Source organism: Eulemur rufifrons, chromosome 17, assembly GCF_041146395.1.
Source record: "Eulemur rufifrons isolate Redbay chromosome 17, OSU_ERuf_1, whole genome shotgun sequence".
Taxonomy (NCBI): Eukaryota; Metazoa; Chordata; class Mammalia; order Primates; family Lemuridae; genus Eulemur; species Eulemur rufifrons.
Genome location: NC_090999.1, coordinates 80,624,056 through 80,912,413, shown reverse-complemented (window position 1 = coordinate 80,912,413; position 288,358 = coordinate 80,624,056). Strand labels below are relative to the sequence as shown.

Genomic DNA, 288,358 nt, shown 5'->3' with positions numbered 1-288,358 from the left:
TAAGAGCTTGAGCCTAGGACCCAGGCTCCACAGCTGCTCTGAGCACCTGTGCCCTGGAGCCCAATACCACTGTAGCTCTGTAGGCTGTGTCAGACCTAACACCAAGAGGGATTCGCTCACCTAAGTCTCCCCATTGTGATGAAAACAAGAATAGGAGTACCGCAAAAGCCCTTGCCACCAAGGATCCTAACAACTTATGCTGCCATCACCACTCCTATAGCCTAGGCCACTGTGGCACCCACAGTCATTACTGATGTTAGTCACAGCTAAAGAAGCTGCATGGAGGTAATACTACTGTATCCTTCCTAACCATTTGTAGGAGGAAAGCTTTTTCTACAAAAGCCACCTTGTAAAGTTTGGAAGAAGTGATTTTTGCACCAAAAGTGCAGATGTCAATTCAGGAACACAAGGAACACGAAAAAGCCAGGAAATATGACACCACCAAAGGAACATCATAACTCTCTAGTAACTGACCCCTAAAAAAATGACATCTACAAATTGCCTGAAAAGGAATTCAAAATAATCTTAAGGAAACTCAGTGACATACATGAGAATACAGACAATTCAACAAAATCAAGAAAACAATTCATGGTTTGAATGTAAAATTAACAAAGAGATAGATATCATTTAAAAAGAACTAAACAGAAATCTTGGAGCTGAATAAGTCAGTGAATGAAATAATATAAGAAAGAGTTTCAACAGCAGACTAGATCAAACAGAAGAAAGAATCTCTAAGCCTGAGGATAGGTCTTTTGAAATTACCTGGTCAGAGGAAATAAAAAAAAAAAAAAAAGAATGAAGACACTATATAGGACTTATGGGACATCATTAAGTAAATAAACATTTGTATTAGCAGTTTCAGAGGAGAAGTGACAAAGGGACAAAGTTTATTTAATGAAATAATTGCTAAAAGCTATGCACATCTTGGAAGAGACATGGACGTCCAAATACATGAAGCTCAAAGGTTCCCAGACAGATTCAATCTAAAGAGGTCCTTACTGAGGCACATTATAATTAAATTATCAAAAGTCAAAGAAAAGAGAATTTTAAAAGCAGCAAAAGTGTTAAGTTACATATAAGGGTAATCCCCACTAGATTATCAGGATTTCTTAGCAGAAACTCTGCAGGCCAGGAGAAAATGTTATGATTTATTAAAAGGGCTAAAAAAAAAAAAAAACCAAAACAAAAAACCCTGCCAACCAAAAATATAACCATCAAAGCTGTCCTTCAGAAATGGAGAAATAAAATCATTCCCAGACAAGCAAAAGTTAAGGAAATTCATTATCACTGGACCTGCTCCATAGGAAATGCTTAAGGGTGTTTTTCAAGTAGAAACAATAGGATAGTAATGACTAACGTGAAAATATATGAAACTATAAATATTCCTTGGTAAAAGTAAATAAATACTCAAATCCAGAATACCTCAATACTGTCATGGTGCTCTCTAAATCATATATATGTGTATTTCTAATATGAAAGTTAAAAGTCAAATCAGTCAAAATAATAATAGCTATAATAATTTGTTAAATACATAATATAAAAGATGTAAATTGTGATATCACAAATATAAATTTTAGGAGAAGGTAAAAGTCTAGAGTTTGTGCATGTGACTGAAGTTACCAGTGTAAAACAGTTTATTATTACTATAAGATGTTTTATGTAAGCCTTATGGCAACCACAAGGCTAAAAACTGTAGCAGATATCAAAACAATAAAGAGAAAAGAATAAAAAATTAGCACTAAAGAAAATCACCAAATCACATAGATAAACGACAAGAAAGGAACAAAATATCTATAAAACCAGAAAACATTTGACAAAATAGCAGTAGTAACTCTTTGCTACTTTACTTCTTTAAACATAAAACTATTAAATCCTTCACTCAAAAGGCAGAATTGCTGAATAGTTTAAAAAAAAAAACAAACAAAAAAACCCAAGATCCAACCATATGCTTCCCATAGGAGACTCACTTTAGCCTTACCAACACACATTGGCTGAAAGTAAAGGTATGAAAGAAAATATTCAAAGCAAATGGTAACCAAAGCAGAGCAAGGGTGGCTACACTAATATCAGATAAAATAAACTTCAAGTTAAAAGCTGTGAAAAGAGAGAAAAAGAATTAAGATGTGCTTAATTCTTCAAGAATATGTAACAATTGTAACAACATGTTAGGTGAATATATCTGCACCCAACATCAGAGCACCTAAATATTAACAGATTTGCAGGATACCTGTTCTCCTCTGCTGGGATCTCTGTTGCTTGGAGAAGAAAGGGAGAGGTCCCTGGATGGTGTGCTTGAGTCCTACTCTGGAAGACTGACCAGGCAGGAGAGGGGCGGGTACACTGTTTGTCTTTAACTCTTTTGCTCTGCTGTGTCTCACCATTCCCTGTGGCTGTCATGGGCCACTACAGCAGGCCCTGTCTGTGGTAGGGTAGCCACATTGTGGGGGCAGGCATGTGGTGTGGCTTGGTGTGCAGTGGGGACAGGCCTGCAGCAGCGCAGTCTGCCCAGGTCTGGTGGTGGCAGCTGTTTTAGCACTTACCCTGTCCAGGTCCTTCCATGGCACAGCTTCCCAGGCAGTGGCCATGGTGGTGGCTGCACTGCTCAGATGCTGGGTGGTGGGCATTGAGGGGTGCGGGCATGTGTTCCTCCCTAGTCCCACAGGAATTTGGCTGAGTGGGGCCACTCAGTCTATGGCAGCAGGTGCTGGGTTCATTAGTGCGTGCATTGCCCCGTCCCTCAGCAGTGGTGGGACCACACAGCACCTGGCCTCAGGGCATGTGAGAGTGCCCATCCTCCCCACTCCCTCCCCAGTCTGGTACGGATGGCGAGGGGACAGTAGCTATGGATCTGACCTCCATGTAGAGGCAGCACTCTGGGACTAGGATCCCAAAATGACACCAGTCACAGCACTCGGGCTTCAAAAACCAGCTGTGCCTTGTCTCTGGAGCAGTTGCACAGCCGCCGGTGAGGTCTCTGTACTAGCAGGAGGCCTGCTGCAGGGGAGGGACCTTCCCTCAGCTCCCACTGCAATGTCTGCACAGGAACTGTGGAGCCCCAGGGTTCTATGATTTGTCCGTTCTTCTGAGCAGGCACCTTCCCCAGGTACCTACAATCCTGATAACCAGGTCATCCCACTTCCGTCTCCTCCATTTTGGGTGACTCCTGTCACTTCTCTGTTAATTCCCAACCCTCTGTCTCAGATAATTGGCCTGAAGGTGAACATTCATTCACCACTGTCGATCTTCTCCATGAGAGCCACGTTGTGCAGACTGCTCCTAAGTCCACCGTCTTGTCCTCTCTGCTATGTTTAGTCTTATACGTGTATTCTCACGGGGATGTGACCATTCTGTTATATATGTACCTAGAAGTAGAATTCTTAGTTCATAGAACAGGCCTGTATATTCATCTTTAGTAGGTACTGCCAAAGAGTTTTCCAAAAAGGAGTGCTCATTGCTTCACCTTCTTGTCTGCACTTGGTAGTTGCAACTTTTTTGCTTTTAGAAAATCCTGTGGAAATGTGTCCCACTGCTATTTTTAAGTTTTAAAATTTTTAGCCTTGAAATAATTGTAGACTTCTCAATAAAGTTGTAAAATTAGTAAAAAAAAAAAAAAAAAAAATCCATATGTTCTTCCCCTGTTCCTCAAATGTTAACCCCCACACATGTATGTAGAAATTTTTTTCCAACTTATTTGAGAGTAGAATGCAGACACAGCTCCTGTACCCAAAATATATATCAGTGTTTATTTCCTAAAATCAAAGACTTTCTGTTACATAACCATTGTATGGTGATGATAACTCAAAATATTAACATTGACACAGTATTATTGTCTTATCTACAGCATTATTCAGATTTTATGAATTGTTGCAGAATTATTCTTTATATCCAAAATTTTTACTGTGGTTTGCAAAGCAGCCTACTTCTATGACCATATCTTGCCTCAGGCACACTGGCCTTCTTTTTGTTCCTTAAACCTGCCAAACTCATTTCTGCCTTAAGGGCTTTGCACTGGCTGATTCTTCTAACTGAAGTTTTCTTTTTCTGCATATCCCAGAGTTGCATCCTTCTAATCACTTAAATCTTAGTTCAAATGTTATCTCCTCAGAGACTGACTGACAAAAGTGCCCAACCACTGTCTTATATTTTCCTACTCTAATTCTCTTCATAGCACTTTTTGCTAGTTGATACTCAGTTTATTCATGTATTATCTATCTCCACTAAAATGAAAGCTCTGTGGGCGTAGGGAACTTGGTATTCTTGTTTTTGACTATATTACCTTGCCAGGGTAGTGACCAATGCATAGTAGGTAACCAATACAAATGAATGAACTGATAGATGTTATCCATGGATGCCGCATCCTAAACTCTTCTTGGTATCATTTTATCCCTCTATGAACGTGTACCTGAAATGCTTAACATAGATTTACGAGATTTATCATCAAGAACCAGCAATAAAACGATCTCCCAGAACATGTAACTTTGTAATATAGAAAGCTCTACTAGGAAATCCTTAAGACTATACAATATGTTGAAGGCTGGACAATAGAAATTGTTCAGGCTACTAATTCATAGTAATGGTGTGAAACAGCTACTCGAGAGCCTGCGTAAGGCAACATAGATACTTGAAGATAGAGTGACAGCAATTTTCTCTCTGCTTATACCTCATTTGAGCTAAGTCTACTTTTCAAATTAAATATGTTTTGCCATTTAATTGGGTTTTTAAATTACCAGCAACATGTTTTTCTGACTTTAATTTACTTGTCTTCATTCAAGCCTTTTCCACTTCTTGTTTTGAATTCCACATGGTTAATAAGTGTTGTATAATGTTAAATTTGATCTCGTATGATAATTTTGTGGTTAATTATCAAAGCTTATTGCTCAAATAGTAATTATAGGAAGATATTTTCAGTGTCATGTATAATCATCATGGAGCACATGGATACACATGCAGCCCTGTGACATCCAATTTTTGAGCCTCGCACTATGCTTTTGAGTAGAGGTGATGCCTTTCTTCACAGTCTCTCTATAAATGTGCAGAGGTTAAATGACTTTCTCAGAGTTAAGCAGTAAACCAGATAGGCAGATCCATGGGGTGGCCACCTTGTCAGTGTGGCTTCAATAGGAATTGATGGAGTATTTTAGGTTCTCCTGCTGATGATTAGGACCTGGAGTCAAAGTTGCTCTAGTTACTGTATTTTCCCTATTGTTCACTCAGAGTGCAGCATTTTTTGATCTATGCAACTGAGTTATTCTGTGAAAACTTGGCCTTATTTTTTCTTCGAATGTGAAGCTTTTCTCTCAGCTTCATTATTCTCAATCTTTATGCACAGCAGAAACACCCAGGGAGAATTCTAATTTATGGGGTCTGGAGTAAGACCCAGGGATTTGTATTCTTAACATACCCCCAGGTGATTTCTTAATAATATTGAGAAATATTTAGGTGTTAATCATGATCTATTGGTAATTTTCTTATCTAATAAGAGAGAAATTAAAAAATATATATTGGGAAAAGGAGTTTGTCTCTCTATTTACACAAGCCCTGTTCACATTTTGGCTCCTGATTGGTATCTGCCATGTGCTAATTAGCCTCTCTTAAGATGCTTTTGTCTCACTTTGGGACCAAAAAGGGCCATGGCTGTTGAAAAGGAGAAGCAGTTAGATAATAAGAAGCATTAGAAAGAGCTATGAAATGAAGATATTATGAAATTTCAGAAAGAGTTTCTGAAATTAAACTTCCTGCTGCAATAATCCACTTTTAGAGACACCTCAGGACACAGGTAGTCACTATCAAATTGGTTTCACTGATCAACACCTAAGAGCACATATAGGAGTAATAGTAATCGGGTGTCGGACAGATGGGTGGGAGGGGATGGGTGTATACATACATAATGAGTGCGATGCGCACCGTCTAGGGGATAAACACGCTTGAAGCTCTGCCTCGGGGGTGGGGAGGTAAGAGCAATCAATATATGTAACCTCAACTTTTGTACCCCCATAATATGCTGAAATAAAAAAACAATTTACTGGGAAATAAGAGAAGAAGAGGAGACTTATCACATCAGGATTTGGTGATGATGTTTTTCTCTCAGCTTTCATTCCCATTTACCAGGTCTAAGGTTTTCTACTTTCCACACCTCACCTTCATCAGCGTGGCTAATGTTTTCCTACGCAATCTTATTCAGTGAGCATATGAGATGGATATTTCTAAAATGCTGTGAGAGCCTCAGAAGAAAATTACTGCACCAAGCTGAGCTTGATGGGGAATATGTGGTAATAAAAACTATTTGCTTCAAGCACTCTCCAGCCCCTTGGGTCACACTGTAAAAGATTCGGGAAGTGGTTCTCCTAGAAGCCCAAGGCTCCCTGAGTGCTTTCCGGTGGAGAGACGTGCGTGTTCCCTCCTGCCCTTGGTGCCCTGAGATCAGAGAGCGTTGTCACTTTGTCAGCACACGGCCTTTCCAGGAGACAGGCTTTCAAGACCCATAAGAAAATGTTTGTATGGATGAGATTATGGTTACATCACAAGGCTAGAAGGATGTACTAAGAAGAGGAGAGAGCCACAGGAGTAAAACCACCTGCATTCTAGCTCCTTGATACTGACCAGTCCCATTTCCTCTCTTCGTATAAATTTCCACATCTGTGAAGGTGGTGGGTAGACGAGAGCAGGGGCTGGAATTGGTGGTCCACAGACACATTTGACTTGACTTTCACAGTGCTGCTTTCTTCCCCTTGTTTTCTATTTTCCCCTCTATTTCTTAATTTCTCTCTCCTTTTCCTCTATCAAATTAAAATTTACATCTTGTGAAAGCCCACCTAAAGATTCATATTCACATGTCATTCCTATGTTGTTGACATTCTCATAGGAAATGGGGAGCGATGGTGGCACCAGATTGTGCCTCCCATTGGAAGGGGCACAACCAGTTCTGTGCGGTCCCCACCACGTCCTACTGACTCACACCAACACCTGGTGTCAGCTGCGATTTATCACTACGTGGTTGTTTGTCTTGCACAGAGAAATATTCTTCACTCATGTACCTACAAAGAGGGTGAAAATAAAAGATGATAAAGTCTGCATTAAAAGTGGGGAGTGGTGAGAGAGGGCATCTGAGTTTGTTACTGCTGGACCGAAAGCCATTCTGGTTGCTCTCTTCTCCCCTAACTCGATCACTTCAGTAATGTTTTCTTCAAAGGAAACAAATGTTCTAAGTGTGTCAAATTTGTCATTTCCCATTTACTGCATGTTAGATATGTGCAGTGTCATTTTAATGTATGAAATTAATGCCAAGACTCAATGTTGATGAGAGAATGTGAGGTGACAATCTCTGCCTATTACCATGTAGTATGGCTCAAGGTCTTCCCTGTTGTGCTGCTTTATATAATTTAGAGTGAACATTCTTGGCATTTTGTTCTGTTCCTGTGTTCTTTGCTTTCGCTTCTATTCTTTCCCTGAGTAGGCAAAGAAACAGGGGCTAAGGTAGTTAACTTCCGATTGAAACAAAATGCAAACTAAACCCCAGATGCTACATTTTAAATCTAGCAAGTTTCTAACTTGCATAAGCTCGAGCATTTAATAAGCATTGACTTGGTGTCTGCTATATTCCAGGATTTGTGCTTAACTTGGTGACACAGAGAAAGAAAAGAGATATTCTGTGATTCACAGCTTATTGAGAGCAAGAGGCAAGAAAGTGTTGAGTAGGGTGATGTCCAAGGCCTTGTCAAAGACCAGCAGGGATGACCACTGATGACACAAAGCTGGGTTTATTAAACTTGCTGAACAAGGGAGATGACCACCTTGACAGAGTCCCAACGATGTCTCCAAAAGGAGAAGTTAAGAAAACATTCTCATAGACATGGTGAGGAAAGTGGAGGGGGGTGGGAAACTTGAATTTATCTTAGATGGTTTTAGGGCAGAAATTAGTAAATGAGATCTGGGTAGAGACTGGTCAGAATTTGTAAACTAGGTGAGTTTCTGGAACATTGAGTGGTCTTATCTTTAGAACACGCATCTTCAGAGGGGCTCACCTTGCTGCATTAGGACGGACCTGAGGAAGTCTGCAGGGAGACAGTGGCACCCATTGCTGTAAGGCTCCCCGAGACTTCCTGGTCTGAAGTTGTAAGTCATGGGGGATGAGGCCCAGTGGGCGCTGGAAGCCTGGCCACTGTGCTTGGTTTTTGCTAATGCCTTTGTAACTGCAATTGTAAGGAGTCTGTTCTGCCTTTTTGAAACAAATGGAATAAACACGAAAGGGTCAGATTTCCTGAAGCTTCTCTGTCCAGTCTTGTTCTGACTTCTCGATCATAAAGAAGCCCTTCTGCTGGGTCTAACAGCACCCAGCATTCCATTGCCCCCTGGAAGGAGGCCAGTAAGGATACTCTGGCTTCAGGGAACTGTGCTGTGGACAAGGTACAGGCACACCTCATTTCATTATGCTTCACTTCTTTGCACTTTGCAGATACTGCATTTTTAACAAATGAAAGGATTGTGGCAACCCTGTGTAGAGCAGTTCTATCAGTGTTATTTTTCCAGTAGCACGTGTTCACTTTGTGTCTCTGTGTCACATTTTGGTAATTCTCATACCATTTCAAACTTTTCCACTCTATCTGTTATGGTGACCCGTGGTCAGTGATCTCTGATGCTATGATTGTAATTGTTTTGGAGCACCACGAGCTGCACCCACATAGATGGAAAACATAAATAATAAATGGTGTGTGTGTGCTGACTGTTCCACCAATTGGCCTTTCCCCCATCTCTCTTCCTCTCCTCCAGCCTCCCTATTCTCTGAGACACAATATTGAATTTAGGCCAGTTAGCAACTCTACAATGGCCTTTAAGTGTTCCAGTGAAAGGAAGAGTCACAGGTCTTTCATTTTAAATGAAAAGCCAGAAATGATTAAGCTTAGTGAGCAAGGCATATCAGAAGCCTAGATAAACTGAATGCTAGGCCTCTTGTGCCAAATGGTTAGCTAAGCTGTGAATGCAAAGGAAGAGTTCTTAAAGGAAATTAAAAATGCTTCTCCAGTGAACACATGAATGATAAGGAAGAAAAACAGCCTTACTGTTGATATGGACAAAGTTTGAGTGGTCTGGATAGAAGATCAAGCTAGCCACGACACACCCGTAATCCAAAATCTAATCCAGAGCAAAGCCCTAACTCTTCTCAATTCTATTAATCCTGAGAGGGGTGAGAAAGCTGCAGGAGAGAAGTGTGAAGCTAGCAGAAGTTGTTTTATAAAACTTAAGGAAAATAGTTGTCTTCATAGCACAAAAGTGCAAGGTGAAGAAGCAAGTGTTGATGGAGAAGTTGCAGCAAGTTATCCAGAATATCTAGCTAAGATAATCAATGAAGGTGGCTACACTAAATAGTAGCTTTTCAGTGTAGATGAAATAGCCATATATTGGAAAAAGGTGCCATCTAGGAATTTTATAGCTAGAGAGGAGAAGTCAGTGCTTGACTTCAAAGTTTGAAAGGACAGACTGATTCTCTTGCAAGGGGCTAATGAAGGTGGAGACTTTAAGTTGAAGCCAATGCTCATAAATCATTCCTTAAATCCTAGGGCCCTTAGAATGATGCTACATTGACTCTGCTGTTCTCTCTAAATGAAGCAATGAAATGTGGATAATAGCACATCTGTTTACAGCATGGGTTACTGAATATTTTAACTCCACTGTTCAGACCTAGTGCTCAAAAAAAAAAAAAAATCCTTTCAAAGTATTACTGCTCATTGACAATGTAACTGGTCACCCAAGAGCTCTGATGGAGATGTATGAGGAGATTAGTATTGTTTTCATGCCTGCTAATACAACATGCATTCCTCAGACCATAGATCAAGGGGTAATTTTGACTTTCAAGTCTTATTATTTAAGAAATACATTTATTACGTCTATAGTTGCTGTAGATGGTAACTTCTCTGATGGACCTGGGCAAAGTAAATTGAAAACTTTCTAGAAAGTATTCATCATTCTAGATGCCTTGAGAACATTCATGATTCAAGGGAAGAGGCCAAAATAGCAACATTAACAGAAGTTTGGAAGAAATTGATTCCAACTCTTTGACTTTGAGGGATTCAGGACTTCAGAGGAGGAAATAACTGGTGGAAGTACCAAGAGAATGAGAATTAGAAGTGGAACGTGAAGATGTGACTGAATTGCTGCAATCTCATGATAAAACTTGAGTAGATTAGGGCTTGCTTCTCATGGATGAGCAAAGAAAGTAGTTTCCTGAGATGGAATTTCCTCCCAATGAAGATGCTGTGAACATTGTTGAAATGACAACAAAGGATTTAGAATATTGTGTAAACTTAATTGATAAAGCAGCAGCAAAGTTTGAGAAGATTGACTCCAATTTTGCAAGTTGTACAGTGAATAAAATGCTATCAGACAGCATCATGCTGCAGAGAAATTGTCCAAAGAAGGATCCATCAATGTAGCAAATTTCATTGCTGTCTTATTTGAAGAAATTGCCACAGCCACCCCAATCTTCAGCAGCCACCACCGTGATCTGTCTGCAGCCACAGACATGGAGGCAAGACCCTCTACCAGTAGAAATATTAAGATTCACTGAAGGCTCAGATGGTCATAAGCATTTTTTAGCAATAACATATTTTTAATTAAGGTATGTTTATTAGTTTGTTGGTCATAAATCTATTGCACACTTAATAGACTACAGAATAGTGTAAACATAACCTTTATATGCACCGGGAAACCAAAATATTCACATGACTCGCTTTATTGCTGGTATTAGCTTTATTGTAGTGATCTAGAACCAAACCTGCGATATCTCCAAGGTATGCCTCTATTCAAATCATCCACGGGAATGCATTTTTCATTCTGGGTCTTTCCTGTACCCACTGCAGTCTTCCATATTTATAATGACAGATCTTGTTAAATAGACTATTTTTATTTTTAAAACCAATTGATGACTTTGGAGGCTTGTATTACTTAGTATATACTCTTTTTCTTTAAATCTTATTTCCTTAATGTTTATGGCATATTTCTTGCATAGTTTCCATATCTCTCTCTGAATAATTCTCCTCATATTTTTCTTTCTGTGTTCACTGGTTAAATGTTGGTCTTCCTCAAAGTGTTATTCTCAGCCATCCTTCTCTGCTCGGGCTCTGCGTTCTTCCTATAGGGAGCTGGTTAGCCTGGGGAGGCACGTGACCTGAAACACAAACAGACTCCCACGGGCACCCCAAATTTAACTGTCCACGAACTTGAATTCATCCCTCTCTCATTCCTATCTGAAAATGTTCTTTTCCTTTTCTTCTCTTTCTCGTCCTCTGTCAGCTTAAACTCCTCTTTCTTCTTTACTGCAAACATCCAGCTAGTCACTAGAAGCTGCCAGTTCTACCTGCTGTCTGTGTCCTGAATCCACCTTCTCCTCATTCTTCCCTCTGTATCTGCCTTGCCTCAGAACCCCATTCCCTCTAGTCTGTGTTATTTATTTAACCTCCTGACAGGGGACTCTCTCTTTCGTTCTCCTCATACTGCTATTCCAACAAGATGCAAGCGCATTGTGTAGGAAAAGTCAGGTTGGTGTCTACCAATATTATTATTATTAAAATTTTTCTGCCAATCCATCAGAAACTGTAAAGAGCCATCAATCCCCCTTAGTATTATGCTTAATTTGCTAAGCACACCCTTCTCATGTGAGTGGCAAATTGAACAGTATCTAGTTTCATGATAATGGACTATTTACCTAGTAATTCCTTTACAACAGTATACTTATGACGGCCTTTCCTGTGTAGCAAATTTGTTTCCCTTTCAAAAGCCGTTCTCCCACTTCTTTCCTAATTGTATCCATTTTCCACACAGCCATGTACTTCAGGAAAATCCAGCCACATTTCCAGGATCATGGTATGAATCTATAATTGAACTAAGCCAATTCTAGTCATTCTTTTTTTTTTTTTTTTTTTATTTTCAAATGGTCGGTATAGTACAAACATAGGTTGAATTATGGTTGGAAACTTGATTAGAGATTTGCTGGGAACTTTTGAGAAATGGTTTTTGGTTTTTGTGTGTTTGGTTTTTTCCTGATACAAAGAGGCACACAGAACAGGGAAGACATGGCTCCTGTTCCTCCACTGGACAGTGTCGTGAGGATGTGATTACTGGAGATGCTGCAGCCATGTTGTAAGCATGAAAAGAGCTGCTTGGCCGGGCGCGGTGGCTCACGCCTGTAATCCTAGCACTCTGGGAGGCCGAGGAGGGCGGATTGTTTCAGCTCAGGAGTTCGAGACCAGCCTGAGCAAGAGCAAGACCCCATCTCAACTAAAAATAGAAAGAAATTATATGGACAGCTAAAAATACATATATAGAAAAATTAGCTGGGTATGCCTGTAGTCCCAGCTACTCAAGAGGCTGAGGCAGGAGGATAGCTTGAGCCCAGGAGTTTGAGATTGCTGTGAGCTAGGCTGACACCATGGCACTCTAGCCCAGGCAACAGAGTGAGACTCTGCCTCAAAAAAAAAAAAAAAAAAAAAAAAAAAAGAGCTGCTTGTAGGAAAAGGCCCACTTGCTAGAGGTGACAGTGTTGAAAAAATGTGAAAAATTTGGGTCTTGAGTAACATTTTTCAGTTGCTCAACTTCTGAAAATCTTCTAATGAGAGAGAGAGAAGGGGAAAAAAAAAATCCCCTTTTATTTAATTCAGTTGTGTTGAGAGTATCTCTTTCTTGAGGCCGAACTCATCCTAACTGATATCCCAAGACACTTCACTATGGTGGCATTGCTTGGTGACTGAGAATCTCACTTCTCATCATATAAATCTATGTCAACAACTATTTTTCTCATTTAATTTCATTTTAAAAAATCATTAAGAATGTAAGAGCTAAAAGTAAATTTGGAAGTCCAACTTCTAATAATATAATTTTTTTTTCAAAAACCAGTGAGGCATAAAACATTAACTAAATCAGTACTAATAGTTCAGCTTCTTTACTTTTACACATTAAGAAACTTGAGCCCAAAGAGTTTAAGTGAGCTAAGTGCGTTGGCTCACGCCTGTAATCCTAGCTTTCTTGGAGGCCGAAGTGGAAGGGTCACTTGAAATCAGGAGTTCGAGATCAGCCTGAGAGAGAGCGAGACTCCATCTCTACAAAAAATAGAAAAATTAGCCAGGCATGGTAGTGTGGGCCTGTAGTCTCAGCTACTCAGGAGGCTGAGGCAGGAAGATTGTTTGAGCCCAGAAGTTTGAGGTTGCTGTGAGCTATGATCACACCACTGCACTGTAGCCCAGGTGACAGAGCCAGACTTTGTCTCAAAAACAAACAAACAAACAACAACAACAATAAAAACATTTAAGTGACTTGTTAATGATCTCACCACGTAGCAAACCTAAGGTCAAAAATCCAGGTTTCTTCTTCAGTCTCTCCTTTTATGTGCACTTTGTTTCATCCATACTTTTAAATATTGAGTCATCCTGCGGTTAACCCTGCTTTAAATCAGGAAGGGTCCACTCATCTGGTCACCCAAGTTCTGCTTTTCCTTAGCTGCCTCCAGATGGCCAGTGTCAGTCTAAGTGACACTGAGAATGGAGACATGTAAATGTATTTGACCTCCCACGAGGCCTTTTGCATTTTTGAAAAGTGACAGCTGAGTCACTCTGAGTGAAGGTAAAGTACTGACACGTCAGAGTTCAAGAAAATTGCTGCATTTAATTTTGACTAGTCAGTGCTGGTAAGTGAAGTAGCAAATCCAGGCAATTATCCAAATAATTTAAGCCAAGAAGATGTAGTTGGCTTTCATAATTTTTATGTTAGATATTTAGGAGTTTTGTTTGTTTTTGCCTTCAATATCCTGTGTTTGTAATAGAGCGTCCTGGATCCAGCAGTATGCTTGAATCCACCCGGAAGAACCATTTGTGAGGTGCTTCTGAAAGGGATAGAGCAAAAGTCTGACGACACGAGCCAGGTTAGGCTCAGTGTGTGGCACAGAAAGCAGGGTCCAGCAATATGATTCCTGAGCTTCACTCACAACCCTTGAGTTTGGGCTACTCAGTTTCAATCTGATTCTCCACTAGTTCAAGTTTCACGGAGGTCCCAGTCTGCCCTTAGAAGCAGCAGCTGCACTCAAAAAGGAAAGAGGTTTTACTTCTGACCTTCTGTGATGTCTCCCTCTGATCTGCAGATTAATTGCTCCGTCTGAAAACCCATGTAACCTTCCATCATTACCTCATTTGCCTAGGGTTCAGTTTTTCGAGAAGGGAGTGAAGTGAAAAAAGGTTATGGGGGAACAATACTAGTGTGAGTTAATTGAATTGTACACATATTTAACATTGGGATCCTAGAGCAACCTAATTTAAGCTTTCGTTGGTTCAAATGGATAAGATGTTCATTAAGTTTAAAGAGGTGCTTTGAATTTCACCAGAGGTTCAATTTCCTTGTCTAGAGATGTCTGAGTTGAGTCCCATCTTGCCGTCTGTTGTGACAGCTTGATGGCAAAGATGAATGTGTGTGGAGGTTTGGGGGAGAGTCACGGTACAGAATAGTGGTTCTGGCCTCGGAGATGTTGCCCCCTTTGAAGTGTTTACAGCCTAGAACTGCAATTTTCCTCCACAAAATAACCTTTCAATAGTCTGTAATGGAACACATCACCAAGCGTTATTTGGCCAAAGCAGACCTTCATAATTCGAATTTATTTTGATGTGAGGTAAAAATTGCCCTTTGGCTTTTATTGCTGACAGTATTTCCCCTTCCTTTCTTAGTCACATGGCAGAGATATTTGTAGGACAGAGAAAGACAAGAAGCTGTCACATTTTAGTGTTTCTTCCCTAATCCCTAAGATGAAAGTTGCCATTATTCTGTTTCTAGCTATAAATGAAAGTGAGTGGTTTGTCTTTAAGAGTTAAATCTTAAAATTCTTTTCCTTATTGTGCCTTCCTGTGCATGATAAGCCACTGATTTTCTACAGCTATGCTAATACTTATTTAGAGAAATGTAAGCGTTTTTTGCTTTGTTTTTATTTCAGTTTTATCTTTTATAGGTTCTGATACCAAGGGATGTGGTGGGAGGGAAGGTGATCCGCTTTTATCAAGCCCAAAGCTTGTCCTATTCTGGTTAAACACTATCTTTATGGAAGAATGATGGGAGGCGATCGCTAGTTGAGAGCAAAGAATGAGAAATATTTATCTGTGATATTCAGGACCCTCCCCACGGACCCCAGTGTCATTCTAGCACCTTAACACATTAACTGCCACAAGAGTTGTATTTAACTCACTCTAGTTTTGACACTGGGGCTGCGTGAAGCATATATAAAATCTTACTTGTTGATGTTCTTATTATAATTAATATTGATAACTTAATTCTAAAAATGTGGATTAAATGAATGGAAGTCAATAAATTTTGTTTTTCTACTTATGTTTACCTTTAAATTGCACTTGAAGTTTTTATTCTGTTTTCATAATAAAACACTGTGGCCCCAAGGAAAGGTTTCTGATTTTTTCTTGTGTGGCAGTCAATGTATTTAATGAACCTGTTTGGGCTCAACAGGTTTTTTATTACCCTCTGATCGTGTGCCTGATCATTTCTTCTCCAAAGAGAAAATTCAAGCTTTATCTTCTTAATCCCCTGAGTATCCTATTGGGTCCATTTCTCCTCACCTTATATACCATTTCTATACTTAGGGGTCATTAGCACTTTTAGGGAACCAGATGCCATCAGATGTGTACTGCACATGCATTCCTATGTTTTCCATCTCCTCCCACCCTCCCTTCCCCCTTCCCATTTATTCCTCATTCATTTGTGTTGAGTGCCTTCTGTTTGCAATTCACCAGGCTATGTGCCATCAGGGATAGATAAGAAGCTTAAGAAGCCCATGGTCTGCTAAGGAAGATAACATTTGTGTTTGTATAATTATAATGCTGTGTGCATAGTGACAGGGGCCATGGGAGAGTAATGAGGGTCAACAGGAATTGAGAGGATGGAGAAGTCTCATCCAGTGAGGAGAAGCCCTCAAGGAAGGCTTTACATCATTGCTTAGAAGTCTAAAAGTTTGTGTCTGAGAAAAATGGAATTGGTTTGAATGAGAAACACATCAGGGGCTAGACTTTCGTATCCTGATGGCCTGACTGCAACCTGTTCTCCCTTCCTGCTTGTATTCATAAAGGAATTCTTGACATTTTATTCTCTTATTCACACCAAACCATCCTGATTGCAGTTAATTTATATATGCAGAAATGCATTTTATTGCCCTCTTTTCTACCATAGATATTTGCTTGATATGCATAGAAAAATTCTAGTAGAGAAACACTTTTTGAGAATTTTCTCGTGACCACTGGAATTTCTGTTAACTAGAACTGAGAATCTTGGAGCCACAGGGGATTTAAGAAGTAACTATCTGGGCTTCACAGATGAAGGAACTGAGGCCCAAAGAGGCAAAATGACCTGAGTCTCTTGTAAATGATTGTTAGTGGTAGAGCTTAGGTTAGAACCAAGGTTCCCTGTCTACCCTTTCTCCTCTACCGTGTTTCCTCTCTTTGGTAAGTTTACATAACTTAGGTCAATTTAACATAAGCAGTATACGATGCAGAACCAGGAAAAAAGCTAGCAGGTGGGAGATCATTTAGAATTGCTGTTACTGCAGGGAGGGTAGATGATTTCTGTGGAAGTAGCTTTTTTTTTTGTCTCTTTCTTTCCTTATGTTCATCCTCCCTTGCCAAAACTTGGGAAGTGGAGGCCACTCCTGTCATCCTCTTAATGACAACCAACTAGACAAGCTTGCCTTTTAAAGTTGGGTGTTGCCCACACTCATTTTACTCAAGGTCTAAATGTAGATATTGAAAGTTTCTTCTTTAGGGCTCATTTATTTTGCTAAGTTCCTGGTTAGAGCCAGAACAGGCATAATCAACTTTCTCTCTCTGGTGCTCTCTCTTTATGTATGGGTGTGCGTGTGTGTATACACACAAGTACATATACATATATAATGTGCATTTGTTTATAATTAGAAGTTCAGAGAGCATAGTTGCTTCATCTCACACAGAATTTATTGAGCACCTGTTTTCACTAAAATAATAGCATTATTTGGAAATGTGTTTTCATTCACAATTTCAATACACATTGAAATAGGATGGATGGTAGAGCTTGGTGATACAGCTGTAAAATATCTAGACAGAAAAACGAATGGGGATGAAACAAATGGAGAATTTGGGATACTTTTGTGTAAGAAATATTTTTTGTTTATGCTGATATAAAGTCTCTGATGCTGGGTTAAGAATAAGTAGAGCAATTGGATCCAATCTCATGATGCTTAAGGAGGCCTTGGGCTGGGGAAAGTAAGTATTCAGTATTTAGCTCAGGAAATTTACATTAGTAAAATGTAAAAAATTCATTCCGGAACTAAAACAGCACCAACTGAGTATCTAATATATGCATAGAACTGTTAGTAGGCACTATGGTAATTTTGCCAACTACAAAGAAAGTCTTCCTCAAGGATTCAACTGTCTATATATAATAGTGACAAAATATCAAACCAATATCTGACTTTTGGAAAACATAAGCTATAGTGGTACTCGGTACCTAGTAAGTACTCAGTAAGTACTTTTTATTTTTGCTTTTTGTAGACTATAATCTTTTCTTTACTGGATTGTTGGGTCTTGTATTACTTATACTCAGCAATTTGTACTTTAGTCCAAATTGTCCAATTATTTCTGAAGATTCTCAAATACTGACCCTTCTCTTTTGTCTGTGGTCTGTGGTGCCTACTTGAGTCTAAATTTTCTATTTATTGACCTTTTTGCCCTCTCCTAGTCCCCAGTGTAGCTTGTCTGCTATTTCTAGCCTAATCTATTAACCCTGTCTCAATTTACTTAACCTATTGCTCCTCTAAAGACATTTCTGCTATGCCTCTAACTTGGAACACCATTACGTGTAGCCTACCTAGCCCTGTGTCTTCCATCATTTGTGAGTTTCTTTAAGGCCTATTTCCTCCACAAAGTTTTTTTTTCTTTTTCATACATTTCTTCCTCTATTTGCTCCTAAGCCCATGATATCTTCCCATAATGTAAAATGAAAGTCCCATTTACTTATTTCTTTTCATAGCTGATTGTCACTAGCGCTGTTCCTCTATATTTTTATGTATTTGCTTATGACGGAATGGGTAGGGATAAGATTTAATGTATTTCAAATGTATCATTTGTGTGAATAAGTGGAGGGAATTGAATTACATGCAAAGCAATGGGCATGAATCACAGCAAACAGTTACTGGGAATCACATTACATGGGAAGGATCTCTGTCTAACACAAAACACCTTGAGTATTGAGACCTGGATCAAATCTCATTCTCAGAAGGGTACAAGTGTTTCTAAGGCCAAAACTCATTCTCATAATAATTAGTGACCATGTTTATAACCAAACCATCCCTGTATTACTGTATTCTAGTTTATGAAATGTTCATACTATTAATATAATTTATGAATGACTAGAGAAGCAACAACTTTAGATATTGAAATGTGTCCATGTTAACTATTTTCATAATATCGGGATAGGAAAGCTTTTTAAAGGCAAGACTCATAATAAAAAAATATGGATAAATTTCTCCAGTAGTAAATTTAACTTACTATGACTTTTCCTGGTGGAACATTACATGGAGACAAAATCCTGCCACAGTTAAAAAATAAAACCCTCATTAGGCCAATGTCCTTTATACTCAGGCTTATATCACCTTTCTCAAAAGAATTTAAACTAAAAATTAGGCAGCCCTATCCAAGGGAGTGTTGAATGTGTAGGACTTTTCTTGTTCTTGAACCATATGGAGACACGGAGGCCACATGCTCTTCACTGGAGCAGTGAAAAAAAGGGGTGGAGCAAAAGCCAGCATCCCTGCCCAGGTGTCCTTTGATCAGATCCTTGTCTCTAGCTCTCCAGATTTCTAGAAACATCATCTCTCCAGAGTATTCTACATCTGATTTGGTTTTCTGTAAAATTAATTCTTTATCACCACAAATACAGATTTTATTTCTATTATTGTTTTGTTTTGCTTCAGTCTTTTATCTTTTTCTTTCTCAATATTTCTCTTTCTTCCTTCCGACCCACTCTCTCCTCCCTCGCTTTCTCTTGCTGCTTTGGCTGCAGAAGGTTGAGTCCACTAAATGTCTCAGATCATTACTGATCACCCTCATCGGTCCATAAAGATCCATCTTCTTTATTCTCCACTCTCATTTGTGACCAATTCTGTGCAGCCAACATCTTTCAGTGTTTTGTGTATATTCTTTACTTGCATAAATTATTGCAAAATATATAGTGTTTTTATGTTTGCATGTGTGAGAGCTTATAGCCTTCAATCTGCTTTACTTTTTCAATGCAGTTTTGAGTATTTATGATCCATCCATTTTACTGTATGTCCATTGAGTTTGGAGCTTCTAATTGCTGCATAATATTTCACAGAGTGCCTCAACAAAATTTATTTATCCATTCCCCTGTGATAAATACCTAAATTGCCTCTAACTCCATAATGTCACAATTAATGCTGACATGAACATCTTTGTACAACTGGCATGAATCACAGCAAATTGTTACTTGCAATCACAGTGCATGAAGAAAGACCTCTATCTTAGTACAAAATAGCTAAGTAACAAGGCATGGACTAAATTTCATTTTCAGAAGGGAACAAGTAATTCCAAAGTCAAAATTCATTCTGTAAAGTCTCTATTACCTGTAGTGTGTGGCCACTGAAGTCTTTGGTCAGTTAATGATTAAACAGATTTTTTAAGTGCCTTGAACCACTAAGTCTTTTAGTCTTTAAAAATTTTAATTGTTTTATATTTTTAAAGTTTTCTAAATTGATATATAATAGTTGTACATATATTTGGGGTACATATTATATTTTGATACATGTATGCAATGTGTAATGATCAAATCAGAGTAATTGGGATATCTATCACCTCAAACATTTATCTTTCCTTTGTGTTGGGAGCATAAAAATTCTCTTCTAGCTATTTTGAAATATACAATAAATTATTGTTAACTATAATTTCCCTAATATACCATCTAATACTAGAATTTATGTTTACTATCTGTCTTTTTGTACCCATTAAGTAACTTCTCTTCATCTCCTTCTCCCTTCTTTCCTTCTCAGCCTCTGGTAACCACCGTTCTCCTCTCTACCTCCATAAGATCCACCTTTTTAGCTGCCACATATGAATGAGAACATCTCATATTTATTTTTCTGTACCCAGATTATTAATTAATGACTTCTAGTTCCATCCATGTTGCTGCAACTGACAGAATTTTATTCTTTTTTATGGCTGAATAATATTTTAGTGCGTGTCTGTGTGTGTGTGTGTATACACACACACACACACAGACACACACCACATTTTCTTTGTTCATTCAGAATAACTAAAAAAAAAGAGAGAGAGAAAGGACCCAAATAAATAAAATCAGAGACAGAAAAGGAAACATTACAACTGATCCCACAGAAGTACAAATGACTATTAGAGGCTATTATGAACAACTATATGCCAACAGATTGGGAATCCTAGAAGAAATGAATAAATCCCTGGACACGTACAGTCTGTCAAGATTGTATCAAGAATGAACAGAAAACTTGAACAGACCAATAACAAGTAACAAGATAGAAAGAATAATAAAACATCTCCCATCAAAGAAAAAGCCCAAACCTGGTAGCTTCACTGCTGAATTCTACCAAACATTTAAGAAAATGTAATACCAGTCCTACTCAAACTATTTCAAACAGTTGAAGTGGAGGGAATTCTTCCAAACTCATTCTAGAAGGCCAGCATCATCTTGATACTAAGACTCAGAGAAGGATACAACAACATTAACAAAAAATTGCAGGCCAATATCCCTGATGAACAAAAATCCTCAACAAAATACTAGCAAACCAAATTCAATAACACATTAAGATCATTCACCATGATCAAGTGAAATTCATCCCAGGGATGCAAAGATGTCTGGACACATACAATCAACAAACATGATACAGTACATCAAGAGAATTAAGGACAAAACCTATATGATCATTTAAATAGGTGCTGAAAAAGCATTTGATAAAATTCAACATACCTTCATGATAAAATGCTTAACAAATTGGGTATGGAAGGAAAATACCTCAACACCATGAAGGCCACAAATGACAAACCCACAGATAATATCATACTGAAAAATTAAATTCCTTTCCACCAAGATCTGGAACAAAACAAGGATGCCCACTTTTACCACTTTTATTCAACATAGTACTGGAAGTTCTCCCAGAGCAATTAGGCAGGTGAAAGAAATAAAGGGCATCCAAATCAGAAAGGAAGACATCAATTATCCTTGTTTGAAGACAACATGATTTTATATTTAGAAAAACCTAAAGACTCCACCAAAAAACTTTTAGAATTGATAAATGAATTCAGTAAAGTTTCAGAATACAAAATCAACATACAACAATCAGTAGCATCTCTCTATGCTAGCAGTGATCAATATGAAAAATCAAGATTCTGTGTGTCTTCATCAGCAGAAAGTTACATGATGTAAGTCTGGAAGTTGTCAGCAAATGAAAGGAGATCTGATTCTGAAGAGTTCTTGAGTACGAGGTTTTGGTAGTTCTCCGTCATTATCAGGCAAAGTTCTCCCTGTGGAAATACTCAGTATTCAGCTGCAGCCATAACCAATGACCACACCTCTTGAAAAACAAGCCAAAAAATAAAGAAAGCCACAAAAAACAAAAAACATAAAATTGGCAGGGAGGATCTCATTTCTTTATCTTCAAGCAGGACTTTATTTAAACTATCTCAGTCCCAACAGGGGACAGGAATGTTTCCTAGTCCTTCTCAGTTTTTTGTAGGGAATGATAAACACTGTGCTTTGTTTGCCTAACCCTGAAACTTTGTGAGTATTCTGCAAAGATAAGCACTTGATGTAGGCAAACCAGCATGAGGCTGTCCTGAGCCTACCTTGCCTACGCTAGGAAATCAATCCCTGTGTATTAATCTTTCTTTATTAATTGTGTTGTTCCTTCCTGTGGCCCATACCATTGCTCTTTGTCAAATTCCTAATATTATAATGAGGTATTGTAATACAGGAATTACTCCCAGCTCCTCTTCCCATGGGAGATTTATGCTTTTCTCTCTAGAATGCATAGCTTTAATGCTAAAGTAATATTTCTTTGTGGCTGGCCCAGAATTACCTCCTAAGAAGATATATTGTCAGAAAGTCAGATGTAGCTGGACAGCCTGGAATAATATGCACCCCTTCTGAAAGAGTAGGCAGAAATTCCTTTTTCAACTTAGTTCTCTCCTGGTCCTCACTGGCAAAGATGAATTTACTACTGATCTCTGGCAAAGGTTAGTTGGATGTTAAAACCTATTGATTTTGAAATTGTTAGGAAAAGAGAAAATTAAATGAGGAGTAAAAGAGTTTGAGGAACAAAAACAATCTATTTAATTTGTGAACAAGATAATTATAAGTTAGGTGAAATATCTGCCTTCTGAATGTGGGAGGAGCCAGAAAATATTCCTTACTTTTAGAATTATAAGTTGGATATCTGCAGCATAACTTCAAGAGACAGACTGCCAAAGAAATATCCTGTTCTACCAAATAAGCACCATTTTCTATGAGAAATATAACTCAATGTGTCAAGAAAGTAAGAAGATGAGCCTCAGACTGGGAGAAAATATGTGTAAATGACATATCTCATAAAGAACTATTATCCAAAATATTCAGAGAACTCTCAAAACTCAATAAGAACATAAATAACCTGGTTTTAAAATGGGCAACAGATCTGGAGAGAAACCTCACCAAAGAAACTATACAGATGGCAAATAAGCATACATAAAAAATATGCACAAAATCCTATGTCATTAGGGAATTGCAAGTAAAAACAACAATTTCAATACCACTTCATACTTATTGGGATGGCCAAAATCTGGAATGCTGATATTACCAAATGCTGGCCAGTCTGTGGAACAACAGGAACCCTCATTCATTGCTGCTAGGAATGAAAAGTGGTGCTTTGAAAGATGGTTTAGCAGTTTCTTTCTTTTTTTTTTTTTTTTTTTGAGACAGAGTCTTGCTTTGTTGCCTGGGCTAGAGTGAGTGCCGTGGTGTCAGCCTAGCTCACAGCAACCTCAAACTCCTGGGTTTAAGCGATCCTACTGCCTCAGCCACCCGAGTAGCTGGGACTACAGGCATGCGCCACCATGCCCGGCTAATTTTTTTTTTCTATATATATTTTAGTTGGCCAGATAATTTCTTTCTATTTTTAGTAGAGATGGGGTCCTCGCTCTTGCTCAGGCTGGTCTCGAACTCCTGACCTTGAGCGATCCACCCGCCTCGGCCTCCCAGAGTGCTAGGATTACAGGCGTGAGCCACTGCGCCTGGCCTAGCAGTTTCTTAAGAAAATTAACTATACTCTTACCATACAATCCAACAGTCATGCTTCTTGATGTTTACTCAAAGGAGTTAAAAACTTACACATTAAAAATGAGCGAGCTATGCAGCCATGAAAAGACAGAAAGGAATTTTAAATGTATCTTACTAAGTGAAAAAAGTCAGTCTGAAAAGACAGCAAATTGTGTGGTTACAACTATATGACATTCTAGAAAAGGCAAAACTATGAAGACAGTAAAAAGATCATTGGTTGCTGGGGAAGAGAGAGAGGGAGGGAGGGATGGATAGGCCATGCACAGAGAATTGTTAGGGCAGTGAAATTACTCCATATGATATCGTTGTAGATACATGTCATTATAAGTTTTTCCAAACCTATAGAATATACAATACCAAGAGTGAACCTAATGTAAACTATGGACTTAGGGGATAATGATGAGTCAGTCAGCACAGGTTCCTTAGCAATAACGCACGTACCAACCTGGTGGGGGATGTGGATACTGAGGAGGCTGTGAGGGGATAGGCATGGGGTATGTGGGAACTCTGCGCTTTCTGCTCAATTTTGCTGTAAACTTAAAACTTCTCTGAAAAATAAAATCTTTTTTTTTTTTTTAAAAACTAAAGCTCAACGTGCAGCACTAGGCCATATTGTTATGTGAGTTTTTAAAAGTAAGGAAAACAATGATTGAGATTACAACAATTATCAGGAAACTTGTTTGTATCTTTATCCCAAATTGATTTGTGTCATGGCTCAGTGAAATCCAAATAGTAAACACAGTTGAGCAAATGGACAGGCAATACGATGAGCACATTCTGAATGGGAAAGATACAAAGTTCTTCTCCCATGTGGTATTTGAAAAGGTTCCTCTTCTCTCCTTTCCATCTTTAAATGTGAATACATTCATCATTCTCTTTTATTTCTTCACATTTTCCACCCATGTATTTTTTATAAAGGTAGTGGTGCCAAGAACAAAAGCATTAATCTATTGGTAGCCTGATGTGGGACAATTAATTAAAGCTTTTAAGTTAGGATCAATTTCTCAAAACTCCACACTTGATGATGGGCTCTTTATTTCACTGATGTTTCCAAGGTCTAGATCTGCCTATTTAAAAAAAATCTTTAAAAAAAAAGTCTACCTTCTGGTTATAATTTGGTGCTATCACAATGGGGGAATAATAATTCTAGATGAGAGTATAAAACCTCCTCTGTGAATGCCTCATTTTCCTCATTTAGTAGATCAGAAACCTGCTAGTAAATGTATTCTTTTTAAACTCAGAGGCGGTAGTGCTGTGTGAATTTTGCAAGATCCCCTGACCTGATTATTCTCAACGTTAGAATTATACCAGCATGTTCCCATCTGATGCATGGATTAAATGCATTTACTGCTTCTTACAGGCACATTCTACCTGTCACTCGAGCTATACTTGAGTCCTGGGGTCTAGGAGTTAGATTCAGAGTCAGCCAGACTGTAACAAAAAATAAGATCCATTCCGGGGGCGAGATACCCAGGAGAGGATTTAGATTCCTTCGTGTATTTTCCCCTCCAGCATAAAGCAGATGAAACAGGCTTGGGGAAGTTTTAGCCACTAGGGTTTCCTAGACTGTATGTAACCAGACTGGGAAGAGAGTATTCATGAAAGTTCCAGACTGGATCATTTTTGTGTGATTCAAAACCAGATATTTAAAGACAACTTTATAAAATTTAAATTCTGAGTATAAATTTGCTTTGAGTTTAGGCAAGACTTTTTGTTCCCTTATAGTTGAGGTCTTGGTTGTATTTGTCTCCCAATGGGGCAGGTCCTCTCTACTTCTCAGTGGAGATTCAGGAGCACAAGTCCCCAGTGGTCACCACCCAGATACTGCTGCTTCCATGACAGTATTTTAGCCTACTCCCTGGAATGGTAATAGATTTTATACTTGGTAAAAGTACAGCCAAAATATGCTTATCAAAATAACTCTACCGAAAATCTTGGGTAAATGCCTTCCTCAATATGTTGAGTGTCTTTGTTCATCTCTGACTTGACATGTACAATTGCTGATGATCACCATGGAATAAATGAGAGCACAGAAAAATATATGAAAATATTTACCTAGCTCACAAAAGGAAAAGATGGCTAAGTATTTACTAGATATAAAGTACATTAGGCCTCCCACTTTCCTAGCATCAGTCCTGCACCACTATGGAAGGTATTATTAATAAATTAATAAAATTATTAATATATTAACATAGAAAAATTTTAAAACGGTATCCTCCAGAGGGAGATGGGATGTGAGGATTTTAAGGGGAGGAAGAAACATTCCTGTTAGTGCCTCACTCTGTGAATAAATTACATTCTTTTTTAATATTTCATTTTCAGCATCTGAAAAATCCTATCTTTTACCTACTTCACCAAGTCACCCTTTATTTTGAATCAAACACTTTGAGTACCTTGAAGAAAAGTGATAACCTTAGCTCCTTCTCCAACCCTCAGTATTTTTTTCTTGGTGCCTGGTAAGATTCTTGCTCACAGTAGGAAAAATCCAGGGAAACATCCACACACTTTCTGCTCAATCGTGTTTCCCGTTGGCCAATTTATGTATGGTTGAGCCAACCCAAGGCAACTGTTCTTTCTTCTTCTGGGTGATATGGGTGCTGCCAAACAGAAGAAAAAAATAAATTTTGTATTAGGATTTGAACCATATTTTTAAAAATGCTTCTAAGTGGGAAAGGAGAGGCCTTCAGAATTTTATTGTGTTTCCCTTTATGATACTTCATGGATATTGCATATTTTACAAATGAAAGGTTTGTGGCAAACCTGTGTTGAGGAAGTCTATTGGCACCATTTTTCCAATAGCATGTGCTCACTTCATATCCCTGTGTCACATTTTGGTAATTCCCCGCAATATTTCAAACTTTTACACCATTACTATATTTGTCACTTTGACCTATGATCAGTGATCTTTGATGTTAATATTGCAATTTTGGGGGGCACCAAAAACCGTGCTCATATAAGATGGTGAACTTAATAAATGCTGTGTGTGCTGACTGCTCTACCAACCAGCCATTCCCCCATCTTTCTCCCTCTCCTCAAGCCTTCCTATTATCTGAGACAAAGTAATATTGAAATTAGGTCAATAAATAACCCTACAATGACCTCTAAGTGTTCAAGTGAAAGGAAGAGTCCCAGGTCTCCCACTTTAAACGAAAAGCTAGAAATGATTAAGCTGAATGAGGAAGGCATGTCAAAAGCCTAGACAGGTTGAGAACTAGGCCTCCTGTGCCAGTTAACCAAGTTGTGATGCAAAGGAAAAGTTCTTGAAGGAAATTAAAAGTGCTACTCCAGTGAACACACAAAGGATAAGACAGCAAAACAGCCTTAATGCTGATATGGAGAAAGTTTGAGCAGTCTGGATACAAGACCAAACAAGCCACAACACTCCCAAAGCCAAAGTCTAATTCAGAAAAGGCCCTAACTCTCTTAGCTCTGTGAAGTCTGAGAGAGGTGAAGAAGCTGCAGAAGAAAAGTATGAAGCTGGCAGAGGTTGGTTCATGAGGTCTGAGGAAAGCAGCCATCTCCATAGCATAATAGCACAAGGTGAAGCAGCAAGTGCTGATGGAGAAGCTGCAGCAAGTTATCCAGAAGATCTGGCTAAGGTAATCGATGAAGGTGGCTACTGTTAACACCCTAAACAATAGATTTTCAATGTTGATGTAATAGCCATATATTGGAAAAAGGTGCCATCTAGGAATTTTATAGCTAGAGAGGAGAAGTCAATGCCTGGCTTCAAAGTTTCAAAGGACAGACTGACACTCTTGTTATGGGGCTAATGAAGGTGGAGACTTTAAGTTCAAGCCAATGCTCATCAACCATTCCTTAACTCCTAGGGCCCTTAAGAATGATGCCTGTTCTCTCTAAATGGAGCAATGAAATGTGGATAATAGCACATCTGTTTACAGCATGGGTTACTGAATATTTTAACTCCACTGTTGAGACCTAGTGCTCAAACAAAAAAAGTCCTTTCAAAATATTACTGCTCAGTTGACAATGTACCTGTTCAACCAAGCTCTCTGATGGAGATTAATGTTGTTTTCATGCCTGCTAACATGGCATCTATTCTTCAGACCATGGATCAAGGAGTAATTTTGGACTTTGAAGTCTTATTTAAGAAATAAATTTATTAAGTCTATAGCTGCTAGAAGTAGTGATTTCTCTGATAGAACTGGCCAAGGTAAATTGAAAACATTCTGGAAAGGATTCACCATTCTGGATGCCATTAAAAACATTAGAAATTCACGGGAGAAGGTCAAAATATAAAAATTAACAGTGGTTTGAATAAACTGACTCCAACCCTCATGGATGACTTTGAAGAGCTCAAGACTTCAGTGGAGGAAGTCACTGCAGAAGTGGTAGAAATAGCAAGAGAACTGGAATTAGAAGTGGAGCCTGAAGATGTGACTGAATTTCAGCAATCTCATGATAAAACATGAATGGATGCGGAGTTGCTTCTCATGGATGAGCAAAGTGGTTTTTTTGAGATGGAATCTACTCATGGGGAAGACGCTGTGGACATTGTTGAAATGACAACAAAGGCTTTAGTACATACACTTAGTTGATAAAACAGCAGCAGGGTTTGAGAGGATGGCCTCCAATTTTGAAAGAAGATTTACTGTGAGAAAAATACTATCAAATAGAATCGCATGTTACAGAGAAATATTTCATGAGAGGAAGAATAATCCATATGGCAAATGTCATCATTGTCTTATTTTCAGAAATTGACGCAGCCACTTCAACCTTTAGGAACCACCGTCCTAACCAGTCAGCAGCCAAAGACACGCTGGCGAGACCCTCTCCCGGCAGAAAGACTGTGACTTGCTGAAGGCTCAGATGATCATTAGCATCTTTTAGCAATAAAGTATTTTTAATTTATGTACATTTTTTAGACATAATGCTATTATATAACTTTTATGTATACTGGGAAACCAAACATTTTGTGTGACTCACTTTATTGCATTCACTTTATTGCAGTGATCTGGAACTGAACTCACAATATCTCCAAGGTATGCCTATATAAGAAAAATGTAATAAATTTTTTTAAAATTTCTGAGCTGTGGACAGAGGCTTGATGCTTTTTAAATGTTATATTTGGATAATGCTAAGGAAAATTACATTGTACATTTCTTTTTAAGAAGTACTGTTATTCTCTCCTTTTTTGCTCACAGAATATCTCTGTGAATACAATCGATTTCCTCTCAGTCAGCTTTTAAGAATAGAGGCCGTTTGCATAATACTGATGTGTGGTTGCATTATTTTTTCTTTAAAGCACATAGAATTTCCATTCTGTACACTCTGCCTTGCCCTTCTCTCCTGTAATTCCCAAAGAGGGAGGGTCTTAATATTTTAGATGTGGGGAATCTTCATGGGGTAGTGTCCGAAGAGTTGAGACTTGTTATAGCAGAGAATGGGGAGGGAAGAGAGTCTGGATTTTTTTCTTTATACTGGAGAAAACAGCTTTCTAGGGAGGGGATGGTGCCTCCCTGGCACGTTTATCCATCCTTTCCCTAGAATCCTTCACTGCCTTGGTCTGGATCTATCAGAGACTCACCTTTCCTTCACATTGAGATAAAAGAATATCAAAACTGAAAATGCTGGCCCAAACACAGCTCAGTTGTCATCTTTTCAAGAAAACATTTCCCAAACTTTCAGACTGGGTCCTCCTGGGGTACCCTAGCCCCTGGCCTGTACTTCTGACCTAGCTACTCATCACTGCATTGAAAGGATCTAATATGTCTGTTACCTTTGCATAATATCTCTGTACTCCCAATCCCTAGGACTTTGTGGTCTTTGGGCATTGCACAGCTCCAGGGTAGTCATTCTCATTTGCGGTCATCTCAGATTTGTATGAATCTCACAACACTTTTCAGGTATGTGGTAGTAAAACATCTTGAGGAAGGGATGGCACTTTTATGTGTCTTAAAATGATGGCATTAGGGCTGGTGACAGGACTAGACTTTTTCATTGCTTCTTCCTTAGAGACAGTACAGAGCTTGACAATGTAATATGAAATTTAAACAGAATGCTTATAGGATAAATAGATGAATGAATGTATTATATGCTTTCAATAAGTGTTTTTCAAATCAAATTAAATAACTAGTTTTTTGTAGCATTCCAAATCTATGTTCTCCTTCCAAATACTTCTTTCTCCAAGTGGCTACATGTGTACAGATCCCTTTATAGTGTTCTGCACTCCTAAGTGTGGCTAAATAGAGTGAAATGTCTCAAGTTTTGCTTCTTTTTTACCATATTAATTGATCACATCCCCAGACCAACCAAAGCATTACAACAAAAGGCCATAAAAGGAACTGGCTTCTGGCATTGTTAAAAACTGATCAGTTTGGCCTTGAGTTTCCCTTTTAAAATACTGGTTTGTTAGAACATCAATTAAGATCCCCTTAGACTCATTAAAGCTACTACTGCTTTAATTAGTTTTGGTCCACGGGATTGATTAGGAGTGAACAAGAGACGCTTTGGTGAAGTGAACTCAGGGGCAGTACATTTTGCTGCCTTTCTAAGTTGTGTTATGAATTTAAATATAAACTTACATCTGTTTGAAAGTCCTGTCACCTTTTACTGTATGCCTGTAAATTGTGGCATTTAATAAAAACAATATGTGTTTAAAAAATATATACTAAATATTAAATAGACATGTATATATAATTAGCAGAAAATAAACTTTCCCCATTACTCAAAAATTATTTTTAATAGCAAAAAGGTAATGTGGCACACTCTATAATAATCATAGCTATGCTATTTCTTGCTACTGGAAAGAAAATTATTTTTCATGTCAATTTTAATTAAAAAGAAATGCGTTGTTATTATGACAAGTAAAATAATAGAAACATGTATAAAGAATTAAATAACCTTCTTCCTCTTGGCCTTCGTAAGATAATGCAGTGTGTACATCATACCATTATTCTTACTCATTCAAGCTTAAATCTAGATATAAGATTATTTATAAAAATAAGTTACTACTGTATTTCTGTTTTTCATTTATCCAGTATAAGAGAGCCCTCTGGAGAGTGGATAAATATCTAACTTATTCTTTTCTATGCCTGCACTATATTCTGTGGAATGGATATATCATAATATACGTAACCATTTTCTTACTATTGAACATGCAGATTGTTTGCCGCTATGAACAATGATGTTATAAATATCCTTTATCTTTATATACTGATACCTCCCCCCACCCCCGCCAAAAAAAATGCTCTAAAGTGTAATGTCTGGGTAAAAACAATGTACATTAAAAATGTTAAATAGTCTGCAGAAATAATTTCTATAAAGGTTATAATAGTAGGCAGTTTTCATACTGATCCTTTTCTTAAGCTCTGCAGATAAACCTAGATTCATAGAAGAGATCACCATTTTAAAAAGTTGCTTTTCAAAACACTACAAAACGTACCTCCAAGATATTATTCTCTACAAATCTGTATTTATTGTTGTTTTTGTAAGAAACTGAATTATCTAGAAATGAAGAAAACTTTAAATTCTATAGTAGTGATTTAGGATATGCAATTTTACCTCAAAACATGTAAAAAATAAGGTTTGGGTTCATAAAATAACAAATTAATTTTACAAAGTTACAAAATAGTTAAATGCTGCACCTGATTCCAAAACATCATTATGTATCACATCCACATTTGTTATTAGCATGTAGGAGGTATCACGCTAAGGAAATCACGGGGCATACCTCTGATGGTTCATTTCTCTGGAAGTGAACTCTCGCCCTCACTGGGGTGGCGGCTGTACTCCATGACATCAAATAGCATTCGCTTACTTATTATGCATTGGTGGGTTGCATAATAAGTAAGTGAATTATGTTAGTATTTCTGAAAGTACAGTGCATTCACCTCTTGTCGTATGCAAATTATTTTTAAGGTAAAAGATTCTTAATTTTAATTGTACTGGAATTTTATTTATTTTAATATGAACTAGGGAAAACATAACTAGAATATCAAACCCATGATTTCATATATACAGTCATGCATCGCTTAACGATAGGGATATGTTCAGAGAAAATGTTTTAGGCAATTTTGTCACTGTGCAAACATCATAGAGTGTACTTACACAAACCTAGATGGTATATCCTACTATACTCCTAGGCTATATGGTATAGCCTATTGGTCCGAGGCTACAAAGATACATATATACATACATATAAAATAGTAGAAGGATACTCTAAAATAACAATAAAGTTTCCCAAAGAATTAAAACCTGACTACTTGTATCTATAGCATGCAGTAAGCATAGTTGCTCAGCTTCATACTCCCTATAAAGATTTTTAATGGGGGAAATAAAAACCCTGCCAAGTTCCCCGTAATATAAGTCTACATTCCCCTGGCCTGGCAGGGTGGAGTCTGAGGAAATAGAATTCCCTACAAAAGTGATGACACAAAGGGAAACATGTGAAGGGAAGATAGTACTGTTTGTGAACCCAATTTAGAAGAAAAGAGCATGTGTATCGGCAGGATCATGGAAAGAACAAGGCCTTGTAGTTTGAATATGGGATCTGTGACCTGGAAAATTTACTTCACATCTCTGAGTCTCAGTTTCTTGATTTGTAAAATGGGATGATATTGATTGCCTGCCAGGATGGTTGAAAGAATAAAAGTAATAGATTTAGTATTGTTAAATATAAGGCTATTCAATAAAACAGTCCATTTTCCTTACCTTTGGGCCTATTTCCAAAAAAGGTAGTTTATGTCCAAATAATTTAGATTATGGTTAGAGGAAGGTGGAGATGTTCTCTATATGTATAGTCATATCTTAGTAAAAGTAAGTTTTGTACAGAATTATCACCAACACCCATATCTCTGTAAGCAGAATCAAATCACTTTCCTAGAGATGTTTGTATTTGCTTGCAGAGAGCATTACCAGAGAGTTTCCTAAATGCTATCCATTATGTCACTTACGGTTTTCAAAGAGTTTACACTATCAAAAGTTGAGGAAGTCGTTAATAACCCTTCTTTAAAAACCATCACTGTCAAAGTGGTTCCAGACTGGGGAAGCCATGGCCACATTGGCCCCAAGAAAGAGGCTGTCAGAGTTAAATGGGCCACCGGTGCTTAATCATGTGCCCATTTGTTTCTTCCCTTACTCTGACAGTGGACATTATATTTAATGGCTAAATAAAAGATCGTTTTTCCTTCCAATATGACTGGGGAAAGAGAAAAGCGTGGAGTTGATACTATGTTATGCCAAAGGGGGACATGCATCAGGGAAACTGACACATTGAACTTTTAAACTCTGATTTTCAAGCTTTTAGTACCAACTGGTGAATATAATTCTCCAGTCTGGAAATTTGGGAGTAATTTGCTTACTCAGAAGTCAATATATTATTTCTTGAAACTGAAAAAGTACTGGAATTGTGTTTTCTCAGCGTGGTCCCACTGAAACTGGCCAAATTCTCTCTCTAATCCACGATGGTGGTAATTTATTTTGTCATTGTTCTTGCACACTTGGGGCCCTTTTGAGCAATAGCAGTTTTATAAAGTCTTGAATGCTTAGTAGTATTCCAACAGTAGGGTCATGACATAATTCGTTGACTACAAGCCTGCGTCTTCGGGACTAATCATGAAAGAATACTTACTGAGCAGTTACTATGTGCCATGTGCTCAATGATGGAAACAATGGTAACACGGTATCCTTGTCCTATGAATCTTCCAAACTAGAAAGGTAACATGTTAAATAATCACACAAATCTAAAATTATGGCCTCTGATAGGAGGAATAAAGGAAAAACACATACATACACACATATACATATATATAGCACATGTACACGGAAATGTTTTAGAATATGGCGGAAATGACAGACTACTCAGAATTAGGTCTGGCTTGAAATCCTCGTTCTATGTCTTATTGACTATGTAACCCTGGACACATCAATTAACTTGTGATTATTTCCTCTTCTGTTACAGTGAGAATTCTGCAAATTAAAATTAAATAAGATGATACATAACGTGCTTGGTACTATGCGTGGCATAAAATAAGCACTCAATTAACAATAATACTGTGCAATCACTGCAAACATATACAGCAATACTGACATATTTACGAAGTTGTGATTCATTGCATGTAACATAAAAGTTGAAAATTTGGGATAAAGCAATTTATTTCTCTGTGTATATTTGTAAATTGAGTACTATTTTCTAATTTGCTTATACTGTAATGTTAGAGAATATTTATCTTTTTTACTAATTGACTAATATATGGCTTTTATCTTACCACACTCTAATTTTTTACCTCCCTTTTTTTGTCTAACACTTAATTACCTACCACTATCTACTGCTATCACCCCTTCAGTGCAGTTAAATGGAAAATCTTATTGGAATGCAAAGTATCATCTTATATCCACCAGATTTACTTAAAGCAGGGCACATCGCTACATATAACAAAGTGGTGTTTTGATATTGTGGCATTGAACGTGAATATATTTAAAGCATTTCTTACAGTTTTTCTTAGCATGGTATCATTTAAGTGATGGAGATAATGTTTTCATCTCTTCAAATGTGATTTTTCTCTCAAAGATTTACAAGTTATTAAAATCTACAGTAGGGAGAATAAACTGGAAGGAACAAAGGGTTTTTTTTTTTTAATGGGAAAAAATCAATTATCAAACATATTGCTCCTCATGTGAATTATGTAGAATGTAGTTTTCCAGGGATCTGAAAAAATAACCTACATAAAACAAGTTGGGAAAAATACATATGCAGGTTGGAAAACAGTTTTATCTAAAATATTTTTTGTTTATAAATTGAGTATAATAAGTGATTAAACTGGCTGTCAGGGAAAACATATTTTTGATTAATATGTTTTTATGTTTATTTTTATGAGCACAGTAATTTATTAATGACAAGAAATCCTTCCTATGTTTATCTTTGTTGGAAAACCATTTTAATATACATAATCTATCCTTTTTGAGAGCTAAGGGAGTATACTATATATTAACATAATTGAGATAATTAAGTCTATGTTTTTAAACATTCCAGGGTATTTCCATGCTCATATGTCTTCAGTCTGATCATCTTCACAAATTTTACTCTAATGTATAAGAATTTGAACTAAAGATATACTTGATCTAGTATATTATATCATATACTCAGGGGCTCAGATAGGCTAAATTCTTAGGAGTAGGATTGCTGGTTTAAAGGTTAAGACAGTCTTTCTAGAATTTTTTATAGTATAGTATCTGTATAATCCAAATAATATATATGTAAAAGCAAGATATTGTCCCTCAGCCTTTATTTTTCTACAAAAGGAGGGGGACGGTAATGAAAGCAGGCATAACTCCATCACGGGACTTTGGGGAACCAAATAGTTGACATCAATGACTTTCTCAAGCATCGCTCAACATAGGAGTGTTAATCACTGTTTGAAAAGTTTTTTCTAGTTAGGTCTTTCATTCCCTGGGCCTCTGTGACCTCTGTATGAATCTTTATTATAACATGTATTACACTGTTATAGCTGAATGGTCATTATCTGTGACTTGATCTGCCTATTAGATTTGGAACTCTTTTAAAGAAATACTTCTCTTTTTTTAAAAAATTCATCTTTGCATTATCAACCCTTACGCAATGGCTGGCTTCATAAACGTTTGAATGAATGAATAATGTTAAAGCAGAGGATGGAGGATTTATGGTGCACTGTTCTTGTTTCTGCTGTAACACTAAGATGTCGTTGCTCATTCATTCACTTATTCTTTTACATTCTCCGCACCCCAACAAGGAATGACATAACATGGGCCAGTATTTTGGTCTTAGTAACAGGAAACAAGTTCGCAATCAGGAAGTTGTAATATTTCTTTAGGAAATTAATGGGAAGAAGATAAGAAAGAAGAACACATTCTAAGAAATATTAACACCTCTCTCCTTGTCCAGGATTCCATGGCAGCTGGGTATTTATTTCCCATTGAAATTAAGGCATCTGTATTTGGCAGTGCTTCATGAGTTTATCATTAGTGACTTCATAAATTCAGGGATTATTGGAAAGAGTCATGAAGACTATTTAGTGTACAGTCTAGCACAGATGAGGAAATGGAGGCATGGCCCAGTGAGCTCATGCCTCAATCAACCTAATGGTAGAACCTAACTTGATTGCTTGTCTGCTAAGCTCCCATTATTCCGTCTAATTTGACCTGGTGGCTTCCGGCTGTTTCGGCCTGTTAAGGTAGAGTGATCACTATGAGGACCAGTTTGTACTTGTTTAATATACCAGAACCCTGAAAGTTGACATCTTCTTAGATATACACACATCCTTTCCACCTTCACCATGAATGAGGAAATAGGAGGAGGAGCAAGAAATGATAGGCATTGCTAGAGAGGCTCTCTCTGCCAGGCACTTTCTCCCTTGGAAGGCTGAATAAGAGTCATACAGACTGTGGGAACAGAGATACCGTATAAATCCAGCTCCTTAAATCTGAAATGGAGAGCATAGGGTCCTGATGGAACGTTGCTGATATCTGGTTCAGTTCAGTTAAGTGAACATGAGATTTTGCTCAGAGTTATCCAAAGAACACAGAACACAGTTCATAGAGCTCGGGGAAAAGTCTGCTAGCTGTCCAATTCTGTTTTGTTTAGTTTTTAAGAAAGAGTGTTTCTGTAGCTCAGGCTGTGCTCTGTGGCTTCTGCCTCTGTTTCTGTTGCCTGTCCACTGAGAGGCAGGGTGGAAAGTCAATGTTCTGTAACAGACATCAGAAGAAAACCTGGGCTTGCACTTAGTTCAAGGACTTCTCAGCCGTACTCGTGTACCATCAAGGGACAGCATTAGAGACAGAATTCTTGGAGGAAAGTATCAGACAGCCTACTGCTGTCACTCTTGTCTGTTGGGCTTAAATGCTTTGTAAAAGCCAGATAGCTTCAGCTTGTGATAAGGTTCCTCTCATGTGGCTCTACAAAAGACACTGGAGAATGAAGAGACAAGTACAATCATTTTGCCAGCTGACAGTGAGGAAGGTCTCATTTATAGACTTCTCAGACACGGTGGTAATTATCTGCAGTTATGAAGCACTGTAGTAGATTGAATTCTCACTGAGTTCAAGTCCCTTCCCCTATGACTTTGTAGTTCCTTCCACAAAAGAAGTATATTTTTCTGTTTCTTAACTTGGAATTTCCATGTGGTTTGCTTTAGTCAACAGAATGTTAGTGAGCATGACACGATCAAAATCTTGGGAAGTGGTGTGCATTTGGTCTTCTCTCTGTCATCACCATATAAAGAAGCAGCCCATGTTAGACCACTGAGTCTGAGGAGGAGGATGAGAGAGAGATGAAATTGAATCACCAACTTAAATTAGTGAACTACCAACCAATACTCATTCTTATGAGCTAACCAAATATGCATTGTATGCTACTGGCATGTTATGGTTGTTTATTACACAGTATTATTATAGCTACAGTTAACTGATAAAAAGAATTTCTTTAAATAGAATAACCAGCTAAACTTCTGTCTAATCTGGAAAATTTTGAAAGTAAGAGATACTATTAATAATTACATGGGCTAATACTTATAAACTGGGAGTGCCCTGTGTAAGCCGGAACCTATGATCACAATACATCTCAGGACCATTTCAGTCTCTTAATTACGGCAGAATTCTTGATGTGTCAGAATTAAATAGGTTAAAAATAAATAAACATACTCCATTTTCATTCATTTTACTTATTTTGTAATAATTTACTCAATGCTTGCTAGACATAAAGCTGAACTTAGGTGGCTTCTACTTGATTAGGGAAGATAAGAAATGGGTAAAACTGTCATAATTGTCTAGACTATTGGCATTTGTGGATTTTACAATCATTGTTATGACTTGTTATGGCAGCCATGTCCATGATGTGTAGAAATTTGAAATTCTGCAGGGACATGGCTTGGCCTTGCTTATGCCTTTAGGCCCATGTGCCTTCTTTTAATAACTTAGTGAGTAGGCCTCGCCAACTACCTATATCTCCTACTCAACTCAGCCTACATGATCTTTTCTCTTTGAATTTCTTGTAACTCCTGTGAATGGAGGAAAATGCTTCATTGTAGAAAACAGTGACCACCAAGTGACAAAACCTCTGTAATGAAAATCTGAAGAGAAGGCTAACTTGTAGTGTGGGTATGGACACGGGAAATACACTGTTAAAGGAAGTAGAAATTTGGAGAAAGCCAGAAATTGTAAAAATCTTTAGTTATAAATTTTGGGGTTAATCCCCTAGAAACAACAAACATCTATTTTAAGCAGTGGGGATACATACAAACACACTTACACACACACATATCTATGAATGTATGTGTCTTGTATTGTAAACTCCCACCCCTCTCCCCTGGTTCCATGGTGGTAATCAGAAAGCACTACCACCTGTGTGCGACTCCCAGTCTACAAGGCCACTGGAGGGGGTTTTAGGTTGGAATCGCCAAACAGTCAAAGCACAATTAGCCTTATGCAGCACCAAATGTAGTTAACTTTTAAAAAGGATGCAGATAGATCAAGGACTAAGTACAACTTTATCACAGAAACCTCAGACACGCAGATACAGCTTCTGCTGCCCCAAATTACCACACACGGTTGCATTTTGGTCACAAGTTTGACAAAAGGCTGACACAAGTGGATCACATCAGCATAGAGCAGCAGCCAAGCCTGGGGACCTTCAACTTAAACACCTTGCTAGCCATGTATCCCCATCCTTTTGCCTTTAAATGCTAAGTTGTACAATGAACAGTTGTAACAGCCATACATAGTGGTGCAAAAACCATTCATGGATCAGTATTCAGCATATACCTGGCCCTGAGAACCTTCTTTTTAGGTAATACGTTATAAGAAATAGAATGAAGAATCAAAATGTTATAAGAAATAGAATACTATTAGTCTCCAGAAGCCCTCCTCATGCCTCTTATTAATATTAATATAAATCTCCTTCTGGTAAGCACTACCATGACTTTTACTACCATACATTATTTTTGAGGTTTATGTAAAATGTTAATACACTACTTATTATGTGGGGGCTGCCATCTTTTGCTCATGTTTTTGAGATTCATCAATATTTTTTATGCAGCTGTGTTTTTTATTTTGATAGTATCTCATTGTATGATTATATCCATTCTCCTATTAAGTGACATTGGGATTGTTTCTGTCTTAAAATTAGAATAAATAATTTTGTTGTGTATATTATTACAAATGTCTTTTGGTACACATGTGCATGCATTTCTGTTGGCTATCTGCCTTGGAATCGAATTGGTTGGTCCTAGGACAACATCGTGTTTAACTTAAGTAGATTTTGACAACATCTTTGTCAAATTAGTTGTACCAGATATTTTTTCAAGAGTAATGGATAAGTGTTCTATTGACCTACATGTTCTATTAATACAACCTTTGGTGTTGTCAGTAACTTTTATTATTACCAGTATTGTGGGAATATAGTGGCAACATTATTGTACTTTTAATTTTCAGTTCCTTATTGAATCGTAAGGTTTAGGACCTTTTCAAATATGTATTGTCCATTTGAATATCCTCTTTCACGAAGTGCCTATTTTCATGTCTTCTTTCTTTTTTTATTGCAGTGTCAGTGTTTTTCTTATTGGCAAGAAATCTATAAATTCAGAAAATGAACCCTTTGTTGTTTATGGGCACAGCAAATGTTCTTTCTCCATTCTTTCTTGCCTTTTCATCATAATGATATCTTTTTTTTTCCTGTGACTAGTCAAGAACGTATTAATGGTATCTTTTAATGAATAAAATGTCTTAATTTTAATATAGTTCATTTTAGCAATCTTTTTCTTTAGGGTAGTGCTTTAAGTTATTCTCTTTGTATTTTTTTGTAATTCAGATGATGAAAATGTTCCCCAATATAATCTTCTACATTCCCCATTGTTTTATTATTAAAAAAAAAATAAAACCTGATAGAATATATAATCTTTTCTTCTTCAGGAATGTCTTGAATATTCCTGGCCTTTTTCATTTTCATGTAAACTTTAGAACTAGCTTTTTAATTTCCCCCAAAATTCCTGCTTGCATTTTTATTGAGATTGCATTGAATCTATAGATCATTTTGAGGAAAAATGACTCTGATCCTCATGGTAATAAGTTTTCTAATTCACGAACAGGAATAGCTCTCCATTTGTGTAAGTCCTTTAAAAATTGTTTTCAACAATGTTTTGTGATTTTATGGTTAGAGATCTTATATGTATTTTTATAGATTTATTTTAAGTATTTGATGTTTTTGGTACTACTATAAATGGTAACTATTTTTAAATCTCATTTTCTAATTGTTGCTCTTGTAGAAATAAAATTAATTTTGGGTTTATTGACCTTATAATCAGAAATTCTCCTGAATACACTAATTAATTTAATCATGTGCTAGCATTAAAAATTTTTATATATATAATTATGTCATTTACAAATAACAGTAGTATTTCCTCCACTCTGATTCCGTTACCTTCTTTCCCTTTTCTTGTGATTACACTGAGCAGGGCCTCAAGTGCAATATTTAATACAAGTATGTTAATGAGCATTCCCATATCATTCCTGATCTTTCAAGGAAATTTTTCAACATTTTTCTATCAAGAATGACTTTGCTATAGGATTGTATATGTATGCATTCTCATTTTGCAAATAAAAAAATTTCCCTTTTCTTTCTAGCTTGCTAATAGTTTTTTTAATTAATGTGAATGGATGTTGAATTTTATCAAATGGTTTGTCTACAATAATTGAGATGATCCAGTTTTTTCTCCTATATTCTGTTAATGAGGTGAATTACATTGATTGATTTCAAATGTTGAATCACCTTTTCTAGAATAAGCCCAAACTCTTCATGATATATTATCCTTCTTATATATTTCTGAATTTGATAGTAAAAATTTTTTTACCTGTGATTATTAGATAGCCCTATATTTTTCTTCCTTTTTAATGTGCTTGACATGTTTTGGAATCGAGGTTATGCCAACCTCATAAAATGAGTTGGAAAGTTTTCTCTTTTTCTAGTCTCTGGAAAAGTTTAAGATTGGTGATCCTTTTTCCTTAAATATTTAGTGAATTAATTGATAAAACCATCTATCTTGGTTTGGATTTTTCTTCATGGATATGTTTTAATTATAAATTCAATTCCCTAATAGTTAATGGCACTCAGTGTTTCTGTGTCTTCTCGTGTCAGTTTTGATAAAATATTTTTTCTGGGAATTTCCATTTCATCTGAATTTTGATATATTTTGGCATAAAAATCTTCATAATATTCTCTTATTATCTTTTTGGTGTTTGTAGTATCCGACCTGTCACCTCCTTTTTCATTGTGGATATTGCTTATTTTTCCTTTCTTCTGTATTCCTTAAATCACTTTTACCATGGGTTTATCAATTTAGTTTTTTCAAACAATCATCTTTTAACTTTAATTTTCTTCGTTGTAATTTTGGTTCCTATTTCATTTTTCTCTGCTCCTATCTATATTACTTCCAGCCTTTTATTATTCTTAAATTTGATTTGCATTTTCTTTGTCTAAGTTCTGGCAATGTTGATTTTATAGCTTTTGTCTTTTTTAATAAAAGCTATTAATACATGAAAACAATGTAAGGTTATAAATGATGTTATAATTTCCTTTCTAAGAAACCTTTAGCTGCATCCTACAAATTTTGTTCTTTTTCTAATCTTAATTCATTTGACATGTTTTGTTTCCATTTTCATTTCTTTTTGGATTCATGGTTTGTTTAGCAGTGTTTTGGTTAACCTCTAAAGATTTGGAGATTTGTAAGTCACATTTTTAAAATGTTATTTCTAGCTTAATTCCACTGGTCAGAGAGCAAATTCTGTATGATTTGAATCCTATACAAATTTTAGAGACTCTATTTGTGAACAGCATAAGGTCAATTTTTGTACGTATTCTGTGTGTCCTTGAAAATAATTCATATTTTTCAGTGGGTTAGGCACTCAAATGTGTCTTGCTTGTTCGCTGTGTTGACCAAATCTTTTAAAGTCCTGTTGAATTATTACTATTTTTGTCTGCTTGGTCTTTGTAACTACTAAGAGAAGTTTGTTAAAATTTCTATGATTGTGGTTTTATCTTTTCTTCCTTTTAATTCTGCCCATTTTTATTTTATATATTTAGATGCTCTATTAATAAAGGCATACATGTTTAAAATTATTAAATCTTCCTGGTGACTGATTCTTTCATCATTATGAAATGATATCCTTTTTCTCTATTATCTCTGTTAATGTATTTTGTTTTACAGTGTGCTTTGCCTGTTTAATATAGCTACACTAGCTTCCGTTAGTTTAGTGTTCTTCATGGTTTCTCTTTTCACCTTTTTACCTTCCAGTGCTCTGTATCTATATATTTTTGATTTGTGTCTTGAATTAGCACATAGTTGAGTTTAATATTTTTAAACATTCTGCTGATCTTTTTAAAATTTGGATATTTAGCCCATTCAAATGTAACTACTGATATGTGTGCTTTTAATTCCACTTTTTCATTCTGTATTTGATGATGCTCAGTTTTTCCCTTCTTTTCTTACCTTCTTCTAGATTAATTTTTCATTACACCATTTTATCCTCTATTAGCTTGTTATTTGTACATGGTTTTACTTTTCTTTTAATAGCTATCCTCTTTATTATCATATGTGCCCTTAACTCCTCAATGTTCATTATGTTTGTACCTTTATCTCCTTCCTGAGAATATAATGACCTTAAAATTCAACTCTTTTTATCCACTTTGTGATTTATACTATTGTTTAGCAATGTATAGTAATTAAAGTTATATGTTTCTACCTCACAATAAATTATTGTTAATATTTTCTACTGTCAATATTTATTGAAATTTCCCATGCATTTGTCCTTTAGGTTGCTCTTCATTTCTTATGTCTCTGAGCTTCTCCCTGGGATGATTTTTCTCTTGCCTAAGAAAATCCCTGTACCATTTCTTTGCTAACAAGTTTACATTGTTATTTTTCTAGAAAATGTCTTTTTTTACATTCAATTTTGAGGGAAAATATTTTCTGGTTATGGAATATTAGGTTGGCCGTTATTGTTTGTTTCTGTTGAAGTCAGCTCTCAATTCCATTTTTGCTTCTTTGAAGGTAATTTATCTTTTATTCCTCCAGCTTTTTAAAATAATCACTTTGTTTTTTATTTTGACAGCTTTCCATAATGTGTTTTTTTTTCCTTGCATTAATCATGTTTGGAGTTCAGTCTTTTTAAATCTGTAACTTGATGTGATTTTTCAGTTTTGAAGAATTCTCAGCCATTATATTTTAAACTATTGCCTCAATTCCATTTTCTTTTATCTCTTTATCTGAGATTATTATTACATGTATACTACATTTTTTCCACCGCATCCTTTTTACACTCCTTTGTCTCCTACTCCTTTTGTCTGTTATACTCTTTTCTGTGTTTTTGTCCTTTTTAAATCTTGATCCTCCATTATTGATATTTTCTCTGACCTTTCTTAAAGTTCACTAAATCTCCCTTTCACAGTATCTAATCTGCTTTTAATCTGACTTTTTAATTCTTAATATCAGTTATTTTATTTTCCGTTTTTAGGATTTTCAATGAGCTTTTTTCTTTTTTCCTATTTTTTGAAAAAAAATCTCAATCTTCTATTTTTTGAACATATATAATTAATTTAAAATCTATGTCTAATGATTCTATTATGAAGGTCTCTTACAGGTTCATTTCTATCCTCTGTCATTTTTCTTGGCTTTATAGAATGTTGTTCTCTTTCCTCCATAGCTGGTGATTTTTTAAATTGAGTTCAGGATATAATATATGAAGTGATTTAGAGACAATATGGACCCTAAAACTTTGTTTTCTATTTCATCATCCTTTTCAGATGATTCACTTTTGTTTCTTACAGGCAGTGGATCATCTTAATCCAATTAGGATTAAAAATGATCAGCCTGGGCTTTAGCTTCTGAAACAAGGTTGTTTTCTAGTCCACTGTTTTGCTAAAATGTTTCCCTCTCTCTCTTCGTTTGTATGCCCTGAACTCGAATTCCTATTTCTCTTTTGCTGTGACTGTCAAAAGCTCTACTCATCCTCTTAATGTCTCAGAAGGTTCTTGCAGAATTGACAGATAACATTTGCAAAAGCAAGCTCAGTTATCTGTTTTTTCCTTTGTCTCACAGATAGTAGCCTGTAATTATTCACTCTTTTTTTTTTTTTTAAGTTCTGTCATATCTTCAAAAGGATGTTTTCTTATATATTTTTTCTAGCTATATTTTCATCAAGAAGTTTGGGCATATTTCCTTGTCTACCATTACTGGAACTAGAACTCTGTGTTTGGTAGGATTTTGTTTGAGAGAAAGGCCAGTGACCTGAGCATGATATGGAAGGAGTCAAGTTGGGAGATGTTGGTAGGACTTTCCTGACTACCTTGTCTCGAACAGATTGCTCAGTTTTGGGAGAACAGGGAAAATCGACGTCCATTGAGGCCAGATGGTAGGTTGGCCTTGTGTACACAGACAGAAGCTTAGATTTTATTCTGTTGGTGGGTAGAGAAATAGAATTTTGGAGTGGAGAATGAAACGATTTAAGTGGCATTTTAGAAAGATAAATCTAATAGAATACTGCCCTGGGTATATGATGTCAGGGGATATTGTATCTGGTGTCAAGAAGAGACTTCAGTCTTGTAGGAAGAACAACTTCAGAACTGATGATGATATTTAAAATATAGTGTCTGTTCTTACCCAAACCTTATTTTCTATAAGCATCCTTTATTTTAGACTTGGGAATTGGGAGTAATTTGGGGTGATGGGCTATTCCCAATAGTTAGCTTATACAGAAAGTCAAACAGCCCATGGGGAGTGAGGCCATTTGCTTCCTTACATTGGGAGGCTGGAGGGCTCTGAAAGTTGATATATGTCTAAGCTATAGGTCTGACTCTTGGACTCCTGCAGACATCTGCAAAGAGTTTACTTAAATCATTTTTTTTAAATGATTAAATCTGACGTTTAGTGCCTCCCCCTCATGGCAGATTGTAAAGTGATTATTTACATTGCACATATTCCTTTCTTCACCAGGGAAGCTCCAATGCTTTGGAACTGAGAATTTCAGAGCCATAAGGAACTTTGGAAATCATTTTAGTCCAATCTCCTTAATTTACAGGTCTGGAACTGAAGCCCAGATTACTTATGAGCCTTATCCAAAGTCACACAGCTGGCTGGTGGCAGAGCTGGAAATATAACCAACGTAATTTGGATGGTAGTCTTCTAGACCATTTTTGATTCCTAAAGAAATTTTAGGAGGTGTAACAGGTAAGTGCAACTATGAATATACAAATTAGAAAACTAAATAGCAGGTTAATAGTTTACAGACAGAAAAATCCTTAGAGATTTTTAAAAATTCTGTGTAAAATCCTCAATATATAGACCTGAGATGGGATTCTGTGTGCCCCTGAAATAACTTGCATAATACTGTATTACGTACATTTGTCTCTGGTAAAGATACAGTTTTCTTCCAATTTGCAAAGGAGTTCATGAATCAGAAAAGATTAAGAGCCGCAATTTATCACTTCTTAGATGGTTGAAATTAAAATCCACCATTCATTGATTCAACAATGTTACTTTAATGCCTATTTATTTTTTTTTTTTTTACAATTTCAACTTATAAATCTTTATTAATGCCTACCTATCGACAGATGCTTTGTTAGAGGCCATGGATACAAAAATAAATTATGCAGTTTCTACCATGAAGTGTCCCACATTTTAGTTGGAGAGTTAGATATGTGATATGAAAAGTATGTGATTCAAACTATTGGTTAGGTTATTTGATTCCCAGTTCAGTTGTTAATCCATTACATCGATATCACTGTGAGAGCCTGAATAAAAAATTGGAGTAATTATAGAATTAATCTAATTCTAAGATTCCTATACAGACTTCAATTCATGTGGATATATGCAACATTATCCACATAAATTTTACCTGAACTATGCAGAGACCCATGTCTGGCTCCTACATATGGGGCCACAGCTTATCCATTTCCAGGCCTGACATTCAATAGAATGTCAGATACAGAGAAGGTGCCCAATAAGTGGTTAACTTTTGCCAATATTGTCTTAAATCATTTACCTGTTGACTCCATCTCACTGCCTTACGTAGAAATAAATGAGTCAGTTGATTTTTCCTTACAGATAGTTGAAGAACTTTACTTTTCTCTGGATGGACTGTAGCAATGAAGAAGCTAATAGCTAATGACTTGAACAGTTAATCACAACATCAGAATGGTCATTCAGGAAAAATAACTTTTTTGGACAATTTTAACTACACTAAATACAACATTTCTTAAATCAAGTTCAGGATGCCAGTAGCTGTCAACTTGTGTGGGTGGCAAAGGATCCTAAATTGCTAGTTTTATGATGGTAACAAAAGTAACAATAAAACCCAAACACTTCTAAGGCTCTTTGCTGTTGCTGAAAAATACAATAAAGTAATATATAGATAGCAATGTGGGTTTAATAATCAGAGTCCGTGAAATTGCAAAGGATTTCCTCTGAATAAAAGTGACATTTTCCCTTATCCTTCAGGGTAAAAAGTGTGTAACATAAAAAGTAATATTCTCCACTGATGCTTTTAGTGAAAATAGCTTCTTTAAGGATGGCATTGGACTCATGATAGTGTTACTTCGCTTTGGACAGAACTGTCTGACCTGGAGACCAATCAGAGAACACGTATAACATCTGAAAAGACAAATCTTTGGACTACCAAGCCCCACAGGGTTTTGGAAAACTAAAACCCAGAACCCTTGATCCCTTGGTATCATTTAACACCATAGACGTAAAGAGCAGCTGCTTCAATATGCCTTTAATTTCAGCATGACTCTGACTCATACAAACATCCATTGAGCAGCACTAACTGTGAATTTGTGGATGAGTAAGACACAGTCCAGTCGCTTTTAAGACTGAAAGTCTAGTAGTGATAAATTTATTTCCTCTGAAGTTTCTTTCACTGGATTGAAATGCAATGTGGTTACATTTTCAAATGTAAAATTTAATACAGTACGATTTGTATACAATAAAACAAACATGCCAATAATACCTGTATAGTTCTATAAGTTGACACATTTATACTCATGTAACCACCACCCCAACAAGGTACAGAAAATTTCCACCACCCAAGGAAGTTCCTTCATACCTCTTTGCAGTCAATTCCTCTCCTTCCTCCCTGTTCCTTGCAACCACAGATCTAATTTTATCACAATGGATTAATTTTGCCTCTTATAAATGGAGCCATAATATGGACTATTTTGTGGCTGGATTCATCCATGATATTGTGTGTGTAGTTCATTTGTTTGGATAATTTGTTTTTCTTTCTGAGTAATATTTCATTTGTGAATATTCTAAACTCACCAATTTATTTGTTGATGGATTTTTTTTCCAGTTTTTGGCTTCTATGAATATTCATGTAAAGGTATTTTGTGGATATACGCTTTTGCTTTTCTTGGGTAAATACTTAACAGTGGAACTTCTGGGTTATTTAATAAGTATATGTTTAACTTCTTAATAAAGCATCAAGATGTTTTCCAAGATGATAGGTTATATGTATACATATATACACATATATACACACATACGTATACACACACACACACACATATGCATATTTATTTTTTCCCTCCTAATCTCTGACTTGTCTTTTTATTTTGTTAATAGTGTCATTTAATGCTGGAAAATTTGATTAAGTCTGGTTTATCAGTTTTTAAAAATTTTATGGTTCATGCCTTTCATGTCTTGTCTGTGAAATCTTTGCCTATCAAAAGGTCATAAAGATTTTATATTATCTTTTCTTCTAGCAACTTTATAGTTTTATTTCTTATGCTTGGGTATATGATCAATATCTAGTTAATTATGGTATGGGGTGTGAGGTAAGGGTCAGTTTTACTTTTTTTAAAAACATGGATATTCAGTTGTAAGCCCCATTTGTTGAAAAATTATCCTTTCCTCATTTAATTATCTTGGTGCATGTACACGTGTGTACACACATACATGGTATATATATTCTCTCTGAATATATACTTATTATGTAATATTTATGAACTATGTTCTTTTTTGTTTAATATATAGTTATGCCAAAATTATACCAATTTCAAGTAAGCCTTGGAATCAGGCAGTTGAATTCTTCTGGCTCTTATTTTGCAAGGTAATTTTGGCTATACCAGGTCCTTTGCACCTTCATACGCATTTTTAATCAATTTGTCAATTTCTACAAAGATACCTGCTGGGATTTTAATGGGCTAGCATGAAATCAATAGATTAATTCAGAAAGAATTAAAATCTTAACACAATATTGAGTCTTCTAATGCATAAACATAGTATATTTACAAAGTTAGAGACTGGAAGAATTGAATGCTCTGAGCAGTCACACAGGCATTTGATGGCAGAGATGAAGGAAGTCAAGCATAGACATCAATCAGCACGCTGCTGAGTCATTTAGCCCGGCATCCTGAAATGTGTGCTTACTATAACATGCCTTCAGGTAGTTGATGTCTGATTGGAATGTTTGGTCATCTCCTGTCTTTCAGAGGGTGTTTGGTCTTCCCCAGAGTGTTTCTCCTGACCTCCTTGAACCACTTATAAAAACATTATTTCAATTACAATGGAAAAATATTTCCTCTTTATACAGCCACACTAAGCTGTCTGATGTTTAAAGGAAGAAAGAGTTAACGAATGAACGGTTTCAGAAACCACTGGTATCAGAATGTCTCTGCTATGATCTTAGCCCCAAAATGGATGGACTGGAGAAAGCTGGGAGAAGAAATAACAATGAATGGCTGTGTGCACTAGGGAAGAGTTGTGTTGTCCACGTGGGGCTTTCAGGCATTATTTCATCCGCTCTTCCTTCTGGTGACGGGGCAGGGGTGTAGGAGGAGGATGAAGCAGGGATTACAAATCCCATAATGCAGAAGAGCAACTATCTGCCTTCTTCTTGGCTGAAATTTTTAGTTTTCCCTTAAGATTGTTTCTCTTTAATTTGCATTGCTTATAATTTATTTCTTAGCATTGTGGAGGATTCTACCTTTTCCCTTTTATTTTTAGGTGGCTCTAGTTTAGCACCTGGAAAAAAAAAATGTGTAACTTCTCCTCCTATTTTGGAAAAAACTTAATAGATCAAGTAGTTTCTCTGGGCCTCTGCTTTAATATCTGATAAGATAATTCTTAAGTTTGATTTGAACATGAAAAAGCAGTGGCTATGCTACCAAATAGCCCTAAGCTTTCATGCCTTTACTTCCCATAACAAAACACTGTGACTTATAAACACAATATAAATCAACACAAACCTGACTCCTAAGGCTTGGAGGATTCATGGAGTCCTCTACAATAAGGCCTTCTTCAGAGGAGGGGTGAGGCAGAAAATTAAACAACTCCACATGCAGCAAAATTTTTAAAAAATTCTCTTGAGCCATGCTACTCTCCAAGCCCTGTATGACACAGTGACTTCTCTTTCCCCTTTCCCTTCCCAACTTTTCACTTACTCTTGAATCTTTTCTTCTCCAGGTGCTCCCAGTTCTTTTCTTAGAACAATTCAAAACCTTGGAAGTCCAACAATGGGCCCACAGCCAAACTGTTCACAGGATCCTCCTTAGAGTGTGAGGTGGGGGGATGTTCATATTTTATGCTGCTGTCTCCACCACAGCTGTCACATGGAGTTCATTGACGTTTTAGCTGTGATAGCTCCATGACATAAGGACTGAGCTGCACACAGTGGAGAAAGTCCACTAGGACAAAGGAATGATGGCCCTTTTGCTTCGGAGGCTCTGGTAGTGTGGGGACCTGTGAAAAGCCTGGTCTTGGAGTTAGAAGACCAGGACTCAACTTGTGGGGTTGCTCCTTATAAGGTCTGTGCTATTGAATATGATTAACCAACTTGAAACTTGTTTGTTTCACTTGTAAAATGGTGATCATTGAATGAATTTTTGCCCAGCACTCAGACAGAAAATGTGCTTATAGAAATTTTTAAAATTGACTTCTGAGGAAGCTGGCAACATGGGTGAGTGGAGGGACATATTATAAACATAATTATTAATATAATAGTTTTATCAACACTATTGTAGATGAAAGAACAGAGTGTGGGAGAGACTAGCAAATGGAGCAACGCCTTCTGGGTATGCCACGATGTGTTTTGAATTGATGGTGATGTTTGTTCTAGGTCATGAAAGGTGCTGATATAATCACTGGGAAGGAAGTGCAGTTCCTGTTCAAGAGGCTAAATTCAAATGCCTTCAGGGGTAGACAAGTGATATGAATATACAAAGTGGAGGGGTCGGCAGAATATTAAAGGGGCCTGTGGCAAATTGGAGAGTAGCTGCCTGTTTAAAGCCATTCGAGCTCAAAATAATTTTTTAAAAGCTCTTATGACCAAACAAAAATCTGCAGGTAGAATAGGCTTTTACTTTCAATCTCTGATAGTGGTAATTCCATGCTTAGTGCTGAGGAAGGGAGAAATCCAGGGTAGGATTCCTGTAGGCAGAATGTCCTGGCAGCCAGCAAAGTTTGTATAAAACAAAGGGAGAAAGGACTTTTGGAATTAAATGTGAAAGGCCTTCTGTGTTGGTCTAAGGAGTTTGGTGTTTATTTTGTAGGCAGTAGGGAGGCAGTTGAGTTCTTCAATTAGGTGGAATGATGTAATAAGGATTGGTTTATAGGGTAATTTATCACCCTTGGGAGAGCAATAATAGTGGGTTGGATGCTAAGAGCTCAGAAACACAAAGCACAAATCCACCAATAGGCAGAAACCAAGAAAGCAACAGTGAGGATGAAGAGAGAGCTTGGCAAAGGAGAGAACTCTGATGAAGAATGAAGCCAGTCTTCTTGGAGTTCTTTAAGAGGGATAATGTGGGTTAAAGCAACTCGTAGCCAGTGCAAGGTGGAAAGATGTGAGGTGACATTGGCCCCTTAGATGGAGCAGAGAGCCTGGCACTCCTGTCTTCTGTTGCTGCAGCCCCGTGATCAGGGTCTGGGTGAGTGGGCCTGGGCTGGGTCCCTCTGAGGCTCACCTCTCTTCTGCAGAGGACTGGCCCTGGCCCAAGCCTAAACTCAGTCATCTCATCTGGGTCTGGGCACTCAGGACTTCCTGCTGCCACCATGGCTGGCTTCTTGGGTGAGCATCCAATTTTCTTCACTAAGAGAAAAACGAAAAGGAGCAGACACTTATAGCTGCAGAAATATTACTCCATAAAAAAAAAAAAAAAAAAAGAAAACACCAGGAATACATCTTACAACTTTTAGCCAGAATCTGTTAGGCTGCTGAAACCCTAAAAGAAAGTATTCAACAAGCCCCTACCTAATCCCCTCTCAAATCCATATACCTGGCAATCACCCTCCTAGTGAGGCTGTCTCTCTTACATTACACCCACCAAGTGAAGATCCAAAGCAAAGAGACAGAAAATAACATCTTCTAACAATCTGCTTGTCATTTAGAAAAAGCTCACTGTATAAATGTCATGGAAACAAGCTGTTCTTGCAGAAAGAAAAGAAGAAAGCCCTGCCTCACTCGCCTCCCTTTCAATTTTAATCTTCCTAATAAAAGGGTAACACAAAGCAAATGTTAAGTGTTTGAAAGCAAATATCTCTGGAGCTTGGCCACGGTGTGGTTCAGCCTGCTGGTAGGCTCCAAGCAGCAGGAGCTCCAGATCAAGCTAAGTGAAGATCAACTGACTGTTTGGGGTGTCACCTAGAGAACACTAAGACCTCCAAACAAGGGCTGGTATGCGAGTGTTTTTCTTCTAATCAGCATGGAGGATCACTTGCTAGGATACTAACTTCAAGGCCAACAAATTTCTGTCCAATTAACATTCATGGGCACATAACATACATGCTCCAATGTGCTTTGAATTGCTGAGGGCTGCCCAGACAAATACGACTCTGTTCTCTGTTGGTGAGGTCATGTATATTCTCAGGAGAAGCAGAAGGCACGGTGTGTTAAGCACTCAAGGGGTCTGAGATCCCAGAGGAAGGAGCCTTCATTTTCAGCTGGGATTAGCACGGAAGGCTACGGGGGAAGTGGCATTTGAACTGAGTCCCAGAGGAGAGAGAGGATTCTAATAGCAGGATTAGGGGAGAAAAAGGGAATTTCAGGGAATACATTAAAACAAGGTTAAGAACATGAAGGGGAATGTTCAAGGTAAAATTATGGAAAGCCTTTTTTAATTTTTTTTTATTTTTAACTTTATTAATTATGGAAGGCCTTGAATAACATATACGTACAGTTCTATTTGGACTGCAGTGGAGATTTAGTATATCTAGGGTGTGTTTGGTTAGCCAATATCCACACCTAGGAAAGGGACTTGAGTATAGCCTGTGCTGAGGGTGGACCTATTTAAATGCACCTAGCAAAGGGGTTGAAGAGGCCATAAAGAAACCAAATTGTAAAAATAAACTGCACAGATTCTAGAAAAGAAACTTCCAGAAAGTAAGAAATTAGGCATGATGAGTTAGACTCAGAATACGGGCCTGTAGCTGCGACTTCAGGGCTCTGTGTCTGTGGTAGGGAGGGAATTGCCACACTTTTATAGTTTTCAATCCAAGAAACCCTACTAAATGACTCCTCTAAAAGAAGAATAGAGAGTAGAGGTTTTTATTTTCTATTCCCTTCAAAGGAAATAGACTCTGATAGTGGTCAAGAGGGGAGTCATCACAAAACAACCGGCGAAAATTTAAGAAAGAGCTCAGTGATCCTTGCTGTGGCCGAGGGGCCATGGAACAGTGGCATCAGAGCAAACAGCAGCCAGAACAAGACTCGCACACGCGCTCGTCCTCCTGAGAGGGCTGGGAAGCTGGAGAAGGATTCCTGAAAGGAAATGGCTCAGGATCTGAAGTTATCCAATGGAAAAATGCTATAAAACCGGGGAATTATAGGTTTAACATTTGGACACACAAACCGATGAAGTACCAGGAACATTTGGAGCTATGCAAAGGGTTTATGATTGATTCTAGGGGCAGGTTTTCAAAGCGTGTTCTACAGCGTCATGAGTCTGGGGCGCGAGCAGAGTATCTGGAATGGGAAGACACTGGAAAGTGCAAACTAGGGAGGAGACTTTTGCAGCAGACAAGGAAAAATGTCAGGCCCTGAGCTAAGCAGGTTGGAGGCTGTGGGGAAGGGGAGGAGGGACCGGCAGGAACCATTTCACTAAGGAAATATCAAACACAGGTAAAGACTAGTTGTTTATTTGGCTGGTGGATTGGGCGTGGGTGAGAGAAGAAGCAAGAATGAGCACAAAAGTTATTGGAAAGTTTGAGTCAAGGAAATACAGCAAGGCTGTTGAATGAAAGGGTTTAAATCAGCTGGATTTGATCCTGCCTGGGTCACTTGGCAGGGAGGGCTGCTGGCGTCACTTCGCCCTCCTAGGCGTGTTTTCTAATCTGTAAAAGGAAGAGAGTAATGCCCGTATTTTAGGTTTGGCTCTTGGACTACGTGATATATGTTATACAAAATAGTTAAAAAGATACTTGCTGTGAATAAGAACCAATTTGTGGATAAAACTGAAGCATTTGTTTTAAATAATAAAAATAAATTATTTTCGGTATTGTATTAACTACACTTCTTTGTGATACAGGAAAGAAGTGCGCTAGGATAAGATTTGTGCTATGCTAATGGTCTACTACAGTGTTTCTCAAATTTGAGTAAGGACTGAATTTTTAAACTATTGTCAGTATTGAAGTAATTATTCTTTTAATGCTATATCTAAATATGTACAAAAATAAAATCAGAGATAAATTCTTTATGCTACAGTTCTTTTACAAAATAAAGCTAGATCAAATTTATAAATTAAACAATTAAAATTATAAAGCTAGGAAAACTCATAAACATCAAAGAAACATAATAAATGATGCTAAAATTACACCACTGGTGTTAGATTTAATAGTAAAAGTTTTTGGCCACACATTTGCATTTATGTTTATTCTGCTTCTCATTTTTACTTTGGCCCAATTAATATGGAGATGATAATTCAGTTGTACGTAGGCCTATTCATAAGACTTTGTTACATAAAATAATATTAAAAATTTCAACTAGTTGGCTAGTTCAGTAAAATTTTAACTTACACTGTAACATACTCTGCAAAAGAACAAACTTTATATACCAATTTTATTAAAGTGTCATGAATAACTGAAGAAAAATTTCATTCATTGATGATCAGGTTAACATTGCAGTGATATTACAGTTGGTATTTACATCTAATCCAATCATTGCTGGAATCAGAAAGAACAAAATTCTTCATTGCTAATTTACTATTACTACTCCTAATGAACTAGTACTCAGGAAAGATAAGATTTGCAAATAATTGCATTCAACATGAGTAGAATATTCATACCTGATCTTTTAAAAAAATTTGCTGTATTTATATTTGTGCTGGATCAATTCCCCTATCATTCTGCTCTACCTATTGCCAAAACTTTTTTTATATAGCATGCTGAGATAACTTTTGGACTTTTTGGGCAAGAACATAATTCCAAACTCAAATGTAAATGTGGGCCCTAAAATCATTTAGCAGTTCTCATTTTTAGGGTTGTTTTTCAGTTGATCCAGAAGAACTCATGTGGTGAATACAAATTTCAGTCTGCAGAAATATAATCACAGTCAATTTAAAGTTCCCTCAGATTTAACCAGAGTCACGTCTTAGTTGCAGGGGCCTCCTGTAGGGCAAAGGCAGCAGACGTGTGCATTTGTTTCTCGAGGTGGTAATCCAAACCGGAACCTGCTGAGGTGGCCACATTTTGGTCTGGCTTTTGATTGTTGCTCCATGCAAGGTGCTCTGTGTTCTCCCTAATTTAGAACCTCAGGACCCCAAACATTCAGTACCATGTCATTGTATTTCTCACGTGGGAGACGTTCTATGAGCCTACGTGAATCTGGCTTTGGAAAGCTTCGCTTGTGTCTGGCACATAGAACACTGTGCTCCTCCATTGCCAAATGACGGTGTGAAGAACACTGTGGGTTTGTGTCAGTCTATATGCTTAGACACAGCATGCAAGCATTGTGTCTGCTTCTGCATTATGACAGATGTGGGCAATCCTGGGGACTTGCCATCTCCCTGAGTTCCTACTAGGGTTTGGGACACAAATCTATCTCCAAATCTATCTGGGGGTACAGTTATCTTCTCCCTGAGTCTTGGCCCAGGGCAGCCACAGATTATAGGGCCCTGTAGGCCCATCTGTAGTAGCTATCTATGTCTGACCTCTCTTTATTTCCATCTAATTTTTCTTCCACAAATCTTGCAGAGGACTTTAAAAATCTTATTTTAATTGGTGCAAGTAAATGTGCAAAAGGGAGAACATAAATACAGCTCAATAAAGCTAAGATTGATTTTTTTTTCTTTTTTGCATGTGTAATGTAGGGAGCCCTTCCCCACCCCATATGGAAGTTCAATTGACCATTGACACAATACCACTTATTGAAAAAAAATTTCCTTTTCCCTACTTCTTAGTGCTACATGTGTTATAAACCAAATGTCCACAAATGAGTGTCTGTTTGTAGTCTCTTTTCTGCTCCATGCTATCTTTGTCCCTTTGTCAATACCGCACTGTCTTTATTTACTCCACTTTTCTAAGTGAAGTATCTCCAGAATGGAAAAACAAACACCACATATACTCACTATTAAATTGGAACTAACTGATGAGCACACACGTGCACAGATGGAAGTAAAACTCAGTGGAAATCAACAAAGGGGGAGGGGATAGGAAGGGAGGAGCAAAGACCTACCTAATGGGTACAATGAACACTATTTGGGTGATGGATGTGCCATCACCCAAATAGCTGGGATTCATGCATTACAAATGCGACCCATGTAACCTAAAACATTTGTACACCCTTAATATTTTGAAATTAAAAAAAAAAAAAAAACTCCGCCTTTATAACAAGCTTTGTGATCGGGACATAAAAATCCTCAAATTTTTTTCTGTAAAGTTGTTCTAGCATTTTTGGCCTGTTGCAGTTGATAGAAATGTTTAAATTATCCTTTCCATATCCCCAGATCTGCTGGGATATTGAAAGGGATCACACTGACTGTATAGACCAATTAGATGAGAAATAATCTTTCCAATATTAAATCATACAACCTATGAATATGGTATGTCTCTCTCTGTAGTTTTTTTTTTTGTTGTTGTTGGTTTTTTTGAGATAGGATCTCTCTCTGTCACCCAGGCTGGAGTGCAGTGGCACGATCATAGCTCACTGCAGCCTCTAACTCTTGAGCTAGAATTATCCTCTGACCTCAGCCTCCCAAGTAGGTGGGACTACAGGCACACACCACCACATCCAGCTAATTTTCAATTTTTTTTTTTATAGAGATGGGGTGTCACTGTGTTGCCCGTGATAGTCTCAAACTCCTGGCTTCAGGTGATCCTCCTGCCTTGGCCTCCCAAAATGCTGGAATTGTAGGTGTGTGCCACCACAGCCAAACTTAGTGGTTTTTGAAAAATCTTTATAATGAATAGCTTTCTGTGTAAGAGTCTTTTTCATCTTGCATTAAATTTACTCCTACATATTTGGTATTTTTTATGCTATTGCAAATTATATTTTTTAAACATTTTAAATTTATAGTTATTTATTACTCATTATAGAATATAATTGTTTTTCTCTATTAGCCTTTACCTAGCAAACTTATACCTTCTTATTAATTTTATAATTTACTTGTAAATTGTTTTGAAATATCTATGTATATAATCATATTGTCTGTATTACAATGCGTTGTTACAATGATATTGTATTGACAGTATTATCTCTTCCTTGATAGTCCTTACAGTTGATTTTATTTTGCTATATTGCACTGTCTAGAACTTCTAGAAAAATATTGATAAGGAGTGATGATGATGGGCATCCTTGTCCTCCAGATCTTAGAGGACATTTTACCATTAAATAAGATGCCTATTGTAGGTTTTCTGTAGATTCCTTTTACTGGATTAAGGAAGTATCTTTTTCTTTCTAGTTTGCCAAAGTTATTATAATGCTTTGTGTTTAATTTTATTAAATGCTTTCTGCGAGTCTGTTGAAATTATTATATATCTTTTCTTCTGTTAATGTGGTCAATTACTTTGATTGAATTTCAAATTACTTTGATTAAACTTTGATAAACTAATTTTGCATTTCTTGAATAAACAGATGGATGGATGGATAGATAAATAGACACATGCATGCCTACATATATACATACATAAATACATAGATTTATTTATTGTGCCAATATATTGTTTCACAACTTTTTATTTATAAAATGTAGGGAGATTGGCTGCTAATATTTTTTTCTTATGATACACTTTACAAGTTTTCGTATGGAGGTTTTGTTGTCCTCATAAAACAAATTGAGAAGGATTTTTATATTTCTGGTTTTGTTATTTATTTAAATGTTTGGTAGAATTTATTGATAAGTTTATCTGACCTTGGAATTTTCTGTGGAGAAGCTTCTGATGATAAGTTTAAATTCTTTAGTAATATAGAACTGAAAGCTGAGAAAATTGTGAACTAGAATACGGATCTAAAAAAGAACTTGTATTATTAATTTTTTGAAGACCCAACTTTGTCTTTGGTCATCTTGTTTATTGTTTTTTTATTTTACTAAACACTACTCTTAACTATTTCTTTTTTTCCCCTTAAACTTTTCTTGGGTTTATTCTTTTCTAATATATCTGTTTCATCTTCTATTTTTATTTTCTTCCATCTTCATTTTTGGATTTTTAATGGTGTTCTTTTTTGAATTTCTTAAATTAGGCCCTTTGCTCAATTTAACTTCCCTTTTAAGAACTAGTTTAATACCTGTAAGTTTTTATTAAAATAAACTCTTTTGAAGGTTCATATGGTGCACAAATCATTATACAATTCAACACTTTTTATGAGGACCCCAGATGCCCCCCTCATGACTCTTCAGACACTGCTACCTCTCCTTCCCAAGGGTAACCATTATTCTGACTGCTAACAACAAAGAGAGAGATTACTTCAGCTTATTTTAAACCTTCTGCAAGTAAAATCATATAATATGTGTATGTGTATGTGTTTGTGTACTGCATTTTAAGTAGTTCACGTCCTTTGTATCACTTTGTGCCCATGTGTACACATCTGTACTTTATTTGGAACAAATTTTTTAAATATAGGCATTCATGTTGTATCCAGTGTTTTGCAATTACAAGTCATGTTATATTTAATAACTCTGTTGTGTATATATATATTTTTGTAATGTTGAAGTTGTGCCTTCAGGATAAAAACCTAGAAGAGAGATTTCTGCATCAAAAATAAATATATGATATTCTTAGATATTGTCAAATTTCCCTCTGGAAGAATGTGCCCTTTGACATTCCCATAAGAAAAGTAATAAAGTGCCTGTTCACTTGTTTCACAATAAAATGTACTGTCAAGTTTTCAATTTTTATTAATAGCACTCTAATATGAGAGAAATGGTATATTAGTGTAGTTTTATTTGCATTTCTCATATTATGAATGAAATGAACATCTTCTTATATGTTTAAGAATTCCATTATATATATTTTGTTAATCAGCTGTCTTTTGCCGATTTTCCTATTTTCTGTCAGGGTTTTAGAAGAGGTTTTAAACAATGTTTTAATTTTTTCTGACAAAAAGGCTATCACTCGTAGCTTTTTTTAAAAATAAATATTTTTATATTAATAGTTATTCTTCCCCTGTGAACTTCAGTATCAACCTATCTAGCTCCATTTTAAAAGCTTGTTGGTATTTATTTGATTTCATAAATAATTTCATTAAATTGTAAAATTAACTAAGGAGAGCTGACATGTTTCTGATTTTGATTTATCCAACCCAAGTAAAAGAGATGCTTTCTCTTTTATGTCTCTCAGGGATATTTTAAAGTTATTCTTGTACAGGTTTTGTCCATTTCTTTTTCTTTTTCTTTTTTTTTATAATTGTAAATTGGATGTTTTCCACTACTGTTATTTCTTCCAGTTGGTTAGAGCTTGTATACATAAAAGCCACTGATTTCTGCATGTTTTTTTCAAATCTACTAACTTGCTGGATTTTTGTATTGTTTAAATTAATGTTGTCATTGCTTCTGTGGGATTTTCCAAATGTTATGATAGTTGAAAATAGAGACGTGATCATTCTCCTTTTCTTTCTCTCTTATTCCTCTAATGACCTTGCCTAAATGCATATCTAATACTTCCAGTACAATATTAGTGGGCATCTTTGCCTTATTAATCTTAGTGACATTCTGCAGTGTATTTATTACTAAGTATGTCTTAAGGGTATTTCTAGGTAAGTAACATTAGATCTTCCAAATACTTTAAAGTTGCTAATTTGTGTGTTTATAACAATTTATTCAGGAATTTCCCTATTAAAGAATATTTATAACTTTTTTAATATTTAAAAGCACAGCTGCAGTGGAAGCTCACAGACATTCTAGTGTGGCTACAGATGCTGGTGTTATTCTAAGGTAGAGACTGAGTGGTGAGATTATGTGAATTTTCACAAGGGGGAAAAAGACTATCTGCTTCCTTCCTTCTCTTAGCTTGAAATACATGTTCATGTTCTCAGCTGCTGGGGTTGCAGGAGTAATTTGGCTCAATAATTTCTTGCTTGAAATTCTCATTTGCTGGATTTGTTGCTGTACCTTATGAAAACTTTTTAAAAGAGTGAGATCAAGGGATAAGTTTCTGAGTTTCACTGTGTGTGATATGCAAGGTCCTTGCAGGCACTGGTCTGAAAGCACAGGTTCCTCTTGCTTGAGGCCTCAAGAGGAGGCTTAAAAACATTGTGGAAATATGGGATTGTTATTTAATATTGTTTTAGACATGAAATAACGTGGCAGTAGAAAAAACACTGGTCCAAGTGTCTTGATGTCTGAGATTCCACTTTACTTCTCCATCTGTCTGTCTGTTTATCTATGCAAGTGGCCCAAATAGGTGTTCTGATGTTTTCATTTCCTTCCATAATGAGGGTCTTTGTAGTTGCATTTGTTGGCATATGGAAACCGATCTTCTGGGAGCAGTAGTGCAGACCTTGTATCGCTTGCTAACCGGTTTTGTCTTTCTCCCAAGAAAGGGAAACATTATCTGCCTGCCTTCCTTCCCTTCCTTCCCTCCCTCCCTCCCCAGAGCAAGTATATGCATTTTAAGTTTTAATTGGTTGTTCCAGTTTGTGAATATTCAGAGCAGTAGTATATGAGAGACCTATTTCCCCATACCTGTTCCGTACAACATGTGTTATGCCATTAACATTTTGTCTGTCTACTGGGGAAAAATAACACATTATTGTTGACTTATTGTACCTCTCCCTGATTATTGGTAGGTTTGGCATCCTGCATATGCTTATTGCCTATTTATATTTGTAAGTTGCCTATAGAAATCTTTTGCTGTTTTTCTATAGAAATATCTACATATCTCTCTGCACTCTATTATATTTCTATATATTCTGAATAAAAATGCTTTTTTGTCATATGTTACTGTAAATATTTTTCTCCTTTTTTACTTTATATCAGAAAGTTTCTAATTTTGCCAAAAGCAAATGTTTCCATTTTTTCTTCGATGACTTTTACTTTTTCTTTCTTGTGTAAGAAAGTCTGACCCTCCAAATCACAAAAAAAGTCCCCCTAAATTTGTGTGTGTGTGTTCTGCTTGGATCCTGATTTGCCAGGGGTGGAACAACAGTGAGAAGTTTAACAGTGTAAAGTTGCGCCGGTTGGGGCTCTGGCACAGTGATCAATAGTAGTGATGAAGCTGGGATCCTCGTTGCTGTCATGTAGAAGAATGTGTCTGGTGTTTCACTGTGACTTAGTATCTGGCAGATATACTTTATAAAATTAAGTAAGCTCTATTATTAGTTTGCTATAACTTTTTTTCATGATTGAGTTAAATGTTCTCAGATACATCTTTAGCATTGACTTAAGTAATTTCATGCTTGTCTTTGCTATATGTTATGATTATATTAGGGTTTAATATTTTTGAAATCCTGCTTAAACTTTCTTGGTCATGATGCATTATTCTTTTAATGTATTGCTGGATGTGTTTCGTAATATTATACTGAGGATTTTTACATGTGACTTTGTATGTCACTTGGCCTGTAGCTTTCTCTCCTTACGTTTTCCTTGCCTGGTTGTTATTTTAGGGTCTCATTCCTACTAAAATAAGTTGGCATATTAAAATAACACATGTTATTTTAATTCTCAGGGAGAGTTCATATAAGATGCAAATTATCTATTTCTTCAAGGCAACTGTTCTGACTTCTTTTTGAGTGGTTAGATTTTTTATTAAATCTCTATTTCTTTTATGGTTATTTCTCTAGTCATATTCCTACTAGTTCTGAGGCCAATTTTGGTAACATTTTTCTTGAAAAAATATTTTAATTTTTGATCTATTTGATCTGTATGGGCTGCAGAGGTCTTAAAGTCTCCCACACTTGTTTTTTTCTTTCATTTCTTAGAGTTTGAGTTCATGTGCTTTACTATTTAGTGCATACAATTCATGCAGCTTTCTCTTCAGTATAAATTTAACTTTTATCAATCTAACATGATCATATTTTTATGATTTCATACTTTTTCCTTGAATTCCATTAATCTGCAGTGAATATTGCCACCACTTTTTGTTTGTTTGCATCAGCCTGAATTCTCCCCTGTAACTTGAGTTTTAATTTGTTCTATCATTTTGTGTCTTTTTTATAGACACATGCAGTTTGCTTTAAACACAGCTTATATTTTCTCCCTTTCAAGAGTTTAAGTTCAACCATTGTTACTTCTTGTCAGGCTGCTGTGTTTTATCGTTGTGCTTTCTCATTTTTAATTTTTTATGCTTTCTTGCCATTTTCTTGGTCTTCCAAAATCATTTTTACTTAAAATTGTCTAATTATCAAAGTCAAGCATAAAAACACGTGATTACCATTATTCCTTTGTATAAAAATAAATAAGTTTTCATTAAATGCCTTTGCAAAGGGTTTTTTTCCTCTAAAAATTTAATCTTCTAATTTTTTAAAGTAGTAGTCTGCTTTCTACTAATTTTTCAAGTCCTCTTTATGATTTATACAGAAGAAACAGCCCCTTAATGTACCTATTTCTAAAAGACAGAGAGGGCACAGGAATTTCAGGAAGATATTAAGTATTCCCCACTTTGGCTGTTTCCCAATCACTAGAAAATGTTCACCTACCTTTTTTCCCCCCCACAGAAACCTGCTTTAAGACCTTTACCATCAGTGTTCTCTGTCAAGATGACTTATAATCCTCAAATTCCCTCGAAATATGTTTTAGAACATATACAAATGGTACTTAATTTGGTTTTTAGAGAGAAATAAAGTGAAAAACTCCCTATTTCAGTCATGTTTAGAAATGCCAATATTTCCTCATAATGTATATTTTCACCTTGAAAACTCTAAAATATTGGTTCGCTTCAAGGCCTTTTATCTATTTATTGTTAGTTTCCTCTTTTAGGCACTGTGATTTTTATCCAACAGAATACAAGTTAATTTTGGATTTGTATTCTCAAAGCCCAGAAAAATGTGCATGTTCAACCTAACAATTCCAGTTATAAGCAGCAAGACAAAAGTGGGAGGACACAAGATAGAGGGAGAATCAGTTCATGTATGACTCAGAATTGCACATGAGCACATTATATATGTAGAACTTGAAGAGACAGCATGTGCCTACTCCAGCCCACCCTGCAGGGATAGTAGGTGGCACAGTGAACATTTGGGCTTTTTAGACAGAATAATGTAGACTTAGAATATTATACCCAGAAGGATTTTGGCGTATATTATACCAAATGTCTTATTACTTAAAGCAATTTTGATTCTTCTGTACAGTGGAGATATAGTTCAGACTTCTTTATTTCAGTACCTCCTATCATCCCTCATCTATCAGCTGAGGAGGTCTGGTGGCCACAGTCTCTTCAGCAGGTGAGGTGCTGGGCCTGGGTGGCTGAGAGTTCATTACCTGGCTCCACTTTAGCAGAGGTAACAGCTGGCATCACCTCAGCATGTGGGTGGCAATACTGAGTTTGCTCTGTAATCTGTTTTATTTTCTTGTGATGCACACCCACAAAATATCCCATCGTGCCTGTATGCTTTTCCTTTGAGTTGAACTAACCCAGAGTCCTCAGATATTTTTGTTCCTTTCCCTTAGCAGAGGGCACTAGGTTTTCACTGCCCTCAAATATTTTCTGAGTGATAGGATTTATTGTTTACAGGTTTCCTTTTTGGGGGATGGGGTAGGAGACCCAAGGAAAATTGAGAAAATTAAGTTTATGAGAAAGGAACTCCTTTTCTTTAACTCGTTTTAGAAATAATTAGATACACATTTTAGCATTGTCATTTGTAAAATGGAAATAAACATAGGGTTGTTTAAAGAATTAAAGGAGACTTGTGTCTAACAGAGTGGAGGGCAGTTGCGTGATGGAGAGAGGAGAGCGGCTTTCCTAACAAGGGGCAGGGGAAGCAAGTTACTGACCGAGTGGGAGGACTGGGGAGGTGTCCCTTGGTTCAGCTTTTTGCTTGGCCACAGCCTGCTGACTGCTGCCTCCTGTAGACTCTTAGAGTCAGCTTTTAGCTAGACCGAAAGTTGAGTGAGCACGTACGATAGTGCTCGTGACACGGCCAAGGTGCGCAGCTCCGGCCATTTCTAATCACCTGGGTGGCTTCCCCCTGCCCCCACTGCCACACACTCTACCATCTGGGAGTATGGACACCGGGGCAGAGGAAACCTCAAACTGGAGAACAGGGCATTTTCTGGGGGAAAATAATTCTAAGTGTTTCTAAAAATAACTGGGAAACTATATGTTTTCTATTTCTGGGTTCACTGACTCAAGCCTCATTTAACAGAAGAACTAGCAAGCAGCCTTGAGATGGCCTTTGTTTCTCCTGCCCTAGTCTAACTGAAAAAGATCAGGCTCATCAGAAACTAGCAGTAGGGACAGTGAGATGGAGAAAAGTTTCTCAAAGTATACTCCTTGTCCTAGAGTCCTCCAAATCTCACACCTCCCCTGGGATTTTGTCAAACGATTAGTTTGTAATTTTTTCTTAGTGGATTGATTTGACAATTCAGTTAAAACACACAAATGCTATCAGTGCATATTACACAGACTGGGAGAAGTAGGTGGAGGCTCAGGACCTACAGGGATGGATTTGGAAATGGAATTGAGCCTTTTGGTCCAGCTCTTAGGTGACCTTCCCAGCACTTCCCTAACCAAGCACCCTCCGCATTTCTGCACCGTATTTATGAACAGATACTGTGGGATGGCAAGAAGCAGAAAGGGAGTATGTCAGAATCGCAAAGATAAAAGATGATACTTACCTGTTGATATTCTAGGTCACATTAAACAAAAAAAACAGTGATAGAATAAGGAAATTAATATGGTAATCCAGAGTCCAGTAAATTGCTTTAAGAATGAACTAGACAGATGAGGAGATGAATTTATAATCCATAGTGCCAAGTGCTAAAAGTTAGAAGATAGGCAGATCACAGGGGTATTTAATATTTGCTGCTTTATGCTGGAAAGAGTAATACAAAATAACTAACATCATTTGATGAGACAGATGCCAGGCTTTGCAGAGCCTCATTGATAGCTGTGTCTTTTTATTCTCATTCTATGGATGAGAAAAAAGTGGCTCAGAAGGCTGAATGCTGTTCAAGTGCACACAGCCAGTGAGTGGCAGAGCTAAGCTCCAAACCCAACTCTGACTCTTGCCACTGTCACTAGTTTAGACCTAAAATTATGCAACGTCTCCTCACAGACCTGATACTTTCTTCATGTAAATTTGCTGGCAAACTGGGAATAAAATAATTCTTGAACACATCTCTGCCCTTTGTTTGCATGTGTTCTGATATAACAGCCTGACTTCCAGATTTTGAAAACAAACTGAATACAAAAATGAGACACTGTAAATTTAAAAAGAATAGTAAGCTGTGCTGGGTCAAATTATTGTGATGGTAATAATTTGTAATAAGGGACAATCTCAGTGAATAGGGTACAGAGAGGAACTGAAAGTCGTCCTTTTCACACAGCCAAACTTTTGGATGTCAAAATCACCGGCGTGCATCAGGTAATAATCGGTCATTTCACCTTGAAAATAATGTGAGAAGTGAAGCGTTAGAAATGTCAAGTGACTGAACGAGTATGTGCAGAAATTAACTTTTTTTTATTATAGATCATATAATGTAGTAGTAAAGTTTGTTTGAAGTGCATGAATAAAAAGTTAGTGAAATTACAGGAGGAACAATCTATATAGCAATAATAGGTGCATTCCCTGTGCATCTGAAAGAAAAAAAAAGAGTTTTCACTCATTTTGGCCTAAAACTTAGTGTTCAGGTTCCCAGGATTCTGACATCAGAACCCGGATAACGCTGATTAGAACCATAGGGGCTTTACAATAAAAGCTAAAATATTGACCATATGATGGCAAAAAGTCTTATTTTGTGGTTAACTTATTCTCTTCTAGCTACTCTCTGATGAAGTTGGTGGCGCTGTAGAGGAGGACCGCCGCCTCCTGGACGAGGACCGGGACCGCTCAGCGTTGTAGGTGACGTGCTTGTCGTAGTTCTCCATCTGAGCCTCAATGAAATCCCTCTGCTGCTGTCTGATGGTCTGGCTTATGAGCCCAGGGAGGGCGTGGATGCTACCAATCAAAGTCTCTAACTTCGTTTCCAGGGTAACAATTCTCTTCTCAAAGTCTTCACTCCTTTCATTTAAGTCGGAAATCATGTCATACATGATATTCTGGGTCTGGAAAACAGGATTAAGAAGAATGTAGAAACTGAGAACTAAGAGGCTTAATTATTCTTGCCCTGGAAGCAAATTGTCAATGCCCAGATCTTTAGTGCTAGTCTCCTGCCGGTGGACACCTAGTGTAAGAGGGGCATGGGCTACCTGAACAGCTTAACTTTGCAAAGCAAATTCAGTGTACCTGTTCAATACCACGATTTAGAAATGTAAGATCTTAGGTGTTAATTTGGTTCAGCTGCAGAAGAATGTGTATTGGTAAAATCATCCAATGATTTTAGGTGGTGTGAGGATAGACAAAAATGGCTTTATCAGAGGTAAGTGGCTGGAATGGATGTTTTTGGAGTCCTAGTGAACCTTGAAATTAATTTTCTTGATCTCAGGGTATTGATAACTCTGATTCCTAGGTGTATTTCCTGAAGTAGCCAAGAGACAAGGAGAGAGGAGCCAGCGCTGACAAGCTCAGAGCTGGGGAAGGAAAGGGTGTCACGAGGGAAGGATAGGATGCTAACCTTAGCTTAGTGAAGCCATTCCCAAGTTCGAGACCCCTCTGTCTAAGCCTTCCCGCCTGCCTCATTTCCCTTCATCATCTACGTTCTTCTCCTGCTTCACAACCTCTTAAAGATGACAAATGAACTAATTAAATAAGGGAGTTTTCGTTCAGAAATACAGGCATCTTGGTTTCGGGTTGCCCATGGAGACAGAATGCATTATTTTACTACATAGTCTTGAGAATAATATGTGAACAGCAGCCATTCATTCAAAAAATACTGAATCCCACAGGATATACAGTCCTGTGGTTGTAATAAGCATGACACCAAAGAAATTATTTGAAAGAAATAGCATCTTGCCTCATAGTTGTACTCCTGAAGGAAAATTATCCACATCATATTTCAAAGAGGTCTGTTTTACTTTTTCATAAAAATACCCAATTTCTTTTATCATTTAACTTGGGAAGAATACAGGAGCCTGTCGCATCTTTGTTCATGATGTGTCCAATTGCGAGCCATGTTTGTAAATGTTAATCAAGGACATCATCATACCTTATAAATGTGTGCTGGCCAGTTTACATGCATGATATGTGCTCTCCTAGGTAAGGCATTAAATACTTATCAGCTTCAACATATTTATGTAGTATGTGTTATGGACATACATTAAATGAATATGTTAGATGCATAAGACTAGGCCAAATATGAGTAATTTTTATAGGTTATACTGAAGGCTTTAGGAAAAGCATAGCTGATTTATCAAACACAAAACAGTTCATACAGATTGAACTGAGAGTTGCCTCTTTGAAAGCATTTGTGTTAAAAGGCTGAGCTCTTATATAAATGCCATTCTAATACCCTCTTTAGAATTTTTTCAGGAGAATGCAATGTTTTGATTGTTGGACAAATATTTATATTTTGAGAATGGATTTAACTTGGGGAGGAACAACCAAAAATCACTCAGATAAATCTTATAAATGCAGTAGAAGAATTTGGGGACATTTAATATGTTTTCTTAGAAAGGAGTTTGATTCTTAAATAACGAAATGGAGAAAGAACCATAAAGAAGTGATCACTTTCTTTGGGAAGACAATTTTCATTTTAGAATGTAATTTCTGGTTTCTTTTTTTAAGATTTCGATTTTATATTCTTCTGAGTTTGCTTAAAATATATAAAAAACAATTTGAACCTCATAGCACCCCTAGGATGTAGTTCTGCTCTGCAAATAAAAGTCCCAAAGGTATTGTCTCATATTCCACTTATGTTCCTCACAGTATTTCCAAATCACTGTAATTAGGAAAGCTTTTAAGAATGGTGATTGAATAATGCATACAGGGAAAGAGCATATTAAGCAAGCATTTTAGAAACATTCTCTTAAGTTGGACCATCATTTTAGGGTGGTTTGTTGGCTTGATTTAATTGGATTTGGGCTGGGCATCTCCTGAAGCATTAATTATTAGTGACTGTGCAGTGGTTAATTTCAGCAGGTTCAACCACGAGGGCTGCACACCTCAGGCTTACCTTTGCCAGGTCCACCAAGGTATTTGCTTGGTCATTCAGTTTCCTCTGCTCCATTTTTACACTTCTTAATCTAAAAGACAGAATCCGAAGTCAGAAAGGTTCCTTTCTTTCTATGGCCACCTTATGCCTTCCAAAGAGCATGCACAAAATTGACAAGAGCAAATAACTGCATGGATAATGCCTTGAATATTTGGGGTAAAGTCCAAACTGGTTATGTATCTGGTACAATGAGAAGCATGCTTCCCCAACACCACAAAAAAGAAAGGAGAGAGCGCAAGAGATGAGATGTCCTTAGGACAACTATTTACCAGGTAAAGTTGAATTCAGAAAGGCTCATAAGGATTTAACCATATGAGAAAAAGCCAAAACATTCCTTAAAGCCCCAGTATCATGACAAATAGACATAGGAAGAAATATGCAAAGCAACAGGAATTCCATCAATGTTGGAGCAATGAGCACCTTCCTATGCCTACATGACTAGATACAGGTATTAGCCCTGTTTAGTCTGAAATGGATTGGGTTAGGTATTTGAACCTGATGAAAACACAGTGATAAGTGAGATTCTTATTAACAAAAATAAAACTTTTATTCAACCAGCAGCAAGAAAACTGAAAACACATAATTCTCTTATTCTTCTGACCACTTGACTTTTATCTCAAACTGCCATTCAATTTGCAGGAAGGCCAGACCATTTCTTTAAGAGTTTCCTTAATTTTCAGCATAGATAAAAGTCAGAGGACAACTAGAGTATCTGGTGGATGGAATATCTACTTGTAAATGTCATTGTATGTACTTGATTGACAGAAAAAAGGCCCCTGTTTAATAAAAGTCTTTCTTAATAAGAACTCTTACTATTCCTTAACAAATATTTATTCAGTGCTTACTATATACCAAGAAATTAGGATTTCCCAGTAAGAAAAAAGTAGTTTATTGTTCTTTAAGCCAAAAATGCAGAGCCTTGCTCCAAAAGAGAAATAGGTCCCTCTGAGCTACTTAATGAAAAAGAAAAAAAAAAAAAAATTCCATGCTAACCTTACTTTCCTTTGGTGATGAGTCATTTTACAAAGTATAGTTTTAATGCTGGAGAGCACTTTTTATTGTTTTTCAATTTAAAGTAAAGGTAATTATATAGAAGAAATTAAAACTCACAGGGCAAGATTTTACTGCCAGGGAGATTTTCATAACATGTGTTCATAATGCTCAGTGATTTTTGTTCTGAAACTAGGATACCCAATATGTCACCAAATCTGCTCTACAGTAAAGATGTAGTTGCTTCTGCCAGTAAGAGTTTAGATGACACCTACCTACAACATGATCTTTAACAATCTAAAACAGTTTAAGGTTATAACTTGTCGTTGCGACTATGTGTTTATCAGAATGCTTGGAACAAAGTTAACGGGCTTTTTATGCTATTATAGAGATGGATTATGCTCTTATCTAAAAGAAATTTACAAGTATGTGTTTAAATCCAGTATATTGTTGAGAAAGATTTCTCTCACTACTTACAAGGGTTACAATTCTTGATATGTGTCTTTTAAAAACAAGTAAAAACAAATGAACAAAAACACCCCTTAACCATCTGTGGGTCATTATAGAGAAGTGTACTAGAGAAAGGAGCAACGTCAGTTGTGGGTTCCATCCTCACTGGCCCTAATTTGACTTCCCATTTCCTCATGTAGGAAATGAAGTGTGTCAGGTGAGGTCACGTTTCTGAAGTGCTGGATTCATACCCACAAAGGTGTTCTAGATGACTTTAATTGATACTCAAGACATTAAACAATACTAAAATAGACAAATTCCTTTTAGCTCTAATTCTTCATTATTGTAAAAAAAAAAAAAAAAGTCTCAGGCTTGTCCTACTCTGTCTTTATCTCCTGACACCTGACATTCTCTCTTTTTTAAAAAAAGAGAGACCAGGATCTCAGCTCATAGCTTTCTTCAGGCGACTGCCTATGGCTAGAATTCAATACCAATATTTCAATTGTCAACTGATGGTACCTTTACCTCTTTTTGCTGTGAATGATATAGTTCTTTATTCATTTATGATAGGGATTTATATAGTTTCATTTTCAAATTTTCAGTGAATAATAATATAGGTGGCACAGAAATGACTGTAGTTTGGACTCTGGACCAAATGCTTCTAGAGACTTGTGAGTACAGAGGATGTCCTGAATTCTGCAAGTCAGGCTGGAAGGGTCATTGGTAAGTATTTCATCTTATAAACAGTGAAGCCTAATTTACTTCTCTCGGGTTACTATGCTATGACTGAGAGTAGAATTCTGCCCATTTTTTTTTTCTACTAATCTGGAATGCTGACATAGAGAAGCCCTGTTTGATTCAAATTTCTTTCCCTTCCTGAACTTAAATCATCGTGTCTTCTTATTTGTTTCTTATATTGCCTGTAATATAGGAGAGCTGATAGGAAAAGCCTGCTTAAGCTGCAGCTGCCAGAATAAAAGGTCACATGCAGATGTGTATTGCACTTTTTTTCCCCTCCTAAAAGAAGAATAAGAAACATATGTTGATTTCTTCCTTGTGAACTTCACTTATCACAGGAAAATATCATGATTTTGGATCACATTTCCATAGCAGCAATCAGACTACTAAAATTCACAAATAAAGGATCTGCTGGGTGCATGCAGCCAGTAGAAAATTCTGCAAATGCTGAAAGGAGCGGCTCACACAACTTACTTCCGAGCTCTATTTTCATTTTGTTGAAATAAAAAGACAAAACAAAAGAAAAGAAACTGTAAAATATTCTGGAACAAAAATAACACAATGTGGTGTTCAGTTGTGCACAGGGGGCTCGATTCATTAGCTGGAAGATGGTGTTACGGTTCTGCAGGATTTTGACGTATTGACCAAGGAGGAACACTATGCAATTATAGTACCACCTTCTTCATTGCTACTGTATTTCTCTCACCTGAAAGCACTTGTCTTCCTCCTGAATTCAAGTTCAGAAGGAAGAGCACGCACAAAGTCATCTTGGCCTCTTGATAATGGATGTTCAAGTAAACAGTAGGAAACGTTTTTGCCTAATGTGAATGGCAATACGGTTAAAAGGATAGTATTCAAAACAATGGCTTTATGATTTCAGGGCGGATGCATCTTTTCCAAATTGGGGCTACTCAGAAGCCTGGCTTTCTGCAAGGCAGGTAGGTGATCCAACACTCTGTTACAGAAAGTATGTATATTAGAGTTCTTGGCTCTGAAATAAATTCATGTTGATGGGTAATGATAAACTTTAAAGCTGCTACTAGAAAAAGGGTTAAAAGTTAGAGAAAGAGAACACTTCATGGCACTAAGTGACAACCTAAAATAACAGACACATTACTGAAGAGGGCACAAGCCTGGAGAGTTTAGCGTCCATCAGAGGCTAGAGCAGCCACGTACAGGGCAGAGAGGCGATGGAGCTGGGAAAAGAGAGACAGAACTGTGATGGGGGGGACCGAGAAAAGGGGAGAGAGCTGCTGCGAAAGCTCTCAGGACAAATCAGAGAGTAGGAGAGGCCAGGAGTGCCTGCTATATTGAATGAATTTAAAAATTTTTCTTCCCCTGGTAAGGTCTGATTCCACCCAGTGTTGGCAGGTAAGGCTGAGGGTCTCACTGCGTCTACACCGTGGGCAGTGAAGGCCTTGCCCTTGGGAATCGAGCCCTGTGTGCTTTCCTTTATGATGTCACTCCCCAACTTCCAACACTAGGTTAAAATGAAAGGTGAGTATGCGTAATTAGAATAATCTAGCCAAACCCAGCCCGTATGAGTAAGCACATACTCAGTTGTACTTTTCACAAGGTATAAGTGTCCCCCACCTCAAAGGAAACCCAATAACCCCATGACTAGTTTATAAAACAAGTCAGAGCATTTTCCAGTTGCTTGAAGTTCATATACTTTAGAAGTAGACATTGCTACAGAAGAAAAAGAATGAGAAATGTCTGAATGAAGCAGAAGAATCCCAGGTGGCTTCCTCTGTCCCTCTATCCAAAAGCGGCATGCTAAGGGACCCTGTGTGAGCTACCCCATGGTACCCACCCCGAAGATCAGGTTGACACACCTTTGTAGGGTGCATTTGCTACTTGCTTAGGGACAGTTTTTGAAATGAGCTTCCCCAAAGATTTTTTTCTAACATTTTATTATAAAAAATTTCAAACCTACAGCAGAGCTTAAAGAATTTTACAGTAAACACCCCTAAACTCTATCCCAGGCTTTTGAATGCATTCAGAACTTAAAGAGTTTATAATAAGTTGATAAACAAGATATAATATATACCCACCATTTACATAAGGCTACAGAACTATATTAGAAAAGCTGTCATAGCAGTTTTTGGATTTGTTATATGAAAATGTATCAAAGGCAAATCACATGGAATTATACATTTAATAGGTTATGCTGGCAGCAAAGGACCTGAGTAAAACCCTGGAGGAAACAGGATGTGTGGCCATGTGACACACAGGCCAACTACACTTGCTCACTGCCATGTCATCTCACACCTTCTACTCCTGGACACACGCATCTTCTCACACTCACTAAGGTAAGTTTTCTTTTTAACATACCTGAATATCAATTATTAAAACATTAAAAGTGCAAGAAAATGATACCTCCATGGTATAGCCTGTGGACTTCTTGTATGAACGTTGGGGTTACCGTGTTATATGGTTTTAGTGGGGGGAAGGCCACTCTCACAGGAGAGTTGTGCCCCGTGAGTCCCCTGGGGAACAGGCCTGTTTGACAGGACGACAGGCCTGAGGAACACAGAGGTGCAAGCTCAGCATCTCTGGGAGGAGGCGGTGGATGGGGAAGCGAATTGTCTTAGGTGTAAACTTCACGGAATCAAGATGTCCAGGCAAGTGGTGGTATTGGGTTACGGGGGTACCTGTGAGCTCGGGGCAGCAAGCTCTCTCTTGGGAGCCAGATGGAATATAATGTTTCTCTCCATAGTTTGCCCCGACTTTAAGAGTATTATGTTAAAATAGTAGCCTTGTCTTTTCCTTACAATGGTGGAAAAATCATAGTGTGTGTCCAGTCAAGTCACAGAGCTAAAGGCGAAATACAGCAGTCTTAGAAAAATATGTTGGTGGCAACCAGGAAAAGAATATGGCTGAGCAGCTGTGAGTAGCGATGACAGCCAGCTACTCTACCACACGTGCAGGGTCTCCCTCTAGAGTACCTGGGTTTCAAGTGTGCCTCTGTCCATAATTACAGACACATTCTGCACTTTCAGGGATACCTATTTAAGCAGGGCAGTTGGATGGACAGGTGAAAGGATAGAAGCTGAGTGCTTAGTGATTTCCCACAGAATGATCGTGGCACCATATTACATTTGAATTACCTAAATAAACATTCCAGCCTTTGAGCTTTCTTGTCTGTTGTGCTAGTTGTCTCTGAGAAGACACATCTCACTGGATAGCCAAAAGACTTAGTGTGCACCCACTTTTCCATTACTACCCTGGTAGGGGCTATGAGGAAAGCTACTTTTCTGAGCCACAAATGTGACTGTGTCTGCTCTTCTCCACACAGACATGGCATTAAGAGCAAGTCTGCCTGGCATCACGATTGTGAACAATACTTACGGTACACACGCTGCCAGCCTAAAGGAGAAAGACCCTGTGCTTTCAAATTATCATTGAATCTCACTAGATACAGATTTTTTACTTTAATTATATAACAATAAAAATGATATGAAGGACTTACACAAACTGAATAATGTGGTCTGGATTAAGTTAGAATAATGATAAGAGAGTATAAGATCTATAGAAACTATAAAATCTATAATGAACATGTAGCATATAGAAAATCTCCCAAATTCTAATTAAAAACTAATTTAAATTCAACTATTAAATTATATGCACTATATTTATATGAAGATGTTTTACAGTATGTTAAAAAATCCAAATAGATCATATAATGGTTTTTCAAGATTCTGTAGGAGATACAAACTAAACATCCTAATTAAACTGTATGAATAAATATGTTTAAGTAAAATTTTAAAAGAAATTATTGATTCTAAACAGAAACTGAGAAGATATTTTAATAAGTAACTATTCTCCTAATAATTTTTAATCGTACAAGGAATTGACATTTTTCTCAGGATTTCATTTTTGGATTTATTAAATTGCCAGATAATATCTTCTGTGGACAAACATGACAATATTTTTTTTTCTTCCTCATGAAAGAAGAACCAAGTGCAAAAATCAAAAGCCAAGGATACAAAAGCAGTATGGAAATGAAAAATGGTACTTACTGATGAATAGCTTGCAAGAATTTTCGTTGATGTTTTCTTACTTTTGCATGATCTATCTTTTTTACTAGCTTTGTGTTTTTGTAAATTAGCCATGTTTCCCTGAGTACATTGGCAGCTGCGTTTTTCACCTGATAAGAAAACAAATAAAAAAAGCAGTTGGTAAAGTCCAGACCAGAATCCTTTGTAACTTTGCGGTGGGTCACATTCTTCATCCCATGGATTGTGGTAAGCTATAGCTCTACTTAGTAACTCAAAAGATTATTTTTATTGAATCTATGACTTTTTAGAAGTACCTATATCTGCCTGGGAACAACTCTTAAACTGAAATATTAGGGAGATACTCCCGATCTCTTTCTGTGCTAAATTCTACCCTATTCCTTCAGGAAATTTCTTTTCTATGTGACTACTTTTTTTTTTTTTTGGTTAAAAATCAAGAGGTACTGATTTCTCCACCTTGTAATGCAATTGTTCTCTCCATGTTCTTTGTTTCCTGGAGAAAGGCAGAATGCTAGAAGGCCAAGGTTAGTTTTTCCCTTTGCAAGCTCGCTGGGTATTTCTGGCTTGAGAGCTCCTGGAAGGGTACATTTCCATTGCTGAATGCATGAGTACACCCAGGGCTTATAGCCTCCCAGAGTGACTTAGCAATCTGTATGCTTGTTAGCGCATTTTAGTTAACTAAGAGTCTATGTTATGATTTTGTTGGAAATTTAAATACACTGCATTTCAAATGAATGGGACAAATGTAAAGCCTGAACGCATCATGGTAACACTGTCAAGACCTACTACAGGTAATGAAAGGCATGAATACTTTATTAAACCATGTGCTTTTTTGATTAAAGTCTTCAAAAAATCCAGGGAGCTGATAAACGGCCCTCACAGGACAGGTTTTGTCCTCTTCCTTGCTCACAATATAGAAAGATCTGATGACCCAGAGCTTTCACTTGGGCCTGTTGTTAATGACTTATTCTAAGCAGTCCCATTTAATGCTTTTGAGTGACGGATAAAGGATATATCACAAAGAGAGCCACAGGTTAGTGAGGTGCTAGGTGGAGGAAGATAACCTTTTAAGAAAAGCAATGTAGTGGGGAAGGCAGAACAATGAGCTGAGACTGAGAACCGAATTTTAATTGACTTTGCACTAACCAAGTCCAGTAGAGGTGATTAGCTAAAATGAGAAAGTTAGAGATAATTATTATTAAAGTCCTCTCAATCCTTACTTAGATTTACAATGAGGAGTTATAGAATTACACTAAACTATGGGCCTAAGTTTGTATTTATATTTTTCACTTTAGCAAGGCAAACACACGTTTGGTAACTGATGGTGAATCCTTTTACATGGAGCTGAAAGGTTTTCTTTATGAGCAAGATTGTATTGCTAGAACTTATTTTAAGAAAATGACTTATTTCTTTCCAGTAATACTGCTTTTAGGAGTGACTTTGGTTCATAATGCACTTCCTCTGGGTATCCATTAGATTCTGTGCATGGAGAGCGTCTTGGAACCAACAGAGAAATGACTGAAATGGATGCTGAGCACCAGCCGGGGATATAAGTAACACCACCACCGCCAACTGTGAAGTTAAAAGGAGTTCTAGTAAGTTCTTGGCTCCATCTTCATGGAGCCTCCATGGAGCTATGGAAACACTTTCCACAGACAGCAGTGAGAGTCACCTTTCAGAAGGCCGTTTCCTCTGGTGTTCGTGACCTTTCAAAGGTAAGGAGGAGGATGCAGCATGAGTTATTGATGTTTGAGGACTCTGCTTTTAAAGAAAGAGGAGGGGGAAGTGACTGGCCAGCAGCCCCTGGGGTTGGGATAGTTTTTCCCTGTTAGTAAAGAGGTCCCAGCTCTCTGAGCAGCCTGAAGATTGGCTAGGGGCCCTGATGGACTGGAAAAACCAGGGAGGGCACATCTAAGACCCAGAAGAGAAGCCTAGATTCCAGCCTGGGGAGGATGCTGATCCTGGGTAAAAACCACTGGAGCAGAAACATAGCAATAGATTTTGGTTCTGGATTCCCACCTCCAAACAGCAAATGCTACAGTATTTCTAGTCTATAAACTTTTAAAAAGGTGATTATTTTAAATGAGTCTTTCTCTTTGGGATGGTGGGGGAATGGACGAAGGGGGAGCAGGGAACCTCAATCTCAGAGTGCAGTGGGGTGAGTGATGCCCTTGAGGCCTTACGTTGCAGGATTTGTATTCACTAAGTACTCGTTTTAGCTGACAGGCTTAAATGAAAATGATTCCGCATCTGAAAATGAAATCCCTGCAGCTGCTTTTAAAAACTTTGAAATATGTGAATTTATTTTGAAACATCCTTTTTCTAACTCCCTAATAGGTTTTCAAATACAGGAGTAAAGCTCTTAAAAAGCATCATATTTAACTGCTACTTTTCAATATGACAGCCACAAAACAACATATCCCAGAATGGGAGGAAAAAACCCAAACAAACCCCACTCTCTGCCTATTACTCAGATGTGTGTCTAATAGTAGGGTCTTCTTTTCCCTCTTAGTGTTGAAAGGGGACAGACAGAGGGCAGTGAGAAGACAGTGTTGAAAGCACTTTAGTGTTTTACAGGTTTGAAGAGTGGGAAATTGTTACATCAAAGTGATATGCAAACTTCTGGGAAAAATGGGGAGAAGCTGGTGTGCACATTCTTGATGATTTAGATGAGAGGGAAGCTGATCTGGAGGGAAAGTTCCCTTTGCCTCCTCAGTTAAGAACCCTGCTGTAATAATCATGTAACTCTTGAGCTCCCTTCCTCCCTTTCCTAGGGCTTTTACAAACTCTCGGAGGGCAAGGGTTATGTCACTAATCTTTGTGTCTCTCTAGCTTAGTGCTTTGGGTGTAGCTGGTACTAAATAGATATCTATGGTGTTAAGAGGCACCATAGTACATATTAATTTATACATTAAATATGTCTTATTATGAACCACAGACACATATTTATGAACCAAAGGACCCTCGTGAGAAGAAGGGTATACAGATTTAGAGAAGAGACCAAGCCTTTAAATGGCTCAGTGCATTTCCGTTTATGAATTCAACACACGTGTTGAATGTCTACCACATGCTAGCATCTACGATATGCTATAAGAGGATTCACAGATATCCCTCAAAAATTGAGTAGCTATAATAATTCTAGAGCCAATTAATGGGCCAAAACTTCTATGAAATGTAACTGATTTCCTCTTTTTCAAACAGTAAGGAAAGTGAGGGGGAAGGACCTTTGTTAACAGAACCTCTTTCCTTCTCACCTCCCCTCCTGAACCTCACCCCCAACACACACCAAAAAAGACAAATGAGAGCAGCTGCTCTGCCTCACATTAGTGAGAGTGATGAGATCAACTGTCATCAAAACCTATCAGAAAAAAGATGGAAGGCATATTGATAATCAGGTATTTTGATAATGATTTGAGAAAACAAAGGCTCTGAAAGAAATCATACTAGTATATTGTACTAGTACATACCCAGATGACTTTCATAGGTATAAAGGCCATGAAACGTTATATTGCTGACTCAGTTAATTATAAAATAATAAAAATATTATGGTTTTAAGGATAATAGTACTTTATAAACCACCAAAGCACTGAAAGCTGCTAGACTTTTAACTGTAACTTTGCTGTGTGTTCAAACCTGTATGATATTGGTAATGACAGCCTTGTCTAAAAAAGGCTATTTCTTTATATTTTTCCTTTGTTTCTTATTACTTTGGGTCTTCATTTTTAACTTCTATTTCTTTCATTTTTTTTTCCTCCTGCCTCTCCCCTCAGAGGCTTTTTTAGCATGATATTAATACTTCCATTCTCCATCCGTTCCAGGGGACGGCACCAGGGCGCCATATGCTCTCGGCCGCCCTGGCAGGGAGGGATTTGCTTATCGCTCCAACCCTCTCTCCCTGTTCTTCGGATCAGGTATCTGGGGCCCGGGTGAACGCTGTGGCTGTAGAACACGGCAAAGCCAAGTGATCCCTTTGTTTCATGCTTTAAACTACTGACTGTGTAGCCAAGGACAATGTAAAAGCTACACAAGCAAATCCTCTGGAATTTCTGTTCACTTGTTAAGAGACACGCAGGAAACAAAATTATATAACTGCATAATAATGTTCTTATTATGGATCCTATTAAGAATTCTTAACAGGATTGAAAACACCCACAGTGGACATTAATATGTATAATTATCCTGTGTGGTATATCTAGCAACTTAAAAACAAGCAATTCTGAGAACTCAACGTAATTTTTTAAAGTTTCTTTCCAAAAATGAAGGTATTCTGAGGACCAAAATCCAAGATTTCCCATTTGTTCAGAAGTGAATGAACAGTAATATATTTCCAAAACATATAACATGGTAAACACATTGCCTCTGTAAGGTGATAAACTGCAAATCTATTAAATAAGCTAGGTGACAAGTTACTGGTATTATGCTTTCATTTCAAAATCACTAGATTATTCTGGGTACGTATACCTGTCAGCCATTTCTGAATTGCAGAGTGTCATGTAAATTTTTAGAATTACACAGAATAATCTTCCTTGATGCTGGTGCACAATGAATGGTGTATTCTACTTTCAAATACACTGTTTTACTTGGTTAGTGTAGTCATACAGAGAAATGACTTCTGTGTAAAATTGTTCCCCTAAAATTTGTACATGGTAAATAATTTTTCATGGAAATTGTTCAATTCAGTAAAGATACAACTGGAAGGCTTAGAAAGTTGCATTTGTTCCTGGGGCAATAATCTTTCTTTTGACATTCCTATTGCTTTTGAGTCAGTCATATTCAGACTATAGAATGTCTATGGCCATTACCCCTGTTAACCATCAGAAAAAATGATTTCTTCTATGTAGTTTTTCAAGGAATAATAGTATTTTTCTCTAATAATATATAGTACCCTTGAATTTGTATATTTAATCCTTCATCTTAGTTACCGTGTATGGTTTTTAGGTCCTTGTTCATACTTGGTTATTCATAGATGATCATTCAGATTGTATATTTTTATTTAAAAAAGTATAAATAGGTCCATTAGGAATTTCCATAAATAACCAAATTTTATCAAGTTCCACGTAAATGATACTCATTTAAGTTGATGACTTTGTATAAAATACTGGAGAGGACTGTAAAAGGGCTATTATTTTCATGTATTGTGTTGAGTATAATAATGGGATAGATATCATAAACCAGAAATTTATGTTTTACTCTAATGCCATTTTAATACTTAAACCATTACTTAGCAACATTTCACCTATAAAAATTGATCTGCCAGCAAGTTTGCTGGAGTATCTTTCTCAGACCTATAAGAAACTCTGGTCCTAAGAAATATTGCAAAGTAGCTCCACTTTTAAAAAACCGTAATGAAATAACAGAATGAATAAAGTATGCTAAGCATTATGCAGAATGTGAATTTTGAAACTAGAACAGTACTTACTGAAAAAGCTTCTATAGGCAATCTGACTCTTCATGCAACATTATCTATAGGAAGTTTATCTAAAGTATATAAGAACTTATAACATCATCAGAAAACTTGGTCAGTTTAGGGAACTGAGTCCCATTCATAAAAACTAAAGGTCATCTAGACCCCATCGATCTAGATCCTGAATCCATAGTCCTCTAAAGGGGGCTCTGACAGGGCCTTAGGGAACCCATGAGCAACAAGAGCCAAAGTGCCTTTTTCTGCAAAGCAGGAAACATCAGAGATTTTATCTGATTTTCTGAGTGGTCAATGCCATAAAAGCTCAATATTTCTTCAGTGTAGAATATGATATTTTAGCTCTTTCTGTGTAGCAGTTAACATAGAACTGCAACCATATTAGACACACAGTGTATTTTTGTTACGTGAATGTATGTTATTCCAAGGAAGAGGGAAATTACAATGAAGTCAGTAGACTCAAAAACTATCCGTGAAGAGGGCCTGTCCCAGTCCCTTCCAAGATGTCAGCTCCTCAGGGACTAACAAGCTAAAGCAGCAGCTCTCAACGGCAGATGCTTTGTCCCTTTCGGAAACATTTGGCAGTTTGGAAAAGAAGTTTTTGCTGTCACAAGCAGGGGGCAGTGCTAGCTAGTGAGTAGAGGTCAAACATACTGATAAACATCCAAAATGCACAGGACAGTCCCACACAGCAAAGAATATCTAGCCAAAAAGATCACTAGTGCTGAGGCTGAGACACCCTGGACTAAAGTAACTACACTATAAATGTCTCCCAAATGAAACTGGCTGACCCGTGTGAAAATCTTCATCCAAGGTGATAGAAGGCAATGGGATGCTGTAGATATGTACTTAAAACTCTTATCTTTTGTAAGTCTTAATATGTTTTGATAATTAAGATATAGAATACCAATATTCTAAAGTAACATTTAAATACATTATATATTTCCTTAAGATAAAACTAAAAATCTGCTTATGAAACATGGGGAAGTCTGCCCAAACATGCTAACTTGGCTTTCTTATTTGTGATTCTGTCACGTTTTTTTTTTAACTGTTGAAAAGATTTACAGGAAAACATATGGGCTACATGGTATTTTAAGGTATTTTTCTGCCTAATGTCTTATGTGTGGCATTAACTTAATTCTTGAGAAAATGTATAATCATGGTAAAATAATGTGGATTACGCAGAACTTAGTGGAAGTGTTCTGTTGATGTAAAACTTGTGACTCTTAAACACAAACTGTGTAGAACAGAACCCTGAAAGGACCAAATAAGCACATGATGAAATACACAAAACATCTGCTACAATTTCTGGATTAGATGTAGACTAATCTCACGTGTATGGATTTTCATTTCCTAGGAGATCTTTGAAAAGAAAAAGAAACGCAACACTCCATTCAGTTCCTCATTCACCTCTCTCCCTTCACTCTCCCATATAGGAATGTGCACGAGTTTTGATAACAATTTCAGGAGTTGAAAGAAAATGAGAGAGAGGCTTTGATCATCTATTATATATGTGGATCCTACCAATTGCAGTAAAGTCTCACAATAGTGTCTGATAGGTAAGACAAAAAGCATGAGCAAGGCAATTGGAATTAGGGTTTCTATTTCATAAATATAACCTGTACAAATAAATATTTGCATTAAAGTGACTGCCCTATTAGGAATTATTTACCAAATTAAACAAGATTACTTTTATACATTCAACCAAAATCAAGAATGAAAGTTGGAACTGTGCATGAAATCCCTTGATTCTTTTATGGGAAAAGTTACCAAATGACAATGTATTTTGCTATTTCAGTGACAGGCTATTTGGATTCCACTTTAAGCAGTGGTTATACAGCAAGATGACTCTGCTGTAAAACAATTTTTACTTATTTTTGACTTTGGCATTTGTCTCAAGTGATTATCAAGAAAGGCTAAAAATTTAGTCTAAAAAAATCATTTGCATCAACATGGCTTTACACCTTGATATCATGACTTTGAGCAAGTTACCTAACTCCTCTGGGTCTTGGTTTCCACATTTATAAAATGGGCATAATGATAGCATTTCCCTCATAAAATTGTTGTAAGGATGAAACAGCTTTGGAGCAATGCCTGGCACAGAGCAAATGCTCTATAAACACTGTGATTACCCTTTTCCTCTACAACTGCTAATTGGACAGTGATCTTTCACCTGGATGCTGCATGTTTTCAACGTTTCTCTGCTGGCCTTTAAGTCATGCAAAGGGCCTGTCTTTGCCCCTACCTTGGACTTCTAAAAGTTAGTGGTGGTTTCTTATTTGTCTTTTCAATCCTATCTGTAGAACAGTGACGTGTTCATAGAAGTTCAGTAAAATATTTGTTCAATCACCTTCCCATAAAATTCCTATTTTACATTGACAGTATGTTCCTTCCTACTCAATCCAATATTGATATCTTCTTGCATACTGTACTTGATGTTCGGTATGCCTATTTGTTTAGATTCATGTGATCTATGTTTATCCAATACCAAGACTGTCCAATTATTTCCTAATTGACCTAATGTTAGAAATAGCTTATTCTCAAAATGTGATAAAAAAGGAATGCCTCAACTTTTAAACTCAAGCCATTTCAGCTTCAGATGTCAAAATAAAAATCATATTTCCAAACATTGAAAAAAACCACAAAAATATTCCTTTTAAAATCTATGAGTGGTAACTTACTCTTTTAGTCAGCTGAGTATCCATCATGAAATTGTGCACGTGTTTTTCTGCTTTGGTAAGTTCTAGCTTCCTTGCCACTACAGCTACCACCAGGGCTGTGCAACCAGCACCCTAAAAACAAGGAGAGAAGAGAACCCCAAAGAGTTACTACTTTCTGTCTCAGCCACATTAGAAAATGTTTTGCACCAAATGCAAAAGTTTCTCAAGATAAATATTGTAGTATTCAGTGTCTTCAATAAGTGTTACAGAAAATGTGTGGTCAACAAATGCAAGCAATGTACCTTGAAATTAGGGTTAAAAAACCTAGTTCACATATTTTAAGAACAAAAGCATGATATTTGGATAAAACATTTCTATCATAAGAAATGGCAGAAAAACAATTTCTTGAATTTCCAGACTTCTTAAAACACAGAGAAAATCAGTTATATATCTATAATTACAATAGGAACAAATAATAAATGAATAAATTAGCATAAGTGTATGGAATAGAAATAAGGATTTTTCTCTGAAGAATAACACTCGAGACTAGCAGGCTTCAGGCCAATCAACTGCCATGTACCAGGAATGAAAGATGAATTATCTCAGCATGCACACGACTTCAGATTGTTCCACGTGCATAACAGAAAGGATCGCAGGAAGACCAGAAGGATCGAACCTAGATCCTAGAACCAGAAATACATGCAGAGCTAAAGGTGAGAGATAGCCATCCTACTATTTTAGAGGTTTACTGCCACTAGAAGAGGCATTGATGGGTCTTCATTTGGAAAAAACCAACAGTGTTCCTTTTTGCATTATAGGCCATTGTGCTGATCTCTTGGAACAAGAAGTGTGAGACCATATGGAACCCCAAGATTATAGTCCTCCCTCTCTGTGATCAAGGTGTACTCACCCAGGTGGTAAAGGTCTTCTTCGCTGAAAGACCAGTGACCAAATTCAGGGGCAAGAGGTAAGGCTGGGGCACCAGTTGTAGGGCCTAGGCAAGGTCATGATGCTGTGGCCACCTCACCAGTTTTGGGCAAAGTAAACCTACGTGTTAGGGAAAGGACCAGTGGAAGAGCTACCTTAGGGGCCTGTGAAAGGGAAGTCAAACCTCCAGACAGAATCCCAACCCTGAGAGGATGACAGAACAGTAGAGATTGCTAAGCTACTCTCAGTGGGTTTACAGATAGCAAAGAATAAAGAGCAGGGCCCATTGGAGAGAACAAAGAGTAGGAAGTTAGGATACTTTCAAGAGAGTTGACTCTTTCATAACTGCTTTTTAATAGCATCCCCTTTATGTTAGCCAAAAGGGTAGGTGCTCATAGGATAGCCATCCACTCAGGAGTCTCAAATTCCCACGAGGTAACCTGGTTTTCCTTATTACCAGTAGTTCTAAAAATCACAAATTAATATAGGAACTTTACACCTTAAAAATGTGGTCAAAATCTTGAATATCTAATATTGAGGAACTGATATATAACTTACATCATATCCATAAGCATAATTATGATATTAAAATTTATTTGTAAGATATTTAAAGATACAATTTTCTAACTTGCCTTTCTAAACATTATATTGTATGTACGACATGCTCCCAATTCTAATTTTTAAAAGAATCCACAATAGAAGAAAAAAACCTAGAAAGAAGTAAGTCCAACTGTGAAAAGATTATCTCTAAGTAGTTGAAATACGTGTAACTTATAAAATTATTTTCATTTTTATTTGAATTAATAACTGTTATTAGCTATTAGTTGTGGACCAAAGAATGAAATTTTGAGCTTACTGAATGAGTTGCTACTACAAATCTGGCAAGAGAGACAAACATGAGGGGAAAAGGAGAAAATAAATACACTGTCCTGTCTTGCCACAGCCCAATAATTATGATCGTGGAGACATGGCCTTAATGATAAGCTGATGGTGCTTAAATGTATTTCCAGAGGGTTGGATATCCCCTTTCATCTAGTTCTATAAAGAAATCAGTAATCTCAGAAATGAAGGGCTACTAATCATATAATCAGAAAGTGGATAAAAGGGGTTTGGACATTGTCTGATTTAACCTTCTGATTTTTGAGATAAGACAACTAAAGCACAGTAAAGTGATTATTCAGTTATGAACCTTGGTTACCATTGATACAGTTCCTACCCTTTACCTCATCTCATAATACCTGTATCTATATTTAGAATCACATACAGTTGACCCTCCATATTAGTGGGTTCTACCAACCACAGATCAAAAATATTTGGAAAAAAAAAATAGATGGTTGCCTCCGTATTGAACATATTCAGACTTTTGTTCTTATTATTCCCTAAACAATACAGTATAGTAACTAGTTATACAGCATTTACATTGCATTAGATATTATAAGTAATCTAGAGAGGATTTAAAGTATATGGGAGGATAGGTAGGTTTGATGCAAGTACTACATGATTTTATATCAGAGACTCACACATCCATGGATTTTGTTATTCACGAGGGTGGGGGTGGGTTTCTGGAACCAATCCCTATGGATACTGAGGGATGACTGTATGTTCTTATTTGTGGTCATTTCCATATGAAGCACTATATTTCATAACAAATTCAATTTCCCATTATTTTAAATAACTGATGCAACTTTTAAATCAGTATTTCTCAACCTTGACTATGAGCTAGAATCACTTGGAGAGTTTATAAAAAATTCCAGTGTTGAGGCTGTGTGCCTAACCTAGTAAATTCTCATCTCCCAGAATAAATCCAGGCATCTGAATTTTTTAAGGCTCTCCAGGTGATTCCAACGCAGAGTCACTACTTTAGATGAAGGAGAATATGGAGGGACTGGGGCAAACTCCATACACTACTTTCTAGTAAAACAAGAGAGTCACAGTTCTCATCAGAGTCATTTCACTTACTTATGAAGATACTCAAGAAATGATAAACAAGGAAAGTAAAGGCAGAGAGTTATTTTGATATTTTGTGCTGTGTGCAAAGAAAACAAGGTGATTTTAGAGCTGGATACCAATGAAGGAAAAGAATGGCCTTTGGAAGCATCTATACCCATTTTGTTAAATTTCAAACATCTACCACAAAATCAGTGACTACCCATGATAGCCATCTGCATCTACCCACTGCATGGTCTGGCATGTGCTTGACAGGCACAGTATACCTTGCAGGTATGCTCCTAGCTACTCCTCTAACACTGGGTTCTGCAGAACACAGTGATTCCAGGCAGCAGTGGTTCTGTAATAGGCAGAGAAAATGTAAAAATCTGAGGGGCTCCTCACTGCTAGAGAGACAGCCGCTAGAGGCCAGTTGGCACAAGAACTTGAATATTGTTCTCCCCTGGCAGGTAGCCACTGCTGAGATCCTTCTGGAAAGAAATCAAAATCCTAACAGGAGTGGAAAATCACTGGTATCCAGAGCCTTGGAAAATCAATTTTTGTGTTCATTCTTGGGCTCCCTTCTTTCCTGTTACTGGCCCTTTCTCACTGAGCGTCCTCTCACGCACCAAAAGACGTGAGCATTAAGAATGAGCACCTTTGTTGCAAACTGGGGAAACAAGTGAATCTGACAATTTAGTAATTACTGAGATTATTACCGATATACCTCCCTCCATTATCCTAACTGTACCCCATTACATTGTACCCCCAGGGCCAATTAAAAAAAAAAACCTTTTCTTTGTTCAAATAAAAAGCCCTTAATTCCTTAAGTGTTATTTTAATTAAGGAAACCATAAACTTAGACCTTCCCACGTTCTTAATAAATCATAACAGGATTTGATATGTATAGAATCATGTTTCAAGAAAACAACCTTTATTTTTTTAATTTTTAGAGTTTCACAAGATGAAGCTGGCTCACTTCCGAAAGCTTTCTAGGTTCAAGGTAAATTCCTGCCAACGCATTAGTGGTTACAGTAATTTAAGTAATGGCATAATGTTATTGTCCACCCAGTGTCTATTTCCAGGATCATTCTGTTTTATAAAGTGAATAAGAATGAAAATAAGTACGTTTTTACAACATTTTCTCCAAAGCTTGTCACTACCACAATCGATGTAGAAACAGTTGGGACTAACATATGTTACTCTCTGAAATTAAGATCCCTGTATGCCTTTAACAAGATGAGTCATAGTCCTTTCATCAAAGTCAGAAAATGTATCCTGGTTACTTATCTCCCATTCCATTTATGTTCTTGGGGAAAACATAAGCAAATCAACAACCTGCCATTTCAGGATGCTTGGGCATCTAAAATCAAAATGAAGAAAATGCAGTGTGTTGATGAAGCCAATATGTTAAAAGCAAAGGTTTAGGTTTTCCTTGGCTTATCATCTTTTCTTCTATCAAAGTAAATGTTGAAAGAAAGAAGCGAGGGGGCGTGGGAGGAGAGAGAGAGAGACCTTGCTTTAGAAAAGTAGTAATGACAAGTGTTGTTACAGCTTATTACGCTAAGCCCGATCAAGCTGAACATATAAATGACAGTTAGACAGCATACGCTATAGTTAAATCCCAACACCTGGATAGTCTTAGACGCTGCCAAATTAAAATGTGGTGCTTTCTTCCACTGTGGTTTTCTTCATTATAACACAGAAATTGTAAGCCATGTTGATCCCAAGGATGTAAGAGAAGTTCTGGTGTCTTATTTTTCCCAAGATCATTTATCACATAAGGTTTGAAAAATTCAAGGGAGTGACATATTATTATTCTAAATCACCTAGTTATGCTGATTCTGCAAATACCTCCAAGAATCATCTTGAAAAACTGTTTTGGGATCAAGGTTTAATAACTTAAGGATACAAGCCTATGAAAAAAGAAAATTCCTTCAATAGCATGCTGGGGAAAGGTTTTGATTATTTCCATATTGAAAAAGGTCTCTTCCAAAGCTTTAACATAATAATGAATTTTATTTTATTTTATTTTTTTTTAGAAATTCCCAAATCCTCTCACTACAGAGAATGGCACTGATAAAAAAACCACTAATGTTCAAAATATTCCAGTCTTAAATTATCCTCCTGTGGGTTTTATAATAGCTCCTTAAAGTTCAAACTTCAGTTTGACGGCTCATTTATGAGACTAAATAGACTATTTATTAGACTATAATTAAAGTTTATCAAAATATACCTACTTTGAAAAAATCATGCTTTTTACCTAAAAATTAATAAATGAACTTTTACTTCAACATAAAGGAAGGTAAAATGAATATGTGAAAACATTGCCTGTTTTTCTGTCCCTGGGGGTGACTGACTCAATATCCTAGGACCATAAATACATTTTTACTGCACTTGCCTGACATAAATAATAAAACATGTTAAAAAATTCTGGCAAATAACATTCTGTAAAACCCTCAGCTTTAATCTTATATCCCAATGGAGTTTTACAAGTTTCCTCTGGTCACGAAAATAAATAACATTCAAAGAAGTTCTGAAGACAAATTCCCTCTATCAAAAATGCCCTACCGTTAAGTTTCTATAAATATCAACAGATATTTGCTGCTAGAGGGTAGAAGACTATTTCAAATGTCGTCATCGTAAGGAAGAGGGGAGAAAGTGTGGAATGCTTGAGTTCAGGGATGAACGTGGAGCTGGGAAACTCCAGACTCCTTAATAGTGATTTGCTTGTTCCGCTCAACTCTGGGGGCTGGGAAGAAGGAAGTACGGCATAAAACTGGTCATCAACAATGAGTCATCCCTGGGTTTACATCTCCTGATTAGCAACAGTGCCAATGTGAGCGCACGTACCTCAGAGGCAGGAAGGGCAGCTCTGCCAACTAAAAGTGCTGAGAGTTTAGAAAAATTAGCTGGAATTGTGGAGTCAACGAGCTGAGTGCTAAGTCACAACAACTTCCAGCTATACTTCTCTGTACCTGGAAGAAAGCAGCTGCCACATTTCTTATGAAATTTTCTTGGGGAGAAGTGAAGGTCCACTTAGGGTATTGGTGGGGAATTTAGTCTTGTGACTGAAAAAGCCTGTCATCCCCTTCTGCTGCTCTGCACAAAATAGACACTATTGTAAGAATTTAAAGATACACTGTCCTCACTGGGCCTTTATTTGGCGAGATTCAATGAACGCACCAGAAAGAATCAAAAATCTCTTCAAAATTACTATTTGATTATTAAGCACCTCATGTCAAATTATCTAAGACATTTAAAAAACAAATCTCGTTCACATGCATGCAACATCAAGGAATGGCTTCCTCCCAGTTTCTCAGGATTTCTATGTCCACTGGCAGGGGAAAACAAATCCTCAAGTGGAAACAGAGAAAATAGCAGGAGTGTAATCAGACCTTAGCTTTAGCCCTCTTTCCTACCAGTCTATCTCTTCATGAGCTAATTCATTGCTGGTTTGGAACACCCTCTGACTGGGTTAACAGGGTAGTGTTACTGCCCTTGAGGGTGAAACTATTTAACTCTGACAGCTGACTGAGTCACCCCGTGATGTTAAATCAAGACTCCTCAACACAGGGCGAATTTAATGCTGACAGAATTATTATCACATGTCCTTATCTTAAGAAAAGGCAAGGTTGTATAAAAGCTTCCATTCTGAATTGACTTTTTTTTACTCCCTGACTAAAAAATCAGTGTGGGGATTTTCAAATTGTTATGAACTGGAAAATATTTATGCATTGCTTTGTTGATACAGCATTACCAGTGGGATGGAAGAAACCTAAATCACACCTCTGAAGTGACTTCACTTTGGTTGAGGGATGCACGCTAGACTTCGTCAAAGTCTAGTGGTTTTGTGATCACTATTAGGGAACCACTTATCAGATATTACTCCATGTTTAAAGATAATTATGCCAAAAATTCAGTCATTCATACTCTAGTCAAAGGGTCAAGAAGAGCTGCCATACTTTTACACAGAGAGAGATGCAAAAGTTACAAAGAATGCTCTTCATTCTAGTGTAAGATGAGAGATATCCTTACCCATGAAGCTATTTTCCACTCTTGAAACAATCATCTATATTCATAGTTAAGGGAAAATTCATCACTTTCAGGATGTGTTATATCTATTTTTATAGATATAAAATGCTAGATAGGATAACTTTTTAAAATACTAAGTAAAACAATTACTTTTTCAGTTGTAAAATTGGAGATACTAAAATACTAGCTGGTGTTGACAAAAAGCTAAGACAAATGCTATGATCTAACAACGTTATTTGCCTACCACCTTCAACCAAAAGTCCAAATCCATTTAGAATTCATTCCATTGGTTATCATGACATTCACAATAGTAAATACTCAGGTCCTTAACACTTCCGCCAATTGAGGAAGGGTAGAAGAATAAAGAGAAAATAAGTAATTACAACCTTAATGGTGTTCTTTTAAAAGGTAATGAGTGACTTTTTTTTTTATTAGGCAATCTCATGATCTTATGTTTTAAAAATAATATCCAGAAGAGAGGAAGAGATCTTTTTCTCTTCAGCTTTTTTCAGAGACAGGGTCTCACTGTGTCGCCCAGGCTGAATACAGTGGCATGATCATACCTCACTGCAGCTTCCAATTCCTGGGTTCAACAATCCTCCTGCCTCCCAAAGGGCTGGGATTACAGGCATGAGCCATTGCACCTGGCCAGCAGGCTTTAATTTCTATATAGGTTTTTGTAAAAGAGAAATTTCTACTTGATTTGTTTGATCCATCACATTGGAATTCTTGTTAAAGAATTTCGGTATCTAGTATCCCCCTATATTAGTAGTTCCACAATCATATATGTACAACATTGTAAGCACAATCTAAATATTACAAAAAAAGTTTTTAGAATTGTCTTGGATTCACAATTTACATTTTAGGCAAAGGGAGATTATTTCTTAATAATGACATTTGTTTTTCTCTTATACATATTATAGAAAACCATCTCTCTTCATGGTTTAACGATATATTTCTGCATAGAACACTGCAGGGTAATCTTAATCTGATGTCCTTGGCTCCCCAAAACTTTACTCATTATACAAATCCAGCTATTTTAAAAATTCTAAGCAACAGCTTAATTTTGGGTTTTGACCAATGAAATGTGAACATCTAAAATGATAGCATGAAATAATGCATTAGTTTCAATTAGCCTGATGAAGAAAACAAGCAGTGCTAATTTCCTTTTGTGTACATTTTTAAAATGGGAAATCTTCACAAGTGTTAGAATTTAGATCAACCACTTTACTTAAAAATGTAAAGAAGCCACATAAAAGTATAAATCCTGACAAAATTTCATAAGCACAAGCACAAGAAAATTCAAATATAAAAGAACACAAAGAAACATAGTACTTCAGAGATAATATGCAAGATGATTCAGAGATGACCCTGTGCTCTCTCAAGAGTGTTGTAAATTGTATTTCTTTTTCACAGTTTATTAAAGGCCAGAGGGAGGGCGAGGGAGACAGAGAAATGACTCACAGGAAATATGACTATGTGCATTTTATCTACACATGCATTGCAAAAGTCTAAGGGAGAATACGCAAATAACCACCTGAAATAAAAACAAGTCATTTCTGGCTAGATGGCCCCAAAGTGACAAACTGGTACTTCAACTTCCTAAAATCAAAAGCAAACAAAAGCAAACAAAATTTGTCTAACAAAACAGAAACACATTTTTTTCATAAAATATGTACTATGAAAAATAATTGTCTTCTTTTCGGAATCTATATTGCCAGCCAAACAGTCTCTATACCAGTGTCTAGGTAACTTCCACCCATATGTTCTTGATCTCTAAGGAACTGCCAGGAGAAACAATCACCTCCCAGATGCTAACCCCAAGAAGACGGCCCCATAGCCTGACTCCATGGGAATTTGCTTGGCCTAGAGGTAGAGATAATGCAACCCTACATAGTATTTCAAATAGGTTACTCAAAGATTACTGAATTTCTCTATATGCAAGTAAACCATTTTTGATCAGGTCAATTAAGTCTGTTCCTTATGAGGGAGAAGAATGGAGTTCCTCAGTCTAAGAACGGAGGGACAAAGTCACTGGAAAGTCTATTATCTATAACATGTTTGTGTCCGTATAGATCAAAAGGTACCCGTAACTTCTATATTAAGATCAACAGTGAAACCTAAACAAAGAAGCAGTTAAAGCAGGTAAATAAAAAATCTGATGAGACTTTGAAGGAGCAGTTGTTGAGACATTGGGAATAAAGAATTATTGAGGAAAGATAAATGTATCACAACATGCAGGCAAAGTTAACCTCGAATTTGGCTCTGATTCCATGGCAAATGAGCCTAACTGCATGACCCTTGAGTCACACCTGATGCAAAAATAAAAGGGGCTACATTTTGCCAAAAAGAAACACTAAGGAAGTTGTTTCTAAGAAGCACTGGGGGAAAGACTGCAACTACCAGTTCTGTTTTTATAAATAGCATCTTTCATGTCCCTTGTGGGCTTGTTATGGTGCCTTCCAAAAATACTGCCATGCAAATTTCATTTCCCAAAGCACTCCACTATATAATAAAATGCTATTATTTGAGGAAAAAAGGGAAATGATCCAATAGTAAACATATAATGGAGCATACCAAGTACTGTATAATGAAAAAGAAAAGTTCACAAAACTATATTTTTCTTTTACAAGCAAATAATGTTAAATTATGCCCCCTATGTTATATTTTCCGCAATTAGGACGTGAAACAGTCATCCTGTTACTATTGATAATATTAAAATTGGCCGTGGATTTTATTTTCACAGCAAGCTGCCTTAGCCCAGTTGAATACTACCAAGGGGGAGAAGAATGTTCCTGGCCTATCTGTGCCACGGGCATTCAGTCCTTCCAGTTAGTTGTGGCTCTTGGAACAATCTTCCGAGGCAGCTGCTGGGGGTGTGCACTCTGCACTGGCCACGACTCCAAGGCCCTCAGTGGGGAGCCTGTGCTCTCTCCTGCCAACCTATGCAGACAGCAGAGATGCTGAACAGGGTTGCTGAATTTTAGAAATTTTGGGAACTTCCAGCCTATGGAGCTCGCAGCACTGGTTCATATCCTTATGTACTTGGAAAACAAACAAGCATCACAATAATACTCTTTACTGTAACCGAACTATACAAAGCAGGTAAGGAATGAAGACAAACCTAGGTCATTAAAAATGGTGCACTGTCAATTTGAAACTACCGCTGGCTGAAACATTTACAAGTTCACACCACATTACAGTCACAACTTACTAGCCTCCCATTTTGCATACCTCAGACAAATGGAGCAAAGCAGTCCTGGCTAGATCATAGCATGTGAGGGGCAAAGAATGTGTCTGAGCCTGTTAGCCACCCAAGAACAATGCACGTCACCATCAGCAGCAGACCCTTCTCAAGTGTTCCACGAGACCTGGCCTCTTTCCCCCTTTGCTCTGTGCGCTCCTGGCCCAGTGACTTGGCTCAAGTGTGCTGAGCTCCTCCTTGCCTCACTGGCTTCAAATAAACAAACCATTACCTCTTCCTGGAATGCTGTTCTTCCCTCCTTCCCGGGCTACTCACCCTTCTCACCTCAGCTGCAAAATCAATTTTCCAGTGACGATTTCTCCGTGTAGATTCCATCCCTCTTGCCCAGTCCCCAAAACAGGTCAGAAGCTTTACTAATTACACAAATGTAATTAATAATTATTTGCTAAATATTTTTTAAATGCAGGTCTTCCCCTGCAAGCTCCTTGAAGCAGGACAGTGACAGTCTCTGTCTTCCTTTGCTGTATTCCTCCTACCTAGGCCAGTGCCTGGCAATCAACACAACTTTGTTAAAAGAATAAATAATACTTTAATTACTAAAATGTAAGTTTTCAACCCTCCAACACATTTCAAGATAGTTATTATGGTCCACATTTTACAAACGAGGTAAGTAAATTTCAGAGAAATTGATTCAGGTTTGCACAGCTCGTAGGAAATGGCGGAACTCAGACTTGAAAGAACTTTCTCACTCTGAAGCCAAAGGTCTAAGATCAAATTAGTTCATCAAATTAGCACATGGCCCACAAACAGCAATCAAGCCGTTCTACCTCTTCAACAGAACCTCATGATGAGAAGAATTAAGATGAAAACTGTAGATGTTCTTTCCCAACATAAAACTAATTTTTTTATACTGATTTCCTGCTGTTGGGAAAATGAGTAGCTTACAATGACTTATGCACATGGACTGAATACTTTAAGTGCTTTCTCGAGAGTAAACAAAAGAGATGTGAAGTAAAAAAGACACTTACCATAATTCCAGTAAGCAAACAGACTCCTTTCCCACAGTATGTGTTAGGTACCATGTCTCCATAACCAATGGAGAGAAAAGTTATTGATATCAACCACATTGCTCCAAGGAAGTTGCTAGTAACATCCTGTTGATCATGGTACCTGAAAAATAGCAAATAAAGCCAGTCCTTTATAATTCATTTCTAGTATGATAGCTTAGGGCAGTTTGATTCAATTCAATATATTCACTGTACCTTCTATAAACTACTCTACTTAGAAGTTTTCAAAGCTGGAGATTATAAGTAAAACTGAGATTCCATCTAAGCAATCTAAGAGACATCAGGAAGTGCCTCAACTTTAAAAATAATCTGAAACTATAAAATATGAAAACTGACTCTCATCTTGGCGTAACATGATCCACACACATTTATCTTTGTAGACTCCTCTGGTCCCTGCCCAGTGTCTCCTCACTCCTTGATGCCTAGCGATGTGCCAGACTTATGAGACAATATGCAGTTGCCCGATCTTAGTCCACACCTTTGTAGTGAAAGGAATCATGCTGTTCCCATTGCTTGGATTGTCCTTTGTTACATTTATTTCCCTAATATCGGCTAACTCCTCAGCCTTCAAAATAAATTCAGGTGGGAGCCTTTTCTGTCGACTGTTGTCCCCAGCGCCTCCCCTGTGCTCTCTGGGCATCCTGTGCCTGCCTCTGTCACGGATGACACTGTAACGGTCTGTCCACCTGGAGGCCCTTTGCTAGCCATCCCCCTTGAAAACAGAGCCTGCACCTCTGACCTCAGAGTCCCTTCCCAAGGCCAGAGTGTTACAGAAGTTGTCTTACAGAGACAGTTGCACACAAAGAACTTAATAGTCAAAAATAGGGAGAGGGATACAACTTATCCTGATTATTATTCGAGGTGTCAGGTTTTACTGGTGAGGAAGAAGGTTTTTGTAACAGAAACAGATATCCTTTCACATTTTGCTTGAATAAACAGTACTAAATAGTAACCCTGTGCCCATGAGGTGGACACTGGTTTCCACCATGTATACCCCTACAGCAGCAAGGCCATGTGAGTTGTCGCCCTAGAAGAATTTGCTCCAGATACGTGTTCTGTGTAGTCATGGGGTAGGGTGGCCCTCCTCCGTCCTTATGGCAGTCAGACCCCCGACTGTGGTCTCTAGAGGACCTTCCTTGCTTTTCAACCAACTTTTCCCTCCCTTCTCCTCTTTCAGATACCACTAGGAGGGCTTTCCTGTCCTCGTTTCTTACTCTACAAAGTATGCTGACAGCTGCCTGGTAATCATCACCCCCTGGCTTCACTCACTGAATCCTTCTTTCAACTCAATGCCCTGCCTGTGCTGCCAGGGCTGCGGTGGCGAGGAGGCTGCTGGCCAGAGCCCCAAGATTAATCCGAAATATTACAACCTACACTAGGCCATCACGTTCTCTGTGCTTTTTTTTTTTTTTTCTTCATCTATCACTCATCTCATGCCAAGTCTCCTGCTTCTAAAACCAAAATTCCAGAAGACTCATGAGTATAAGCTTTCCTCCAGAATATCAGTAGATCTTACACTCGATCTTTGGATACACAAAAAACTCATGCTTATCACTTTTGTACCTTTGTCTACTTCCAAAGAAGTAAGAGAGAAGCTAAGAAGTGCTGTTTCCTGCTACTTTGGGCCAGCGCAAGAGAAGCTCCGAGCTGGAGTGAATGGAACCCCAGAGTAAGGAGGAGTGGGGGCAATCCCTGGATCTCCTGAATCAAAGGAAAGGGCACAGGAACAGACAGGCAGCCCTGTTGCAGAGCATCCTGCAAGTTGCTGGTGGCAGGAGGACAGAAACTTCCACTGTTCCATATCCAAAGAACAGTCAACATGACCTAGTTGTGGAGTCCCCTCTTCCTAGAATATCCTTGTGGAGAGACTGCCATTGCCAAAGGGGAGGTCAAATGTATTCCTAGAATTCCAGGAAGACAGATGAGTGCATTTCCCCTGAGAATCTTTGTTCTGTCATGTGTAACAGCCTAGGAATAGGCTGATGTGACTAGTGCTTTGCTCAGGTACAGTATGAGCTAAGCAGGCTTCTGTGGACTGCTGGAGAGCCTGCCTTGCACATGTAACCGAGCTTCCAGGGGAGAATGTGATTTTCATGTCAAGACACAACCCTCAGAAATGAGTTTTGAATTATAACCCATTCATGAGCTCTCTCGTAAGTATTCCTCACCAAGCAGTTGCCTAAAACAGAGAATAAATACATTACCCTGGCATGAGAGCATGGGCTCCACAGGAGAGGGGAAGCAAAAGAGTTCATTTCCTATTCAATTCTAAATTGTGAGAAAAAGTTTTCCTCTTAACAAAGCATGATTTATACACGGATCTGATACACTTGAATTAATCTAATTCCCTGATACATGTGTATGTACACATATTTACTGAACACTCATTATGTGCTTAGCACTTAACTTGCATTTTCTCATTTAACATAAAATGTTTTTGATACATGGACAATCTTTGGCTGAAACAGTTAAATTCTTCACCCTTTCTATATCAGCAAAATGTCCTTAGACACTTAGTTTCTAGACGCTTAGAAAATGTGCCTGTGTCTGAGTGAAATCTCCATTTCAATTTATTTTTACACTGCCATTGCAAGTGACCAGAACACTATTATCTGCTAGGCACATAGTTTTTGCAAGAACAACTAACTACAAAGCAAAGTTTTGAGATTTCATGCTATAAACAAAGGTCTCTAGGGGCATTCTCACAGCTGTTGCCTGCAAGGAAATCTCAACTTTGGCATGGGTGTGAAAGTCTTTCTAATTTGTTCTTCCTGTAACACTTTTTATATGATTTTCAAAGTTTGGATCAGTAAATGACTGAAAATTGCAATGGAATGCATCCACTGGAACATTTGAGCAAGCTAACTCCTCTTTAGTTCCTCATCTTTAATAAATGTACACATCTTAAATACACAAATTTCTACCATCCTTATTTGACAATTTGCCAAACACTCTCAAGAAATATGTCATTATATCATTCAGTCAATATTTATTATAGGCTGTGCATATTACACTGCATCAGAGACTGTAATTCTGTATTGAAGGGCCCTAATTAGAAACAAATACCTTTCTAGGAGCTCATATTTTAGGGTTTGGGATTCAATGGTAAATCATCCTTTTTGCTTACGAAATAATAAACCTGCCTGAAAAATAGCTCAGAATAGAAAAATAACATCTCATACTAATGTTTATGTTACATTCAGACATACTTAGTTGTGAATAGTCAAGATGAGGTAATTAAGGACCAAATTAGATGCTATTAGAATAATCACCTAATTTCTTTTTTAGCAACTCAGGAACAAATATTAGACTTATCAACAGGATGACATTACTTAGAGCACCCCTCAGGTTTTTAATTTATGCCAGATTCATATAATTGTGAATGATGAATATGTACCCTTTAAAGTTTAAAAAATTTCAAAACATTTCTTATAGTAGAAACTCATGTCACAAACGAACTCAGACAATTCCAACCTTCTTCTCCACACAGAGAACTGTTCTGAGAAAGACATGAAGAAATGACTCATGTAGGAAATTGCAAATTTTGATCAATTTTAATACTGGTTTAATCAAAAATACATTAAATAAGATTAAAATTAGTGCAAGGAATGAATGTCTGATCATCTTAAACTTTTAAAATAAGGACTTCAGGGTTTTGGCAGAGGACTCTTTGGACTGTATTACAGCCCTGGACATGTAAGAGACTTAAAGATTGTGAGATCAGCTTTAAGGTTTTAAAAGAAGGAAAATACTCCTTTTCTTAGTTTCTATTTCTTATTCATTTCTTCATGCATTGCTAACTGTGGATCTAGCACCGTTTCTTAGATCAGAAATACGACAGCTTTCTACAACGTCTGTCAGAGTTCACAGGAGTTACCTTTCCTGGGGAATCAGATCACTGCCCTCTTCCCCGTGAGCAAGGTACCTCTGCCCAGCTCCCCTGCCTGCCCCAGCAGCTCCCACGCTAGCAGCTGGCAGTGAGGCTGTTCTTCGCAGCTCTCTTTCTCTGCAAATGCACGGCCTTCTGCCTGGAAACCTTCTCCCACCTTTCCAACCCTGACTTGTGCTTTGAGAATCTGTTTGTGGGGCCTCTTTCCCAGACTGTACATAGCTTTTGGTCGGCAGGATACTCTAGGCTGGTCCTTCCTCTGTATCCCAGGAGCATCGTCTTGTAGCTGTCTCTAGCACCATACAATAAATGTTAACTTGGGTCATAAGACATGTAATGTATAATTTGCTCATCTAACATGCCCTTAGAATTGAAATTATGAAGAATTTGAAGATAAAGACTATGCCTTATTCATTGTTGTATAGTCACCAGTGCTTACAAAAATATATCAGGAAACTGGTGTTTATTAAATTAGTGTGACAATGGGAAACATGTCCTCGACTTGCCCTAGGCCACATGCGAGGCCTTCAGGATCACATACACAGAGATACAAAAAGGGGATAGAAGTGATTCTTGCTCACCAGTCAACACAAATTGGATTTGTCATATGTTCCAAGATCTGTGTGCAACTTATAAAAGTATTTCTATACCTGTAAAAAATAATTCAATCAGGGTTAACGGCTGGCAAAATATGTTCATTAATCCTTCTCTATTCTACTATTAATATTAGAAATAGCAAAAAAATATCTCAAATGTCAGCTCTGGTCTCAAATGTCAGCCTTAGTTACACAGTGAAAAGTATTATGGAGATTTAAATGCATGTGATCAATCCACCATCAATTCTCTCTCCTGAAATACCACTAAAATGATAATAAGGCAATTAAAAAAAAAAGCATAAACCCACAAGAACAAAGGGAAAGAAAAGGAGACATCAGTGAACATGAAATTACACATTCTTATATGAATGAAAGTATATCTTGCTTTCAGCCATAATGGAGCAACAGGGAACTAGATTTATACTTTCTCCTGAAACAATTAAAAAAAACAGATAAATTACCTGAAACAATGGTTATCAAGACATTGGCCATAGCAGCAGAGGACAGTCATTCCTGACAGATGGAAAATAACCAACGTGAGCTATACAATTGCCCCAGTTTATGTCTAAAGAGAACCTCCAGGATGTAGCTCAGGGAAGAAAAGCAGGCAGATCCTAGAGGTCTCCCTGTGATGAAGGAGACAGATGGAAATCTAGGGAGGCCAAAAACCAGAAAGGAGAGATCTGCACAGAGGCCAAACTAGAGATCTGCAGAAGGGGTCTGCCTGAGTATTGAGCCGAGTACTGATCAGTACCCAACTGTAAAACTACCCAAGGCTGGAGAAATGGGCGCACTGTGTGTAAAGTGATACAGTATCACCTGAAGATAGACTTTAGCAAATGGTATACTATCAGGTGAAGATAAGATTGTGCTAACATAGGTATAGTATGTCTAGGTATAGTATAACTAAGGATATAAGTACAGGCATACCTGGAAGATATTGCCAGTTTGGTTTCAGATCACTGCTATAAAGTGAATATTGCAGTAAAGCAAGTCAAATAAATTTTTTTTCCCAGTGCACATAAAAGTTATGTTTATACTGTAGTCTATTAAGTACGCAATAGCATTTTGCCTAAAAATAGCAACGTACATACCTGAATTAAAAAGTACTTTAAGATTCTTTCTTCTGTTTGATCTACCCTGCTCACTGCTGGTGGGACTGCAAACTAGTGCAACCCCTGTGGAAAGCATTATGGAGATACCTTAAACAGATTCAAGTAGACCTACCATTTGATCCAGCAATCCCATTATTGAGCATCTACCCAGAGGAACAAAAGTCATTCTATAAAAAAGATACCTGTACCCGAATGTTTATAGCAGCACAATTCACAATTGCAAAGATGTGGAAACAACCCAAATGCCCATCAATTCATGAGTGGATTAGTAAATTGTGGTATATGTATACCATGGAGTATTACCCAGCTATAAGGAATAACGGTGATATGGAGTCCCTTCTGTTCTCCTGGATAGAGTTGGAACCTATCCTATTAAGTGAAGTATCCCAAGAATGGAAAAACAAGCACCACATGTACTCACCAGCAAATTGGTTTCCCTGATCATCACCTAAGTGCACATTTGGGAATAACATTAATTAGGTATGGGACAGAGGTGGGGGATGGGGGGGAGGGGATGGGTGTATACCTATATGATGAGTGCGTTGCGCACCGTCTGGGGAATGGACACGCTTGAAGTTCTGACTCGGGGGGATGGGAGGGACATGGGCAGTGTATGTGGCCTGAACTTTTGCACCCCCATGATGATAAGCTGAAATAAAAAAAAAAAAAAAAGAGAAAAAGAAAAAAAAAAGTACTTTACTGTGCAAAAATGCTAACAATCTGAGCCTTCAGGATCTCAATCTTTCTGCTGGTGAAAGGTCTTGCCTCGATGTTGATGGCTGCTGACAGGTCAGAGTGGTGGCTGCTGAAGGCTGGGGTCGCTGTGGCAGTTTCTTAAAATAAGACCACAATGAAGCCTGCCACATCAATTGGCTTTTCCTTCTATGAAAGATTCCTCTGTAGCATGAGATGCTGTTTGATAGCATTTTACCCACAGAACTTTTTTCAAAATTGGAATCAATCCTCTCAAACCCTGCTTCTGCTTTGTCAACTAAGTTTATGCACTATTGTAAAGCCTTTGTTGTCATTTCAACATGTCCCCAGCATTGTCACCAGGAGTAGATTCCATTTCAAGAAACCACTTTCTTTGCTCATTCATAAGAAGGAACTCCTCATCTGTTCAAGTTTTATCATGTGATTATAGCAGTTCAGTCACATCTTCAGGCTCCACTTCTAATTCTAGTTCTCTTGCTATTTCCACCACATCTGCAGTTCCCTCCTCCACTGAAGTCTTGAAGCCCTCAAAGTTATCCATGAGGTCTGGAATCAACCTCTTCCAAACTCTTGCTAATGTGCTATTTATATTAACATATAACTTGTGACAGCTTCTACAACAGCCCTTGCTGCTTCATCTTACACTTTTACGTTATGAACACTTCTTTTCTTAAATCTTGTGAACCAACCTCTGCTAGCTTCAAACTTTTCTTTTGCAGCTTCCTCACCTCCCTCAGCCATAACAGAATTGAAGAGACTTACGGCCTTGCTCTGGATTAGGCTTTTGCTGAAGGGAATGCTGTGGCTGGTTTGATCTTCTATCCAGACCACTCAAACTTTCTCCATATCAGCAATAAGGCTGTTTTGCTTTCTTATCATTTGTGTGTTCATTGGTTAGCGCTTTTAGTTTCCTTCACTTTTCATTTACATTCACAACTTGACTAACTGTTTGGTGCAAGAAGCCTAACTCTCAGCCTATTTAGGCTTTTGAAAGGGCTTCCTCACTAAACTTAATCATTTTTAGCTTTTGATTTAAAGTGAGAGAAGTGCAATTCTTCCCATTACTTGAACACTGAGAGGCCAATGTAGGCTTATTAATCGGCCTCATCTCAATATTTTTGTGCTGCAGAGAATAGGGAGGCCCAAGGGGAGGGAGAGAAATGGGGAACAGTAGGTTGGTGGAGCAGTCAGAACACGCACAACATTTATTGATTAAGTTTACCATCTTATAAGGGCACAGTTTGTAGTTCCCCCAATGACAACAGTAACAAGATCCCTGATCACAGATCACTGTAACAGATATAATAATGAAAAAGTTTGAAATATTACTAGAATTACTAAAATGTGACATAGAGACACAAAGCAAGCACATGCTACTGGAAAATGACACCAATAGACTTGTGTGACACAGGGTTGGCACAAACCTGCAATTTGTAAAAAATGCAATATCTGTGAAGCACAATAAAGTGAAACATAACAAAATAAGTTATGTCTGTATGCGATAAACCCCAAAGGAACCATTAAAATAACACATCGAAGAATAATACCTGATAACCCAATAAAGGATATATAAGATGAAACACTTAAAAAAAAACAAACATAATCCCAGAGGAGGCAGAAGTAGAGGGAAAAAAGGAACAGAGGCGAGATAGAACACATGGAAGACAAACAGTAAGAGGAGAGTTTTACCCAAACATATCTGTAACCACGCTAAATATAAATGATATAGGTAATCTCAATTAAAAGGCACAAATTGTCATAGAAGCCATGGAAAGTTCACACCTTGGAGAAACCAGGCATCACACAATGGGTAGATAAGATTCAAAGCTGAAACCAGGAGAACTGATTAAGCCTAAGTATGTGGAATGACGGATATCCAGGTAAGTGCCCGGCCTGGTCCCACCAGACAACTAACAGGAGATAGGTTTATTGGGGGTGGAGGGGATACTCAGGGATTTGGGGCCCAGCTAAGGGCAGAAGAGATGTTTGGGGCTGAAAATGTGAAAATTAGGTTCAAGTTTCTAAACTGAAGAGCATTTCTAGTTTCCTTCCTTCATTCCCCAATACCTGATCCTAATTATTAGAACTTGCTAAAGAATATTTTTCTCTGGAGAAACAGAATTTCTGAGAAAAAAACTCATGTATTAACATAAAGAACTCCCTAATGAAAAACTTGGCTTTCATCCTACAGTACTTTTTACCAAACAATAAGCCCCGTCCCCATACAGAACTTCCAACTGGCTTCCAATTGCCATTCTTGAATAAGAAAGAACAGCAAATGATCAGCATGCATTTGAGGTATGAGTTCTGTAGAAAAGATACATATACACACAAGAAAAAATAAAGAGAAGAAAGCAAACAGAAGAAACTTGAAACAATGCAAGGTGATGAGGGGACAGGACTTCTGAACTCTCTAAATTATATCATGAAAGATCTCAAGGAACAGGTTCCATCCAGAAAAAAAGGATGAAGAGAAAAAGTGGACTAAAACTCAGAATTATAGTGAAAAAATAACCATAATCTCATTAGAATATAAGTTGGCAGAAATCTCCCGGGAAGTAGAAAAAGACAAAAAGAGAAGGAAAAAAGGAGAACAAAAAAGATACCTTCTCAGAATCAACGCAGAGAGTAGAATGACTGTTTATCCAGAAGGAGAATATAAAAAGTGGAAGAAAAGAAAGGAGAATGTTGTTTTATTTCTTTGACAGGAAAACTAGAAGGTAGGCATCTATCTCCAAAAGGAAGATTCTACTGAGAATCCGCATACAGAATAAGAAAAGGCCTATGTGAAGGCAGATCATTGTAAATTTTAAAATATCAGGAATAAAAAGATGATCTTAAAAAGTTTCAAGGAGGGAAAATAATAGCCCAGAGCTAAATATTTAAAATGGTTGCATCTAACATTATTTGTTTAAATTAGTTAGTGTGTGCGAGTGTGTGTGTGTGGTTTATGTTTTGGGAGGGAAAATGAGGCAGCAATCAATTTCTCCTGGTTTTGTAGAGGGGAAGGATGGAGAATCTGGGAGGGGGAACTGAACAGGTGTAGCTCAGGCCCTCCCTCTGCTTGCTTCGCCCACAAAGCAGGTGTACTTGGTTTTTTATGTGGTAAGCTTCCCCAGGACAGAGGGCGACTCCCTCAGGATACGGGGGTGCACCTATGACTCTTTCTACTCCAGTGGTGACTTATCAGAACATTAGGCAGCCCATTTGGCTATAGGGCACGTGGTGTATCCAAATTGCTTAACACCATTTATGAAGCTGATATTTCTATGTCTACCAGTTTCAGGCCCACAGAGGTAAGAAGAGTATGATAAATGATCTCCTTCTAAACTCCAACTATGTGCATGTAGTTTCGATTTAGAGGCAAATCAGAGAGTCAAATAATTAAAACCTATGCGCATAAAAAGAAGTCTAAAAAAAGGCACATATCTAGGTTTGGAGGAGAAAAGTGCTGAGTGTCAATGGCTCAAAAAGAAACATGCATTTCTCATTTGCCACTGATGGATATGAAACATGTTCACCTGGAAAGTGTTTTTTAAAAAAAAAAAAAACCTATGAAAAGCCCCACCCTCAACCAATTAAGCCAATTTCTCTTTGGGGAGGACTGTGACAGAGATTTTTTTAAAAGCTCCATAGGTGAGTTTAATGTGCTATTAAGTTTGAGAACCATTAATTAGCTTTATTTCAGGAGGAGTTCCTCATTCAACAACATGCTGAACATCTACATGTATAAAGGAACTTTTGGAGGCCCTGAGACTATGTAGATGAATAAAAATAGTGTTCATGAGAAGCTTAAAATCTAGTAAGGGAGAAAACTGGTTACAAGGAATAACAAGGTAATACACAAGTTGTAATAAATGTGAACACTAGATGTAAAGAGCTATCAAGAAAATACATATACATATAAAACAGATTGAAAGTGATGACATGAATGTCTACTATTATAACACTGACACCTAAAATTATAGTTTTAAATTCAAACAAAATGTAAAATCCAGTAAGTCCAAACACTGCTGAAACTACTCTAAAGTGTATATGTTGTAACTGGATGTATGAAACTACTCTGAAAATAATTTATGGAAAGTCCTTTAAGCCCAGAGTGTGATATGTTCCAGTCTATATGACCTTCTCATTGTCCTCTCTCTGCACAACTACTCTTCTCCCTGCCACCAAGTCATGAAAACACAAACATGGCTGAGGGCCTTGAGGATCCCAATACGGTCTTCCTTTAACACAAGTAACCAAGGAAAAGCAGCAGAGATAGGCAGTATGATGCTACCTCTAGAGCCCAAATTTAATTTAGGCAGAAGCCAGTTTGAATTTTCATAAATTATGTAACTCATTATTAACTCTAAAATATCAAAGTGAGTTTTTTACCTTAATTTTATTTTGCTCCTTTAACTGTGCACATTTGGAATTTTTTCCTCTCTTTTCATTTCGAAAAATCAAAAAGCTAAACACTTCTCTGTCTCTCTCACCCTGTATGTGTGTGTTTCATGGGGTGTTCGTGGTTCTGCAAAAGGTCTGATTTCTTTTCATTTGTTAACCTCGGCTAATTAGAGTTTCACTCACACTTCGGATACAGAAAATTTGCCTTTGTGTAGAGACCATCAGTGGATATGTTCCAAGAGCATAAGTTTACTTTAAAATAAAGCTCAAAGACCCTAAAGGAAGGAAAGGGATGATAGAACACATATCGGTGTTTGAACTTGAGAATTACATTTATCATGTTTCCCTGAAAAGATGACAAAGTTGTTTTGTTGTCTAATTCTATTACTCATTTATGTGTTTCATTTCGTATTAGAATAAGTGACTTCAGCAATGATTTATCTGTCAATAAATTAACAGTCTTAGATCTCATACCTATATAATTATTTGACTACTATCAATGTTATTAATAAAAATATATTGGAACACAGATAGTATCAATGATGATTTCCCTCCAATTTACACACTAAATCATCATTAAAAAATTAAATGTCTATTACAACTGAGCAAAAATATTTTATGTACATATTTAAAATGGATTTGGGTCTAAGCTAAGAAAATTGTCAACAGATTTTTGGTATACATAATACCCAGCAGGTCAATCCAAGGTCAAGTGGGATGCAGAGCAGTTCTTTGTTGGGTGGGAACATCCCATGCCTAACAGGACATAGAGAACAAAAAAAAGAATCTCCACTAATTTCCACGACACCCCTGGAGGCTGTACTACCCCCCTTGAGAACCACTGGTCTACAGCTTCAGGGCAGCTGGGACTCTAGTAACGGCCATCACAAAATTTGAAGCTGGCATCATACCAACACATCTGGAGAGCAGTGAAACCAGAAAACCTTGGAATTTGGGACAAATGCCTGAGTAGAATTATATTCTCAAGCCCCTGTACTCCCCAGGCAATCAAGAAAATATCAAATTCTAGAACAATATTTTAACCATGACTAACATTTCTGACCACGTTTCTCTTTCCTCCTGTTTCTTTCCTAACTTCCAAACCAGCAAGCATTTTATGTGGGGCAACCTCTATTCACTCGGCTCCCGCTGTGTGCCAGGCAGGCATCCTGCACAAACGGTGAGCTCCTCCAAAAAGGGAGGCTGGAACCCCAGGAGACAGATGGAGCTATGCTCCATCAGGCCCAAAGATTCCCTTATTCAAAAGTCAATCTTTCAAAAACACTTAATATAGTCCATGTCTCATGCGTGCCAGGCTCTGCTGATAGCAGAGAGAGTATGTCTACACTGGCCTGGCGGGCTCTATTTTTAGAAGCCCCCACCATGGTTTTCCATAATGGGTGGCAGCCAGCAGACAGACTCACTGCTCTTCCCAAAGGCAAAGAACGGCGTGGCGAGCAGTCACTAGGTGGCAGTGCCACACCAGTTTATCCCCACGGCCGCTCTGCCAAGTTCCGCCCAACCAGGGCCAGAGAGGGGCCGTGAGGGGACGTTGTGGGTGGGAATACCCAGCAGTGAAAGTCCCCCGTCTTGGGCACCCTGGACACAGGCAGTGTTCCACATGGGAAACAGGAGTCATGACTGAAGCAAACAGGTCCCAGGCTCCTCCTACACCAGCAGCCCTGGAGTGCGACCAAGAACTGTAAGGGCTCTTCTAAGGGGTGTGTGTGTGTGTGTGTGTGTGTGTGTGTGTGTTTCTGTCTGCCTGTCTGTGTCTGAATGCTGAATCCATTTTAGATCCAATCTAAGGTGGACCTGAGGTGGCAGCGTATCCCCACGCTTCACCCCACATCCTTACATTCTCTAGATCAAAGACAAGGCCTTATCTCCTAAATCTGTAAACAAAAACAAAAACAAAAAAAACAACCAACCAACCAAGTCCCTGGGGATATTTTTAACTAGGCGATGTTGGAGATGAACCAGCATTTGAAGATGCAGAGGATGTTAGAGAAGGCATAGAGGCCTGGGTAAAGGGACTGAGAAAGGTGGAAATCTGGCAGTCCTGCAAACAGGACTTGGGACATGAATGTTCACCAGCCGGCTGCACACAGCAGGCTTTGGCATGTATGGAAGCCTGGCTGGTGTTGGGTCCCTGCCCTTTTCTTTATAGCCTTAAGGAACAACAAGGAAATAACAAAACAATTATAAGTTTAATGTATATCACTAAAAAGGCTTGTGAACAATGTGCTTACTATATGACACCAAAGATTTTATCTATATGTTCTTTACTGTAAACACACATACCTTTCCCTACAATAAATATGGAGATTTGGAGAGGTTCGAGAGCTCTTTGAAAGGAAAAGAGCCTGTCCTCCTCTTTCAGCCTGGGATTGTGGTCTGGAGCATTCTGCCTTGCTCTGTGACACTGGTAGAGACACTACACGATCTCTACAATTGGTGACCCCGACGTGATTCGGCCAAATCTCGTGTGCAGAAGTTTCAATGGACTAACGGGGAATCCCAGTAAGGAACAGTCCCAACACTATAAGGGGACGGGGACCACTAGTGTAATACTAGAGGGGGATTTTATCATTTAATTGTGAGTCATGGGTCAGGAACTTACTAAAGAACAGAAACTATATTTTAAAACCTTACAACAATTATTAAAAGCAATTCAGTGTACAGTGGAACTGAAGGCATTGCAACAATTATTACTTTCAGTTTGTGAACATTGTCCTTGGTTTCCAGATGCGGGTACTCTTGATCTCAAGCTCTGGGAACAGGCAGGACAAGTTTTAAAAACACGACTTGAACAACGTCTTATGACTAATGTCACTCTGCTGACAACGTGGAGCTTAGTACGTAATGCTCTTTATCCATTATGTATAACAGATCGTAATGATCCAGATCGCCCCCTCTCTGCTATAGTGGAGGGGGCACCTCGTGAAGAAGCAGGGAGCCTATTGATAAATCTGAGCCTCTGATGTCTTTGGATTCTGATGAGTCAGATGAAAAGGAATTGCCATTGCCACCGCCATTAAAAGAGCAGGATGAAGTACAGCCTTCTGCCCCTGTGGCTTACCCTCCTCCTCTGCCTCCTGTGCCACGGCCAGGAGGCACTTATCATGCACCACCTCCATAGACTCCACCCCACCTAAAGTATTTTCAGAAACTAATTCGGGGGCACGACCCTCCGTGATCAAGGGTTGTCTAAAAGAAGGGTTAAAATCAGGAGACCCTGACGCCTTCATGGCCGCATCCCCTGGTGTGGTGAGAAATAATAGGAGACGACATGAAACTCTCCCTTTTACTGTGCTTTAAGGAGCTAAAAGAGAGTATCCGTGAAAATGGCCCTCAATCTCCACTTACCACCAGTATGGTTGAGGCATTGGGAAATGGATATGAAATGACTCCTTTGGATTGGAAAACATTAGTTCGTGTCCTAGTTTCATCAGCAGAATATACGGTATGGCTTATGGAATATAATGACTTAGCTATTCAACAATCCTTACAAAATTTAGATCATGGAATACCAATTACTGTCGAAATGTTACAAGGCAGTGGCGCCTATGCTACAGTTTCAAGCTCAAGCCCAGGCTGATGCTAGATGGTCTGTTCAGTGTTCAGCCTTCGCCATTCAAGTGTGGAAACGTATCTCTATTGGTCAAACACAGGGATTGTTTGTTACTATAAGACAAGGCGCTACTGAACCATATATTGATTTTATCAATAGACTGCAAACAGCAGTGGAAAGACAAGTGCCTAACCAGGATGCTGCTAAGCTTCTCATCCTACAATTAGCTTATGAAAATGCTAATAAGGATTGTCAAACAGCATTAGCTCCCATCCATATCTCCTCCTCAGATGTAGGAGCCTTTACTAAGGCCTGTCAACACGTGGGCACTACTGCTCATTTAGCTCAAACCTTTGCCGTCATGGTGCAAGGAGGTGCTTGCTATAATTGTGGAAAATCTAGCCCTTTAGCAAAAAATTGTTAACAATCACGGAACAATAACAAGAGGAATAATTTTGGCAAAGAAAAACAACCTTCTAAAACCTGCCTGAAGTGTGGAAAGGGCAAACATTGGGCTTATCAGTGCCCACCTAAATTTGATAAGGATGGTGATCCCATACAGGGAACCTTGAAGGGGGCACTCCCTCAAGCGCCCTGAAAAATGTCTGGGGGGTAATGGCTAGTCAGGCTCCTCCAGCCCTGGCCAACGAAATACCATTGCTGACCTCTCTGCTACAACCACCCCTTGGACCTCTCCAGGAACTCATTCAAGAACAGCTAAAAACCAATCATATAGAAGAATTCAGTAGTGCTTGGAATACTCCTATTTTAATTATACCTAAAAAGTCTTGAAAATGGAGACTATTGCATGATCTTAGAGCTATTAATGCTGTTATAAAACCTATGAGCCCTCTACACCCTGGACTGCCCTTCCTAGTTATGATCCCAGAAAACTGGCCATTAATAATCATAGATCTTAAGGATTGTTTCTTTAATATTTCCCTACATCCCGATGATAAAGAAAAATTTGCCTTTATGGTACATGTAATCAACCGTCAAGAATCAGTAGCCACAGCCTGAGCAAGAGCGAGACCCCATCTCTACTAAAAATAGAAAGAAATTATATGGACAGCTAAATATATATATAGAAAAAATTAGCCGGGCATGGTGGTGCATGCCTGTAGTCCCAGCTACTTGGGAGGCTGAGACAGGAGGATCGCTTGAGCCCAGGAGTTTGAGGTTGCTGTGAGCTAGGCTGACGCCACGGCACTCACTCCAGCCTGGGCAACAGAGTGAGACTCTGTCTCAAAAAAAAAAAAAAAAAAAAAAAGAATCAGTAGCCAGATATCAGTGGAAAGTTTTGCCTCAAGGAATGATGAATAGCCCCACCATCTGTCAATATCTTGTTCATAAGGCCCTACAGCCTGTTAGACAGATGTTTCCAAATACAAAAATATTTCATTACATGGATGATATCTTTCTTGCTGCTGCTACCACACAGGAAGTTGAACAAGGCTATAAGAAAGTAACCCAAGTTACTGGTGAACAAGGGTTACATATTGCACCAGAAAAGGTGCAAACTTCTACTCCATGGAAATATTTAGGTTATATTGTAACACACAGAAGTATTCAGCCACAATTTACAAAAATAAGTATTCCTCAACCTCTTACTTTAAACTCGTTACAACTGCTTGGACAAATGAATTGGGTATGTCCCATCCTAGGTAATACTACAGAGGAATTAACACATTTATTTAGCACTTTAAAAGGTAACTCCGACTTAAATTCCCCTCGCTCTCTCTCTGAACAAGTATTACAGGAATTATCATCAGTGGAGGAAAAATTACAAGGTTGTTTCTTATCTGGAATTAACCCATTTTATCCCATTGATCTTTTCCTCTTTAATACCAAACATAGCCCATCTGGCCTGTTAGGCAGTTTACAACAGAGTTATACTGCTTAGAATGGCAGTCCTTACAAAAGGACTTTTAGTAAAGTCACAGACATGTTAGTTCATATTACACAACAGGGAAGGGCACGCTGCATTCAGCTTTTGGGACATGACCCACTGTGCATATATATTCCTTTAGACCAACAAAATGTGAACACTATTAGCACAAAACTTAAAATGGCAATGTGATCTTTCAGATTACCTTGGACAATTACTAATTCATTATCCTTCATCCAAATTATTACATTTTTTTCCAAACTATTCCTATCACCTTGCCTAATATTTTACAATCTACCCCATCACAGGTGCTAAGACCATCTTCACAGATAGCTCTGGCAACACAGACAAAGCAGCCATAGCTTGGAAAGATACCAAATGGAAATTACTTATATAAGAAAGGTTTCCAATCCATTCAACAAGCTGAAATTGGAGCATTAATATGAACACTAAATACCTTTCCTAACATCCCTATCAATATTATTAGTGATTCTCAGTGTGCTGTACATGCTCTCCAAAACCTTGACACTTCCTTTATTAAGGACATATCTAACAGAACTTTATTACATTTATTTATTAATTTGCCTACTCTATTTTCTAAACGATGTCATCTACTTTTTATTGCACATATTAGATCACATACTTCCTTACCTGGGCTGCTTATGGATGGTAATAATTTTGTCGACAGTATTGTATCTAATCAATTATGTCTCCTTGCCCAAGACACTACAGCCTTTCAGCAGGCACACCTAATACTGGAGATGATGGCTATACTGCTATGGATCGTAGACTGGGAAAACATAATTTTAATCAATTAAATCAAAAGAAAGTGTTGGTTAAAGACTGGGTTAATAATTTATGGCAAGGACCTTTTCCTGTATTGAAATGGAGTAGAGGTGCAGTTTGTGTTTCTCGGGAAACAGGTCCAAAGTGGGTCTCTGAAAAAAGGGTGAAGCTATACCATGAGCTGGAGAACACCGGACAACCCCATCCCACAGGTGATGAATCTGACCCTGGAGCAACAAAGGGCAACGTTGACCAGGACGAGACAAGCTCCTGATGTGACCTGGGGACAACTGAAGAGGCTTGATCAAAAGGCAGTAACAATAATTAGAAAGGCTGGGGCTGCCCCAACAGCAGAAGAGCGATTTTTGGCATATTTGGCCATCTTAGGTGAGGCTTCTGAACAGGTAGGACGATGGTTTCTACTCCTTCTAGGCTGGTCATTTGCTGTCTTCAGCAGGTGCCACAGTTTATTGGAGTCATTTGTAAACCCACCTTTATTTCATGTGCTTACATGGTGGTGCTTACATCCTCCTTTGTCTTCTAATGACACAGGGTGGACTGGTGGCGTTTGGCTACCACCATCAGGACTACTAACATCACATACTGAATGGTTACATAATAATGATCCCATACTGCCAGCAACCCTCCTATTTGTTTTTCCACCTTACCAAATGTTGAGGGTTGTGTACAAATTATTCCTCAGGAATATTTATATTATTAGACTAAGAGTGGCAACAGTACAGCTAATTTAACCTTTATCTCTGCTTTAACTGTAAATACAACCATAAATATCAATGTTATAACTTTTACTCCTGACCTGCCCATTTGCAGACCAAAAAGAGATTAGAGATATAAATTTTATTCAGTACAATGGACCCCATGTAGAAGAGACTATCCTAGAGGATTAACTTTGTTTAATAATCGAACTTTATGGGATTGGGGACCTCACGGGAAACGACATTCTTCAGGTAAAGAATTGGAATTTGGCAGCTCATCTAAGTATTCCATTACTTGGAGTGAACCTGGATTATCAGGTCCCATTCTTCAACTCACAGACAGCATTCATATGAGTCCTATCCATACCAAAATATGGAGAATGGGATTGCCATTTTTTAATCGTGTATTATCCCATTGCAGTTATACTAACTGCACTAGCATTTATACACTGTCTTTAAACAATAATGTCAGTGATTCAGCGATGATTTGTACCACCCACCCTTATGTTTTCTTTTTTGGACAAAAGTCTCCTAATATAACTCAACTTAATACCTATTATAATATCTCTTGTGAAAGTCCTTCTTGGTATAGTTCTTGCATCACGTTGCAAATGTTACTAATCTTAATATCACTTATATATTTATATTAAAAAGAGCACAAGCTTGGGTACCTGAGAATTTAACAAGGAAATGACAAGGAAAATCTTCCTTACAGGTCTTACGATCTGCCTTAACAAAAATTAGACCCAAATACTTCTTGGCTACTCTTATTGCCTTCTTAGTTTCAACTATTATTCTTCTTACTGCTGCTATAGTGGCTTCTGTATCTTTTACTGAAACTATACCTATGGTGGCTGTGGTTGAAACAGTACTGGTAAACGTTACACATCAAATGCAAGAACAAATTGAAATTGATAAAGGCATATTGACTAGACTATAAACACTTAAAGCGGCTACAGAATGGGTCGGAGACCAACAACAAGCATTTATTACTCGTCAAGGCCTACAATGTGATTGGGCATATCTCACACAGTGTGTTACACCCTTGCCATATAACAAATCCACTTATCCTTGGAACGTGGTGAAATCTAATCTTCAGGGGGCCTTCAAATCTCATTTAGAATCTCAAATACTACAATTGGAAAATCAACTGCAACAACTCCATTCAAATTTACAAACAGATACTTTACAAGCTACAAGATAGCTTTGCCTGGTTAAACCTCAAACAATGGTTTACAGGACTTAATATTAGAATTTGGGTCATAGCTGGAATTAACATACTCTTTTGTTTTCTATTGCTAGCAATCTGCAAACAATTGAGGTCTATGACTCGCCGCATGACTCTACACAAACAGAAGTTGGACACTTACCTGGCTTTCAGTCTCAACTATCAAGAACAATTTAATCATAATAAGAAAGGGGGAGATGTAGAGGATGTTAGAGAAGGCATAAAGGCCTGGGTAAAGGGACTGTGAGGAAGGTGGAAATCTGGCAGTCCTGCAAACAGGACTTGGGACATGAATGTTCACCAGCCGGCTGCACACAGCAGGCTTTGGAATGTATGGAAGCCTGGCTGGTGTTGGGTCCCTGCCCTTTACTTTAAAGCCTTAAGGAACAACAAGGAAATAACAAAATAATAAGGTTAATGTATATCACTAAATAGACTTGCTGAGAACAATGTGCTTTACTATATGACACCAAAGATTTTATCTATATGTTCTTTACTGTAAACACATATGCCTTTCCCTACAATAAATACAGAGATTTGGAGAGGTTTGAGAGCTCTTTGAAAGGAAAAGAGTCTCTCCTCCTTCAGCCTGAGATTGTGGTCTGGAGCATTCTTCGTTGCGTTGTGACACTTGTAGAGACGCCGCACGATCTCTACACAAGATGTAACAGTCAGGGTCTCATTTACTTGCTCTGATCTGGATTCAGAGGCACTGCCCCCTTCTTAGCTGTGTGTGACCCTGAGCAGTGAGTGAGTCTTAACGTCTGTGCCACACTTTCCTCTAAAGTACGAATCAGACCGTCTACCTGACCAGGTGGCTGTGAGCACAGAATGCTATCCAAATGCCATCTCATCAGTATATAGACTGTGTTCTACATTGAGCAAATTCTTCTCTACTTATGTAAAAGTAAACACAAAGAAAAGTCATTGCTTTGGGGAGTGTACCTTCTTGCACAGTGGCGAGGTGACATATGTCAGGTGTCTATACCTGAGGGCTCTTCCAAGGAGCATAAGCAGCTTAGGGTTTTGCTCCCTTCTGCCCTACCCCGCGTTCTGCTGTCACTGTCCATGAGCACAGTGACTAGTAGGACGAACAGTGAAAAGAGAACTGGAGAAAGAAAGGAGGGAGGGGGAGGGGGAATTCAGGAGCTGCCTGGGCAGGGCAGAAGCAACATGGGGTGAGGGGAGATCAGGCCACAGAATAAGAGCAGGAAGAAAGAGTGATGTTGAGCAACAAGAAGTCCAAATGAAGAAGAGAAAGCTCACAACCTTTCTGTGTCATTCTGTTCCCATCCCTCCTCAGCTGCCCCTCCTCCACCAGCACTAGTACTCCTAACCCCAGGGAGTCAGGGTGAGGGAGGAGGGTGCATCTCTGTGTCTAGTATCAGTCACGTATTCCCGAGAAATTTTTGACAGGGCTTCTGTTTAAGGCTTTCCGTGAACTGAGAAAGAATATGCCCCACTGATCCAAATCAGCCCAGCTGTAAGGTGCCACATCTATAGTAAGTATTTATTATAAATTGATTCTAAATTTTTAATTTTCAAAAACAGCAAGGGAAAATTCCTGCACAGAACATATGATGACAAGAAGTCTTAGCCTCCAGCATTTCACAGTTTCAGGCTATGCTTCTAGGGAAGCAGAACACTCCTGAATGTCATTGCTTTATTCCTCGGAGAGAGATTAGAAGCAGAGAGTCAGAAACCTGAGCCACCAAACAGAGTTCCCAGCTGAAGATGATTCCAGCGAGGCTGAGGAGAAGGAGCACAGATTTTCTGAGAAGGTCATTCTCAAGGTTTACCAGTTAAATTTTCCCATTTCAATTCTAAAAATTAGTCTTAGAGTGCCTACTAATTGCACCTTGCCTGATTCTGCACGGGCAGCTAAAATATAGACTGCAATGCCAAAACGTCACGAACCGAATCAAAACACAGGTCTAGGTTCATGCCGGAGGAGCATGGTGGGCGAACGGAGCTGCTTCAAACCAAAGCCACCACCACAAAGGACGCATCCATCCCCTGCTCCATAATCCTTCAGAACACCCTTGCAGAGATCCACAATGTTTTGTTAAAGTCAGAAAAGTATTTTTATAAAACCAGAAGATGAAAGAGGAATGAGATGAAGCGAAGGAAATGAGAGCAGGGTAACAAAGAAAGGAAGAGAGAAAGGGGGAAAGTGGGAAAGTGAATAAATAAACAGTGGAAATAACTGCAAATAAAATTTTTAAAAATAACAAATAAATGGTCAGAGAAAAATCGCTACATAAACCATGAAAACTTGGAAAACTTCAATGCTAGCCAGCCTACTAATTACTTAAAAAGTCAGCTTCATTTTCCAGCACTATTCGCAAATAGATCACATGGCCCTTACTAGTTCCTAAAAAGTTTCCAACTACTCCAGAAAAAGAAAAATGAGAAAAGAAAAACCAATTTGAAACTCTTCATTATCCTTCAATTATTATTTTAGGAATTTAAAATGGTAATCAAAAAATGCTTCCCAGTTGAAGGTGTCACAAGCAGAAGCAAGGTTTGGAACGCACATACTTAGTAAAGCAGGCTGCATACTCAGCTCACCAAAACACACTGGTAAAATGATTGCCAATGGCAAATACAGCAGACGTTTTCCCCATAGACAACCACAATTTTGAGATTAACCAAAACACACTGGTAAAATGATTGCCAATGGCAAATACCGCAGACGTTTTCCCCAAAGACAACCACAATTTTGAGATTAACTTTTTTGTTGTTGTTGCAGGGATTGATTCTATCAAGTCAGGCTAAGAACTACTATGTGCACAGCTTGGCAGCCACCGGGGTGCTCTAGCATAGGGGACATAAATAAGTATTTGTATGTGTTCTACACAGGCTTTAAGGCAGCTTACAGAAAATATCTGACGTGGAAACATACAAATTAGAATAGGAAGTATTAACTACATTGTGGCATTGTCCAAAAGAACTTTCTGCAAAAATAATGAAAATATTCAATATCCGTGCTAGTTATAACTGTGGCCATGAGCCACATGTGTCTATTGAGCACTTGAAATATGGCTAGTGCAAATGAAGAAATGAATTTTTATACTTCATTTCAATCAACTAAAATTAAATTTAAAGAGCCATATGGTGTTACTGGCTGCCACACTGGACAGTGAGGACCAAAGGGCCCAGTCAAGGCATGAGAGCCACAGAACACACATATAAATGCTTTAATTACTTAACTATTTTAGTTCAGCCACAAGATTCACTATGAACTTCCTCTCCACCAAAGTGAAATAAAATAAAGAAACAGAATACATTCCTGGACTTTCAGGACCTTAACCTACTTATACATTCGACACAATATTCTATGCTCTGCTGTCACTCAGTTGCTTATTTTGTGTGATGCTTCTTAGGTAAAGAAAATAAGTCAACCGTTTGAAATAAATGAATTGAATTCCGACTCATTTTTATATATTACTTCACTCAGACATGCAGCATTTCTACCCTAGTTCATGGGAAGACTGTACCGGGTGCTAGGGCCAGGGCAGGAGGCCAAGAACCTCTACCCAACAGATCCGAAATCTACAATGATGAAGGGTCATCCTAATCTCCACAGGCACACAAAGAACTCCTGTTTTTCCTACAAAGCCCACATTGGTCACTTCTAATTAGCCTGTCCATCCTGTAGGACACAGCTGGTGCCCAAGGAGGGATCTACAAAAAGATTATTGCAAGGTATGTGCTATTTGGGCTAACTGCTTTCCAAATCAAACAACTTGAATATGAGAGAGTATCTCTCATTCTCCAGTATTCAAATTCTGCTCACCTGACATCCTATTGAAAAAATAACAGAAGCAGGGCTCCAATCCATATATTTCCAAGATAATTTTATATATTGTTTAGTGATATGTATATTGACAGCAAACTACAGAAAACAAGTCATGGGATGGGTATAGAGATTATCTTTTTATTACTTTGCACCTTTTAATGTATGTCAAAATTATTTCAAAACAGATGTTTCCATGGTATGACTATTACATTTGTGCAGCAACCTTAGCTTATATGGATATAGTTTTAAAGCATAGTGTAAAGACTAATGCAGCCAACGAAAGCTTTCTTTCACTCTGCTTGATTTGATTAACATGCTTGTTTCTTTTTTTTTTTTTTATTTTTATTTTTTGTTTGTTTTTCAGCTCATCAAGGGGGTACAAAAGATCAGGCTATATACATTGCCCATGCCTCCCCATCCCCCCGAGTCTGAGCTTTAGTTGTGTCCATTTCCTAGACAGTGCACATCACACTCATCATGTAGGTGTGCACTCCTCCCCTCCCCCCACCCCATCCCCCCCAGAGAGAACTTCAAACGTGTCCATTCCCCAGGCAGTGCGCATCGCACTCATCAAGTAGGTATACACCCATCCCTTCCACCCAGCCCCGACCTCTGTCCAATACCCAATTGGTGTGAATCCCAAATGTGCTCTCAGGGAAACCAGTTTGCTGGTGAGTACATGTGGTGCTTGTTTTTCCATTCTTGGGATACTTCACTTAATAGAATGGGTTCCAGCTCACTCCAGGAGAACCAAAGAGATGCCATATCGCCATCATTTCTAATAGCTGAGTAATATTCCATGGTATACATATACCACATTTTGCTAATCCATTCATGAATCGATGGGCATTTGGGTTGTTTCCACATTTTTGCGATTGTGAATTGTGCTGCTATAAACATTCGGGTGCAGATGTCTTTTTTATAGAATGACTTTTGTTCTTCTGGGTAGATGCCCAGTAATGGGATTGCTGGATCGAATGGTAGGTCTACTTGAATCTGTTTAAGGTATCTCCACATTGCTTTCCACAGGGGCTGCACTAGTTTACAGTCCCACCAGCAGTGTATGAGAGTACCTGTCTCTCCACACCCACGCCAACATGTATAGTTTTGGGACTTTTTGATAAAGGCCGTTCTCACTGGAGTTAAGTGATATCTCATCCTCATATAGCCATCTAATCTTTGACAAAGCAGAAAAAAACATACTCTGGGGAAAAGATTCCTTATTTAATAAATGGTGCTGGGAAAACTGGATATCCACATGTAGAAGACTAAAACAGGACACACAGCTCTCACCCCTCACAAAAATCAAATCACGGTGGTTAACAGACTTAAACCTTAGGTCAGAAACTATTAGAATTCTAGAAGAAAACGTAGGTAAGACTCTTACAGACATTGGCCTAGGCAAAGAATTTATGAGGAAGACCCCTAAGGCAATCACAGCAGCAACAAAAATAAATAAATGGGACCTGATCAAATTAAAAAGCTTCTGCACAGCCAAAGAAACAGTCACAAGAGTAAATAGACAACCTACAGAATGGGAAAAAATTTTCGCATACTACACATCAGATAAAGGACTGATAACAAGAATCTATTTAGAACTCAGGAAAATCAGTAAGAAAAAATCGAACAACCCTATCAAAAAGTGGGCAAAGGACATGAATAGAAATTTTTCAAAAGAAGATATAAAAATGGCTAACAAACATATGAAAAAGTGTTCAACATCTCTAATCATCAGGGAAATGCAAATCAAAACCACAATGAGATATCACTTAACATGCTTGTTTCTTAACTTGTATATTTTACTTATAAGTTAACATTTTCATAAAGTTTCTGACTGATGTAAAGGCAGCTGAACACTCTCTAAAAGTGTTGCCTTCAAAAATTGAAGATGGATCTCAGGAATAACTGCCACACATTTTTTTCTTAGGAAATGGAGATAAGGTATGTTGTAGGGCATTTTTGCTTTTATTATATTCATGATTTATTTGAGTCCCAATTTACACACACACATTATTAATATAAAAGGTGATTATCCTGGAATCAATCCCTTGACAGATGTCATTTTATATTGTTCAGGGCACATCTTTCAAACTCACAATAAGATTTTTTATATGTATATGAGATATATAAGATTACACACACACACACACACATATATGTGTATATATATAGAGAGAGATAGGTTATTAAGTATGAAATGTCCGATTTCCTTAAGTTTGATAGTTGATATCTCTGACATTTCACTTTGATACTTCTCGTTGTATTTTTCTTTTCTTTTTTTTTTTTTTTGGACAATTCTTTTTTTATTTTATCTCTGATATTTCACTTTGACATGTATTTTATTTTTACATTTTTATTCTATACCCTCAGTCTTTCAAATGCACATTTTGGCTTCTGATTATCTTTCAAATTTTTTTAGAGCAATTTTTGTGAAATCATGGATAGGTCAAACGTGTGTTATTTTCGAATAGGAGTTCTGTTGTGGAAACAATGCAGCATAGACAGCTCAAAATATCAACGAAGTGTTTGGGAAGATGTGGCTAATGAACGCACAGTACGTGGATGGTTTGAGAAGTTCTGTTCTGGTGATTTTAATCTTGAAAATGAGCAACGTGGGCGACCTGAGACTATGGTAGATAATGATGAGCTGAAAGTTGTAATGGAAACAAATTCATTTCAACCTATGCGTGAATTAGCAGTAAGGTTTTACATTGCTATTCCAAGAATATTGGACTATTGAAAACAAATCGACAAGGTAAAGAGGCTGGATAGATGGGTTCCACATGAATTAAACAAGGGTCAGAAGAGATGGTGTCTCAAAGCTTGCCTTTCTTTGTTGTTACGACACAAAGGTGAACCATTTCTACACCATATTGTTACGTGTGATGAAAAAAATGGATTCTTTTTGACAATTGCAAGCGTTCAGCACAACGGTTGGATAAAGATGAAGTGCTGAAACACAGTCCAAAACCGAATATTCATCAACAAAGCTAATGGTGTCTGTTTGGTGGTCTAGACTGTAGTGGTATTATCCACTACAGCTTCATGAAACCTGGTCAATCAATTACAACGGATGTCTACTGCACCCAATGGGATGAAATGATGAGGATGCTTGTGATTAAGCAGCCATGACTGGTCAATAGAGACAGGCCAATCCTCTTGCAACACAATGCTCAACCACTGTCATACAAACAATGCTGCTCAAACTACAGAGGCTGGACTTGGAAACTCTCTGTCATCCACTGTATTCACCAGACCTTGCACGAACTGACTATCATGTCTTCCAGGCTTTGGACCACTTCTTGCAAGGAAAAATATTCAATTCTCAACAAGCTGTGGAAAACGCCTTTCACGATTTCATTGCCACTTGCTCTCCAGGTTTCTTCACTACTGGCATAAGCAAGCTACCGTTAAGATGGCAAAACTGTGTCAACAGTTTAGGTGCATACTTTGATTACTTGTACTGCTTCTTGTTTGAGATATAATAAACTACACTTTTCATTTGAAATCGGACATTTCATATTTAATGACTATATATTATTATTATATATGCACACACCATACATACATATATGCAAGCACATATGCTATGTTACTACTGCATTCAGAGTTGTAATCTCCCATCATATACAATTCAGGAATCATCTGAACTTTGTTTTCTGAGAGTGACCACCACGCACACCTGGTGGCTTAGAAGCAGAATACAATGCATTGATAATGAAGACTCCCACTGTGCAAGTCACTGTGCTTGCTGCAGTGTGGGCGCAAGGAGAAAAACTATTTCAGGGGCTATTTTGTGGATTTCTAGGAAGAGCAGCAGGCTTTCCTCAGCTGTGTCCAATCCCCTGACTCAGTTGTGAGACAAGAAGGACTTTCGGTGAAGCGTCAGGTCAGCACAGTACCCAGACATCCAAATGCTGCTCTCTCATCAGTGCCGTTTATACAGCACGCAGCTGTCCTCCCTCCATATTCCTCCCATCTGTTAAGATGGTATCTGCAAACACCAAAGTGCCTCAAATCAGACAGGTTGGAGTCACCTTTACTTATACCCTATCCCTGAAATCAAACAGCAATGATATTCCAGGGTATCCACCTTCAAACATCCCCAAATTGAGCCTTTCTTCTTGGCATGGCCTCTACTTGCCTTTCCAATCCTAATTCCTGCTTGTCCTGAACTTGCATCCTAAGCCCCAGCCGAAGTGCCTTCAAATTCATGGAGCACATATTGCTCTTACCACTCCAGGCCTCCCATACGCTGTCCTTTTTATCTTATACCCTAATATCCCTTTTAGCCTGACTTCTCATTCACATTCCAACTTCAAAATCATTTCTTAATACTCTAACCCACCCTACTCCCAAGAATGGGTTAGGTGACACCAGTTGCATGGTCATGGTACCTAGAATTATCACCACTTGTCCTGAGGAATGGTCACTGTGTCTTATTCAAAGCAATATGCCCAGTGCTAGTTAGCACCATGACTGTTACATGGTAGATGCTCAAAAAATAGAGTTTGAATGTTCACTCAAATGAGAGAATCCCCATTTCCTCTGCCTTATTCTAGGGATGAGATGTCAGAGGCTTAGTCCATTGCAAGAGACATCGTACCAGTCCACTAGTTTCTGTCTCTCCAGCCTACCTCTCATTCCCACCTTTTCCTGGGTTATCTTTCTAAAACATAAATCTATGTTACTTTGTCTCATAACCTTGGATGGCTCCCCACTGCTTAGAAAGAAAAGTCCAATTTCTCTAGCACAGCATCCAACGCCATTAACAATTTGGTCCCAATCCTCCTTCCCTGCCATTTCTTCCTATCACCTGCCACATGCCGAATTCTGCTGCTTTTGCCCCTTGGCTTCTAATTGTTTATCTCACATCTCCATCTTCAGCACCCATCCCACCTGAAATGTGATTCTCTACTTCTCTTAGGCACAAGTCCATATGTACATCACAGCACTTGTAGTAAATTATAACTTTATTTTGCTATTTGTCTGTCTGTCTGCCTCTTCCATTGGTCATTGAGCACCCAAAGGAGGACTGTCTCTGAAATACCACTGACTGGATCAGTACTCAATTCCCAGTAGGAGCCCAATAACTGTTTGTGTAATGAATTTCAAGAAGTCAAAAGGCTATAATCTTTTTTTTTTTTTTTTTTTTTTTTTTTTTTTTTTTTTTTTTTTTTTTTTTGAGACAGAGTCTCACTCTGTTGCCCAGGCTAGAGTGAGTGCCGTGGCATCAGCCTAGCTCACAGCAACCTCAAACTCCTGAGCTCAAGCGATCCTCCTGTCTCAGCCTCCCGAGTAGCTGGGACTACAGGCATGCACCACCATGCCTGGCTAATTTTTTCTATATATATTTTTAGCTGTCCATATCATTTCTTTCTATTTTTAGTAGAGGTGGGGTCTCGCTCTTGCTCAGGCTGGTCTCGAACTCCTGAGCTCAAACGATCCGCCCACCTCGGCCTCCCAGAGTGCTAGGATTACAGGCGTGAGCCACCGCGCCCGGCCTAAAAGGCTATAATCTTAATCACGAAAGAAATCTCAATTTTGAAAGTTAATTGCTTTAACTAGGAAAATAAAAGCAGGCTAAATCAAACTTAACACTTGTATTTTTGTCTAGTAGCCACAGAGAATGATAAATAGGCTATTAGAATATTCACACCCCTGCTCTTTTTTATGGGTTTTTATTGTTTTGTATTGTCATATATTGCAATTTGTTGATTGCTTATGTGATTCTCAACTTAAAAAAATTAATAAGATTTCACAAATTCAAAGAAAACCCAGATTTCATATTAATTTAGGTTCAATAATTCTGAAACTAAAAAATTGGTTTAAAATTATTAACTCCTCTCCCCCAAAGTACAAGTTCCTTAATGTGTAGCATACCATACGTTTTAAGCATGTGTTAATTTGTGATCCTTGTGTTTTTATTCTTTTGTTTTTTAACTATTCAGTTTGATCTTGATTCTAGAAGAAAGATATTCCAATGTTGTAGCACCTAATGACTCTACAGTTCTTTCCCCATGTGAACAATGAAGACTATGTGACAAAATGCTGGAAACAGCATACAAGACTTGCACTGAAACAGAAAATAAATTTTAAAACTGCTGTCACTGTATTAAATACCAGAAGTTAGTACCATGCATGTGTGCCACAGATAAATTGGACCATGCCTCAATTCCAAAGGTTCTAATGATTACAAAATCCACAAGACAAAAGGTAACACAGGGCTCTGCTGAAACGAAGTTGATAAGGCTAGGAAGTAACATATTTGCCTGGTTTTATGGGCAATCAACAAAATAACATTAACCAAAACAAGATGTACCCATAAGATGGAGAAATAACCTGGAGAGACTAGGAAAAAAAAAACCCAAAATAAAAAACTCAGTATCACTCTCTCTGTCACTTTCAGCTTAGAGAAAGAAAATTGGAACACACTAGTGACTAAAACATTCCTTCTCCCTGAAGTTTTCTCTGCACATTCATTGTCTATTTCCCTACACTTACAACTGACAAATGGATCTTAGAAGCCATTCAATTCAACTTTCTCATTTAATAGCTAAAGAATTGAGACCTAGAAATGTGAACTGATTGTCCGAGGTCACGAGGCTAATTATGAGCAAACGAGCTAGAATCCAGGTCTCTTTACTTACAAACACACGCTCAGGCTCCTCCTCCTTAGTAAATCTGAGGCTCACAAACTGGCATCCAGTTTCAACGCTTGTCACCCATTGATCCATTGCATGTGCCTTCACAGATTATTTCTACTATGAAACTTTTAAGAGCTTCTAAAATCAGTACTCTTCATTAAACTGCTTTCCCGAGAGCCCTTGAGGGCAGAAAAATAATTTTAGTAAAATCCACTTATTCATAGGAAATTAAATATTTTATGCAACGGATAATTTGAGATCCTTGTGTTCTTGTTCTTTTTTAACTCTTCAATCTGATTTAGACTCAGGAAGCAAGACATTCCTTACGTAATCCCAATGCAGCAGCTCCTAATGATTCTAAAGTTCTTTCTACGTGAGAACAATGAACATTGTGTGACCAAATGCTGAAAATAACCTACAAGACTTCCACTGAAGCAGAAAAATTTTAAATCAACTGTTAGTACTGTATGAAAGACCCCCATGTTCTCAAGCATTTAAATAATCAGTCATTCCCTTGTTAAAAAAAAAAAAAAAAAAAAAAAAAAAAAAAAAACCCTTTAAAATCTCTTGTGCTGGCATCAGGGCCCTCTAAATACAGTTCCAACCTGCCCTCCTGACCTCATCTTCACACGCTATGTATGGGCTCAAACAGCACGACTGTGTGTCCTCTCTTCCAGCTTGCCCACATCTCTCCCTCTGTTCACAAATGTTTCAGATTCTTAAGGGCCTATTCTGATGACACTTACTTCATACTGCCATAACATTTTCTAGGATGTCTCTCTCTTGGGCACGTGTCCCTTTCTAACCTGCACAGGCCTTACTGGTGTACATCTCTCAGGTCCATGGTCTGAGTCTTCTGTACTTTGCCATTCATAAGCCCCAACAGCACCTGGCAAGGCGTATGTTACAGACGGCAGGCGCTCAGATTTAATGCATGAGGACAGGGACAGACAGCTGTATCCTAGGACAGAAGCAGGGGAGCAGCTTGTACCTCTGAGGAAACTGAGATCGAGCTTGGTGAAGGGACTTGCCAACCTTTGGCCCACTAGGTAAACACCTGATGATTTACTCCCAAATAACCAGGTTACTTGCTGCATCAAAACTTTTTTGTTTTTTTACTGCTTTTTCCCCCTAAAATTCATTATGTAAATGTCCCTGACATCCTAACTTAGGTGCATAGAACAGAAGTTACTCTTTTCTTATACTGACATTCTCTCTATATGCGCGTGTGTGTGTATTTTTTTTCATGATTTGTTCTGCTGTAATTGGGGAGGGATGTTTGTCCCTCTCGAGACTGTGGTTTTTAAGTCACTTTTTTACTGTTTTGTTTATTCTGTTCCCATACAGTCAGGTTGTCACTAACTTCTGTTATTCTCATTCCAGTATTTGTTTTCCCTTTTTAATTTGCAGCTATTTGAGAAATGGGATCCTGAGCTGCACTAAAATAATATCTAAAGAAAGGCAGAAAGTACTGAGTCCACCCATTATTTTTTTTCTATGAATAAGATCAGCTTTAAAATCTATATTTTTAGCTATTCATTGACAGATTCTTCCTCAATTGAATTCTGGGGGGACAGGCTATGGGGTAATAGATCATAATAGCAAGGTGAGGTGACTTGAGGTCAAGTGATTTGTATACTAAGCTTTTGCTTTAATATATGGTTATATTATCTACTACAGAGGACAAATGGTGTATCGCCATGGCAGCCTATCTGTGCTAGCTTGCTGAGCTAAAAAATACAGAATGATGTGATCCTAAGAATGATCCCATTTTTGTTTTGAAAAAAGATATTTTTCTATATTGATATACCGTTTGGAAGGATACGACCCTCATATTATCATGAAATATTTCCTAGGAAAATAGTGGTTATTGCTAGGGAATAGGGAAGGCTAACAGAGGATGTTTTTAGTTTAAATTTAGATACCTCTGGAGTTTTGATTTCTACCTTCTCGTTGTCTGAGAATATAGACTACACATTGATGCCAATTCTATGAAATTTATTGAGACATATTTTATATCATCACATATGGTCAATTACTGAAAGTCTAGGCATGCTAGAAAAGATGTATCTTCACTAATTGATGGCTACAGAGTTCAATATATGTATACTAGACTAATTGTGTTATTCAACTTCTCTATAACCTTACTTTTTTGTTTGCATGACTCATTAAATGCTGTATTAATCAATAGTGAATGTATCAATTTCTCTTTATAATTTGCTCATTTTTTTATTTTATATATTTTGTGGCTATATGATTACATATGTACAAACAAGTTTAGAATTATTATATCATTCTGGTGAATTGTACCTTTACATTATTTAATGCTCTCTTTTATTTCTAATAGTTTTTGCTTTTAAGCCTTTTTATCTGATATTAACATAGTGACACCAAACTTCTTTCAATTAGTATTTGCCTATTATATCTTTTCCCAATCTTTCATTTTAAACCCATTCATGTACTTATGTTTTAGAAGTATCTCTTGTAAACTTTATATACATAGAATTTAAAAGCAAATTAATATTACTATTTATTATGAACACCAGTATCTATGGGCTTGTTTCTATCATTTTCTTTTGAAATTTCTAATTGCCCTATTTGTTTTATGCTCTCTCCATACCATACATTTTTCTATCCTCTATTTGCTTTGATGTTATACATTCTATTTTTTATTACTTTACTGGTTATCCCTATAACTTTTAATAAGACATACTTGACTTTACACTTAGATTTCAATAACCCTCTTCCCTTGAGAGGTAAACAGCCCTTAGAAGGCTTTAAATCGAATCATATCTACACCTCACAAGTTACCCAACGTTTCAGTTCAACCTTATCCACCCAAAGTATTATTATTGTTTTGTACAATGTGGTCAGTGTTTGTCAACATTCACCCACATGGCTAACTTTTCTTTCCTCCAGATTCTTTCTTGCATTACAGTTGTAAGGGATCCCTTCTGGGATTTCATTCTCCTTTCTGAAGGAAATCCTTTAGAAGTCCTTTTAAAGGGTCTGTAGGGTAAATAATCTCACTTTTTAATTGTCTAATTAAATCCATTGGTTTTATTTTGCCCTTGATTTTAAATGAGTTTTAGTTAAGCGTAGAATTCTAGGTTGACAGTTCACTTCCTTCAGCAGTTTAGAGCTATGCCACTGTATTCCGGCTTCTGTTTTGTTTTTTTTTAATGTTGGATGTCCGCCTAAATAGGATCAGCAATTAGTGTGACAAGTCTTTTTCTTTTTCTGACTCCTTCTAGGTTCATGTATCTACATGTAGATTTCTTTTTCTTCACCCTGTTTGGGATTTGATGGGCTTCCAGAGTCAAAGGATTTATAACTCATCAATTTAAAAAATTTTCCAAGCCACACTTCCATTTTTGCTATTTTCTTCTTCTGGAAGTTTAATTTGAGATGCTTAAACCATCTCATTGTTCCCATGCATCTCTTCATCTCTTTCATGTTTCCATCTACTTCCTGGACAGATAAGGAATATGCAACATTCAAAAAATATTTCTTCAGCCCTATCTTCCTGTTTCCTACTTCTCTGTGAGGTAGCTGTGTCTACTCTGCCTGTTCACCACTGAGATTCCTCTTTGGTTCTTTTAGTCTTTTTCCCAGTCTTTTTTTATAGCCTATCTCTGTTTTATGCTTTTCATCTTTCTTCAATCAGTTTAGATATGCCTTTTTTCCCTCCTTACATATTTGAAGTTTTGTGGGGCATGGTATTCAATTTTTCTGTTACTCTTGCTTACTCTCATGGTAGTTTTATCCACATGCATCTTGCAGCTTTGGATGGTTGGGTGGGGAGGAAGGCTTATGTCTTATGTCAGGAAAAACATCCCGCCTCACCTGGGTTAAGGTGTGTCCCTCTAGAGAGATTTGTGTTTGCTTCTGCCATGTGATTCCGTGTGTTGCCCACCAGGGATTTACATGTTGATTTCTCAGCTTGTATAGTGTAAATTCAAAAGCATGCATGAGTAGGCCTTTGGTTACATATTCTTCAGGGTAGACCACTCTCCACCTCTCACCAACTCCACTGAACACACACACCACCCAGTCTGGGAGTCAGGAATGTTTTTTTTTCGTTTGGTTTCTTTCTGTGGTGGGAGATTTTATATTTAGTCTATTCTTTCATTAAAGGTATATCCCCTTAGAGCAGTGTTCTTGAAACTGCTGTCATGTCCCATTAGCAGACAGTGAAATCAACTTAGTGCTGTGGGTCTCAGCCTTGGCTGTGCATTAGAATCAACCAGGGAGTTTTTAAAACCTTGACTCCAGGTCACAACCTAAGATCATTTAAATCAGAATCACTGAGGGTGGGACCTGGGCAGATATATTCTTATAGCTCCCAGGTGACCTGATAACAGCCAAGATTGAGATTCACCATCATGACAAGCATTTTATAATAAAATAGTATGGCACACAATAGAACAAAGAGGACTGTTAATATTGATCCTTAGTAAGAACTGTGTACATTGCTATAAAATCTGCTATTCAGTGGTATGTGTGACTATACATCATGTTCTCATATAAATTATATTCTTTACTGCGCTTGTCTCTTTGAAAAAGAACCTAAAAAAGTTAAGCCTCTTGGTTACCAAGATTAGAAGCTGTCCTCAGAGAAGCTGAAGCTTGAGAACCACTATTACCTGCATTTCTGCAGCCATGTACATGCACACGCAGACACACACAGACACACACACACACTTTGGCATGTGGAGATTTCCCTTCTTCTCTTGGATGCTAATCTATGCATGACCATTTTTTCCAGCTCCTCTAGGGGTGTTGTAAAAGGTTACCAGGATATCAAGTCTGCCATATTGCTGAATATGTAATTCCAGATTCCTTTATATACCGTAATTCTGTTTTCTTTGAATTTACTTGAAAACATGCACTATGATGTCTAAGTTAAATTTACATTTAAAATGTGTTTTAATTACACTCTGTCGATATTAACATATTTTACAGTGACAGCGCAGAAAGTCATTAAGAGCACCATTCCATCGTTGCACAAGGCTGACACGTATATGTGCACAAAGAGATTTTTTAAGATCAGGGCTTTCTAAGTTTAGTTGTCCAGTTTATAAGAAGTTTTCACGCAAGGAAATAAGAGAAAATAGCCAGAACTCAAAAAGAGGCACCAGGGAAGAATTTATTTTTGAACAAGTGCTAAGGTAAGATGGCTGGTAGGCATAGTGACAACATCTAGGCACGTCTGAAGCATGGTGACATTACCATTTCTGCCAACAGACGGGGACAGGAGGAGGCTCAAGGACTGTGTTTGTTGTTGTTGCTGTGGTTGGCATGGCTAAACTAGCCCCTGGGAACGTTGGGGCACCTTCCCAAAGATCTTCTTGATAAATATATATATTTTCTAATGTGAGTGAGATTAGAGAGTCTAGCTGTTAAGCCCTTTTTCTATCCTGTTCCCAACACATCAAAAGATGCAACAGAAATATTTTTTCTAATTCTGCCATGTCCCATCTCTGGAATTCTACACTTTCCTCTATCTTAATCCTCCCAAATGCCAATGCCCCGGCTAAAATTCCATCTAGTCACATGGAGTGACAGAAATTCATCCCTAGGGCAGTTCACCCAAACCAGGCTGGTGCTGAGCATCTCATTATGTAAAAATTTCAACCACCCTTTATGTCACTACTATGGCTCTCCTACATTTTAAGTTGTAAAGATAGTAAGTGTATTCCACTGGAATCATTATGTTCAGAAATGTCACACTCAGAGCACAACACTCAAATCTGGCAGATTGCTGGCAATCTGTTTTCTTTCTCCAAGGAAATAAACAGCTGCACAGTTGCTTCAGAAAGACTTAAAAAGAGATGAAGGTGAAAGGAATCATATTAACAGACTGACTGAGGTAAGGTAGGGCTTTGTATTTTGTTTTGTTTTGGTTTAACTGGTCAAATCATTGAAATATGTTATTATGCTCCTAGGACAGGAAGACAATACCCTGGACTAGATAAAAAGCAAGAAAAATATAATCAGAGAGAAAGAAGTATTTAAGGGAAAAAAGAAAGAAATAAAGTTAAAAGAAATCAAAAAAAGAAAAAAAAAAATCTACTGACCACTCAGAAAAGGTCTTACTACTCAAACATCACTCAGGCCAATGGACATATGTCTGCTTCTCAATGTCTTCTTCCCCAGACACACAATTTGCTACCTTCCCAGCAGGAGGGAGAGCCTCTGACAGCAGGGAGTACTACAAAAATGTTGGTTCTTTAATTTCAAACTACAGCATATTATAGGACCACATGTATTTGGAAAAACTTGCAAGTTTAACAGAAAGGACTTGAATTATGTAACACTTAAAGTAGTCCCCAAATCTGTACATTTAACACTTTTTAAATTTTCCACTTTTAGCTCTTTCCATCTTTAATCTGAAAGAAGGTTAACTGGTTTGAAGGAATAAACAGATTTTGTAGAGTACTGTTTATTTAACTGTAACTCATGAATGTTTGCTACAAAAAGCAGCTACATTAAATTAGCTTTTTTCCCTACTGTATTAGAGAGCCAATGCAGTAGTATTACCACGCTTAGAATTTCTAAAATTTCAGTAAGTAATGCCTATATCCATTTACATCCTCTCTTTCTCTCCCTCCTTCTCTCCCCATTGTACCATTCTTCTCCCTCTTTCTCTCCAGCAGGCATGATTTTCAATTCCTAGACTGCTCCTCCATTGTTCTGGGAAGAAGTCCATTTAATTCTGTGTACCAAATTTACTATGCCTTAAATGATCTCTTGGACAGATTCTATATATATCCAATTCTGCTGTTTTTGTGCCAATTTATCTTCCTGATAGCTTTCCTTAGATGAAAGACTTATACTTAAAGCTCAACTTTTCTTAAAACACATGCATATGTACACATACACCCATTTTATAGATAAGAACAAATAAAAATCTAAATCTGTGCTGTCCCCAATATGACAGCCACTAAATGAAAGTGTCACTTGCATTTAAGTAAAATTAAATAAAATAAAAAATTCAATTCCTCAGTAATACCAGCCACATTTCAAAGGCTCAATAACCTCATGTGGCTAGTGGCTATCAGGTTGGACAGTGCAGAAGAACACTGCCATCACTGCAGAAAGCTCTATTGAGCAGCACTGTTTTAAGCATCCATAGGTTTTGGAAAAAATGCTCAAAAGCCAAAATGCATGATTCATTCATTGATTTTTTTTCCCTTTCATGATTACTACATGCCTTCGTTTAACCAAATGGAAAATGTACAGATATGTTTCATTAAATGTCAATATTAGATATAATACAAAAGATTAAGAGACAAAGTATCATGAGGAAAAAAGCCAATAACCCTTAAGTGTATGTATGTCTGTCTAAGTGGAGTTTCAGAATAAACAGCAAGGCCAAAGTCAAAGATCTGAATGCTGACTTCATCAGGTTGATTTTCTAAGGCCTTATCCCTCTAATCACAATTGCATACAAGTAAAGCCAAGGTTGTTCAATTTAAGGCATTTTCTGCCCTTCTAATTTTACAATAGTTTAATGATTCCATAGGAGAAAGAAGAGAATCACTGAAACTGTTCATTATCACATCCATACACTAAAATTCAAAATAGTGTGTTACAGACTATCTCACGTTGGATAGGAAGTCATTCCTAAATCTGTTAAACACTGATGAAACACCTAACAACTAAAAATATTAGAAAAACCAATGTAAAGTACTGTAACTACTTTGATACTTATAATTCAAAGCTAACAGAGCCTATTCTTAAGGGCAATTTATTTTTAGTAGAGGATAATGACCTGCAGGGTGTAATTTAGTATTTCAAATATAATGAGATGACCTTGACTGATCCATTAAAGTAGGAGGTGTGAAATGCAGCTTTGCAGAGCAAATGCAAGCAGATTAAAACCAACAAGCTACACTGCTATCCAGTTTTGGGTGTTCAGAGGTAAGACTCCACGCTTGGGGGAAAACAGGGACTAGCTGAATTTAAGGAAATCCTACAAAGAAGCTTAATAAACAAAAGTCCAAATGCTCATTTATCTGTCTACTTAATGAATTGTGCCTTCTTGAAGATAGCCCAAAATATCGTTTCCATGTAGAAGGAATGACGAAACTTTGCTTTAATATTCATGTAAAAATCTAAAATGAAAACACTTTAAAATGTTTATCACTTAACATTTCACATTTGCTCCTGAAGGTGAGGAAGAGATGGCTTAAGTGTGAAGAATCTAAAATGTATAACAATATATAAAATTACACACATCTAAAAAGCAGAATTTTCTGTGATTAAAAAAAGCAGAAAATTCTGCTATGCTTATACTTAGGTCTTTGATCAAACTAAAAGATTTTCTTCTTTCAAAAGAAATTTTGTTAAGAGACGTGCATCCACATGATGGAATACTATGCAGTAATTAAAACACCACTTCTAGACTTCCAATTTCTGGTCCAACATGTAAGGAGTTTGGAAGTCACCACTGCCATCCTCAAAAAAAAGAAAAACTGAAAAATCAACATTTTTTCTCACATCTAGCAGAAAATTGAGGTCACAGGACAAACCACAACCCCCAAACTAGGGACGCAGGTAGATACAGAAAACCACAGCTTACCTGGAACAAAAACCACCCGGAAACTGTCTCTGAAGCCAGCATCAGGTAGTAATACTTAAAGAGTAATTGACTAATTGCTGGAGCCTGAGCATGAACTAGCCTGAGAGTTAAACTCATGGAGACCTGAGCCTGGGTAGGGGGTAGCATTATACTTTTCTGAGTTTAACCTCATAGAAAATACCCTCCTGCTTCTAGGGGGGAGAAAAGTAATCATTTTATAATGAATTCAGAATATTTTATTCTTAGCAAAAGCTTGCCCTCATAAGAAACTATTTTACCAGAGCCTAATCCTTTGGGGAAAGGGAAATACCAAACTCTGGACATCCCCTTCCCCACCCCCACCTCAGTTGGCCACATGAGAAAAGGAAACACCCAGCTCCAGTCCCCTCTAGCTTTCTTGTTTCACTTTAAGGGGCACGGAGGGGGCGGGGGGACTGAGAAGCACTTATGAAGGTCACAGACCAGGGACCTGTATTTACTAAAAGACTGAGACCTAATCACAGGACTACAGAATTCTTCCCCTCTTTTCACACCTTACCACCACATCAATCGGGCTCCTGTATAATACCAGGGAACTATAACAGACCAGTTTACCTCAGTTCCTGTTACCCAGTATCTCATGTCTGACTTTCAACACAAAATTACAAGACATACTTACACAAAAAACAAAGTTTGAAGAGACAGAGCAAGTATCAACGAGACTCAGATATAGCAGGGATGTTGAGGTTATCAGAATGGGATTTAAAATAACTATGATTAATATGATAAGGGATCTGATGGAAAAAGTAGACAACATGCAAGAGTAAACAGGTAGTGTAAGCAGAGAGATTGAAATTTTAAGAAAGAACCACAAAGAAATGCTAGAGATCGAAAACACTGTAAAAGAAATGAAAAATGCCTTTGATGGGCTTATTAGTAGACTTGACATAGATAAGGAAAGAATCTCTGAGCTTGAAGATATGTCAATAGAAATGTCCGAAAGCAAATAGAAAAAAGAAAAAAGAAAGAGAATATTTAAGAACTGTGGGATACTTAGAAACAATGTAACATACATGCGTTGAGAATACCAGAAGGAGAAAAGAGACAGGCACAGAAGAAATATTTGAAGCAATAATGACTAAGAATTTCACAAATGAATGTCAGACACCAAACCACAGATCAAGGAAGCTTCAAGAACATCAAGCAAGATACATGCTAAAAACTTTACATGTAGATATATATTCAAACTTCAGAAAATACAAGATAAAGAAAAAATCTTGAAGGAAGATGAGGAAAAAAACTTTACCCATAGAGAGGCCAGGATAAGAATTACATCAGACTTCTTCTCAGAAACCATGCAAGCATGAAGAGAGTGAAATGAAATATCTAAAGTGTTGAGAGAAAAAACTCCATCAATCTTGAATTTTGTGTTCAGGAAAATTATTCTTCAAAAGTGAAAAAGAAATGAAAACTTTCTCAGAAAAACAATAATTGTGAGAATTTGTTGTCAGTAGATGTATATTGCAAGAAATTTTTAAAGAACTTCAGAGAGAAGATAAAAAGATATAGGTCAAAAACTCAAATCCACATAAAGGAAGAGCATTAGAGAAAGAATAAATAAAGTTAAAGTTTTAAAAAGATTTATTTTTCTTATTCTTAATTGATATAAAACAGTTTGTTCAAAGTAACAATAATATTTTTGGTGATTATAAGTGATAGATAAGTGAAATGAATGACAGAATTGATATAAGGGATAGGAGGGGGAAATTAGGAATATATTTTTTAAGATATTTGCACTACCCAGTGAAGCACTATCATGTTGTTTGGAAAAATCCAAGTCCACATGTATATTACAAATTCTAAGACAATAACTAAAAAAAAAGAAATATAATTTATATGCTAAAAAGGACAGAAAGTGGAATCATATATAATGCTCAATTGAAACTACAGAAGGTAGAAAAAAAAAGAAACAGAACAAGGGTAACAAATAGAAAATGAAAATAAGTATGGTAAATATTAATACAACTATACCAATAATCCCTTTAAATGTCAATGGTCTGACTACACCAATTAAAATACAGAGATTGTTAAAGTGAATTAAAAAAAAGATCCAACTATATGCTGTCCACAAAAAAACTCCCTTTAAAAATTAAGACACATATAGATTAAAAGTAAGGAGATGGAGACAGATATCCCATGGTAACACTAATCAAAAGAAAGCTGGAAGAGTAATATTAATTTCAGACAGAGCACATATCAGAGCAAAAAATAAATCAAACAAAATACTATCAGGCATAAAGAGGGGAATTACATAATGATAAAGGGTCAATTTTCCAAGAAGACATAACTATCCTTAATGTGTATGGGCCTAACAATGGAGAATCAATACATGTGAGACAAAACTGATAGAAGTACAAGGAAAAATGAACAAATCCACTATTATAGTTTGAGACTTAAACACTTCTTTGTTAGTAATTGACAGATGCAACAGACAGAAAAATCAGTAAAGACATAGTTGGACTGAACACTCCCATCAATCAACTGGATCTAATTGACATTTATAGAATACATTACATAACAACAGCAGAATATACTTTCTTCTCATGCTCACATATTCACCAAAATAGACCACATTTGGGACCATTACGCAAACCTCGTAACATTTTAAATAATAGAAATCATTCAATGTATGCTCCCAGACCACAATGGAATTAAACTAAAAATCACAAACAGCTGAAAGCTGAAAAATCCTAAGTACTTAAAGATTAAATAACACACTTTGAAATAGTACATGGGTCCTAGAACAAACCTCAAGAGAAATTAAAAATCATTTCGAAGTAAATGAAAATGAAAACACGACTTATCAAAATTTGTGAGATGTAGTACAAGCAGTGTACAGGGAAATTTATAGCACTGAATGCATATATTAGAAAAGAAGGACTTCTCAAATCAATCATGTAAGCTTTCGCTTTAGGAAACTAGAAGAATAAAAACAAGTTAAATGCAAAGTAAGCAGAAGAAATAATAAAAAAAATTAAAGCTGATATCAATGAAGTTGAAAACAGGAAATCAGTGGAGAAAATCAATCAAACCAAAAGAAAGTTCTTCAAAAAGATCAATAAAATTGATAAATCCCATGCCAGGAAGAAAATGAAGGAAAAATAAAAGAGAAGACAAAAATTACAAACATCAGAAATGAAAGAGGTGCCATCACTACTGCCTCTATGGGCTTTAGAAGGGTAACAAATATTATGAAAAACACTATGGCCACAAATTTGATCACCTAGATAAAATGGACCAATTCTTTGAAAGACACAATCTGCCAAAAATCACACAAGAAAAAAATAATCTTAATGGGCCTATATTTATTAAAGGAATTCAATAAATAACTAATAACCATCCAGTACAGAAAGCACCAGGCCCAGATGAGTTCACTGGTGAATTCTCCCAAACATTTAAGGAAGAAATTATACTAATTCTCCATAATGTCTTCTAGAGATAGAAGCAGGGGAAATAATTCCAAACTCATTATACGAGGCCAGGATTAACCTAATACCAAAACCAAAGAAGATAAAGAAAGTAAAACTATAGACTAATATCTCTAATGAATATAGATGCAAAAATCCTCAAAAATGTTAGAAAATTGAATTAGACAAAGTACAAAAATGAATTTTATACCACAACTAAATGAGATTTATTCTGGGTATACAAGGCTGGTTTAACATTTGAAAATCAATTAATGTAATCCATCACATCAACAGGCTAAAAAACAAAGAATCACATCATCATATCAATAGATGCAGAACAGGCAGCTGACAAAATCTAACATCCATGCCTGATAAAAGTTCTCATCAAACTAAGAATAGAGGGGACTTCCTCAACTTGGTAAAGATTATCTATAAAAAACCTACAGCTAATATCATACTTAACATCATACTTAAGAAACTAGGTGCTTTCCTGCTAAGATCAGGAACAAGGCAAGGATGTCCTCTCTTATCGCTCCTATTCAACTTTGTATTGGAAGTTCTAGCTAATGTAGTAAGATAAAAAAAAAAAAAGTGGTATAGGATTGGGAATAAAGAACATGCCATTTTCGCCAATGGCATGATTGTCTCTGTAAAAAATCCCAAAGAATGGACAAAAGAACACTGGAATAAGTCATCCTAGCAAGGTTGCAGGATACAAAGGTAATGCACAAAAGTCAATGACTTTCCTATATACCAGCAATGAAGTGAAATTTAAAATTCAAAACACAATACCATTTAAATTAGCATGAAATAGTTCTAAATCTTACAAACTATATGCAAGCCTTATGATGAAAACTACAAAACTCTGATGAAAGAAATCAAAGAAGAACTAAATAAATATTCCATGTAAATATCGCTGAGATTTCATTTCTTTCCAACTTGATGTAAACATTCAGTGCAATCTCAACCAAAATCTCAGCAATTTATTTTGCGTATGTAGACAAATTGATTCTAAAGTTTATATGGAGAGGCAAAAGACTCAGAATTTTGAAGGAAAAGAACAAGGTTAGAGGAATAACACTGACTTCAGGACTTAGTATAAAGTGACATTTTTATCAAGATGGTGGGTAATGGTGAAAGAATATACAAACAGATCAATGTAACAGGATAGAAAGAGTAGAAAATAGACTCCCATGAGTATAATTAACCAATCTTTGACAAAGGCAAATCAATAGGTAACTGACAGTCTTTTCAACAAATGATTCTGGAACAACTAGAAACCACATGTAATAAAAATGAATCTAGACACATACCTTACACCTCTCCCTCACACACACGCAAATCCTCAAAATGGATCGCAGACCTAAATTTAAACTACAAAACTATAGAATTCCTAGAAAATATCATAGGAGAAAATCTAGGTGAAATTGGGCTTGGCAAGATCTTTTTAGATACAATTCCAAAGGCACAATCCATGAAAGGAAACATTGGTATGTTGGACTTCTTAAAATTAAAAACTTCTGCTCTGGTAAAGATACTGATAAGAGAATAAAAATGCAAGCCACAGAATGGGAGAAAATGTTTGCAAAACATGTATCTGGTAAAGGATTGGTATCCAAAATATACAAAGTCTTAAAACTCTATGATAAGAAAATGAACAACCCAACTTAGAAAAAGAACAAAATATCTGAATACCACATCAAAGATGATGTACAAATGGCAAATGAGCATATGAAAAGATGTTCTGCATCATATGTCATTAGGGAAAGATAAATTATTATTCAAACAATGAGATACTACTACATACCTATTAAAATGGTGAACCCTTATTTATTGCTGGTGGAAATGCAAGATGATATAACATTCTGGAATACAGTTTTTCAGTTCTTTACAAAACTAAACATTCTATTACCACATGCTCGAACAATCATGCTCCCAGGTATTAACCCAAATGAGTTTAAAACTTATGTCCACACAAAAAACTACACATGAAATATTTATACTAGTGTTATTCATAATTGCCAAAACTTGGAAGCAGCCAAGTAGGTTGCCCCGTTTGGATGTCCTTCTGTAGGTGAATGGATAAATAAACTGGTACATCCAGACAATGGCATATTATTTAGCAGTAAAGAAATTGATTGAGCTATTAAGCCACAAAAGGACATGGAAGAATCTAAGATGCATGTTGGTAAGTGAAAGAAGCCAATCTGAAAAGGCTACGTCCTATATGATCCCAATTGTATGACATGCTAGAACAGGTAAAACTATCAAAGACAGTAAAAAGATCTGTGGTTGTCAGGGGTTTGTGGCAGCAGTTGGGTGGGGGGGGATGAATAGGTAGATCAAAGGGGATTTTTAGGGCAGTGAAACAATTCTGTATAATAACTATAATGGTAAACGTATGTCATTATAACATTACCAAAATGCATAGCATGTACAATACCAAGAGTGAGTCCCAGCGTAAACTGTGGACTTTGCTTGATAACAACATGCCGTGTTGGTCCATGGCCTGTGGTGACTGTACCACACTGGTGCTGGATGTTGATGGTGGGGAAGCCTATGGGGGAGGGGAGGGGTAGATGGGTCTGTGGAAATTCTCTCTAATTCTCTCTACTTTCTGCTCGATTTTGCTTTGAACTTAAAACTACTCTAAAAAGAAAGTTTATAAAAGATATAAAAATAATGCTTCTATATCACAATTGGTTACACACACATATATAGTATGACCTTAATTTAGTGAAAGGCATTATGTTAAGCAGTAGGGAAAGAATGATGAACCAAATAGATACAGTCCCTAACTCAAAGAGATCACAATTAAGTAGGAAAGATAGTCTTCAAAAGAAAAGGTCCTACAAATGAATATATAGTTGTAATCCATAACAAATGTTGTCAAAAAAGTCCCAAGAGCCAAGGATGGGGCCTAATTTAGAGAGAGAGTGGGAATAGGTGGCTATAGAGCCAGGCAACGTGACTTTCAGGAAGTGACATTAAGGCTGGGACCTAACTAAAGAGGAGGACTTAACCTTGTATAGAGCTGAATGAAAAGATCTGTATAAGTGTGTTCATCAAAGCACAGCTTAGTGGCCATCAATGGGAGAAAGGATATGTATGGCAAACGCATGCAATGGAGTACTAGACCACCATGATTAATAAGCTAGATTTGCAAACAGCAACACAGATGGATCTAAAGACTGTGCTGGGGAGGAAAAAGAAATTGAATGAGATTTATTTTGCAATACCTTTATTGAAATTTAAAAATACATGCACTGCAAAAAACACTATATATTTTTTCATAGACAGACATATCTCAAAGCACATATTTAATAAATTTCAGTAGCTACCTGTGTGGGAAAGGGGAAAAGGAGAGTAGATATGAGATATGAAGAGGAAAAATAGTAAAATAAAACTAATAAGGACTAATGTAGATGGTATATACTTTACTCTGAAACTGAGATGCAAGAAAGAAAGAAAAGAAAGAGAGAGAAAGAAAAGAAACAAAGACCAGAAAAGACGACACTGGCAGGGGAATATCCCACCAGAGAAAACCTCACGTTCTAAGGCACAGAGGCAAAAATGTCTTGGCTCTCTGAGGAGTCAAAAGAAACAAAAGACACTTCTGTGGTGTGTGGAGCAGCCAGTTGGGGAGGAGGAGGGAGCACTGAACATGAAGGGATGAGGCAATGGCCAGTGTCTCTTCAAGACCTCATGGAGGGCTTTGGATTACATCCTACAAATAAGAGTCTTGATAAATGTAAAATCAACAAAAATCCATTTTTAGACAATTTTCAGAAAGCCAATAGTACTGACATAGATTACATCTCAATGAAATTATTTTAAGTGATCCTATAAAAATTTTATCTGTGTTTTAAAAATACTTTTATAATAAATATATATTACCTTTAAAGACAGAAAATAAAATTATGCTTAAAACATGTTTTTCTAAATTGTTCCAAACCATCTAGATACAAGGAACCGAATTATACTTTAGGAAATATCAACTATTCTATGAGTACAATAACATAAGAATTTGTTTGAAGAAACAGAATTTCCCTTTAAAAGATGGAGTGGATTCATTTAATGTCTGACCTTTTAAGGCATTTATTACTTTTTATATTTGTTATTAAAACACATACTTTATTCTAATGTGAAAATCCTCATAAAGCTGAAAGAGTGAAATGAAAAACCATGGTCTAACAAAATTACTTTGTAAAATTGAGACCTAATATAAAGAGTTATCACCTTTCATTGAATAAATATGAAATATATGAAGAAATAGAGGAAGAGAAAACTCACTGACCAGCCCTTACATGAACTGAAATGAGTATGGCTTACCTGAGACAGAAATGGGCTCAAGTTATTATTGTTACAGTCACTCTCCTTTCCTATCTCATGCATATATTGCCTTTTCCTAAAAGCAAAAGCTCATTATGAGGCATTTCAATTTCAGAAGAGATAGAGGCACATTAAATTGAAGTCTGAAATAATACTTTTAAATAAATGGGACCAATTTATCTATATATCTATATGATAGATTTGACTCTGTTATGACTCAATGCTAAGAAAGCCAAAAGGCAACATTAAAGATTAAGCATAATAAAACTTAGCATCCAAAGGTCTACAGGCTATTTAGTTCATTCTCCACTTTATTAATAAGGCTATCCCTTACCATTCCAAACCCATTTTGAAAGATTTTCCATGAAAGAGACTTCCTTTCCCTGAGGAAGACTATTTACTGAAAGCTGCGAGGAAACATTCTAGGGGAAATCACACACGTGAGGAATATTCTTCAACAGTGTTTTTATTACTGATTGAGTAACCAGCTTCAGAGTGTAGATTCTATAGACCCTAAGACCAACATTAACATTATTCAGACTTTAATAAACAAGAATGGGATGTGATGGAAATTTAGAAGCCAGACAAAAACTCAAATAGCCACTTGGGCTATCATCATCACTTGTCAGCCACCAGCTCAATATGGATGAAATACCAAAATGGAGGAACTAAAATATACAAATCTTAGCAAACACAGGGGTAAATCTAAGAGTTGTTTAATGTTTCATCCCATGAAAAAATTCAGCTAATATTACACTTCATGGTAAAGACTGAATACTCTCCCTCCTAGATCTGGAACAAGATAAGGATGTTCATTCTTGCCATTTCTAATCTATATTGTACTCAAAGTTTTAGCCATGCAATTAGTCACAAACAAACAAACAAATAAATAGATAAATGGCATTCATAGTAGAAAGGAAGAAGTGAAACTATCTCTATTTGAAAACAAGTTCAGAAAGGTGGCAGGATTCACGATCAATATGTAAAAAATCAATTGTACACTTACAATGAACAATCTGAAAACAAAATTGAGGAAACAAATCCATTTAAAATAACATCAAAAAGAATAAAATATTTAAGAATAAATTTTAAAATGGAAGTAAAAAATGTACACTCTGAAAAGTACAAAAACACTGTGTAAAGAAATTAAGGTAGATCTAAATAAATGGAAAGAAATACAATATTCAAAAGACTTACTACTGTTAAAATGGCAACACTGTCCAATTGATCTACAGACTAAATGCAATACCTATCCAGCTAGCTTCCTTGTGGAAATTGATAAGCTGATCCTAAAATTCACATGGAATTGTAAGGGGCCAAGAATAGCCAAAACAATCTTGGAAAAAAGGAACAAAGTTATAGACTTACAGTTCCCAATTTTGAAACTTACTACGAAACAACAGTAATCAAGACAAAGAGGTACTGACATAAGGATAAACACAGAGATAAGTGGAATAGGTATTAACAGAATCCAGAAATAAACTCACAGGTACAGTATCAATTGATTTTTGACATGGGTGCCAAAACCATTCAATGGAGAATAATAGTCTTTCAACAAACAAAACTGGGACAACTGGATAGCCATTTGTAAAATAATGAATTTGGACTTTATCTCACATCACACATGAAAATTAACCCAATGTAGATGAAAGACATACATGGAAGAACTAAAATGTATGACTCTTAGAAAACATAGGGGTACACATATGTATGACCCTGAATTTGGCAATGGATTCTTAGATATGACACCAAAAGCATGAACAACAAAAGAAAAAACACATAAATTGGACTTTATTAAAATTTAAAACTTCCATGTTTCAAAGGAAGTGAAGAATATCAAGCAAGTGAAGTGATAACCTACTGAATGAGAGAAAACATTTTCAAATCATGTATCTGATAAGAGACATGTAACTAAAATACATAAAAACTCTTGCAACTGGGTGATAGTTGCACATATCAGCATAAATGTGAATTTACTAAAAAACACTGAATTGTACACTTTGAATGGTATGTGAATTATATCTCAATAAAGCTATTATAAAAAAGATTACCACCAAACTGAAATGCATACAGTTCAACAAATGTAGACTGCCATCAGCATGACTTGAGGATGTGAGCCAGACCAGCAGAAGAAGGCACAGAATTCAATCATGCAGTCATGGAAGTAATTGCAATCAAGCCTAAAAACTGAAAAAACAAATTTGCAAAAGGAAGGCTGGGAGCAGTGGCTCGAGCACCTGTAATCCCAGAATATCAGGAGGCTAAGCTGGGAGGATCTCTGGAGGTCAGGAGTTCGAGATGAGCCAGGGCAACATGGCGAGAGACCTTGTCTCTACAAAAAATTTGGCCACACCTATAATGTGGCTCACACCTATAATCCTAGCACTCCGGGAGGCTGAGGCAAGAGGATCGCTTGAGCCCAGGAGTTTGAGGTTGTTGTGAGCTATGATGATGCCACTATACTTTACCCAGGGTGACAGAATAAGACTCTCTCTTAAAAAAAAACCAAAAAAATTTGCAAAAGAAGCAGGAGTGGAAGAGACATGAAGGTGAGACTTGGGAGTAAAAATCAATTCCATCTGAGGATGGTAGCCTCAGAGTGCCCTGTTTTCAAAGCAAGCATTAGGTTATTAAGCATGAAACATCTGATTTCCGTAAGTGCTAAGTTTGACAGTTGATATCTCTTAACATTTCACTTTGATACTACTTGTTTTATTTTTACTGTGAAGGTATATCCTCAGTCTTGCAAATGCATGGTTTGGCTTGTGATTATCTTTCAAATTGTTTTAGAGTAATTTTTGTAATACTATGGATAAGTCAAAAATTCACATTATTTTCTAATATGAGTTCCATCATGGAATCAATACAGTGCAGACAGCTCAAAATATCAATGAAGTGTTTGGGAAAGATATGGCTAATGAATGCACAGTACACTGATGGCTTGAGAAGTTCTGTTCTGGTGATCTTAATCTTGAAAATGAGTGTTGTGGGCAATCTGAGACCAAGGTGGATAATGACGAGCTGAAAGTTGTAGTGGAAGAGAATCCATCTCAAACTACACGTGAATTAGCAGCAAACTTTGACATTACCATTCCAACAATATTGGACCATTTGAAACAAATTGGCAAGGTTAAGAAGCTGGATAGATGGGTACTGCATGAATTAAATGAGCATCAGAAGAGAAATCGTCTGGAAGCTTGCCTTGCTTTGCTGTCACGAATAAAGGCGAACTATTTTTATACCATATTTTTATGTGTGATGAAAAATGGATTCTTTTTGACAACTGCAAGCATTTGGCACAATGGCTGGATAAAGATGAAGTGCCAAAACACAGTCCAAAACTGAATATTCAATGACAAAGCTAATGGTGTCTGTTTGGTGGTCTAGCACTGGTATTAGCCACTACAGCTTCACGAAACCTGGTCAATCAATTACAGCAGAAGTCTGCTGCACCCAGTTGGATGAAATGGTGAGGATGCTTGTGATTAAGCAGCCGAAACAGGTCAATAGAAACAGGCCAATCCTCTTGCAAGACAATGCTCGACCACATGTCACACAAACAACGCTGCTCAAACTACAGAGACTAGACTTGGAAACTCTCTGTCATCCCCCATATTCATTGGAACTTGCACCAACTGACTATCACTTCTTCCAGGCTTTGGAACACTTCGTGCAAGGAATAATATTCAATTCTCAACAAGCGGTGGAAAATGCCTTTCACGATTTCACCGCCACTTGCTCTCCAGGCTTCTTTGCTGCTGGCATAAGCAAGCTACCATTAAAATGGCAAAACTGTGTCGAAAGTTTAGGCACACACTTTGATTAATTGTACTGCTTCTTGTTTGAGATATAATAAACTACACTTTTGATTCAAACTTGGATATTTCATATTTAATGACCTGGAGAAAAAGCCTGGTATGTGCGTCTGCAGGGTAGATCTCTTGTTTGGATGAACATATGTCCTGTATCCTACCGCAGTGATCAGCTGGGTCAGTTCTTCAGACTGCCTAGGAGGGCTGAACTCTCCCAAAGCTACATGTTTGAATACTAACTAGGCTTAAAAATCTATGGAAATAATGCAGTACGTCAACCCTTTTGTATTAATTTTTTTTAAGTTTAGAAATAATCTATTACTTCTACTAGAATTGTGGTTTTAATAAGAGATGTTAAATAATTTGATTAAACTTGTAGACCAGTGTTAGAATGTTTAAGTGAACTCGATTTCCTATAAGCTTAATTTATTAGATTAATAAGAGTAATTTAAGTGTTTGGGAAGTTTGGCTTGCTTGTGTTGTAAATGTTTCTTGTCAGGCATTTGAAATGCTTAAAAAGAAAAATGAATACATTAAATTATAACAAGAACTTAAACACTGAAGGGAATTTAATTAACCAAGTTTGTAAATGAGACTGACTGTTTAAGAATTTATTTAGTCTGCTCAACTTGAATTAATCAACCATTAATAAAAGAAACAGAAAGATGCGTGTTTTTTATTTTACTATAATTATCGATAGTATATTGAGATTTGTAAGTTGAGCTTAAATTCTTAGGGGAGACTAAATTTTAAATATGTAATGTCAAATAAATTTATTAAAAATTTGCAAGCTAAGTAACATATACTGTACTCTTTTTGTGCAAAAAAGGTCCCACTCAGACTTCCATGAAAATACTAATCTGTACATAAATCTCTTTAAACAACCAAATGATGCTTTTAAATACATAGTAAAACCAGCAGAATTTGTTCATTCAGTGAATGTTTCGGGGTGTCTACTATGTGCCAAGCAGGGTTCTAGGCACCAGGGATACAGCAGTAACTGAGCGAAAGCAAGTCCCTGTCCTTGTGGAGCTTACATACTGGTGGGAGAGACAGACAATAACAAACACATATTTACGTATTACTAGATAATATTTCTAAAAGTATATTTATGTCACATATAGGAATGGAGAGCAGAAAAACATAATGACTTAGGACACATATTTCTGAAGCCAGACAGCTGAGTTCAAATTTGACTCCAGCAGGTTTTTCATTTGTAAAATGGGGATATTATCTTAGCTACACCATAGGGTTATTACAAAGTTAGCAAATTAATATTTGTAAAGCACTTAGAACAATGCTTAGCATGCAGTAGTGAGAGAGGACCACTGGTCTGGAAGCAGAAACCAGGAGCAAGACAGACAGCAGCAGCACCTTCAGCAAGAGGGTGATTGAGGTGTGCTGGTGAAAGCAGCCACCACCTGAGAAAGCTTCTGGAAAAGCACTGTCCTCAGAGGCAGCCAGTTTGAGTTACAGAATGTAACACTAACACACCATCCGACTCACAGCTGTCAAAGCGCCAAAAGCATCATATGGGGCAGGCTTTGTTTCTTTGGCTTCTCTTCACAACTCAAACATGCTTCACAAAGACCTGACTCCCTAAACATGAAATGCACTAAAAGCATGAAAAGTTTATTTAAATAATTTCCTTGTGGGTATGAGATAGTAATATATGCATGCAACTTCAAAGATACTGATAATAGTCTTGTTAAGTTGTTAAATAAAGATCACATAAAGCCTTTACATAGTATCTTTAAGGACTATATTTTAATCAACATTTACATGACATTTTAAACATATTAACTTACTGAATCCTCATAACACCCATATGAGGTAGGCACTATTCCATCCTGCTTTACAGATGAGTAAACAGAGGCACAGAGGAGCCTGGGTACATTGCACAAGGTCCCACAGCTGGCAGCCAGCAGAGCTGGGATCCGAGGCCAGCCCGAGGCCGGCCCATCCTGCTCCAGGACAGGGTCTATGCTCTCCACCACTGGCTGCCTCCCTTCCACTCAATATATAAAAGTTGCTTTCAAAAAATAAAACCTGTTTTTTTAATCACTCAGAAACTCATTGAACATAAGAAACTTTCAGCAAATTGTGTTTACTTTCAAGATAGACTTATCTCAACTTCATTCCAGACAGATAATAAAATTAATCTTGTTTTTAAAGAGCCTTGGAGAAAACTATGTCATAACTTGCCTTAATAACTGATTCCAATGCTGAACACCTCCAACTACCAAGTATCCTTCCTTACACTTCACCTGAAATACTGCTGTTGCAATTTAAGACAATTTTCCTATTGCAGTCCTCTGAAGCCCAGCCTGCTCGGCTCCGAAATTTTAAATTCATTCTACTTCAGTGACACTTTACGCCCTCTTTTTTTTTCTTGCACATCCTAGAAATTCCCTGGGCAGAATCATTACATTCATTAAACTAAGTCCAAAATGCACTAACCGCGTGTCCCTTCCTAATCTTTTCTTAACGTGGAGGCTCAGTAGTCAGAACATCACGAGGTGCTGTGGTGGGACCATGCTTATGTGACTCGAATGGAAAATACCTCCAGGGTAAGGCTTTGAGGACAAACTCCAAGGAGATGTGCTCTTTTGGGTCTCATTCTCAGTAAACACAACTCATTCCGGCTAAATACATATACACGAACATGCAACACCGTTATTACAAATCACCTCCACCTGTGCCATTAACTAGCAATGACAAGAATCCATGCAGTGATCACAATAATTGAAGCATAAGAATTCAGAGACTCTTCTTTTTGGGTGCTGAGAACAAATGAATCCTCAGAAGAAAGCAAATGTGTGCAATGATCTGCCCAGGTGGATTTAAGCCTATGCCCACGTCGTAGGCCAAAAGTGTGTGCAGGGGTCTTAAATTTATAAAGGAATATCTTTGCGAATCCTTGAAATTCCTTTAAGAATTTTATTAAAGTCCACTTTGGCTTTCAAAGAATTTAGCACTTGCACCACTGCAAGACACTCATCTGTAAGACAACACAGTGGCCTGCTTAAAAACATCGTGAGTGTACCACTTCCTACTTTCTCAGGAACTCCATCGACGTTTGGCTAAAATTTATGAACACAGTATATAACCCAATGTCCCCAAAGCCTGGAAAGCTGACCCCTACTAGGCCAGTGAACAAAGTCAGCTACAAGTTATTAAACAACGCATTGTGGTCTTTGGGGTCAGGCGAGCCTAGGTGGGAGGCCCAGCCCCGTCACTCACCTTCGAGATAACTAGAGTCCAGGCTACCTCACCTCTCTGAACCCCGGACTCTCCAGCTGAAACATTAGGATAAGCTGTGTTTCTCAACCTTTTTTTCATTATCACCCCCTTAGGAGCCTTCTTAGACATTTGTTTTCCTAATTAATCACCCTCCATGATATTTTAATGCCATAGGATATTACAGATCTGATTTTGTACTTTATGTCTACTTATATTTTAGACATAAAGAGGTAAAATTTGTTCACCGCCCCAATAACTAATGTCTGCCCCCTTAGGGGTGATATTACCCCTGTTGAGAATGCATGAGATAATGATGTCTATTTTTCAAAGTAGTTCAACAAAGAGTTAATGAGCACTAGTAGGTACCACGCACAGTCAAGATTTTTTCTCTCTTGGAGCTGGCATCTGAGTGGTTTATATAAACATATACATACATCCCTGGGAACTATTATCCTTTACTAAATGCACCACTATACTACACATTACCTGATTGTGCAAAATAATGTACATGGATCAACAAAACTTGATTACTGTACTAAAGAAACATCTCTGGATTGCCTACTGACAGCCTCCAAATCATCACAGAATCATAAGGGCACAGAAGTCTGAGCTGGAAAAGTCTGAACTAGTTAGTCCACCTCATTCATTTTGCAAATTATTGATAGTAAACCAGGTCCAGTTTTCAATGTGTGCTAGTTTGTTTTTTTTTTTTTTTTTAACTTCAGTTCTCAGGAAGGAGAACCTCAATATAGCTATAAGAATATTTATGATATTGATAGGCAATATCTCCAGAAAACTCGTTATAAAAATTTTTATGTCCTTTTTAATTTGTGAAACTTTAGTGAGGGAAAGGCAAACCTTAAAAAAATTCAACTATGCTTTACTCTGATAACATATAATTCCAGATTAATTTTTAAAAATTCTTGTATAAAAGACTTCACACATTTAGAAATGTCTAGGAAAGAAGCCTTACTCACTTTTACATGTTTCCTTATTTCTTAACTTTTCAATGAAGTTGAAGAATCACAGAACCTAAAGAGTCAAATACTCACATATATAGTAATATAGAATCATTTCATGGATATAATTGAAGGGAATGTTACGCTTTTTCCCTGTAAATCAAAGTTCAAGGTTAGCTCTCCTTGACTAAAGATAATAATGAAATCCTTGCTTTCCAGTTGTTTTTAGGAAAAATATCTTATTTCCTAATTTTTACATAGGCTGAAAGAGTACAGGGGAGACTCATTCTCAAAGCATTGCAAGTCTTTTCCTCCCTGGGTGAAATAAAGCAACGTTCTGCCCCGGGGTCTACCAGATGGAGCCATCACTGCCAGGACACCAGGGAGGGAGGGCGGTAGAGAGCCGGGAAGGGACCTGCTCAGGGTTGAGCAGATGCCACCGTTAGAGAGAAAATAGAACCCAGCCCTAGAATCTGTCTCTTCAAGCTGCCGACAGTGTGTAAGCAGCAGGGGCAAAAAGGAACAAGCGCTTAGGAACGGTGACAGGTCAGCTGGTGTATCTATCACCTTCCTGACGTCACAAGAGGGAGGCAGGGAGGCACCGAAGGAAAGTTCCGCCACTGCACACATTCACACATGCACCCTGAGTTCAGCTGTGCTTCAAAGAGTTTTAGAAAATAAATGTTTTACCACTAGTTTTTCTTCTCGGTAACATCAACGGTGCTGCCGGTGGAGGAGACCTCAAGCAGAAAGCACATGATTGTCACACAGATAAAAGGCTAAACCGAAAGGGCGGCTGATTCTTGAGGGGGATGAAGAGAAAGGCAGTCAGCATTTGCTACTTGAATCCTGGTCCCTTTTCCACCTCTTCATCTCGGCTGCACTCAAATTTCCCCTGGCACAGGTTTGTTTGTTTGTTTGTATATTTGTTTTTGAATGTATCTCAAAAAGCCCAAATCCTGTGAGGTTTGAGATCTGAGCTCAGGCTGCAGCCCCCGCCTCACCCTTCTTAAAACAGCAGCAAAAGACGTATCCTCAAACCCACTATCCGACACATTTCATTGATTTATCAGCTCTCTGTGGATCAGTTACAGTGCACGCAGCACTGGGCTAGGCCCTCTGACTGAGGAGTCAGTAGGATATAAGCAACTTGTCACTGTTCCGTCCCAGGACCCTGAACAGAGCCTAGCACGAAGCAGGCACTGTGTGCAGCTGACAGATGATCAAGGCAGCAATGCGTGAGTGAGAAGCGGCCTCTGCGTCAGGGAGCCTGCAGCCTGGCAGAGCAATGCGAATAGCCGTAATACCATAATTGCGGGTGGACAACGAAGAGAGAGGCTTAAGTATTCTAGAGATGAACGTTCTAAAAGCTCTGAAGAAACACAATGCATTTAAAAATCTGTATTCAAAAGACCTTCCACTGTAAATATTTAATTAAACTACTCCAAACAGCATTAAGGGGAAGGAATCCCGTATTCGCATCAAGTAAACTCTGGTGCCATCGAGCAAGGTGTCATCGTGATTCTTCTTGTTCTGGTAAGACTGGGGCCGGAGGTTGTGTGTAAGGCAAGAAACCCAGGTTTAGCTAGCCAGTAAAGGCACTAAGATTATTTTTTAATTTACTCTGAGGGAATTTGAAAGTATATTTAAATTAGTATATTTAAAAATAGAATAGATTGGCCCAAGAATAGGACAGGCTTTTTGGGAGTTGGTAAGGGTATTCTTTGGGGTTTCAAATATGGCTTCAATGACCCTTTGTGTGATGGACAGGATTCAAGAATTAAGTTAATAGTTGAACAAGGTAACCTTGAAAATCCCTCCCAACCCTAAATTTCCAAAATCCTGCCACTCTGACACGGAGATGTGTACATTTTCAGTCGGAATAGGTCCCACAGAATTAGGAATGTGGACCCTTCGGACATGCACAGGAATCAGAATATATTAGTTCTTAGCGGAATATCCCTGGTAATTGCCATGTGCATCTAAAGTTGCAAAACTTTGATATTTATGCAGAATCTGTAATATTTAAAAGCATGACAGTTAAGCCACTTATTCACACCATGGTCTTGGGAGAACAGATTGTAATGATGTTTCATTTATTGAATTTAGAATTCTCATCATTTCATTTCTTCATCAAGCTTGTCTTCCATACATAGCTTTATCTTTCATTTTCACAAACACCAAAGGCCATCTGATGTGAATTCCCATAACCTCCCTTTCTTTGACTTGAGCCTTGACATATTTTTCCTGTCTTCCTCTCCTATTACTTAACCAATCTCTTTAGATGGTTGTACCCAGGTTTATTTTGACTACCTTTTTGTCTTCTACCTTTAAATATTTCCAAGACAAATTCCACCATTGCCCCCTCTTCAACTCTCTCCTCCTGTGTTCAGTATATATTTTAAATACCTGCAAAATTCACCACTTTACACAAGTTAGGAATCTTAGATTTCTCTTTGCAGCCTTCTCTCTGAGCTCATTCTGGGTCCCTGGGTACTGCTCTCTCAGTACTGAATATTGAGGGACCCGTCCCTAGGTGGAGACCCCTCCCCTCTAGCCTAGGCTCTGTGACAGCCTCTCAGCTGGTTTTCCTGTTTCCAGCGTCAGGCCTCTTCCAACTGCCCTTCACAACTCCGACAGGAGCTTCCTTCTAAAATATGAGCAGCATTAATACTACTCAGACACCTAAAACACTTCAGGCCCTTGCCAGCATCTCTAAGAGTTTCCAAAAGTATAGGGCGTAGGCAGTGGCATAGGCCGAATTTTTAGGAGGTATTTGAGATGAAGTTCAGGAACATAGAAATTTAAGATTTAAAAATATTATATATCTTAGCATGTAATTTATTTTCATTTTGCTCCTCTTTTGACTCTTCTGGCATGTTTAAGAAAAAGTGTCCGTTTAGTACCAGTAGGTCAAGATCACGCCTCTGATGTTTGCTGATCCCCTTTTTTTGAAGCCTACAAGCTCCGCTCGGAAGAGAAGGAACAGTGTCAAATTAGAATTTAGTAGGCATGTTTGGTTTTCTGAATTTATTCAGAACAAGTAGCATGACTTTACTATTTACCACATAGTAAATAGTCATAGTAAGTCAAAGTAAAGGTATTTAAGAAAAATGCCAATTTAATAAAAATTCTAATAAATTTTTACAGGTACAGGTAGCACAAACGTCACCACGAAGGTATTTAGGAACAGACATATGGAATAAAATCCAGACTCTATTTTTCTCGCACATCAGCCTTAACTTAGCTTAATCTCCAACTGCAACCCTTCTTCATAAATTCTTCACGGTGCACATAGATGTTTCTCTGCCCCTGAACTTTCCCTGCACCTTCCCTTCTCCATGCTCTTCTCCATGCCGTTCCTCGTTCAGTCTGGGATAGCCTGCCTCACTTTTTGGCCCTTTGAAATTCTATTTTAAAGCCTCAAATCCAATGTTTTCTTCTCTAGGAAGTCTTCCCCTAAGTTTTAAAATTATGATTTAATGATCAGTGTGCTTGTCCCTTGATTATGGTGCTTATTCTCTCTCATATTGTAACTTGTTTACACATTTACCTTATTATGTCATAAATTCTTAGAGGGCAAAGACTATGCCACTTTTAGACTTATGCGTCCCACAGTCAAGCAGGAATGCCAACATATATATTTGTAAATGAGATAATAGGTGGGAATTTTCTATCTCATCTCATTGACTGCCCCTGGACCTGTTTGTGGGAGTTTTTCCCTCTTAATAAATGAGGACCTTTAGAAATAGGTCTTAATATAAATAAGGGCAACTCTAACTTACTGAGTGGAATACAACTTACAAAACACTTCCCAAGTCCCTGGAGAAGGTAGCTTCTTATAGGCCTCCTTATTTAGGCTCATTATCATACCATTCTGATTTTTTACTTGCGTCTTTCTTGGGGAGTGGATGGGGGTCAGGGTACAGGTAGGGAACTATATTCTAATCTAATTAGATCTGAGGACATGATGACGAGAGGACCTCAAAAATTCTAGCAAAATATCTAGAATTAGCTACTGATTTTCTTATCCAACAACTGTGGTTTTTTGTTGGTTTTTTTTTTTTTTTTTTTTTTAATCTGGCTCTGTTTCAGGTTAATACTTGGTGCCAGGAACAGAGAAAGTGAGAACCACCATCCCTGCCCTCAGGGAGTCAAGCTGTGAGGCAATTATACAGCACTCCATGAAAGTTTGGGGAAATGCGCCTTGGTTTGCCTTGGTTTGTGGCGGGTGACTCTCCACTGACGGTGCATTTACTGAACGCCAGCTTTGTGCCAGCTCAGGTGCCGGGTGCTGGAGATGTGTATACATTTGTTTTAACTTTATTTACCACATAATATAATTTGTGACTTTTAACGTCTACGACAGTATCTGGCCACACAATACACCTAAGGCTCATAAAACTTATGATTATAAAAGCGCGCATCACTTGTCTGGCAAAACGCCAACCAACCTTAATAGAATGTACTTTCTACAAGATTCCAGTCAGATTTGTGCCAGTCATTTGTGAGTCTCCGACGATAGTCTGCCCACGTTTGCTCAAAGAAAACAGCCCACAGCTGTGCACAAAGCAAATTCCAGGAGACAACATGGTCAGACTTACTGAAGGGTATTTAAAAGATGACACTCAAATAATATATGGTCCTCTGTCTTTTTGGAATGCCTAGCAATTTTTAGTCCTTAACAGACTTACATACACACAGTCTCTTTCTTTGTTTTTATGGACAAGTGTCCGTTTGGGCTGCTCTCACAGAATACATAGTCTGATTGTCTTATAAATAACAGACATTCATTTCTCTCAGTGTGGAGGCTGGGAAGTCCCACATCGAGTCGCAGGCAGATTCGGTGTCTGATGAGGACCCACTTCTGGCTCATAGACAACCCTCTTCTGTGTCCTTACACAGCAAGGGGCCCCCCTCTGGGGTCTCCTTTTACAAGCACACTAATTCTATTCCATTAAGCAAGGAGAGTGGGACTCCCATGACCTAATCACCTCCAAAACCCCCATCTCCAAATATCATCACGTTGGAAAGTAGGTTTCAACATATGAATTCTGGAGGACAGAAACATTGATCTACAGCAGTGAGACATACCTAAAGCAATGACCTTGATTTAGAGATTCCTCCTGTAGCAGCACAAGTTCTCTTTCTGAATGATTCACATTTTCCCTCTGTGCCTAGCTGTGATTTTAGAAAAATTTAATTAGCAAAATAGTTTTAGTAGAATACCAGTGACTAAATATTGATAACGAAAAACTGGGAAACAAAGGTGGTTCAAATGCTGTGTGGCTTTCTTTCAAAAAAGAGCAAGAAGATTATTTTCAGGTTGAATCAAGGTGGCCAAATTATAGATACATGCATTTTAAATTTAATATACCTTAGGAACACCTAACTCGCATGTTGGCGTTTTTGTTTTTATATAATTTCACATATGTTGGTTCACTAATAACCATGCCTCAGGAATTTTTCCTTTCCAACAGAGACCATCTATAAAAAGAAAACAAAAGCTTAAATCAAGACTATCTAGAGCTATGTACAAAACAGATTTAAAAGTAGTGGAGACTAAGGCTGGAAAGGTATAAAAACCTGTAGCAGTCAAGAAATCAACTTGTTTTGAGAAAGAAGCACTATTGTAATTTTTAGTCACATCCAAAACTATCTGTCTTAAATATAAAAAATGTTTCCATCAAAAACAATGTAGAAGGAAGGGAAACATTTTTGCCTAGCTGGAAAACTATGAAATGATAGTCCTTTGGGCCAAAGTAGGCTCCCAAAATGAGCTAGATCTACAGCCTGTCTGGAGGATCAAATGGAATGAAAAAGTGGGGAGAGGGGAGCTATAATCCTACCATAATATGAAATTCTTATCAGGAAAACATGCCATTAAAGTTCTGGATCTTCCATAAAACATATTCTGTGAGTGTTTTCGTAATTTAATGTAAAAATATTATCACAACCACGGCATTGCCCCCCAGTATCTGGTGTCTTAACCAAATTACAGTGTCTTCCTTTATACTCTTCAAAGGAATGAACATTATGTTTATGGAAAAGGTAGTAATGCTTAAGAGAAATAGCAAGCTAATCTCATGAGAGGTCTTAATAGAGATTCTTATAAGAAAATCAAACAGGAATTATTTTAATCTCTTGCTGGTAAATTTCTCCCATGTTGAGTAACATATGCTTCACTTGGTAGAAGGAGTCCTGCATTTGGAAGCAGAGACCATGGGGCAAAGGCACTATTGATATTTTATTACAATACTCCATTACATAATAGCAATAAAGATTATTTCACCCTTATAATTGCCCTAAGGATAACTAGCATGGAACCACTGCTTTATGCATAGCTCAGTTTACATATTGCAGAAAGCCACAATGCAAGAAGACTTTAGGTTATTTTTCCTAGTCAAAGGAAAGGCATTCTGCCAATGTTCAATGACTGTTTTGGAGGCTTCAGTTCCAAGTCCATCCCAAGACCTTTGCCTCCACAACTTCCAGATTGGATTTCTTAATGACTCAGTGTTTGTACTGATGTTACTCAAGGTCAATGAGGTTAAAACCTAGGAGACTAGATTCCTCAAGAGATCAGAGCAATTCTTTCATATCTCACTGCATTATCTATAGGTGGACACAGAAGGTAGTTTTTATTTAGCATGTATAAAAATGAATTATTCAGACATCTAACTAGCACTAGTCGGAAGGGCTTAGGTTACTGATTAACATGAGTATGGTACTTGTACCTATCATCAGTTGAACCGATGTTAATGTTTGATCACTGGTTACCAAAAATAGGTTATATTTATTCCTAAAGATATTACAGTGATGATTTGGTGGGTGGGTAGAGGGGTACTTCCTTATTTAAGCTATAATAGAAATCCATTGTCTGACCCCAAAGTAAAATTTTAAAAGTTCTTTGCAATTTATAATATAACATAGTGCTTAAAACAAATTTGACAAAAATGATGCTAATTTAGATCTGGGGTTGGCAAACTTGTTCTGGACAAGGCTAGGTAATAAATATTTTAGATTTTGCAAACCCCAAATAGTCTCTGTCACATATTCTTTTTCTCCCCAACAATTTAAAAATGTAAAAACTATTCTTAGGTCATGGGCTTTACAAAAACAGGCAGTGGGCTGGCCCATGGAGCATAGTTTACCAGCCTCTGCTTTGGCTAGCTCAGCATGCCGGAAAGAATATTTTCATTCCCCAATTCTTGCTACTATTTGTCCCTACAAAAAAATGATCAATAAGAAGCACAGATTAAGAGAAAGACTAAACCAGATAACATCTCTAATAAAAAGTATTACAGGCCGGGCGCGGTGGCTCACGCCTGTAATCCTAGCACTCTGGGAGGCCGAGGCGGGTGGATCGCTCGAGGTCAGGAGTTCAAAACCAGCCTGAGCAAGAGTGAGACCCCGTCTCTACTAAAAATAGAAAGAAATTATATGGACAACTAAAATATATATATACAAAAAATTAGCCGGGCATGGTGGCGCATGCCTGTAGTCCCAGCTACTCGGGAGGCTGAGGCAGTAGGATCGCTTGAGCCCAGGAGTTTGAGGTTGCTGTGAGCTAGGCTGACGCCACGGCACTCACTCTAGCCCGGGCAACAGAGTGAGACTCTGTCTCAAAAAAAAAAAAAAAAAAAAAAAAGTATTACAAAACTGGATAAAAAGCCATGAAAAAAAATTCTTAAGTTCTCTTTAAAATAGCCTACATGGACCCATTGAGTGATGTGGTTACTTAGAGATATGCTAGTATGAGGAAGTAAAACCTGGGGGTTAAAACTTATGATGCTGTTTTCCCAGAGGCTGTGGTGGGGATTCTCGGCAGGTCTGCAGACCACGGTGAGCAGCGCTGGCCGCCATGTGCATTTCTAACAGGAGCACTGCTAGGTTCCTATTCCTAGGAAGGAAGCTTTCAGGAAGTACTCATGACATTAAATGCACATCAGGACCTAAAGTGAGTGGCAGAGGGGACAACAGCAGTGATCTTAGAACACGCGCAGTTTCGTGAAAGCAAAGATGGAACGCTGCTTCAGGGGGCTCTCATGTCTGTCTGTCTGTCTCTGCACTTTGGAGCTCTGTTGCTAAAGCTGCCTCAGAACACAGTCCGCCCCACCCCTCCCCTGCAAATCTCAGGCAATGAGTGCAGTCACATAGTTGCTGAGAGCCCATAAGGCAACATACCCAAGATAAAAGACAGAGAAACTTTGTCTGAAGTCTGTGTGCTCCAGTAAACAGAAATACTTCCAGGCTGAACACAGAGGAGGGTTGCGAGCAGGCTGTACCATGCCTGTCACGTTTCTGTGAGGCCTGTCAGTTCAGCACGTAAGGAAGGTCTCAGATTTCCCAAACCAATGTGTCTGCAGTCTTCAAATATTCACCATGTGCTATTTTCACCCCTGCTTCACAGGAATTTTAAATTAACACAGAGCTACTCATTAACCTTTGTTAACTTACTAAATGGTAAAACACTAATTACTTGCAAATGAACCAGTTTCCTAGAGTATAATGAAATAAAGATGTAAGAATTTTTTTTTTTGCATTTAACATACATTATTCCTATTACTACTACTCTTCATAATGAGATTTATAGGGTTAAATTTTAATGCATTAAGTCATTCCTCAAGTGTTAATAATCAGCCTTCTATGGTTCTAACTGATGGGTACACACCTATGCAGAAACATTTACCCCACACGTCCTCATGGAGTGGTGGTAGTTGTTATCACTCGTGACCTGATAGAATCAGATGACGTGTAAGGTTTTATCTGACCCAGATATTAAAGGGCTCTGGGCTTTGTGGGGATTAAGATGGTATCAAATATAGTTTTTTCCATTGAGGAGCTTGATTCAGGTGGGGCTTTTGTAGCCCCATTTGCACAGGGTGTAGAATACCACAGGCACTCACAGAATACCTTTAAACTGGAGAAAACTCGTCTCCTAACCTAATCAGGACCAGATAAAAAGTTTGAACATGTTATGCTGCTGACTGCTGACTGCAATAGTCTCCTGATTCTTCTTCAGACCACATCAAACCTGCCTATCATTGCATCTCTCCTTTTACCACCGCCCCATCCACCACGCACCTGCCCCACCATGATAAATGCCAACAACCTGGGTGGGGGTGAAGCAACAGAGACCCAGATGATACAATAGGTGAATGGTGGATCAGAGAAGCTATCAGTGTGATATTTAAAAAGTGAAGAATCTTTAAACAGGAATAGAAAACCTGGCAGAGTGGCTTCTCACTTCACAGTGACACCTCCAAACTTCTTAGAACCCATTTTAAAAAACAAACCTTACTAAACAGTAGAAAGGATAGCAGGCAGATTACCATAATAACACTAATAAATATAAGAATACTCACTCCAGACATGTAGCAAGCCGGAAATTCTAAGGGCTAGTCACTGTTAAACTAGGTTAAAATTACTGATCAAAGCTGATCTTTCTGTATTGGATGTTGGATGTTTCATTTTGTAATATTATACCCACTGGGACACAAGGTATTATCCCAAAATAATACCAAGTGGAGATTAAGGATGATTTTCCACAGATGCCTAGCTTAGTTTCAGTTTTCTTCAAAAACAGTTTGTTATCGCTAATATGCTCAATCACATGAAATATTGGGAACCATTTCTTTAAAGCAAGAAAGTCACTAAATTCAACTTTTCACCATGATCAGTGACATAGAAAGATATTTTCTGCTAATAAATTAGATCTGAAAAGTTTGTGTCTTCCTTTGTGGCTTCCATATTTACAAACCATGATTCTTACGTGAGCTTACATAAGAGATCCTAAAACCACAACATTAGATAACAAAAGTCTATTAAAAACTTACTTTTAAATATATATTTTTCTATTAGACTATTAAATACAACTTAATAAACTAAAACAGTATATTTTATATAAAACAGAAAAGTTTTAGAAGACTAAATCATGAGAGGAGACCTGAAAGCAAAGATATTAGGCAGTGGTTACTCAAACATCTTTTGCCCCCTGAGCCCCTGTGGTACCAAGAATACTGTATGTCAACATCAATTGCTACATCCTGCGAGCTGTATTACAATACCCTGTAACTGTGATACAAAGCACTCTACAAAGGATAGTCAAACAGTGGTCATCTGGACAGGGAGCCCATGGCTAGAGCATCACTCTTCCAAAGTCATGACTGTGAACTGTCATGAAATCCAGCAGGGTCACACAAAGGGGAGGGAGGAGCTTGGCTTTTCACAATGTCTACCTACATCCCTAAAACAAGGTCAGACACATCACAGATGTTTGCTCTTGGTCATGCAGAAAGCTTTGGATCAATCAAAACAAATTATTGCCTCAACTGGGGGAAAAAGCAAAAAGAATCTTAAACATCTCCATTGGAGGCATGTCAGGAACACTTCACCCTAAGTGTAAAAATGACAGATATTCTTTGGGCTTCATTTTTCATAGCTACTACAAATCACCAAAGCAATGCAAGAACTGGAAAGATTTTTCTTTTTTTTTTAAGTAGGGTTGAAAACCAATCTCCTTTGCTCTTCCCTCTCTTTGTTGTTACTAGAAAACAGTGCTTAGTAGGAAAGAAAGACTTCAGGGCAGGAAAAGGGCAGAAAAGAGAAGCATATAAAGCAGTGAACTTAGCAAGGGAGTTAAGCCTCTTCAAAGAATGTACAGTGTGCTGGGTATGTTTAACTGGCTTTTCTCTTATATGGCTTTGGGAGGCAAGGCAAGACTGATTTAGAAAAAAGCCAAGTCTACATAGCTTTAATATGCTCAAAAAACACAATGATAATGAAAAGAAAAAAACAGAAGATATACCAAGAGCTAACGATAACATGAAAAGTTATTTACCATCATTAGTCATTAGACTGCGCATTACAACCACAATAAGATACCACTTTACACTCACTAGAATGGCTATAAAACTATATAAATATATGGTAAGATCACATATATGTATATATATATGAAGATATAAATGTGTATGCATAGATACATATATAAACACATACACATGACAATGCCATATATCCATATCCAGATATACATATATATGGATACGAAGGAGTTTATATGTATATATTAAATATGTATGAATGACTAACAATGTTGTCAAGGATATGATCAAACTGGAACCCTCATACATTGTTGATTGCTAGCGGGAATTTAAAATGATACATTGTTAGATGTCTACCTGAGAGAAAAAAAAGTGTTCACCTGGAGACTTGTGTGCAAAAGTTTATAGCAACAACTATTCGTAGTAGCCCAAAACAGGAAACCATCTAAATATGTAACAACTGGTGAATGGATGAACAAAATGTGGCACATCCTTATGACAGAATAGTATTCACCAACAAAAACGAAAAGAACAACTATGAATCAGACAATCACATAGACAAACATCAAAACTTTAAGTAAAAAAAGCCAGATGCAAAAGACTGTATATTATCTGATTCCATTTATATGAAGATCTCAGAAAAGCAAATCTATGGAGACAGATAGCACATTAGTAGTTACTTGGGAATGAAGGCGGGAGCAGGGATTTGATGCATATGGGTACAAGGATATTTTTGGGGGTGCTGGAACTATTCTAAAACTGGATTGTAGTGATGGTTGCACAACTCTAAACATTATTGACTTGCACACTTCAAATAGGTGCATTTTATGGTATGTAAATTATACCTTAATAAATTTGCTTAAAAAATGACAAGAATCCTTTTTTCTTTTAATATTTTAGTCAAAAATTATGGTACAACTCTGCATAAAGTTATTTTTTTTTAATTCCAGTATGTGTTCATCAAACATTTATTGAATAATGATCATGAACTCAAAATGGCTTTGACTTTACCACCATGCTGTCTTTAAATATCTGATGACTGGGACCTTTCTAGTATCCCTTATAATTTGGCAGTGGCAGACTATTTATTAATCTATGGGATTTTAAATCAGTGACAAAACAGGGCTGGAAATGCTCAGGTGAGAGAGTTCAAGAACTGACACTCTTCACCAGAGGGCATCAGAGACCACCCACAGGCCAGAAAACAGTGGAAGGGCAGTTCATATAGTCCTCCCTAAGGGAGTCAAGCCAAGGGGCTCTCTTGACAAACAGTAGGTGATTTATTATCTAACAACAGCTCTGGAATACAATACTAAAATCCATCTTTTTCCCCATTTAATTCTAATAACAGTAAGCAAGATGAAGGTTATAAAAGTTCAACATTATAATAGAAGGCAGATTTGTCCAAACTCAGTGAATGTTCAAAATTTGTAGATTTTATTATATGTAAAAGTACTTTTTGGTCTTGAATTGTTTTGTTATTTAAATATATTTTTGCATTAACAAAACATTAAAAAATAAAGAGTACACAATTCAGAAAGAAATAGAATGCAGAAAATCCTGGAGGAAGGAAGAAACGCTTGCGTTTTCTCCAATCAAATCTCATTTATGTCTAAGCAATGTATTAATTTCAAACTTTATGTTCTTTCTTTTCATCTGGCACAGTGGTTCTGAAGCTGACTTGCATGAGAACACTGTCCAAGATTGCAGACACACACCCTGTCTAATATAGCACATGAATGATTCAAGGGATTTTCCAAAGTCAGAAGACACTTGGGACCCACATTTCATAAAATGTGTCTATCAGGATGGATGTCAGGATGGAGAAGATTGTAATGAATTGACTATGAGATCACTGAGCTTTGATTCCTGAGCTGTTCAGCTTTTATTTTTTTCCACTTGAATTTAACCATTGCTGGTATTTTCAACCAACATTGCTTTGACCAGGGTCTCAAAGCCCCCTGCCAACAAATATTATTCCTCATTGTTTTCTCAGGAGGTAGGCTAACGAACAAAGCATGTCTATATACAAATGAAGAGAAAATTTGACAGAGTATTGGCTTTTCTTTCCATAAGACTTTAATGACCAACTTATCTGGCAAACATTATGAGTGTAGATGCTTTCTTTGCAAATCACAGATGCAGGATGAATGCTTTCAAACTGCCGACTTTTATAACTTGAAGGGCTCATTTTAAAGTTGTGACTCATTTATGAGCCTGAAAAATGCTGTATCTGTATGTATGAATCAGACTCTGGAAGTATAAGTTTACAAAGTATTACATTACCATCAACCACAAATTACAAATCCATTGATGAAATGCTCAGAGTTTACTTAGCCACAGCTGAAACTTGAAGTGCTAAGAAATAATCTAATTACTCAGTATGCTGTAATAAATCAAGGTACAGGAGGATGTGTTTCCCTAGCACTGCAATGTATATTTTATGACTACTTTTACAACTATTGAAGAAACTTGATCACAAGCAACATGTTTCAAATTTAAGTAAATCATTAGGAAATAGGCATCTCTAAACAGTCAGGGCCTGAAAAGGAGTAGGCTTCTGGGTGAGTCTCCTGAAAATATAAAATAAAATCATGGCTATCAGACCAGAAAAAGGAACTAATACTCCAAAATGTACCTCCTCATTTCACATTCTTTCTATATGAATAATAAAAAAAAATAGAACAAGTGAAAATTTCAGATGCCATTTATCTTTTCCTCCTTGAAAATCTGGCTTATTTTATATAAAAGACAAAAGCAAACTAAAATTTGTTTGAAATGAGAAACTTGAAAATTAGAACCCAGATCACTTAAGCACTCTAAACAGAGTTGATCACATATAGAAGTAAGTTCAGCTTCATTTAAAAGGATGCCATATAGATAGGAAGTAATAAACATGTATGATCTTAGAGTCATAGACTAACACCTAGTCACAAGAAGGCATCCACTGCAATACTGAATTAATTTAGTATACGTGAACAACTACCATCCCCTTTTTGGTTTTATTGGTTCTCAGTAACAAAGGTATTCATTTTTACTTGTAGGTGCAAACTGGAGATGATATTCAGGGCTGATATTCCATAGAAAGTAAAACCCCAAATCATATATCTTCTATGAATTGGTGGTAAGAGGATGGAAATCTATCTAATTACAAAACAGGAATATTCTCATTGTACAGGAGGTTTGCCTTAGCAACTCATTCATAATACTATGTCAGAAGACCTAACCAATCTTTGTGCTAAAAGCAGCTTTTTTTATATATAAAACTTATGTTATATGTAGTTTCATTATGGGGCATGATTTGACTGTAATATTCCACAATATACCACGTGATGGTTAATTTTAGGTGTTAACTTGACCATAATAAGGAACATCTAGAGAACTGGTAAAACATTATTTCTGATTGTGTCCTGAGGGTATTTCCAGAGGAGACTGGCATGTGAGTCAGTGGACTGAGTAGAGAAGATCTACCTTCAATAAGGGCAGGCACCATCCAATCTCCTGGGAGGCCAAGACAGAACAAGAAAAAGGCAAGGGGAAATTTCCTCTCTCTCTCCTGGAGCTGGAACTTCTGCCTCTCCTGCCCTTGGCCATCAGAATTTCAGGCTCCCTGGCCTTTGGTCTCCAGAACTTAAACCAGCAGCCCCCAGGTTCACAGGCTATCAGCCTTGGACTAAGAGTTACACTATCATCTTCCCTGGTTCTGAGGCTTTTAGACTTGGACTGAGCCATGCTACCAACATCCCTGGGTCTCCAGCTTGCAGATGGCCTGTTGTGGGACTTCTCAGCCTCCAGGACCACATGAGCCAATTTCCCTAATAGATCCCCTCTCACATATCTCTGTCTGTACCCTATTGGTTCTGTCTCTTTGGAGAAACCCGATTAATATACCATATGATAATAAAGTATTTCAGAAATCACCTTCCAGGCAATTAAAAACAAAAACAAAAAAGGACGATATAAGAGACTATTAGTGACAGAGATTTAAAAAAAAAAAAAATAGAAGTCTAACCACAACTGAAATTGAGGTCTCTATTCCTCCGGTTGTCTTTGATAATTTGAGAAATAAGTACCAAATTTACTTTTATCTATTAGTTTTTAATAATGGAGATAATTTATTCCTAAATCCATCTAAAATGCAATTTAGATGACTAGAAGCTATTCAAAAGTTATAGTGTTTGCTTCTCTAATTTTTTTTTCTCAAAAAGGGCAAAAACCATTCTCTTTTTTTTTTTGCCTTTAAATTTTTTATTTTTTTAATTTCAAAATATTATGGAGGTACAAATGTTGGTGGTTACGTGGATCACTTTTGTAATACTTGAGTCAGGGCTATAAGTGTTCCCATCACACAGATAGTGTTCATTGTACACAATAGGTAGTTTTTCACCCATCCTCTCCTTCCCCCTCCTCCCGATTGATTTCCACTGAGTTTTACTTCCCTCTGTGCACATGTGTGCTCATCAGTTAGTTCCAATTTAATCACGAGTACATATAGTGTTTGTTTTCCATTCCTTAGATACTTTGCTTAGGATAATGGTCTCCAGTTCCATCCAAATTGTTGCAAAGGCCTTAATTCACACTTTTTTATGGCTGAGTAGTATTCCATGGTATATATACACCATACTTTGTTAAACCACTCATGAATTCATGGGCACTTGGGTTGATTCCACATCTTTGCAATTGTGAATTGTGCTGTAATAAACATTCCAGTTCAGGTGTCATTTGATAAAATGACTTCTTTTCCTTTGGGTAAATACCAAGTAGTGGGATTGCTGGATTGAATGGTAGGTCTACTTTTAGTTCTGGAGTAGTATGGAGTAATCTCCATACTGTTTTCCATAGAGGTTATACTAATTTGCAGTCCTACCAACAGTGTATAAGCATTCTTTTCTCTCTGCATCCACACCAGCATCTATTGTTTCTGGGCTTTTTAATAAAAGCCATTCTAACTGGGGTAAGGTGATATCTCATTGCAGTTTTAATACCTAGGAATATACTTAAGCAAGGAGGTGAAAGATCTCTACAAAGAGAACTACGAAATATTGAGGAAAGAAATAGCACATAACAAAAAAAAATGGAAAAACATATCATGCTCATGGATTAGTAGAATCAAGATTATTAAAATGCCTATACTACCCAAGGTGATTTACAGATTCAATGCAATCCCCATCAAAATACCAACGTCATATTTCATAGATTTAGAAAAATAATTCTACGCTTTGTTTGGAACCAGAAAAGAGCCCGAATACCCGAAGCAATCTTAAGCAAAAAGAAATCTGGAGGCATCACATTACCAGACTTCAAACTGTACTACAAGGCCATAGTAACGAAAACAGAATGGTACTAGCACAAAAATAGAAACATAGACAAATAACAGAACAGAGAACCCAGATATAACACCACATACAGCCAACTGATCTTTGACAAAGTGGAGAAGAATACACACTGGGGAAAAGAATCCTTATTCAATAAATGGTGCTGGGAAAATTGGACAGCCACATGCAGAAGAATGAAATAGGACCCATATCTCTTACCACTCAGAAAAATTAATTCAAGATTGATAAGAGAGTTAGATCTAAGGTTTGAAACCATAAGAATTTCTAGAAGAAAATGTAGGAAAATTCTTCTAGATATTGGCCTAGGCAAAGAATTTATGACTAAGACCACAATGGCAATTACAACAACAACAAAAATAAATAAATGGGACTTGATCAAATTAAAAAGCATCTGCACAGTTAAGGAAATAATCAACAGTATAGACAACCTACGGAATGGGAGAAAATATTCACAAGCTACACATCCAATAAAGGGCTCATAACCAGAATCTACAAAGAACTCAAGAAAATCAACAAGGAAAAAATCAAACAACCCCATTAACAAGTGGGCAAAAGCCATGAACAGAAGCTTTTCAAAAGAAGATAGACAAATGGCCAATAAGCATATGAAAGATCAAAAACCATTCTTAAGTCATTTTCAGATAATTTTTCCTCTTAACTAATACATACTAGTTAGCGCATATTTAAATGCCCTTAGACATAAATAATGAGACAAATAAGAACATCAGTTTATTTGGCCACTCTCTTAACTAAATGAATCTTTTCCCGTGACAGTAACATTACCTGGAATCTCCAGTTGACTACAGTTTATCACAATGTTTGCTCTTCTGCTCCGTAACACTGCCACCAAAATTCCCAGCTCACCTTTGCCCTCCCTCTTCCTTTCCATCCCCAACTCAGCCCCCTTCCCCACATTATAAAACTTGTGACAAAAAAAGAAAAGGTTCTATTGAACACAGAAACCTTTTTTTAAATCCCCAAACTGTGCAGGAAGCAGTGATCGCTTTCTATCTCTGAAACTTAAGTCCTGACATACACCAAGGGAGTTTCCTAGAAGGCATGGCCAAATATATACCCTTTTCCCCTCTTGGGTATTCCTAACACACATTCACATATCAAATGCTCTGAGAACTCTCATAATGAAAAAGAAAAAAACAAAAGCTTCAAAAGGTGGGAGTCAAGATCAGATAATTCCCAATTTTAAGGACCCCAAGCTCTGAGGTTCAGGTTTCTTTTAAAACATAAAAGTTCCTGAAATTTCTACTAAGACATTAAATCCTTGGCCTGGGACTCCATGAACATAAGATCACTTAACACCAGACCACACTTCTCAGGCTGCTTCAGAAGAGAGTATTCTTCCTAGGCCTCATGTCCACCTGACACAAGGCCAAACTGGAACAAGAGAGAGAGTGGATTAGTGTGGTCTGGTCTGGGGTGGCCTCCTACTAACAAACGTAGGCCAAGAAATAATGGTAAATTCTTGCTACTCTGATTCTCCTCTCTCTTTAATTCTCTCTCGCTCGCTCTCCCTCTCTCTCTCACACCCACAGCAAATTTTTATTACCTAGAGGTAAATGAGTCAGAGGTGCATGATATGCCAGAGAATATAATACCAAAAGGATTAGATGCCTTCTATAGGATGCCCTCTGTATGAGTAGAGAGCAATTTCTAGAAACCTCTAGAAATCCAAAGCACGGTGGAAGGACAGAAATAGGTTTGTAATGCAAACTTTTCCAGAAAGCCATCTACCTCTCTATTTCTCAAGCTCTCCCCTTTTAACAAAGTCTAAGTTCCCTCTTAGATGTCTTCTATTTAACTAAAAAGAGAATTTTTATCAGATGTGAATCTCCCTCCTTTAATATGGAGAGGGTGCTTGGATGAACCAAAGATGTAACTGATGGGGTTCATTTAAATCCAAATCCTAAACCAAATAGATAGGAAAGTTGTGTGTAGTATTAAGTATTGCAAACTTCACAAAAGAAAAAAAAGAAAGGTCAGAAAAAAAAAAACATGCAAGGAAGTGTAAGATGCTGGTGACATCATGTTCAAAATCGCAACTCTGTGGAAAAATAAATTTTTTTTTTTCCACATCTTTGTATCTTAGAAGTCACAATCTGGAGATTTTGTACAGCAAAATGGAAAGTTTAATGAAAAACAAAATGTGGAAAATCTTCTATTATCATGCTGGTTAATGATTTTTTTCTTTTACACATTTGTCTAATTATAAAATGCTACCTTTGGAAGAGGAATGCTTATTAAGCCATTTAGTTTGCAAATGAAGAAACCAAAGCAAAAAGAAGTGAGATGATTGGCCAGAGGTCACTCAGCCCCTAAATTACACAACTGGGACTACATCCTGGTGTCCCAATCCAGAGTTTGGCTTCCGTCCCTTCCCCACCTTGCCATAGATTTGTGTTCCCTTTATGTAACTGCTAGCTACAGACTCTCATTCTTGCTATGAAATGGACAATTTTCACTTTTTATTGCTTCTTTATATAAAAACAGGAATGACTGTCATCTAACAATCCAGGCATGTTAAAAAACACAGACTTTGGGCTGCTAAGAAAATTTGGCACAGCTTGCCTTTAGCTTTCTGTATTTACTGACAATGGGTTAAAACAGCTAAGATGAATGGTTTCTGAAAAGAAAATATATAGCATGTGCACAGTTTTGAGGCTATTTTTATTGGCCCTTGGGAAGCAGATGTACCAGAGACCACCCATAGAGATGTATATATTGTTAAATCATGCTTTTACCATCATCGTTACACTGTTATGCACAATTTTTAGTGCAGGCTAATCTTTATAAACTAGCTAGATCAACTAGAGCTTTCCATACTTATTCTTCAAAGTTTATAGATACATCTGCTCCAGAAAATATCATAAGCCTCTAAATACCATGATTGCTAGGAAACAAAGCATTACCACAAGGAGTCTACCTTTCTTTAAAAAGAAAATGTTAATCCCTCAAATGCTATATTTATGTGGAGAAGTTCTAAAAAAGGTTCAGATACATGATATTCAAAACTAGTCACTACAGAATTTCTGGTAAAAGCAGGTGGACTCAACAAGCATGCTGGCCTCAGCTCCTTCCCTTAATGCCCTAAAAATGGCTATAAATAATTTTAAAACAAGCAAACAACAAAGAAAAAGCATACAGCCATAAGGACAACAGGAATGAGTGACAAGACAGTAGTAAAAGAAGCTAGAAAGCCAATAGACAGGTGGTCACTGACTTACCTGACCTCAGAAAGCAGAATTCTACAGCAGCAACGGTGGAAAAAAAAAAAAAAAAAAAAAAAAAAAAACCAAGAGGCAACCACAGGTGCACAGAGCACCAACCGCCCCCCCAACCCATGACTCAGGCATTGTCAGCACCAGTATCTCTGCAGGTGGGGACGATGATAGAGCTCTCAATGGGAAGACGCTTCAAAGATGGTGTAGAAGCAGTTATACACCTAGATTCCCTCTTCCGCTCTGTGTGAATGCAAACTGTTCCTTGCAACCTGGCAGAAGTCTAGAAATTTATTGTCTGGAGAGGGTAAAACACAGTCTGGGGACTGACTGCAGGCATCAAGCACTGGAGAAAGCAGGCTACTGCACTGGAACCAGGAAAATAGGCAAACGCTCACACAGGAACTGTTGAAAACTCTTCTTTGCCTTTTCAATTTCCAGAACGCTGTCACCCAGGCTTCTGCCTTCACGGCAGCACGGTAGAAATGACTTCCCATGGGCTGGTCTGATTGTCAGGGAAGACTGAAAATGCATAAAGGTACTGAAATTGGTGTTCTTTGCCCTTCACCCAAATCACCCTTAAGGGAAGCCTGCAGTTGACAAGTTCCAGATACGTACAGAAAGCTTCCAATCAGCTTATGAGTGCCCCACTCTGAAGGATGAGCAGGCCGCCAAGAATACCTAAACATTTAAGGAAAGCTTCTAAAATAGAAGCAAAAACAAAAAGAAAAATACAACTTCGGGGAAACAAAAAAATATACAAAAAGAAAAAAATTGCAAAAAGTTCTTAACATCAACAGGGAAATAAAATAGTACAATTATAAAAAAAAAAAAGATGCAATTTTATAAAATGAGCACTCAGCGATCAAAAATTAGATATTGGAAATTAATATATAGTATAGATAAAGTCCGAACAGAAAGTCTGAACAATAAAATTGAGGTCTTCCATATACAGAGCAAAAACAGAAATGGAAAAACAATAGAGAAATAAAAATAACAAAATTAGAGAATAAAGGAGGGCCATTACACACAGAAATAAAAATCACTAAAATAATTCAAAAAACTTTCCAGGAACTGAAGGACATGAATTCCAAGACTGAACAGGCCCACTACATTCCCAGTACCATAGATTAAAATAGATTTACACCAAGACACGTCCTTGTGTAATTTTAGAATACCAATCCTAAAAGCTTCCAGAAAAAGAAAAAGGATAAAAAATGAGAATGGCATCAGGCTGCTGGACCCTGGATGACAGAAGAAAATGAAGCCTTCAACATTCTGAAGAAAAGTGATTCCCAATCCAGAGTTTTATATCCAGCCAGATTTCCAATTAAGCATGAGAGAAGACTACAGACGCCCGTATCTGCAAGGTCTCAAAAAAATCTTTCTCATACACTACCTTTTCTTTGAAACTACTGCATGACAGATTCTACCAAAATAAAGGAATAAACAAAGAAAGAGGAGAAAAAAGGTTCAAGAAAGGCTACTCACCATAAAAAAAAAAAGGCAAAGAAAATCTCCAACATGAAGGAGAAGCAGGTGAGAATGTTCTAAGAGTCATCTCTTCAAGGTGAAATTGATAGATTGCTTAATATATTTGAATAGAGTAGAAGGATATTTATATAATGTGGGAGAATTTAGAGATGATTTAGTGGTAAGTACATAGGAATCTGAGCAAATAAAAAATGAGGCAATTATTACTTCCAGAGAAAATAAAAAACAGGAAAAGTGATTATAATATACTATATTGCTCAGCTACAAATGCAGTTTACATAGTCATAACAATGTAAACACGCACTATAGACCACTGGGGTTTATATAACCCTCGGAGGATGAGGAGAGAGAAATCACTTTGGAAAGGGGGTGGAATTGTGAAAGGGGTGTGCTTGTGTAACTAGGAGAAAATAGAAACCCTAATTTCCATGGTAGGAAATCAATAGATAGCTCTAAAACAAAAAAAGCTACATGTAGCAATATAAGCAACTTTATTTAGAAATACAAAAAAGATATGATTAAAAGAATTTAAAGTGATTTCTTTTGGAAAGCAGGGATGGGATGAGGGAGGCTGTGGGTTCACTATTTTTTTTGTTTTGTTTTGTTTTGCAGCAACTCTCATACAGATTTTTTTCTCCTTTAAACTATTGGAGTGTATAACTTTGACTTTCAAAAACTAAGTTTTTAAAAACCCGATTACTACAAAGACCTACATCTGAACTTTCAACAGTCCTAATTCTAAATCATTCCTATCTTTCTACTCCTAATTTCAACTTGAATTTTCCTAACCAAGGTCATGTGAGGGTACTCTCCTCCCCATTATAATATAGCTTTGTTAAATGGCAAAGTTACTAATGCTATGACAGATTAAGATCACTGAGCATCAAGGGCTTCTGAAACCTGAGCATGTCTAGCTCTAGACCACGAGCGGTCTTCAGACAATAAATACACACTGTCTCTTTTCATTAATTGCTGAAAGTTTGATAAAAACTAATTAACACGCCTACCCATAAGCTCCTTATCAGGTAATCATGTAAACACTATTATAAATAGGCACTAAAATCCACAAACCACTTTAAGAGATTCACTAAAGTTCAATATCTTGCACCAACAGCTTTTCATTGGATTTCTGCTCAACAACAAACACTGTTTATAACCAATCAGGCACAGGAATGACTCGGTATTACCATTAAACTAACATTTCCAATAGAAGTCTCCTGTACAATTTCTAGGTCTCCAAATTTTGACACACATTATAAAGGCAGTCCTCTATTAAAAACTGATCAAATTAGAAAGGAAAACATACACAACTGTGAAGGCATTCACTCCATGCAAAAATCTTCAGAAAAACTTTGTCACAATCATTTAAAAGAAGCTTGTCAGAGAATCCAAAATTTGCAAGAGCGAGACACTATGTGTCTCAAGTCTAACATGTTTTCTTTCTTTTTGAAGACACCACACGGCAAATTATGTTCTCAGGAAAAGAAACAAACTTACCTCTCACAAGCTCGGACAGTCCATGCGGCAATTATCCATAATGAGATGCTAAAAACCAAGAGTACAGTTCCTGGGCATATAGTCATTAAAGTCTTCATAACAAAACGTGTATTGAAGTTTATCTTATTAAGTGCTCCAATGCTTCTAGAAGAGGCATCAGTGAAAAGTTTGCTATGTAAAAGCATGACTCTGGCAATCAGATAGAGTCTTAAGAACATTGGTATAGATAAAATTATATCCACATCAGCGGTGGTTGTGGATGGGGCATAGGAGAAGGCAAGCCGGGCTGTCCATGTGAACGTATAATTCCCGGGTATGGGATGAATAGCACACACCAGTATTTCCAAGCAGATGAAGAAAATACGCTCATAAGTCATGGCTATTCTCCAGTCATCTGCTCCATTGTCCACCATGAACAACTGAAAAAATAAAGTAGAAAATCAGCTTCAGTATGGCATGAATGGTCCACAAGTGTTAATGCAGATTTTAAAAATACATAACAGATGACTTAGCAATCAAGGCAAGCTATAGGTTAGAACTTTTAAGTGCTAGTCAGGTACACTATTTTTGGAAACGGGTATTTGTACAAAATGAGAATTTCACCTTGGAAAAATGAGAATTAGAAACTTGCTACTCAGGAGCTAAAATTATTTGAGTCCATGTTCCTGGACAATCATGTAAGTAACATCATTTTGAAATAGGGGCTTGGACCTATGAGTAATGAAACCCCCCTCAGATGAAGTCAAATGGACTTGCCTGATAAGAATTTGTTCTCTTTGAGTCTGGATTTAAATCCTTACACAATTCTAACTATATTCTCAGTGAAATCTATTTAGGGTGCCTCTGCAATCAGTTATACCCTATAATGCAACAACACATGAGCGTTCTTACAGGAAATCTTATTCTTGGTTTCAAAGAAAATCACAAGAAACCACAGACAAATGTGGCAGAAACATTTCTTCCAGCTTCCCCACAACTACTTTATTTTCTGTCCCTTTTCTTCTCTTCTTTCATAGCCTACCCTTGTATTATTAATTTGTTTTCAACCTTTCTTTCTTTAGAAAAGTTTCCTTTTTCCTATTTCTGTCAATCTTCATACCACAATTAAAAAAACAAATTTAAAAAAAAGAGAAAGCAAAAAAATAAATAGAGTAAACGGGACAGCAAAGAATGTCTTCCTCTCTTCCCCGGCTTTCTGTAAACAGGTCTACCAGGCTCTGGCAGTCCATAGACAATCAGAGGCATTTGGAAAAGTGTGGTGACTTTTCTGCCTGCCACAAGGATTTGTGGGGGCTCCTGGCATTTAGGGCCAGGAAGCCAGGCGTGCAAACCATGATGCAATGCTGAGGGTCCCACACACTAGAAAGACCTTTGTTTTGAGAAGCTATATAAATTCCAAAGATGCTGTCATTGCTGTCTTTGGAAATTACTATCAGGGCCTATTACAAGTAACATTAAAAAAAAAAAAAAAAAGTACTGTTCTTTAAATCCACATTTCCATTCCTACCAAAAATGGTGTTATCCAGCTTGATTGTCTATTTTCTTCACCAAACTTGGCTCTGAATGACTTAGCAGTTTTCAAAAATCAAATCCACCTCCAAAAGGACTAAGAATCACCAAGCCTCTGAATAGTCAAGAGCTGTGTGGCAGATTCTAAGCACAATTCCAAGAGAGGCATTCCCCATGCCATTCTGGGCAACAGCAGTAAAAATGCAGGATCAGCACCTTCCCAGGTAACTGGTAAAGCACTGTCAGTTTGCAGGTATCATTCTGATACACTGCTTATGACAGCCTCCTGCCTCCCAGGACTGGCACCTCCTTTCATCCCTCCCAGTGCACTTGTTCCTCTAACCTCACCCTACTCTCCATGTTTAGGACTCTCTTCATTGGCCTCTGCTCACTTCCCTAACTAGGCTGGTTGTGTTGTGTCACATCGCTTCAACCATAATCTCACTGCCATTCTCAGCAGCCTCACCCTTTATCTTCTGGTGGGCCTGCACCGGTAACGCCCAATCTGGAACCTGATGTCTAGGCTGCTGCAGGTGGACTGGGTCACCCCTTCCCATCCCCATGCCTTCCAGCTTAGCTGGACCCTCAGTGTCACCGTGACTGTTCCCTCATCCCCCATAACATCTTTCTCCTCAAGGGCCACCTCTGTTGCCCTCTCTCTTAGCACACACTTTCCCCCAGTATCAGACGAAGTAGCCTCTATCTTAAACTGCAGCCACAAACTTACCTACATCTGCACCTTTTCCGCCTATTTCCCGTCTCTTTTGCTTCATGAGTCTAAAGCAATGTTACACCAACATCCAGTTCTCTTGCACGGATAGCCTAGTTCCTGTGCCTCTTTCCCCTCAGCAGAGCATACAAAGTCTAATCTCTACCATTGACTAAAAACAAAACAACAAAAACAAAGAGAACCAAGGCTGGCTCTGTCTGCCCTAGGTTGTGCTTGTTTTATCAATTCTCCTTTAGCCCCAAATATCCCCCAGGTGGATCTTGTCCCTATCAGCCAACCAACACTACTCGTGCTGAGGTCACTGAAGACACCTTAATTATGAAACCCAATCCGCCCATCTTAATTTTTATCTTACTTGACCTGTCATTCCTTCTTTCTTAAATAAGATCTCTTTCCTTGGCTTCTGTGGCATGTTGTTTTTTTCATCTGTGGCCACTCTGAAGAATCTCAGTCTCTTTCTCCCCATTCAAAGGGTCCCTGCTCTACTGGGGTCCGTCTCTGACTCTTCTCTCGCTCTCTGTACCTTCCTGGGTGATCTCATCCACATTCTTCCTACTGGAGACCATCCTCCATTCTCTGATGAGCTCTTTAAAATGTAAATTATATAATCCATTACTGTCAAGATTAAAATTATTCAAAAGACCCTCAGTGCCTGATGGGTAAAGTCTCATTTACATCTGTAGCATACAAGGCATTCTGCAATCTGGTTTTGCCCATCTTTCCAACCTCAATGCCTAATTAGTCTCTTTACATTTTTCTATGGTTGCAAATCCCAGAACACACTATCCCAATCATGTTTCTGAGTCTTTGTACATTCTGTCCCACGGCCTGGAAAGTCTCCATCTAGCAAATTTGTATTCCTTCAAGACCAAATTTCACATCACCTCCTTTAGGATATAGTCCATGCCCCAACCAAATCTGAAAACTCTCTCCTTTTGTCTGTCAGGATTCCTGTATGTGCCTCTTATTGATCCTGCCACAAAGGACAAAAAGGATTTCTTTATGAGACTGTCACCCCTACTTGTTGTGAGGCTCCTTAAGGATAGGAGCCATGTCTACCTAGCAGAGGATAATAAATACTAGATAAATGAAATGCCTTGTTACTTCTCATTTAATAATGACTACCTTAATTCCTGGATAGGCCCTAATGTCAATTAAATGTGCTCATGGAACATGAGACTACTAAAGAAAATGTAAGTGAAACCTATGACATTTTTCAAATTTATAGAGAACATATCCTACTAAATAATAAATCATTGCAGCAGCATAATTTTGTAATTCCATAGGAAGTCGAGAAAACTGTCTTCTTTGGTAACTTGCCGAGAAAAATTTTCTATTCATAGTTGGTTTTTACTATGAGGGGGTCTTAATACCTGAAATGGTTTTATTTTTGGTCTTATTTTATTATAGCATATATTTCAATGCTCAAGTTGAGGAAGAAATATTTCCTCCTACTCTTGACATAATTCCCACCCACAATGTTGCTTATTTGTTTATTCATTTATTTACTAAATATCCAAGGCACTGAATTCTCACTATGTGTCAGGCATTGTGCTACATACTAGCCACACGACAGCATTTACAGCAGACAGCGAGTCTGCCTACTGCAACAATCTTTCACTAGGAAAAAAAGACAAAGTCAAGAAAGCAAACTTAAGGCAATTTGATAAAGTAGTTACGTTATTGGACATTGCTATGAAGGGAACAAACAAGAGATAAAATAGATAACAATAAATTAGAGATGACAGATGTGGTCATCAGAGAAGACCTCTGGAGAAGTATCATTTAATGCAAGACCTGGACTAAGAGAAAAGCCAGTCATGCCGATCACCAGGGAAGAACATTCTAGGCAGAGGAAATAGCATGTGTACAGGACATGGGCTTTATACTATTGTAGCATGCTTAGGAAATAAAGGAACAGCAGAGTGGCTAAAGCATAATGATCAAGGGGCAGAGTGAAAGGAGACGAGTTTGAAGAGACAAACTGGCACCAGATGTGCAGGCTCTTGGTGGCTGTAGTATCAAGACGGAATTTCATTCCAAGTGCAGGGGGAACCCAATGAAGGAGATTAGGCAAAGGAATGACGTGTATTAAGCCAGTCTGTTCCAAAAAAAAAAAAAAAAAGGAATGATGTGATCTGATTTACAGCTTCAAGGGCTCATCTGTACTGCTCTGGGGAAACTGGGGTGGACAGAGGCAAGTGTGGAAGGAAGGATACAAGTTAGGAAGCTCCACTGCATTCGATTGGTTGTAGTTTTCCCCTGACTTGGACTGAGGGGGGTTGTCATGGAAATGGAGACAGTGGGTGCACTGAACATAAAATTTGAAGATTTTGCTAGAACTTGTTGACAGGCTGAATGTGGGAGCAGTAAAAAGAAAGAGAAGACTCATAGATGGCTGAGTTTCTACCCTGAAAAACACAGCGGATGGTGATGACGTCTCTTGAGTACATGGGCGCTGTGGGGGAGGGGGAAGTGAGAAAGAAAAGGTTCCCTTTTGGCCACTGAAATCTGAGTAGAGATGCCAAGTAGGCAGAAAGATGTACAAGTCACTCAGAGGAGAAGTCTGGACTACTGAAATAAATTCGAGAGGCTTCACTATTTAGGGAGTTATATGGGATCAAAGGAAAAATTAGAGAAAGTGTAGAGAACAAGACAGTACTCAAGGCCAAGTCCTCAGGAACCCCAAATGTGGAGGGTGGTTGGAAGGTCAAGCCATAAGAAGATCTAAAAAGCAGCAGGCTGTGAAGCAGGAAGGAAAGAAAGTGTTGTCCTAGGAGTTATGGGTGAGGGCTGTCAATTATAAACTGTAAAATAGGATTTAACAGGTTTAGAGACATGCTAATGAGCTCAATATTCTATAGGAAATGCAAACATTCTAAACATCACATTCAACAACTTATCCAATGTCAAGTATTAAAACTCAACTATAGAAATATTCCCACTACATTCCATATAATTACTATAATATATATGATCTGTCTTAAGCTCACTTGTAGGGGAGTTAAAGTAACATGGAGGAATAATGTTAAAATATCTCTAACTTCATTTTTTATTCTGATGCTGTTAAGAGAAGATAGATTTTAGGGCCAAAAGACAACAGTTTAATCTACTTTATTTCTATAGCTGTGGTTAAGTGGTCTTGGCCAGAGGTCTGTAGTAACTTGCAGGCATAACATAGCATATACCCTCAGAATATATCCCACCACAAGCTTGAACTTTCCAGTGCAACTGTTTATATTTGCTCAGAAAACCAAAACATATTAATACTTCATGCTCATTATTTAAGATTAATTGACAATGAGAGTCCTCAGTGAAGAGGGTCTGGAGTTTAGTGGGAGGAGCCTGCTGCAACATCAGGTCACCTGCTGGCTCTCAGGACCTGGAAGGACCTCAGCTGCAGAAGCCCTAACCACCCTCTGCATGTGCTTTTCCTCCTCAGTGAGGCTGCAAGCTCTTGCAGTCTGGGACAGTGTCTTATACATTCTGGGTTTCCTTCCTAGAAAATAATCCAGAGCACTGCTCAGTGCAAAACTGGGGCTTAAAAAAATACACACTGAATAAAATAAGTTTAGTCATGTATTTGTTATAAAAGTAAATATAAGTAGGAGATCCAGGAAAATTCTGAAAAGGAAGACTAACAAGGGAGAAGCAGAAGCATTAGTTTTTAAAACAAATCAATAATTAAAAGCGTGTGAAACTGGCACATAATATAACTGAGAGTTCAATGGAACAGAACAGGAAGACCAAAATAGACCCAATACACTGGGAAATTCATAATATTACAAAGGTAGACTCTTCAGTCAGTGGGGAACACACAGTTCACTGAAAAATGATTTAGAGACAACTATGTCGCCATCTGCAGAAAAGTAAAGTTGAATCCATGCTTCACACCCAATAAACCAAGAAAAATTCCAAGTGTATGAAAGATCTATATATGAAAATGAAACTACTAATGTATTAAAAGAAATCATGTAAGAATTATAATGTAACCTCAGAGAAAGGAGGGCCTTTTTAAAGTCTAATGTAAACCCTGGAGGCTTAAAAGAAAACACTGATATATTTGACTTCATTAAACTTTTGCTTTCTACACCTGGCCAAAACCACAATAAAGAGAGTAAAAAGACAACCACCAAATCATGGGGAAAATGTTCACAACTCTTATCACAAATGACTAATATTCCTAATATATAAAAGTCTGTACATATTTTTAAGGAAGAGGCAAGCAGTGCAATAGAAAAATGAACAAAGGAGACAAGCATCAGGTCATGGAAAATAAAATGAAAATGGCTCCTAAACCTATAAAAAAAAGATGCCCAAATCTCAATCATAAGAGGAAAATGAGATACCATTTTTGACCTGTCAGATTGAAAAGGATCTAAAAGTTTTAAAAGTGCTATACTAGTGAATGTGTGAGGAACTAATGCTTGCGTACATTGCAGGCGAAAGTGTGAATTGGTTACGACCCCTGAGGAGAGCAATTTACCCGGTTATAAATGTACATCCTCTTTGACTATGCAATTCCATTTCCTTAGAATGAAATTTGTCATCTCGATATATTCACATGTGTGAAAAATAGTGAATGTAAATGATTATTTGTTGCAGCACTGCTTGTACATTAGCAAAAAACTACAAATAATCCAAATCATCTAATAGGAAAATGGGTTAAGCAAATTACAGATGTCCACAAAATGAAATAGTATGCCACTGAAAAAAGATGAGGAAACTTGTTATATGGGACTAAAGAGAGCAGCCTTTTAAGTACTGAGTAGCGAAATATAGGCTACTGCGTGTGCAGTTTTATTAAAGAGGAGAATTGAGTATTTATTTGTATGTGCAAAAAAGATCTCCGAAGGAATACTCTAGAAATTAACAAAAAGCTTAAGGGAGGTGAACTGAGTGGCTGGAAAGCACAAAAGGAAGGGAGATTTTTAATTATATAACCTTGAATGTTATTATTATGGAACCATGTGAATAAATAAATTCAAATTAATTAGTAATAAAAACTAGGAAATATTGTTAAAAAAAGAAGGAAGAATGAAAATCAATGAGGTCATTAGACATCCAAATACATCCTAACAAATAACTCTATGTGGGCAAAACTGCAAAACTAGAAAGTAATGACTGACAGTCTAAATGACAGTGTACAGAACTAAGCACATGAATCCAATTTATATCCAAAATTTTCTGCTTACTAAGACAAAACTTTGAGCCATTACATTACATAACTGTTGTCAACAGCAGGAACAAAAATAAACAAGATTTCTTGGTTAACCTTTAAACCAAATATTCACTAAAACCAAGGTTTTTTGGTTTTTTTTTTTTTTCCACTTACTGAATGCTTCTATTTGTAAAGTTCTATGGGCACAAAAATTAAAAAGTCTCTCAGTGTTTGATGAAGAAGAAGAGTATAAATGAAGGCTTTATATTTAAATGTGTGCCTCTGGAAAGTGCTATAACAGAGGAGTGAAGAAGATGCTGAGGGAATAGAGAGGAAGCTGTAATACATTATAGAACACAGTGCCTATCCCACTGGAACCTTCACATAACCCATGACCGTGAACTTCCCCAAGTTCACTTTTAGGACATTTTGGTATAATGGCCCCAAACAAAAATGCACAGAAATGTGTTCATTCAAAAAGAGCCCTCTTCCTTAGAAACTAGCATTTGGATGAAACAGAGTGAAAACAAAACAAACAAACAAACAAACAAACAAAACACTACAGAGGCAAGCCAAATAGGTTTTTCTTTACTAAGGCATTGCCAGGACTCAATCAACAAGAAAGTTAGACCACAATTGCCAGTCACAAGCTAGGTCAAAAGACAAACAGATAGGGACAGAAGGCTTTTCAATTTGTCTCATTGAGATTTCTTTCATGACTTTTAGCCAAAAACAACATGAGGAAAAGAACAGAAGAGCTATGTTCAGGATTCACCAGTCCTGAGAAAAGCTCAGAGGCAACCAGCAAAGCTGATATTTGTTGTATCTTCCCCACCCGTCCTGCAGCCTCTCCTCTCTTTTGGAGCCTCATGCTGATTCCAGCAGCCCTGTGCATGCATGCTGCCCTGAAATTTCTCTGCATCCAAGGAGGGAGAATTTGAAAACTAATGCAGTAAAGTATTAATCACTTCATTGCCAACTCTGCGCTGGGAGAAAAGTATGGAGAAAATAAAACTTGTTAGAATGCAGGAAACCAAGGCTCAGATCCTAGATATGCAATTAACTTGTTATATGACTTTGCGAAGTCATTCAAACTTTATTAAACTTATTTCCATCATCTCTAAAATGAAGATAGTGTCCTTTGCTATCTTGGAAAGTAGTTGTAATAATGAAATGGACCCACATCACATGTTGTAGGTGGCTAACCCAGGACCATTCCCATTGCCAGAGAGACTCCATTCTCTTTTGCCAGAGAGACTCCTTTGCAATTATGCGTAGCCATGTGATGCAGTCCTGAACCGAAGTCATAAGCAAAATGTCACTGAAGAGCTCAGTAGAATCTCTTTGCTTTTTTGGGTTAAAAAAGACAGACATGGCTGATATGGCCCTTTTCCTTCCCTTCCTCCACCCTGGATCTGCAGCAGCCATCTTATGACCACGCAAGAAGGCCGAAAGAATCACAGTAATTCCAGCCATGATATCTTAAGCCACTGAGCCCGCAGCCACCTACCCCATTTGTTTAAGCCACTGTCAGTTGGATCTTCCGTTATTTAAGCAGCTGAACATATGACTACATTTAATTTAATATAGATTAAAGTGCTATGTAAAGATCTATAAAAGAAAAAAATACTAACTTAAACCCTTTATGGAGAGAACAGCCAACAATTTAAAAGGAATGCATCTCAAATATTGGAATGTGAAGCACAATAATCATTGAGCGGCAGAGTTATTTCTGGGTGAGTGGCTTTTGTTCATGACTTTTAAATATCAACCAACTGCTCTAAATATCTGGTAGTGTGACTCATAGGAAACACACACACATTTTGGAGCCAGAGAAGCCTGGATTTAATTTCTGGCTTGACCACTTACTAGCTGAATGGTTTGGAGCAATATACTTAATCATTCTAAACTTCAGTTTTCTCATCTACAAAAAAATAAAAATAATATCAACATTGTATGATTCTTATGAAGCAACACCCACTAGGCTAACCCTTGGAAAAGTTTCCCCATGAATAAGTAATAGTATTCCACGGACCTATGGCAAGTACATGAATAAAATGAAAACTTCTGGTAGAAAATAGGAAAATTAGATGTGGAAGAGGAGGAAGGGAATTTGGTAAGGAATGGCAGATTAAAGCAAAGTCAATATTGGTAGGCACTCTAGAAACTGCAGCTGTACCTATTTTTGAAAGGAGAATTCTTGTCATTTGCTAAAACAATGAGTTTCTGAAATTCTCCTCTTTTGACTTAGACAAGAGCTTTATCTACTGATCAAAAATCCTAGAATTATCCACTAGGATCCAGTGATAGGTAAAGCAATCATAAATCCATGTTCTGCCCTTAAGACCTAATTAGAATCTTAACCCCTTTCACATGCCTTCTCCCAGCTGAGCCCACACCTTCTGTGGTCCCAGTAAGCCATTTTATATACGTTGATGCATTATCTGGCAATTATTCTCACGTTGTTGTAGAATTTATGCAAGTTGTCTCTGAAAGTTACTTTTGAACTTCTCCAGAAAATCAGGATCATCATTTTCCCCTTTTGGTTCTCTCAACAGAAATGTCACAGAAAGCACTAGGGTGCATGACTTAGTTGTCTGTACTCTAGAATCTAGGGTCAAGTGGATCTAGGTTTGATTCTGACATAACACAACTGATTAGCTTTGCGACCTCCGAAAAATTACCTATACTTTCTGAGCCTCAGTTTCATCATTTGTTAAGGAGGTCTAGTGATAGGACTGAAAGAGACAGTACTCAATAGATGTTACTTTCATAATATTTCACTTCAGTACTGTGCCAGTAACTGGTCTCCAATAAATGTCTCAACTATCTAAAGGTAGAATAAGGAGGGATGGACACAGAGACCAACATCAATGACTGGAGCTTCTAGAAAGGATGAAAATCAAGATCAAAGGAAACAAGAAACTCACAATTCTTCCATGGTCAGTTTCTTACTAATTCATTGGCATGCTTATTTTAATTGTCTATAAGTTTTGGTAAGTAGCCTCAAATTTTTGGAAAGAGGTGGGGAATAAATCATAACTAAAATAAGCCTGGTGATCCCTAAAGCCATGAAATACTTAAATATGAGCTAACTTATTCGATTTCAAAAATTTAATCTGAAATGACAAAAACTCTACATTTTCATGTGAAGCATTATAGTAATATTGCTACATAGCTCAAATGTATTACCATCACCTTAGTTATTTTTAAGTGCTTAAAAAGCTAGCTAAAAGCCAGTTCACATTTATTATCTCATTTGCCCTTATGAGAGTCCAATTAAAGCACAGGCAATTGAAATAATTTGGTCATGGTCACAATGTGAGTTACTGAAAAACCTAAAGCTAAAGTTCAGGTCTTCCAGCACTCACATCAGCTGATGGGGGCATCAGGCTGTACTGAAAATCTGGAAGCAAATCAAATATTTATAAAGCAAATAAATGTTTACCCCCTAATTTGCATTATGATTTCTACAATGTGACATCTTTACTCCCCGACGATTGCAGATGACCTTCTGCTTCTCTGGTAGAAGGAAATATTTAAATTAACTTGCACACTACATTCAATGTCCTGTGGTAACAGAAATAGACTACGCCCTAGTTTAGACTTTCTCCAAGTTAGATAGTCTTCATTCCGAAAACTTTTTTTTTTTAACTTCACTTGTATGGAACCTCACATTCCACACAGTATTTGAGATAAAACTTGAAAGCTGTTTTAAAGTGTGTTTAACTCAGCACGTGTTAATGGAGACAGGCACTGTTCCAGTCCATTATGTGTCTTAATTCATATAAAACACACAACGACTCAAGAAGTCATATAATACAATTATCTCTAGCTTGAAGATGAGGAAACTGAGGCTCAGAGGTTAAGGCACTGCCAGGGTTATACAGTATTGAAATATGGTTCTGAAGACAAGCAATCTGGCTTCAGAACCTGTGTCCATACTAAGTATACTGCCATTCATTACACACTTAGCTGGTATAAAACATTTTTAGGAAGAACACAGGAACAATATCAATGCCAACATCAAATAAACCCATATATTCTTGACCAGTTTGGTCATCTAGGGCCCTAGCTTTCAGCAAAGGAGAAACAAAAGTATACAATGGGGAAGGAAACAGCTGATTGAAGGAAGGGAGCTATCGCATTTAGTTAATGAGTTGCAGCAGCAAGTACTGAAGAAAAGACATGTCCACAGATACACACTAAAAAGGAGATACAAGTTCTCAAGAAAACCCAACAGTCTTAGCTAATGAAAGACCAAACAAGCTTACATACCTCATACCTAAGCCACCAAAGGATCACAACACAATGTATCAAAACACAATGCAAAGTCTCATGTTCCAAATAACAGTGCTGACCTCAGCAAAGAGTCTATGAGATTTCACTGATCTTCTTTTTGAATGCAGGGGTGTGCAGAATCATTAATCCTATGTCTAAATTTTAGAAATACCTCCATCCAGATTGTTAAAATAAAAATTAATGTGGAATAAGTGATTGTAAGCCTCAAAGTACTAAAACGAAATAATGGTCACCCTAGAAGTCTATACATAAGTAAACTATCTTTGCGGGGAAGGGGTGTGAATGATATTTTCAGATTACCCAAAGATGGAGAACAGAAGTGACAGCTAAAGAGTGTGCTGCCGCAATAAGGAAACAGAAGGCCTGGCGCAGTGGCTCATGCCTGGAACCCCAGCACTTTGGGAGGCCAAGGCAGGAGGATCACTTGAGGCCAGGAGTTTGAGGTTGCAGTGAGCTATGATGATGCCCTGGGACAGAAGGAGACCCTGTCTCAAAAAAAAAAAAAAAAAAAAAAAAAGAAAGAAAGAAAAGGAAAAAAAGAAGGAAACAAACTAGAAGGTAGGTACTGGAAGCTGGATGAACAAAGAAACAAGTAAACATCCTAGTATGTCTAAATAAAAATTGACTGTAAATACTTATAATTTTCAACATAATCATAATGACTAATTTGAAAGAGGTTGAAAAGACAAGGTATAAATAAAATTCTAAACATCAATAATACAGATGAAAGGAGGAAAGGAGAACAGAATGAAGACTCCAAGGGTGGTTATATTATACAGAAGGATAGAAATTCTGATCAACTTTAAACATTGTTAAATATACACATTTGATAACAATTTGAGAGTTACCACTAAAAGAGGGGATATGAATTGCATAACATCTAAACTGCTAGAGAAAGAAATGAATTTTAAAAAATCTTCACATCACCCAAAATAAGGAAAGAAAGGAGGAAGACAGAAGCAGTGAAAACATTACAAACTCAAAATAATGACAGAAATAGGTACAAAAATAACAGTTGACATAAAAAATGTAAATGAATTAAACTATACATCCAAAATATAATGTTGAGTGGGGAAAAAAAGCAAGTTGTAAAATAATAGGTACAGCATAGCATCCACGTGAAACTATATCACTTATAAATACAATCCTATTTAGTGAACATATAAAAGTACAGACTGGAAGGATTCACACAGATTTCTGAATGGCGGTTGCCTCTGCTGATGGAGGGAGGGTAAAGAGACTTGGAAGAAAATGAAAGCCATTTCTACTTTAACAATAATGTTCTTTTTCTCCTATGATAAATTAAATCTGGATGGTGGGGAGAAAGAAACAAAAAAACCTCTACTGCTAATGGGCCAAAAGCTAGAGAGCCTCTGAGAATAAACATCTCCGAAATGTCAGGGAGTCTAGGCTCAGTGTCTCCCTCATAGCTACAAGATGTGGGGCCTTTCTTCTTTTCTGTCTCCTGTACAACAAAAAGGCTCTGTTAGAGCTAAAACCAATGAAGAGACTGTGAAAGAAGAAAGTCACCAGAATGATTCTTCAAGCTCAACTGCTCAGAGTCTTGGCAACTGGGAACACATGCCAGAAACATGTGATGCCAGAGCCCAAAGTCTAAGAACAAACCACAAGGAATATTTTTTTTAGCTGTTTTTTATATTTTCTTTCCAAGCTAAGCTCTCAAAGTTAGTTAGAGTAGAGCATTATGAAACATATTAAACCCAGTTTGATGACAGTCAAGGTTAAGCAAAATGCACTAAATTGTAGTTTAGCGTTTAATTCCAAAAACGTTCTTTTAAAAATATTCTACTTTACTATTTAATGGCTGCCTTATGTTGTTATATTAATAGTTACTTTCCTGATTTTAAAACAACATAACAGAATAAAGTGGTAAGTCTGCCAAAACTGGCCTTGTCCAAACCATGGAGACTAGCTCTGAATACCCACATGGTAAGAACAGTTGGTCAGGGCTTGGTTTTGGGGATTTTTAATAATGATTCTCAATTTGTATTCTTTGTATTTAAAATCAGACAAATATTCCTTCTCAGTGCTGTACCTTGATTAAAGAAGAAATAACTACGCGGCCACAATGAAGTCTGCTTTTCTCTAGAACACACATTAGGCTCCATTTTTTTTCTATGCTAAATGCTATGGGGAATGACACAGATGCGGGAAGTATTCCACGATTGCTAACTGGCTCAACAAAAACATGCTGCGTCCTAAAGGTAGAGTGTCCAAAGTAAGGAAGCCAGAGAGTTAAAATCTACATGCTTAATGCGGGTTCTCTATCGAAAAGAAGAACCACCAGCCTTGTTGATAAGTAGTACACGGAGACTGGAACCTGCCCACTGGCAAAAGAATTCCAAGAGGCAGACAGAAGGCATCTACTGGCATTTTAGTTAACTACTCCTTTAACTTACATACAGCATCACTTGTCCCTCCGGTGCCAAAGGTGCTCGTGTTAGAAACACATAGAGTAAGAATAAGAGAAATAAATCCTGGCTCAATCTTACAGATGGCAGAAATTTCAAATTTCCGTATTTGTTTTGAACACATTAAATTCAAAACTAAGGCTACTTCCAAAAAAGTGGGATTTGAGGGTATATGATTTTTATAAAGTGGCCAGCAATATATAAAAATCTGAGGGAAAATTAAAGAAAGAAAACCAGGTGACTATATATTTCTGCACACCAAAGCTTGGAGAAGTGATAGAAAGACTAGATATACCTATTAAAAATAAAATTTCAATCAAAGTCATTGAACAATCATTTTGAGCCTATATCATATACCAGCCCCTAGTGGAGACGCAGAACTCAATGGTTCATGGCATCTAGGAACTCATAATGCAAGGGAGAAAAAATCTGTGTAAATCAACACTCAAAATTCTGTTTGAAAAGGTTTCACTGCTCCCAAGGAGTGTGATTTGGGGCAAGTCACTTAACTTCTCTATACTTCATTTTTCTCAATAAGATATAATACCTACTTTATTAAGTTGTTGTACAACTACAAGATAATCCAGTTTGGCTCTTAGCAAGAAAGGGGCTGAACAAATATTACCCACGTGCATCATGATCATTTACTATACATCACGTTAGTATTACTGTTATTACAGGATACTAACACAGAAGCTAGATCAGCCTGTGGGGTCAGGAAAAGCTTGCCAGACGAGGGCCACCTGAGCTGAGACCAAAGGCACGTTATGTTCTAGGGAAAAGGTACAGCCTGTACAAAGGCACAGAAAGCTGAAAGAACGGCACAGCTTTGTCTTTGGTTCTCCAAACAGGTGAAGAAGGTTCCAATAACGTGTGTGTACACACACAAGCTGTCCATGAACAATGAGGCTGAAGGAATGGGAACAACAAGATGACAAAGAACCTGGTATGCCACATGAAGGAACTTGCCTTTTCTTCCACAGCTTTCAATGCTACAGGCATTGAAGATGATCCTCATGGTTGATGTCAATTATATAAATCACATTGAATATTATTTATAAATTTCAAATATGCAACAGTACAACAAATGTAAGGTTTCAGTGACCAGGGACTAACTTCTGTGGTGTTATGAAGGGAGAAGTACAGGGAGACAGCAAAAGGGAGGGAGGGAAGGAAGCAAAAGAAAAACAGAAGAAGGAGGAAGGAAGGAAGGAAGGAAACAAACACAGGCAGGAAGAAGAGAAGACTGATGGCCTGACGAGCTTACTAAATCTTCAGACTCACCAATTTTAACAAAAACAAAATAGGGCAACACATCCACGTGTCTTTAATATTGTAAAATAGAGCACTTCAAGTCACCAAATTCATTCCACATTTATTAAAATAAACTTTCTAAGACAGGGACAGATCTGTACATGTAGGAAAAAACATAATTGTTTCCTTAATGATTATTTTTGAAATTGAAGAACTTCTTTACTTAAAGATTCATACTTTAATTGCACAGAGAAGTGGACATTGATTATACTTAAAATGGCAGAAAAGGGATGGCAAACGTGTGCACACAGGCTGCCACGCCCTTCCCTCTCCTACAGTCATGGCAGACATGATCCATCGGTCAGGTCCTTTCCAGTACAGCCCTTCTGTGGCCTAAAGCAGCAGTCCCCAACCTTTTTGGCATCAGGGACCGGTTTCATGGAAGACAATTTTCTCATGGACTGGGGGTGGGGGAGCGGGGAGATGGTTTTTGGACGATTCAAGCATATTACATTTATTGTGCACTTTATTTCTATTATTACATTGCAATATATAATGAAATAATTATACAACTCACCATAATGCAGGATCTAATGCCACCACTGATCTGACAGGAGGAGGAGCTCAGGCCATGATGTGAGCAGTGGGGAGCAGCTGTAAATACAGATGAAACTTGGCTCGCACCTGCCACTCACCTCCTGCTGTGTGGCCGGTTCCTAACAGGCCACGGACCAGTACCGGTCCACAGCCCAGGCTGGAGACCACAGGCCTAAAGACTCACTCTCAATCTTGTGCTCCAGACAGTTACAACCAATTTATAGGCACTGGCATTTGAGAAGAAACCTACTGGCCATATGCAACTAGAATACAACTAGTATTATTACAGAGATTATTAGAGAGCTTTCCCTGGACTACCATGCCACTAGTTTGGTTGGGTATGTGGCTACACTAGAGAAGAATGTCAACGAAAAAGTTTTCAGACCTGAATGAGGGGGTTAAGATGGGAATCCCAAAAGAGCACAGTTGTGGCACAGACTCAGATAACATCCAGATTTTCTTCCAGTCATCAGTGTTCTTCCCCATCCTCTACTTCACTTTCATGGGTAACTCAGTATTGGTTTCTATCCCATCACTGGGGCTCTTTCTAAACAACCCCTAGAGACAGATGAAAAAGACTAAATAAAACATATTTCATGGAACAACTAATTATGGATAAAGATTGCTCTAGCACAGTCTCCTAAAATCAACTGTGGTGAGCTGAAGGTAACATAATGTAAAATTCAGAAGAAACTATCTCCTTCATCTATATGAAAGTACACCAAATGTTTGAATATCATAAATTTTTATGGTTATAATTGACACAAAAAACAGTACAACTTTTCTTATACATTCCAGATAAAAATCACACCTAACAGTAAAGGTCTTGCTTCAAAAAAGAAAAAAGAACCTTTGAAGTCACAGATCTGAATTTGATTCTCAGCTTTGCTACTCACTAGCTGAATAAGAATTATAATTTAGATGAAATGAGACAATGCATACAATGTCCCTAGCATAGAGCTTGTTCCCAGCAGATACCTACTATACATACTAGTTATTTTACATTTCCAAATAGTCATAATGCATGAAGCTATTAAATACCAAATTCTGACTTTTCTTTTACATTGTGCAACAAATTTCCACGTGTTTGTGGTCTCTGTCCCTAGGCTACACCCACTCGAAAGCATTAAGTGGGGCCCATTATGTCTTCCAACATCTCCCTGTTGCCTCACCTTCCTTCTTAGACCTTGTTTACATTCAGGCAATCTTTTAGCATTCTCCTGGAGGAATATCACTGTCATCTCATCATTACCTTTGCCGCCACATCTAATATTTGAGACAATCACCAAATACTCTATGAATGAGAGAGTGATAAGAAAACACAGGGTCTACACATACAGACCCCACTGCAGGAGGGAGGGTCAAATTCAGGAACAGGAGACTTAGACGAAGAAAAACGTACCCAAATCCTTCAGACGACTGCACAAAACCCAGCTAAACAGCGTTTTCACTAAAGGTCACACAGTGGTTTAGTTATCGTAGCTTGACACCTGGGCAAATTAGAAAACAGTTTTCTAAAATACCCATTTTTTTTCCCTTTGAGCCTTTAGATTTATGTATTTATTTTTAATGGGCACATAATCACTAAGATACTCCTTTGTTCTATACACCTCATCTGCTCCATTCAAGAAGGTTTACACATTGACAAAAAGTTCACGCAAACAATTTTATAAACTAGGGGCGTGATATTAAACACAAAAGCCCAGAGAGACATTCTGAACACACACAGGCAGGCTCAATCACAGGGGTTTCACAGAAGCAAGCTGCTGATCCCCAGAGTGGCCGATTTCCAGGGGTGGACATGTGACCAGAGTTGTGAGAGCAGATGCCATCCACCCATTGGTTTTGTGTACAAAGTTTGTTTTGTTCCACAAGTGGGCAAGGGGAATAAAGGCCTCTCCTAAGGCAAGGGAATTCCCAACTCCTGCGAGGGAGAAAAGTACTGTCTCCGGAGGTTTTTGTCCCTCAGCTTTCTTGTTCTAACACCCAGAGGAAGAAGCATCTACGTCAAGGGCTTCACCGCAGACTGACGTGAGCCTCCTAATGTAGTCACATGGGCACACAGAACATAAATGCCAACATGGGAGTAAACACAAGACTAGAGATTTACTGTTTTCCCCAGAGGAGCAATAATCTCATGTAGATACCTACACACTGAGCGATTCTGACTCAGGTTCAAGCTGAGGAATAGCTACTACAGACTAAAATTTATTCAGTAAACCTCTCCACTGGCTGTATATCACAGGAGGGATTGGAGATGGCATGGACTGGAGTGCTAGAGATGATGGAGGCCAGAAATGGTCACCTTTAAGACTAACTGCAAAGCTGGAAAACCCATTTTAACAGCCCTGGAAAGCAAGGACTGCACTACAGAATAGTAATAATGTGAAGCAAAAAGAAAACATAGGCCAGGGTCTTCCAAGTCGCCACCCATTGTGCAGCCATTTTTGAAGGCTATTTCTGAACCATGATTAAAATATAAGAAACATCACATACAGGAGAGAACATTAACCTCACGGCTCACCTATTATAGGATGATACTCTGTCATTCTCTTGCAAGTACATGTCCAGATCCATGAACATCACCATATTATTCCAGGTTAAAAAGGAATCTGGACCACAAACAGATGCTCCTGACGCTGGCCCAACACTGTCCTGGCACGGCCAGGAGAAGGACCTGGATGACAGGCAGGGACTGGCTCCTGTCCCGCCCCACCCCTAGTTCAGTTCCACAACAGCACTGATGGCAGCCCACGAGGGTACAGCTTATGTCACAGCTTGGGGGGCAAAAAGATGTGCAACTGCCCTTGAGAAGATGAAGCACATCCACAGAAAACAACCCAAGGAGACTTAAACACTCATTATGCACAACCAGCAACAAATATGAATGTTGCTCAGGAAAGGAAGATAACAAAGTGTCTGAAATTATCAGATAAGGTTTCACAGAGGAGGTGGTGTTTGAGATGAGCTGAAAAAGTCAGAGGGTATTTCATAAAGACCGTGAAGTAGAAGAGGACGATCACAGCAGGAGATGCTCTGACCCTCTGTAGGGAATGGAGAGATGCCCGATAAGGGGTCTCTGTCTCTCACTGGCAGAGATATCTAAAGCTAATTTGTCACCTATTAGAGCTTCTTAATTCTCACCACCCTCCTAAAATTACAAATGCTTCATGAGCACAGCACCATGGCATCTGGATAGACTTGTTTTCATATATCTTTCAGCCAAATCTTATACCTAAGCTATAAAATCTGTCTCTTTTGGTACAGCTATAAAGAATAGAAGCAAAGGCACTGTGATGATTTCAACCAATGACATCTGACTATAGTTCTACTCATTTTATTATCTATTTAAATAAAGTCAAACTGAGTACAGTTTTTTTTTTTTTTTTTTTTGGTTGAGACAGAGTCTCACTTTGTTGCCCAGGCTAGAGTGAGTGCCGTGGCGTCAGCTTAGCTCACAGCAACCTCAGACTCCTCGGCTTAAGCGATCCTACTGCCTCAGCCTCCCGAGTAGCTGGGACTACAGGCATGCGCCACCATGCCCGGCTAATTTTTTTTCTATATAGATTTTTAGTTGTCCATATAATGTCTTTCTATTTTTAGTAGAGACGGGGTCTCGCTCAGGCTGGTATCGAACTCCTGACCTTGAGCAATCCACCCGCCTCGGCCTCCCAGAGTGCTAGGATTACAGGCGTGAGCCACCGCGCCCGGCCTGAGTACAGTTTTGAAAGCTAAATTTCTTTAGTGATAAAGAAGACTTTTTAAAGAAAAACGCCAAACAGTAGAAAGAGTTTGTGCTATAAAAGGCACATTAATTAAACTATTATTAGTTTATTAGATTGCCACACTACCTTCTCTAAGATATGTTATTTTACCCACACCCTCAATTAGCCTTTGGTAAACTGAGATGAAGGAGCAGGGAGAGCTGTCCCCACCCCACAGATGCAGACACGGGGACTGTTCAGATGGCCACTATGCACAAGATGAGATGCAGACACAGAGACTGTTCAGGTGGCCACTATGCACAAGATGCGGGAACCTTGGATGCTCTGTTCACCGGAATGCTCAGCCCTGAGAACGTGCAGCTGAATCCAACATGACACCTGCCCCCAGGGAGCCAACAGAGCAGGAGAGAGACAGAGCCTGATCAATGCTACTGTCATAAGAGCCCCCATTAGTGGCCCCCAAAGGCCGCATGTTGCACCAGGCACTTCACCACTATCTCCCACCCTGACTGTCCCCCAAACCTGTCATGTAATCCTAACAAAAACCCCGTGATGCCTCATTCCCAGCTACACATGAGAAAAGAAGGATCACAGAGGTCATGGTGAATGATGGTGTATACAACAAAGACAATACTAATGCTAAGTCTGTGTGATTACTATCACTATGCGTCCGGCACAGGGCTAAGCAGTGTATAATTCTCACAGTAGCCTTATCAGATAGGCCCTATTACCCCCATTTTACAGATGAGAAACTGAAGCTAGGAGCTATTAACAGGTTGTTGAAAATCATTAATAAGAAGTTAGGAAAACCTAGGTTTGAATCATGTTCTCTTCCACTTTGTTGTTTTTTATTTCTGTGCTAATCTGCAGGAATCTGCATTATAAACTGTCACCCGAGACAACAGAGAGCCATAAAATCATTTCAGAACTGTTGTGACAGCATCAGGTTTATGTCAGGGGCAGTTATTCTTGCAACAGCAGAGAGGATGGACCACCAGAAAGCAGCAGGGGTGGGGGAGAGCCAGCAAACTGGAAGTGGGGAGACTACATTAACACAGGTTAGAAATGACAAGGCTAACAACCGAGATGGGAATTCCCAAAAGGAGCTCTCGGTATTCCTCTGGGATGAGTCTAGGCTGCCTGTTGTTTATTTCCAGTTTGACTTTATTGTGTACTATTATAGAAAGCATAGGCAATTGCACTATGACCCATAATTTCATGGATATTGGTATTTCAGATGAGGCTCGAAGAAGTGGTAAGTTTAAAGAAAATGCTAAGTCTACTATAAAAATAATATAAACAAAATACATGACATGTAAAACACATGATACTATATATAATTTTTCTATTAATGTTATATATATCTTACACATTACATATAATTTATATCATATATACTATGGTATATATTATACTGTCACAATATAATGCATAACATACAGTGTGCTACATAACATTTATAAAATACTCATTAACTATAAATATAATAGAGACTGTAGAAGGACCTGGAAAAAGTCAAAGTTTGGACACCAGAATGAAGGCACTGATAATGTCAGCAGGAAGCAGAGGTAATGCCAAGGACACTGAGCAGGAAGTATCCACAGTACCCTGGTGATTCTCAGGGGTTGGGAGAGATGAGCGGGAGAGGAGACACAGCGGCAATGGTCCTCCCTGGGCCCTAGGTGGAGAGTGGCGCCCTTCCCGAGGAGGACAAATGCCAGCAGCCACGAGGAGACCTGGGGGGAATGATAAGGTTGGCATGTGCTGAGCCAGGGCCCTGAGGGACTTCCAAGGGGAGCTGCCCAGTAGGCAGCTCAGAGTGGAAAAGACTGTCTACATGAAACATAACTTTAATCCCTAGGAACAGAAATAAGCAAATTCATAAATTACACATGCTGCTAGAACTCCAGACCAAAAGAAAACAAAAACAAACACTCTTAACTGCCTCCCACCTTAATTTGTGACTTTGTTTATGATAAAATACAGAGTTAGAGAACAATCAACTATAAAATACTTTCTTCACAATATAAAACACATGAGCCTCACTTCCTGATTGAGACAAGCCACGCCAACAGTGTCTTGGAATGTTATAAACCACAATTCGAGATGCCCACCTTTTCAGAGACTAAGTTACGCAGCACTGAGGATCAGACAAGGGCATTCTCTCCTCACTGGCCTCCCTGAAAATGATTCCGAATCCTGAGACTCCAGAAGTTTCTCCTACGGCCATTCTACTCACAGGTGATGACATAAATTTAATTCAATATGTAATTCCACCTCAATCCTAGGAGTGCAAGCTCACACAAGGAAGCCTGAGATCTTGGGCCACAGCAGAAGGCCGTGTACCTACAGAAATCTGCATTTCTTAGTCTGTGTCTACCTAAATCTCCATCTACCTTAATGAGCAAAAATCAGAGCAAAGAATAAAACAGCTTCGGCTGCAAAAGCAGAAGAAATACTTTGGGGCATGCTTCTCCTCGCCTTTACTGACCATCCTCTTCTCTAACTCAGGGGTTGGCAAACTTTTTCTGTATAAGACCAGAAAGTAAATATTTTTTATTTTGCCAGCCATGTGATCTCTGTTGCAACTACTCAACTCTGCTATTGTAACACAAAAGCAGCCATGGACAACACCTGAGTAACTAGGCATGGCTGCATTCCAGTAAAACTTTCTTTAATACAAACGTGGAGGCCACACATGTCCAGGGGGTGGATTTGGCCCATCAGCTATAGTTTGCCAACCTCTGTTCTAACTAATCAAGTATTTGCCTTCTCTGCCCAATGCCCCTCTTAGGAGAATTTGGTTCAGCTACCTTGAAATAGAGTACCTTATTACCCTCCCCCATCCCCACACCTTGAGATCCTTCTAGACTGTAAGCTCTGCTTCCCTGCTAAGGCTACAGTATTTATTTAATAATGACAGTAGAATAGTAACAATAATGACAGCAGAATAATAACACAAGTTGTTAACATTTACTGAGCACTTACGATGTGCCAGGTGTCATGCTAGGTTCTCCATCAACATTGTCTCACTGACAATGAATCCTGAAAACAATCTAATGAGATGGGTACAATTATCATTTCCATTTTACAGATGAAAAAAAACCAGCCTGAAAGGGGTAAACTTTTCCTCTCATGGTCACTCACACAGAGTAAAGCGGAGTTCTAACTCCAGTCTGTGTGGATGCACAGCCGAAGTTCTTAACTGCCACCTGAGCTGCTGTCCAGAAGCACATGTGGCTGTCTTATGTAGGTGTCTCTGGGGCCTCTCCTCCTGCCTACACTGTCCTCTGGGGGGCTACGCTTTTGTTGCTACTCATACCCTGCCTGGACAGTGACAGATCTAGCCAGGGGGCAACTATTGCCTCCCAGTAGTGGCTTTTCTGCTTTTCACAGGGCTTTACCATTCAACAGAAACATGAGTACAAGCAACTGATAAGATCCATCATGATGTTTCCACCCTCCAACGACAGTGACGCACCCCAGGGTATTAGAGATCATCACGTCTCTTCAACACGTCCCTAAGGATGAGAGGGAGGTTGGGAATCCTGACGTGGCTGGTAGTCTCAAAGCACAGCACGTGTTCCCCGGGACTATTCCCAAAGGAAAACAAGGCTGGGGAGGCTGAAAGAGGAAGGGTTGTGGAAACACACCCAGCCGGGCCTCGGTGAGCACCAGGAAGCGAGGGCTGTTCCTTAAAAAGACCCACTAGGCCAACTGAAAATAAAGTCAGTTGAGCTGATTTCGAAACCTATTCTCCCTATCTCTTTGGGAAAGGGGACTCATGGTATAGCACTTCATTATAAATTCCCCCACTGTGTTTAAGAAAAAGGTTAAAAATCATCAACACCTGGGGCCCCACTGTGAATGTATAGGTCGTCATTCCCACTACACAGGAAGAGGAAATGCGGACAAATTAATAAAACTTCGCCTTCAGCCTGGAAATGCAGCTGAGTATATGTCACATGGGTGTCTGAGCCCATCACTTCCACCTCAGCAGCCTCCCGATCCCATTGCTTTTCATCTGCTGAATTTTGTTCCCATGTGGCAACACGTCCAAACGGGGTCTTAGAGACGGGACTTCCTCTCACCCTCCGACATTGACGGTCTGGCTGTGGCCACACGTGTTCCCGCACCGGTGCAGACCAGACCTCTGCTGCTGGGCCGAGCTGCGGAGCAGAAGCCCACCCACCTGCTCTGTGTGGATCTGCGTGGGATGTTCAGCACCTGCGGGACCAGCTCCTAAACACGTGTCCCCTTTCCCTCTGGGGCTAGTCGTATAAAACTGCAAGGAGACACACGTGATGGAGAAGTTATTTCTAAAAAGCTGCCCCCGAGGCAGTCTGCAAACACACCACCAGAAGACGAAGCGACACAGCAAACGTGACGGTGAGGGGGCTGCATCTTCACCCCCCAGTGTGAGGAACACCCCAGGGACACATTCGGAGATGCCAAGCAGAACATGCCCAAACTCAACAACGGAAACATAGCTATAGTTGTCGAAAAGAATAAAAGAGACTGGGTGAATTAGATATGCTAAAGGGGAAGAAAGAGAAGAGGATACAAAGTGTCATTTTTAAAGGATATAAAAAAATTTGTTAAAAACCTATAAAAGCCAATAAAAACCAAGATCAAGGAAATTAAAAAAAAAATAGTTTTCATCTCCAAATAGTGTTGTTGTTTTCTTTTTTCAAAAAACAAGCATATTGGTGATTTCTCTTTGTATCACCACTACTTTTCATTAAATATCCTCTTTGATGTTGACAAATAAGGACAACTAATAAAGTTCTTGACTAAAATACTAATGAAGAAGTAAAATTCTAATTCAAAATAGCTTTCAACAGTATTAAAATTTACATTACCAACAGGTTCAAGCAGTAAGTTAAAGCTTTTAAATCAATAACATTTATAATAAATATGTCTTCAGCTATTCTCACCTCAAAAGACAGAGAACAATTCCTGTTCTTTGATATATTAATTTTTTCCAAGTATGGGATGATTTACCTATATGAAAATAGAACTATGACAAGTTTCTAAAAGCCAAGACTTTCAGTTTTAAAACTCCATTAATTCCACATAAGTGAAATTAAGTTTTTAATCAATAACTTTGTGTGGCTACATATCTAAAAGTATTAGATACATCTTTGAAAATGATGAAATAACTACTATATGTCCCATAGCCATCACTTTTATATCACATTATATGCATACAACTTCAATATTCAGGCTAATTATTATTTTTCAATACCTTAATTTGTGACTATAAAAACAAATCCAATGCTAGGATATAATTTCCCTGAGCCACTCAGTAAAAAAATAAACAGTTTAAGGATTAGCATCCATGTAGTTTTTAATCATCAAGACAACAGACACTATTCTAAGAAAAGCACTATCCAAGGTCAAATCTATGATAAGCATACTATAGTGTGTTATGCCTTCTCCCAAAAAATCCATATGTTTGTGTCAAAACTAATATGCAAATATTGCATGGAATTTCCTTGGACCATGAAAGATTCCTGATAGAAGACGACTATCTCAGCAACCAGACAATAAAGGCTACACACCCATATCTCATTAATCAAAGTAGTTGGCAACAACCCCATCTTAACACTGGACAACGATTACAGATAAATACATCACTGGGTAAAAATGCTCAGAATATTCAAGAAAGCAAAGGACAAATTACTGATGTAGAATATTAGTTGTTACAATTGTCCACATAATACAGTCCAAAGTTTACAATGTCTAAATCCCAACCATGTCCTATAAATTCAAAACGCAAAGTCCAAAACTCATTCAATGATAATACATTGTTCAAAACCACAGACAGGCATAACATAGACTCAATTAATGATTATTTGAAATGAAAGGGAAGAGAAGATACAAGCTCCCTGATAAAAAGTAAACCACTATACCCAGAACATTCCAAGGTGTCACTTGTCATAGACACAAAAAGTCTTCCCAATTCTTTCAGACCACTGTACCCTAATCTCTGTGGTTGAAGGTAGTAGAATACCAAACAAAACTCTCAGCAGAAGTAAACCACAAAAAAAAAACAAAAGCATTTCATCTTAATGACCTATAGACCCATGGTGAACACCAGACAGAGGTGCTGCCTTTAACAGTCATTGACACTACGCTTTAGGTTGTTTACTACCTCTTATCCTTTCAGCAGGAGTTTAATGCCAGAAATTTCCATTATCCAAATTATTCCCCATGCTTACTTTTTAGAGTGCCTCATTTAACTCTTGTTAAGTCACCAGGGTCCTAATTAGTGATGAGGAGAGTCAGTCAGCTGTGATGCTGAAGGAGTTAATGTAGCTGGGAAAGGGCCCTGCCTCTAGCATGAAGACACATCCATGGCAGACTTACAGGGAAAATGGCCATTGTAGTAAACACTGTTAGCTGTAACATCATACTTAAACACTCATTTACAGATCCAAAACCCAACAGCCAAAATGATCACTTCCCTCCTAAGGTAGCCAACTTGCTCAAAGGAAAATTCTGAACTAATTTTATTTTTTAAAAATGGCTGCCCTTGATAGACATCAAAAGCTTTCATTTAAAAATATGCATGCGTGTACACATACTTTCTCTCTCTCTCTCTCTCTCTCTCTCTAGGTTAAGTGTTAATAAACTAATGAACACTGTTAGAATGTCCACTTTTTTTTCTGTTCCCTCTCATAAGTTTGGTAAGAAAAGAAAAACAAAACAAACAAACAAAAAAAACTACCACTGTTTTTCAAAGCCTAGCGAGGCTAAGCTCCAATTTCTCCCCTTCCACCCCAACAAACCCCAAAATAGCAAACAATAACCAGCAACTAGCACGTAAATAGCCCTCACCACATGCCAGATAGTGTTCTAAGTACTTTATATATATTAACTCACTTAATCTTCATAACAACCTGATGAGAGAAGTACTCTATATTCCTCATTTTACCGACAAGGAAACTGAAGTTCAGAGAGATTAATTAACTTATCCAAGGTCACACAGCTGATTAGTGGCAAAGCTGGGAATGAGCCCAGACAGACTGGCTCCAGAGGTGATGCACAAAGCCACGAGACTGTTGCAAAAACAGTAAACAACCCAAAGGAGATTCTGATTGCTCTGCTTAGCAGCAAAGTTTATAGAGAAAATTTTCAGAAATCATGGTTTTTATGGCTTCCCATAATAACAAGAATTGGGAACATTTGGGGACAAAGATATCTTCCAATATTGCTTTCACATCATTTCTATATAAACTTTAATTAATAAAAAGGGATACCCTTTTACTAACATGGTTAGCCAATATTTAGAAACCAAGATCACAGGAAAATAGGAAGGTATAGGAGACTACGGAGAAGCAAATTCCCAGATTTACACAGCACAGGACTCAAGATACTACCTGGTACATTGAGCCTAGATACTCCAGAAATAACCACATCAGTTATTAATAAAGTGGTTTATAAGCACTTTAGAAATAAAAAAAAAAAACTGATATAAACTTTTGGGAGAACCATTTTACAAACTATCAATTGTCTTAAATAATATCCTTTAACTCAGTGATTTCTCTCTCTTCAGTTTATCCTTAGGAAATCATCAGAGATGCTCACAATAGTTCATCAGCAAGGGTATTCATTATAAAAATTGTTCAAAATACATTGTTTTTAATTTTTAAGTGTCCAAAATAAGAGAAAGCATTAAACTGATATCTACATGATGAAAGAAACCTTGCAGTTACAGTATTAAAAATGTTTAAACAGGGGAAAAACAATAAAAAGCAATATGAAAAGAATATAAAATTTCCTTATACAGATATATATCAAGTTTCATAACCATAAACCTGAAATAAATACATTACAACATAAGTAATAATCATCTCTGTGTGGTAAGATTAGATTAATTTATATTCCTTTTCATATTTTCCTATGTTCTACAAATTTTCAAACATGAAGTTATTAGTTCTATAATCTGGTGGAAAAAAACCAAAATTTTTAAGAGAAAAGCATTAGACCATGTAGCTGATAATATTTAAAATTATATGCAAATGAGTCTCGTTTTCTTCTTGGATATCACTAATAGACTAGGAGATCCTGACATTGCAGTCAGGAGGGGTGGATTTCAGCAAGGGATCAGACAGTCCTCATAACACTCACGTAAACAAACTAGAGAAATGTCGGCGAATAGTCAGGTTCATAAAGTTGTCATTACCTGAAAGGCTATGCCAAACATGGATGAGCAGATGGCTAACAACAAAAAAAGAACTTACTTCTGAACTCTGACCTTGGTTTGCTCATGCCACGGGCACGGGTTCCAAAGGTACACTTTGCAAACTCACATCTAGCATAAAGCTAGGAAGCAGAATTAAACGTGTCAACAGCAGGGATGCAAACTGAGGAAGAGCCACTAATAATGACATGTTTCTGGAACAGAATCTAACACTAAGTTGAAATTTGGAGTCTTGCCGATTCCATAGACTGTCCATACACAGGATTTTCCAAACCTAAACAAGTGTTTGTCAAATAAACAGCAGAATTATGATTCAAACAATTCTGACAGGCTGAACCTCCAGTCTGAAATCAAGAGGTTATTTAATATGGTTAGTAAACGTAAAACTGAACATTTAGTTCAATAACGATTTTACAAGTGTCACTTGGCAACAGTTCCTGTGAAGCAATGACCATTTTAGACTAACAAAGGTCAGTATAACGTAGCATTTTTGATGAAGAGAGGTAACAGCTCCACTGGAAGATCCTATCTGAAAGTACTGGGTCTATTTCTGAACTTCTTTGAAGAGGGAATTCAAAAAACCTGAGTAAGTCCAGAAGCATGTGATCAGGGACATTCAAAGTCTGATCAGGACTATTCAAAGAAACTGAGATTATTTAACTAGGAGGGCATTTAAAGGGACTTTATGTTTAAATGTTTCACTGTGACCCCGTGAAAGGAGGAATCAACTTATTCTGTTATGCTGGAAATGACAATCTGTTTTCTGTCTCTTCACTCCACTGAAACTGCTCATCAAGGTCAGCAATGACCTTCAATTTGCCAGATGCAAAAAGCCTGTCTCTCCCCCACATTAACAGACTTCAGCTGCATCCAATAGAGTGCTATGCCCTCCTGAAAACCCTCCTATCTTCTTGCCTCCTCCACCTCAGGGACAATTCATTCTTGTCTCTTCTTTCTAGTTCCTCCTTTACTCAACCTCTAGATGTCAGAGGATGATCGACTCCCAACTGTCTCATTTCTCTATTCTCTCTCAGTGATTTCATCAAATTCCTGTGCATCTAAATAGTCTCCATGCTGATAACTCCAAATTTAAATTTCTGGTACAGATCTTTCCTCTGAACTCCACACTCTCATATATTAATACAATCAGCAGCATTTCAAATGTATTATGCCAAAAAAAATTCCTGACTCCACATCCTGCCCTTCAACTTGAGTCTTCCTTTCTCAGCACCATACACTCAGTTGCTCCAACTGTATCCCCATGAATCATCTTAGCATTGATGATCAGCATCTTGGAATCCCTGGCTCTCATCTGCCACATCCAAACCACAAGGAAGCCCATTCTCCCTCCAACACTGGTCTCCAATCAGCCCTCTTCTCCTGATCTCCACTGCTGCTACCCAGCCAAGTGAGCATCATCTCTCTCTAGGACGCAGCTTGCCAGGAACCTCCTAACAGTCTCCAGACCAATCTTCTCAGAGCATCAAAACAAGGCCTGCTTAAACATTAAACTGGATTATGAGTCTCCCCTGCTTTAAACTCTTCAATGACTTCCCCAACTGCACTCTGAAAAAAGACCATAAATCCTTACCATGGCCTCAGGACCCTTCCATATCAGAGCCCTGCATCCCCTCCCACTCTGTTCGGTACCATTCTGCCCTCAGGTGCTAGGCACAGTAAACACCTTCTGGGCCCGTAGGCATCTCCCCAGGCTATTCCCACAGAGTCTGCCCTTTCTCTGACCTCCCAATTTTCTATCTCAGTCCTTTCTATCCCTTTTAAGGCACTTCTGGCAACTTAAAGGAATTTTGTTTCTTTCCTTTTTTTGTCATCTCTCCTTAAACCCTCCTCCTTGGAATATCAGCTCCAAGAGAAAAGGGATCTTTCCTGTCTTATTCCCCATGGCATTTACAGAGCTCAAAAACTTTTAAAATGTTAAATATGGAATGAATAGGACTTCATCTGAACAGAAAAAAAAAAAAAAATCTTCCCCAAAATAGCTGTCTAGAGATGAAACAGACAACACTGTACACATGTGAATTGATAATCATGGAAAGAGGATTCGAGCAGAAACTGGGTGACTACTTTTATCAAGGATGACATAAAGGGTGTTCCCATGCTGGTGGGATCCTGGGCCAGACGATAATTAAGGTCCCCTCCATGTGATTTCTAGTTTTATAAATAGAACTCTTAAGGAGTTTCAGGTTGAAAATATACTCCCGAAGTAGTAAATATCATATTATTTCTTAATGAGCGGAAATTCTCTCTCAAACAACTCCACAAAACCACTTTACATCCTGACCAAACGTAATTTCTCTGACAGTAAATCAGTGCAGGCTTCCTCTGTCCTCCCTGCCAGATGTGGTTTGGGATGAGGACAGCCCACAGCGCCCTTCTCTCCAAGCTGTACAAAACATGGCCCAGAAACGGCTTGGAAGCTCGAGCCTACCCATTTGTGGTAAACCTAAAGTTCCACTCTTCATTCATTTGTGATACTGCTCTGTAAACACACCAGGATCGCTTTATTTAGCATCACACCCATTAATAATGCAGAGATCTTTACACAGGCAGACGGAGAAAATTAGTCCTGAGTGATTTCGTTACTACAGCGTATACACAAAGTCAAAGGTACTGAGAGTCTCATTGCCACCGCTGCAGAGGTTGCTGGCAACATAGACATCAGTCACCGAGCTGAACGCCACTCGACAAAGCAATTCGGGCAAGTAGCCGCCTCACTATCTTCTGGAGTCGTACAGTCAACCTGTGGCTGTAATTTTCATCTGCCTCATAGATCCAGCAGAGACCTAAACATCAATCTAAGATCATTTCTTCTATTTCTTTGGCTTCCTTTATAAATAACAACCTCCAAACTTTTTAAACTAATAAAAATGTGACAAATAATTTGCTCCTGATCACATCTTTATGATGATTATTATTCAGTTTGTCAATGGATTTGATAAGGCACTGCTAGATGATGTTACAAAATAGATGCAAAGAAGCCTATGAGGCCATAAGCTTTGTCCTTAGTTTTTCACCAAAAAAACCCCACTTTTTTTAGAAAGACAGTAAACTTTTTAGATTTTAAAAAGCCAAAGATAGTAAAAATTCCTTTTCATAGCATTGAGCACTGACAATGCCGCGGAGAAATAACGTGTGAGGATGCCGGGAACATAAACTCTGACGACCTTTGTGCAGGGCTAGTGGGTAATTCCTTTCCAATTAAAATGCAAACTCCCTTTGATTGTGCGATCTTATTGCTGGAAGTTTACCATGTTTAAATACTCTAATTAGTAGATTAAAATAAATATACAGGGATGTTTATTTTAGTATTGCTTGTCATAGCAAAAACCTAGAAAACTCCAAATTGCCTATCGGCTTTCAGCATAGGGCCGGTAAAGTAAACCACAGTACATCCCTAAAATATGATCCTATGCACCTGCTAAAAAAAAGAATGAGCTAAGTCCCTATTGCTAATGAGGAAAAATCTCCAAGATATACTAAGGAATAAAAGCAAGGCATGTGTATATATAAACATATCTAAATATTCATTTTTGAAATTCTGAAAGATATATAAGAAACTTAAAAGTGGTTACCACTGAGAAACAGGACTGACAGAATATAGAATGTGACTTTCACTTTTTATTTTAAACTCTTCTATACTGTTTGAATTACTTTTACTATGTGTATTTGTTATTTTATTAACAATTATATACAGTATTTTCTGCATGGTCTGCTTGTATCTGCTCGCTCTCTGTAGGAGTGAGAAAGTGAGCCCTCTTTCCAAGCCTTCACATGACAAACCAAGGAGCCTACTAAGTGGGTGAGGGACCACCCCTCCCTAAGTAGTCCAGGTATCTTCACAGGCTGCTAAGGCCCCCGTCCTTACTCACTCCTCCCTCATTTAGGTGGTTTTAATGCACGAGTGAAGAGAAATTTTCATTTCTGTTCTTCCATTTACAGAGCTATATAGTTCATTTCTAAAAAGCTAACAGAAGATGAGTACGGTTATTACACTGGCAAAAGACACCAAAGAAAAATAAGAGTGTTTTCCTAATGCTGTTTATTATAACAGTCATCCCTCAGCATCTGTAGGGATTGGTTCCAGCATCCCTGCAGATACCAAAATCCGCACATACTCCAGTCCCATAGTCAGCCCTCCAGAACCCACATATACGAAAAGCTAGCCCTCTGTATCCATGGGTTTCACATGCAGTGAATAATGTATTTTCAGTGATGTCTGGTTGCCCATGCAGAATGTGTAGATATGGAGGGCCAACTGTATTTATCAAAAAAATCCACGTATAAGTGAACCCATGCAATTCAAACCCAAGTTGTTCAAGGGTCAACCATATATTATAAAACAGAGAAGTGAAAATGTTTGCCAATGGTACCTGCCATTCCTCCAAGTTCCACGAGAATGAGAAAAATCAGACATCAAAGGGGCTGTCTTTACCAGCTTATTATCTGTTTGCCTATCTCAAAATCCCAAACAACTCTTCCAGCTAAAATTGCCTCCACAAGAAAAATAATATTAATAGTATGCTAAAGTTGAAAAGATGACGTGAAATCTACAATGAAATTTTCTGATGTTGAAGATCTCAAACGGTATTTCAACTTTGTTTTGTACTTATTCCATCAGAGAAATATCTCTAATCGCACTGTCAGGGTGGAAGCAAAAAAAAAAAAAAAAAAAAAGTCACCGAAAATTATGCTTCTGTTTTTCCTATAATTTGACCTTGAGACTTGAGCTGTGGAGGCTACTTATTTAGTATTGAGTGACCTTTCCAAACTGTATGAAAAAACAATCCCTGTAGTATTTTTCTTTTGCCAGAAGGTCACAAAACACAGGCATTTATTAAAGTTGATTTGTTTATGTATGTATTCATTAATTTGTTCATTTATTTTTTGGCTTTACTGATAGATACAGAAAGCAAGTTCAACGTCTACCTGAAAAAGTCTAATATCTACTTAGCTGAAAATGTACTCCCACTAAATTTGATTTTATGTAAGTATAATGACCAAGAAAAAAGTCATTTCATTTTTGGTTGTGAGGTATAAAAGTAATCACTGAAATGAACAAACTATAGCCCGGTGCATTGAGCTGTCTGTGGTACTGAAAAATGACACCAAAGCTGAAATTTACTGAGCTGGGTTTTTACAAAGCGTCCCCATCACACTATTTTAATTTAAGCACTTCCGACCATGACTCACCTGAACCATCTTATTTTGCCAGAGTGTGTATAAACATTTTATAAAAGGTCACACTGACTTGCTTTCCAAGGTTCTCCATGAAAATGTCAGGGCCTCCCAAGCTTCGTAAAGCAATTCCGGCGGACAGAGAGCCAGAACGTCAGCTATAAGGCTTCTCCTGAATGCAGTGAGAAATCATACCATGTACCAGAAACCCACACTAGCTAGCTGATACTATGCGATCATCGTACCAATATGCTAAAAAGGAAAAGAAAACTGTCATTTTAGATTATATGCTATATCCAAGGACACGTTATGAATGTCAGCATAACCTTGCTTTTATTAATAGTTCCTTAACTCAAAGGTAATCAATATATTTGGAATTCTTTACAGTGAACTGAGAAGTGCCCATTAGCTTAAAACTTTTTATGAAAAAAATACACCTACAGCAGTGACAACAATAAGTAAAAAAGAGGAGGCACAATTCATCATTTTCCACACATATACATAAGCCTGTGCAGTTGGTGTCATTGAGTTTCAAAGTGAGGGGTTTTGACAGCACTGTTGACTCTATTCTCTGGACAAATTAGAACATTCCTACTTTTCTCTGGTTCTTGACTTAGCTCAGGGTCTTCACAAGTATTTTGTCCTTTTCTTTCTTTCTTTCTTTCTTTCTTTTAATAAAAGCATCTCAAATGAGAATTTAGAGCTTCAGCTTGAGGGAGAAATCTCTCTAGATAAAACACTGAGTGTAAAAGCTGCATCCAAAATAACTAAATGATATTACTCAAACATCTATTTTGAAATTATCTTAAGTGTAGTGGGTTTAACAGAAACCATATGATACATAAAATAAACCGAATATAAAAAATCTAACATTCTAACAAGATGTTTATGATGTCCAACAGTAAAGAAGTTCACTGTGCTTCTTCTCTGAAGAGGGTTAATCCATGTCCTCATATTTCTTCCCCATGTTATACATACCTTAATTAACACATATATGCATTTGCATAATAAAAATAGTCCTCAAAATTGGCCAATGAGTGGCAAGCTTTCAAGCATGAAATAATTTACGAAAATATGATTTCCTATATTGTATTAGTTCTGTAAGTTTCAACAGTTCTAATACGGTGTCAATTTTTAAAGACACATAATTAACATTTAGTAACTCCTCTTCGACTCCCATAAGTTATTTCAAAAAATCTCCCAGTAATTCTTAAGAAGTCAATGTTTTCAAGACAGTTTGTTCTTGATGTCACTATCAGCAAATGTCCTCCCCCATGAATGCTGCTTTGGCTATGTGATTTTCAGAAGGAACAGGCAAAAATGTTTCATAAAACCCAGCAAGGTCTCTCATTTCAGAATAGAATAAGTAAAACCACTCTGGCCTCCAAGTAAAACATTTTTTTTTTTTAAGTTACTTGATTTTTAAAAATAGGTAAAAAACATTTTGGAAAAATCTTTTAAGTTTAACCCCATTCATATATTGAACTCTTGGATTCAGAGGAAAATGTGCAAAGAAATATCCATGTTTCGGGGCTCTTGCATGAAGCAGCAGAGCGCAGCAGGAAGCATTCTGGACCGGAACCCAGGAGGGCAGGGTCGGTTCTCGCTGTGCACGATCTAGCTCTGTGGCCTGGCAAGCTACTCATCTCTTCTGACTTCAGGTTCCTCATCTGTAAACTGAGTTAAAGGACCTGTTTTGTTCCTTTCAGCTCTAATTGTCTACCCTTCAAGTCAGAATGAGAAAAGGATATCGCTTCTCTGTCTTTTGGCTAAGATTAAGCATAGAAAATGAAGAAAAGATAAACTCATAATGTTTAGGTTATATTTTAGTATCACTTTAAAACATTTGAAAGAACCTCAAAAGCCACCATTACTAGTACTGAATTAAAGATAAATTTATGTAAATTAATTAAAATGTAAAAAAAATTCAAATGTGTTTGTCTTGTTTTAGCAGTGTTTTATTACTAATCTCTGAATACTCTCACGCTTTCTAATTCTCATTCTCTAACCTCATCCCTCCAAAAAGACATGCTTCAAAGTTTTGCAAATATGAAAGCGAGATGAAGTAATTTCTCCTTCCTCACTTGGGGTCACGTGCATCTTTATTTTGTTTGGGCAATCGTTAAAATTGATTACTTCCATATTTAGTGTGTGTTTGCTAACTGCTAATTTAAAATTAACTTAAATTAATACTAAATTACTTAAATAGTAAGTCCTATATAATCTTTCAAAATGAACAGCAGTCTAAATTTGAGGCAGTCTACAGGAACGCAGCCTAAATTTGAGGGTTTCATAGACCCACCAAATGTCTAACAGCTATCCCTCAGAAAAATAAAAAAATACATATTAGTGTATATTCTAACCTGGAAAATCCCAATCTCTCTGATTTTTGAAAACTAGATATTTTAATACATAAATCTTAATATTCCTTTGACTGTAGGCTAACAACTAACAAGATGACCCATAAATTTTATAAATAGTATTCTGATATGGTCAATAATAGCCAAATCTAACAACAAGGCTCCTGACTGCATTCAAACAAAACCAACATTTTCCTAACAAAACAGCTCACAAGGGCAGTGGCCTTAACTCTTAAATAACATTTTAAAAATAACAATGATTGTAGCTAAGAATCTACTAAACCACTAGATATATAGAAAATATATTCTAAACTTACATGATTGTAGCTAAGACTCTATTAAACTACTAGATATACAGAATTTGCTTTCTAAACTTACAACAGATTTTTTTTTAATGTTAAGGCATATAGGAAAGGTTGGAGGGTTTTTTTTTATCTTATTTATATAAATTAACTAGCAACTCATGAACCTATTTTCTTCTCTGTGCTACATTATAGAAGATGATATAGACAGATACGATCTCCTATAATGACGCACCCACGAGGAAGAGGTGTTTCAAACAAACACACAAGTTTACTCTAGATTAAGGCTAGTGCATAATTGGTCTTAAGGAAAACAAATGTTGTGTCTGATCTGGAATAGATCTACCTGAAAAACAGAGGGGAAAATCATAAGGGTTCAGCAGATACACCCCAGAGACTACTGCATGTTTATATGCTACACTGCCTTGTGCTGTTTTTAACTTCTTGAAAGAACAGGTCGGTTGCTAACATAAGAATACATCATGTGTCTTCTGTAACCTCAAGCAAGGACATGACGGTTTGGAAAAAGCCTCTGCTGCCTTGCCTTTCTCCAGGCTGTCTGCACGGCTTTGGGTCATTCATAAACAGCAGAACCTAAGTTACCTGTATTTCCCTGGCATGGTACACGATGATCAGACCGAGCAGGATGATCGTGGAGAGACTGATAAGGCATTTCAGAGCTAAGGAATACAGCGACGCCTGCAACACAGTCAGACAGAAGCACTTTTAAGAAAGAAGCACTTTTAACCACCTTCCAGACCACCCCCTCCCCAGGTGGATCTGAACTCTCAGGAGGACGCGGGGTGGGGGACACCTGTCTTGGCTCCGTGATCTGTCAGACCACTCAGCCGCAAAACGAAGCGAGAGGAGAGCAGAGCTGGGAAGACGGGTGGTTGGGTTGTCTGGTTGGCGCCATCGCGGACTAAAGCGCCGCCGCTTCTACCCAGCGAAACCAAAGAGAAAGTTATTCCTGAGTTGAAGCGCTGCGGGTTAAAAGGGGCCTCCTAAATACAAGCACCAGGGGAAAAATACAGGTGTTTTCCCTACCGACTCCTGTGACCACTTACTTAATATGCCCGATTGCGGTGGCCACTCTTACTACCTCAAGAACTTCGGCTGCACGCGGAAAGGGTTCCTCTCCGAGTTGCCTAGCTGACTAGGAGAGCGCGTCCTAGCCGCGCCCGCTGTCCCGGCGGGCACCCCTAATCGTCCCGGGAAGGCTGGGGACCCTCAAGCAAAGCATTCCCGCCAGTGCACATTCCAACCACCCGGCCCCGGACTCTGGTAGGGTGGGCAGGTGTTCAAGCCTGTACCTTGTCGTAGGCGCCCCACGACAGCTCGGTCTCGATGACCATGACCACGATGCCGAACATGCCGAAGATGAGCGCGTAGTCGCTGAGCCGCTTGCGCTTTTCGAACAAGGCGCGCCGGTGGCCCAGCTTGTAGCCGATGTTCTGGTTCTTCTTTTTGCTAGACTTGGTACCACTGCTGCTGCCGTGCCCGCTGCCGCCGCCGCCGCCGCCGGCTCCGTAGAGCGCCAGGTTGTTGGAGTTGTTGTGCTCGGGCTTAGACACCACGATCTCGGGGGCTGAGGACGAGGCGGCGGCGGCGGCGGCAGCGGCTGCAGACGGGGAGGACGCGCCGCCACCTCCTCCGACAGACGCGGGTGGCTGCAGGGGCTGCGCCTCTGAGTCCATCTCGTGCAGGTTCCGGCGGGACGCGCTCAAGTTGCTGAGCGGCCGCATGACGCCCCCGTTGTACCTGCAGCTGCTCATGGCTATTTCGGTGAAGGGGTTGCTCTCGCGGCGCGCCTGGGTCTGGTGGTGCTGGTGGTGCGCCGGGTGCGGGTGGTGGTGGTGGTGCGAGAGCGGGGGCCCGGAGCCCAGGCTGCCGAGGCTGCCCGTGGGGCTGGCGGCGGGCTGCAGGCTGTGGCACTGGTGGTACTGGGAGGCGGACGCGGGCTGCTGCGCGTACTGCTGCCGGAGCGCACTGGCATGGCTGGACGGCGTCAGCTCGCTCACATTGAGCTGGCTGCCTCGGCGCGAGGAGCAGCAGCAGCAGCACGACGAGCCCGACAGCGGCGAGGAGGTGCGGGTCCGGAAGGCGCCGCCGGGCGAGGAGGTGCGGAGCAGCAGGGACAGGTTATCCCCCGCCCCCGCCCCCGCCGCCGGGGCACCGGAGGAGGCGCAGCTGTTGCACCGGAGGCATGGGCTGCTGCCGCCGCTGCCCGGTTGCTGGTGCGCGAGGTGCGGGTGGTGGTGAGCGTGCGGGAGGGGCGCGAAGGGCGGGCACGGCTTGTCCTGGCTCTGCTGCTGCTGCTGGCAATGCAGGTGTGAGGAGCGTGGCGGCGGCGGCGGCTGCTCTGGGAAGAAGCCGCGCTGGAACTGCAATGGGGTTTCCATGTCAGGGCTGTTAAAGCTGCAGGGAGACCAGGCGGTGGTGCACCCTGCGCAATGCGTTATGGTCGGGAGCGGGGACTCCTGCTGCTGGTGCGAGGAAGGGCCCATGCCGGCTCCGGTAGAATCCAGGCGGCGAGTCCGATTGGTTGGGCGCACCAAAACAATGGGCATGACATCACCTGCGGGGACCGAGACTGAGTTTGCGGCGCGCGCGGCTTAGGGGAGCGTGTGTGAGAGATGGGGATGGGGAGGGGAATCTGCAGGATAGAAACCCCGGGGGGCGCAGGACAGGCCAGGGCTAGGGCACTCGAGGACGGAGATTCCACCTGCTGATTAGGAGCGCCCCTGAACACTGCTGGGGATGGAAAGACCCTGTGCAGTGCAGCCAGGCTGCAGGGGGAGGAGAGAAGAAAAGGGCGCCCCTCCCTCCCGTGCTGCTGCCCCCTGACTTGTGCCGGACGCGCCGCCCGGATCACCTGCGCCAGGCACTGCAGCACGTCGGGCCACCCGTGCAACGGGGTAGACGCAGGGACAATGCAGACCCGGACCACTTCTCCGCCTGCACGCCTCCTAGGGCTGCAAAACAGCAGCCCCCTCGCCCCACGCCCGTCTCTCCCTGATCGTCCTGCTGAGAGTGGGCTGCCGGCTGCCCGCCAAGTAACTGCGGGGGCAATGGCTTTGGGGAGAAAAAAGTTTGGCGCCTGGCTACGCTAGTGCAGCAGTGTCTGGGGAGAACTGCGGGGCCTAAGCCCCGCTTTGGCCGCCGCGGGATCTCAGCCATCCCCGCGCCCCCAGTTTTCCCAGCCGCGCGGCTCGGGAGTCGGGATTGGATGCGTTGCGCTTTCGCCCGAGCACGCTGCGGCGCCGATAGGGTTAACCGCCTCGGCACTCGGGCCGGGGGAGGGCGGAGGTGGGGTGGGGGCGGGGCTGGAGGAGGGGATCCCCGCCGACCGCAGGGAGAGCCGGCGCGGGCTTCCCGGGTCCCCCTGGCGGGGGCGGAGGGCTTTCCCGGCTACCGCCTGCTCACATTTGCGCCTACTGCGGAACATGAGGGGCTGGCGCCCCCGGCCGCCGGGTCCCGGGCGCCCGCGCTCAGGTCCTCCGGCAGCCCGAGTGGGCAGTCGGCGGCTTCTCTGGCGGTCGAGTGGTGGCTCGCTCAAAGGTCTGGGGACCGCTCAGCCTCCACCCGCCGCCAACTCCTCTTCTGCTCCTCTTCCTCCTCCTCACCTGGAGCACAGACACAAAGCAAAGACCGGTCACAAATGCGCAAATACGGAGCATCCTCTTTGCCAAGCCCTAACTGCGGCGGCGGGTGGGACACGGGCCGGGCACGGGCTGATTCACCTCGGTAGTTACAGCCTGACTGGGAAATTATTAATAATGACGACTCGAGGCTGAATAATCGCTTCTCGGGGACAGTGCTGGAGTTTAGTTGGAGTTAGGTATAATAATAATTTATTTTCTCTCTAATAAACGAATAAAAATTGCATTTCGTGTCTCACAGATTTCCCGTGCTGTGTTCTCCTGTTAGGCGATACACAAACACAAGGCGATAGGGATGCTTTTGAAGGTTCTTTGTTACTGCTACATCTTAAGTCTTTGTATTTGCATTTCTTTGTGAATGGAAATTCCCCTGTCCCCCCAAAGAATAGGAAAGAAATTGGCCAGCTGAATATTTGTTTCCATTTTAGATTGTGATTTTTAGAGCATGATTTTTATAATAGTGATTATAATGAATTAGATAGACCAAGAAATTAGAGTGAAAGCGGATCGTCTTCATTAGGTAATTGGAATTCTCTGCTGGATCCAATTTCTTGATATTCTACTCGGCAGCTGCCCTAAAGTTGCTTACCTGGTATCTGCTTGTAAGCGGGTGTGGGTGCCCTTGTGTGTGTTTTCAATGCCATGGGGTGAATAATTCATTTTAGGATATTCTTTGGACATGTGTTAAACAATTTTAATTTTTTGTACGTGCAGGTAAGCAGATCCAGCAGAAAAAAGGGGAAGAGTTGTTTTTAGTCCCACAGTCCTGGACTTGAGAATGAATACTGTCAGTCAAGACTTGCATTTCTTAATGGTCTTGCTATAGAATTTTTGTGGCTAATAATCAGACAGTATTTTATTTTTATAATCTATTATGATTTTTGTTTTGTATCTCCAAAATGACCAGTCAATAAAACGTTGAGAATCATGAAGCTCACTGAATCTTTGGGGCAAGCCTAATATATAATTTGAATTTAAAATAAAAGCTTTCCAATTAAAAGTTGTTCACCTTCTGTTCTGAAAAAACATTCAACCCAAGCACAAAATCTGTCAGATATTTATTAGTACCCTTTTCAACAAATTATATTACCTTCCAGTTGCTCTGTCTAGTTGTTTGAGTGAAAATATTTGATTTATCCTTACAAATCTAGACACTTCAAAGGAGTGTTATGGTAAATTAATAAATATTTTCATGAGCTGTTTGTAAATTTAGATGAACATTTACATAAACCTCACCCCCAAATATCACAATAGTTGTTATTAGCATTAAATTAGATAAAAGGTTCAAGAGTTAATAAAATATCATAAGACAAATAATGGCTGCATCCCTTGTGTCAAACTGACTTTCTCAAATACCAAATCAAGGCTTCAAATGGAGCTTCCCAAAACAAAATAATAGGAAAAAAAATATTGTACCTCTTGCCATGTATATCTCTATGCTTAGTCTGGGATTGGCTGCAGTACCACTGATCATGTAGAAACAAGCAGTGCTTCCTGAGATTCATAGCAGTGCTGCATGAAGTTCTCACTTCTTTCAAAGGGGGTACAGGGGAGGATGAAATGCACAAATTACAGAAGAAAATGGAAAATTGGTTCACAACAGGATGGACTATCAGAATACCAAATCTCAGACTAACAATACTTCAGCTTAGCCAATATTTTGAAAAAGCTCATAAAATAATTCAATCATGTGAAAATCACTGTGATTGGACAGATAGGAGTCAAGTCAATCAGACATTTATCACCTTTCTGTTAAGGCATTGACTGATTACACACACTAAAAATACCACTTTGCTAACAAATGTACTTTGAGAGTGTGATAATCCTCTATTAACATGATCATGAAATAAAACACAAGACAGAAAGCAACTTTGTGTTTCATTTTTAGTCTGAACCATCCATAACTTTATTGTCTGGGGCATCTTACACTATTAGGTTGTGACAGGCACATTTAAGAAGTTCTTATTTTCATCATTCTTTTTTCATAAAATAAATGTTAAGCTTATATGTAGACTTTTCAAATTTGTATACTATATTTTTTCTTTTTTTCTATATAATATTATAGAGATACATGTAATATGTGAAGTTAGAGTAACAAAGGCAATATTCTTCTACATGGATAGTACTTTGCACAGACTAGATACCCACTTATATTTGTGAGAGTGAAGGGGGAAGGAGAGAAGAAGGAAATGAAGAAAGTTTGGGGGAAAAAGACACAAATTAAGGGCCAGTGACTTACAGTGATAAGCTTTCAGAAAATTATATTTGCTTCTCTTTCTTCTATTAAGGCATATAAGTGCTGGAATTTCCCTAGATTAACACCAGAGGTCATACTCATCCACAAAACACATTTCAAATCTAATCAATTAAATCCCTTTATTTCCACCATGATTTTTTTAATACAAATTACCTATTTTTTCCTATGGCCTACAATTGCTTTCCCATATTTGTTGTATTCAACCCTGTGAATACACATATACAACACACCACACAACAACACACATTTTCTTATAAGAATGATTTCACAGACTGCAGGCTTGGGAAAAAACTTCAGGTTGTTTGCGCTCCAATCCCTTATTTTATTCAGATTTATATTATGACATTGTTTATAATTCTCTTTTCTATAGGAATTCTTTGTCTGTGCTAGCTCTCTGTTGTAACTTAAACAGCAGGACTCTCTTTAATTTGGGTGTTTTTGATCTATTTCCAAGGGCACTCAGAGCAGGGGTCCATGACAGCTGTTTCCCATATTCAGTGGCCTGAAGGAAAACTTTGACCTACAAAGTAAACATTTTTCTGAGATTTATTCTTTTCTTTGCCCAGATGAGTCAGCTGCAGCATTTGGTGGTGCCAAACAAAGAGGCTGTGATGAGACCCAGCCTCTCTGAACTTATTTTTCTTAGTGATAAATGTAGTGGAGAATCAGGATAGTATCAACTGTTTTCTTAGCACAACAACAATTGCATGTTTCCTGAAACGTAACAATTAAAAGGCCTTAAAAACACCATTATTTTTAAATCTCACATTGTGCTAACTTGGTAAGAAATATACTACATTTGAAGAAAACATTAAAATTATTATATGTATTCTTTATACTTTGCATTATGATTATAAAGTATTAAGACATGAATGAGCCTACTGATAGTCTCATTAGCTTTTAGCAACATCTCTATTTTTTAGGGGCTAATTATCATGTTGGGGCCTATCCATTAACTTTTTAAATTTTTCCTACTCTTATCCTTGTCTCCTACCATTTCTCAGCTAATTAGATATCTATAAAATTGTCAGCAATACCTGCAAAAAAAAAAAATCAAACTCACACAGATTTTGCTAGTTTGTCAGTAGAATTGAACTTCTGTTACTTAATTATTAATAAATGGGTGAACAGGTTGAAGTTGGTGTATGTGGTAAGTCTTTTTAAAATAGTTTGTGGATTTCATGAACAAATACCCCGTGGTAGCAAGAGACACACACCAAAGTCGAGAAAGCCATAAAATTTAGCGAACAGCATATTCTAGTTTATAAAGCAGTTTCTCATATGTTATTTTATTTGCATCTCACAACAACCCACATGGAGGGCAGGGAACGTTTTATCATCATCTTTGTTTTCCAGGTAAAGGTAACACTTGAGATGCAGTGCCTGTCCCACCCAAGGTGACATAGCCAGTGAGGAGCAAGGAGAAGCCAGACTTCAGACACAAGCGTCTGTGTCTGTCTGTGAGTCTGTTTCACACTCTGCTAGCTTTTCTCCACAGCGGAATATAGGAACAGAGAGTAGTAGCCTGCCATTGCCAGACACTGCTTGTGAATGGCCTCACAGACATTTCCCCACTGGCTACTTGGTCTCTGTGATCCTTAACTATTGTCCTCTTGCTGACTTCATTTGATCCACAGAATGACTTGTGAGGATCTAACACAAGTGTGGATGAAATAGCAGTGCTGTATGCCTGCAGGTTCAACGTACTTAATTAAAAAGTATATTAAAAAAAAAACAAAAACCCAGATCCTGATGTATTCAGACACACTTTTCTAATCTACTTTGCTGCCAGTCTGAGCATTCTTAATTTTTGGCAATATCCATAATAAAAGCTGAAGGTCAATGGTGAGTACTAATTGGCACTAGAAAAAGCCATTCTGTCTTTTTATACAAGGGAAAAGGAGCAGGCTCAGACTCTTTGTCCTGCAGCCCTGTAGGTATCCAGCCTGGTTCCTTGGTTCTCCCTGCTCTGGCAGAGTTGTCCTCTCACTGCTTCTCCCTCTGTGCCAAAGAGTGAGAGAACCAGAGAAAGGAGACCAGGCTGCACGCCATAAGGAGAGAAAAACCAGCCTGTTTCACAGCTAGGGTGAACAGTTAGCAAAAGTGGAACCAAAAATAATAAAAACCAGCCCTAAATACTGAGGTGGGTGAGCCCGAAAATTCTGTGGTCACTCAGTGATAAAATATAAGGTAGCTACAGAAGTTCTTGAAGGTTTATTTTCCCTCTGAAATCGAAAGTATTTTCCCATCATTATTTTTTTCTCCCAGATGGTGTTAGGGCACAAGATATATTAGCTCTTTTTTCTCTTTTCCTGATCACATCCCTATAAATTCTATTTCCATGTGTTATTCATCAGCCCTCTATGTTTCTATGTTTTCCTTATTCTCATCTACCTCCTGCCAAACAGGGCCAGAAAATCTTCAACACTTTGTCTAACTTTATATTAATATATCTCTTTCTGGGACATTTGTAAATCTTTATCCCCAAATAATTGTCTTAGCACACGGAGAGAGTTGGTGCCTACGCAAACTAAGGGAAAGAATCACAATTTGCTAACTTAAACATAACAATGTCACCATCTATAAAACATGCTAAATATAAATAAATTGTCCGAGTTTGCATATTCATATTTATCTTTTTTAAGCCAAGTTTTTCTTAAAAGTGACTTTTATTCAGTGTTACTGTTGTTTTGTTTTATGTCTATAATCCATTAGCACTTTTGTTCTACCATTTTAATTATTAATGTACACTAATTGTTTATGTCATAGGAAATAATATACATTATGCAACATATCAGAAAAAAAAAACCCACAACATATACATACTAGATAAATATAATAACAGAACTCACTACTTAACAGAATGTTTTGCCCTCACTACTTAGGATGAGTCCTTCTCAACAATATTTTAATTAGTTGAAACTATTGGATACTTTCACAAGTTAAATTCTCTTAACGGGGAATATTTCTTGGCTCATATAAGTGAAAATATAATTAGGGAAGACTTCAATGCTATTTGATTCAGACGTTAAGACATCATCAGTGTTCTAGCTACTTTCCTCAGATATTTTCTTGTCATTGTCCTCTTTCATATATATCGGCTTAATCCTCAGGTTAACTTACGCCCCTGTAGCAAAAATAGCTGAGGCAGTTCTAGGCCTCATATCTCTACCCATATCATTCAGAGGAAAGCGGATCATCCTCTGCCCCAACATTCCAAACGATTCTCTTACACATCTGATTGAACCAGCTTAATTAACATGCCCAGCCCTGAACCATACTTAAAGAATAAAGAGCAATATGATGGGAATGATTCGTCAAACAGAAAATATTGATAAACAGAAATCATTAACAAGAACCAAATTGAAACTGGAGTTGAGAGTACAATAACCACGTGAAAAATTCACTAAAGGGGCTCAATGATGGATTCAAGCTGGCAGACGATGAATCAATGAACTGTAAGATACATGGAGGAAGATTATGCAATCTGAAGAACAGAGATAAGAAAGAATAAAGAAAAAACCCAGCACCTCAGAGAAATGTGGGCACCATTAAGTGCACCAACATACTTGAAATGGAAAACCGAAAGAGGAAAGCAAGAAAACAGCAGAAAAAATATTCATTCAATGACATAACGGCTGAAAACTTTGCAAACTTGATGAAAAACATTAATCTGCATATCTAAGAAGTCCAACAAACTCCACATAGGATAAACACAGAGCAATCCATACCCAGATACATCATGATCTAAAAGTTGAAAGTCAAAGAAAAGAGAGAAAATCTTGGAATTGGTAAAGAAAAATAATATGTCAAATGCAAGGAAACCACAGTAAGTTCAATAGCTAACTTCTGATTATAAAAAATGATGACTGGAAGGTAGGATGATATATTCAAAACATTGAAAGGAAAAAAAAAATCTGTCAACTAAGAATGTTATAGCTAGTAACAGTAACAAACATGAAGACAAAATAAAGATATTCCCAGAGAAATAAAAATTGAGAGAATTTGTTGCTAATAGACCTGCCTTTCAAGAAGTGCTAAATAAACTTTTCAGGCTGAAAGCAATTACCATCAGATAGCAATTGGAAGCCAAATGAAAAACAAAATGTGCCAGTAAAGGTAACTATGTGGGTAATTATTGAAAATATATATAATTTCATAATTTTTCTCTTAATTGATTTAAAAAGAAATATCATAAAATGATGTATATGCAATTATAGGATGTGGTAAAATTTGAACCCTCATACACTACTTGTGGGAATGTAAAATGGTACACATGCTTTAGAAAACAGTATGGCAGTTCCTCAAAGAGAAACAAAAATATACACACATACAAAAACCTGTACATGAATGCTCATTGCAGTATTATTTATAATAGACAAAAAGTAGAAACAATTCATATGTACATCAACTGATGAATGTATATATAAAATGTGGTACAGGTTGAGTTTCCCTTATCCAAAATGCTTGGGACCAGAAATGTTTCTGATTGCTAAATTTTTTGGACTTTGGAATATTTGCATATATGTAATGAGTTATCTTGGGAACGAGACCCAAGTCTAAACACAAATTTCATTTATGTTTCATATATACTATATACATATAGCCTGAAGGTAATTTTATGCAATATTTTAAAAAATTTGTGAATGAAACAAAGTTTGTGTACATTGAACTATCAAAAAACAAAGGTGTCAGGTATGGAATTTTCTACTTGTAGTGTCATATCAGTGCTCAAAATATTTTGAATTTTTGAGCATTTTTGATTTCATATTTTCAAATTACAGATGCTCAACCTATATATCCCTACAATAGAATACTATTCATCAGGAAAAACAAGTGAAGTACCAATACAAGATACAATATGAATGAACCTTGAAAACATGTGAAGGAAAGCCAGTCACAAAAGACCAAATATGATAGGATTTCATCTGTAACAAATGTCTACAATGGGCAAAGCTATCAACAATAAATTACATTAGTGGTTGCCTTGGGCTGCGGGGGAAGGGAGGCAGCAAATCAGAGTCACTGTTAATAGGTACAGTGTTTCTTTTTGGTGTAACAAAAATATTTTAAAATTGGTGCTGTGCTGATTACACAACTCTCTGAATATACCAAAAACTATTGATTTGTATACTTTCAATGGGTAGATTGTATGGTGTATTAATTATAGCTAAAGAAAGTTATTAAAAACGGATAGGAGACATCCCCAAATAAAACTGAATGCTAAAATGAAAGTATCAGTTTGAAATGAATATTGCTGCCTTTGATCTATAAAAGTTTTCCTAGGTGACATAAGTGACTATCATGTATGCATTTTAAAGTATTTGAGGATCCAAGATTTTTTCTTGTGAGACTCTATCCAGAGGGATTGTAAATCCAAATAGTATCATGGTTCAATGAATGTCCTATGAAGAATTTTAGTATATGAATGAGCAGTGACATTCTGTTTTAATTATGGAATGTGGATTTCTCTTAATGACATATAAGTAGTAGATCAAATATTTAATATAGTTTGTACTGAATTCTACAGTTAAAAATCACTGTCATCAAATGATCCTAACATACAGTGTGAAGGAAGTAGGACTAAATCATTCTCTGAAGATGCCTGGTACTGGTTACTTGTGGCCATTAATTAATTTTCTCTGTAACCTTTTAGCTCTCCTATCACCCTTTGATCTCACACATACGGGTAGATCATCATGAAACTGAGCCCTTTTGAGAGGTTATCAGTGGCAATTTTGGAAATACATGCTGTTGGACTTGAGGGCTCACAGCAAAAGAGCACTCCACACCCAGCCTGCCACGTTTGGTCTGGCTGTTTGAAGCACACATCTTAAAAGACTCAGCAGTCAAGAAGACATACACGGAAGGCACTGTGTAGTTGGCAGGGGTGTCATTTGATATCGACAGGTGGCTATGGCACTAGAAGCAGACTCACTTGAGTTCTTACTTCAAAAGAGAGACCAAGGGAGTGAGAGGTTGTCTTAGGAAAGTTGAGCCAATAGCTCAACACTGCCTCAGGGATGGTTGTCTAGGGGAACTTAGAGGTGGGTCCAGCCTTGGAGTAATGCATAATTCCTGGCCATTTCCCATATTACACAAAGAGCTAATTTACTCATTGGGTTTTTCTTTTTTTTCCTTTCTTTTCTTTTTTTTTTTTTTTTAGATTAAGAAAGTTTCCTCTTATTCCTAGTTTGCAGAATTTTTTTTTAGCTTATTATGTGGGTACAAAAGTTTAGGTTATGTATATTGCCCATACCCTCCCCCCCTCCCCCCCGAGTCAGAGCTTCAAGCGTGTCCTTTCCCCAGACAGTGTGCATCACACTCATTATGTAGGTATACACCCATCCCCTCCCCCCACCCCCAACATCTTCCCTACAACCATTCTACCAAGTGAAGTATCCCAAGAATGGAAAAATAAGCACCACATGTACTCATCGGCAAATTGGTTTCCCTGATCATCACCTAAGTGCACATTTGGGAATAACACCAATTGGATTTTTCTTTTTGTTTGTGCTTTCAGGCAAGGTAAAGGTCACATTTTTATTTAAATGTATAACACACTTCAAAGAAAAAAAATTTTTAGTGGTTACATAGCAACAGAAAAATATGTAGAAAACAGAACACTTTGATCCTAAAGATAAATTATATGAAGTGTACCAACCACTGAAATAAGATCAAAAAAGTTTATTTAGCTTGTTAAACATAGTTCCAAGATGAAGAATTCTTATATTTCCTTCTCTAGATGTTAGTATTGTGATTATCCCAAGATCAGGACTTTGAAGAACACAGAAAGCAGGCAGTCCTCAAAGTGGGCTTTACCCACAAGTGGAAGAAACTACATAACTGATGGAGTGTGACTCCCGCGTTGATGTGTCTTAATACTGGTGACATTAACTTTGGTTAGGATGTTGTCTTGCAGGTCTCTCTGCTGTAAAGTCATTATTTTTCCCTATGGAGTTAATAAGTACCTTATAAAATTCTTTGAGAAATTCCATTCCTCATTGTAATTTCACCTGGTAATTTTAGCATCCATCAAAGATTCTTACCTGTAACCATTATTGTGTTGTTTATCTAATGATGCTTCTCCCCTTTGGTCATTTCTTCTACATTTATTAACTGAATTATGCCTCAAGGAAGAGCTATCCCTACTTCCCTATATATTTATTTATTCAATTATATATTTATAACGGTATGAACTAATGTATAATTTCAATGGGATTTTATTCTATGGGTGATAATCCCTTATCATTATTTATTTTGTTCTCAAATTACTCCAGCTTTGGCCACTGAGAGCTCCCTCGAGATGGCTCTGTGTTCCTGCGGTGTGCCCCCATTATTTTATAAGCACTTGATTACTCTCTGGCATCACAAGATGTTCGAGGCTCAACTTGGTATTTTCCCTGTCCCAGCCCTGGAGTCAACTATTTCTCCAGGTATTGCTGGTTCCTTTTTATTAGAGAATAGATTTAGAAACCAAGATATGGGTACGAGGTTAACTCATGGGTACTGTCATTGTCTATAGGCCCTCAGCTATCAGAGATGCAAACATATGAACGTATATTAACCCACACAAACACACACAGCTATACTTAATATCTACGTCTATCTTTACATATATTAAAAAATGAATTCATATTAATACAGCCAATTCTAATCCAGCACCGCAGAGTTCAGTCTAGCTTTATTCCTTTCCTTATTTGTCACTCTTTTCTCTAACAGCAAAAAATCTGGCCATCGGGCCGGGCGCAGTGGCTCAAGCCTATAATCCTAGCACTCTGGGAGGCTGAGGTGGGAGGATTGTTTGAGCTCAGGAGTTTGAGACCAGCCTGAGCAAGAGCAAAACCCCATCTCTACTAAAAATAGAAAGAAATTATATGGACAGCTAAAAATATATATAGAAAAATTAGCCGGGCATGGTGGTGCATGCCTGTAGTCCCAGCTACTCGGGAGGCTGAGGCAGAAGGATTTCTTGAGCCCAGGAGTTTGAGGTTGCTGTGAGCTAGGCTGATGCCATGGCACTCTAGCCTGGGCAACAGAGTGAGACTCTGTCTCAAAAAAAAAAAAAAAAAAAATCTGGCCTTCATAATTCACAATGTTTTTATATATTTGCTCAATTTTAATTACATATAGTGTCAGAATAGCTAATCTATTCCCAAATAGAAAATAAATTTACTCACTAGAGTATGTTTGTGTACAGTTCTGTTTCCTTAACCTTTTGTACATATCAATATCATAATTAATGTTTTCCAAAGTTACTTAAGACAGTTCATTTTTCCCCTCCCCAATGCTTTCATGTGCTTCTTATCTGTAATATAGTTAGTTTCATTTGTTGCTGTTTGTATTCTATTTTCATTCCCCCTACATTCTGGTTGATTAATTAGTATATATTTGTCTTTTGGGGTTTGTGAAATATTACAATGATTCTAAGAGTCAGAGTTATGCAAAAAGGTATACTCAGAGGAACCTGGATTCAAGCAGGTCCCTACTCCCTGTTTCCATTCTGTTATTCTTTCTGCCTTGTTGCCATCCACCCCAGGAGGTAACCAATGTCTTTAGTCTCTGGTTTATCTTTCTTGAATTCCTTTTGCAGGAGGAAGTTGACACATGTATATTTTCTTTCACAAAGGTAGATGCTATATACTTTGCTTTTTTCACTTAACAACATATTTTGGAAATGTCTCCATATGAATCCACAGAGATCTTTCCCCCCCTTCTTATAGCTACACAGTACTTAATTGTGTGGATGTGCCATTGTTTATTTACTCTTTCTATTTTGGGGCATCTAAATTGTTTCCAATGTTTTACAGTACAAAAAAATGATGGAATGAATAACTTTGTCCATATGAATTTTCATACTGGTGAAGGTGTATCTTCAGGGTGGAATCCTAGAAGTGGGATTTCTAGGTCAAAATGTAAGTGTATATGTATTGCCTCTTGATTAGTTCTGCCTGAATAAGTAGTAACTGGTCTAATAGATTATCTTAGCTTTCCTTTATCAATTCTCCAAGCCTCCTTAAATGGCCTGTAATTTTTCTGTGGCAATTTATAATCTGTATTCCTTCATGTGTAACAAAGAATCTGGCCTTGGCCAAAGAGAGGTCTGGCCTTTGTTCTCGGTTCCTGGGAGGTAAACTCTAAACCCCGTGGAATCTCCCAAGTGGTAGAAGTGTCTTTGTTATTCCCGATGGACTCCTCAGACCATACTGACAATTGAGACTAAAGAGGCGACTTGTGGTCAGCTCCTTGGGTAACATCAGCTAACCTCTGGGGAGGGAGCAGCTGGAGACTGAGTTTAACCACATAGGCAAGGAGTCAATCAATCATATCTATGTAACGAAGCCCCAGAACTGGGGAAATATTATATGTCAGTCACCAAATACACATAAGAACTCAGCTATATAGCACTCTTATCAAGCAGCCCATCTTTCCATAACTTAGCCAAAGTCTAAGAACAAACCACAGCCCTTGGGAGACAAAGTCAATGTCAAGAAGCCTGTGTAGTTATTCATAAGCAAGCCTTCAGACTTTCAGTAATCCTGATTGATCGTCTGACCCACCACACATCAAAACCTTAAAATAAGACTAAAAAGAAAGACTTCCTGAGTCTAAGTTAAAAGTAGCAAGAAAGGGAAACGCGACAACTGACTGCTTGAGAAACTATCTAATGGTGAATTTATAAACAGACCTTAACACACATTCAGATTCACAATATTGGAACTCAAAAAACACAATCAGGGCCAGTGGTCCTTCATACTTGAATAAGCTCTTGTGCCATCCTTGAATTCAAGATGACACTAATAAATGTTTTTATGGGAATCCTTAGCGATAAAGAAAACTTTATGTTCTATTCAATAGAACAAGGAGGCATACACTTGTAATGCAGTTTTAAACTAAATGACTTCAAAATTATTAAAACAAAAGTTCTGCAGCCATAACCTTTATCTTAGAGTGTTGATTTTCTAGGAGCAATTCTAGATGTCCAAGAATTTACCACAGTTGATTTTGTCAAGGCTTCACTGCGAAGAGATACTTTCCGGTCACATACATTGGTGACCTGAAGTCAGTGAAAAGATCTTTCTAGGGGAATCTTTCCTCTACCTTCCATAAACAACCATCAGCCACCTCCACACCCACACCACATACCTTGTATGAGATTAGATAATTTCTGTAATTCTTCACATTCTGTGTATCTGCATCAATACACTGATGCCTTTAAAGTATACGTTTTAAGGGAATATGTCGATTTAACATGCTTTCACGACTCTCCTCACAGCACCTTGCCTAAGGAGGCATTTTAATATGCCATTTGATTAAATAAGAGGATTGGCAAAATACAATTCTGGAGATAGAATTTTTTTTAAATATTATGAAAACATTTTACTGTTTGTTTTATGCCCCATTTTAAGCAACAGTAATTTTGTGTCAATATCAAGGAAAATTGAAAGGACTAAAAGTTCTCAAAACTTCATAATTTGGCCATAAAATCAAACCTAAGAATAGAAAAGTCTATAAACCTTCATCATTAGTACTTTATGGGTAAGATCTTTGTGACTAGATATATCTTTATAGAAATGTATTTATTTTTTATTTTCCATAATATTTAATTTTATAGTCATGAATATTTTCTTTTCTAATTTCTCTGGCTTCAGAGATAATGGCATCATATCCTGAGTTTTTCAATTTTGGAGTGAATGTCTTTCTGAATCATAGCAGACTTCAATATAAATTAAAATCATATCCAATCAGGAGCTAGTGATGATCTGGCTGTGATACCCTAAGCAAGTTAGTTGTACAAGACCTGAAAACCACTAATTTCCCCCTTTTCCTAATTCAATTAGCAATTCCATTTCCAGCACTCATTTCCATTTATATTCATTTTATTTTTACCTCTTAAAAATTTTCTATACCATCCTTTTTATAGATACACCTTTACTTTCAGAACTCAACACTAGATCCACAACCATCTTCCTACATGAATTAAGCATCTAAATATTAATAACAATTTCCCTTCTTGACAGCACACTGAACAACTTTTACATTCATGTGGTCAGCACTCCAAATGCTAGAGATTTACAGTTAATTCTCTTTGGTTACACTAACATATAACATCAGTATTCTTTTAATTGTAAAGATTTTGTCTACCTTTATTGAGGCATTATTCATAATAACCAAGATATAGAAAGGACCTAAGTGTCTGCCAATGGATGAATAGATGAAGAAAATGTGATATATACATGTAGACAATTAAATCTTATTCAGCCTTAAAAAAGAAAGAAATCCTGCCATTGTTACGATAAGGGTGGATGAACCTGGAGAACATTATGCTAAGTGAAAGAAGCCAGACACAGAAAAACAAACGATGCATGATCTCACTCATATGTGGGATCTAAAAAAGTCAAACTCCTAAAAACAGAGAGTAGAATGGTAGTTGCCAGTGTCTGGGAAGAGGGAAAAGTCGAGAGCTGTTGGGATAGGTTCAGTTATGCAGGATGAATAAATTGAGATCTAATCTATAGCATGTTGACTGTCATTAATATTGTATCACATACTTGAAATTTGCTAAGAGAGTAGATCTTAAATGTTCTTATCACACACACACACAAATTGTAATTGTGTGAGATGATGGGTATGTTAATTACCTTGACTACGGCAAACCATTTTACAAGGTATACACATATCAAAACATCATATTGTACACCTTAAATATATGAATATATAATTTTATTGTTATAAATTTATATTATATTCTGGCTATTTATAACTTTAACGAAAGACAGCTGCTTGAGAAAACAAATTAACTATGGCAAATGTGTGAGTGTATGTGTGTACATAATATATAATTTATATATATATACTTTGTAACAGCGATCTTCAAATCACAGTCATTTGGCACATAATCAGTTGGCTACAAATTATGAAAATATTTGTACAATACATTGTAGTTTTGTTGCCAAGTGGGAGATGGGGCAACTTAAATAGAACACAATTAAGTAATGACCATCTGCTCAATTTTTGGTCAAGTGATCCTTTGGATTTCTCTTTTCACAGGTAAAAAATATTAGGGGTGGACTCAATAAAATCTTTTTGGGAAAATACACTGACTTCCACTTTATTTCATAATGCTATTTCTCATTTTCTAAGAAAAAGCCTTTGGACTTCAGAGACAGAAAGTTCTGAATTCAAATCCCGACTTGAGTTGTATATCTCTACGCAAGTTTTTCATCTTTTCCAAACTAAGGTTCTTCTGCTGTATGTGGTAGGATAAGTGAGAAATTAACTGACATGTTGTTTTCCCTCTTCCCTCACCCCTTTCAAGAGGAGGCTAGGACTTTGTACCCCAGATGGAAGCTCTCCATCTAGTAGGGGGTGGCTAATAAACTGGGCTTTGTGGTGTGGTGGTCTAGGTCAAGGCTGAAAACTCAAGTACCTACAAGGGCCTGGAATGGAACAAATGAGTAAAATCCTTTGAGTAAAAACAACAGAGACTGGTAGAGGTTGTGGGAACTTAGAAGTGTCTGCTGCACCTAAAGTAAACTGACTCGAATCAGCTCCACCTGACTGTTGTTATGAAGGTCAATGGGCCCAATATTGCCAGATTTCCTGCATTTTAAAGAAAAGCATAAAATCCAGGATTTTTTGTTAACTCTCCCATTTAAAAAATATTTTTAGCTTTTTCTTTTTTATATAAAACACAAGAAAGTGTAGGTAGGGCATGTCTACTGCTCAGAGCTCGCTCATCTAATACTACCAGTTTGCACATTCTGGCCAGGACCATGAGAAACTAAAACTACATTATCTGGCAAGGGAGTAAAGGTTGGTACTAACCAGAAATGAATCCTGGGAAGGGGGCTTGGATTTTATGAGCGGACAGGACCTCAGTCTTCACAAATACAATACAAGGGGGTGGCACTACCTCAGCTGAAGTTTGTGCCTAGGTGACCATAAGAAACCTCATCAAGAATTATCACTTAAGGGTCCTTTGTGCTGGCTCCCTTTACTGGCTTTGGAAGAGAAGGAGAAGAACCACCAATGGATTTGTCCACCCATTATTAGGCCAAGGTGCTTAGGCGGAGAGCCACAGCAAAAGCTACCACCAAGGACTGACCATATAAGTCCCAGGGTTCTTAAGTGGCCAAAGGCCAAGGAGACCCTCCTTGAGTCCTGGAATTCATATTTTCCTCTTTCTTGGTTTTCTTCATTTTGTTGGAACACATCCTTTGGGAACTTCTAAGGAAGGGTGAACTGAGAATCAACAGATATCTACCTACTAGCTCATTAATCACTCCATTTTCAGTACCACTAAAGGTGCTATCCCAGACTCCTGAGGTCACCAACAGGGTCTGAGGACAAAGAAACGTAAGCTCTCACTCTCAGAGGGAAATTTCTATATCCAAAAATAATGCTGAGTTTTCCAAAGCTGTAACTGCAGTACTATTCTTTAGCTTTCCCATGCATTTTATCCACTTCTGTAGGTGAATTCTGGTATCAAACCTCCCTTATGGTAATACAGAGTAATAGAAAAAGCTATAGAAGAAGGAAGACCTAGATTTAAATCCTGCTCCATCCCTTCTCTTGGCAGATTACATTATCTTTCTAGGTTTCAATATTTTTATCTGTAAAGTGAGGACAGTGCCTACCTCTCTGAGAATGACCTATACTCACTAAAGTGTACTTGCTAAAGGTAAGTTACAAGTAAGTAACTTTAGTGGGTACCAGAAGGACCTTCAGAACACAAGTTCGATATGACTTGGAATACTGAAGCTCTTTTACATGTACAACAACAATATTATATTTGCTTGTCCCTAGATATGTGTGTATTTAGAAGAGATCAGTGGCAGCTCAGATCTACTTTATCATCACCTCCCTGTGCTTATTACTAATTCATGAAAGTCCTTTTATCTCTAACCAGTTTTCAGTATTAAGATTTAAGATGGAAACAGCATTTGAATAATTTGTGTTCACCTACCAAATTGTGCATGAAAAGTAAAAAGGAAAGTAGAACTTAAAATATAGATATAAAAGTACAATGTTGGCTTAATGGACCTTAAAAAAAGCCCTACTCATAAAATGTCCTGCAAAAGGTACTCAAAGTGCATAGCTGGTTGATTTTTTTCAAGGAAATGACTTTAAAGCTTTTGAGAAAAATGAAAACATAACCAGCCTTTCTAGCTGATGACAAATTCAATACATTTAATCTTTCATTCCCAGTGACTGGCTTTATCAAAGGTGTAATTCTGACATGTAGCCTTAATTTTTCTAATGACTAACAGCAAGCCAAAAGTTAAAAAAAAAAAAAAAAACTTTTACTATATGAGATTATTTGTCCCAGAAAGAAAAATCTAGTTGGATGACAGTTACAAATCCATGCTGGGCTCTACATGTTAAAATTCAACACAAACCAAGAGTGGGAATTATTCTTCTTGGATGAAAACATATTGACTGTTGTCATTCACCAAGAGCATCTTGAAACTATCACAAATCAGCTAGCCTGTGGCAATAAGGAGAACTCTGGCTACATTCTTGAACTTTGTATATTCATTCAAAGAAACCACTAACTATACTACCACAAAGCATGCAAAATGAGAAACCTTTCCTGATTAAGTCCAGGAAAGGTAAACTCTATATACTCTTGATACTTAAATAGATTGCATCCAGTTTTTCATATGTCAACAGATTGTTCTATAAATAACTGCAAGATGCTTTATAACTGCATGTAAATGTTATTTTCTCTAACTGCATATGGCACCTTGCTTCTATTTTGATATCACTACTTGAATATCTTCTAGGCATCTCAACCTCAATGGGTTCAAATACTAACTCAGCTGCTCATCCAACATTCCTCTTAGGCCTGGCCCAGTTCCTGAATTTCCTATGTGAGTTTATGACACTCAGTGGTCTACGGTATAACTCTTCTTTCCCTTACCCATCATATCCAATATTTCAGAATGTCTTGTCAATATAATCTCCAAAATTTATCTCAAATCTCTCCATCTTTGTTCTGCTGGCCATCCCCTCTTGCTTTGATCTCTTGCAACAGCTTCTTAATTAGTCTTCCTGTTTCCACTCTTGCCCTTCTCCAATATATTAACTACACATAAGGCGAGGTATTTTTAAAAAATACCAAAAAACAGATTGTATCACTGTGTTGAGGGTTAGGGTCGAGACATGAGAACCCCAGGAGTGGGACAGGACTTTGCCAAAGAGCAACCTGTGGACGTGTCAGTTCGCTGAGTAAAAGCTGCTCGACCTTGAGGGGCACATTCCACCCATCAGGGATGTCTGCAAATGGACCCCGCCTTGAAGCCTGAGATGTCTGCAAATGACCCAGGCTTGTAATCCGAAGGTAGAGAGAATGATCAAAGGTATCAGCCCAGCAGATAAGGGCAGTTTGCTATTCTAAGCCTGAGGCAATATTCCTCTCTCTCTCCTGATTCATGTCTCAGTAAATGAGGAACTAGATAAAGTAGAAAGAAGTACGTGATCTCTTTTTTCGTTTAGATTATATGCCCTACTGCTAACCCACGTGCTTTTCATGTGAAATCATTGTAATCCATAACACGAAAAAGAGAATAAAAACAGGTGCTAGACTTAAGTCAGTACCACCTGGCTCATGGGAATGTTGGTGGTCCCCTGACCTCCCCGTACCCTTTCACCTTACTTTTTGTGTCCGTGCCTTTGTTTCTCCCATCTCTTGCAGCGCATACTGCTCGGGGACCTGGTTATATCTGGGGTGTCGCAAACCCCCTATATCACTCCATTGCTTTCCAAGGTTTCCAATCAAACTAAGAATAAGTCCAGAAGTCATTGACAAGGTCCAGAAAGTTCTCCATGGTCTAGGCCTCAGCCTCTTCTTGTGTCTCTCTCCCCTTTCACAGAGCTTCACTACACCATCTCCTTAAAAACTGCAATTTCATTCCAGTATCAAGATCACCATACAAGCTGTTTCCTTTTCATGGAAAGCACTTCCTATCACTCCTTGAATGACTGTCACGTCCTCATCATTCAGGCCTCACCATCATTCTCAAAGAGGCATTCTTGGAGATCTTTCTGAAGTAGTCATCCCCAATGCCCCATTCAGGTGTTCTGCACTGCTGTCCCTTATTTGGTTTCTTCATAATAACTAACAATTTGTAATTATTTTATTCATATCTGTTTATTTTTCTCCACCTGCCTCCTATACTAGAATGTAAGGTTCATGAGCGTTGATTGAGTATCTTGTTTAATGATTCATCCCTAATACCTAGTACACTGATACACACAAACTTTGAAAGAAATGAGTGAATATCTAGAGCTGGTGACAAGATGAGTAATATTTGAGCACTCTTCATGTTCTAGGAATTCTCATTGGCATTTCAAATATATTACTCAATTCCTTCACAAGAATTCATAACAAGGCTTTTTAAAGAACTTAGATATCATTTCACTTTTCTGCTTTCCCGAACAGATCATACTGACATATACATGCATAAATGTATGATGATTTCCTACGTTCTTCCTGAAGATATCTAAGGCTAGATCCTCCATCAAATTCCAAGATATTCTTCTTTTTGTTTAATAGTTATTTCTTGTGTGAGTGTGCTTTAAACATGTTCTATTTCATTAAGCACTTTTCAAAATATGGTAAACATTTGGTCATTTTTATTCATATATTTACAGGCAATTATGACCATTCTTTATCCTTGAAAAGAAATTAGGTACTTGGGAGTGTCATCAAGGAATCAATTTTAAATCATATTCACCAATTAGTTTTTGAGGGGGAGTAACTTGGCAGTAATATCAGGAACATGACTGAAATCAAAACCCAGGCTCAACTAGGTTCCTTCCATCCAATTCCAACACTTCTTTTCATCCCTAATCTCATATGGTCTCTTGGTTATTTGAAACTATCCACCATCTTCCATTTTTTGAAGCTCTTTTCATCCTTGGTTCTCCTGTCTCTGTATGATCCTGGACCTCCTCCTGTATTTCTTTTCTTTTCTTTTCTTTTGTTATTAGAGGTTAAATTCTTTTTTAAAAAATTTTTAATCATCATGGGTACATAATAGTTGAATATATTTATAGGGTATGTGTGATATTTTAATACAATGTAAAAAAATCAAATCAGGGTAATTGGGGTATCCATCACCTAGGCACTTATTTCTTTGTGTTAGGAACATTCTAATTCCACTCTTTTAGGTTTTTGGGGTTTTTTTGTGTGTGTGTGACAGAGTCTTGCTCTGTCACCCTAGGTACAATGCAGTGGCATCATCATAGCTCACAGCAACCTCAAACTCCTAGGCTCAAGCGATCCTCCTGCCTCAGCCTCCCAAGTAGCTGGGACTACAGGTGTGCATCACCACACCCAGCTGATTTTTCTATTTCTTATAGAGAGGGAGTCTTGCTCTTGCTCAAGCTGGTCTCAAACTCCTAGACTCAAGCAATCGTCCTGCCTTGGCCTCCCAGTGTGCTAGGTTTACAGGCATGAGCTACCATGCCCGGCCTCATTTAGTTATTTTAAAGTATACCTTAACTTGCTGTTGATTATAGTTACTTTGTTGTGCTATCAAATATTTTCATTCTATTGAACCATATGACTATATTTTTGCACCCATTAGCCATCCCCATTTTATAGCTGCTTCCCTGCTAACCTTCCCAACCTCTCTGTCTCTATGAGATCAATTGTTTTTAATATTTAGCCCCCACATATGAATGAGAACATGTGAGATTTGTCTTTCTGTGCTTGGCTAATTTCACTTAACATACTATTCTCCAGTTCCATCCATGTTGTTGCAAATAGTAGGAATTCATTCTTTTTTATGGCTCTGTAATATCCCATGGTGAATATGTATCACAATTTCTTTATCCATTTACCCACTGATAGACACTTAGGTGGATTCTGCATCTTGGCTATTGTGAAAAGTGCTACAATGAACATGGGAGTACAGGTATCTTTTCAATATACTGAATTCCCCTCATTTTGATATATACCATCAATGGGATTGCTGGGTCATATGATAGTTCTATTTTTAGTTTTTTGAGGAACCTCCATACCATTTTCAGTAGTAGTTGCACTAATTTACATTCCACCCAACAGTGTATGAGGGTTCACCTTTCTCCACATCCTCGGCAGCATTCATTATTGCCTGTCATTTTGTTGAAAGCCCTTTTAACTGGGATGATAGCTCATTCTAGTTTTGATTTGCATTTCTAAGATGACTAATGATGTTGAGAATTTTTTCATATACCTGTTAGCCACTTGTATGTCTTCTTTTGAGAAATGTTTATTCAGATCCTTTACCCATTTTTCAATCAGATGATTTGATTTTTTCTTATCAGTTGTTGGAACTCCTTATATATTCTAGTTATAAATCCCATGTCAGATGGGTATTTTGCAAATATTTTCTCCCATTCTGTGGGTTGTTTCCTTTTAGCTTGATGTGATCCTGTATGTTCAACTTTGCTTTGGTTGCCCGAGCTTTGGGGGTATTACTCAAGAAGTCCTTGGCAGACTAATGTCCTGAAACATTTCTTCAAAGTTTTCTTTTAGTAATTTCATAATTTCAGGTCTTAAAGTCTTTAATCCATTTTGATGTGATTTTTGTAAATGGTGAGAGATAAGGGTCTAGTTTCATTCTTCTGCATGTGGTTATTCAGTTTTCCCAGCATCATTTATTGAAGAGACTGTCCTTTCCCCACTGGATGTTCTTGGCATCCTTGTCAAACATGAGTTCACTATAGCTGTGTGGATTTATTTCTGGGTTTTCTAGTCTTTTCCATTGGTCTGTGTCTCTTAATGCAGTACACCATGCTATTGTGATCACTACAGCTCTGTAGCATAATTTGAAGTCAGGTAATGTGATTTCTCCAGTTTTGTTCTTTTTTGCTCAGGATGGCTTTCAGTATTCTGGGTCTTTTGTGGTTCCATATAAATTTTTAGGATTATTTTTTCTATTTCTGTAAAGAATGTCTTTGGTATCTTGATGGGGTTTGCATTGAATCTGATTGCTTTAGGTAGTATGGACATTTTAACAATCCAATCCATGAGCATGGAATATCTTTCCATTTTTTTGTGTCCTTCTCAATTTCTTCCATCAATGCTTTGTAGTTGTCATTACAGAGATCTTTCACTTCTTTGGCTAAGTTTATTCCTAGGTATTTTATGTTATCTGTAGCTATTGTAAATGCAATTACTTTCTTGTTCTCTTTTTCATACTGTTTACTGTTGGCATATACAAATACTACCAATTTTTGCATGTGGAATTTGTATCCTGCAACTCTACAGAATTTGTTTATCAATTCTAAAAATAGGTTTTTTTTTTTTTTGTGGAGTTGTTAGGTTTCTCTAGATATAAGATCATATCATCTGAAAACAAGGATAATTTGACTTCTTACTTTCTAATTTGGATGTCCTTTATTTATTTCTCTTGTCTGATTGCTCTAGCTAGAACTTCCAGTAGTATGTTGAATAACAGTGGTGAAAGTGGGCATCCTTGTCTTGTTGCAGATCTCAGAGGAGACACTTTCAGTTTTTCCCCATTCAGTATGATACTAGCTGTGGGTCTGTCATATATAGCTTTTATCACACTGAGGTAAGTTCTTTCATATCCAGTTTTCTGAGTTTTTATCATGAAGGGATGCTGAATTTTATGGAATGCTTTTAAGCATCAATTGAAATATCATATGATTTGTGTTTCTCATTCTGTTGATATTTATCACATTGATTTGTGTTGTGTTGAACCATCCTTGCATCCCTAGGATAAATCCTACTTGATCGTGATGAATAATCTTTTTAATGTTGAATTCGGTCTGCCAGTTTTTTCATTGAGGATTTTTGGATCTATGTTTATCAGTGATATTGCCCTATAGTTTTCTTTTTTTGTTGTGTCTTTGTCTGGTTTTGGTATCAGGGCAATACAGGCCTCATAGACTGAGTTTAGAAGTATTCCTTCCTCCTCGACTTTTTGTAATAGTTTAAAAGTAGCATTGGTATTAGTTCTTCTTTTAATGCTTGGTAGAATTAAGCAGTGAAACCATTAGGTCCTGGGCTTTTCTTTGATGGAAGAATTTTAATTACTGCTTCTTTCTTCTTACTCATTATTGGTTTAGTCTGGTTTTGATTTTTTTTTCATTGTTTAATCTTGGTAGGTTGCATGTATGTAGGAATTTATCCATTTCTTCTGGGTTGTCCAGTTTATTGGCATAAAGCTGCTGATCATAGTTTCTAATGATCCTTTGAATTTCTGCAGTATCAGTTTTAATGTCTGATTTTATTTATTTTAGTCTTCTCTTTTTTTCTTAGTCTGGCTAAAGGTGTGTTAATTTTATTTATCTTTTCAAAAAACCAACTTTTCATTTCATTGATCTTTTTTATTTTTCATTTCTTGGTTTCAATTTCATTCATTTCTACTCTGATTTTTATTATTTCTTTTCTTCTACTAATTTTGGGTTTGGTTTGCTTTTGTTTTTCTATTTCTTTGAGATGCATCATTATGTTGTTTATTTGGAGCTTTTCTACTTTTTTGATGCAGGCACTTACTGGTCTGAACTTTCCTCTTATTACTGCTTTTGTTGTATCCCACAGGTTTTGATATGTTCTGTTTTCATTTTCATTTGTTTCAAGAAATTTCTCAATTTCCTTCTTAATTTCTGCATTGACTCAATGGTCACTCAGGAGCATATTGTTTAATTTCCATGTGTTTCTATAGTTTCCAATGTTCCTCTTGTTATTGATTTCCAGTTCTATTCTATTGTGGTTAGACAAAATACTTGATGTGATTTCAAATTTTTAAAATTTTTTAAGACTTGTTTTGTGGCCTAACATATGGTCTACCCTTGAGAATGATCCACGAACTGAGGAGAAGAATGTGTATTCTGCAGCTGTTGGATGAAATGTTCTGTAAATATCAATTAGGTCCATTTGGTCTGTAGTGAAGATTAAGTCTAATGTTTCTTTGTTGAATTTCTGTTTGAATGATCTGTCCAACACAAAAAGTGGAGTTCTAAGGTCTCCAACGAGTATTATACTGGGGTCTATCTCTCTCTTTAGCTCTAACAATATTTACTTTATATATTTCAGTGCTCCAGTGTTGGGTGTATATATATATGTAGAATTGATATATCCTCTTGCTGATTTGACCCCTTTTGCATTAAATAATGGCCTTCTTTGTCTCTTTTTATATACTTTGTCTTGAAATCTATTTTTATCTGTTATTAGTATAGCTACTCCTGCTCTTCTGTGGTTTCCATTTCCATGGAATATCTTTTTCAATCCCTTTACTTTCAGCGTATGTGCTTCCATAGGTGAAGTGCGTTTCTTACAGAAAGCATATAGTTGGCTTTTGTTTTTAAATCCATTCAGCCCCTTATTTTTTTTTTTTTTTAGAGGCAAAGTCTCACTCTGTTGCTTGGGCTAGAGTGCAGTGGCATCATCATAGTTTACTACAACCTCAAATTCCTGAGCTCAAGCAATTCTCCTGCCTCAGCCTCCTGAGTAGCTGGGACTAAAGGCATATGCTACCATGCCTGGCTAAATTTTTCTAATTTTTGTAGAGACAGGGTCTCGCTCTTTCTCAGGCTGGCCTCAAGCTCCTGGCCTCAAGCAATCCTCCTGCCTTGGCCTCCCAGAGTGCTAGAATTACAGGCATGAGCCACTGCACCAGGCCTGTCTTTTCATTGGAGATTTAGTCCATTCAAATTCAGTGTTATTATTGATAGGTAAGCACTTACCACTGCCATGTTGTATTTGATTTCTGCTTGTTTTGTGATTCTCTATTCCTTCCTTCCTGTCTTCCTTTGTTAGAAGTGATTTTCTCTGGTAGTGTGTTTTAGCTTCTTGCTTTTTATTTTTTTGTGTATCTGTTATAGGTTTTTTTCATTTGAGGTTACCATGAGGCTTGCAAAAAATATTTTATAAGCAATTATTTTAAATATATGGTAACTCTGCTTACAAACAAATATATAAGCAAAGAGAAATCTAACAGAAATTCTACATTTTAACTCTACTCTCTCCCACTTTTTAACTTTTTGTTGTTTCTGTCTATCTTTTTATACTATCTATCTCTCAAAAAGTTGTTGTAGTTATTTTTGATAGGTTTATCATTTAGTCTTCCTATTGTAGATGTAAGTGGTTTAAACACTGTAATGACAGCAATAGTCTGTATTTGTATCCTTACTGTTACCAATGAGTTGTATACCTTCAGATGAATTCTTATTGTTCACTAACATTCTTTTCTTTCATACTGAAGAACTCCTTTTAGCATGTCTTGTAGGACACGTCTAGTGTTGATGAAATCCATCAGCTTTTGTTTGCCTTGGAAAATCTTTATTTCTCCTTCATGTTTGAAGGATATTTTTGCAGAATACAATATTCTAGGGTTAACGTGTTTTTTTCTTTCAGCACTTTGAATATGTCATGCCAATCTTTCCTGGCCTATAAGGATTCCACTGAGAAGTCTGCTGCCAGATGTATCAGAGCTTCTCTAAATGTTTTTTTTTTTTTTTTTTGCTTCCCTTAGGACCTTTTCCTTATACGTGACCTTTGGGAGCTTGATTATTAAATGCCCTGAGGTGGTCTTATTTGGATTAAATCATCTTGGTGGTCTATGACCTTCTTGTACCTGAATATTGATATTTTTCTCTAGGTTTGTAAAGTTCTCTGTTATTATTTTTTTGAATATATTTTCTACCTCAGTCTCTCTCTTTGCCTCCTTTTTAAGGCCAATATCTCTTATATTTGCCCTTTTTATGCTATTTTCTAGATCTTGTAGACATGCTTCATTCTTTTTTATTCTTTTTTCTTTATTTCTCTTATGACTGTGTATTTTCAAATAGGCTGTCTTCAAACTCATTAATTCTTTTTCTGTGTGGTCAATTCTGCTATTGAGAGACTCATGCATTTCTCGGTTTGTCAATTGAATTTTTCAGCTCCAGAATTTCTGATTGATTTTTTTATTATTATTTCAATCTCTTTGTTAAATTTCTCTGATAGGCATCTAAATTACTTCTCTGTGTTGTCTTGAAGTTCACTGAGCTTCTTTAGGACAGCCATTTTGAATTCTTTGTCTGAAAGGTCACATAGCTCTATCATTCCAGGATTGGTCACTTATACCTTATCTAATTCATTTGGTGAGCTCATGTTTTCCTGGATGTTCTTGATGCTTGTGGATGTTCATTGATGTCTGGGCATTTAAGACTTAGGTAGTTATTTTAATATTCATAGTCTGGGCTTGTTTGAACCCATCCTTCTTGCAAAGGCTTTCCAGATATTCAAAGGGAATTGGGTGTTGTGATCTAAGTCTTTGGTCACTATAGCCATATCAGCACTGGGAGTATCCCAAGCCCAGTGATACTGTGACTCTTGCAAACTCCTAGTGGTACCACCTTGGTGGGCTTGGGTAAGATATGGTAGAATTCCCTGGGTTGCCAGGCAAAGTCTATCACTTTCCTCCCTCACTTTCTTGTTCTGGACTGCTGGAGTTGGGAGAGAAGTGACATGGGCACTTCATTTTGGCCATCATAGCTAGGACTGTACCAGGTCACACCTGAAGCTAGCCCAATATCACCCAAAGCCTATGTTGACTGTTGCCTGGCTACCTCTAATATTTATTCAAAGCCCGAGGGCTCCTTAAGTAGCAGGTGGTGAGTCCTGCCAGGACTGGGTCCTTCCCTTCAGGGTAACATGCTTCTTTCTGGCCCAGGGTGAGTCTAGAAATGCCATCCAGGAACAAAGGGCTGGAACTGGGGCCTCCAGGAGTCTCCTTGGTATTTTGTTTTACTGTAGCTAAGCAGGTACCCAAGTTGCAAAACAAAGTCCTCTGAACACTTTCCTTTCCTTTCCCCAAGCAGAAGACTCTTCCTGAGCCACACTGCCTGGAGTTGGGAGAGGTGTGATACTGGAGCTGGCTTGGCCTCTGTCGCTGGTGTCTCGCTTGATCACATACACCCCAAGTCCTGGCTTGCAAAGCCAGTGTCTTCCTTACAAATTTATTTATTCCAGGCCCCAAGATGCTTTTTCCGCCAGCGGTGGGGCTAGCCAGAACTCAGGTTTCAGGGTGGAGGATTTCTTTCAGGCTGGGCTGATCTAAATGCTCTCTCCATGAGCACTGGCAGAATTCTGCCCTGTGCTGTGTTCCCTATGCCAGGGCAGCCCTGGGTTCCCATGCAAAGTCTCACAATCACTTCACACTCCTTCCCCACTCGCCTCTATTGTGGCCACCATAGCTAGAACCGTACCAGGTCACAGCTAAAGCCTGTCCAGTCTCACCCAAAGCCCATGTTGACTACTGCTTGGCTACCTCCAATATTTATTCAAAGCCCAAGGGCTCTTTAGTCAGTGGTGGTGACTTCTGCTAGATAGATTCTCTCTCCACTGGACACATTGGCACGGCGCAGCCAGGGAATCAGGGAGGGGCGGTGTTGGCGATGCAGGACTGTCTTTTCTGCCCTTTTTCAGTGCCTCTTTTCTTGATATAATGTTAAAACCATGAGAGCAAACAGACAACCTACAGAATGGGAAAAAAATTTTGCATACTACACATCTGATAAAGGACTGATAACAAGAATCTATTTAGAACTCAGGAAAATCAGCAAGAAAAAATCAAACAACCCTATCAAAAAGTTGGCAAAGGACATGAATAGAAATTTTTCAAAAGAAGACAGAAGAATGGCCAACAAACATATGAAAAAATGCTCAACATCTCTAATCATCAGGGAAATGCAAATCAAAACCATAGTGAGATATCACTTAACTCCAGTGAGAACAGCCTTTATCAAAAAGTCCCAAAACAATAAATGTTAGCATGGATGCAGAGAGACAGGAACACTCATACACTGCTGGTGGGACTGCAAACTAGTGCAACCTCTGTGGAAAGCAAGATGGAGATACCTTAAACAGATACAAGTACACCTACCATTCGATCCAGCAATCCCATTATGGGGCATCTAACCCAAAAGAACAAAAGACATTCTATGAAAAAGACATCTGCACCCAAATGTTTATAGCCACACAATTCACAATTGCAAAGATGTGGAAACAACTCAAATGCCCATCAATACATGAGTAGATTAGTAAAATGTGGTATATGTATACCATGGAGTATTACTCAGCTATAAGAAATAACAGTGATATAGAATCTCTTATGTTCTCCTGGATAGAGTTGGAACCCATTCTACTAAGTGAAGTACCCCAAGAATGGAAAAATAAGCACCACATGTACTCACCAGCAAATTGGTTTCCCTGATCATCACCTAAGTGCACATTTGGGCACCAACTGGGTGTCGGGTGGATGTGTGTGGGGGAGGGGATGGGTGTATACCTACATAATGAATGCGATGCGCACTGTCTGGGGAATGGACACACTTGAAGCTCTGACTTGGGGGGGTTGGGGAACATGGGTAATATACATAACCTAAACTTTTATACCCCTATGATATTCTGAAATAAACAAACAACAACAACAAAAAAAAAACCTCTGTACCATGATCGCTCATCTGATTTTTGGCTCTTCTGAAGGTGCTTCCTTGTGTGGATAGTTGTCGAATTTGGTGTTCCTGCAGAGGGACAATCGCTAGAGTTTTCTATTCAGCCATCTTGCTCTTCCCCCTCTCCTCCCATACTTCTAACCACTATTTTCTATTTCTTTTTCCCTCTCTCCTCTTGACCCCTTAAACTTCGGCAACACTCAGGGCTCTACCATTTGTTCTGTTCATTTCCACATGCGCTCATTTCTATGGATGAAGTTTCCATCCACATTTTATGAGGACTGCCCCAAATCCATCTCTAGCTTTGTCAGTAGCTGGACTGTATTCTTGAGATTGCTGAGTCAGATGATGGTATGTAGAGTATGTACTAGCCGATGGACGACATTAACATTCTTAGAACAGGGGCCCAACAAGACAAAAAAGATGTGAAAAAATAAAGAAAGGAGAATTCAGGAGGCATTTAGGAGATATGTGAGACAGTTAGTTGTCATCATGCCATGAGGGCAGGCTTCCCTCCACAAAGGATTAAGTACTACTTACTGTATGTCCTGTAAATGTCCTGAAAGTTAAAGACAGGTGGAATCCAATCTAGTAGTGAAAGATATTTGCAACCTTTATAGCAATGCAGATGTAGGCAAGGGGAATTGGAATCTGGAAACCAGACTTGGCTGAAGGGGAGGAAATCTGAGTCCCCAGTAGTCATCTTGACCACAAAAAGTATACAATATACCCATATATGCCACAAGTGGAATCACCCTGGGAACACATGAATTTCAGGGATTCAGTTCTGTTCAGACATCACTGGTTAATAATCAACTTTACATCATTCACATGGGTCAAATTTTTCTCTTAATGGGTAGGTGGTTTTTACCCATGGGAAAATGTAGAATTAAAAATGAAATAAATAAAATGCATAGTATTAGTACTTTAGTGTGCAGGTCACAAAATTTCCATATTTGATATTTTAAATACTTATGTGAAAAAATTAGCAATGTTTGAAAATGTAACAAATGAACCATGAAATCTAGTTTAAAATTTAAAAATGATTTTAGAGTTCTGATTTTAAGTTGAACTTTATGATAAAATTGATTCTTTACTAAAATTACTGACATGTAATGAAGGGCTTGTTATATATATATATGTGTGTGTGTGTGTGTGTGTGTGTGTGTATGTGTATGTCCAGGGGTGTGGAGTAGATTCCACACAGTGGGTCAGAGTTGTCTCGGGATGTCTCCAGGTGATGGGTCTTCTTAATTTGAGAAAGGAAATAAGAAAATGATAATTGTTATGAGTTATTGAGAAGACTGGACTAGAATGTGAAGTACTAAGAGCTTTAAATATGGCAGAAGTTTTGGACATATACAGAAAGGACTGAATCCCTGAAACATTTAAAGAAAAACTGACTCCTCTATTAGAGGATAAAAGGAGTGATATCAATTAGGAATCCAAGTTATCTATTCTAAATGACTGGGATAAAATTAGGGTCATTTAACACATTAATTGCCATGTGAGTTGTATTTAACTCATGCTAGTTTTGAGCCTGGGGCTTCATGAAGCATATGTAACTCACAGGTCTCTTCACCTTGGGAGCTATGAGAACTATGTTTCAAGTTGTATATAACTCATGCACAGAAAACAATAACAAATTTTTCATTAAATTAGAATCATTTTGTTTTTAAAGTTTTAATTCTATTTTTGTAATAAAACATTGTGGCCCCAAGGAAAAAGTATTTTTTCCCTAGTGTAGAAGTTTGTATGTTAAAGAAGCTGGGAAGGAGAGTCAGCCTGTGGAGAAAAATGATAGGGTTCAAGCTCGCTTGGGTATAGTTGATGTGGTTACAAGTAAACGACACAATGACATTTTTATGTGTAAGGGGACTTTCTGTGTACAGAAAAATCTATTTAGTTTCTTGAATTTAAAATTAATATTGAATTTATTAAATTAATAATTTTTAAATGTAGTTTTAACCCCTTAAATTAAACTTGTAAATATTATTTTATTTATACATATAGAAAACCACATAAAATAAGAACAATTCTTTTCAAGGGATTCTTTGAATAATTTGGGGTAAATTCAATTTTTTTTTTTTTTACTAACACATCCCAAGTGTCATGTGCAGAAATATTAGAACTACATCTGTTGGTAACTCTGTTTATAAAGTCACCTGCATGGCAAACATTGGAAGCTAAGCCCCATGGTACCCAAGCAAATCAAACAGACTTTGCTTATGCATAATAGATTGCCCACAAGAGCAAAGGATGCCTGTGTTTTTAGCTTTTACAAGAAACATTATTTTGAAAAGGCAATATTGGTTGATGATACCTTTCAATATAAACAAGACAGAACATGTCAGAATGAAATGCACAACATAAGTCAGGCATAAACGAACAAAAAGAAAGAGAAATCTCATGTGTGTTCATGTCCTTGTTTATCCCTCTTTTAACTTTTCACTTGTCCCACTCTTATTCAAATTTCCATTTGGTGGCGAGTCGGCCATGTGTCCCCTCCATGCTTTTTCCTCATATCCTTTTTCTCCTTTTTTCTTCTCCCGAGTTTAAAATAAACAACTGTTCTACTTCTATCTTAAGGTGATCTCTTTGTCCTTATTCATATCAGTATTTCTTTTTTCAGACTGTAAACTTTTAGAGGACATGAATCACCACATGCTGCCAAATAAACATGATTTTTGTGAGTAAAAAAGTACCCACTAAGGTTAACAGGGCCTGGATTATTGTGAGGCGAGACCAAGTATCTCATAAATCCAGGCAGGGAGAAATGGAATTTCCCCAAAGAGGAGTAAGGTGAGTCTGACATTGAGAGGATTCCTTCCCAACTTATATATGGGGTGAAACACCAGGGAAAGCAGCCAAAAAAGGGTAACAGCTGAATGAGCAGAGGGAAATGTAGGCAAGCAGGGTTCTTCGGACTCTGGGAATGTTTAATTCAATGTATCAAAGCAATTCAAACTAGTATTAGTTACTCCCCTGTGGTTTTCAGCTGATGTCCTCACCCTCTCGCCAACAGAAGGTGTGTGAGTAGTTACTTCAGCAAGTGTGGCGATAAACAACTAACTAGTGCTCTTGGCTTGCTGGATACAGACGGTTCTGTAACCATGGGGTGGGTAGCCGGACAGGAGCCCAGGACCACCTCAAGACCTTAGTTTCCTCAGATTTGGTTGAATATCAACCCAAAACAAACTACCTATACCTTATCATGACAATTAAGCCATTTCATAGATCTATTCCCAGCTTTGCTTGCCAAATCACCACTCCAAGCATTTCCCTATCATTTAACCTTACCAACTTCTAGTTTTTCCAGAATCTTTTATGCTATTTCCTTTCACTTGGTTCTTGTTCCTTGCAGGGGTTGGGGATGGTGGTGGGGACTTCTCTTTTGTCTAATGAATTCCTATCTGTCTCTCAAGACACAGCTTGTGGCGACTGAGGAAGCTGGTGCAGCCCACGCAGCCAGTGGGCCAACCACTTTCTGCACAAATTAGTTATCAGTGTGTTTCTATCACACGCCCTCAGTCAACTCTGCTATTAACTGTAAACTCCTTGAGGGTAGAGAGTATTCTATACTTTTAATCTACATGGACTCTGAAGTTAAAAAATCCTGGAATTAAAATAATAAGCAAATGAAATGAATGAATGAATGTAATCTTTGCCGCGTCTGAACTCCCAAAGAATTCACACGTACCTCCTCTTACTCATGGAACTTTCTGGTGTTCACCTTTTCTGTTATAGATATTTGTGCATACATTAAAATTCCCAACTAAACTCTAAGCATCTTGAGGGAAGGTCTAAGCTTGGTTCTTTTGCAGCCCCAGCTGGTAGCACAAGCAATGGAATTGAGCAGGTGTTCAAGAGATATTTAAACAATGAACAGGGTAAAACTACCAGTCGACAGTATCTGGTTAGAAGATCATTCTGCATTCGAGAAAAGAAAATGAATACTTTTCAAGAAAATCAGTTCTGTTACTTACAGATACATTTGTAATTTAAAATAAGTCAACCAGTTATAGACTGAGAGATGTGTTTATTGAGAACATACTGGGTCACTTGTTAAAGAAGAAAATTAATCATTGCTTTTATGTAATCAGTGCTTCAAAAATACTTGAGGGTACTTGAGAGCTAGTGATTTTCTTAAGCAGATTATTTATACCATAAATCTGCACAGTAAATTCTGCGTGGGGTGTAAAGCTACATTTTATCACATGCCATTAATGCTACGAATTCTATATTAGTAGGATCCAAATGAATGAGTTTTCTTTGTTTCCTAATAGTTTGCTGATATTAATGAAATACTAAGATGTCTCTGTGTACTTCACGTGGCTGATCCGCTGCTGGGGGAGCCTGACCCCATGCCACGCTGCTCCTTCACACTGGGAGGAGAGAACAGAACCTTCCTGGAGCAGCTCAGTTTCCGTCACTCAGCAACCATTCTCCTATGGCCCCCCTGTCTTCCACTTCCAGCTCAGCAATTGCTCTCTCTTCTTATGCCTCCAAACTATGAGATCTTCTGGCTCCTTTTTTCCTCTAAAACTTCTCCTTTAGTCATTTTTCCATTTTCTTCCTTCCAAGTCTACCTTTGGTTTTTATCCGTGGCTCAAAATTCTGCCTTGTTTATGATCTGCTTACACTCAGACACTGGGCTATTCCTTCAACTGTTACAACATAGCTGTCAAACTTCCTGTTGGCTTTGCAGCACTTCAACCAGGGATAGAGAGGGAACAAATAATCCACTAGAGTATCTGAGAATTTGGTGGCAAGTTAATTCAGGATGATAAGATGGGTCTGCTTTGTAAATAAAGATGCATGTATAGTTGTTTTCTTCACACTTTGCCATCTAGTTAATAAACATTGAACACCTGCTAATTTTCTCTGCACTCAGTTGAGATATAAAATTCAGTAAGTCAAGGTCATTCCATCTGGCAGGGAGCTATGGTTTAATGACAGATTCTGCTCACAGGTAATTACCACATGAGTATCAAGTCTTTCAGTGTGGTACGTGCCCACAGGAGCCAGAGAAGACAGTAACTACAGCTGTCGAAGTATGCTTTGCAAAAAAGTGGCTTTTGAACTGCACCCCAATGATTGAGTAGGAATTTGTCAAATAGATAGATTGAGGGCAGTCTGTTCCAGGAAGGGGACAATATTTGTAGAGGCTTGGAGGGGTGAGAAACATAATATGTCGAGAAAGGCATACATTGCACTGTTATCTAGAGGGTGGCAGGAAGTGAGGCAAGAGGAATTGCACGTTGGATGACAAGGGCCATTTTAAGAGCTCTGCATGTCATCTTGTGTATAATGGAACGTCTTTAAATTAGGACAGTTACATAGCCCAACTTTTGAAATGTAATAAATGTCTAAGTAAAGCCTGGGAATTGCTGGGCATTCAAAATTGGTCTGGGACATAAATGGAAAATGTGTGGAGTACTCCATTAGAAATGTGCGTGTGCGTGTGCGTGTGTGTGTGTGTGTGTGTGTGTGATGGTGGGGGTTATTGATAAGGAGTACCTTAATACATAACTCATGCCTTAATACACTAGGCTCAATAAGCTTGACATGATGGCCACTGCTTAGATGGAGAGGAATCTGAGTGTGGCATTAGCATTGTAGCTCATACTAGAATTCACTTCTATTCCAGGCAAGTAGATAAAGGCCAAGGTCCTAACAGGAGCACGAGCAGTACAAAGTCACTGAATGGTTGATTCAACACACTCTGTAACGCAGTGGGGCCTTGGTATCTGAGAGAGCCAGGTTCAAAGGGGAGAGAGATGGTTTCCCTTTTTCTGTTACAAACCTAGACAGAGGGTGGTGCTCACACAGGGGCTCAGGGTTGTGGGCTGTGGAGAAAAATTGTGCCCAGCAGAGCAGCAGGAGAAAGAATGGTACCATAAGACCAGAACATAGCGGCACCAGGGCCCTGTCATAGCCAGCAGAGAAGCGGAAGTGGGCAGGGGCTGAGGGAGAAAAGCACATGGAAGAGAACTTCTGGGGATTCCAAATTTTTGAGGGAGCTGGACTTGGCAGGGGCTGAGAGTTGTGCATCAGCAGATGAGTGTAATGTGCCAAGAACATTCAAGAATAAATACCATTTGTATCCGTGAAGAACAGAGTCATTAGGGAAATTTAGCTTTGGAAAGCATATTTAGCTGGTAATACAGAGAAGGAGATACAGACACAAAGACCGTTTGCAAGGCTGTTAGAACATTCTAAGCAAGGACTAATGAGCACAGGCATGAATTGGGAGCGGGGCTGTAGGCACATCATTAGGACTATATTAGGCAGAAATACACAGTTTTGGGCCAGTTGAAGAAACTTTTGATGACTGTCTTTTGGCATGTGCTATACTAGGGCTGGCAGTGTGACAAGCAATGATCAGATTATCTGAAAGGGATCCCTGGTTCTTAGTCAAGGTGGCCCAGACAGTGACTGAGCTGGGACGAGTTGTGGGTGAGGGGCAGGTGCTCCCTATAGGAAGGGCTGCGCCAAGGCTCAGCTTCCCACAGGAACAGGAGCTTTTTTCCGACAGAAGGAGGCTGCACTTGCCCACGGGCCTCAAGATGACCAGGCAGCTCTTTTCCCACACCATACTTGTAAACAGCTGTCACTCAAACAGACTACTTGACACCAAGATCTCTATTCATCCCCCCCCACTGACAAAAGTGCACTCACACTTGCACCACAACAAGGGAGGATGAGTGTGGGGAAGAGCAGGAATAGACACTTTCCTGCATGTTTGGCAAAGCATCCGAGGACAGCAGGAAGATGGGGAGGCACGGCGGTGGCTGTGCCTTCTCTTCTCTCGCTACTTCGTGTCTTCATCAGTGTCTCCTGGCCTCAGTAAAGTCGATTCTTTAACCCATGGTATGTGTGCCACTGTAGCATGTCTCAGAACCTGGGGTATGACAGATGATAGCCATTAAGGAACCCACCTAGCATGAGCTAGGTGAGGGTCTTAGGAATGATTCAGCCGCAGCTGGCTCATCCTGGAGTTCTAAATTATAGTAAGAGCATACCACGTGATCAGGACTGTGGCTAGGCCAGGGAATCGCCAAAAAAACAAAAGCCACCCACACATTGTTAATGTGACCATCACATTAACAATGATAGAGAATAAAAGGTTCTAAGAATTCCCATGCAAATCAGGATGAGCTTTAAAGAAGTACATCATGTTTATTAATGTGCCCAAAGTTCCCAGGACCTACATCTATACAAAAGACCCTTTGCTGCTTCAATTAGTATAATAATAACCATAGGTTTTCTGGTGAAAGTAGAGTCAGAAGTCAAGCAAATAGATGCAAGTAGTAGTATTTCTAGAAGGGAATTAAAATTATAAGAGTACTAACTGCTTGTCATGTCCTTATTATATTTACATATATCTCTTTGATTTACTAAATTGGACTAGCTGAACACTCCATTTAGAAGTGAATAACAAAAATGTCTGTGCCCATGTTCTGCCTCATCTTTAGTCCAAAAAGGGACATAAGCACCGAAAAAGAAAGCACAGATAGAAACCCTGCAATCGGCAATGATGAGTAACTCACCGCCAATATTAGAAAATTGCCCCTTTGATTCTACAAATGTAGTGTGATACAGATTTTAATAATTTATCTAATTCTAACCTTCTGCGTCTTACATACTTTTATTCTGCTGGCCAGTTATTTCTCAGCTTTTGCAGTATAGTTAAAATCAACTCAGATTTTTTTTTTTTTTTCAGAATAGACTTGTGACTTTTGTCTGTGCTTTGAAGTGATGTAATTGTGGCATCTGTGTTAATATATCAAAAAGCACTGCACCAAAAGTGTTTATCCAAATCCCGTAGTATAGCGAAGGGCATTCCAGAAGGGCAGCTTCGTGCTGGAAATCTGCAGCACTGTGCTCTTTCATAAGTCCGTCTGAGTAAGCCCAACTTTTAAACATCTATTTCAAGTGAGGCAGATGAGAAAATTAAAACTAATGATGCTTTCATACACATCAAGACTTTGTTTCAATTGACTGTTCACAATTTGTCTTGCGGGGTAAATCCTGGGATCATTTGTCTACTTCTCACAGTATCAAAACTAAGAATTATTTTCATTTGGGCTCAGGGAAAATGTGACATTTTATTGACAGTAAAACACATTGCTTTCATATCTTTCCTGCTTTAATCCCACCTCACCTCTCATTTGTGTTTATGTGTGTGTATAATTTGCTCTTGGCCCCTTTAATCTACCTGCTTTGTGAACAATATTTGTTAGGAGGAGCTAGATGGAGGAGGTAGAAGAGGACCTCATTTTAGCTATGTTCTTTTAGCCTTTAAACAGCACCTTCTCTCTGTTCCAAGACACAGAGTCCACTGTTGTTAGCAGAACTGAATTCAATATATTCCAGGGGAAGAAGTGGCTGCTATGGCCCTATTTCCATATAGCAAATGAAAAAGCAAGATCAGGACCAAGGACTTGGGATACACAACAGATGGGAGAAGAAAACATAATTTATTTCAAACAGAACCTCCTTCATAAAAATCCTTTATCGGGATGCCTTACTGTGGCCAGAAGTCTAGAACGCAACCAGATGTATGAAGAGAGCTGAACCCAAATCAGGGTCCAAAATGGGAATTCTAAGCATGGTGTGGCAAGGTTTGGTCTCTCATGGGCTTCCAGAGAAATTGTGGAGCACAGTTTTCTGGGTGTACTAATGCTTTAACACAGAGCCACAGGCAGAACGATTCATGACACTCCCTGTCTGGAAGCCTCTGGCGGCCCACGCTGGTACAGAATACAGTCCACACTCGTTCACCTCCTCAGTTTAACAGAAGCTCCATCTCCTGCCATTCTCCCCTGAGCACCCGTGGTCCAGCTATCTCCTCCTTCTCACTGCCCTCCGATCGCAGCCCTCCACTTGCAGTCTTCAGCCACTTTGTCTATGTCGTTTCCTCCCTTTGGAATGTTCCCTTACCCCCGCGGCCTCTCTGTAAAAATATATCCACTATTTTGGGTCCTGCTCAGACACAAGTAGGCAGAATTAATCTGTCCCTCTAAAATATTCCCACCCGCTTCTCTAGTCTGTTTCAATCTCTCTCTTTCTTCCTCTCCCTCTCTCCCCACATTTTTCTTTACACACACACACACACACACACACACGTGCCTATAATCCTAAAATTCCAATCTTCCAAATTTTGAAAACTGAAAGTTTTTTTGTAATTCATTTGGTAGCAAAACCTGAAGTTACTTATAGTCTTGATCTATCCCACCATTATGAGAATTCATGCATTTAACTGGAAGAAAACTAAAGTGTTTTGAGTACAGGCTACTGCCCCAGATCCCACTGGAAGTACCAGATAATATTTGGTATGTACAATATTGCCCTAACCCCACAAGGACTCCAGAAACCAGAAGTGCCCCTGGAAATTTTCTACATATTTCCTTCCCTTGGGTGCACAGAACCAGCTGGGGAGGCAATTCCAGTGGAGAATTTCAGTGTGCCCTGAACCTACGCACACGTGTAGACCCACTTGAGCCCTGGTTCCTGTTTCTATCCTTTGAAGCACAATGGAGTCTACCAGATGGCCCAAGAATGTCTGTCACAGGGGCTCACTCCATGACATAAGAAGCTTGTCCACAGGTCTTTTCTAGATAGTTCCATCTCTGCTTTGGCTTCTGCTGAGATGGCTTACAGTCAAGGCTCTTAAGCTTCCTAGACACTCCTGGTTTGACTGAGGGTATCTTTAAGTCACACCCTTCAAAGAGCCTTTTGTGTGACTGAATACTCTTACGCTGAAGGTTTTCTGAAGTATTAGCAAAATGTTGTACAACCACATCCTCAGCTTTTTTTCGATAGCATGCTTTTCTGACAGTAAATCACTTAATTTTAGTGTCTTTTACAATCTGGACAGGCTGAGAATTTCTAAAATCACTATATCCTGATTTCTTTTTCTTTCTTTGCTTATCTCATTCTTCTTGTATTTTACTGTAAGTAGCAAGAAAAAAATCAGGCTGTATCTTCAACCCTTTATTTGGAAGTCTGCTTAGTTAAATATCCAACTGGATCATGTGCAAAATCTGCCTTCCACGTAACTGTAGGACACTATTCTGCCTGCTAAGTTTTCCACCACTATAAATCCCCTTTCCTGCAGTTTGCAGTAACAAGCTCCTCAGTTCTTTTTGAGCTATCCCCAACAGTGACTTTAACATCCATATTTCCACTAACAGTCTGTTCGTGATGATTCAGGTATTCTCTAAGGCAATTTATGTTTTCTCTACCCCATACCTCACTCACTTCTGAGTCCTCACTAGCAGAGGCATTAACATCCATATTCTACTAACAGCCTGCTAAAGGCAATCTAGGCTTTTCCTATAACACTCCTTCAGATTCTCCTAGCTTCCCCCCCCGCTGCCCAACTCCAGAGCCACTTTCACATTTCAGGTGTGTGTTACACCATGTACCAACATCTGTACTAGTGTCTATTGCTGCTGCAACAAATTATCGCAATCTCAGCGGCGTAAACCTATTTTCTCACACTCAAGTTCTGTAGGTTACAAGTCCAACATGGGTTTCACTGGCTAAAACCAGGCTGTCAGCAGGGCTGTATTCCTTTGTGCAAGCTTTAGGGGAGACTGTTTCCTTGCTGTTTCCAGCTTCTAGAGGCCACTCACAGTCCTTGGTTTTGAAACCCTTCCTCCACCTTCAAAGCCAGCAACATTGTATCCTTTTTCCCTTCTTCCATAGTCACATCTGCTTATGACCCTAACCGTAATCACTATGGTTGTCCACTTTTAAGGACTCATGTAATTAAGTTAGGCCTATTCATATAATCCAAACAACCTCCACGCCTCAAGGTTCTTAACTTTAACTACAACTACAAAGACCATTTTTTCATATAAAGTAACATATTCGCATGTTCCAGTGATTACAACAATGGGGGACGATCATTCTGTTCACCACAATACTACTTAATTTATATTTCACAGGACTTGGTACAACATATGAAGAACAGATCATAATAAAAGTCATTCTTTAATGAAGAGAAAAAAGATGGTCACATTAACAATCATTTTCATTCATTGCTTTTTAGCTCATATTCTGTTAACACCTATTAATCTGTTGATTTAGATTTTAGCAATATTGGGTTTATAATAATAATGATAATATTTTATGTTTCATAGGACCTTATGGAACACAATGTACTTTCAGATACCACTGTTTAATGGGTTAAAACTTTTGATATGTTTATATCATGATACTTATTCTCTATTCTGAAAATGTTTTCTGTCATGTTTTTCATACAGGAAAAACAAACCACACTATATCTTCTAGTGAATGTGAAATTATTTTTTATTAAATTCATGCAATTTATACCATGAATGACAAATAAATATTTTGCTTATCATGTTACCTTCAGTTTTATTATCTTTAAAGAGTTAAACTTAAGTAGTTTAAGTGTTAACTCAAGGAAAATGCCATATTTGGTGATTATGATGGTATCAAAATAAAATGGATACAATCTTATTATTTCTAATTTATAGATGAGAAAACTCTGGGTGGCACACAGACTCCAGGCAACTTTACTGAAGTCTGACAGCTGATTAGTAACAAAGACAGTTTTCAACACAGGAAATGTGACTCCGGAATCTCAGCTCTTAGCTCTTAACTATTGTGCTTTTCAGTTTCCTGGTTTCATAATTAGGTAACCCTAACGTAAGCCGGGCTCCTCATTGTCCAGTTGGAGCATGGACTCACTTAAAAGAAGCATAGCAATTTTATCGTTTTGTTGTTTCTAAACCCATTACTATCAGAATGTAAAGTTATATATACGTAGTCCCTCAAAGAAGCAGCAAAGGGGGAACTGCACAGACCTGCAAAACTGTTCTCTTGAGATCAGCTTCTCTCACCCTTTCACACGCTTAGCTGGAGAATCAGTGAAAATACGCCGCTGCTCTGCTGTCCCAGAATCAAACTTGTATGTACGTACATACACATATGCGCATGTGCACTCATGCAGTGCATCCCCAAGTTCAATGAAAAGAGCAGAGGGAATCAAAATACATTATTTATAATCTTTGAACTGTAACTAGTATCTTTACTTGTAAACTAAATGGATATTAGATCTGGGTCTCCATCAGGTTCTGAAAATTCAGCTTCTAAGTAGAATTTAGAGAATACGTTAAGAGTCTATAGCCATCCCGCCATGAACACGCCCAATCTCATCTCATCTTGGAATCTAAACAGGGTTGGGCCTGGTTAGTAGTTGGATGGGAGAATACATTAAGAAAAATCCTGGTTTTTACTTGAAACATCATTAAAAACAATTCCAAGCTTCCTTCCCCCCCCCCCCCACTAGACATTATTTGTCTTCTGATAAATAAAGTGATTGCTCTAGGAGAATTTTAAGGTTTCTTTAAGCTCCAACATTCTGTCATTCTCTGGTTAAGGAACTATTACTACAGTAAGTTTTACAAATAAGCTAATTTTGAAATAAAGCCAAGAAATGGGAAATTGAAACTGTCGTCTTCGTGTTATTTGCAGCTTAATTGTGAGTTTTATTGTAACAGGACATGAAATAGGACATCCAGTTGTCTCAGTATGTTATTTATTTATTTATTTATTTATTTATTTTTTTTTTGAGACAGAGTCTCACTCTGTTGCCCAGGCTAGAGTGAGTGCCGTGGCGTCAGCCTAGCTCACAGCAACCTCAAACTCCTGAGCTCAAGGGATCCTCCTGTCTCAGCCTCCCGAGTAGCTGGGACTACAGGCATGCGCCACCATGCCCGGCTAATTTTTTCTATATATATTTTTAGCTGTCCATATAATTTCTTTCTATTTTTAGTAGAGGTGGGGTCTCGCTCTTGCTCAGGCTGGTCTCGAACTCCTGAGCTCAAACAATCCGCCCACCTCGGCCTCCCAGAGTGCTAGGATTACAGGCGTGAGCCACCGCGCCCGGCCTGTTATTTAAAACTTCTAAGCTGAGGAAACTAGGTAATAAATTCTACTATATTCTGAGGAGAAGAGGCAGGTACATCTTTACAGGTCTCTGTAAAATGTACAGAGATCATTACACCTAAAAGCTCATATAATAGAAGGCAAGAGATCGTTACAAAGAGGAAACTTTATGAAGGGTTTTTCATAGTTGAGAACACTTTGGAATTTATCCTTCCTTCCCTGTGCTTTCAGTTCCCTGCCACCAAGTCAAGTGAGGGGGAATCGAAGAAAGCTCCTCATAGACAGTTGTTTTCCAGATGAGGAGACTTATATCTCCTTCACATACCACCCTGCACCATAGTAAAACCATATAGACCTGCCCCATGCTCCTACCAGAGAAGAAGAGTATAACAGAATTCTTGCAGAGCTTGGGAAGTCTTAGAGTTTGGAGCACATGTGAACATAAGACTCCTTATCTGGGGAAGACAAGGGTGGGAAAATGAGTGGAACAAACCCTCAATATAAGATGAGGAGAGAGGACAATAATGGGAGCAAATTGTACTTCTTTAATTTGGAAAAGCAACAGTTTCCCAGCTATCAACTCAATGCTGAAGAAGGTAGCTAAGTTCAAGGCAGATTAAAGGGACCTCTCTGTGCAAAAATGTGGGGAACACAGAGATGCACCCACTGGGACAGCGGGAGCTGGAGAAGGACCTTAATGGCTCAGCTGGAGCCTATCTTTCCCCAACAGGGACTTGTGCAACGTGGGGACCCTGTGGAAATGACTCTGTTCCATTACTTGTCACTGTCTCTACCCTTCTGTCTCCTCTTGAATGAGTGGAGAGATACATCAAAGACAGAGAGGAAAAAACCATGCTCCCTCCACTGCACCCTTGGCTGTGGATCACTACTTGAGCCCTATCTGACGGAGAGAGAGCAGTTTGGAATTGGATGAATGCTTCATAACTTCCTATTTAAATTGGACTGAGTTTTTTTTTTTTTAAACCTCACTAATCTAATACTCTACAGTACCTAAATGAGTAAGTGAATGAATGAATAAATAAACTAGGATCTGAGTGGAATGGGATCCAGCATCCAGAGTCAAAGAGGGACAGGCGTATTTCAAGAATGTGGTGGGAAAAGAGCTTTATTAGCTGATTTTGCCCTGTGAAGTCCACCCATTCAATACATCAGTTACATAATTACACTTGAATTTTTTCCTCCTCAATGGTTACTTATTCATGTTTGGGGGTGTGAAGAGAGGAATCTGTTTCTATTTATGTGTGAAGACTTACATTTAAAGAGAAAACAATGGAGTATTAATGGTTGAACATTCTCTCCACCAATCCTGTGAGCTTCGAGGCAGGGAAACAGGCTGGATTGGAAATGAGAGAAGTCTTTCCCTAAGCTCTATGTCCAAGGAAACACTTGATTCTTTCCTTTGACTAATAACCAGGAGGAAGATGGAGAGTTTCTGTAAGTAGATTATGTGTGTCATAATTAGAACTTAAAATATTACAGAATCAGACAGAGCATCTTTGGTACAAAGTATCTTTGATTTAAATTTCTTTTAATAAAAGAAAAGAATCTGTGCATTTAGGTATGATAATGGAACATTGTAAAATATTATATATTATAGTGTTTGATTTAGGAGCAAGAAATAATTGTGTTATACTACATTCTGTTTAACCTGGATGCAACTTAAGTCAGACTTTAGTCTAAATGTATAAAAATTTATTTATAATGAAAAAGGAATATAATAAACATGGCAAAAGAGTAGAAATGTTCATATAAAACAATGGCTTCTACCTAGCAACTCACCTCACCTTTAAATACATTTATGGGTATAAACCATTCTTCTTTATCTCTCTGAGCTTCAGGCTGTGTTCTAAATTGCTATATATGAGAGAGTTCCTTTCTAGGATGAATTTCCCTATGCTGAGGCAAACAACCAACTGATATTAGAAGGGCCGCCCCCAAAGCTGGGTCTGAACTGCATGGAGATACACCTGCGTAGCTCCTGCCTACTCTCTCTTCACCAGGCTCTTCCAAGAAACACCTCATCCCCTTAGGAGCCTCCCTGCAAGGACTCAGTGTGGGCACAGCATGGAGAGGGACGGAAGCCCCCAGTTCACAGAGAAGATCACGGGTGGGAGATGGACTATGGAAGGGGTCAGTGGACTTAGCTGCTTTCCCACCTGGAATGTGAAGGTCACCCTTAACCTACCTCAATCCTCCCTATTCTTGGCAAGTCACCCAACCCCTGGGTGGGAAGAGGGATATTCCTGAATATATCTCCTCAGCCCCAGGATTTTACACTGAGGTCTGGATATGTTGAGGGCACATAGGAAAGAAGAATAGAATGATAACAATGAGAGTGGCATGACTGACGCTTCACTCAATATCTTTGAGCCTCAGTTTGCCCACAGTTAACAAACCATTCTTCAATGTCTCTTCCAGCTCTAACACTTCAATCATTCAGTAAGAATGGTTATAAGGAATACAACCAAAACACTAAAATAATACATGCCTATGTAGAAACAAGACTTTCCAAGGAGCATAAGGCAGGGGTTATATGGAAGAGGGCTTATGAAGGAAGAGAATTTAAATTATAACTATTATTTATACCCACAGTGTATAAATTTAGTCAATGAACTCCGAGCAAATTTAGATTATAGAAGTAATGTAATTACAGTGCCTGTCAGCTGGCAATGATATGGTATAACAAATTATATATAATTTACATATGTGATTATCATATGTAATTAGGTATTCTTATGTAATACAGAATTATATTATGATGTAATTGTTATAAGTATATAATTACATATAGTAGTATGATAATATAGTACAATAGATACAGTCTATGTATTATTAGAAGTTTCAACTCTTTTAGATCTGGGGTTATATATATTAATATATACCTTAAACAAGTTATATCTATGTAAATTTAGATTTTACTAGGAAATAAAAGATGTTATATGAAAACATCAAATGAAAAATAATGAATGGTGATATGGATTTGACGACAGACTTCATATATTCCAAAATGCAATCTAGCCTAAATCTGAAGATAGAGCACTTAGAAAACCTGTCTTTAAACTGCATTGCACAATTTTCCCCAAAATACAGCTTTATCCTGCCTAGGCAAAAAGGAAACTAATAAGCATTTCTAGAAAGTAGAAATATAGTAAGTTGAACTGAAGGCAGACAGGTGATGAGAAGGACAATGTCAGGTGAAGTGTAATGCTGATTGGTTGCTGATGCAGCAACACAAAGATGGAACAAAAAATGCAGCGGGGTATGTGTTGATTTATACATCTAATACACCACAACAAACATCAAAGAGCACTCTTGGTCTGTTGCTTTAGTCTGCTCACTAGCTCTGTCCTCTCCTGGTCCCTTTTCTCTTGTTCTTTCTGTGCTTTACAACCCATTTCATGGTCACACCTTTGCTGCCATGAAGATAGACAAGCACACTGCACTCGGCCAACAGTTGCTAGAAAAAAGCATCATGTGCATTTTGCTCAATATGAGAGTATTGTGGAATTGAGTAGAATAGCCAATGTTTAAGCTACTTTTATTTCTATTGGTATTGCTCCTTTTTGCTCTGAATCATCACCTCAGTACTCTGACAATGGATCTACTTCCAAAATTCCTGCTCACTCTAAGGCGTGCTGTATGTAGCACATAACTCGTGGGGGTTGGGGGGAAGTGGGCAGGAGGCCTCTTCAGAATGGTCAACACCCCCATGGGAAAGATAAAGCCAGAAGCAGAGGAGGGGGTGGTGTCAGAAAATCCCCAAAAGTATCTAAGTCAGAAACAGGTTAACTTCAAGACAAAATAGGTTTCAGCCCAACAATCACTGTCTAAGGGAAAATGAATGATTTTTGCTGTTGCTGCATGCTTTAAACAATGACTAATACAATTGGCATAACCCTTTTGGGGTATTTTGATTAAGGGGCTCTGAAGTCAAAATTACCTTGTGTGGAGTTGCCTAACTGAAAATGAATTGAAAAAAAGACGTGCTAACAAGAAACTGCAGGCCAAATGATATAAGCTTTGTAAAAAGTGTATTATTTCCTTATGTGAGGCTTGAGGCATTACAGAGCTAGCTTCTTGGGGAAAAAAAATCATATCAATAAACTTCCAAATTTCTACAGTCCAGACAAGCCTCTATTTTCTTTTTATTTCTCCGAGATCTCAAGGGACTATGGCTCAAAAGCAGAAAGTTATGGTAATAGCAAAGAGCCAGTTGGGGTTCACTAAGAAGAGAGATGAAGGAATTAAAGGAAGTGAAAAAAAGAAAAAAAGACATCTGGGAAGAAGTTGCAAGGATGCCGCTCTTCTGAAAAGCCCCTTCTGGAAAGCATTTACTGGTCTCCAAGGGCTTTAGCATGAGTCCAGAATCTGGAATTCATTCCATAAACATTTACTAAATGACTGCAATGTTTCAAAGAGCACCCTGGACCGCTCCTTTCCTTGCCTTCTTCTTGAGCATGTGTGCATATGATCTCAGGTGTGACTACACATATTCATGCATGTGTGGACTTAGACCTGAGTCCATACATACACATACACATTTCTTACTATTATAACTTCATTGAAGTATGTTTTAAATGACAGTTGGACTAGATAGTGATATGTATTAAAAATTTAGACACAAGGTTTTATAATATGACTTGTTGTGTTACATTTTCCATATAGATTTATTTCTGGGCCCCTGTTAACAGCTTACCAACACCATCATTCCTGAGGACCCCAGACCTCTGAACCAGAATTACATGGGATCAAAGTGAAACTACTATTTAGCAATTCGCACTGGTAGAAAAGTATTCAATTGAGTATCTATAGGCCTACTTTCCCCCAGCTGGGCAATCTTGAGTAGGATACCTAACCTCTCTGAGCCTAGATTTTGGTATCTATAAATCAAGGAGGTTCAGCCAGTCTAGTGGTTTCCAACTCTTGTTTTCTGACATCCTACGTATCCTCAGAGGTATCTTAGGGGCCACCTCAGGGGCCAGGAGGAGGCTCTGGTCGGTGACCTCTGATTCCAGGACAGTAGCTTTGTTTCTATCTGCCTTATATGTTGGAACTCCGCATAGGATGTCATGGGGAAAAAGTTTATTACTAAAAAGAAATTTATAATGACCTATAAATTCTGTAAGGTACCATGCTGTACCTCCTATAAGTGAGAAGAGCTTTCGGCTGTTTCCATTTTGGGGGCTCCTGATAGATGGGGAAATGCTGAAACAAGTCACAAAACACAAGCTATACAAGGTATGTGGTGAGTATCTTTTAGCACCATCAGTGTTTCTCACCTCTGTGAGAGTGACCTTATTTGGAGATAGCTTCTCAACCTGAGGTCCTCCGTAAATACAGGGCCTAGGCCAAATGGCTTTCTTGCCTTCTCCCAACTCCCATCCTCAGAATAATACCTTGTCCTGTCACTTTCCCTAGTCCATGTACCTGTGTGTCTCAGATAACTCTTATTTCTAGGATTTGAATGTTCCAATAAAGCCACAGAAAGCCTCCTCTATGAAGGGCCCAGAGAACTCCTAACTGTTCTTCATCTGTTTCTATTACATCTTCTCTGATATAACCTTAATAAGTGTGTTATCAGGGTTAATTTATTTCAATAAACACATTATTTCAACATCTGGATAGTGTTCTAAATTTGCAGTCATGGAGGCTGACAACTGTGTCTATATTTAATCAATGTTACTCATTTCATGAAAGGTGAAAATACAAGAAAATATTTTAAAATCACATGAGAAAAGAAGCAATAAAAATGAATATGAATCACAAATAATGAAAATAGACCCCTTTTTAAACATAGGAATGAAATTAAAAAATATACATTATTTCAACCTTCCATGGGCGGTACCATCTAAGGCTGTTTATTTTAGTAGTATTCCATAATATGCATTAAATATGTCTTTCTGATATCTCTGTAAAACACATGCTGGCACTACATTTAACCAGAAACCCCAAAAACCTGAATTATTAGGTACCTATAACTGGTGACAGTGTTGCTTGAATTGACTGAACTCATCAGCTGTAGTAGTTTATGAGAAACATAACCCACAACACGACATAAAAGGCAACACAAGAACAGGAGACTGGAAGGCACTCAAGTTTCCCTGGTGCAAGGATGGTTGAGAGCAGTGAAGCATTATTGAGGAGATTCTGATTCCTATTTGCTCCCGTTCTAAGACACCCAGGTCGAAGACACCGTTACCGTTTAATCTTGTTGATTTAGTAGCCTACGAATCAAGCAAAGCTGTGGGTGAGTGAGGCAGCTGCCAAACCTGTCTGATCTTGCTAGAGAGACTAGCTTCAGTGACTTGCTCAAATATACTCGTTTCCTTCATGGTTTTGAGCATCCTCCAGAGCACCAGGAGGTCCATGCCATGCAGCAATTTATCATTTTGTAAAGACACAAGTTTGCAGCTTATGCTTCAAAGTGTAATATGCTAGCGGGAGTCACTCAGCAAGTGAGTGGGCCTGGGTTGTCCTGAAACACCTACACGTCAGGCCGGCTCTTACTGTTCTACACTTTGGCTGCCTTTATAATAACTTTTTGGTGGTAAAATTCATATTCTTCTTGAAAAGAAAATCTTCTGCTAGTTCAGTGAAGAAAATGAAGGGAAAATAACATAAGTCAGAGACATGGTTCTCAGCCAAAAAGTAAAAAAGTTTGAAGAGTGAAAAGCTGTATTAGAAACGGCAAAACTATAGAGAGGGTAGAAAGATCAGTGATTGCCAGGGCTTCAGGGGAGGGAACAGAAGGGGAAAAAAATAAATAGAGACAGCACAGGGTATTTTTAGGGTAGTGAAACTATTCTATGTCACACTGTTTATTTTAGCAGTATTCCGTAATACGCATTAAATTTATCTTTTTGATATCTCTGTAAAATACATGCAGGTAGATACATGACATTATGTATTTGTCAAAAGCCACAGAACCTTAAAACACAAAGAAAGAATCCTAATGCAAATTAAGGACTGTAGTTAATAATCATACATCAGTATCAGTTCATCAATTGCAACAAATGTTTCACACCAGCGCAGTGTTGGCAGGAAAACTGTGCAGGGGAGAGGCGGCACATGAGAACCCTGTGCTTTCTGCTCAGTTTTTCTATAAACCTAAAACTGCTCTAAAAATAAAGTCTATTAATTTTTTAAAAAGTTGTGTTAGGAAGTGGCTCCTGCCTCATGTTGTTCATGTCCTATACAACATGAACAGCTACACAGAAACTATAGAAACAAGGACAGTGACCCACGAAACCATTTCAATGAGCTCTATACCCTGTGCAAAAGCTGTTCATCAAATGAAAAAGGAAATGAAATGTTTGTCAAAGTCGAGTAAGTAGTTATCTGCTTATATGAATAACAACAACAAAAAAAGACTTTTATTTTTATTTTTGAAATAGGGTCTCACTCTGTTGCCTGGGCTAGAGTGTAATGGCATCATCAAAGCTCACAGCAACCTCAAACTTCTGGGCTCCAGTGATCCTCCTGCCTCAGCCTCCCGAGTAGCTGGGACTACAGGCTACAGGCCTATGCCACCATGCCTGGCTATTTTTTTTTTCTTTTTCTTTCTTTCTTTTTTTTTTTTTTTTTTTGTAGAGACGAAGTATTGCTCTTGCTCAGGCTAGTCTCGAACTCCTGACCTTAAGCAATCCTCCTAGGATTACAGGAGTGAGCTACCATGCCCAGTGAAATAAAATGACTTTCAAATGAAAAGTGATTTCAGAAAAAGCCAAAAGGCTGTACAAACACTTCTATGAAGCAACCAGTGAGATTACTGGACTGACTTTTTCCATGAGTAAATTTTAGGAAGTGTTTTAGGGAGAGCTCCATGCTGTGAAATTAACAGGAGAGGGCCACTTAGCTGCAAAAACATGTCTTCAGAGTTGAAGAGAGGAAATGGACATACAGTACTAATGGAGGACGCCTTTCTTCGCAAATGTGCATATCCACGAAGGAAAATGATTTAGAGTCTAAAAAGTCTGAGGGGAGACCATCTCCTCAGATACCTTCCAGATTCACCCAGATCTCAGGTTCACCTCCCCAAGTGAGCTGCTGTGACCAAACTTCATGCTTCTGTGTAGTAACATTTCACCTTCATCTTCATCTTTGTGCGTGAGTCAGCACATTTCATCATCACTGTAGCAGTTTTGCTGATTGAGGTTACTAACAACAGAATATAATGTAAGACACTGTTGAGTTTATTGAGCTTATTTTAGTGGCTGGCTTTGTTTTCCTAGCTATATGCATATTAACACAAATGACAAACTTATAAATCTAGAATTGTTAAGGATCTGAAGAGTTCAGTTAACATTTTCAGCTGTAGTTAACTGCTTTGTGGAGAGGGGAAATTAAATGTTACTTGAAACTAATCAACTGGGGATTCTTGAAGGCCTTGGGAAGGTTCCCTTGTGAATGGGAAGGTCTACTTTCATTTGAAGGAGGTGACAACATTCAATGTCCCAGCAGAAGGAAAGTGAAAATTCTATGGCTTTTTAGAATAAATATTTGAATGATAAAGCTAAATGTACAGGAGTGATGTAAGTGGAAGCTTAATGAACAAAAACAAAGGAAAAATATAATAGCAACTCAGGCAAACATCCTCTTTTCTAAAGAGGTCAAAGCAAGTTTCCAGAGAGGCAAGGTAGCTTATAAATATAATAGCAATACAGCAAATGGGAAAAACACGTTTCTCACTTAAAATGTAATTAATTAGGCACTATGCAATTATTTGACAATTTGCATTTTCCTCTTATCATAGATCTTCCTTGGGCTACATATGTTACTGAGAAAATTAGCCGTGTTACATAGCAATGATATTAAAGGCATCACTTTGACAAGCACTATGTAAAATAAACATTGCCTTGAAAACTAGGAGGTTGCTAGGAAATTATGTCAAGTGCAATCCTCTCCAGTTATACCTGATTTTTCCATTTTATATCTTCCTCAATCATTAGGGCTTAACTCCTACAGGAATTTACACGAGGATAGCTTACATACCTCCACAAATATAAATTTTCCTAGGGTTCCATTCGATCTGGGCATTAGTGCTAAGAATTTGGGGCAGGGTCAGCTGTTCTGGAAAAGGGCAACACTTGGGCTCTTGACCATATGGGGGTGTGTACAGGACAGGAGACGATGGAACTAGGCTAGGTCCATGTGGATATTTATATATATAAATATATATATATATATATTTTTTTTTTTTTCCTATTTTATTTCTACAGGATGAATCAAAGGAGAAAAGGCTTAGGGACAAGCCAAACCAAGTGACTGGAGTTATTTTAAGATGAAGCAATTCATTGCACTGGTTGCCAAACTGAAAATGCCTGGACAGCCTGTTCAAAGAGCCAGCAGCAGGAAGAAGAGAGATTGTTCCAGAAACTCTTGCCAAGAAGCAGTGAGACAGCTGGGGCAGCACCCCTCCTGTGAATTAGCATTTCAATGGTCCTACTCACCAGGGGGCTGAGAAAGCCAGAGAGATTTCTCTCACAGTGGCTCCTAAGATTTTTCTTTCCATTCATACTATCCACTCACTAGAGGTGGATCCTTGATTCACTGATACAAAAAGGAGTAGATAACACCGGAAAATAATTCATAGTGACGTTTGGGCTTTTCTTTCTCTCAATACTAATAGCTACTGTGTATACCGCACTTTCAGAATCCAAAGCATTATTGCATTCATCATTTTATTAAACCTCATGGCACCCTGTGAGACGGTATGATTTTTTCCCATTTATAGATGAGGAACTGCGGTTCAGAGACATTGTAACTGGCCCAACCTATCAAATATAGTAAACGGCAGAGCAAGAACTTGAAAATCCAAGTCAGACGTATGGAAAATGAAACCATACGCCCTGTGCTAGGTATTCTGCATAGGAATCTTGATAAAACAAAACACCGTAAAAGAAAAAAGTCTTCAGGTCAATGAAGGCACAAAGTGGGTACAGATGACAAGAGAATCATTTTCCAAGAGAGAGGGAGCCTGCCAAAAACAGTGAAAACAAACTTTTCAAAAGGAAAATTTTAATTTCATCTAACTATAAATGAAAAAGACTCTGCCAAGGGGCACTCGCCAAATGCAGCCTCTCGTTGGATCGGTTCCACACGCACGGTCAGGGCCATTAACCTGCTGAGATGCTTATTTTATAAATCAGTCATTGCTAATAGAATCACTTCAGTTTCTGAAATCCAAAAAGTCCCTTCATCAACCACAAATGAGACAGTAAATGAAAGGCTATTTTAGTTACATTTTTACCTCTCACTTCAAGTCCTGAAAATATGTCTGGACTAGGTCTGTTGGACTCCGTGCCATTATTTTTTTTAGGAGGAAATTTACCACTGCCTAATATTAAAAAAAAAAAATAATAATGTGCTTGATGCAGAGAGACACAAGGTCACTTTACACAAAGTCCACTTAGGCTTAATGTTAATATGAGCTTCCTTCAGCCAGTCAGCGCCCAAATTTGCAGATAAGCTGACGTTCCCACAAGGAAGTTTGCCTGTACCTGGGTTTGTGTGAGGCAGGAAACTGTCAAGTGGCAGGAAGAGGGTAGACTTTGACGAATAAACTCAACCATCACACTCTATTGTACCTTAGATAGCATGCTACCTCATTTCCTGGGGTGCAGCCACTCACCTACAGGGAAAGGGAAATGAGTTTTGCTTTAGAAAGAGGACATTGTACCAGACGCAGGCAGCAGAGCTGATGAACACAGACTCCTGTTTCGTATGTCCCACTTTGCCCTCTGCTTGCAACTGCGCTTGATAAATAGGAAACTGCAGTTTTATCTGCCCATTTTCATACTTAGTGTCACCTCTTTAAGAACTTATAATTTATGAAATATTCATGTCTAATATAGTCACAGTTGCTATGTCCTATCTCTCTGTTGGTAATTTTCCAGTTTTCTCTGAACATATTTTAATAAACGGTCTTTTGAAAAAAATGTAACCTTTGGAGTATTTCAGTGGGGTTCTGCAAAGCCCCCCTGAGAACTGACTTTCTAAGAAAATGACATTCTACAAATGTTGAACTGTCCTATGTTTATTATTAAAGTAACAGTTTTTTATCTGGTCCTCACTTTAATGTGTTTTTAAAATTTTTTTCAGTAGAGAAAAGAAAATTAAACTTATCACTTCTGCACTGCTGAACTGCTCTTCCATAAAGCCATCTTTGAAAGGTGGCCTTGTGGTTGTGCAGGTTGCTCCATTTATCATGTGGAACGCTGTGGCTGGAGCACTGTGTTTCTGTGATTATGGTGGTTCTGTCTCTCTCTCACCCTCCCTTTCTCTCTGGTGTTTAGTGGCCAAACACAGCAAGGCATATTGCCAAAGAGCACAAAGGAGGATTTTGCTGGTGAAAAAATCTCACAAGGGAAATAGAATAAAAATTTGCAAAATCAGTCTAGGACAAAATCTGTTGCCTGTATTCCTCATTGCCTTTCTTATTCATGATTTTACTTTCTCTGGAATATTACAATGGATCCTGGTACTCCACAAAAGAGTCAGACATGAGTCCAGCTTTCAAGCTCTAGCAGGGGTACTATGACATACATGCAAAAATAATCTCAGACAGTAGATTACAGGTGCTAGAGAGGATACAAAAAGCTTTAATAGAGGTAGTTCCTGCAACTTGAGAGGAATAAGGAGAGTCTTTGTGAAAAAGGCTGTACTTAGGTTGAGCCTTAAAGGACAGAAGAGTTGTTCTCTCTCCCTGGATGCCATCCACCTCAGTTCTCACCTTTCAAAATCCAACCTATCAGTTTGGACTCTAGCCTATCTGTAAAGCCATTCCCTACGCCACACCAGTACCTGTTCACATTTTCTTTCCATTCTTTGAACCAGGAGTCCCTTTGCACTTCTCTGTGGCCCCCATCGCGTTCTTGCTTGTATTACACTTGTGTGTGTTACAGTTGACTCTCCTGGACAGCTAGCTCTTCTCAGCTTTCCACATCCCTGTTCGCACCGAGCCTGGCGTGCATCGTGGGTCCCAGTCAGTCTCCCTGACAAACTAATGAATGACTTCATCTCCCTTCTCTTCATTAGGTCCGTTGGCCTGTAGTGTCACTTGCCTGTCCTTTCTTAAAGCAATAATTTAATCTATTCCTGTTCCATCATTTATAATATTTAGGGAAAATACATTAAGAAGCTTCACCTTATACAGAATGCAAGTTGGACCCAGAGCATGAGGCTGTAATTTGCAGGTTGGTTTCTTACAGGATTATATGTAACGTGAGAGGAAAATCTAGTCTGAAAACTTTGATGTCATGTTGTTACATGGCTTCTCATGAGTGATAAGGCTGAGAGCTGGACTTGGCCTTGATAATTGAGCCCTAGTTATGTTATGGACCTTGCTTTTAGCTTTGAATTGCTATTTACCTCTGAAACATTCTGTCCCAATTCTGCCTGCCTCAGGTAAAACTGTTGGCCCACATAAAGCATTTTAAAGGTAGTACGGCTCTCAGCGGACACAAGTGAATGAGTGTAATTGCTGGCACCCCCCAAATTAAATATATTTGCAGCTAGTTCACTAGTGATAAGAATATAAATCAGACAATAAGACTAATTTAATGTTCAACTCCTCCAGGCCTAAATCAAGAGCTCAAATTAAATATTCTAGTTTCTTTAATAACTTTGAGTCCTGGAGTAAATAAAGCTGTATAATAACCAATTCCTTTAACAGAGTTGTTAGAACATGAAAATAGGTTTTCTATAAATTACAATTATTAGCAAAATTTCACTTTCCCCTTCAGAAAAGAAATAATGTCGCATAAACTTTGGGTTTTGTAAATCAAGGCTTGAAGCAAAGCAATAGGGATTTGTTAATTTTTCATTTACTACTGACCCATCCACCCGTCCATCCTGGTGTGAGCCATTTGCTGTGCGCTGCCTTAGTGATCTGGACGACGATTATGCAATGATTCACGTCCTTTCAGCCCCAGCTCTTACTTAGCCATTATCATTACCACACCTTTCACACTGGCTTTGGCCAGCTCCACACATGCTGTGACAGTGACTCTGCCTGAACCGTGTGCTCTCGCTTCCCATTCTGGTGGTTCCCTGACAGCAGGGTGTGTTAACACACTTCATACACTTATGTAACCTACAAGTTCAGGAGAGTTAATGACCATGAGACTACTCTTGACAAATACAGGATCAAGCATGCATCAGTCATCCGCAACACAGCCAACTTAAAAATGCAATATCATCAAGTTGCATTATTCTCTGCGTCACTTCCCAAGTCCCTTAGTCCCACTCTCTAGGACACTTCCAAATTAGACTACCTGCCCGCAAGTCTTCACCTCAAGCTGGGCCTTCAGGGGAATCAAGGATAAAATGGAACCAGAATTGGCTATAGAAAGATATTAGGATGGGATTTTAAAGCTGGGTCATTTAATAGTCAAATAGCAATAAGGACCCCACTGCTTGTGGTAAGTAAGGTGGTGGTGACCCCCAGCATGAAGTGGCATCACAATCATTCTCAGCTGTGACAGACTGGGATGGGATAGGAGAAAACCTCAGCAAAGCCTGATAAAGGAGACACAGTTCCCTCTCTGGGAAGAAATAACAGCAAAGAGATTGGCTAACGTGCATACATACATACATACATACATACATGTATATTTGCATATAAACACATACACATCAGGAGGAATGGGGAGAACGTATGTGGGAGTGGCCCATGAGGATTTTGGACTGGGGCATGGGGAGGAATAAAGCTGACCGATGGTCAATGTCCTGGCAGGCACACATGGATCCAGCTCTAATAGGCTGTTGGATGGCTCCTCGAAGCTTGGCTTCAGAGATGGCCAACATTAAATGAGGTGAAATTGTCTTGGCAGAGTACTGAGATTAGATAGCTGGAGGAGGAAGGAATGTTAGAATGGACTTATTATATACAATCAAAGAATTCACCGCCTATTTTTCCAGAAGGACCCAGAGAATTTCCCTTTCTTTAAAGCAATTGGGAATGCACTGGTGAAGAAACCCTGATCTCTTTGAGAACCACAGTGGCAGCTGTCCCCTATAGGACACAGTTTACAGTAGGAGCTGTGACCATAGGACTGGGTTCTGTAGTATCAAAGAGGATGATACGATTTTAGAAGAAGCAAGGGTGGGTGGCATTTAACCATCACAGGCAAGGTTGACATAATTATCATAATAGGCAACAAAGCCAGACCAGAGTGGCAATCAGACCCACAGGATCTAGCATTGTTAGGAACAGTATGTATATAAACAGTAACTACTGTGATATTTATTTATTTATTTTTTAAAAATCAGGAACTGGCAAGCAGAATTCTGATGTCAGTTGCTGCAGGAATAAATCAGGATTCCTCATTTAGTCTCCGGATCTAAGTTAGTTCACAGACCCAGAACCCACTGACTGATGAAGAGGCTGGGAAAACTTGAGACATAATCTTGTAGTGTCCATAAATGTGTAAATAAATATTCTCATTATCTTTCCTCAAGGGTACCTAAGGCCATTTACAGTAACTTTGCACTAGGTAAAAGATTTTGCAAAGCACTATTGGACATAGAGTCTAACACAGATACTAGGGGAACCACGACATGATCACAGCCCCTTTATTAAAGTGTGGACTGACAGAAGGTGGGTGGTAAATCTATTTCTGCCCCAAGCACATTTCCATTAGGTCCTCGGACCTGTCCTATTGTTATTTTCCTGGTCCCTGAGTGTATAATTGGGCTACATATGATTAGTGGCTAGTAGAACTCTTCCTTATGTTCTCTGATCAGTGAAGCATGAACCATTTTTGTAGAAAGGGCCAAGAGTAAGCCTCATAAACTGCCACCACCATTAAAATAGCAAATTGGAAACAATGCCTTCTTCCAGGAGGAATTGTAGAGATTAGTACCACTATCAAAGACTTAAAGGATCAAAGACACTCCCCATCACATTCCCATTCAATTCATCTGTTTAGCCTCTGCAAAACCAGTTAGAGCATGATGCATGATAGGGACACCCATAAAACTAACCTAGTAGCAGCCCTAATCCCAGCTCCTGTGCCGAATGTGCTCTCCTCACCGGAGAGATCAACACAGACCCTAGCACTCGGCATGCAGCATAGATCTGGCAATGCTATACAGCGGGCGAATATGTCTTTCTTAATCCCCTTCAGTAAAGAAAATCAAAAGCAATTTGCTGTTCAGTAGTAAAGATACCAGTTCCTATATACTGTCTTGCTCCAGGGCTCTGACAACTCTACTGCTCTCTGTCACAATACAATCTATAGAGACTTTGATCACCTTGACATACCAAAGAACATTATGCTGTTTTGCTCCAATTGATGACATCATGCTATTAGACCTGATGATCTGGAGACAAGAATTACCTTAATAAGGAACATGTATGCCACACGGTAGAGACTGAATCCCTCTACCACTTGATCTATCCACCCTTTATAACCTATTTGGTGGTAATGGACTGGAAACATTTAAGCACCTCTTCTCTGCAGTGACCATAAGGTTAATCTTTGTCAACAGAGGGCACTAGAGGGATATTGCAGGAGAAAGGGGCTTCTCTCAGTGGTCCCCAGCTTTTTTGCTTTTTTGGCACCAAGGACCAGTTTCACAGAAGACCTAGGGATGGGGAGGGATGGTTTCAGGATGACTCAAGTGCATTACATTTACTGTGCAAACCTCTCTGCTAATGACAGTCTATATTTGTAGCCACTCCCCAGTGCTAGCATCATCGCCTCAGCTCCCCCTCAGATGATCGGGCATTAGATTCTCATAAGGAGCCGCAACCTAGATCCCTCGCACGTTCAGTTTACAGTATGGCTTGGGGTCCTATGAGACTGTAACGCCACAGCTGATCAGACAGAAAGCAGAGCTTATGCAATGATGGGAGCAATGAGAAGCGGCTGTAAACACTGAAGAAGCTTCACTGGCCCACCACTCACCTCCTGCTGTGCGGCCCAGTTCCTACAGGCCACGCACTGGTTACCAGTCTGCCTCCTGGGGGTTGAGGACCTCAGCTCTACTTGGTTCAGTCATACTGCTGTTTTGCTTCTTTTTGCTCCTAATATGCAACTAGCAGAAGAGAGAGAGAGAGTGTGTGTGTTTGTGTGTGTGTGAACATCCAGCAGTGCCATAGCTGCCCCCAGAGCACTCTATGTGTCTTTCTTGGCCATGATTCTATTTCACCTTGTTTTAACATATTACCAGTGACTTCTCCATTCACTAAAATGTTCAGTCTTAGCTTACTCAAACTCTCTGAATTATTAGCTCTGCTAATGAACCACTTCCTCTTTTTTGCTGCCATCTTCTGAAAATCAATGCTCTCTACTCTTCTTCCTCTGTGGATCCTCTTCATGTATCTGACTCTACCTACAGGTTTAGTTCTTGGTCCAACTCTGTTTTCTAACTGTATCTTCCTTCTCTAAAGAACTTTATTCAAAATGAAGTACATAACAGCTATTTCCTTTTTATGTAAATAACTTCTAAATCATAACTCAGCCAAAACTTTTTCCAAGGGCAAGTCACAAATTTCCATCTGCCAGAAGGATGTCTCTGCTGTGTATACAATTGATCCTGCAAATTCTAAACACCAGAAATATAACATCATCCTTCCTCCTGAATCTGTTCTTCAAAGTGGCTTCCAAACTTCCTCAGCAGTAATACTTTCATCATAGTATCTTCTCTTTTTCTAGTGCCCCAGATTCCATCAATCCCCAATTTCTATTATCTTGTCTTTCTACCTCTCTTAAATCTGTTTTGTTCTACCACTTTGTGTTGCAACCCTAGTTAGATTTTTATTACTACTGGACCCATTGCAATTGGCTTTTTATGTGGTCTCCCTGACCCTATGCACATGATTATAAGATTAATTTTCAAAAGGCACAAATAAGATACTTTCACTCTCTTTCTTCCAGCGAAGCAGTGGTTCCCAGTTGTCAGGTTCGAGCTCCTTGGTTTTCATTCAAGTTCTGGCCACTCCCTGCCCTTAAAAACCCACGTCTACCAATTTCCCTTCATAAACTCTACTTCAATAGAAACTCGGACTGGGTATTGAAGCAGACACTGCAGAAAAGCCAAGCAAATCTGTGCTCCAATCATAGCCCTTCAGCTAAGTAATTGTGAGATCTTGGCCCACCCTTACGCTCTGACTGTGATTTTCAGTTTTTCTCATCTAAAATATTGCTATAATCAATACCTAGCATAAAGCCGTACTGAAAAAGTAAAATAATATATACAAAACACCAAGTATGATGCCTAGGAGAGCAATAAATATTGTTTTACTGATCTCTTCTCCCTTTTTATATATATCCCAAGATTTCTAGAAGCAGGCCAATTGCCCAAAAGTCGACTTTCCCAGTGGCTACTATGCCAAATTAAATCTCTTTTTTGGCAAATTGGTTTCAGTACATTGACACGTATCCAGGTTTACTGCCTCTGTGCTTTGCTAAGATCGTTTTATCTGCCTGCATGTTCTTGTCTACGGAGCCTCTTCTTGTTCTTCTCATCCAGAAGTCTCGCATTTGAACTTCCACAGTGGCTTGTCTGTGTTATCTTTCACCTCCTGAGTACAACCAATGTGGTCCCTGAAATGCAGAGTAACACCTGCTTAGGTAACTTATTTATCTTCTTACGGCAGTTGTACCACTGAGACAAACTCCAAGACACCTTATTGTAAACCCAGCCTGGCTGTAACTATCTGCAATGACCTCGTGCCAGGTCGCAGCAAATCCTTCAGAACGCTCTGCTTCAGTCTAACTGCCCCAGAACTCTCAGAGCAAAGGGTAGAATCACAAGACCTAGAAAAACCTCCTTTTACTTTCCTTTCTCTCAGAGGGATGCAATGTAAAAATAAAATAAAATAAAAATTCTATTCACAGCCTGCCATTTACTTTGCCTTTCTTTTTCCAACCACTCATTATCATTTTTTTCTAATTACTTCCAAAGCATTAATACCTATCATTTTTTTCTGTTTCTTCCATTACAACTATTATTCTAGTTATCTTAGCTTCTGTACTAAACGAAGAATCTCAAGACTAGGGACCTTGTATTTTTGTATTTTGTTTGCAGCAGCATCTGTCTAATACAGTACCTTGTAGTAGGTTCTAAGTAAATGTTTTTGGAATGAACAAAAGTTCATTGTAATAGGCTAGATATGGAAGGGTATGTAGAGAAATATACACAAGATACAAATTTATCTTCCAGGTGGAGACATAAATTATTTACAAATGAACTGTTAGTAACTATGCAAAGTCAAGCATGATTACAAGTTCAATAGTATGAACAGGAGGTATTGTGGGAGAGATCAGCAATCCAGCTAAAAGTACTTTTAATCAGCAGCCTGCCCTCTGTCCAAAGTAATTTCTAATAGATACTTTCTAACTCTTAGGAAGGTGGAATGGTAGGGTAAAAAGACACTATTCTTTGAAGTTTTACAGATACGGACAGTGGTACTGTTTGGTATCACTTAATGCCAAATATCAGTGTTTTAAAATCTAAAATAGGAAGAGTAATTCACATCTCACAAGGATTTTTTGAAGGCAGTATTAGAGGTTATGTAAGTACAGTGTTTTACATTTACTAGTCAGTTAACAAAGCTTAGATATTACATTGCTTTAGTCAAATAAGCCAACTTGATTTTACTCCAACATAAAAACTTTCTTACCCTGGGGGCTCGAATCTGCCCAGTGCTGAGTGGGCCAGTTCTACTGCCTTCTACAGGTTTCTACTGCATAAACTCTCAGCCAAGACACTAACTGGGACTTAGACTCCTACTAGGCTGGGGTGCTGCCTGAGCCAATGTCAAGTTGTGCCAGTTTGGCTCCCACATTGGTTTGCCCCTCGGACCTCAGTGCAGATGTGTACGGGTAGCTGGAAACAGTCCCACTTCTCTGACAAGGTGACTGCCAGCAAGACCAGGACAAGGGCAGGCCCATGTATAGACCCCAAAATGGTGTCTCATGGCACCAGCATTAGGGTAGAGATAGGTTACAAGACAGCTTTTTGTAGATAGAGAAAAGGTCCAAGAAACTTGCTCTCGGGAGACATAGGATGAGAGATATGACAATATGGATATTTAACTTACGTTATCAAATAATTCTAATAGTAATGAAAGTAGCTATCAGGGTTCACATAATTTTCTCATATTAGTCTTCACAAGAAATAGTGAGATAGAGTTTATCATTCCCATTTTACAGAAGAAGAAACAATGATAGAGATTAAATCAATGTTCAAGGTTATAGAGCTAATAAACAGTAAAGCTATAATTCAAGCACTAAGAACAGTTCCTGGGAGAAAACAATACCTATTGGAGACCTTATTTACATAGTAATGTAAGGACTCTCAAGAGCAGCAGTCCATAACCCAAAGCCACGTGTGGTGGCACACACCTGTAGTCCCAGCTACTCTGAAGACTGAGGCAAGAGTATGGCTTGAGCCCAGGAGTTAGAGGTTGCAGCGAGCCATGATTATGCCACTGCACTCTAGCCTGGGTGACAGAGCAAGACCCCATCTCTAAAAAAAGAAAGAAAGAATGGAAAGAAATAAAGAACAGTCCACAGATTAATCCCAGTTTTAAAACAAAGCAAATTAAAAAAAAAAAAAACCCAAAGATTTAATAAAGTTTCACTTTTTGAAAGATCTTCCACTATAAATCATCACTAAAAATAAAGAATTTTATCTTTTGTCTGTATTTTTTTTTACATTATTATCTAAAAGAAAATGAAAAAAATCTCTTGTAATGCCCCATTGTGAGAGACACTAAGGCAGTCCAATGCGGGCATGCACACAGTGCTGGATAACAAAAGGAAGCTTGAAATTTAGGAGTGTTAACTGACCTTAGACAGGCAAATATGTGCTTTATAAATATTTTCTGAAATTGATGAGAATTGTGTGCAGTGCCCTCTTGAGGGAAATGATATTTGTAATCAACACTTATGCCTACAAATATGCGGACTTGCTCCTGCCTGAGCTTTGCAAAAGGAATAGCTCATCACAGAAAATATTCTACTATATAATCCATTACAACAGAAGAAAACCACCAAGAATAACTTCATTTCTCTCTTCCTTTTTTACTTCTCATCAAACTTCTACTTCTTCTTTAAGAATTAGCTCAAGCCCCTACTTTCATGGATAATATCTGATTTCATTTCCTAGAACTTAATTTCTCTTTTCTTTAAACCTCTATAGTGTTTAATGTATGCATCATCCTTGGCATTTATTATGATAGCTAGACAATGCTTTGAACTGTTCCCCAGTGTAATTGCTTTAATTCTGTATTTTACTCTAAAGCACCTTCTGCAATTAAAACTAGGCCCAGAGACTGAGGTCTATTGCCCTAGGAAAGAAAAGACAGAATAAAAACCTCAGTCAGAACAAGGAGTTGATTCCCAGGCTTTTTAACTCCAAAATAGACTGTTAAAAACATATAGCAGAGAAAATAATCTTGGAAGTCACTTTTATGTGCAAGAGGCAAGAGTAAAACAGTGAAAAGGTTTGGGGAATTTTCAAAACTTTGCTTGGAAACCAACAGCCAAAGCCTGAAAGAAGAAGTCACAAAATTTGCCCAAAAATAAAATATTAGAAAGAGAATTCATGGTGATGTAAAAGAAAAAGGAATGTTTGACTATGAAGAGAGTAGGAAGGCTAAGTACTCAGCAGGGGTGGATAAAAACAACCATTTTTGGATGAACCACCCCCAGGCTTTCCAGGGTGTCGGCCAGGAAACCAAAGTCTCATAGCGGATGTTATTTTCCAACATGGCCATGTATGTAGTAATGACTGAGAGTGGCAGATGACTGGGTAGATGGGTCTGGAGACAGCTTCACCAAGTCCCACACACCGACTGGGCCACCATGGCCTCCTCAAAGGGGCACAGAAGTGGTTGAGGATAAATGGGAAGCCTTACAGGAGCTGAAGTGGAAACAGGGCACAAGGAGCTCATGACTGGAGGCATGGAGTGGGACCAGAGACATCAACAGTGGCCGCCAGGACTAGATGAGATAGGCTGTGTCTCCATGGAGGCCAGAGAGGACAGTAGACACAGATGTCACATCCTTTCCAAAGGATGGGAGGACACATTAGTACCTGTTCTCCAGAATTTAAACTGGATCTTAAGGAAGAGAAGCAGAAGGAAAAGGGAAAAAGAGAAAACTCTAAGAATTGGGTTTAAGCTTTTTACTTTTTCAATACTTAAGTTTTTAAACATTTGGAATTGGGGCTGCAATCTGAACCAAGCAGGATAATCCTATCTCTTTTAGCATATTAACTGACTCAGGAATAAGCCTGAAACTCAGGCCTAAGACAATTAGCGAGCGTATAGCATTCTCTGAGCCAAAGTGACTGGTTCAGGAATGACCAGGTGATGTAAGTTGCTCCAGTCAGGACGTCTGTGTATGTGTGAACGAGGAGGCCTGGAGCCTGATTACTGCTGACATAGAGCAGGCAGCCTTAGGACAAAACCAACCTCATAGATGCAGAGATAGAACAACAACAACACAGACAAAGAAAGAAGACGAGAATGAGAGGAAGGGCGGGAGGAAGTGAGGGAATTCTTAGTGACATCATTAAGCCATTGAATTAACCTTCACCCTAAAAGCAGTCCCACCTCTGGATTAATCACCAATAAATTTCTTTCATTTGTTACTGAGGTTTAATCAGATATTTCTGATACTTTGAACTATTAATAAAAATATCCTAATTTTTACTGATACTGCTCAAATTTGGCTTGGCTACATCTTACTAGTCTATTACAGAAATTCCCCATGAAAAACACTTTACACCTGAAATGAGTCAACAAAAGAGAGACATCACACATGATACAGATACACCATTATTCCTTTTTAGTTTATAAAGGAATATATGTAAATTATAGAATTTTGTAAAACAGAAGATTTGAAAGAGAACAAAATAAGTCACCCATGATATTACCACCTGAAAGTAACTCCTGAGTGCATTTTGGCTTCTTTAATTTCACTCTTGATTTCCGTTCAGGATTATTTCTCATAGCATACTTATGATGATATTTTATATCATAATTTTGGATCCTAGTTTTTTAACATTTAATTGCACGAATAAACTTCACAATCCTAAATCCTGGAAAGCTGGCCCAAACTCAGCTTTTGAACTCTGGTGATCACTTAGGGATGTGCTGGGACAGCTACCCGTGTTTGCAGTTGGCGAGCCAGCTGGCATGGACCGAGCCGTCAGAAGAGTGGTGGGAGGACGGCAGGAGGGGACCTCAGGCTGCTGAATGGCCTGGTGGTTCTTCACCCTGGTCTGCGGCACCAGTGGAGCTGGGCGTCTCTGTGGAGGCAGAGGGGAGCGGAAGCTTCGTTCTCTAACTCGGAGTACTTCTGTGTCTCTTGCCCGGCAGAGTCACCTCTGTGCAGTAAGTGGCTTCTTCTGTCCACATTAAAGAACTTGTATTCTTTGCCAGTGTCTGATGGCTTTTTTACCTGAGTCTGTTGTGACAACTCTGCGGTAAATGATGATGGTAATCGCAGCATCTATGGAGCACTTACTCAGCGCCAGGCAACTGACATATACCAACTTCTAATTTTCATGGTAATTATACAAAGAAGGGTGCTGTCATTTTACAGTTCTATCATGCCCATTTTACATATGGGGAAACTGAGACACAGGGAGATTAGATAATTTGTCCCAGTACACAGTTAAAAGCTTATGCTTTCCCATTGTGTTACACACCTTGTTATATGCTATAAAATTTGTTACATACTTCATGATCACTTGCACATTTTTCATGCTATTACAAACTCTTAATACATATTATTTTAAAGATCAAATAAATACTACATCCTTTACATAACTGAACCTCTATTATGAAATATTTTAATGGTCCCACTCTTTAATTTTATAAATAATGCTGTGATGAATATATTCGCACAGAAAGATTTTTCTGTATTTACGATTTTTGAGGGGGATACATTCTCAGAAGTAGAATTATGAAGTCTGTGATGTAACTATTTTAAAACTCTTGAGATATATTGAAAATTACTTCCCAAAGCTGTTACACCAATTTACATCCCCAACAGAGATTCCTGTTCCACCAAACCGTATCATTCAATCTTACAGTATTCTGTTCTCTGTTATGAATAGTAAAGAACAATATTCAATCATTCTTTTTCTGATTTGCTTTTTAGAAGCAATATTTAATAATAATTAAGAAATTTAGATAAAACAAATGATCTGAATAATAAAGTTAACAACTAAAAATTCAATTCTATATTTAAAACATTATTTTGAATTACTGAAATAATGAATTAGTTATAATTTAAAAGACTCCAAATACTGCACTACAGAAATATTAACTCTTTCATCAGTATAACACTAAGGAAGTAGATAAGGAGGAAATCTTCAAGGAGAGCCACTGAAATAAAATGACCTGCTAAGGCTGCATGGAAATAGAATTATTTCTAAAATGCTTGCTTTACAACTCTCAATTAAAAGAAATAATGAGACATATATATATATGGGAAAAAGGAAGAAATATATATTGCCATATTTTAATGTCAGAATATAAAGATGTCTCTCAAAAATTAGAAACAAACAATATTCACTTATTCTTCCCATTGAGTCTTTTGGTGCTCAGCTTAACTTTTAAATGCCCTTTCCAGCTGATGACCTAAAAGAGAGCCTTGAAAGAAAAGCTATAAATAGTTCCATCCATTCTGTGCCATGCTCCCGTCTCCCTCTTTTAGTGCTTTCTGGCCTCCCTTAGGAATGTGTTTGGGCCGGATGGCCTTCAGCCCAATTTCTTGTAAATATTCATTTTAAATGATAATAATTAAATATACTAATTTTCTCTTACCCAAGGCCATTTCTACAGAGACCTCTTGGTGCTTCATAAATACTAATTAAGCCTCAGAAATGAGACTTTCTCTTCCAGTCTGACTAAATGCCTAAGGGTTTGTCGCCAAAGCTATTTTCTAAGCATAAGCAATGACATCAACAGCAGAAGCAAGAGTTTCAGCTTCTTCCTTCCATCAGGACGGTCTTCAGTAGGAACTCACGTGATCTGATACCAGTTTGGGCCCAAGGTGTCACCAGAAGGGGTCACTCAGTCTCTTTTCCAGGTTGGAGATGAATTACAGTAGGGGGCTATATGGGGTTGCCCATTTTCTCTCCTTTAACTCCAGAAAATCTATTTATCTGATAGTGCAAAGCAATGTTTTTTCAAACTGAAAGACAAACTCATTAAGCAAAGGCTCTTAACCTAGGGTCCACAGGCCTCGTAACAGATCTGGGGACAGAATACAGTATAAGCTTGGATGGGGAAAAAAAAAATTGCATCTTTATTTTCACTAACCTTTAACCGAAATTTATCATTTCCTTTAACTACTAATCTCACAGCAGTATTAGCAGTACTTATGACTTTCTTACCAACAGAAATTATAGATAATTTCATAGCACTTGAGGTATCTTGAAATATCACTTATACACATTACTACTTTGAGATTATGGTAGCTTATTTTAGGTTTTAATTAAAAAGCACATGTATTGTTATAACACACATTTAAGAATTTTTTTTAAACTATGTTTCAGTATAATACTTTTCCTTTATAATCCTATGTACTTTATGCATAAAACATAATTCTGGCAGAATATGTACACATTTTTCTCAAGTGTACATGGAACATCGCTAGGCCACAAAACAAGTCACAGGCCACAAAAAAATAAATAAATAAATTCAAAAGGATTGCAACTATACAAATGATCTTCTCCAATAACAATGGAATGAATCTAGAAATCAACAACAGAAGGAAAATTGGAAAATTCACAAATATGTGGAAATTAAATTATACATTCTTAAACAATTAATAGGTCAGAAAAAACCACAAGGAAAATTAGAAAATATTTAGAGACAAATGTAAACAAAACCATAGCATTATCAAAACTTATGGAGTACAGCAAAAGCAGCACTCAGGGTAAATTTAGAGTATAAATGCTTCCGTTAACAAAGACAAACATCTCAAATCAATAACCTAACTATACCTTAAGGAGCCAGAAAAAGAAGAGCAAACTGAAGCCAAAACTAGTAGGAGGAAAAAAATGATAAAGATTAGAGAGAAATGAAACAGTGAATAGAAAAATAATGAAAGCAAAAGCTGACTCTTTAAAAAAATCAATTAAATTGATAAACCTTTAGCTAGACTGACTAAAAAAAAAAGAAGATGCAAATAACTAACATCAGAAATAAAAGTGGGACAAAACTACTGATCTTACAGAGATAAAAAGGATTATGAGAGAGTAGGGTGAACAACCAACTAATTAGATAACCTAGATGAATAGAATTGCTAGAAATACATAACTTACTAAAACTGACTGGAGAAGAAATAGAAAATCTGAACACGTCTATAATGAATAAAGAGATTTAATCAATAATCAACCTCTCCACAAAGAAAAGTCTAGCACAAAACTTCACTGGTGAATGCTACCAAACATATAAAAAGATTTAACAGCAATCTTTCTCAAACTATTCCAAAATAACAGAGTAAGAGGGAACATTTCCTAACTCAGTCTATAAGGCCAGTATTACCCTGATACCAAAGCCAGAAAAAGATCCAACAAGAAAAGAATACCTCTGGCCAACATCCCTTAAGATTAATAAATTCAGCAAAGTTGCAGGGTACCAGATCAACACACAATACAGTTGTGGTTTTTTTACATCAAAAAAAATTTATTAAAGTGAAATTATACCTAAAAGGAAATTAAGAAAAAAATAACCCCCTTTATAATAGCATCCAAAAGAATAAAATCCCTAGGAATGAATTTAACCAAGGAATTGAAAACCTTGTATACTGAAAACTGTAAGACATTGCTGAAGGAAATTCAAAAAGACATAAATAAATTGAAAGATATCCCATATTTATGTATTGGAAGACTTAATTTTGTTAAGATGGCAATGCTATGCAAAGTAATTTATAAATTCAATGCAATTCTATCAAAATTTCATCAGCCTTTTTTTTTAGAAATAGAAAATCTTATTCTTATGTTCATATGGAATTGCAAGCCAAACAATCTTGAAACTAGTCAAATAGCTAAAACAATCTTTAAAAAGAAAAACAAAGTTGGAAGAGCCATACTCATGATTTCAAAACTTACTACAAAACTATAGTGATAAAAGCAGTGTGGTATTGGCATAAGGATAGACATACTGACCAGTGAAATAGAATTAAGGATCCAGAAATAAACCAGTATCTCTATGACTAATTTATTTTCAACAAGGGTGCCCAGACAATTCAATGGGGGGAAAATTAGTCTTTTCAACAAATGGTGTAGGGAAAACTGTACATCCACATACAAATGAATGAAGTTGGGCCTCTATGTTACACCACATACAAAAATTAACTCAAAATGGATCAATGACCTAAAGAAGGGGCTAAAATCATAAAACTCATAGAAAAAGATCTAGGGGTAAATCTTCATGACCTTGGATTTGGCAATAGATTCTTAGATATGACACCAAAAGCACAAGCAAAAACAAAATAAAAATAGATAAATTGAACTTTATCAAATTTAGAAACTTTTGTGCATGAAAAGATATTATCAAGAAAGTAAAAAGACAACCCACAGAATGGGTGAAAATATTTACAAATTATATATCTGACAAGGGTTTAGTCTCCAGAGTATACAGCATACTTACAGCTCAATAACAAAAGATAAACAACCCAATTTAAAAATGAACAAAGGAGTTGAATAGACATTTCTCCAAAGAAAATACACAATTGACAACAAGCACATGAAAAGATGCTCAACATTGTTAGTCATTAGAGAAATACAAGTCAAAACCACAGTGAGATACCACTTTATACACACAAGGGTGGCTATCCAAAAAAAGATATAAGAAGTGTTGGCAATGATGTAAAGAAATTGGAACCCCCCTATATTACTGGTGGGAATGTAAAATGGTTCTGTTGCTGTGAAAAACAGTTTAGTGAGTCCCCAAAAAGTTAAACATAGAATTTCCAAAAGACCTAGCAATTCCATCCTTCAGTACATACCCAAAACAATTTAAAAGAGGTATTCAAACCAATGCATGTACACACATGTTCACAGCAGCATTATTTGCAATAACAAAAAGGTAGAAACCACCCAAATGTCCATCAATACATGAATGGATAAACAAATTGTGGTACATGCACAGAATGGAATATTATCCAACCATAAAAAGGAATGAAGTACTGATATATGCTACAACCTGGATGAACCTTAAAAACATGCTAGGTAAAAGCAGCCAGACACAAAAGGGCACACATTGTATGATAAAATTTGCATGAAATATCCAGGATAGGTAGATTTATAAAGACAGAAAGTAGATTGGAGGTCGCCTGGGAGTAAGGGTAATGAAGAACAATTGCTTTATGCTGACTTTTCAACCCTCCACCCTTTTGGCCCTCTTGTGCATATGCACTCCTAGAAACTATCCCCTCTGAAAAGCTTAGGATACCACTGACTGGCTGATGATTCTGAGCTCACTATCTGTGGCAGCATGAATTACTACCCAATCCTAGACAAGTGATATAACATTTTGGAGCTTATTTTTTTTCTTTACGTTGAAAAATGAAGAGAAAGATAATATCTACCTCAAAATATGCAATTACTAGATCTATTTCCAACTGCGTAATAGACATTTCTAGGGCATTTCAAATTAACCATTCTTCCTAAATCTGTTCTTCTGTCTGACTTTCCATATAGGTAAACGGCCATTTTATATAATCACTATTTTGCCCAAGCAATTTTATCTACACACTAGAAACTCATTGTCACCTTTATTTCTCTTTTTTCTTTCATCCCTTCATAGTCAACTGTTCTCCTTGTCTTGTCAGTCAACTAAAATCTCAGCAGCAGCACCCCCTCCCCTCACTTCTCTTTGCCACTGCTATGGTTCAGGCTTTTGTGATATGTTCCCTACAACAATGAATGAAAATGCTAACTCTTCTTGCATTGAGGCTCTGACTACACTAAAACGTTAGTTTTCTTCACAATTTCATACTCATTTTTCTCTCTTTATCACTCTTCTTATCTTCTCTCAATGATCTAATTATTTTTCTTAGGTTCAACTTCATTTGTTCTTTGATAACTCCTAAATTAACATACTTATCCTTGAAATCTATATTTCAAAAGCTTCAGACTAATATCTGGAGCACGCTTTCAAACATCTAACTGCTTCTCTGATGTCGACAAGGGCATGTCTAAAACTAGACCCATCATCTTCCTCCCTAATCCTGCCCTTTCTTTATACTGTCAGCTGGATTTGGGGCACATGATCTACCCTGTCATTCAAGCTTAAAACCGGCCAGTGGAGGTGAATGTATCAGGAAGCTATTAAATAAACTAGGTAGGAGACTAGCAAGTTTTTATTTTATGAGTTTCTATTATTTTTCATAAAGAAGGCTCCCCAAATTGTAAGTGCTTTAACGACTTTAAAAATCTGGATCCATTTCTGCCTGCAAGTGATTCCTTACGTTTCTCTTTCTCTTAAATCTCACCTCAAGGAGAACACTGAGTTATTTTACCTGGACAAGAATTTTTAGACTCATTTCAGCCCTTTCCATGTTCACCTCTACAGTAATAGTTTAAGCCTTCAGTATTTGTTACCTGGAAGACTGAAAGAACTTCCTAGTGATCTCCCCACTCTCAATTTATATTCATATCAAATTCATCCTTCACATAATGTACAATTATTGAATAAAAATAATTTTTAAAACCTCATAAAATATCACCTTGTGAATTTGCTACTTAATTCTCATATACTATTTTAGGAGAAAATCCAGCTACGGCATCTAAGGATTTACACAAAATTGATTCACCTACTTATCATTATTTTCCATTTCTTCCACTCTTCCTCATTTATCACAGTATTGATTTTATGTTCTAGAAATACTAAACCACTTGTAGATACCCTCACAGACCAAACTTATTCTTCTATCCATGTGGTTGTTCAGATTTTCTCCCTTAATTAAAATTACCTATATCTTCTTGCCAACTGTCTTAGTCTGCTCGGGCTACCATAACAAAATCCCACAGATTGGGTGGCTTAAACAACAGAAATTTATTTTTTCACAGTTCTGGAGGCTGGAAGTCTATCTATTTTCATCCAGTACATGCAGGAAGATTTCAAACCACACAGTGGTGAAGGCCAACAAGATTGAAAATGGAAATTTCATTGTGTAGCAGCATTCAACTATCTGGATTAGTTTTCAATATGAGTAGCCAATGAAAAATTATCAGACATAAGATGAAAATTCACAATTTAAAAGAATAACAATCTACAGAATAAATAATTCCTACTAAAATGGAATTAAAAAATCTAATTATCATACACACACATGCACACACATACAGGCATATTCATACACGTAGGCTCCCACTGTGGTAATGGCAAACCAGGGACTAACGCACTGACTCTTGTGTTGAAGACCACTAACAAACTTGGTGAAATCCAGAAAAGATCTTAATTAACATCAAAGACCCAGTAAGATATTAGGGAATTTCTTGCTGAAAGAATAGAACAAAAAGAGTGAACTAGAGCCTTCCTTTCCAGGGAATATTTGCCCATACAGAAGCACCTGAGAGGTGGAGTTCTTTAAAGTGAGGACCAGGTGAGGTTTGGGGCCCTGAAAGCACAAGGAATAAGAACCTGAAGAATATCCCCTTTTCTCTGAGTGTCACTTTCACTCTGGCCAGTTTGCCTATTCTTGTGGAAAGGGCTTAAAGGCAAATAGACCTTTCAGGTAAATTTCAGGATCTAGAAGGATGGGTCTGAATTTAATGTCCAAGAAAGGTAAAAACCTAATGCAACATACACTCTACTTGTGGTAGGGACACTCAGGGGCTGTATTCTTAAGTTGAGGTATCTTAGCAGATCATCTCGGTAGCTCAGAAAATCATCATGCCTTAATCCAAGACTACTTTTACTTCTAGGTACCTGGCATTAAAAAAAGAAAATTTCTCCCTAGAAGAAAATATATTCTAAGTCTTAAATTATTTCTCAAAAATAATTTCTCAAAATTTTCAGGCAACAGTAAAAAACTATAAAGTACATAAAAAGAAAACAATAGTCAAAATCAGTACAAACAACAGACAATAGGAATAGAAACAAAATCCATACTTACAAATCATGAGATATAGAAACTACTGTAGTTAATTACTACAATCAAGGAGATATAAGCTGAATTTAAGATTATAGTAAGCATTTGGAATAAGTAAAATCTCACACAGAAGATTTGAAAAATGCTGAACTAAAAATTATGGAACTGAAAAGTAAAATAATGAAAATTAAGAACACAAGAAGTGGGTTTAACACTGCTAAAGAGAAAATTAATAAACTAGAAGACAGATCAGAAGAAACCATCTGGAATGTATCATAGAGACACAAAAATATAGGATATACATAGAAGATAAGAGACATTAAAAGACACAGCTTAACATACGTTAAATTTGAGTTCCAGAAGAAGAGGAAAGAGAAATGAAGCACAAGTAATGTTTGAAGAGAACTGATATTTAAACTCATATTGATGAAAGAAAACAACTCTATTCAGTAGGACTAAAAAAGCACTTGTAGGATGAGTAAAAACAAATTCACATCTAGATACATTATAGTGGAATAGCAGAAAACAGAAAACAGAAAACAAGGAAACCTTTAATACAGCAGAGAAATAGATTAAATTCATAGGCACAGCACAGACTACAACTAACATCTTACTAGCAATATTAGAAGCCAGAAGCAAGTATAAATATTTCTTCAAGAAAGCACAATTAGAAATGGAATTGAGATCATTTATTGAATGCAATAAAAGTTTTCCCACAAAGAAAACTATGAGTTCATATGGCTTCTCTAGCAAGTTCCATCAAAGATATTTTAAAAAATCTGTGTTACACAGTCTTCCAGAAAACAGAAAAAAAGAAGACATACTTCTCTCTAGTTCCTACTTATTTTATGATATCAGCATAACCTTGTCACAAAAAGCCAACTAAAGCAGTACAAAAAGGATACAATTATAGATACAAATAAATCTCACAAATTTCATATAACAACTACAAATCTTTACACTTCAGTTCATATGTCAGAAGGATGCATAAATCAAAAATTGTAAGAATAAAAAGATAATCAATATAATTGTTTTAGTAATTTAAAATACCCTCAGAAATTAGAGGACATTCATAATGTAATTATCTGGCTTGATTGTAAATAAAATGTGCTGTAGAAATTCTTTGAAATGTTTATAAAATGAACATTTACAAAGTAGAGCATGCTCTATCACATAGGAATTTCATTAAATTCTGAAATGCAGAATCACAGACCTTTTTTTTGCTGTAATTCTTCTAAAATAAAATATGATAAAAGTATATATGCAAAGGATTTTTTAAAATAAGGATAAATATTATATTAAAAAATTATAGCACCCAAACTAGATAATCCCTAATAAATGAGTAATTTTCCAGAAAAATATTTAAATTTAATAATTTATAAGGAGGTATAAAATCTTAAGGGACCATAGAAAACACAGAAAATTATCAAAATTATAACCCTGACCATAGACACCAGATCCACATATTTTAAATTTCACTCAAGCCTTTAAGGAAATATTTTATTATCTTATTTTAATAACTGTCTCAGATCATAGTATAAGCTTAACATTTACTTAATTTTAAAGCCAGAAGATCCTCATTCCAAAATCCAAGAAGAATATCACAAAAAGAGAGAGAGAGGGGAGGAAGAGGGAGCAGTTCCCAAGCCTAGGTTGAACAGGATATTCTACAAGGTCTTAACAGCAATGTATTAGAAAAAAATTATGCTCAAATGATCATATGAAACAAGAAGGCCTTAAACAAGTTTAAACAATTGCTGGGCTTCTCAGAGTCTTTAAAATGCCAGTTGAAGCAAAACTTTCCACAAAGGGCATTTAGTAAGAAATGAAGCCATTGACTTATTCATCCTAAAAATAGTATATATGGAGTACCTCCCACGTCCCAGGCACTGACATGATCTTCAGGAATAAAGCAACAAGCAAAATAAAAACAAACTCTCAAAGAGTTTACATCCTAATGGTAGAAACATACAACAAACAAATAAATGAATTATTATAATATAATATCAAGTATTTTAGTTGTTAGAAAGACAATTAAAACCTGAGTGAAAGGTCAAAGAGCAGTGGATGAGGTGCTGTTGTATAATAGATGAGGCAGTCAGAAAATACTTCTCTAAGGATAGGATTACTCATACTTTTTATTTCCTTCCTTGGGTTTTTCTGTATTTTTAAGGCTTTGACACTGTCTATGCAATTTATTTAATAGTAAAACCACTACAAAGTGTTCTGAGTGACTGATTTATGAGATCTATCAAATATAAATTGCCAACTTTCATATAATGGGAGTAAAATATGAAACTTCAAAATAAACAGTTTGTGATAATAATTTAATCTTTAATGATTCTTGTTGGGCTTCAGCTTCCTATATCAACTTTTTTGTCTTAGTAGTTTCAAAAGTATTAATAAGCAGAGAGAATCTTGAGAAGATACCAGATAAATCAGCTTTGATAGTATGTTAGCACATCCTTGTCCCGAAGATGGAAATTGGATGCAAATGAGAGGACTATTATCCTATTTTCAACATGCTATGTAGCTAAAGCAAAGTGCTCTGTACTGGTTGATTTGCTTGACATTATTAGACAGTAAAAGCATCTCACAATTTGAATATGAGCTCATATGATTATTTATCATGGTCCTTCACATAACCAATAATTACTGTAAAATTATTTCTGTCTCTATAGAAATAAAAATTAGGCTGCAGGATCAAATTGTCTGGATCAGATGCTTTTCACAACAGCAGAAACTCTCCAAATATTAGACTAGGAAAATGCCATCTAATTCCCAGTACATTAGCCTGTTCTCACGAACAGTTTATAATTAGCCAGGGGAAAAAGTGAACCACATAAATCAGAAAAATAACTTTTGTATATACTATTCTGGAACAGTCTAAGAGTGACCCTCAATTTTATTCTTTTTCTTTCTTTGATTCAATTTATATGTGGACATTCCTCCGAATCCTGAATCTAAACTGATCAAATATCAAGAATAACTATTTCATTGTTACTAAAAATAAGACCCGAAACAATCAAATTATTTTCTGCTGTGAATTTTCTGTTTCTTTTTTAGCATCTGATGGGGAGTTTTTCATTTTTATTGGGGGGTAAGACTTTCTTACAGTCACCTAGATTCTAACTCTGGGGTTTATTAATAGATGGGCCTAGGCCTCATGGATGGATATTACGGGGTTTTGAAATAACCTGCAACTAGTGGGAGTTTGCATGTGCAACTGTCTGAGAAGAATATCTATAGTAATCACTAGATCTAGAGTGGATCTGTGACACCCCCACCGCCTTGCAAAAAAAAAAAAAAGAGTTAAGAACTACTGAGAGAAACATGTGACTTTGCCAGTCTGCTGGGAAGTGAAGTCAGAGCTAAGAACTTTAGAGAAACCTCTATCTGTGTTCTCTTCAGGAAAGCCCATGTGTTAGGTTATAGCAAAGAGTTGGTTCGGAAGTTAGGAGAGGGGACCAGAAAAATTCAGTGAAACTTTTGTCATGCCAAGCGCCTTTAGAGTAGCTTAGGTAATTAAGTGTAGACTTTAGCTTTTGGTCAAATAGTCAAAGACAATTCAAGATAATCAGAATAAATGAGTAGGAAACCGAGCATTTGAGACTCAATTTATGTACCTATAGAATACAGCTTCTAATTGCTTGGAGAAAATTGGCTTTTATAAAGACAAGAAGAGACATATTAAGGAGGAGAGGGCACTGTGTGTGTGTGTGAAGTTGTATCATGGAACAGCAGCTTGGAGGAGGACCCTGTAAGTTTTTCAAGGCTTATGGGCGAGCTCATGATTTGAGGGTAAACCTTGTCAATTGTAGGGTCCCATGTACCTTTCGGCCTCTCAGGATCCTCAGAGAGCCCCCACAGGTGGCTGGGAGAGCTTGTTGCCTGTCTCTCTCTCTGTACCTGCTGCCTGCCAACTAAAATAGCCCTTTTGTGAGGGACTCAATTACCTTTGTGAGTTGGAATTTCTCACCTTGAGCTCTAGAATGATAAAAATAAAATAAAATAAACCAGTGCTGTCTAGATTGGCACCACCATTACCAAAAGCCAACTCACAGGGACTAGATAAAATGGTTCTATCTGGGCACAGAAATGACCCTGAGACCTGCATCAGAACTCTGAGCTGGAATCTCGAGAGTGGTTCTCGTCTTCTAAGTCCCCACCTTCCCAGGAGGCACCTCTGATCATGACTCTCTTACTCTGCTCTTCAATTCAGGGGTCACCTACAAAAGCCCTGATCCCTCCTATGGAAAAGTAAAAGGAGTCAGTTGGTCTTTGCACAAAAGAGGCTTCATAGTAACCAGGAAAGTGCAAACTGCAGAAATAGAAGTCCGGTGAGGCAGAACATGAGGGACACTATCATAACTAGCTTTGCAGGCTGTGTTTCTTATTTTTATAGAAAATGTTGTATAATCTTGGGAATGGAGAACTTGAACCCAATTCTAGAAATGCTGTGTTGAAAGGAGAATAATCATAAAAGTGCATATTAATAATAAAGGCTGACGACAGAGATCAGGACAATGAAGGTAGAAAGGAAAGCTAATGCATGACAGATGAATTGGTGCATTGGACTGGACACTTTTCTCCACTCATCAGTTCTTTGTGATTCCCTCTAATCTGGCTTACATGGTTTGCCAAGAAGCATGAGCTTTGGTGAGTATCAGTGCATACAAGTGTGCCCTGTGTGCAGTTCAGGCAACCAGTGATTGGGGAAGCATCAGATGGGCAGTGCTGGGGGTGGGATCACAAGGAAGTGGCATTTAAGGAGTTCTGTCAAAGCTGGGGAGGGAGCGTCCCGCAAAAGACATAACATTCTCCCAGAAAGAAACAGTGGTCATAAAGTCTTCTGAAGAAAGAAAAAGAAACACTGGTTTCCCACATGGAGAGAAAAATAATTTAACTTTAGCCTGATTCAAAACTTCTGCCTCCAGAATGAAGTGCCTGAATTAAATACAATTCCCATAACTTAATTAAGTCTGACTTTATTATAAATATTAATATTAACATGATATGAAATTATTTTTCCTTTTCAAGGCAAAAAGCCTTTATTCACTATTCAGGGAATATTATTTCCTCAAGGAAATAAAATGATCTTTTTTCTAAGAGGACAAAGGAGATTCAAAAACAAAACAGAAATAATATACTTCTCTGATTCATGAAGCAAAATGCCGTTCTAAGAAAAACAGCACTACAGAACAAGGAGGACTAGATTCTAAATACATTCTATCTCAAAATTCGGAGGTCAACCACTACCTTTCTATGGCCCTGGTCCCGAGAGTTGAGATGATTTTTTTCATTTGATATATAATATCAGTGACGTTGTCCACCCTCAAACTGATAATCAAAACCCGCCCTCACCTGGGGCAGTGCCGTGAGCCGGAAGAGACTCTCAGGCTATGATGAATGGGAGTGGGTAGCAAACAGAGCCAGAGATGCTCTCCTGGGACAGCCTGCCCAGGACAGCTTCAACTAAAAAGGAAGAGGGAAGACTGTTCATGAAGCATCTTAATATCAGTACTTCAAATGGGACAAGGAGAGAGTGATAGGAAAAGGAATTCTTACATCACCTTAAGGATACAGTGTGGGGATGCAGAAGGTATCTCAGGGAAAACTGCAGAATTTTCCCAAGAAGGGGCTGCTGCTTGGAACTGTGAGTGCGTAGAATACGTAACATTATGTACATTTGATGGGAATAGTAGCAAAATGCTGTGAAGCTAGAGCATGCTACCCTTGATTGGTTTGCAACAGAAAAAAACTTGTATAAAGTGTGCTTTGACTCACTCTTTTGTACATCAGTCTACACACTCCTGGTCCCAAGAGTTCCTCATGTGGCATGGAGCAGTACTGTGGCCCCGGAGGGAAGGGTCATGAGTAGCGCAGGGCAAGAAGTGACAGCCAGGAGCAGGGCCCAAGAACGAGCTTATCTGGTCCAGAGAGAACACGTAACTTTTCAACAATGTAGTTCTGGCAGTTTGTAGATGGAGAGTAACTGCCCATCATCCAGGTCTGTTTTGCCCAGGCAGCTTGTTCTGACAAATGTCACTTAGACTCTCCTTGTGTTATATCAAATCCTCCAAACAGTTGCTCTTTCCCCAAACCCTCAGTTATTTGGATCTAAGACCCACAAACAGAATGACACAAGGTACGTAAGACAGCACATTCCGCAACAGATGCTGTGGCTGCAACGCCCAACACGGCAGCCACTAGTCAGATGCAGCTACTGAGCCCTTGAAGTGTGGCTGGGCTGAACCGAGGTGTGCCGCAGCTGCAAAATACACACAGACTAAAGACTTAGTACAAAATAAAATAGAATGCAAAAATTTCATTAATAATTTTTACATTGGTTACACGTTGTAATGATATTTTGGAATACTGGGTTAAATAAAATATGCTATTAAAATCTAACTTTTTAAATGTGGCTACTAGAAAATCTAAAATCACACATGTGAGTGGTCTGCATCTGTGGCTCTCCTCTCTTTCTAATAGACAGTGCTGCTCTAGAGGCCCCAAAGGACATTTCCTCGTGATGGTGAAGTCAATGCTGTCTTCTCCAGTCTCGCAGATACAGCACAATTTGCTTTGTTTAAATCTTTTCCAGTGCCTGGCAGGGAGATAAGCACAGGGTGAGTAGCCAGTGAACACCATTGCTGACTGCCTAAGAACCGGATACCCCAGGTGTGAAATTTTATGTGTCAGTTTGTCTGGGCCATGACGTGCCCGGGTGGTTGGCCAAACATCATTCTGGGTGTGTCTGTGAGAGTGGTTAGGGGTAAAGTTAGCATTCAGAACAGTAGACTGAGTAAAGCAGATTGTCCTCCCTAAGGTGGGTGGGCTTCATCAGTCAGTTGAAGACCTGGAGGATAAAAGTCTGAGTAGGAGGGAACTCCTGCCTGACTGTTGAGCTGGGACACTGGTCTCTCCTGGCTTTTAGATTCCAACTAAAACAGGGGCTCTGCTTGGGTCTAGAGTCTGGCAGCTTTCAGCCTGGAGCCAACATCATCAGCTCTCCTGGGTCTCCAGCTTCCTGACTGCAGACCTTGGGACTTTCAGGCTCCATAACAAAATGAGCCGATTTCCTATAATAAATCTCTTTACACACACACACACACACACACACACACGCACACACAAATACATCCTATTGGGTTCTGTCTCGGCAGAACCCTAATACAACATGTATGAAATTGGTTAATTTTATAATAGAATCTTCCACAATATCACAATTTTAAGTTAATGACTAAGAGGTCAGTTTTCTGAATATATTTTACCAATAGCTTTATGAATGCTAGTTTAGGCATACAGGAAGGTTACACTCAATCTCTGTTTGCTCATTGTAAAAACAGTACCGCCCTCACAGGGACGTGGGTGAGAGTTAAAGGAGACGACGCCTAAGACAGTGCTTGGTCCCTAGCAAGCCTTCTACAGTCTCTACTTAAAAGTCACTTAATCCTCTCTTGTTTCTCATACAATGAAACAAAAATCCAAATGGTGGGACACAATTAAAAGTTATATTCTCATTGAAGAACTCATGCTGAGTTAGGTTTTTAAGCAACAAAGTAAAGTTCACTTCACATTCTTATGTCCCTGGGGGCATTGAACCTTTTGTCATCAGGATGACAGCACACTTCTGGGACTGGAAGGCAAGGTCATATGACCTACAGAGCAAAAAAGCAGAAGGGGTCCCCTAGGGGGTGGTGCTGGCCCAGGGGGCCATTAGCATGGGAGGATTCATGTGGTGAGGCTACCGGTAACAAGTTAGCTCAGCTCCCAATTCCAGGCCTGCAGGGCTCTCTGCGGTCTGCTTAGGATGCCAAATCTGTGGAGTCTCCAGCTCTTAAAATCTTTAGTATGCTAAAACAATTACCGAGAGTATTCTTTCCAGCTTTAGCAGACAGCAGCCATGATGGACAGAGATGCACCGACCCCCCTGAGAAGAGCTCCCACTGTGCTGTCAACGGGGAAGAGTCACCTCCCTGCTTTCTTTCTTGTTGCTGTTATTCAATAGTTTGTAGATTTATGACAAAAGCACCATGTCTTTTTAATTCATATTTTATGAAATTTTGCTTTCTATAAAGTGATGAGTTGATTTCTGCAGTTTACCTGATGTTTTCCACTTGCATGAACTGAGAGCTATGAAAAGCAAGCTAGGGAGGACTGGAAGTATGGAACATGAAAGGATAATAATAAAAAGCACAGATTGCAATTCACATACAGAGAAGGTCACAGGATGCGTATTTTTAATAATCATGTCTCAATTATGAAGAAAATACACAGAGTTACAGAAATGATGAAAAGAATGGGAAAACTGGAAGCTCTTGGGGAGAAGATGAACTGTTTCCAACTACAAAGACAGAATTGATCATTAAGGCATCTTCAGCTGGGAGCTTAAAATAATCACCTAATTGGAGGGATGGTTTGTAGTCCGCAAATCAGGTTCACATGCACCCCCTCATTAAACTGCTCTATACAGCGGGGTGGTCGGGAATGTTCTCACCACGTGCTTGAGAGGGTAGAGCTCAGAGAGCCTTGCCGGCACGGGGTCAGCTCAGAGTGAATGGCACGTCAGACACTGTTTGGACGACGGCCCCTTTGCTGAGGAGGAAGTCCCAGAAGTTCCCAACACCTCTGCGAGAGGCAGAGTAAATGTACAGGCTGTAAGGTGATGGTCAAGTTGGCTGTTTTATTATTCGATCACTTAATATTTTAGCAAATGGAATCCCTGTTCAGAAAAGGATTTCCCCTATGAGATAAAGCTTGAAGACTGAATTTTCTGTATTTTATAAATAAAGATTTTTAAAAGCCAAAAATAGGTTGTTTTGTTGAGAGAGGAGAGGCTGAGTTTTAGATCACACTGGCCATTGAGGAAGAGCCAGGTTGGAAAGGGGTTGAGAGAAGAGCTCACCTTGAGGGGGGCAATTCCATCCATAGGGTGAGAGGAGAGAGAGCTCTTTGTCACATACTGAGTAAGTCTGCCGTAATTGTCTAACATGTGTTACATATTTTTAAATAAACAAGAATGTAAATAACAACTTTCCTAGGCCCAGTCCCATGAAGTACAGGAGTTGGTCTCCTTTTAGATGAGACCTCTAGCTTGGCTTCATGTAATTTCTCCAGATGTCAAAGTTCTCTAAGGTTTCTTGAGACAAGGGGTAACCACCCCCCCCCCACCCTACGCACACATCCAGCCCCCATCTGTACATTGTTTATCTCCAATCAAAACTTCATTTCCTTTTTCATCTGCCTACCAATGTGCTCGCTAAGAGCCAGACTGGACCAAAAAGAAAAAGAAAAAGACAAAGACAAAGAAAAAGTGAAGGGTGGGGTGAGTTAGGACAAGGACAAGGAAGTGGCCAAGCCTGGACCCAGCTGCCCTAACTCAAGTCAAAAGAAATTTAAACACAATCTCTCATTTCCATTTATTTTTATCATGTCTTTTTGATATTCTGTTTTAAAGTATTTTCTCTAAATTCCACATTAGGTAATGATATCACAGGATCATAACATTTTAGTATTATAGGGAAACTTGGAAATTATCTAGGCCAATCCCTATTTTTATAAATAAGAGGACTGAAGCTCAGAAAGGGCAAATCTTTTTTTTTTTTTTTTTTTT

General features: G+C 38.1%; 1 protein-coding gene across 1 annotated transcript; it reads right to left on the bottom strand.

Moving 5' to 3' along the window:
- Positions 1 to 64,364: 64,364 nt before the first annotated feature.
- On the bottom strand, positions 64,365 to 207,785 carry KCNN2 (potassium calcium-activated channel subfamily N member 2). Its single transcript, XM_069492803.1, has 9 exons — positions 207,764 to 207,785; positions 205,651 to 206,915; positions 204,941 to 205,036; positions 168,561 to 168,979; positions 92,410 to 92,551; positions 81,310 to 81,420; positions 73,213 to 73,340; positions 66,974 to 67,043; positions 64,365 to 64,967 (listed from the first exon to the last, which is right to left on the bottom strand). Exons 1-9 carry the CDS (start codon positions 207,783 to 207,785, stop codon positions 64,680 to 64,682), a joined length of 2,541 nt encoding a protein of 846 aa, XP_069348904.1. The 3' UTR covers positions 64,365 to 64,679.
- Between the last annotated feature and the right edge of the window lie 80,573 nt (positions 207,786 to 288,358).

What these genes read in the sequence shown, in the direction of transcription:
- KCNN2 (XM_069492803.1), bottom strand. Translation starts at nt 207,785, where the DNA reads ATGTTCCGCAGTAGGCGCAAAT. An exon ending in ACTGTCCGAGCTTGTGAGAG is followed by an intron (nt 92,552 to 168,560) that starts GTAAGTTTGTTT and finishes GCTATTTTTCAG; the next exon opens with GTACCATGATCAACAGGATG. An exon ending in GTTTGCTTACTGGAATTATG is followed by an intron (nt 81,421 to 92,409) that starts GTAAGTGTCTTT and finishes CCTTGTTTTTAG; the next exon opens with GGTGCTGGTTGCACAGCCCT.